Below are 255,380 nucleotides of genomic sequence, written 5' to 3'. Positions count from 1 at the left end.
TTGTATCACATTCAGGATGTAGCTCAGTTGGTAGAGTGCTTGTCTGGCATGGATGAAGCCTTGGGTGAGCCTCAGCTTTGCACAGTCTTAATCCCAGATTACAGGTGGAGCCAGAGAGCAAGAAGTTCAAGGTCAGCCTGGGATGCAGGAGACTTCGTTACTTAGGGGCAAAATACAAAAATAGTAATTTAGGTAAGAGAAGGTTAACAAGCTGCTGGGAGTACTTTTTCTACATACACTTTTTCCAGGATCGCTTGAGAACAGGTAGCAAGTGTACACACACACACACACACATACACACACACACCCATCTACGTAAGAGCATGCTTTTAGTAATACAGACATCACAGTGCCATTAGCACACAAAGGTAGGTAGTTGCCTTTCTAAAATTGTACTGTGTGTATGCATGATGTAGTGGAAGGGGCATGTGTTCCATAGCATAGGCATGGAGGACAGGGTGACTCTGGACTTGTTCTCTCCTTCCTCTTTTATCTGGGTTCTAGGAATCAAAATCTGGTCGGGAGACTTGTTTAGCCAGTGTTTCTACCCACTGAGCCATCTTTTTGGCCCCAGTAGTGTCAACCAGCTAGTAATGTAGTTCATATTCAAATTTCTCTATTTGGCATGCCTTTAATCCAAGCACTTGGGAGGCAGAGGCAGGCGGATCTCTGTGAGTTCAAGGCCAGCCCGGTCTACAAAGTGAGTCCAGGACAGCCAGAGCTACATAGAGAAACCCTGTCTTTGACCTTTTTTTTTTTTTTTTTTTTTTTTTTTTTTTTTTTTTGAGGGGATTATATGTCCAGTAGCGTGCATACAGAGGATAACTTGAAGGAGTCAATTTCTCAATTGTGGGTAGTCTGAGGATTGCACTACAGTTGTCAGGCTTGGAGGCAGCACTTTTACCCACTGAGCCAGCTAGCGAGCCCTACTTTCTCCATTTTGTAGTCTAGACCAGTCACCTACCCTTGTAATGTCACCTTGAACTTGGCTACATCTGCTAATTTTTTCCAAAATTCATCAGAGTCTTGTCATGATCCCCATCCCACCCCGACCATTGACTCTGGGGCAAGTTCACTGTAGCACCTGGTATCCTAGTACAGCATGCCCTGAGAGGCAAAGGCAGAACGCTCCCTAGATCGTGCACTGTTAGTGTGTGTTTTAAAATCTTTCTTATTGGGGTTCTTATGCCTCTGCCTCTACCTCAATACCTTTCAACATCCCAGCCCCAAGGTAGGAGAGACAGGTTAGTGGGGAAAGGGGGCATAGCTCTTTAAAATTACTTACTGCTGGTTAGGGTCTCCAGGTTCCTCGGGGCAAGTCCAACCTTCATAGTCAGGATAGCTCCAATTTCTTCTCATCATACTGCATGCAACAACAGGGGTTTGGAGAGATGACTCAACAGTTAAGAGCACTGGTGGTTCTTCCAGAGTTCAATTCCCAGCAACTACATGGTGGCTCACAACCATCTGAAATAGGATCTGATGCCCTCTTCTGGTGTTCATGAAGATAGGGTGCTCATATACACAAATAAATAAATCTTAAAAAACAAAACACCCTGCAACAACAGCAACCAGGAACAACGGGAAAGCAGCTGGGCTCTGGCATTTATACCCTCTCAGGTCTCAGAATTAAAACTATCTGCAGCTGACACAAATCATACCCTTGTTAGAGCTGGAGACAGTCACAGTTAACAGGTGTGGACAAACTGAAGCAGCCCATATCCCACACCTGGGATTAAAACAAACACATGTTTACATGACATAACTGAGTTTAAAGAAACAAGAACACCCACCACAGTGTACTTCCATGGTAATGTCATGCTGGTGGCTTAGAGGAAGTTCTAAATTGGCCAACATGAATGGTCATCTCTAAGAACATGTGTCAGCACTGTGCTTCATGCTTTATTCTAAGTCTAGTGTGCCACTAGCCCTGTTCTACAGATGAGGAACTGCCATCAGAGGTAAAGTGTCTTGCTCAAGGCCATACAGGAAGTGATGATGGAGACAGGCCAATGACCTAGTCTTGACCTCCAGACGCCTGGTGGCGTAGCTTCCCCTGTAGCACTGACTTGTTCTGAGGCATCCATTGTAGGTGTTCTAACACATCTGCAATTATGTTCCACCCAGGACAATGGCTTGAGTTTGCCTATGAGGTCATCTGAGCAATGTTTCTTTATCTGAAGCATAGATGTCACTTTCTTCACAAAAACCTCTGCATATACGTTATACTTTAAAGGGATGGTGGAGAGTACTCTTGGGACAGTCTTAAAATAACATTCTGGAGCTGGGCAGTGCTGATGCACGCCTTTAATCCCAGCGCTCAGGAGACAGAAGCAGGTGGATCTCGGTGAGTTCGAGGCCAGCCTGATTTACAGAGTGAGTTCCAGAACAGCCAGAGCTAAAACAGAGAAACCCTGTCTGTAAAAACACTAAAACAAACAACAACAAAAACCCCCATCTTGGAGCAGTGTGGTGACAAGCTTTTAACCCCAGTATTCACTCTGGAGGCAGCCAGTGCTCTCAACCTGCTGTTGGCTGAAAGCTTTAACTGGTAACAGGTGCAGAACACATTTTGTGTGTTCCATACATGCAGTAAGCGTGGGGAGAGGACCTTTTGACTGTGCTAGAGGGCTTCTTAGAGCTAAGCTGCATAGGGTGATGAAGGGCAGAGTGGTCACTAGACTTTCATGGTATAGAACGTAGGGTAAGGGGATTGGAGAGATGGTTATGAGCACTGGCTGTGCTAAAGGTCCTGAGTTCAATTCCCAGCAACCACATGGTGGCTCACAACCATCTATAATGAGATCTGGTGCCCTCTTCTGGTGTGTGGGCATACATACATGCAGAATGCTATATAAATTATAAATGATTTTTGTTTTGTTTTGTTTTGTTTTTTTTTTTGAGACAGGGTTTCTCTGTAACAGCTCCAGCTGTCATGGAACTCGCTCTGTAGACCAGGCTGGTCTCAAACTCACAGAGATCTGCCTGCCTCTGCCTCCCAAGTGCTGGGATTAAAGGCACGTAGCACCATCGCGTGGTGCATAAATGTTTTAAATAAATCCTACCATTTGTATTCTTTGTTTTTGTTTGTTTGGTTGGTTAGGTTTTTGAGACAGGGTTTCTCTGTGTAGCCCTGGGTGTCTTGGAACTCTCTTTATAGACCAGACAGGCATCGAACTCACAGGGATCCATGTGCCTCTGCCTCCTGAGTGCTGGGATTAAAGGCGTGTGCCACCACACCCGGCTACTATTTGTATTCTTAAAAAAAAAAAAATAGGGTGAGGGCTGTAGAGATGACACAGCACCACTTCTGATGGCTCACAGCCTTATATAACTACAGGCCCAGTGACCCAACACCTCTGGCCTCTGAGGGCACGTGAGGGCACAGACATATACACATTACTTAAAATAATTAAAAGAATGTAGGATGGATAATTTTAACAATTAAAACAGCCAGGCATGATGGCTCACACTTTAATCCCAGCATTCAAGGAGGCAGAGGCAGGGGTATTGCTGTGAGTTCAAGGTCAGCCTGATCTACAAAGCAAGTCCAGAACTGTCTCAAAAACAAAATGAAATAAATTCAGTAGATTTGCATTTGTTTCTCCTCTACAAATGATACTGCATGTTCTGCATTTGTGTGCATAAGTTTGATAACCTTTGGTTTTTTGAGACAGGGTTTCTCCTCTCTAGTCCTGGCTGTCCTAGAACTTACTTTGTGTATATCTTTTTTTTTTTTTTTAATGTGCACTGGTCTTTTACCTGCATGTATATCTGTGTGAGGGTGTCAGATTCCCCTGGAACTGGATTGGAGGCAGTTGTGAGCTGCCATATGGGTGCTGGGAATTGAACCTGGGTCCCCTGGAAGAGCAACCAGTGCTCTTAACCGCTGAGCCATCTCTCCAGGCCCCTTGTGTATATCTTTTTATTTTGTTTCTTTTCAAAAATTATTTATTTAGGGCTAGAGAGATGGTTCAGCAGTTAAAGGCACTAGCTGTTCTTCCAGAGGACCCGGGTTCAATTCCCAGCACCCACATGGCAGCTCACAACTGCCTGTAACTTCAAGATCTGACACCCACAGACAGGCAAGACTCAATGCACATAAAATAATAATAAATAATTTTTAAAAATTATTTATTATTATTTATTTTGGTTTTTTGAGACAGGGTTTCTCAGTGTAGCCTTGGCTGTACTGGACTTGATTTGTAGACCAGGCTGGCCTCGAACTCACAGAGATCTGCCTGCCTCCACCTCCTGGCTTTGTTTTGTTTCTTAAGCCAGGGTCTTCACTATGTAGCCATAGCTGCCCTGGAATTTACCATGTAGACCAGGCTGATCTCAAACTCACAGCTCTGCCTGCCTCTTCCTCCAAATGCTAGGGTTAATAGTGTGTGCCTCCATACCCAACTATTTGTGGGTTTGAGTTTTTTTTGTTGTTGTTGTTCATTTTTTTGTTTTTTGTTTTTGTTTTTTCAAGACAGGGTTTCTCTGTGTAGCCCTGGCTATCCTGGATTCACAGAGATCGGCCTGCCTCTGCCTCCTGAGTGCTGGGATTAAAGGCCTGCACCACCATGCTTGGCTCAACTATTTGTGTTTATCTCACTGTAGTAACTGATACTGTTACCTGCATAACTTTTTTTTTTTTTAACTTTATTTATGTCTGTGTTCCTGTGTCTTGTGAGTCAATGAGTGTAGATAGCCAGGAGAGGGCATCAGAACTCTTTGAGCTTGAGTGTTTGTGAGCAGCCTTACCTGGGTTGCTAGGGTCTGAGCTCTGGTCTTCATGAGTAAGCAGCAAGTACTTTTAACTGCTGCCCAATCTCTCTAGCCCTCATAATTTAAAATATTATGTTCAACATTTCTAGGCTCCAAACGTCATCTGAAGTTTTCTCCTAATTGTCAAAGATCTCAACAATGACAAATCCACATAGAAATCAATAGTCCTGCAGAATTAAAAGTCGCCTTGCTCAGCTGCCCTTACAGTGTGCCAAACCCACTTCAGTCACCTTGTTTTCCCCTGGTTTATATTTCTGTGTATAATGTAGCATGGCAGTGCCCTTTCTAAACGGTGGAGTTCAGGTTTTGGACCCCATCTGTTCCCACAAGGAAGGGACGATGCTGGCCAGCGTCACTGGCCCCTGCTTCACGGCCAGCGTTCCTGTCGGGGTTGAGATAAAGGGAAGCAAGGACGTGGGCTTGGTTTGAGGACAATCTCCTGAGTGCCCATCATGTCTTTCCACAGCCTGAATGTCAGAATTTAGTCACAATACCCCACTGCTTCTGGGAAGTAGACTCTTAAGTCAGTGGTTCTCAACTTTCCTAATGCTGAGACGCTTAGTACAGTTCCTCATGTTGTGGTAACCCCCCAACCGTAAAATGATTTTCATTGCTACTTCACAACTAATTTTGCTGCTGTTAATGTTGTAACACAAACATCTGTGTTTTCCAGTCGTTTTAGGTGACCCCTGTGAAAGGGTTATTTGACCCCAAAAGGAGTTGAGACCCAGAGGTTGAGGTAGGAAGGAAAGAGAGAGAGAGAGAGAGAGAGAGAGAGAGAGAGAGAGAGAGAGAGAGAGAGAGAGAGAGAGAGAGAGAGAGAAGCAAGCACGCACTAGGAAATAGCCTGGACTTTTGAAACCTCGAAGTACACCCCAGTGTCACACCTCCTCCAACAAGGCCACACCTCCTAATCCTCAAGAAGTCTATCAGCTGAGGCCCAAGCATTCAAATAGATGGGGGCCACTCTCACTCTAACCAACACACAAGCCATGCGCATGCTGTTTGTGCCCAGCTTACCTCATTTCACATACTGTTTTTAAGTCTTACCCACGTTGCACCATATATTTGTAGAGGAATGTCAATTCAGAACATGGCTGTTCTGGCAAGAAATCACATCCAGGGCTGGAGAGAAGGCTTTTGGAGGTTAAGAGCACTGTCTGCTCTTCCAAAAGATCCCGAGTTCAATTCCCAGCCACCATATGGTGGCTCACAATCATTTACAATGAGATCTGGTGCCCTCTTCTAGCATGCAGGCATATATGTGTACCAAATACTGTAAAGATAATAAATTTTAAAAAAATTTTGAGAGATCACATCCAAAGATCTTCTAGGTCTGTGTGATCTGGCTAGAATACAAGCACATCTTTAATCCCAGGAGACAGAGGCTAGCAGATCTCTGAGTTCACAGCCAGCCTGGTATAGAGCAAGTATCAGGTAAAGAAAAGCTTAAGTCCAGGCCTGGTAGTACATGCCTTTAACCCCAAACAAATGTAGAGTTAGTTTGTAGAAGGAAGCACCCATGTTTGAAAGTGATGTCTAATTGAGTGTCAGAGAAGATTTGACAGAATAGGATATGCCCAACTCTCACAAGAAGAGAGGAAAAAGGGAAGCTACTTAAGAGGCAGTTTTGCAGAGAGAGCAGGCAGTTTTACCAGGACAGTAACAGAGAGATGGATTGCAGAGAGAGAACTCAGGTGAAGACAGATCACACCAGAAAATGAAAAGAAGCCAGATTAGAGCAGATGATTGCATTAATTTGGGGCTAAGCAGAGCAATTCTGGGCTGAGAGAGAAGCCAGATTAAATAAATCAACTGGGAGGGGAGTTTGAGCCAGAACAGCCGAGTTGAACCAGGCAGCCCAGAGCTCAGAACAAGAAAGGGCAAGCTTATTAAGCAGTAAAGAGGCTGAAAACATTCTAGGCCTAGCTTAGATTGTATGGAGGCTAGAAGCTTCCAGGACTTGGCCTAGGTTAGCAGAAGGAGGCAGTAACCCTCCCAGACAACAAATGAGCCTGGAGAGTAAAAGTTACTTTTACATATATTAGTATCTCATTCCTTTTTATAGCCATGTGATAGTCTACTATATGGATATGCCACATTGTATTTATTCATTCTTGAGTTGCTGGGTATTTGGGTTATTTATGATTTATACCATTCTGAACACTCATGTATGACCTATGGCTACAGTTCTCTTGGTTGTAACCAGGAGTGGAATTGCTGGGTCATACGGTTATTCTGTGTTGAACTTTCGGGGGAACCACCAGATTTTTTCCAAAGCAACCGTGCCATTTTATACTCATACCAGACGTGTTTTCCTGCCAGCTCCACACCGTTACTTGTGTTTGTTGTTTTTTTGTATGAAGTGGTATCGCACTGTGGTTTTGATTTGCACTTCCCTGGTGCCTAATGACATCAGGTGCCTTTTCATGTGTCTGTCAGCTTTTCTGTATTTTCTTAAGGGGTGACCTATCACCAGCCTTTGCCCATCTTCAGACTGTCACTTCATTGTTAAGCTGTAGGATAGATTTTGAATGCAAGTCCTTTGCATGTATGTGTGTTGATGATATTCGTTTTTGTCTGTTGCTCAACTTTTTAGTTTTCATGGTCTTTTTCTTTTCTTTTTCTTTCTTTTTTTTTGGGGGGGGGTTGGTTTTTTAAGACAGGGTTTCTCTGTGTAGCCTTAACTGTCCTGGACTCACTTTGTAGACCAGGATGGCCTTGAACTCACAGTGATTGCCTGACTCTGCCTCCCAGTGCTGGGATTAAATGCATGCACCACCACACCCAGCTTTTTATGGTCTTTTTCAAACATCAGAAGATTTCAATTCTGAGGGAATCCAATTTATCAACTTTTGCTTTTATGTTGCATTGTTGTGTCCTAAGAAACCATTGTCTAGGGCTGGAGAGATGAGTTAAGAGTATTTGCTGCTCTTCCAGAAGACTTCAGTTAGGTTTTCAGCCCTCATGTAAGGCAGTTTACAACCTCCTGTAACTCCTGTGCCGGGAGACCCAACACCCTCTTCTGGGCTTGTAGGGCACTCATATGGAGGGAGGGTGTGTGTGTGTTAGAGAAATTTTTTCTTTTGTTGTGTTTTGGTTTTTCCAGATAGGGTTTCTCTGTGTTTCAGATAAAGAAAAGCTTAGGTCCAGGCATGGTGGTACACACCCTTAATCCCAACGTTTAACAGACAGACATGCAGATCTCTGAGTTCTGTTCAGGCAGTTCATTGGAGTCAGGCAGTGCAGTGGAGTTGAGTCCCTGGCAGCTAAGTTTATGGAATTCAGGTTTTAGCAGGAGAGTTTTTACAGAGAGGTGAAGATAGAACAGGGTAGACACAGGTGAAGACAAAACAGCCAGAGAATGAGAAGGAACTAGCCGATTAGAACAGATTGCTAGTTTGTTTGAGGCCACCAGAACTTTTCAGTGAGAAACAGAGAAGCAAGATTGAATCAGTCAGCTTGGAGAGGAGTTCAGCTCCAGAACAGCTAAGTTGAACCAGTCAGCCAGAGTTCAGAAAGAACAAGAAAGGGTGAGCTCATTCAGCAGTGAGTCTCAGAGCTGAAAACACTCTAGGCCTAGATAAGATTGTACAGAGGCTAGAAGCTTCCAGGACTAGGCCTAGGTTAGCAGACGAAGGCAATAAGCCTTGGAAATGACAATTAAATTAAGTTAATAAAAGTTACTTTAACAGTACATTTAAAAAAATCTAGAGGCTGAGGCTGGGCATGGTGGCACACAGCACTCAGGAGGCAGAGGCAGGTGGATCACTGTGAGTTCGAGGCTTGAGGCCAGCCTGGTGTACAAAGCGAGGCCAGGACAGCCAAGGCTACACAGAGAAACCTGTCTTGAAAAGCCAAAGGAGGAGGAGGAGGAGGAGGAAAAGAAGAAGGCGCCTTTACGTAATTCAGAGTTCTGTGTATCTTCTTACACCCGGTGGACACAATGACACAATGGTCAAGGTCAAGACTCCCTGAGGAGAGCTGTTTAGGACCTGCCTATGTTACAGGAGGCAGGGTATGGGCCATAACCCTATGTCCTCCACCAAGATCAGGGGAGCCTGAGGGTGGGAAGAGGCTCTTGGGACAACAGCAGACAAGACCAGGCCTCTCATACGGACTTGTTGGCTTATTCTTCATGTGCTGGCTCCAAGCTGGACCTTAGGGTAAGCAAGTTACACATTTCTGAGCACTGAAAGCTCAGTGTCTGGATTGTCCGGTGGCAGCCACTCCTCAATGGGATTTAAAAGACGGGAGCTTTAATCCCAGCACTGGGAGGCAGAGGCAGGTGGATTGTGGTGAGTTCGAGGCCAGCCTGGTCTCTACAAAGCAAGTCCAGGACAGCCAAGGCTACACAGAGAAACTCTGAAACTCTGTCTCAAAAGAACAATAGTAATAATAATAACAACAACAACAACAACAACAACAACAACAATAATAATAATAATAATAATAATGTAGCTTCAGACAGATGGACCAGGAACATAGAAAATGGTCTTGCTAGTAGAGACACATGGAGGAGAAAGTGAGGAAGACTAGGGATCCTATGGATACGTTGCCAGGAGACCATAGGAAACCCTCATCCATATGACAGCCTGTATGTTAGGCTCACCAGTAAAATGGACTTAGTCATGTTTCCCCTTTTTTGTTTTTGTTTTTTGTTTGTTTGTTTTTTGAGACAGAGTTTCTCTGTGTAGCCTTTGCTGTCCTGGATTCATGTTGTACACAAGGCTGGCCTTGAACTCACAGAGATCCTCCTGGCTCTGCCTCCTGAGTGCTGGAATTAAAAGCGTGCAGCAGCAGCAGCAGCAGCAGCACCACCACCACCACCATCACCACCACCACCACCACCATCACCACCACCACAACCACCATCACCACCACCACCATCACCACCACCACCATCACCACCACCACAACCACCACCATCACCACCACCACCATCACCACCACCACAACCACCACTACCACCACCACCACCATCACCACCACCACCATCACCACCACCACAACCACCACCATCACCATCACCACCACCACCATCACCGCCTGGCTTAGTGTTTCTGTCAGGAGAACTATGCAGGCTAGAGCATTGTTCACCTAGCAAGGAGGTCTGAGACCATCAGCAATCAGCCATGCTCAACACTGGCCTGACTTCTGCCCTGCCCTGCCCTGCCCTGCCCTGCCCTGCCTTGCCCTGGAAGGAGGAGAAGAGAGCTGCGGGCTCTGAGAGGGGCTGGTGGAATCAGCCAATGGGGATGGGGAGAGAGGGCTAGCACCTCCTGGTGCCTGAGGAGGGCAATGGGTGCTGCCAGGGTCCTGTCAGGCTTCCTGGGAAAAAGTCAGGCCTTTGTTCTCAGTCATTCCCAGTCTCTTCCTGTCTCTTTGAACTGGCTCAGTGTGAAGGAAGTGACTCCACAGTGACCTATGAATGGGTTTCTGAGAATTATAGAAGATAGCGGATGTTGTGTGGCACAAGTAGACTTGGAAGCTCCTGTCTGGGGTCTTATTTGAGCTGACACCAAGAGGCCACCACTACAGGACTCCGGTACCCAAGAGGGGCTCAGCCTGCTTAAAGACCCTGCTCGAAGCCATATGGCACGTTGGTGGCCGTTAGCTTCCAGCCTGGATCTACAACCTTAACCTAATTCTTCCCTCTTCATTCCTTCTCAACCTGAACCATGGCCTGTGAGGAGGCTACCCTAAGTAGCCACACTAGACACACTTGAGACTGTCACCTCAGCAGTAAATTCCTCAAGCCACCAAGAAGCTTAAAAACAAGAGCTCTGTGGCCTGCCTTCACCTCAGAAAAGCCACGTGAAAACCCAGGAGGCTGGGCGGGGGCCCAGGGCTTGGGGCCCAGCTTTGTCAGAGGGTCGGAAACAGGATGTGAGCAGAGAGGGGGCTGTGAGAATCAAGGTGGCTTCCAGAAGAAGCGGCCACTTGGCACTGCGTGTTCTTAGCTGTGGAAAAAGACCCTGGGCTGTGTGGGTGTCATCACATCCTGCTGCTTAGCACTGCCCCACCCCCCAGCCCTGTCTTGCTCCCTCCCAGAGCACAGTCTGACCCTTGGGCTTGGGGGACGGGTGGTGGGTGAGAGGAGGACAGGATATGACCTTTCAGAGAGGTGGGATTAAATGTTAACTCGTGTTCCTGACTCCCCAGGGAAGCCTGGTACTCAATGTGAACCTAAGCATGAAGGAGAGACAAGGCAGGCTGAGTGAATGGGCTGTCCACCCATCCGATGAATGGAAAAACAGTGATGTCCAGGCACTAGCTGGGGGTGGCAGGGTGAACTGACAAAGCCCCCTTCCTGAAGTCAGAGAGCCATGGTGGGTGGAAACAAAATCAGGCCTACAAGGGCCAGAACATGTTCTCTGAGTGGCCCAGGGACAGGGACTTGATCCAGCCTGTGCATCTGCAAAGGCTTCTGGGAGGAAGTAAGGCCTAAGAGGAGTCTCAGAGGGTGAGCAGGTGTGTATGTGTGTGTGTTGTGAACCTGCAGTGTGTGGATCTGTGGCACAGGGGCTTTCTATCAATAAGAGCCCAACCCCTTTGACCTACTCCGGGTTTTTCTTTTCTTTTTTTCTTTCTTTCTTCTTCTTCTCTTCTTCTCTTTTTTTTTTTTTTTTTTTCAAGACAGGGTTTCTCTGTGTAGCCTTGGCTGTTGTCCTGGACTCACTTTGTTTTTTGTTTTTTCAAGACAGGGTCTCTCTGTGTAGCCTTGGCTGTCCTGGACTCGCTTTGTAGACCAGGCTGGCTTCAATCCACCTGCCTCTGCCTACTGAGTGTTGGTATTAAAGGCAGAGTTGCCACTGTGCCACTAAGCCCGGCCTTACTTGGGGGTTTTCTAACATAGCCTTCTAAACTGACCTCCCCACTCAGCTGAGGGGTTGCCCCTGGAGTCACTTTGCATGGTGACTTGGATGGCTCCCCAAATCACCATCAATCTGATGGACTAAGGCTTCCTACTTGCCGTAGCACCATCCTCTTCCTGCCTGAAACCTTTTCATATTCAATTTTACATAGAATATAGCACTTTCTCTTTTACTTATTTTTGAAATGACCTTGTACACTATGACTTTTTTTTTCCCTCAAGACAGGATTTCAGTGCAGCCCTGGTGTCAGGAACTCACTTTGTAGACCAGGTTGTCCTCGAACTCACGGAGATCAACCTCTCTGAGTGCTGGGATTGAAGGAGCGTGCCACCACTGTCCATCTATGACCTTATTTTTGAAGCATCCTTCTTCCAACTTGGCTTCAAGTTTGTTTTACATCAGTGGTCTGAGTTACTTTCCTCTGAACCAAGCAACCACTATCTTGGGGAATTCAACTGATGGAATTCCCTCTTATAAAAGGATTATCCCTGTTTACACCCCTCACAGAAACCTCCACCAGAGTATCCAGTTGCCCCTACTACCTTTTATATATGCAACTCTGCCTCAATTGATTTGGCCTCCGAGAGGGACTAGAGTATATGGGGAGAGGGGCTCCATCTATGCAGTTAAAGGGAAGCCCTCATTCCTGCTGGGTAAAGGCTTTCCAGGTAGCCTAGGAGGGGTGTGGGGCTGGGCACATCCTTGTAAGCAGCCCCTCACCTATGGTCTATAAGGAAGCCCACTAAACTCATTGGTTCTCAGAATGAACTTTGTGGGATGGTGCCTCAGTTTGTCATTGAGACCTTAGGGGAGGAGGTGGACATTGTGTATGTCTCTCCCAGGGAAGGAATTTGAGAGAATAGTAGGTATAAATACACATGATGATGATGATGATGATGCAGTATTTGTATGGGGGCGTATGCATATAAGCACTCACACATTTGTGGCTGTCAGATAACAATTTGGCAGAGCTGGTTCTATCCTTCCACAGTGTGGGTTCCTGGGGTAGCTCTCAGGTCCTCAGGCTTGGCTGCAAACCCCTTTACTTCCTGAGCCATCTCGCCAGTCCTGGTTATCTTCTCAAACAGAGCCTTATAAGGACTATAAAAATCATTTTTCATCTCCCCCATCACAGGTCATGCTAAGTGGGAAGTCTTTATCTCTGCCTTTCCAGGCTTGGTGTCCCGAAGAGGGCCTGAAGGACAGCTCTCAGCACAAAGTACACACCTAGCAGAGGGCCCTGACCTCTCGTGTATCTGCCCTGCCTAGTGGGTTTCTCTGTGTAGGCTTGGCTGTCCTGGCCTCCCTTTGTAGACCAGGCTGGCCTCGAACTCACAGAGATCCACCTGTCTCTGCCTCCCAAGTGCTGGCATTAAAGGTGTGCGCCACCACACCGGCTTGGGTATTGATCTCTTTAGATTACTTCCTGCTGATTAGGAGCGTCCAGTTCCTTGGAGCAAATTTGATCTTTGCCATCAGAATATCTATAATTTCTTTTTCTCCTGGTTTCTTCTTTGTACATCACTACTTGACAAACTACAGCAGCAGCCGCCCTCTCTCCCAGGACTCTGGCATCTTCATACCCTCCCAGGAGTCCCCAGAATTCCAAAGGTAAACTATCCGCAGCTGGCAAAGGTCACGCCCCTGTAGAACATGAGGTAAACAAAGCATAACCACCCTTTTATCCCATGCCTGAGATTAAAACAAAAACATATTCACATAGCATAACTGGGGGTTTTAAAGAAACCACATGCATTGTGGTAGTTTGAATGAGAAAGCCCTCTATGAGCTCAGATATTTGAATTATTATTATTATTATTAGTATTAGTATTATTTTGATATTTGAATTCTTGGTCCCCAGTTAGTGGAACTGTTTGGAAGGAACTAGGAGGATGTGTGTCACTGGGTAGGTGTCAAAGGCCCACACTAGGCCCAGGCTCTCTTTTCTTCCTGCTGCCTTCAGGTCAGGATGTAAAGCTCTCAGCTACCTCGCTGTAAGATTCCAGGTGGCCTGAGCTCAGCCATCATAACAGTAACATTGCTAGCTAAGCAATGTGAGATTCCAGGTGGCTTGGCCTTAGCCATCAGAACAACAGCGTGGTTAGCTGAGCAAAGCAAGTTAAGAATTGCAGGCCAATAGCAAGGGCAAACAAAGCAAGAGCGGACTGGGAAGAACAAGTTAAAAATTCTCCACTAGCCTCCATCTCAACCCTGCCCCCGGAATTTACTGCCCCCATCTCACCCTACTTGGAATTTACTACCTCAGACCCCCATTCGCCTTAAAGGTCACCTGTTGTTAGCCTATCACTTGTTAACTAACCACTGTTGCTAAGTTCTGCTTCTGTATATGGTATATTGGTCCTGACTCTTGAAGAATGGGGTCTTCCATCTCCTGGGAGTTTGGTTGGCCCCAACATGACAGTTTAATAAAAATTCCTTTACTGTTGCATCGACTCTGGACTCTGTCTCTCATCGGGGTTCTAGGAATAGACTCTAGCGATTCGAGTCTGGCAGCACCAGCACCAGCACCATGTCTGCCTGGTCCCTGCTATGCTAATGGACTAAGCCTCTGCAACTGTAAGCAAGCCCTAATTAAATGCTTTATTTTTTAAGACCAAGACACAGGACATGAAATGACTCTCTTTGTCCTCAGCTCTGTTTTCCATGCAATCACACTGCAGAGGTCTCTGTCTCCAGATCTTACGTTGTTCTTTGGGGCTCAGCCTCAGCGTCCTAGGGATACTTTGTTGTTGTTGTTGTTGTTTTGTTTTGTTTTTCTCTGTTACACAGAGCCCTGGCTTTCCTGGACTCTCTTTGTAGACCAGGCTAACCTTGAACTCAGAGATCCACCTGCCTCTGCCTCCCAAACACTGGGATTAAAGGCATACACCACTGAGCCCAGCTGTCTTTTGTGTCTTTGTTTTTGTTTTGTTTGGTTGGGTTTTTTTTTGTTTTTGTTTTTTTGAGACAGGGTTTCTCTATGTAACCAGCCTTGGCTATCCTGGACTTGCTTTGTAGACCAGGCTGGCCTCAAACTCACAAAGATCTGCCTGCCTATGCCTCCTGAGTGCTGGGATTACAGGCATGCACCACCACACCTGGCAACTGAGATAACATTTTTTGATCATCGTTTCTCACTAAATTTTCCAGAGTGTGGAAAAGCAAAGATTCATGTATGATCTCAATTTTGCTTACATTGTTCATATCTCTGGGTTAGAGTGAGGGTTGTTTTCCTTGTCATCTCTCCCTTCTCCCATGGATGGCCAGCACTCCTGGAACAGGAAGCCATACTTACTCTTTTACCTCGTGCCTCTTTCTCCAAGGAGAGCTTCAATCAGCAGTGTGATGAGCTTGGGCATTTTTAAGTTCTTATATTTCATTGTTAAGATGTCTACTGTTGGCTGGGCAGTGGTGACGCACACCTTTAATCCCAGCACTTGGAAGGCAGAGACAGGCGGATTGCTGTGAGTTCAAGGCCAGCCTGGTCTACAGAGCAAGTCCAGGATAGTCAAGGCTACACAGAGAAACCCTGTCTCAAAAAAAAAAAAAAAAAAAAAAGCTGGGTGGTGGTGGTGCATGCCTTTAATCCCAGCACTCAGGAGGCAGAGGCAGGCGGATTGCTGTGAGTTCGAGGCCAGCCTGGTCTACAAAGTGAGTCTAGGACAGCCAGGACTACAAGAGAAACCCTGTCTCAAAAACCAAAAGAAAAGAAAACAAAAAAGTCTACTGTTCTAAGAGCCTGCTTCCTGGGATCTCACTGAGTGTTGTCAGTCTTGTGGCAAGCTTTCTGGGCATACAGCTGTGAGCACAGGATGGCGCGGCCCTCCTTAGAGTCTGGCGTGGCCAGGTGACCATGTTCTGGACTTTGGTCTATAAGCAGAATGACAGTAATCCCTCTGGAAGTTCCTAAAAAGAGGTCCTGCTTTGCCCCTTTCTCTTCTTCGGTGGCTGAAATGTCAGTGTGATAGCAGAGAAGCTGCAGCAGGCATTATGGACTGCCAGGCAAACTTAGAAATGGGTACCAAATCCTACAGAGGTAAGCTCTGAAGGAGCCAGTGCCTGGGAGCTTTGAGGCAAGTCTCTGTGCCAACTCCTACCTAACGCTCAGCTAAACTGGAGGTGGTGTCTGTCGACTCCTCACCAGAGGCTAGCAGAGACACATCTGTGGCTGAGGAAAGCAGGCTTATCTACAGCTTGAGGTAACATATAGTACAGGAAACCATGGTGTCTCAGTAAAGGCCTGGGAAAGAACCTGTTCAGGATTTGGGCTGACATGGTGACTTTTTTTTTTTTTTAATGTATTATCACTGAGGCTGAGGAGATGGCTCACCTATTAACCTTGTAGTTCAATTCCCTGCATCCACATCAGATGGCTCGTAAGTGCCTGTGACTCCAGCTGCAGGGGACCCAAATGCCTCTGTCCTCCTTGGGCACCTGCATACATGTGCACCCACACACATTCACAAATGTTTATTATCTGTGTGCGTGAACACCGTGAGGTGAGCTGTGGGGGTCAGAGGTCAACTTTTCAGAGGTGGTTTTCTTCAGCATTTATATATGGGTTCTGGGGCTAGAACTCTGGTCATCAGGCTTGTGCGGCAAGTGACTTACCCACTGAGATATCTTTTGTTTGTTTGTTTTGCTTTTTTTGAGACATGGTTTCTCTGTGTAGCCTTGGCTATCCTGGACACACTTTGTAGACCAGGCTGGCCTCAAACTCACAGAGATCCACCTGCCTCTGCCTCCCCGAGTTCTGGGATTACAGGTGTGTGCCACCATGCCTGGCCCACTGAGACATTTTGCCAGCTCCTTTGTAACTTGTTAGGGCAAAGTATGGAGAGTGAGGCTTCAGCTCTGGGTAGAAGAGTTATCAAAACAGCATGGGCATTTTAAAAAAAGATTTATTTATTTATAATTATGTATGCAGTGCTCTGCCTACATATACATCTGCAGGCCAGAAGAGGGTAATCAGATCACGTTATAGATGGTTGTGAGCCACCATGTGGTTGCTGGGAATTGAACTCAGGACCTCTGGAAGAGCAGTCAGTGCTCTTATCCACTGAGCCATCTCTCCAGCCCCAGCATGGGCATTTTGCATTGCACTTCAGAGCACCCATACGCTGAAGGGCACAGGAAAGAAGGGAGGACAGAGGGACGCCAGAGCTGGGGCCATGAAAAAGTAGCTGTCCACTGGGAGCCTAGGGTCCCAGGAAGACCAGCTATTGCTACACATGAGTGCTGGCACAGAAGCCCAAATCTCTCGTCTCTTTGTCTGCCTGAGCCTCCTGGCAAAACCCTTAGGAAGCAGAGAAGGGAACTCACTCAGACGGGCCTTGAGGTCCAGAGCAGGGAGGAAATGGGTCAGGAAGTTGGAGATGACACGACCAACCAGGGCACACAGTGCATCCCCAAGGTGGAGGAGTTGCCTGACCCTTACATTTATTCCAGAACCAGGGTGTTCCCCCATCCTAGGCTGTATGCTACTCTTGGGGAGACTTTGGTTAAAAGTTACTGCTAGATGTGATAGCACGTGCCTTTATCTCAGCACTCGGGAGGCAGAGGAAGGCAGATCAGATCTCTGTGAGTTCAAGGCCAGCCTGCTCTATATAACAAATTCTAAATTCTAGGCCAGCCAGGGCCACATAGCGAGACACCTGCCCCCACAATCAAGAAAGAGGGGGGGGGGAGAGGAGGAGAAGGAGGAGGAGGAGGGAAGGAAGGAGGGGGAGGGAGAGGGAGAGGCTGGGCCTACCTAGATGGAGCTTATCTCCTGTCATGTCCAGCCTCCTGATGGTGGAAGCCTTCATTGAGTATGTGTAAGGCAGCTGATCTTGACAAAATCCTTTCAGGAACAAGTGACTGACTCCTAGGACATTTCTGCCTGGTCCCAGGGCTTTCCAGGCCTAAGCACATTAGTCCCTCTGTTCCCAGAAAACAAACTTCTCAGCAAAGAGCGTTACAAAGAAGGCTCAGGCCGGCTGCTGCAGGCACTGGCTGACTTGTGGACTCTGCCTGACCGTGGACAAACATGAGGGCCTCTTTTCTCTTCTTTTGGATGCTTTCTCTTGCCTCGAAGGGTTCAGGAAGTGGGGATGGGACCAGGAGATTGAGGGACCAAGAAAAGAAAGGCCCTGAGGGAACATGTGTCCTCAGCTGGTAGAGGCAGCCTGTGCTTGGGCAGGTGGGTGCTGCCCCTGGCCCCAGGCCAGTTGGCTTTCTTGAATTCGCGAATCTGCTGTCCCTTAATTATTTAAATCATTTTCCCCACAGACAACCCTTCCTGGTTTCCAAAATGCCTTCCTCCGGGCTTGGTGAATTTGCACAGTAATGTGCTGAGGTGGCCCTGCTCTGGCCCCTTCCTCGGTGAGGCTAAGGGGACATGACTCATCAGAGGGGTGGCCCAGCATGTGGCTGGGAAGGTTCCTTGCTGGTTTGTGAGCACTTTCTTTCTTTCTTTCTTTCTTTCTTTCTTTCTTTCTTTCTTTCTTTCTTTCTTTCTTTCCTCTCTCTTCCCCCAAGTCAGGGTTTCTCTGTGTATCCTTGGCTGTCCTGGACTCGCTCTGTAGACCAGCTTGGCCTTGAACTCATAGCGATCCACCTGCCTCTGCCTCCTGAGTGCTGGGATTAAATGCTGTGCCACCACCACTTGGCTTTGAGAAGTTTCTCACGCTGTGGGGGTCTCTTCCCTGCTGGGATCCGTGACTCACACTGGACCCTATTGGGAAGCTCGCCCTGCTCTGCAGGGTTGGGTGTGGTGAAATGTCTGGCCTCTGGACAGCACCTTGCATCCTTTCCTCCCTCATCCATTAACCAGTAAGCCCCCCACCCCATAACCCCAGCTCCCCAACCTCCCCGCCTGTGCTTCCTCCCACTTCTCAGGGCCCCAGGGAAGACCAAGATGATCCTTTCCATCCCACAGGAACCAAGGCTGTTGGCTCATCATAGCTCCAATGCTGATTGGCTCTAGGGAGATGGAAGGACCAGACAAGGTCTGCAGAGTGATGGGGGGAGAAGGGCAGCCTAACTCAGGACTCAGTCTTCTGCCCTGAAAGCCGCTTGCTCAGGCCTTTACCAGGTCGTGACTCATTTCCCTCTCTAGGTCTTGGCGGATTTCTCCCATGAAGGAGGCCTGAAGACTGTGTCTGTGGTGAGGCTAGAGCAGGTCACTGGGGAGAGGTGAGGGTGGGTAGTGCCAGCTGTGTGGAGCATGGCCTCAGAGGATCAAGCCTCTGATGGTTTCATAGTGCTGGAGGCTAAGCACTCAAGAAATAGTCATTTGCTCTTCACAGTGGCAAACTGGGAGGCTTCCTGGAGGCGGTGGTATTGGTGCTGGACTTGAGCAAGGGAGCTTTGGGACATTCTGAGTCTATCTGGGTTCTTCGATGGAAAGAACCACTGCGAGCAAAGGAGTGTGGGGTCCCAGGGAGCTCCATGGTAGGGGGACTGTGCAAAGGGGTGTGAGGTCCCAGGGAGCTCCATGGTAGGGGGACTGTGCAAAGGGGTGTGGGGTCCCAGGGAGCTCCATGGTAGGGGGACTGTTTGACTTTGCCATGGAACATGAACCAGAAGAAGGGAAGAAGAGATGACAGCCTTGACTGTCCTGCTGAGGGGTTCAGGTCCCCTCAGATGGCCTTAGAAAAAATAATTTTGACTGTAGTGTGGAAGCTGGCTGGAGCTGGGAGGCAGGCTCTCAATGTGTGGGCACGAGGAAGCTTACCATAGTCTGGTGGGGGCTGAGAGTGGTGGCTCAGCTGAGGTCTGTGATCCCCACTGGCGGGAGGCTGAGACAAGATGGCGGAGAATATTGAGGCCAGTCTGGACTATATAGTGAAGTGCTGGCTTTTTGGTTTTTTTTGTTTTTTGTTTTAAATCTGGTTAGAAGATGACTGGGCCTAGTCAAATCTGAACCAAACTGGTTGGTTTGGGAAACCTCCCTGCCACAACCTCACACTGGCCTCAGAACAGTCTGTTCTGTCACTTACATGCGTGGGAGGCCAGTCTCTGGTCGTTTCACACCCTGGGCTTAAGTACTCTGCTGCTTTCCTCTTAAGTGGTGTCATGCAGGCTCGGGACACAGCTCAGCTGGTCAGATGCTTTGCTTGTAGCTTATACAAAGCACTGAGTTCAATCCACAACGTGGAAAACCAGGCACACCTGTGGTTTCAGCTCATTTTTTTGGGGGGGGAGAGGGGAGGGAGTGTTTCGAGACAGGGTTTCTCTGTGTAGCCTTTCCTGTCCTGGACTCACTTTGTAGACCAGACTGGCCTTGAACTCACAGAGATCCATCTGCCTCTGCCTCCCTGAGTGCTGGGATTAAAGGCATGTTTTATAATCAATATAAAACAAGAGAAGAAGATAATAAGATGCCAGGCAACAGATATTAGGTTTTATGAGGTTTATTAAATGAGCATGGAGAGAGAAGGAAAGAGGGGAGGGGTACGGGGGGGGGGGGAGACAGACAGACAGACAGACAGACAGACAGAGGAAGAGAGAAAGAGGTTGAGGGAAAAGGAGTAAGGGGGTAAGAGAGGGGGGGCTAGGTGGGTCTGTACTTTTACATAGCTCCGGGCAGGGCCAAGCTCCCGTGGTAGGTAGGCAATGACATCACAGGTAGGCAGACTGAAGCAAAACCTAAAAGCGTGTGCCACCATGCCTGGCTATGGTTCCCGCTCTTAAGAGGCAAAGGCTGGAGAGATGGCTAAGAGTTAAGAGCATCGAGTGCTCTTCCAGAGGACCTGGGTTCAAGTCCCACCACCCACATGGCAGCTTACAGAGGGAGTCTGTAACTCCAAGAGCTGACACCCTCACACAGACATGCATGCAGGAAGGCAGGAGGAACAGAAGTGCATGGGCATCTGTGCTGTGCTTGGAGTTAGAGGCCTTGGATATGTGTATGACCCCCCCACCTCCCTTGGATCCTACGTCAAGACAAACAAATAAATCCACAACAAACAAAAAAGCCTTGCTCTCTGCCCTCCTTTGTGTTCTTACTCCAAACAAGTTCTGAAAGAGTCACGTAGATGAACTGGGGAGCTGGCTCAGCAGGTAAGGCTCCCCCCTCAAAAGCCTGGGAGACAGGGAGAGAATTCCGTGGAGTTATACTGTCATCTCCATACGTCCAAATTGAACGCAGGACCTCCAGAGGAGCTGTCAGTGCCCTTAACTTCTGAGCCCTCTCTCCAGCCCACACTACTACTACTTCTCCTTCTCCTCTTCCTCCTCCTCTTCCTCCTCCTCCTCCTCCTCCTTCTTTTTAAAGAGTAAGACAGGTTTTCTGGGCATGGTAGTGCATGCCTTTAATCCCAGAAGTTGGGAGGCAGAGATAGGCAGATTGCTGTGAGTTCAAGGCCAGCCTGGTCTACAAAGCGAGTCCAGGACAGCCAAGGCTACACAGAGAAACCCTGTCTCGAAAAACTAAAACCAAACCAAACCAACCAACAACAAATGACTGGAAGGAACTGTGAAAGTTGTGTTGGCTATGCCCCTGCCTCAAGGAGGCCTCGGTCTCCAGAGGGAAAAAACTCTGGATGGTGTGAGTGTGTAAGTGTAAGTGTGTGTGTGTGTGCGCGCGCGCGTACCTTCAGAATACTTACCTTGCTCCCTCATCTTGCAGTTTCCTGACTTACTTCTGATCCAAGGGACAAACACCTGATGCTGGGGGCAGGCCTGGTCTGGCTTCAGCCAGGATGCCCATGTTCCTCCTTAGACCCAGGGCTCAGAGGGGTGGCACTGAGTGTATGTTCCAGCCTGGGACTGCCACCGAGCTGGGGAAGAGACGATGCAGAGGAAAGTCAGCTGGGTCAGCTGATCTAGCCAGGATGTGTGGAAAGCTGCACAGCCAAGGTGCACCCCCCCAGCACCCGTAAGCAAGGAACACTAAGAACAAAGGTACAGAATTTGGGGTGTGGAGAGAATGAAGTTGTATGTGGAGTTCTGTTTGTTTGTTTGGCTGTTCTGGACTCGATATGTAGGCCAGGCTGGCTTCAAACTCACAGCGATCCGCCTGCCTCTGCCTCCCGAGTGCTGGGATTAAAGGTGTGCTCCACCACACCTGGCTTGGATTTTTTTTTTCAAAACAGGGTTTCTTCATGTAGCCCTGGCTGTCCTGGAACTCACTCTGTACACCAGGCTGGCCTCGAACTCAGAGATCCACCTGCTTCTGCTTGCCGAGTGCTGAGATGAAAGGCGGGCACCACCACACCTGACTACGTGTGTGTAGTTCTTTAAGGCAGGCTTAGAGCAGGGAATCAGGGCAACGCCATCCTGAGGCTTTGAGCAGGAAGAAGTAGGCTCTGGTGGCTGGGTGGCAGGGGCTCATCCTTTGTGTCTGCAGAAGGAGGCTGACAGAGAGAAGGACTTTTCAAGGCATTCCAGAACTGTCTCCCTCCCTCAGCTGCTCAGCCCTCCTCCCTTAGTTCTCTGTCCTCCTCCAGGGGGTGGGGTGAGGTGAGGATGGAGCAGCCTATAGAGGACCAGAGGGAGGGATTGAGGAGGGGGTGCAGGGCTAGCAGAGTGGAGAGAACAAAGCCACACCAGAGAAAGGAGAAGGCACTGCCCTTTGCTTTTCCTGAGTTGAGTGTCTGGTGTCCTCCCTAGCCCTCAGCAGGGAGGAACCTCAGCACAGTTGGGGCTCTGGCCTAATGACTACTGTCTTTGGGGCTGCACCCTGGGGCCTGGGGCTTCCCCCTCCCTTTCTTGAGCCATTCCTGGGAGATCTCCATCCCAGTCAACTGCCCTGTGATGGCTAGCACATGGGGTCTGCCTGGTTCCCTTAGGTTCCGGTCCAGAGGCTATGCACAGGTCATTATAGCTCCTGCCTGGTTTAGCCTGGGGGGGCCTTTCCTGGCCACTGGAGCCATCTCTCCAGAGATTCTCCCTCTTCAGGGCAAATCTGAGTCCTGCCTCTCTGTATTGGGCCCTGCTATGGGTAAAAGGCTGGGATCAGGGTCAGAGGGCCATCTGGCCAGCAGCCTCACCCTGGAAGGAAGCTGGAGACAGAGGGTGATTTAGTCTTATGGCAGTGTTCCAGAAGGTTCTGCTAAGCATGTGGCATGTCATGGTGCTACCACAGCACTGCCTGGACTGTGTCACCTCACTGCAGCGGGAGGGCTCCATCCAGGGTTACACTGCTACACTGACAACTCTTCTTCAGCTGGCGGTACAAAATTCCTGGCACACCCAGTATAGCGCCTGACACCAGAGGGTTGGGGAGCCTACTGCTAAGTTTGCAAGTCAAAGGCTAAGGTCATGAACCATTTCCGACAACCTGGAGATCTCCCAAGCTGACGTTCTCCCTCTCAAAGCAGCACTGATGATGAAAAGTGTGCGTGTGTGAAGGGTGAAGGATGCCTGTGAGGGCTTTGGATCTAACCGGCGTGGGGTGTGTGTGCGAGTGTGTGTAATTGGTGTACTTGTGGGTATGTCGCAGTGAGGTATATGTGATGGTATGTCTAGTACTGTTGTGTGTGTCAGTGCCCATGTGAGGAGAGGGCAGCAATCATGTCCTAGAAATGGTGTGAGAGCTTGCTCCTTCCTGCGCAGCACAGAGGAGGTAGCACTGGTTGATGGGAAAGGGGGCGCTGGCACTCCTGAGCTAGCTGAGACATGGCCTAGGGGACTTGAATCTTGGCGGGGACAAGTCCCATGTTAGAAGTGGCCAGACACTTATAGGTAGTCTTCTGTCTCGGGGGGAATGGTCGGGGTGAAGGTCTTTGGGCTGCAGAAGGACTGGTGGGAGTGCATGAGGAGCTGGCCTGTGGACTGGGGCTCTGGCTCCTGGGTGATGGGAGAATCGATGATGCAGGGCTTCTGTGGCATTGCTGGCACTCGGGAGGCCACATCTCGGTGGGTGTGCTCAAGTGCCCATGGTTGAGAGAGGGTGTCTCAGTTTGGCTGCATAACATTGTGGGTTTGAGGACGGGTCTGCTGGTAGGGCTGTGTGAACATGTACATGCACATGTGTACGTGTGTACACGTGGGCACATGTGTATGATACTACACGTGAGTGTAGGGGCACATGTGACCCCAGTATCTGAGCAATGTGATGCCAGAGCAATGGTGATGGTGATTGTGTGCACATTCACGTGTGGTACATGTGACCCCCGGTGTCTGGGGAGACTCTGTGACGACCTGCAATGCTTGGGCTTTTTCCGGAACTGTCATCTGCAGGAAACACCTTATTTAACTCGAGCGGTAATCCTGCCTGATCCTTCCAGGTGCTTCCTCTCTGGTACCCACCCACAAGCTGTCTGCTCCTAACTCGAGCCCCTGTCCCCATATCCTGCTGCGTCCACCCCCACCCCCATCCCTGCTGTCAGTTCTCTTGGACTGCGGCTGGGATACCCACCCTCCTTTCTTAGCCTTTGCCTCAGCTCAGAATGAGCACCCCTCTTGCAGTTACAGAGATCTGAGTGGCTGGGCTCAGGGCCTCGTCATGCCCTAGGAATCTGGCCACTGCCAGAGTCCCCCGACTCCTCACAGCAAACCCTTCCAGTCACCTCAAAGTTCTTGCTGCTCTTTTCATTTGCTACCTAGGCTGAAGTCACTGTCCCCTGTCCCTGGACCACTGCATGAGCATCTGACCTTACTCTGTGGCCACTTTTACTACCTACCTGTTCCTGTCTCCCAGCTAAGTGCCACTCTAATGGTTCTGCCCCATCGGAACCTTCCAAGGGTTCCTCCCACTGGGTTTTCAATAGGGTCAGATCCTCACTGGAAGTAAAGGGCCTGCCAGCCAGCTGCTCCCCCGACCCCCCACTCTTCAGCTTGGCCTTCTGTCTCTTGCTTTGTTCTGGGGTACCTCCTCCCAGATGGTCCCTTGTCATCCCTTAAGCTATAGCTAAAGGCCACATTCAGTGGTTCCCTCCATGTTACCAGTCTGCCCTCTCTCTGCCCTCTGAGAGCTTGTCACAGGCCCTGCCTCTCTGACGTGATCTTACCAGGTCTCTGCCTCCCATGGAGGGTCACCCCAAAGAGGACAGAAGCCTTGTCTGTCTTATTTATGCCCACACCCCCAGCACCCAGAACAGAGCCTGGTACCCTGTAAATATACTTGGTGAGCCATGAGCGCTGGCCCATGAGAAGGTCCGGGGCAAGAGGTGTGCCCAGGATCATCAAAGTGGCTGAGCTTGTCCTAAGGTCTGGTCTTTGTGGAAGTGATGACAGGCACACCCGCTCTGATCTGGTCCCCTGTCCCTGAACCACTGGACGTTAGCATCAGACCTCACTCCGTGGCCACTCTGGTCACACTCTGTGTGACTGCAGAGTTTGCTTTCTGGAACCATCCACTGCTCTGAGGACCTAAGGACACTTATCTCCCAGGCCCTGGAGCATGGTGGGAGTTAAGGGACCAGTTCTATGTTGAAGCACAGCAGCCAGTAGAGATGCCGCAATCCTCAACCCACACCCCGGGCACTGTGCTTTCCGTGGGGGAGCACAGTGGACTTTTTGGTGGGGAGCACAGTAGACTTTTTGGTGGGGAGCAGAGTGTGTCTGAAGCCTGGACTGGAAAACAGCACTCCTGTGTTGCAGGATCTTTGATCCCGTTGTGATCCCTGAGATTGTGAAGTGTAAAAACCTATCTTTTGTTTGGTGTGTTGAACTCTAACACACACCTTTAACCCAAGAGCTGTCTGTACACAGGATTTAATAAAGTTAACCTTAGGTCAAGAGGCAGAGCAAGAAACCATATGACTGGGATTAAAGAGTAGGAGGGACTTTGAGTTGAGGGGTATTTAAGATCCAAGAGAAGACGAAGAAGGAGCTCCTTGGCGTTTAGCTCTCTAGCTCCTTGGCCTTTAGCTTTTTGCACTTTGAGCTAGAAAGCCTTTAGCCTTGGGTTTTGTTTGTTTGTTTGTTTGCTTTGTTTGCTTTTTTGGCCTTTTCCTCCTGGGATGTCAGCAGAGCTAGTGAGTCGTTTGGGCTTTTTCCATAAGGACCTGAGCTGAGTAGGAAGGTCAGCTGGGTGCTTTTTACACCTCTCAGACCCAGCATCTGGCTCCTGAGTCTGTATTGGTAAAATAGAATGTTTGGGAAAAATCACTTAAAACAATACTTCTGCTCCTGAGATAGTCAGTGTCTCCAAGATAGGAGCCTCAGGGGTCAGGGCTTAGTGAGAAGAAGGCTGTGGGCAGAGCAGGTCATCTTGTGGGACAGACCTAGGCAGTGGATCTTGGGCCTAGGGCCTGGGATCATGGTAGGAAGGACACAAAACTTAAGTACCAAGTAAGTGTGTCTCCACTGGCTAATGACTTTGGCAAATTATACAGTTTCTCAGACCCTTGGGTTCCCCCATGTATATTTGTTTTTTGTTTTTCAAGGGTTTCTCTGTGTTTGCCTTGGCTGTCCTGGACTCACCCTGTAGACCAGGCTGTCCTCGAACTCATAGCAATCCACCTGCCTCTGCCTCCCGAGTGCTGGGATTAAAGGTGTGTGCCACCACGACCGGCTCTCCCCCATGTATATTTGGTGTAGCACGATTTCTGGCCTTTGAAGGTTTTTGGGGTTTGAATATGATCATTTTTAAAAAGGTCTCCGGACAGGGTAGGACCTGTAACAAGCATAAGGCATCATTCCGTATAGTTGTTGTGATTGTGAGGAAAGGCATGTGCGTGGTATGTGGCTGCAGAAGGAGTGGATGAAGGACAAACACAGGTCCCTGCAGACTCTGTCTAGAGGCAGGACAAAGTCTAACAGTTAAAATCCAGGTTCCTGTAGGTATCCCCATAGAGAGGTGACTGTCCTAGTTAGTGTTGCCATTGCTGTGATGAAACACCACGCCCCAGAGCCAGTTAAAGATGAAGGGTTAATTTGGCTTTTGCTTCCACATCTCTGTTCCAGCACTGAAGGAAGTCAGGACAGGAACTCAAGCAGGGCAGGAACCTGGAGGCAGGAGCTGAGGCAGAGGCCGTGGAAGGGTGCTGCTTACTGGCTTGCTCTTCATGGCTTGCTCAGCCTGCTCGCTTGACTTCTTTCCTTGCTCCCTTTTTTTTTCTTTATCTTTTCTTTCATTTGGTTGTTGTCTAGGCTGTCCTGGAACGCCATCTGTAGACCAGGCTGGCCTCAAACTTAGAGATTAAAGGCATGCACCATCATGTCTTGGTCCACCTTGCTTTCTTATAGAATCTAGGACCACTAGCTCATGGTGGTCACCACTCACAGTGGGCTGGGCCTGCCCTCATCAATCATCAATGAAGAAAATGCTCTATAGGCTTGCCTACAGCCTGATGTTATGGAGGCATTTTCTTAATTGAGGCTCCTTCTTCTCCTATGACTACCTCATACCAAGTTAACATAAAACTAGCCAGCAGAGTGACCTTGGTACCTCCCCTGGCATATCTCTGAACTTTGGTTTCATCCCAGTTCATTTGTGCTGAGTGCCCGAGGCTGCATAATTAGAAAAAAAAAAAAAAACCAGGGACAGAACAAGAAGACTTTAAAAAGTCCAAGGGTTGGCATCATGGAAGGCCATGTTACTGTGGCGGAGGATGAACTCATTTCCAGAATGGCTACTTTCTTGGCCTAGCCTCCTCTCATTAGGCCCTTCCTCTAAACCAGTGGTTCTCAACCTTCCTAGTGCTGTGACCCTTTAACACAGTTCCTCATGTTGTGGTGACCGACCCTTCCCACTCCCCCCCCCCCACAAGCCTAAAATTATTTTCGTTGCTCCGCTATAACTGTAACTTTGCTACTTCTGTGAATCATAATGCAAATATCTGTGTTTTCAGGCCACCCCAGTGAAAGGGTCTTTTGACCTCCAGTGAGGTTGCAACCTACATATCAGGAACCACTGTTCTAAACATTGTTGCATGGACCACTGTAAGTGGCCAAGGCACACCTTCCTGTAGATGCATTAAAATCATTGCAGTTTCTCTCTGTCTCCAAGAGATAGAGACACAAAGGATATGAAGCTTAGACATAGTAATGCCGATAAGGCTCCTAACACACTGCTAGTCTCTCTGTTTTTTTTTTTTTTTTATCAAGGGTCCAGAAAGGTTGAAGCATTTGCCTAAGACTACACAGTAAGAAAGCAGCCCACCTGCGTTTCAGCCAAAGCAATATCACTCCAGCTGTGGTGGCTGGCTGATGGAGTTATCCTACACCGGCCTCTGTCACCTCTGCTGCCACTGCCACCAGCCTAGCAGGCAGTCTTCATGGGAGTACGGGAAGGTCCAGCCTGGTCTCTGATCATAGAAGTCTCTAAGTCCCCAGGGCCTAGAAGTCCCTTTGTCTCCTGCCACAGTGCATGAAGCTCTGGTTAGGGCAGAGACCCAGGAGTCCTCTGGTCACCCTGGAACCCCAGTGTGGTCATATTTCTGAGAATGAACTTCTTGGTAGCAGCTTTTCCGCCACAGTTCCCTCCTCTACTGTGCCCAAGCCACAGATGCCTCCAGCTGTCAGCATGGGAGTGGTTTTGGTTCATTGCTGGGCTCATCCAGGCTTGGGGAGCACAGTGTATGTTGAGGGTGGGTGCTCTGGGGTTGGGGGGTCTCTTCCAGCCATACCCAGGCACACAGGCAGGGCCACAGGCAAACCCCCAGTCCTCGCATGAATGTGCCTACCAAGGTATAGACTCTGCCCTGACCATGGGATGCTCATCAGTGTCCACTGTGGCTCCTCCCTGCTCCGTGACTCAAGCTCTTGTCTTTATGGGAGACCATAGCCATGGGGACAGCCAGATCCCCAGAACCACACAGTGCACAAAGGTGGAAGGGGCTGTGACAGTGGCCCTCCAGGGCAAGGTGTTTCCACTCTGGCGTCTCCTACGTGCATCATCACTTACAGAGTGTTTGGGAGCTGTCTGTGCCTTACCTAACAGCTTTCCCAAGGTGACTTGATCCCCCCCCCCCCGCCCCTACAACCCTAGCATTTATTTTTAAAAGGAAAAGATAATCATTACTCTAGTGGGCAAGTAGCATCACTGGCCACAGACACAACACGATCACGAAGGTGAGCACTTCTGACATGATGAGGTGAGCCCCTTGAAGGCGTCACTAGGGTTTACTGCTGGATCCCCGCCCCCCAAAGCAGGACCCAGCACACGCATTCTCAGGACTGAGAGTGCTAGTGAGTCAGCCAGTGACTGCAGAAAGGAATGGAGGACCGGAGCCTTCAGTGAGGAGGAGAGAGAGGAGAGGTCACACAGGAGCCGCGACGCCTGCCAGCCACAAGTAGACAGACTCAGCTCCTTGAAAGGGATTTGAAAAGGGCGGAACATTCTCACTGTGCGCTTTTGGAGTTCTTCAGTGCCCTGTGCTTCAGGGATGTGTTCCCTCTGCACATCAGCACGGCTGGCCACCTGGGCATAACAGGGACCCAAAGCTCAGGTGGCAGGTCCCCCTCGCCCACATCCAGCATGAGGTTGGGTTCAGGGGAACTTCCTTGGTACAGCTGCCTATGTCCCTTCTGCTCCCATTAAACTCGCCTATCAGACATGTGGGACATGCCAGCCCCTTCTACCACGTGTGCCCATCTACTCCTGACCAGCATGATCTTTGGAGCTTTCTGCTGTACCTTCCCTAGCAGGAGACTGAATGTCTGTGTGACCCTCTCTACCTCCTCCCCCATAGTGCTGGCCAGGCTGTGAGGGCAGCTGAGCTCAGGACTTGGCGGGGTAGGGTGGGGTGGTGGGGTGGGGGATGTCTTTGCTGAGCCGGAGCCTGTGGGGGTGGCTGTAAGCATAGCATCCGGGTGGGAGGCCTGGCACAGGAAAGCTGACGTCACTCCTGACTCATTCTTCAGGCAGGGCTGGGGGCGGCCTGTCACTCATCAGTAAGGTCACTCTCACCTTCATAACCACCCTGTCTCAGGCCTCCTCAGCCCAGCTACTCACACCTCCTTTCTTCCCTGGGCCATCTGCTTGAGGCTAGGCTTGGGAGGAGGAGGAAAGGAAAGGGCATCAGGGTAGAGAGCCTGGAGCGTCTGATGGTGGCAGGGAAATCCATGCTGCAAACAGGCTGGGTGGACAAACCGGAATCCCCAAGGCAGAAGGCCAGTGACGTCTAAGCAGCCGTCCAAATAAATGGTTACAGGAAAGAATAACACAGAGAATCATTGTTGGTTCCAGTTGCGTCCCACACGGTTTTTAATTGAAGAAAGAAAAATAAATAAATAAATCCAGTGAGCGCCAAACTCACTTGTTAGGTGGGTTCTGTAAGAGCCAGGCCACGAAAAGCCTTAAAAAGAAACCAACCTCTGTGTGGTCACTTACTGTGTAGTGATGACGCACTGGCAGCCAGCCTGGCTGGGTGCCCTCATGCTGTGCCAGCATACGTCCAGAGTCCTGCCTCCTCTTGGCAGACTCCCAGGGAATGGCTCCAGAGAACAGGGTCCTGAGGAGGTGGGAAGGGGTTTGCAGACACCCCACAGATGACTCATTGGTGGCAGCATGGGGGACCTTTAGTCAAAATAGGGAGGGATGTGGGCTCTTCTGCCCCAGCCTTGGACTTTCACCCACGTATTGAAGGTGGGGCTTCCCCCTGGTCTGGGAATCCAGCAGAAGACAAAGGCAAACCGCTGTTTTATGGTTACGTTTGGCCTCCTGGGGTTCATCTGTGTGTGTCAGAGCTGAAAAGGGGACCACTCCAAGGAGAGGGGCTCTGGGATTTATGTGACTGACCCACATTGGCTCAGATGCAAGGACCGAGGCACCCAACAAACTTTCAGCAACACACACTCTCACCCTGCAAGGAGGTCCAGTGCCTAGGTCCAGCATTGGAGTCAGGGGCCTGGAATTCGCCACAAAGCTAAGCTGATTTCATTCCTGTTGCAGGGACCTCAGCTGGCAGGGCCTCCCTCCCTTCTCTCCACAGCTGGAAGGCAGATGCTCCAGGCATGGCAGGTGACTCTGGTCAGCAAGACTAGACAGGTTGGTCCCCCTTCACGCTCTGTAATTTGTCCCCGGAATCAGCCATTAAGTCATCCATGAGGCCGATGCCAAGGATAAGAGCGGCTATCAGCTTCAGGGATCTACAGCCCAGACTCCCTGGCTGGGCTGCCAGTTCTGCTGTATCAGCCTCCAGACTGGCTTGCTGTGAAGGGACCCAGTCTAGCCCTGGAACCAATGCATGATGGTGTCACTGAGCCACGGAGAACCTGATGGCCCGGCCCAGGAGTCCTTGTAGCTTCTCCCTTGCTTTCTGTATCCCCCACAAGACCCAAGCTCCCCAAACAAAAAAGGAAAGGCATACTACCCTGCTCCAGCACCTATACAGCATACCGAATGCTGAGGGTCCACATAGGTAGGTCCTAGCTGTAGGCTTCTACGACAGTGGGGACGTAGGGTCTGCCGAGAAGCTGGAAGGTCTTAACTAAAGGTACAGGACTGGCACAGGGGGGTGACGATTTGGGAGGTTAGGTTTTGGACACTGTCCCCACCCACCATGTCTGCTTTAGACGGGAGTTCAGCCACCTACCAACATTTCTTGTCCCCCAACCCAGGAGTGCCCCCGGGAGCCCACGCACAGCTGCGCCTTACCACATCCGGGAGGAGGGGGGCTGGCACTAGACTGGGGAAGGGTGGAAGGTGTGGGGCCAGGGCCTGTCCCAGGAGGGTTTACAGCTCCAAGGACCTGGAAGAGGGCAGGTTCTGTGAGTGGTTGGTTCTCCTTCTTCCCCTGAAATTCCCGTCAGATCTGGCGAGGCCCCGGCGAACCCAGCATCGTCAGCAGAGTTCCCCTTCAGCCCTTAGTCTGGGACACGGGAAGTACTTCTTTTTGGGCCCCCTGGGGGTTTCCCTGGGCCCCTGGGGGAAAGAAACTGCCCCAGCCATAAATGGAAACTCATCACAGGCCTCTGCTCCCCTTCTCCCCTAAAGCCCCCCAAATTCAGGCCTTTGGCTTCAAGGAACTACTCCTGCTGGTGGTGAAACCCTGACAGAAGGGGACAGACATTTCCCTCAGTTTTCTAAAACGAGACCAGTGCTATCCGTTCTTCAGGTGTATCATCGTCGGTAGCAACACGTAATTTGTCCATGTTTGTTATAGAAATTCCTAGAATGAAACCCCTGGGAGAGAATGGGGAAAGTGAGGAAGTTTAAGGCCCCAGTAACTTCCCCGTGCAGCTGAGAAGTTGAGTTCCATCTCACTTAGCGGCCTGTAGCCAGGCAAAGAGTGGAGAGCGATCAGGCGTAGTATAAGCTGGGGAGACGTGGGTGGGGCCTTTAGACTCCAGGCTAACACTTGTCACAGTCTAGTCCGCAGTTTATTCCCCTGTGTGTCCCTCCCCCAAGGCTCACGCCCACCCCCCCGCCTCGCCCCCACCTCGCCGCATCCCCGCCCCGTGAGCCCCAGGGGCTGCCCAGCCAGCACCCCACGTGAAGCCGCGGGGGCGGGCGCTGGCGCCTTCCTGCTCTACCCTTGTATGGGGACCCGAGGGGCCGGCCCTCGGAGTACTTAAGGCCGGGAGCGACAAAGCGCTCCTAGAGTCGACAGCTCTAGCCACACAGTCCCCGCGCCGTCGCCGGAGCGGAGGAAGGGTGAGTCGAGCCCCAGGACTATAGGGAGCAGGACGCTTTACGATGCCGATCGCCATGAGGCTGGAGGCAGCGCGCGAGCTGGAGTGCGAGGCTCTAGGCACGCTGCTGCGGGAGCCGCGGGAGGCCGAGCGCACGCTGCTGCTCGACTGCCGCCCGTTCCTGGCCTTCTGCCGGAGCCACGTGCGCGCCGCACGACCTGTGCCTTGGAACGCACTGCTGCGGCGCCGTGCGCGCGGCACACCCGCCGCTGCCCTCGCCTGCCTGCTGCCAGACCGCGCACTGCGGGCGCGCCTGAGCCGCGGGGAGCTGGCTCGCGCAGTGGTGCTGGACGAAAGCAGCGCGTCTGTAGCCGAGCTCCAGCCCGACGGCCCCGCTCACCTGCTGCTAGCCGCACTGCTGCATGAGGTGTGCGCGGGATCCACAGCCGTGTTCTTCCTACGAGGTGAGCCTGAGCCCCGCGCCACCTGCCCCGCGCCCCGCTTCCCGCTTCCCGCGCCCGGCCTCTTGGCTAATCGTAGCCTTCCTTTCTTGCGTTCCCCACAGGCGGCTTCGAAAACTTCCAGGCATGCTGTCCGGATCTGTGCTCTGAAGCCCCTGCCCAGGCACTGCCTCCTGCTGGGACCGAAAATAGCAGCTCTGACTCTAAGGCTCCCATCTATGACCAGGTGAGTTGATATCAAAATTCTTTGTCTTCCTGTCTAGACCCACTGTCCACGCTAGAGGGATGTCTCTGGGGAAAGCCAAGGGTGTGTTCAAGTACTCATTCCCGTGGTGTGTGTGTGTGTGTGTGTGTGTGTGTGTGTGTGTGTGTGTGTGTGTGTGTGTGTCCTGCACATGGTGTGAATGTGTATATCCTCATATAGACTTTAAGGCATGCCTGGCACACGGTGTCCAAAGGTATAACCCCCTTCGGACTTCAAGTTCTATCTTGGTTAAAAAGACTGGCCTAGAGCCTTCTTGTTTCTAGGCAGCCCATAATGTCTCTGCCCCATTCAGGGCTCAAACCCTCCAGGTCTAGGCTGAGGTCTTAACACTGTCCTTTTCTTCCTCCAGGGTGGTCCTGTGGAAATTTTACCCTACCTGTACTTGGGTAGCTGCAGCCACTCCTCAGACCTTCAGGGCCTGCAGGCCTGCAGTATCACCGCGGTTCTCAATGTCTCGGCCAGCTGCCCCAACCACTTTGAGGGTCTTTTCCATTACAAGAGCATCCCAGTAGAAGATAACCAGATGGTGGAAATTAGTGCCTGGTTCCAGGAGGCTATCGACTTCATTGGTAAGGGGAGCCTCAGCCCAGGGATGTGTGGCTACTGTGGGGGAGAAGGTAGAGGGGCAGCTGTTTCCTCTGTCCATCGTCCTGTCTGACTCCTCCCTCCCCATTTCCTTTTCAGACTCCGTCAAGAACAGTGGGGGCCGGGTACTGGTGCACTGCCAAGCTGGCATCTCTCGCTCAGCCACCATCTGCCTGGCATACCTAATTCAGAGCCACCGAGTACGGCTGGAGGAGGCCTTTGACTTTGTTAAGCAGCGTCGGGGAGTCATCTCCCCCAACTTTGGTTTCATGGGGCAGCTGCTGCAGCTTGAGACCCAGGTGCTGTGCCACTGAGGCTAATCCCACCCCATGGCGCTGGCTCTCATGGACTCCTGGGGGAAGCTACTGGGACTGTTGGCTGGGCTCCTCTCTGGCCTAGCTCATCTCTCACCTTGTCCTCAAGTTGGGGTGCTGGAAAGCCAGGATGATGGCTTTTCTGATATGGTGCTCTTCTGAGGGGGGTTTAAGGGCTGGCCCTTATTCAGGGATGGGGCAGATAGGATATTTGCTCTCCCTTCCCCGCCTCCCCTGCCCCCTGCCCCCCCCCCCCGACTCTGGCAGAAATTAATTGGACTCTAAAGCTATGTATTGCAGTCCCACTATGTATGTTCAAGCCTTTGGTAGCCCAAGGGTTCAAGAAACAAGCTGTGACAAGCAGGAACCGTGTCTAGGGGTGTGCACCCCTTGACCCAAAGCTCTAACCTTATGCTCCCAAGGGAGCCAGGGGGTGATGCGTATATCATGTTACCAACAGACTGCTTTTATGTGTAAGTATGTGTGCATCTTGCCGTAATTGGTGCTGACAAGTTACTTGTGTTCAACTGACCTTTGACACCCCCTCCCTGACTTCCTCCAAGCCCTGCGGGCCAGCGAGGGGGGCGTTGGAAACAGCACTTTATATTTATAGAGAACATTGAGGATGTGTCAATAAAAACAGTGTTTTGTTAAAAAAAAAAAAAAAAGAGCAGTACCACATGTGTCTGGTCTCAAGTCTGTGCCTGAGTAACTGAGTGGTCTTCAGCAACCTGGCCTGGGGGCTCTCCTGGGAGAGTGTGGGAAGGCAGACTCCAGACTCCAGGTCTCAAAGCAGCTCAGAGCCTCCCTGATCCGACCCTACATCCTTAGGAACCACATTTTCCCAATGTGTGTTGGCTGAGGGCATTCAAGGTCAGAGGGCACTGGCTCCCTGGGGCTGAGTGAAGGGGGCACAACCTGTCCCTACGGCCCAGGCCCATTCTCTCTGCCTTGGGGTAAGGCAACCAAGAGCTAGGGTTGTTCTTGGCCTTCCTCCAGGGCTATTATCAGTTTCTTTCTTTTTTAATTGATTATTTGGGAATCTCACATCAAGCTCCCTGACCGCACACACCGCCCAGTTTGCCCATGTCTGCTCCTCTTCCTGGATGCCTCCTCCCAAAGGAAAAAGCAAGTCCATTTTGTGTTGTCCATATACTCACTGGAGCATGGTCGAATTCCTAGTGGCCAGCCCCCACAGGGAGGATGAGTTTTCTCCTCCTGCATCCATACCAGAAGCTGTCGAGGATCAGAGGATTGGAGCCAGCTCTCCCTTGCCCATAGACATCAAAGTGGCCAGCCATGTCAGGGCCATTGACCCACTCTCGGCCCTCAGCAGCTGCACAGGCCATGGACCTCAGCCTGCCACTCATATCAGGGTGCTCCTGCCCCCCACCCCCCCAGCAAAGCCGACATCACCCAGTCATTGGTCAGTGGCGCAGACTGCATATGCATACTGCGTACACTGATCTCAGGTGTCATTGCATCCTGGGGTGGCAGCATGGACTGCAGACACTAACATGGTCTCTGGTGGCCTAGTGGACCACGGTGGTCCTTTGAGGATGTCTAACCCAGAAAGTGAACCTTTCTTGGAGGGCTTCTGTTGTTGCTCAGAGCTGGGGGAGGCTGGAGGTTGGTGGAGGTTGGGGGAGGGGAAGGGTAGAAGGGTGGGGGGAGGGGAGGGGGAGGGTGGGGCTAGGGGAAAGAGTGGGGCTGGGGGAAGAGTGAGGAAGGGTGGGTGGTGAAAGGGCAAGGGGGAGGGCAGGGGGGAGGGTAGGAGGGAAGGGCGAGTAGGGAGGGGGTAAAGGGGGTTGTGTGTGTGGGGGAAGGGGATGTTCACAGAAGGTTCCGGGAGCTAAGTCTGCCTCTGCATAAGCTCCAGGCTGTTGTACACCATCCTGCCGACCCCACTGGGCAATGACGGCATGTCTACTAGCCCCCTCTCTCGCTTGTCACTGCCATCACATCTTCAGTTTGCCTTCTCCATAGTGCACACACTGATCTGTTTATCTGTCTTCCCCCACGTCTCTATCACATATTTGTCTATTGCTGTGGTGCCTGCCTGCTTGCCTCAGGCCATGGGGCTGCAGCTATACCAGTTTCTATTGGGACCTACCTGTGAACTTGATGTCCACCTCAGGGTGAGTAAGGGACACCCAGGCCCCAGAGTCATTGACATTTCATCACCATTTCATATATAGTATGACTGGTTGCTGGCTGTCCCATTTCATCTCATTCCTTAACCTTCTGTGCTTCTGACATTTTACCCTCCTAAAAAATGGCCTTTCTTTTTCTTCCTTTTTTTCTTTTCTTTTTCTTTTTTTTCCCCCCTCTGTGTAACCTTGTGCTCACTTTGTAGACTAGGCTGACTTTGAACTCACAGAGATCCGCCTGCCTCTACCTCTTCAAGTGCTGGAATTTATTTGTTTATTTTTTTGGAACAGTCTTGCTATGTAGCCTTAGCTTGCCTGGAACTGGATATGTTGACCAGGCTGGCCTCAAGCTCTCAAGAGATCCTCCTGCCTCTGCCTCCCAAGTGCTGTGGTTAAAGGTGAGTGCCACCACAAATGGTATTTTATACTCTCTCCTTCAAATTTAATTGTGAAAAAAGTAACAAACATGATCATCTTTGCCATTCTAAGTGTTCAGTAGTATTAGATAAAAGTCATAGTAATTAATTGTTTCTAGAACTTAACATTTTGAAAAATGGGAACACGTTATATGTTGACACTAATTCCCAAACCATCCTCCAGGTGGCCTCTGCCTTCTCCTGTATTGGTGACTCTGGGGACCTCAATGAGTGGGGCCATTCAACAGTCGTCTCCTTTGAAAAATACGTACTTAAAAAATGATTTATTTACAAGCTGGGCGGTGGTGGCGCATGCCTTTAATCCTAGCACTCGGGAGGCAGAGGCAGGCAGATCGCTGTGAGTTCGAGGCCAGCCTGGTCTACAAAGTTAGTCCAGGACAGCCAAAGCTACACAGAGAAACCTTGTCTCAAAAAAAAAAAAAAAAGATTTATTTACTTTATTGTGTAAAAATGTTCTGTCTGCGTGTATGCCTGCACGCCAGAAGAAGGCACCAGATCTCATTATAGATGGTTGTGAGACACCATGTGGTTGCTGAGACTTGAACTCAGGACCTTTGGAAGAACAGATGGTGCTCTTAACCTCTGAACCATCTCTCCAGCTCCAAAAACGTATACTTTTTAGCTGGGTGGTGGTGGCACATGCCTTTGATCCTGGCACTCGGGAGGCAGAGGCAGGTGGATTGCTGTTAGTTCGAGGCCAGCCTGGCCAGCAAAGTGTTCAGGACAGGCAAAGCTACACAGAGAAACCCTGTCTCAAAATAAATAAGTAAATAAATAAATAAATAAGAAAAGAAAAAAAAAGATAGAAAAAAAGAAAAACATATACTTTTTATTCTTTGAGCATTTTATGCAGGCATGTATACAATGTGTTTTGAGCATTTTATGCAGGCATGTATACAATGTGTTTATCATATTTACCTCTCCCTCCCTCAACACATCTCTCTCCCACCTTCATGTCCTCTTCCTATTTCATAACCCACTGAGTCCAATTAGTGCTTCCCAAAGACTCATGCGTGTAGGGTCATCCAGCAGCGCGTGGGCATAGCTCCAAATTAAAATGACTAACAACCATCAATTGCCAATGGCTGCTTAGAGTAGAGGCCTCATGCAGGGATTTTGACTGCCTTGCTCTTGCACAAGTAACCTCAGTTGCTACAAGTCTGAGTGCAACGGGCACACGTCATGTCCGGATGACAGCATTTCACAACTCTCCTCCCCGTCTACTGGCTCTTACACTCTTTCTGCCTCTGCGTCTGAGATGAGACATTTCTCTGTGCCTTGGAAGGGACAGGGTGATGTAGAAGTGCCATTTAAGGACGAACACTCACAGTCACTTTTTTGTTTGTTTGTTTTGTTTTGTTTCTCAAGGTAGGGTTTCTTGAGCTGGGGAGATGGCTCAGAGGTTAAGAGCACTGGCTGTTCTTCCAGAGGTCCTAAGTTCAATTCCCAGCAACCACATGGCGGCTCACAACCATCTATAATGAGATCTGGTTCCCTCTTCTGGCAGGCAGGCACACATGCAGACAGAACACTATGCATAATAAATAAATAAATAAATAAATAAATAAATAAATAAATTAATAAATCTTAAAAAAAGAAAGATAGGGTTTCTCTGTGTAGCTCTGGCTGTCCTAGAACTTGATCTGTAGACCAGGCTGGCCTCGAACTCACAGAGATCCTCTTGCCTCTGCCTCCCAAGTACTCCAACTTAGTTTATAACATTCTTGTTCGAGGGAAAAACTGTATTTTTTTGATCAGGTATGAGATTTTCCACCAATGTGATGATGACGATTTTACTAAGCACATTTAACTAGTTAGGCAGTTGTTTTATATATATATATATTGAGACAGACCTTCACTATGCGAAATCCTGTGGAATGCTGTCTTCTAGACATGACATGGCTGTGGCACTCAAACTTGTGGCAACTGAAAGATCAAGGCTGGCTTAGTTTCAACCTCGTTATGGTTCATATGGGATTACAGGTGTGAGCCACCACGACAACTCATGCTTTCTCTTTTATGGCAAAAAATACTGAATGTTTAGGGTTGTACATGGTAAGCTTTTGACATATATATGCATTGTGAGATTTTTTTTTTCTCGAGACAGGGTTTCTCTGTGTACCCTTGGCTGTCCTGGACTCACTTTGTAGACCAGGCTGGCCTTGAACTCACAGAGACCCACCTGCCTCTGCCTCCCAAGTGCTGGGATCAAAGGTGTGTTCTACCATACCCGAGTGTGAAAGATTCTTTCAATTAAGCTAATTAGCATCTCCATTGGATGCATTGAAACCAGTCCACACTCTGCGCAGGCATCAGTGGCATCTCCCCTATTTCTGGAGAAATGCTAACAGGTCCTTGTGGTCAACAACAACCGGTGCCCTTGGCTTTGGCTGTCCTTCCTTGGACATAGGATGGACTTGTTGGTGTGGTCCAGGCTGTCAATCCAGGCGGGGTCTTTGGGTATAAGGAATAGAAAGAGAGTTGAGGAGCTTTGCGTTTTGGATGAGTGAAATGGGACGGGCCCTAGCTGATCATGCCAGCAGATATCGGAAGGACCACAGTCCTGTGAGGGTCTGAGTGTCTGAAAGTGTCTCCTCTGCTGTGGGAGATGCGTCTCTGTGTCCTGATGATGTGGGGGGGGGGGAGAGGGAGAGGGAGAGGGAGAGGGAGAGGGAGAGGGAGAGGGAGGGAGGGAGGGAGGAAGGGAGGGGGAGAGAGAGAGAGAGAGAGAGAGAGAGAGAGAGAAAGAGAGAGAGAGAGAGAGAGAGAGAGAGAGAGAGAGAGAGAGAGAGAGAGAGATGGGGGGCGTGCCTTGAGTTCTCAAACAGCTTTTCTGTGTCTGAGCCCTCTGGCAGGGGTGGGGCAGGAAAAGTGGTCCCTTCAAATACTGGGAACCTTGCTATGATGCTTCTCTGCCCTCTGGTGGCAGGAGGGGATATCAAGGAAGCCACACTGCCCAGTGGTGTCCCAAGGGTTTGTTTTGTGTCTCCTGCCCACTTTTTACCCACTTCAGCCAAGGTGGGTGGGGCTATGGTCCAGAAGGCTCAGGTCTGCAGGGGAGGGTCCTCAGGTAGGAGTGGGCAGGTCTTCAGGTGGTAGCTGTTGGGAGAAACTGCAGGTGGAACTGGTTGGGATGCTACAGGTGTGGGCTGGAAAAGCCTCTATTAAAGGGAGAGGGTGGTAAAGCACCTGCTCTTAGGATGCCCTTCCCCACCGCAGTTCTGTGTGCTGCTTGCTGAGAGTTTCGTGAGGACCCACCATGGGGAGTGTGGGAGGCCTGTGGCCTTCGATGCTAGCTCTGCTCTCCTTGCCAGGTAAGCTGGCTCCAGCCTCTGGGGCATTAGAAAGAGAGGGAGGGGCTGTGGCCATGCCTTAAAATAATCTTTACTGAATTTTATAGTTGCAGATGAAGGCTTTCAGGGGTGTGTTTAGAAGTGAACTCCTAGGGACCAAGGAGGAGGCCTCCTGATACCTGTAGGAACAGAGAGGGCCCACATAACAGCAAATTGTCTAGTGTCTTACTGCATACCTACTTGTTTTACGGTAGAGGTTCTGTTCTAGCCTGGCTGGGGCAGCAGTCACTCAGGCTAAGCCTGGGTTGAGAAAAACTTGAAGAGTCTGAGGCTAGCCCCGAATCTGGTGTCACTTCAAGATTTAAAGTCCACAATGCCTCTTTTCTGCCTCATATGGGCTGCTCTAACCTTTTTTGAGTCAAGACACTAAAAAAAAAAAAAAATTAAAAAAAAAATTTAGTATACAGTGTTCTGCCTGTATGTAACACCTGTAGGCCAGAAGAGGGCACCAGATTTCATTGTAGATGGTTGTGAGCCATCTTGTGGTTGAGGGGAGTTGAACTCAGGACCCCTGGAGGAACAACCAATGTTCTTAACCGCTAAGCCATCTCTCCAGCCCCTAAGCCAAGACCTTTTTTAAAGGGACCTCCTTCACTGAAGGCATCTAGACCTTGTCACTAGGTATGGCTGAGTGGGATAGGCAGGCTTCAGGGATGTATGCTGGGAGGCCTCTCCTGGAAGGGGCTGGGATTTGCTGCCCAAATCCCTCAGTTTCCCATGTTGTCCTGTCTCTTCAATGGAGCCCCAGGGGCATCTATGTGTCTACACTTGTCTGCCTGGGCCAGGTTTGATCCTAGGAGTACCCTCATCATCCAGATGTTCAGGAGTCTGCAGTACCAGCATCCCAGAAAACTTCACTCCTGAGGAAAGCCAGGTATCTCAGGACAAGGACATCCCTGCAATTAACCAAGGTGAGACCACTGGGTTATACTTAAAAAAAAAAAAACCCAAAAAAACAAAAACAAAAAACAAAATCATGCTGAATGTGGACATGCAGAAACAATTGAAAGGAAACACATATGCAGGGACTTCTAAGTATGTCCAAGTTTCATGAGGAAATGCTGAAATCTGTTTTTCTATATCTTTCGCTGGTGAATTATTTATCTTTTATAATTTTGGTTTTTTGAGACAAGGTTTCTCTGTGTAGCCTTGACTGTCCTGGACTCGCTTTGTAGATCAGGCTGGCTTTGAACTCACAGAGATCCTCCAGCTTCTGCCTCCCAAGTGCTGGGATTAAAGGCATGTGCCACCACACCCGGCTTGAATTATTATTTTTATATGAGCTATTATAAGTCTCTTAAAAAGCAGCCTGACAGCCTGACAGGAGAGCACGGGCGCGCTCTCAGCCTGGGAGTTGAGCAAACTCATCAGTAGATATTTGAGAACAGGTCAGTCCCTCTCTGAGGAACAGTGCACCAGTGTGACCTACCCAGTTGCAGGGTAGGCTGTTAAGGAACAAAGAAGCCTGTGGCTCAAGGCCTCCCTGTCTTGGAATCTCAGACACGAGGAACACAGGCACAATGGGCTAAAGTCGGTGGCAATGAAGGTGAATTCAGATATCGGCGCCATCACAGGCTGAAATGTTGGGGGAACCTTAGGGTGGATGGTGGCCTCTGCTCCCTTCTTTCTTTGTGAGCTGGTTAGAAGCTCAGATGGGCACCGGTTGGTCCTTACTCAGTTGTTGTCCTCTGGAGGGAGCCAGACCCAGAGTCTTCCCCTGGTACCCACTTTTAATGCCACGGAGAAGACTCCACCACCCTGGGGCTCACAGTAGTTGCTAACAGCTGCCCCTGCCTATCTGATGTCTTGTTAGGAAACACTGCTATCCCCGGCTGCTGTGGATGACGGCCAATGGCTGTTGATGCCACACAGCTGTCCCAGGTCCAGGAGCGTGGCTTGTAGATCTAAGAACGCAGCCTTCATCAATCTTTGTTTGTTTGTTTGTTTGTTTTTTCGAGACAGGGTTTCTCTGTGTAGCCTTGGCTGTCCTGGACTCACTTTGTAGACCAGGCTGGCCTTGAACTCACAGCGATCCGCCTGCCTCTGCCTCTCAAGTGCTGGGATTAAAGGCGTGCGCCACCACGCCCAGATTTCATCAGACAATTTGATGTCCTCTTACCTGAAGAGGACTCACAAGGGGGTGGGACTAGAAGTCTGTGTCACTATCTGTAGTCTGAAGGCCTGATGACATGAAGCGGCACCTCTGAGCTCCTCTCAAGCTTTCTGTGGCTCCCCTCGATGCCTCAGGGATCCTCCTGAGAGTTCTCTTCCCAGAACTCCGCTCCAGAAGGTTCCCTGACAGGAAGATGAGAAGCCGAAGTAAACATGAGACAAGACGTGTTCACCCTTCTCAACTTTCTTCTGTGGCTGTGACTTGCAATTTTGGTTCCTAGCTACCTCAAGGGCTCAGAATAGAACAGGCGACAGGGACTAGATGGTGGGTGGTAGGGAGCAAGGCAAGAGAGATGAGGACACGTTCTGAGGGAGTGTGGCTCAGGCTGGAGTGGGCCTGTGTGGAAGAGGAGGCTGCGTCCTGTCAGAGGGTCTTGAGTCAGCACTGGATCACACGTGCTGAGGGAGCCATGGGCTGTGTTTGGACAGGGGAAGGATGTCAAGCAAGCTGAGAAACCTCACGTACCTTTCCAGGCTGGGACTCAGCAGGGTAGGTGGATGTTCCCAAAGCCACACACACAGGGCCTTTGGTGCTCACGGAAGTTTAGCCTCAAAGTAGAAGAAGGCATAGACACTGGCATTGCTGGGTCCGTGCCAGCCTGTGTTATGGAAGTCACAAGTTCACACGCATCCTTTCCTCCTCTTCCTTCTCAGGGCTCATCTCAGAGGAGACGCCAGAAAGCAGCTTCCTGGTAGAAGGGGATATCATCCGGCCGGTGGGTGTGCACACAGGGGGTGAGAACCCTCAAAACCCTCTTCTAGGTGTCATGAGTGCTTGCTTGGCAGTTGGGGTCCATTGTACGGTTGGTTAGGTACCATTTTCAAAGTCCTCATGAATATGATAACAGTGACAGCTGAAATGACAACCTTGTCAGCCAAGGAGGGCTCCCTGGAGGAGGGGATTCAAGCCCTCAGACTCCACTTGACACCCTGTCCAGGGGGACTGCTTAGGAAGCACAAAGGCTAGAGACATGAATCCGGGCCTGACTGTGGTGGCGCAAGCCTTTAATCCCAGCATTTAGGAAGCAGAGGCAGGCAGATCTGAGTTCAAGATCATCCTGGTCTATCTACATAGTGAGTTCCAGGACAGCCAGGGCTGCACAGAGAAACTGTGTCTCGAAAAACTAAACCAAACCAAAAAGAGACATGAGCCTGACTGACTCATGCATGACACCTGGACGGCTGTCAAGACCCCCCCCCCCCCCCAGGGAAGCCAGAACAAAAAGTAACACAGAGGAGACCATCTTTGCTAGGGATGGAGGGTTGGGTCAGGAGGGAGGAGGCTGGTGGGAACTGAAGTGACGTTATTGCAGAGAGGACACATTGTTGAGAGGTAGTGACATTAGAAGTGAATATGACAGTGAGCAGTGGAAAGCAAGACTCCCTGCTTGTTCAGAGGTGACGGGCTACTGCGTCCATAGGCAGGAGAGTTTACGTTATCCATTTGAGATCTGTACACATGTGCCTGGTGCTTGAAACCCTTTGAGCTAAATCAAATCAAAAGTTGATGGGCAGAGCTGCAGGGCCTTTTGGGAGCCACGAAGGCTACACTTTAGAGTTCTGGTTAGTGAAAGTTGGGAGAGAAATATTGTGAGTAGGGCCCTTCCCTTTCTGTCTGTCTGTCTGTCTTTCATTTAAGATTTATTCATTTGCCGGGCGTGGTGGCGCACACTTTTAATCCCAGCACTCGGGAGGCAGAGGCAGGTGGATCGCTGTGAGTTTGAGGCCAGCCTGGTCTACAAAGCGAGTCTAGGATGACCAAGATAACATGGAGAAATCCTGTCTTGAAAAACCAAAAAAAAAAAAAAAAAAAAAAAAAAAAAAAGATTAAAAAATTTTTTATCTTATATATGAGTGCTCTGTCTGTCTGCATGTACACCTGCACACCAGAAGAGGTCATCAGATCCCAGTATAGATGGGAGCCACCATGTGGTTGTCAGGAATTAAACTCGGAACCTTTTGAAGAGCAGACAGTGCTCTTAACCACTGAACCATCTCTCCAGCTCCCAGCCCCTACCTTGTGTTAGGGGAAGCTTTGCCAGACTCCTGTTCCATGGAGCTGCTTGGGCGGGGCTGAGTCGCTCTGAGCCAGGCCTCCTAGGGCAGTAACCTTAGGAACTTTAATCAATAGTTCAAGTTCTGACTTCCGTTCTCTGAGTTCTCACAGCTGGCCCACTGACTTCCCATGCTTCTGCCCCCTTGTGATGGTTTCCTCTTCCCAAGGCCTCCATGTCCTGCCTCTCTCATCTTTAGAGTTCTGGTGGTCTGAGGCACGGTGCCCTGGGGAGTCAGGAAACTCGCCCATTTAACTCTGAGCTTGCCCTCTCTCCTCAGAGCCCCTTCCGATTGTTGTCGGTGACCAACAATAAGTGGCCCAAGGGTGTTGGTGGCATGGTGGAGATTCCCTTCCTGCTCTCCAGCAAGTATGGTGAGTGAGAGAGAGCTGCGTGCAGCCAGGCTCCTGTCGGGAGCTTCTCTCCCCTTCTCTGTGCAGCACCGCAGCCCTGGGCAGGCCTCCCATGCCCAGGGCATTCTGAGCTGCAGCAGGGGGATGGGTATTGAGACTCTGGAGGAGAAGCCGGTGGAACTCTCTGGTCCTCTCTGGGCCACATAGTCACACAGCTAGGGCCTTTCTGCAGGCCAGGCTTCCTCTTCACCGTTGCCCTCTCTGAACGCTGTTTTGGAAGGTGAGCTCAGGGTCCTGGTCTCAGCTCCACGTGGACTTCCAAAGATCCTCAGGAGCTATGGGACCTCTGCAGGGGGTCAGCCTTGCTGTCCTTTCCAGATGAGGCCAGCCGCCAGGTCATTATGGAGGGCTTTGCTGAGTTTGAACGGTTCACATGCATCCGGTTTGTTGCCTACCGGGGCCAGAGAGACTTCATTTCCATCCTTCCTATGTCAGGGTAAGTGCTCTTGGTGTGTGTGTGTGTGGTGTGGTATGTTTGTTGTGGTGTGGTATGTGTGTGTGGTATGGTATGTGTGTGTGGTGTGGTATGTGTGTGTGTTGTGGTATGTGTGTGTGTTGTGGTGTGTGTGGTATGTGTGTTGTGGTGTGTGTGTTATGTGTGTTGTCGTGTGTGTAGTATGTGTGTTGTGGTGTGTGTGTTATGTGTGTTGTGTGGTGTGGTATGTGTGTTGTGTTGTGGTATGTGTGGTGTGGTATGGTGTGTGTGTTGTGGTGTGTGTGTTGTGTGTGTTGTGGTGTGTGTGTTGTGGTGTGTGTGTTGTGGTATGTGTGGTATGTGTGGTATGTGTGGTATGGTGTGGGTGGTGTGGTGTGCATGGTATGTGTGGTGTGCATGGTATGTGGTGTGTGTGTGTTGTGTTGTGTGTGTGTGGTGTGAGTAGTGAGTGTGTTCACATTCTGTTCATCCCTTTGTGTACACAAATGATATCTAAGCCTATTTTTGACCCTGCTTTCTTGGGTTCAACCCCAGCCTACCCTGAATGGTTCATTCATGACCTGAACCTTCTGGGCCAAAGGTGTGGGTAAGGGATGGCCCTTCTCTACAAAGCCCTCACCTTCTGTGGGGGGCTTGTGGTATGACTCTCATGTGCCACTTGAGTCGAGGTGAGTCCCCTAGTTTAGCCTCTTCTGCCTTCTCTTTGAGGTAGGGTAGTGGTAACACCTATACCCTACCTTCCCTGGGGCCTGACATGGTGTGGACAGAAACTGTGGCTGAGGCTTATGACAGAGGTCTGCTTGTGGCATGACCTGCTTCCGCTGAGCGTGAATGTTAGGCCCCACCTTTTGGCAGCCCAGGTGGTAGTGAGGCTCCCTGTGACACCCTCTTCCAAGGCCAAGCAGTTAAAAGACCTGGGAGATGTGAGACTAAGTCTGGAACTAGAGTCCAGGATGGGGACTGACCATCTCACTTGTCCATCCCAGGCCCTAGAGCAAGCACAGCAAGTGCCTGTCTGCCTTTCTGCTGACTCTTTTGGGCTGATGCCCAGCTAGCTCACCTCCAAGCTAGCTCACTCTCATGGTCTTTCAGGTGCTTCTCTGGTGTGGGACGCAGTGGAGGGATGCAGCTGGTGTCCCTGGCACCCACTTGTCTCCAGAAAGGCCGGGGCATTGTCCTGCATGAGCTTATGCACGTGCTGGGCTTCTGGCACGAGCACTCACGGGCAGATCGGGACCGCTACATCCGGGTCAACTGGAACGAGATCCTCCCAGGTAAGTCAGCTGGTGCCCAGGCTAGGCTGGGTCTCGGGGACCCTGAGGGACAGAGGCTTCGGGCAGGGGCTGGAGTTGAGAAGTTGCTCGCCTTCCCTGAAGAGCTCATACCCTTCCCCCACTGTCTGTCCCTTTCTCGTGAGGCAAGTGAGATTCATGCCTCTCTGATATTTGAGAGTGGTCCTCCGTGCCTGCTCCTCTGGGCCTCTAGAGTTGTACCTAAGGAAGACCATCAGCCATTTGTTTTGCGTGTCACTTCTCTCTGACATTGTCAAGTCGTCTGGATGTGAGGTTGGCAGTGTCCTGTGAGTCTTGATCACTGAGTCCAGACTTCAGCTGTCACCCACATTGCAGATGCTACTGGGGCAGGGGCTGTGGCACTAAGCCAAGACAGAAATCCAGAGGGTAGCTCGGACACATGGGTCAGGCAAGGGACAGCACTGAAAAGCTGAGGTGCACAAGATGGGCATCAATGGGCATGTGGCTCAGAGAATACCCTGGGAGTGGCAGAGCCCAGGCTGACAGAGGTGGGGGGGAAGCCCTGATGCCCTTGGGCAGCATGCCTGCTGGGTGTGGTAAATGGATCAGATTGCAGTGTAAGCCTGTATGTGGGGCCTGGGGCTCAACGGTAAGAGTGACAACTTTCTTGATCAGGAGGGAAGTTTTGGAGGGGCAGGAACCACAGTGCATTTGGGGGTTCAGGAAGCATAAGGGGCCTCCTGCTGGTGGGAACTGCTAAGGGTCCTCTGCTGCCCCTGGGTGGGGTGGGGGTGGCCACATGAAAAATGGGAAACTTGCCCCACAGATGCTTTTGAGGTAACTGGGCAACGCATAACAAAAGGATGGGCCTGGGGAGGTGGGGCTTGGGGGGGCGCATGATCTTTCCAAGTGCTCTTGGGGTGCTGCTTGTAAGCACTCATCCTATGGCAGGCTGGGAGAAACTTAGATTTGAAAAATCAGTCAGTGCAAATGTCCTGATCATGACAAAGCAGATGCCAATAACCAATGAACCCTACACTGCTCTCCTTTGGGAACTATAGTCAAATACTTTTAGTTCTGGAGGTTGAAGGACTTGCAGGGTTTTTCAAAAGAACGGAAAGGAAAAGAAAGCTATGTAGTCCCAGTACTCTGGAGGCTCAGGCAGAGGATTCCAAGGGTGAGGCCTAAGCTACATAGACTCTTTTAAGTAAATAATCATAAAACGCAATTTTAAGATCATGGGTCTCTGGTTAAGGGCAAGCTTAGGTTAAGAGCAGGCTCAGGGGAAGTGTAGAGCCGTTGATATTTATATCCATGAAAGCAAAGAGAACAAATAAATTAAATATGTCCATTTAAGTTTAAAAAATAACAGGGGGACTAATTAAAGTAAAAGCATAAATTAGAGTTAAAAGATGGCACTAATTAACCCAAGAGCTGTTCTAACAATGAAATTGGTTCCAAAAGCGTCTACCTAGGGCTAGCGGCTTAGCCAAGTACAGCACTTTTTTGGTTTGTAACTGGGGCTTCCATCCCTAGTGTCAACAAAGGCTCAGCTATCCTAGTGTGGGAAATACCGCTCACTCAAAGATCAAAAAGTGAGAATACATTTGCATTAATGTGCATAAGGACTGCCAGGGCATAAACCTAATCACAGTAATTCTGTGGGGATCGAGAGGGAGAAATTGAGAGAAGCGGGTGGTTCTGGGGACTCACTAGTATCTTTAATATATGTGGGTACGGTATCCCCTGGTGCTGGGAATTGAGCCCCGGGGCCTGGTACATGTAGATACTTGATTATTTTTTGTTTTGTTGAGACAGGGTCTCACTATGTAGCCCTGGCTGTCCTGGAACTCTATGCAGACTAGGCTAGCCTTGAACTCAGAGACCCTCCTGCCTCTGCTTTTCAAGTGCTGGGATCAAATGTGTGCCACTACACCCAGCTAGGTACTTGGGGTTTGAGTTACAGGACTATATTGCCTATTAACGTAAGGAGGCTGCTGGTGACTTTGGGGAAAAATAGAGTGAGGACACAACCTGCTGGGTCTCGATGGGAGGAGGTGTTGGGGGAACAAAGGCAGCAACCTTTTCTCCCTCGCTGGTCTGGAGGGGAGAAGTGGGCATTCGGGCCAACCAGGATGACTGGACCGCTGCTGCTGGGAAGATGGAGATGGTCTGGGTATTGAGGGGTTGGACACCAGAATCCTGGATAGGAGAGGGCAGCACTTCTCTGAAGCTAGCTCAAGGAATAGACAAGGCACCAGTGCCTAGGGCACAGCAGCCATGGCTTTGTGGGTGCTGTGGGTTTGCAAAGATTTGCGTCAGGCAGAGTGAATTGGGAAGGAGGAAGGGCCAGAGAGAGCTTGTAGGTGGTCATGGCTGCCTGTCCACGAGGTGCCCCCTGCTTCCACATCACCTGGCGTAGGTCTGGACTCCTTCCAGGGCAGGGTAGCAAAGGTGTGCAGGGGAGTCAGACTCTGCCACTTAACGTGGCTTCTGAGTTCCCAGAAGTCACCCCACTTCCCTCCCTTGCCTGCTCTTCCTTGCCCGTCTTCCTAGTAAATATCTACAAAGGTGTGTGTGTGTGTGTCTGTGCTTTAAGGCTTTGAAATCAACTTCATCAAGTCTCGGAGTAGCAATATGTTAGCACCCTATGACTACTCGTCAGTGATGCATTATGGGAGGTGAGCATCCTCCCCTTCCCCTACCCCTCCCTCTTTTCTTCCCCCTCCCCCTTTTTTCTTTCCCCCATCCCTCTCCCCTTGGCCCTCTCCCTCTGACGCCCCCTCCTTCAGCCCCCTCCCACATCCTGGCACTACCCTCCTAGCCACCCCACTACTGTGATATTGACCTAGCCCCCACCCCTGGGTTCCAGGTTTGCCTTCAGCTGGCGTGGGCAGCCCACCATCATACCACTCTGGACTTCCAGTGTTCACATTGGCCAGCGATGGAACCTGAGCACCTCAGATGTCACCCGGGTCCGCCGGCTGTATAACTGTGGCCCCGACTCCCACAGGAGAGGTAAGTGACAGAGTGAGTGACTTGGTGTAGCTAATAATGCTGAAGTGTGAGGGTAAAGATGTAAGAGATGGTGAGGAGGTCAGGAGAGGTGAGTCAGGTCACTATGACGCCTCACGATTGCACTTGAAAACACACTGAAAAAAGTCAATACCCATTAAAGACTAAAACCCCTTAGCAAAGAGAAATAACCCAGGCTATGGACATCTTCCAAAACTTAGAGTAGAAACAACTTTTAGTTGGCAAAATATTACATCTTGGGACAAAGGCAATTTCCCCACTATCCTTCATCAATTCAGTGTTAAAATGAAGGTCGTAGCTACTGCAGCAAGGCAAGAAAAAGTCACAAACTCCTGGTGTTTAGAAAGGAAGCAAAAACTGCCTGGTGGTGATGGTACACACCTTTTAATCCCAGCACTTGGGAGGCAGAGGCAGGCAGATTGCTCTGAGTTCTACAAAGTGAGTTCCAGGCCAGCCTGGTCTACAAAGTGAGTTCCAGGACAGCCAGGGCTACAAAGAGAAACCTTGTCTTGAAAAACAACGCCCCCCCCCAAAAAAAAACCCAAAACAAAAGAGAAACAAAAACTATCACCAATCATAGATTATGATACTGAAACAGTGTCTATGAACAAATTATTAGGACTAGGATAATTTAAAATATCAGTATATTCAACTTAGAATTATATTTCTGAAAACCCTCAAAAATAACTTTAAAAATATTTTCTTATAATATTAATAAAAACAAGCACATAAAGAATAGACAGAAGCTATGTTAAAAACTCTATGGGGGATGGGGGAGCTGGAGCAATGGCTCAGTGGTTAAGAACACTGCCTGCTCTTCCAAAGGTCCTGAGTTCAATTCCCAGCAACTACACGGTAGCTCACAACCATCTATAATGAGATCTGGTAGCCTCTTCTAGAGTACAGGGGTAATAAATAAATCTTAAAAAAAAAAAAACACCAAAAAAATCTCTGTAGGGGAAAACATTTATTTTAAAAATTGCCATGTGCCAGACATGACACCTTTAATCCCAGCATTAGGGAGGCAGAGGCAGGCAGATGACTGTGAGTCCAAGGCCAGCCTGGTCTACAAAGAGAGTTCCAAGACAGCCAGGGCTACTACACAGAGGAACCCTGTCTCAAAAAACTAACTAACTAACTAACTAACTAACTAACTAACTAACTAGCTAGCTAGCTAATTAACTAAAATAAGTAAATGCCATGTGTGATGTGCAGCTGCGATCCTAGCACTTGGGAGGCTGAGGGAGGAGGACCAGTTACAAGTTTGAGGCCAGCCTGGCCTACATAGTAACAACCTGTATCAGGAACATTTGAATATAAAATTGTATGTTCTACCTACAGATAAGGAAGACTGTTCAAAATCTTAAAAAATTCACACTCAAGGGACTGGAAAGATGGCTCAGTGGTTAAGGGCAAGCCTTACTGAGTTTGGTTCCCAGCACTCATGTTAGGCAGCTCACTGCCACCTGTGACTCCAGCAGACACAAGCTCCATATATTTAAAAACAAAATAAATATTAAACAAATCAACACTAACATAATAACTTTTGATATTGGTAGTGCAGCTTATGTGAAAAGATGAAAGACCTAGGAGCTAAGACTTTCCTAAGTAGTGGAACGGCCTGGTGTGATAGCACAGACCTGCAATCTAAGCCGTGTGGACTTCGAGGCAAGAGGATGTTAATTTAAGGTTAGCCTAGGCTATATCATAGTGATCCTGTCTTCAAAACCAGCAACAGCACAAAAGGGATGCAGAAAGGCTGCCCTGGCCAGTTATGAGTTTACAAAATGTCCTTACATATGTGGAAAGTACACATGTGTATAAATACCTGTCTGCTTTCTGAATACGGGGCTTTATTTAAATGCATGGGATGGATGCAGAGATACATGTCTGTGGGAGCAGAGTGGAAAGTTCTGAAGTGGATCCAATTCAAATGTGAAACTTAGTGGGCAAGGTGTGGCTCAGGCCTTTACTACAATCCCAGCACTTGGGAGGCAGAGGCAGGTAGATCTCTGTGAGCTAGAGACCAGTCTGATCTTCATAGGGAGTTCCAGGACAGCAAGAGCGACATAGTGAGGCCCTGTCTCAAAAAAAATAAAAATAAAAATAAAAATAAATAAATCCACTGTGAATCCTCCAAAAGGGGACCTTGATTATGAAAGAAAGGAAGGAACTTGTGGTGTGGGTTTTCAACTGCTTTGGGGGTTGAACGACCCTTTCACAGGGGTCACATGTGAGCTACTTGCATTATGATTCACAACAATATCAAAATTGCAGTTATGAAGTAGCAATGAAAATAATATTTGGGAGTGACCACAACAGGAGGAACTGTATTAGACGGTCACAGCATTAGGAAGGTTGAGACACCCCTGCAGTAGATGGTCTGTCCAGAGACAACTAGTTATCAACCACCACACAGCATTACATTCCATACTGTGTAAAAGACTTGTGTGTGCATGGAGAAGCTTTAACTAAAGCTAAGTGAGAAACATAGCAAGATGTCTTTATAACACTGGGACGGGAAAGAATTTCTTCACAGATAACTTTAACACCAGAAAGATTGAGAAGTCCCAACGCTAGCCATAATAAGAGGCACCGCAAGTAAATCTATTAACACGAGTTATAGAGATGCTTCTGGGCGTATCTAGTAGTGTTCTGAATTCAGAAAAAGCTGTAAACAAAGTCAAAATACCAGATAGAAAAACTCATGAAGTGGTTAATAGGCATCTCAGAAGAAATCAAATGAGATGCAGTTACCCCACTCACTCTCCCCACGCGAGCAGAAGCCTGCTACCTCACAGATAGTGATAATATCAAATACCTCTACAGGGTATGAGGCAAAGAGTAATGTTTGGATCCCACTGGCAGGACCATCGGTGGCTGCACCCCTTTTGGAAGACTGTGTGACCCCTGGTGAGGCTGCTCTGCGTGCCTGTGACCCAGATTTTGTTTCTAGGTCATCCACACCCGAGTCCTTACCCTCTTTCCCCAGCAGCCCCAGTTAAGCACTAATCTACCTTCTGCCTCTATGGATTTACCTTGTCTAGACGTTTCCTATAAATGGAGCCACGTGCCTTTTGTGTCTGGCTTATCGCCCTCGGCAGGACCTTTGCTGTTCATCTGTAATGGCATGTCATTCCTTTTTCTGCCAGATGACATGCACATCTTAGTTACTCACCACTTGATGGCCATCTTGAGCTCTTTCTACTCTGGGACCACTGTGAATAAACTATGTCAGTGTCTACCCCAGGCATAAACCTGCTGGGCCCCATGGTAACGCCATACTCTGCTGTCTTCCAGAGCAGTCGATCCACTTAAAAACTCCACTAGCTATGCAGGTGGCTACTGACTTTTCCTGCATAATTGCCGAGGTTGCTAGTCTATGGTTTTGGTTATGAGCATCTCAGTGGGTACAGAAGTATTTATTGTCGTTCTGACTTGCATTTCTTTAATGGCTAGTCACATCTGGCCATTTTCTGAGATGGCTAGTCAGCTGTATAATTTTTGGTTTTAGATAGATGTCTTCACAGATCCTCTGTTTCATTTTCACTTGGATTGGATTTTCCTTGATGAATTATAAGACTTTTAAAAACACTCTTAGTGAAATCTCATTTGGAAATCTTTCCTCACACACCGTGTATTTGATTTTTGCTTCCTTGATAATATTCTTTGAACAGCAGCCCTCTGCTGTTCAAGTGTATATGTGTGTGTGTATATATATATATCCGTGTGAGGGAACTGAACCTGGGAATTGAACCTGGGTCCTCTGGAAGAGCATCCAGTGCTCTTAAGCACTGAGCCATCTCTCCAGCCCTTAAGTATCATTCTTTTTGTTTGTTTGTTTTTGCTTTGTTTTTCAAGACAGGGTTTCACTGTGTATCCCTGACTATCCTGGACTCAGTTTATAGACCATGCTGGCCTTGGACTCATAGAGATCGGCTTGTCTTTGCCTCCCAATGGCTGGGATTAAAGGCGTGCACCACCACACCTGGCTTAAGTATCATTCTTAATGCCACTTCCCTTGGTACATATGCCTACTTTTAGTACTCGAGTGTTACGTAACTCTTGTTAAAGTTAGAGGATGAGCTGATGTGAGAGGATTGCACGTCAGTCTGGAGCTCCGACTGTTACAAAGAGCAGAGGCTGGGACCCAGTTAGGAGGGACTGGTCCAAGGGGAGGCTGCTGTCACGTGGTGGACAGACTGGCATGTTTGGGTGTTGAAATGATATTGCAGGAGGGCAAGGGCGGGCGCTGGAGGAGAAAGGAAGGTGGCCAGTCAGAACTTAAGGGAGGGTCTGGTTCGCCCTTGGAGGGTCAGACACGTACTTAGACGTGAGAAGGAAGGCAGCAGTAGTGGACCTGGGTCCATGTGCAGATCTGTGGCCTCAGCTCCACACAGTGAGGTGAGGCGGCTGGGAGAGCAGTGGAGATGGCAGGGACATAGGGTGGGGCTGGGGACCGGGGTGTGGTGGGGGCTTTCTATAGGAGGTGGCTGGAGATGTGTCCACAGTGATGATGGCAGCTGAGGTGGGCAGCAAAGATGGTTGGAGGACAGATGCTGCTGCTTGCAGGCGAATGGCTAGAAACGGAGGCATGGACTCTTGTGGTTTCTGGTGCTGACGTAGTTCAGCAAGACGGCACGGGCTGTGAGAGCGGCAGGACCAGGCAGGAGGAGGGTCAGTGGTTAAAGGAGTCTGCACGGATTGGTCTCTGACACTGATGGAGGTATGTGAGGTCATGGTGTGTGAGCAGGGAAGATGGGACCAAGAGGTGGTAGTGGGACCCACCGGAGCAAATAACGTGGGTCATGAAACTCATGTCGCCCACAAAGCAGTGTCAAGCTGTGGTCTGGCAACAAAGAGAAAGCTAAGGGGTTCTTCATCCTCCTGGCAGGACACAGGCCAGAGAGCACTCAGGACCTTGTGATGTCCTCCCTTGGGTTTGAACAGGAACGGGCTCTTCCACAACATGTTCAAGATTTGGGGGTGGGAGGTGGGTGTCAAGTGACCCGACAAAGGATGTGGTAGGAGAAGGCTGCTTGGTCAGTTGGGCTAACAACAGAAGCCCAACTGGGTCACCAGGGGGTGCGGGTAGGGAGGGCCAGCAGCAGCTTTTAGTAGTGGCCCGAGGGGCCAAATGAGGGAGTGACAGACATACCTCCATTGTCCTGGCTTTTGCTATTTATCCTCGGGACAATCCTCCTGCTTCAGGCTCTCCAGTAGGGAGATACAGACACACCCAGCAGCTGTACTGGTATGTGATGTGTGGTAGGAATGCCTGTGCCTCAGTGGAGACCTCATGGCCTATGGAGACCTCTGGCACTCTGCCTCCATAACCCCCTTAAGTAAAGCCGAAGGCCAGCATGAATCCTTGCGGCCATGCTATACACATTGTCTGTGACTCTGAGGCCTAACTTCTGCTCTCTCCTGCTCCAGGGTTTGAGGCCCACAGTGACGGAAGTAGCCGCACTCCTGCCTCCGTATCGCATCTACAGAGACTTCTGGAGGCGCTGTCGGAAGAATCCAGAAGCTCTGCCCCTAGTGGCTCCCGCACAGGAGGCCAGGGTGTCCTTACCGGGCTTGTAGATGGCCAGCAAGGATGGGAGCAACCTGCTCAGAACACATTCAGTGTGGGACCCTTGGCTGGACTGCCTCAGACAGGAGCTGCCGCTTCAAGGTCAGGGTCTGGAACAGGGGCAGATAGCATTTCTCTAGAGCAGTTCCAGCTAGCCCAAGTGCCCACTGTACCTCCTGCTCCATTTCCAGAAGTCAGGGACCAGCCAGCACCCGTCCTAGATGCCTTTGAGAGCCTAGCTCTGCTTCCAGGAGGTTGTGCACCTGAAAGTCACTTTAGAGAGGTCTCCAGAGACTGAACCCATCCCCTTCTGTCTCCAAGTGGTGGGAGGGTGTATCGGCCCAGAGCAGCTAGGTTATCTAGTCCTTGGCCCCTCTGGGAATCACTCCTGTATTCTGTCCCCTGCACTGGCCGCTCTTGGAGGCCCAGGTCACTCCTTAGGGTCTCTTTCCTACCACACCCCCACCCCTGCGGAGTTGCTAGGAATAGAGAAGCCCCAGCGTCGGTCTGTTCTTGACTTGAGCCCCAGCCCTGAACGATGCTGGACACAGAGATAGGATCCTGGGAGTGGTGGGCGAGAGCAAGGATCCAGCCCTGAAGGCCTCTGGGAGTTCTAGAGCTGAGGACTGGTTCCCGGCATAGACTCAAGTGCTGCCTTGGGCATGGGCCTCAGTGGGAAGCCCTGGGACTGGGACCTTCAATGTCCTCCTGTCCATGATGCCTGACGCTAAGGATATTCTGAAGCCCTAAGACTCAGCCCTGGTCTCCAAGAGGCGGAGATTGCACTTTGTTCTCCTGCTAAGTTGGACTAGCAAGAGGTGGCTCTTTACCAGGTCTGCATGGTGGAAACCTTGGCAAGACCACCACGGACAGCATCCTTGAGCCTTAGTCCCATGTGAGATCCCTGTTTTCTGTTGCTTTTCCCACACGTTGCTCAACTAGAAGCCGTTGGGGGGGGTGGAGAGGGGGTGGGTGGGCGTCACTACTTCTTATCCTTGGGCCATGCCACATTCCTTATCGGTCTTCCATTAGGTTTCTTTTAGGAACGAAGAAAGTGTGTAGGTATCAGGGTCTGGGCCACGAGCCCTTCTTTCTCCAGGAGGCTGTTGGGAGGCCAGTGAAGCCCTGCTTGGGATGGGAGGCGAGCCAGAGCCCTGAACTAGTGAGGAAGGGCACCTCGTCCATACGGGAAACGGCAGAAATAAAGTTGGGTGTTTGCTTCATGCAGTGTGCTGTGTCCAAGAGCCCACAAAGCCTCCCAAGGAGTTATACCCAACTCTCTAGAGGGCTAGGCTTTCGACACACACAGGCTTGCTCGAGGTGGCAGAGCAGGAAGCAGAGACACAGAGTGGTTTGGCGTCCCCGGAGAACTGGGCTTTTGCCATCCTCCTGGAGAGGCCACATGCTGGGCTGTCTGAGGGGCTGTGAGGATGCTGCAGCCACTGTCCTCAGTCTAGCTTAAGCTTCAGAACATCTGTTTCCTGAGATTGATTGGGGGGGGGGAGGGGGCGGGGCGTGCTGGGTATCAGTCTCAGCAAAGGATCATGCCTAGGGGTGCTGCCTCTTTTCTTGATCTTGGCTATGGCAAGAGGTGATGTCTGGCTTGTGATGTTGGTAAAGTGGGGCTCTGCAGAAGCATCAAAATATGGCTCCCTTGTGACATCTCGAGTGTCCAAATCAGGCATCTGGCACTGGGCTAGGATGTCCAGGGTCCCTACAAGATCAGAGGAGGGGGAGCCACTCTAGACTCTGTGACCCCCCTGTCCCCAAGGCTATCATGAGCGTCTTTAAAATGTGGCTCTTGATGTTCATCCAAATCAGTTTCAGGAGGTTGGGTTGAGTGACTCTGGTAGCCCCTCTCTTTTGGAGTGGCCGAGGACAAAGTTCTGTTAACTCCCTCCCCCACAGGAAGCCATGTGCCCCTGTGAGAGCCTGGTCTCCATGACATCTCTGGATACTGGAATGTTCCATAAGCTACATTCAGCAGAGTGGTGGACCAGGCCTTGAAGCGTATCAGCCTGAAGACTGATCAGAGCAGCTTAGCCACCTCCTCAAACGCCAGTAACACAGCTACGTGGTGCTGCTTAACACTGGATTTATTCAACAGGCACTTAGGAAAGCCATTAGGCACTAGGGAAGGCTCTGTTATGGGCACCAGGGACAGCATGAACAAGGTAGGGAAAGGATGGATAACTGGCATCTCTTTTTGAGACATGGCTTCTCTGTGTAGCCCTGGCTGGCCTCGAACTCAGACATCCACCTGCCTATGCCTCCCGAGTGCTGGAATTAAAGGCATGTGCCACCCGGTTATGTAGGCATGTTGAGTTGATAAATGACAGGATAAATGACACTTGCAGGCTGTTAGTTAGGAAGGGCCCTTGTAAGAAGACATGCACAGGGCCTGTGGATACCAGTGAAAATGCTAGGGTTAGAGCCACCAATGCAAAGGTCCTGGGGTGGAAAGAAGCAAAGAGTTTGTGGCCAGCACATTAGGTGAGGTGAGGCAGGCAGGGATAGGTTAGGGGGAGGGTAAGAACAGTCTGGAGTAACAAAATGTAACTTAAGGCTCAAGAAGTCATCCTAGGGGCTGGAGAGATGGCTCAGTGGTTAAGAGCACTGGCTGCTCTCCCAAAGGTCCTGAGTTTAATTCCCAGCAACCACATGGTGGTTCACAACCATCTATAATGAGGTCTGGTGTCGTCTTCCGGCATGCAGCAGAACACTGTATATATGATAAATCTTAAAAAAAAAAAAAAAAGGCATCCTAGGCCCGTGCATATGTATGTGAGAGGCACCTTTAATCCCAGCACTCCGGAGGCAGAGGTAGGCAGATCTCTGAGTTCGAGGCCAGCCTGGTCTACAGAGTGAATTCCAGAACACCCAGGGCTACACAGAGATACCCTGTGTTGAAAACCAAAAAAACAAAACAAAAACAAAACAAAACAAAAACCCCAAAGACGAAAACCCTTTCATGGAAAATAGATTCGAAACAGAGACTTGGCCATGGAGGTCATGAAAGTAAAGGGGCTTGTGAAGATGGACAAAGGGGGTTACCTTGGGCATATTTTGGGGTTTAAGGCAGCCCTCAAACCCCAAACCTGGGAAAGCCAGGTGAACAGCAACTCTGAAAGCTCAATCCAGGGAGAGGTAGGGATGGAAGAAATGAATTTGTTAGGTCTGAGTCTGCTGTAAGATATCGCACGGGTGGGTCCGTGAAGGGGTGAGTGCAAAGGTCCTGGGGCTCGGGGGGGACAGCAGGACAGCAGATGTCCCCAAGCATTAAAGGGGTACCATCACTGGGTGAAACTCCTGCAGAATTTAGATGCAGGAAAGGAGGGACTCCAGGACCAGACAGTATTGCATGTTGAAGAGCTCAGCACCATTAGCCCGTTTCACCTGCTAGGCTTTCACTGTGGTTGCTGACCCGTGGTGTCATAGCAGTGTCACTGTGCTGTGACTGTCAATGGTGTCGCAAGGCATCGACAAATGGTCCTTGTGAGTCAAGACCACATTCACTGAGATCCTCTGAGTTAGATTTTGAGAGAGTAGGATGCTGAGGAGGAACGGCACCTTAAAGCATCATGAAGCTAGAGGGTGGTCTACACTTCCAGCCTACTGCGAAAGGAAGAGGACTCAGACAGGGGACTGGCTCTTGGTGACTCGCAGGCATGGCTCTGAGGGCAGGCTGCAGATGCTTCCCTAACCCCAAGAGTCAGGAAGAGCGTGTGGGGGGAACTGGGGCATTGAAGGCAGCCTGAGGGTGGTGGGGCAGTGGCAGCGTGAAAGGAGCAGTGGTTGTGTGAGGGAGAAGCTGGAGGAATGGAGTCTGCTGGAGGTTGGCCACAGAAGGCAGTGGCTTTCAAACCGTGGGTTGCTACTCGTGTGTGTGTGTGTGTGTGTGTGGTCAAACGACTGTTCCGCAGGGGTCACCTAGCAGAGATCCTGCATGTCAGAGATTTACATTATGATTCATAACAGCAGCAGAATTACAGCTAGAAAGTAGCAAGGAGGGGGCTGGAGAGATGGCTCAGAGGTTAAGAGCACTGGCTGCTCTTCCAAAGGTCCTGAGTTCAATTCCCAGCTCCCACATGGTGGCTCCCAACCATCTATAATGAGATCTGGTGCCCTCTTCTGGCATGAAGGTGTACATGCAGGCAAAACACTGTCCACATAAATAAATCTTTGAAAAATGTTGAAGTAGCAAAGAAAATAATTTTTATGGTCAAAGGTCACAGCATTAGGCACGCAGACTGGGGCATTCCTGGTTCTGGGACAGTTCCCACTGCCCTCCTAGCTGCAGTATAGGAGAGCATCTCTCCTGGGGTGTGGCCATCTTGGGCTGATGCCTGACTGGTCAGTAGGTGCCCAGGGTAGATGTAGAAGTGCCCCTCCAAGGAAGAACCAGGTGGATGTTCCTCAGTAGGACTGGAGGTAAGAGGGGGATTAGAGGCAACCTTGGCTACTGTTCCCACAGCATCCTGGAGAACTGGCCCTTTAAGGAGAAGGGCCATAAAACATCCCATCTGATAGTCTGGGAAGTCTTCCCTCAGTTTGAGTATGGCTGGAAGTTGTTTGGGACCAGCCAATGGGACTTGCTTCATTGGCTACTTCTCAAGCTCCCATGGTCACCCTCAGCCTTTCTCACTAAAGGGACTACCAGGACTTTAGCCCCTGTGGCTGTGGGCTCAAGCCCTGTCCAATGTAATGGGAAGGACGTACTGTAAGCCTTGCTGGGCATGGTGGCTCAGGCAGAGGCAGGCAGATTTCTGTGAGTTCGAGGCCAGCCTGGTCTACAAAGCAAGTCCAGGATAGCCAAGGCCACACAGAGAGACCCTGTCTCGAAAAACAAAGAAGATTACAGCCTCAAAGGGGCAGGTGAATCTGGCTGTCCAGGCAGGACAGCCTGAGATAAGGCAGTGCTCAAAGTGCTCAAAGTGTGGCTAGCCATGATCTGGAGACTGCCTGCCTGAGCCTGAGTTGGGGAAAGACTGGGTCTGTGGGGACCCAAAAGTCACATGCCAGCTCTCACAGTGGTGGCCATGAGGAGTGAAGGTCCAATAGACTCACTGACTTGAAGTGAGTATTGAGTGGAGCCCATTTTCAGACACACACACACACACACACACACACACACACACACACACACACACGGCCCTCAGAACTAGGACCTGTAAACACAAAGCCTGGTTCTTTCCACACAAGCTGTGGAGAAACCTCCTTGAGGCTGGGGGTTGCCGAGGGCCTAATTCAAAGTTGGTCTTATATTTTAAAAGATTTGCTCTTTTACATGTATGGGTGCTTCTGCCTGCATGTGTTTATATGCACCCTACGTGTGCCTGGTGCGTGGAGGTGGGGCGAGGTTGTCAGACACCCTGGAACTAGAGTTGCAGATGGTTGTGAACTGACAAGTGGGTGCTTGGAGCCGAAATCCCATCCTCTACAAGAGCAACAAGCTCCTCCCACTGCCACCAGGGAGACTGCATCAACATCTGGAGCCAGGAAGGCCAGCTCCTTCCTACACCGCAGCCACCACAGAGAGGTCTCACCTCTGACCTAGGTGGTCTCCTGCTGCGCTGGAGGAGAGACCTCCTCCTCCTCTTCTTTTTTTTTTTTAAAAAGATTTATTTATTTATTATATATTCAGTCTTCTGCCTGCTTGTACATCTGCACACCAGAAGAAGACATCAGATCTCAGATGGTTGTGAGCCACCATGCGGTTGCTGGGAATTGAACTCAGGACCTCTGGAAGAGCAACCAGTGCTCTTAACCTCTGAGCCATCTCTCCAGCCCAAGACCTCCTCTTCTGTTGGTCCAGATGCCCCTCTCCAAACCTTTGCTTTGAGCTGGTTTCCGTCTTTAAGATTTGTTTTAAAGTATGAGTCTCTGTGTAGGTATGTGCACATGAGGGTAGGTAGAGGTCAGAGGCATGTCATCCCCTGGAGCTGGAGTTAAAGACTCAGGTCCTTTACAAAAGGCACTGGTTTTTTGTTTGTTTGTTTGGTTGGTTGGTTTTTCGAGACAGGGTTTCTCTGTGTAGCATTTGCTGTCCTGGACTTACTTTGTAGACCGGGTTGGCCTTGAACTCAGCGAGATGCCTGCTTCTGCCTCCGGAGTGCTAGGATTAAAGGCACAAGAGGCACTCTTTAACAGCTGATCCGTCTCTCCAGCTGTCCCTCTCCCCTTTAACTTTTTTGCTCTTCATGGAGAAAATCGAGGCAGCACCAGGGTGGTTGCAGTCTACCAACTGCTTCTCACTGGGAGTCCTCAGCTTTTTGGTTTCTCTGAGTCCTGAGAGGACGCCGGTCTCCAGCCTCTGCACTTAAATGGCAGCAGAGGGCGCTCGCAACACAGAGATGCACTACTTGCACCTCGCAAGTCAGACCCAGTGGAGTCTGGGTGGGGAAGCTTTAGGAAAGGGGGTTTGGAACTCTCTCCCCACTCAGGTCCGGCCCCTAAGGTTCTTGGTTGCTGGATGGAGGTGTGGCTTATGCTTAAGCGCCTAACATTCTCCTATACGCTTTCTGGAGCTGTCGGGCTGCAGCTCTCGCCTATCAACCTAAATCTGGGTGCTCGGTCCCAGACTGCCAAACAGCAGGCAAATGAACCTCAGCTCCCGGCAGGCACCGATCTTCTTCTGTTACTTATCCTTCCCAGAACACCGAAGACCCCAGACTCCTTGCTTTCCGGACTCAGCCGCGCAGCGGTGGGAAGGAGAAAGGCGCTGGGGCCCAGGCTAGTAAAGGGAGCGGGTGACAGGTCCACTTTCCCTCAAAGCGCACCTTCCATCCACCCTCCTTCGGATAGCCTGCCCCGCCTCCTTCCCTCCTCCAACTCCCGCCCCCAGTCTCCTCCCTCCGCCCGCTGTGCTAGCTCTCTTCCCCACGCCCCTGCTCCGGCGGCTGACTGCAGGCGCGGATCCGAGAGCGAGAGCGCCTTTTCCAAGCGCCCGCTGCACTTTCCCCAGTCGGTTCTGTGCGCCCTGCAGCTGTGCGGCGCGACGGAGCGACTTTTCCTCAGGTCCCAGGACGGCAGTGGGACAACTTGGAAAACTTCTCTGGGGCGGACTGCAGAGACGATGGACATCGGTGGAAGGGGTTGTAGAAGAGCGACGGCTGGTCTCCGGTGTCCCCGAACCTCCTAGGCCGCTGTCAGTAGGCTGTGGGACTCCAGAGCTATCTCTAAAGCCAAGGGGACGACTCCCAACAGTAGCGGCGCCAGGGTGGCGCTGTCTCCCACGCACCGGGGTTTGGCCAGCATCGGTACCTCTGGACGTGTCCGGCCCCGCCATGGACCACCAGGAGCCCTACTCGGTGCAGGCCACTGCCGCCATCGCATCGGTTATCACCTTTCTCATCCTTTTCACCATTTTCGGCAATGCGCTGGTCATTCTGGCTGTGTTGACCAGCCGCTCACTCCGTGCACCACAAAACCTGTTCCTGGTGTCACTGGCGGCCGCCGACATCCTTGTGGCCACTCTCATCATCCCTTTCTCTCTGGCCAACGAGCTGCTGGGCTACTGGTACTTCTGGCGCACATGGTGCGAGGTCTACCTGGCGCTAGACGTGCTCTTCTGTACCTCCTCCATCGTGCACCTGTGCGCCATCAGCCTGGACCGGTACTGGGCAGTGAGCCGAGCGCTGGAGTACAACTCCAAGCGCACCCCGCGCCGCATCAAATGCATCATCCTCACTGTGTGGCTCATTGCAGCTGCCATTTCTCTACCACCCCTCGTCTACAAGGGCGACCAGCGCCCGGAGCCCCACGGGCTCCCCCAGTGTGAGCTCAACCAAGAGGCTTGGTACATCTTGGCTTCCAGCTTCGGATCTTTCTTTGCTCCCTGCCTCATCATGATCCTTGTCTACCTGCGAATCTACGTAATTGCCAAACGCAGCCACTGCAGAGGTTCCAGGGCCAAGAGGGCCTCCGGGGAAGGCGAGTCCAAGAAGCCCCGTCCTGTCGCTGGGGGAGCTCCAACGTCAGCTAAAGTGCCCACCCTGGCCTCTCCTCTACCTTCTGTGGGAGAGGCCAACGGGCACCCTAAACCTCCAAGTGAGAAGGAGGAAGGGGAGACCCCTGAAGATGCTGAGTCCAGAGCTTTGCCATCCAGTTGGTCGGCCCTTCCCAGACCAGGCCAGAGCCAGAAGAAGGACATTAGTGGGGCCATTGCAGAGGGAGTCGAAGAGGAGGATGAAGAGGGCGTGGAAGAACACGAACCCCAAACATTGCCAGCGTCTCCTGGCTCGGGATGCAGCCCACCGTTGCAGCAGCCCCAGGCTTCCCAGGTGCTGGCCACACTTCGTGGTCAGGTGCTTCTGAGCAGGAATGTGGGTGCTGCCAGTGGGCAGTGGTGGCGCCGACGGACACAGCTGAGCCGAGAGAGGAGGTTCACCTTTGTGCTGGCAGTCGTCATTGGCGTTTTTGTGGTCTGCTGGTTTCCTTTCTTCTTCAGCTACAGTCTGGGGGCCATCTGCCCACAGCACTGCAAAGTACCACATGGCATCTTCCAGTTCTTCTTCTGGATTGGCTACTGCAACAGCTCTTTGAACCCCGTTATCTACACCATCTTCAACCAGGACTTCCGCCGTGCCTTTCGAAGGATCCTTTGCAGGCAATGGACCCAGACTGCCTGGTGAGCCAGCCTGCTCGCTGCCCGTGTGTGGGTTGGTACCGACACTACCCCCATAGTCTACGCGGCCATTTCTCTGGGGGCCCACTTGCAGACCTCATTCTCAGAATCCCCCATGAAGGGGTAAGGACAAAAATGATGTTCCCAGGGGCCCATTTGAAACCTTCCCTTGCTGACTGTACTGTGGGGTAGCTTTTCCCTACTCTCTCCTGAGCAAGGGTAACTTGGACCTCCCCCCAAATGTGGCCAAGGACAGACTGGATTAAAATACCTCCCTCCCGGCCACCTGTAAGCCAACAGGCAGGCTTCCCTTTCCTGGAGACCCCCTGTGCCTTGGCAGGCCACTCACTCGTGGTGTTTTTGTTTTTCTTGTTTGTTTGTTTGTTTGTTTGTTTGCTTAAGACAGGGTCTCATGTAGCCCAGATCAGCCTCAGACTTGTTATGCAGCTGAGGATGATCTTGAAATGCTGGTACTCCTGCCGTAACCTCCCCAGGGCAAGGATCACAGGCGTTCACCACCATGGCTGGTTAATGTGATACCGGGGAATGAGTTCCTGCCTTCAAGCGTGCTAGGCAAGCATTCAACCAACTGAGTTACATCCCCAGGCTTGATCTTCCTCATGCCCTTCAAAGAGCAGGAAGCAGCCTTCTACGTTCCCAGGAGGACCTGATGTTGAGAAAGAGGATGGAGTGAAGACCGTTCGCCTATGTTGAGCACCTGTGGTTCCCATTGGCTACTGGGACGGTGTAGTTACGGGCTAGCATTGTGGTTTTTTGTTTGTTTTGTTTTTGTTTTTGTTTTTATTATTATTTTTTTTAGACTTGTAGCTCTTTTAAGGCTAGAAGCACAGGTTGGTTTTCTCACTTAGCATCCCTCTGGGAGGCAAGTGGGCACTTGGATGCCTCAGTGGGGAGGTCTGGAAGCCTGGCTTTAGCTTCAATAGGGGCTCCTCCGGATCACTGGCATTCACCTGTGCAAAGAGGAGGGCGACAATTGCCTGCCGCCTACTTGCCGCAGGGAGATGAAAGGCTTTGCAGAGAGCTTTGAGCTCCATGGGGGAAATGCGCTAGAGAGCCAGCAAATGTGATTATCTAGTGATATAAAAATCTCTTTCCTATGTGTTTACCACTGTGAGCCTTCCTGTAGACTTTTGTTCTGGGCTTGGGGCGTGTGAATTCCTACCCCAAACTGGAAGTGGGTTGAGGTGAATTCCAGAATTTCTTTGAGAATGTATTCTTGTATCCAAAAAGGTTTGTGTTATTACGCTGGTGTTGGCTTCTCCGTCCGTTACCTGTAACACCCACAGAATCTTCAGTGGCTTGGCCCCAACCCCATTAGGGGATATGTCCTTTGTCATCGAGCAGGCAAATCGTTTCCCTAAGCTAAAAATACTCACATCAAGGAAGCAGTTTGAGATGAGATCCTCAGGTGGGTGCTGGGGCTGGAACAGGCAGCCAGGGCCCTGTGGACTCCTGGGCGAGCCACCCACTGTGTGTGTGTGGAGGTGGAGACAACTCCCCGAGCCCCATGTGGGCCTTTGGAGACATAGCTAAGTCTACCTTAGCCCAGAAAGATGTCTAATTGCCTGTTAAGACCCCTCATGGTGATATGGCTGTGCACTGGGGCGCCTCTACCTCTTGGTTGCTCCCCCAGCTTAGGAATTGCTCCCCAGAGTGACTGGGCATCTGTAAGGGGTGTATGTATGTCCTTCCTCATGGACAGTCTGACTTCAGCTTTGGGCATAGCTCTCCTAGCCTGTGGGAAGGGGCAGCTTGAGCCAGGTAGGCTATTAGCCCAGGATGGATTTATCAGATTTGGAAGGTGCTGAGGGAATTTTCCCAGGCAGAGACAACGGTGGGCGCCAAATAGAATCCCTTTTAGAGAGGATATCTGTCCAGCTTGGTCCTCCATTGGTGGGAGGCCAGGACATTGATTTGGATGTGGCTGAGAGGCTGGTTTATTTTTTTGGTTTGGCTTGGGTTTGGTTTTTCAAGATATGGTTTCTCTCTGTAGCCTGGGCTATCTTGGAACTCACACTCTGTAGACCAGGCTGGCCTTAAGCTCACAGAGATCTGCCTGCCTCTGCCTCCCGAGTGCTGGGGTTACAGGCGAGTGCCACCACTGCCCGGCGGAGGGGCTGATTTGCAACCGTCTGCTGGCTGATCTTGTGTATGCTCTGTGGGACATGCAGGTGTTTCTAAGACTCCGAGCTGTTTTATCAATAAAGGCTATTTTGTGATAAGCAAGATGAGTCCTGTGTCTAAAGGTTGCCCAGAGAAGTCAGGTGACTCCTGGCATTCCTCGAGTGTCCCGATGAGCGGAGGCTCCCCCCCAGGGCTAGCTCTCTCCTCTGCCCTACCTGCCTATTTTTCATCCTCACAGCATCCTTACTGAGCACGAGCCCACGAAGCCAGCTGGTCTGCAAGGGAAAGAAGAGCAGGCTTCCTTGAGGAGGTGGCATTTGGGCTGGGTTGGGTCTCAGAGGAGGGATGCACAAACAGGCAAGGTAAGAAAGTGTGTGGGGCAGGGGAAGGCCACATAGAGTTGATGGTATCTGGGAGACAGCTTTGAACTCCCCTGCTGTGTGCTGCTGCTGGAGGCAGGCCACTCTAGAGCGGTGGACACTTAGCCCCTGTGTCTGGCTAGCGCCAGGTGAGAGGAATGGGCATGCCTTGCTCCACTTATCCCAAATGAACTCTCAGCAATCCGAGCTGGAAGGCCTGCTGAGGTGCCTGAAGCCCCAAGCCGTCCCACCAGCGAGGAAAGGAGGTAGCTGTGCTCCATGCCTCAGAGAAGGCAGAAGAGGCAGCCCCTAGGGCGCTAAGCTGGGCTGCCCTGGTTCTAGGAGCAAGGGAAGAGCCATCAAACTGGAGCCTGGAGGTCACCAGCAAGGGTATCCATTGACATCAGTGGACATGGGATTGGCTGCTAATCTAACAAGAAGGCCCTTCTCTGCCCTGCTCCCAGGTCTTCCCCAGCAGGACAGTCAACTCTGAGGACTCCAGGGCCTCATACAGGCACTTGCCCATCTCATCCCCAGGGAAATAAAACTCAGGAAGGTGCAGAGACTACAGGGTCACTGAAGTGCCTGCTTTCTTCGTTGGATCACATCTAGCTGACTTAAATCCTACTTAAATCTCAGCAAACCCACATGCTCTTGCTATGTGTGGTCATTTTACAAGGAAGGAAACTGAGACACAAGGTCACTCAACTGAAACCTGGAACCACACAGCTATGACACCCAGGCTGGACACCCAGGCTGAGGATGCCCATTCTCTCTCTCTCTCTCTCTCTCTCTCTCTCTCTCTCTCTCTCTCATGACAGCCTTTCTTCAGTTTGTTAGAGGTATGGAGATTCTGAGGCTGAGAGCCAGTTGGATTCAGTAGGCGGCAGTGCTGGGATTGATTGTTCATGTCTGCCACTAACACCAAATACCTAAGAGTGTGTGTGTGTGTGTGTGTGTGTGTGTGTGTGTGTGTGTGTGTGTGTGTGTGCCTCAGGCTTTCCACTTCTGGCAACTCTGCTGAGGGCCTGGAAAGGGAAGATCAGTAACCTCAGGTGGCACATATCGGGGCCATAGCTGTATCTAGCATCAGGTAGTACAGCATACAAAATGCCATTTTAAAAAATGCATATAGGCCGGACGTGGTGGCTCATGCCTTTAATCCCAGCACTCAGGAGGCAGAGGCAGGTGGATCACTGTGAGTTTGAGGCCAGCCTGGTCTACAAAGCGAGTCCAGGACAGCCAAGACTACACAGAGAAACTCTGTCTTGAAAAACCACACACACACACACACACACACACACACACACACACACACACACACGCCTGGTACCTGTGGAGGTCAGAAGAAAGCTTTGCATACCCTGGAACTGGAGTTAGAGGGGTTTTTGTTTGTTTGTTTGTTTTAAGTGACTATGTTAGTGCAAGGAACCAAACCTGGGCTCTCTGAAAGAACGTGTGCTCTCCGTCACAGAGCCACCTCTGCAGCCTAGTCCTGAAACTTCTTACTGAAAGAACTGCCGTATATACAGAGCCAAGGAGCAATAGGCTGGTGTTCTGGAAAGGTCTGCCAGGTCTTGGCCTAGGCACACCCCTTTTTGCCACCTCGGTTCTCAGGACTCAGCCAGGCCCACTCAGCTAAGGGGGCAGGGGTGGAGACAGCTCCAGCCCCACTCTCCACCATCTTCCTTTCCTTGCCTTTCTAAGCCACTCCTGACCTCTCCGAGCCCATCTGTGGACCACTAGGTTGGTAAGGGGGTGAAGATACGGACAAGAAACTCTTGCAAACTAAGTGGCGGCACGGGTAGTACCTAGAGTGCCAACGAGGGGCTGCGCAGTTTTCTTGGTAGAAGAAAGCTGAGAACGCGGGCCTTCACAGGATCCCTTTCTATGACATAGGGGTGTCCCCATCCCAGAAGACACTTAAAGAAGCAGGCCCCCCTCCAGTTGCCCCTGCTTGTGGGACCGTACTCCTAGCACACGGGAATCCCCTTGGGGATGGCTTCAGAATCCATCCATGCTCTTAAGAATTCCTATTTAGAGCACCCTGGACCACCTGCTCAGAACAGAAGGCTCTGCAAACAAGGGGAGTCTTGTGGGTAACCAAGCCCAAGCCTCCTCCGACCCAAACCCTGTGTGGCCTCCACCTGGGCACACGTGTGCAAAGAAAGTTATGAGAGGACCAGCCTGTAAGCGGGGTGGCTGCTGGATGGGCAGAGCCTCTGCCCTAGTGAGGCCAGGGACTCTGCTCAGGGGACTTGGTCACTGTGGGTAGCAGGGCTGGTGTGGGGGTTGTTTATCTCCAAGTGTCAGTGGGCAGGTGGCTTGCCCAGGGTTCGTGTCCTGCCTCTGCCATAGCTCTGAGACTCCTAGAGAAAGGTTTCATCCTTCTCCGAGCCTCCGTGTCCTTGCCTGCCCACGGAGGATTGATTGCCCTATGGTCCTGCAGTTCTCCAGCCTGTGGCTTCCTCTCTGCCCTCCTCCTCCCAGCTCCCTGGAAGGTCCAGTTATGGGGATTCTTCAAATCAATCAGTTGTGTTAATCAGTTGTATTCAGGGCTTGGATCCCGGCAGGATCAGGCTGCTTGCCTCGCTTTTGTACCTCAGAGGAGAACTGAGAACCTTGTCTGGAGTGACAGATCTGTTCGCAGTCCTCTGAAGTATGCAGTGGGGGCAGAAATGAAGACAGCTCTGAGCTGTCGGGGTCCAGGACTTAATGCGCGCGCACGCTCTGCCTGAGATGGTGTTATTATTATCCCTGTGTCATAAGTGAGGGGACTGAGGTAGAAGAAGGAAGGGCTGCTGCCGTCAGCAGCCAGAGTCCAGACAGGGACTCAATGCAACCTATGGCCCCTGCCTCAGCGTTCTCAGTAGCCCCCAGAGCCTGTCCCCGGGTGAGCTGTCGGGTCACTCTGGCTGTGTCAGCTTTGTAGTTTGGGGGTACACCCTGCCTGTGGCACTCCCATAAAAAGCAGGAGCCCAGGCAGGGGTGCGAACCCCCCACCCTCCAGTCTCTGCTCACTGTCAGCAGGGGAGGTGGGGCGCACTAGGCTAAAATTAGCTTCTGGGATTTTTTTGTGTGTGTGTGTGCTCTGCATCCGTCCCTCTTCCATCCGTCTGGGGAAGCATGCTGTCAGGAGGCCAGGGCTAGAAGGAGCCCGTGTCAGCGTGCACCCTCCCCAGCTTGTGGGCTCTGATCTTCTCACACCATGAGCAGGCTCTGGGCCAAAGGCTTCTGCCCTTGGCTTGGCCTTGTGGCTACCTATTGATTAGCAGTGATTTCCAAGGGAGAGACCCATCACCACCCCCCTCCTACCCCTGAGATTCTAGCTCCAGTGTCCTCCCCCTCCCCCTCCCTCCTCTTCCTTTTTTTCCTGACCCTTCCTGTCTTGGAGGCTTGCACCCTTCACTCAGCATTCCTGCCCCTGGACCCTCTAACTTCTTTCTTACCCAGAGGGATGGTCCTGGGCTTCCAGGGGGCCCTGCAGGCTCTATGGATCTGTAGTGCCTGTGAGGGAACCGGAACAGTTTAGATACCAAACGAGTGTTTCTCTCCTTGGAAAGTTGGGGCTATTTCTGTCCTTTCTGCCTCCCTCTGGGGCTCTGGGCTCCAGAGCAGGACGAGCAGGCGGGGGAGGTGTGGGGCCAGGCCTGGGTGTGGGGGGTGTCTTTGGTTTCCCTGATAAGGGGCCAGGACCCCTTTTGGAGTTAAGGAGTGGGTCTTTCTAATCTCAAGGCTGCATGCAGGGTTTCCCGGAATGACAACCCCCCCACCCCCCCACCCCGCTCTCATGGGGACCCTGGGCCACCACTTTAAGAGGGAAAAGGGCTGGGCTGTGACCAAGGGGACCCAGGTGTCCTTGTGTCCCTTTCCCATCCCATCCCATCTGCAGCTGTGAGGGAGGGAGCGTGAGAGGCTCTCCGGGCCTGCCACTTGGATTCCCTGGACAGTTGGGGGGAGGGGGAGGCAAGGGTTAAACCCAGCCTTCCTGCCGTCCTGCCTTCCTTCCTTCTTTCTTTCCTTCCTTCCTTCCTTCCAGTAAGAGGGGAGGTGTGTGTGTGTGTGTGTGTGTGTGTGTGTGTGTGTGTGTGTGTTGGCCCCACATGGTTATAGGTTGCAGGCTTCCCTGGGTTCCTCCCAGAGTGCTCTTTGTCAGGTGCCTCTGACACAGCTGTTCCAACTGGAAACCCTTCTTCCTCCGCTGGCCTGGTGGCTTAGACCACAGGGGCAGCCAGCTCTCAGATTTTGAAAGTCTCCATAGCTGCCTTAGAAGCCCTTGTGGTGCCCAGAGGCAGGACTACCAAATTGCTGGGTGACTTGGTGTAAATTCCTTTCTGTCTCTGGGCTTCTTTCTAGACTGATGAAAGGCCAGGACTAGAACATGCTTCAGATAACATGGGGGGGGGGGGGCGGAGTTATCTCAGGAGCCACAGGAAAGGGAGAGAAGGGGGAATCTGAGGACAGGGCCCAGGCCACCCGACTGGGCTTGACAGTAAGGCCAAAGGAGAGCTTGTGTGATAGCAGGGGAGGGGCAAGACAGGAAGTGAGCTGACAGCACAGGTGAGGCTAAGCACAGGCTGGGTGCATCCAATAGAGGCGCCTACAGAACAAGGCTGTGTGGATAATCTAGCCACAGGGCTCCAGTCCCCCTCCCCTTAGCCCCAGGGCATGCGTTCAGTGAGGAGTTAGGGGACCTGGGACCAGTCCAGCAAACTGGAGCCATCTTGGCACTAGTCATCTGATGCTGGGGACTCTGGGGACATGTCTTGGATGTAGACTTTGTATTTTGTTCTGTTTTGGTTTGCGTTCCCTGCAGTTTCCTTGGGAGATTCTGCTGGGAGATCCATCTGGTTGTGGCTGTGTTAGAGGCATAAGAACTGTCTCCACAGAGTTTGAGAAGGACCAGGGCAAGAACCAGCCACAGAGAGTCGAGGTGAAGACCAACTGGGCCGAGAGGGGACTGGAAGAGAGGGGCAGTGGTTGAGGTGATTCTAGTGGTAACACGGAAAGAAAAAAAGGCTTTGGCTACAAACCTGGCTCTGCTGCCCACTATCTATGTGGCCTCGGGCAAACGACTAAAGCCCTCTGAGTCACAAGTCCCCCATTTAAAGTCAGATGGCACTGGATACCCTCAGACTGGAGCTAAGAGAGAGCTAAGAGCTTTAGGACATCCTAATAGGGCGTGAGGGTGCAAAAGGCAGAATCATGACATATAGGCTCAATTTTCTTTTCTTTCTTTTTTTTTTTCTTTTTGGTTTTTCAAGGCAGGGTTTCTCCGTGTAGCCTTGACTATCCCGGACTCACTTTGTAGACCAGGCTGGCCTCGAACTCACAGTGATCCACCTGCCTCTGCCTCCCGAGTGCCACCACTGCCCGGCTTCAATTTTCTTAACAATTATATTTTATTATGAACTTATCAGATGGCATAACTCCCTTATAACCTGACTAGCATAAACCTGAGGAAGAGAAGATTAACGAACACAAAAATGAAACCTGGGTATCAGGCGCAGCAACATTTCTTCTGCTGGAATCTGGAACATCAGCAGAGCCCGGAGCCCTGAAGCCTTCACTAGAGCGGTTCTCTTGAGGAGCATCTTGAAAGCCAGAGATGAGCAACCACTCAATTCCAAGTCTCCAAAGCCCCACCTCCTGCTTTTGGCTCTTTTTTTTTTAATCTCCTTTCAGAATTTATTCAAGGATGTTTTTCAGCTGGTAACAGCCAAGCTCTCCCACAAAGTGGTTCGATTTCTAAGGGGGTAAACATCACCTGTTCTCACACAAGTCTGTTCCTTATCCCACACTTGGGATCTAAACAAAAAACATGTCTATCTATCTTTCACCTCCCCCTTTCTATTAAATAAAATAAGCTATATACAACAAAATAATTATAAGAATTATCCAGTAAGTCACATTTACAAGGACCATTCCATTTGTAGTTGACAATTTTTGAGAAATTATTCCACTACCTAGCCTATACTATTGAGTCTTATCCTAATGTCTAAAGATTTTTTCCCCCTTAAACTGAAGCTTATAGTAGTACTGTGGCTATCTTAGTCTTCAACCCCATCAGAGACCCCAGAAGGAAATTCTATTTAATATGAAGGAAGTGCAGGCAAGCAACTTCCAAAAGTATTGACAGGACAGAGAGAGCTGACTGTCTGGACTGTCAAAAGTTCCTTTCCATCGTCGGGGCATCCAGTCTTCAGCCTGCCAGCCAAAGCATCTGACAGACTGCTCTGAAGCAGGAATCCTGAAGGACTGGCCCACCTACTCTCTGCAAGGTTGGCCAGCCAATTTCTCAGTATTAGGCTTCATCATAGAGGATGGTCACTCTGTCATCAGCAGTAGAGATAAGCGCAGTTCCTCGGTCCAGGGGCTATCTGCCACTCTTATTGCTTGATGCCCGCATAATTAGTCTGGAGGAGATGCCAGGAGCGGATGTGTCTCTCTATCATACAAGCCCTTTATTATTACATGCCATTTTCTGTGGATCTCTGAAGTGTTTGAAGACCATCTATCTATCTATCCTATCCATCATCTATCTATTCCTTTGAAAACATATTTTAAAAACCTAAATAAGGCTTGTTCTGTAATTTAAGTAATTTAGTATCAAGTAAGATTTATATGTGACCAATTTCTATCTCTGACCATTCTGAACAAGTTATAACACTTATTTTTCATCTTTTCAAATAAGTTGTAAATGTATAATACATTAAATAAATGTCAAAGTGATCTTAAGTTTTTACCAACTTACAATATACAGTTTAAGTTTCCATCAACATACCATATACAATACCTAAAGCAAAAGTTGAAAAAATAGTCTTAAATTTCTATCAATCAACAGTATCAATGTGAAATATTTGAATACCAATGTAAAATATTTGAGGCTAGTAGATTCAATAATCTACTAAACAAAAAACATGTTTATCTCTCCTTCAACGACGTCACTCTGGAACCTCAGATCCTCTGCAAGGTGGATCTTTTGCTCAGCAACTCTATGAAAGGAGGGTAGATTCAGTGTCCTGGAAGATAACCCTTCCAGAATATTCCATATAGAATTTCATCCATCTGTCCTATCTGTCTTCCCTCACCCCTGGTTCCATGGCTCCAAAGACCCCACATCCAGTTCCAGTAGATTCTCTCCAACGTGAAGGATCAGAATGTTCTCAGGGAAATATCTAATGTGTTTCATCAGTGTCTCTGCTCCCCAGCCTCATTCCAAGGCCCGTGACAGACATCAGCAACAGGTCACAGGACTTTCTCTGTGAACACAGACAAGACTGCATCAAGATCCAGGCAGGCCTTTTGCAAATGATTGCTGGAGTAGGAAAAAAAAAACTGGTTTGTCTCTGAGTTGTGTGGGGGAATCCCAGCCTCATCTCCTGGGCAATGGAGAAAGGGCAGTCCATTATGGTGTGAACAGGCCAATTGGAGCAGTGACAGGGATCAACCCTCTAGCTTTTAGGATCCCTATGTTGCTGAAGGGTCTACCAGAGACTCCCAAGATCAGGAGAAAGCCAACAGAGGAAGCAGAGCGGAGACAGCAGCCCAGGGCAGAGCAGGCAGTCTGAAGAAAGAGAGGCGGCCCAGGACAAGCCAGGCAGCATGGCGGGCAGGAATGAAGGGGAGGCTCTTGGGTCTGCAAGCCTAGACCTGGGCTAGAGTCAGGTAGGGAAACTCCTGGAGATCTTATTCTCTCAGGAAGCTAGACACGAGGTAAGGATGGCTGCAGAGGCACAAGGCCTCATGAAGACGCAGTCTCTGATGGTTGGACCTTCTGCTTCTAGGTGAGTGTTGCCCCCTGGGGTTGACCTCTCTTCTACCTGGTGCTCCCTAGCCACTGGCCAGTCCTGAGATTCTCAGCCTCAAAATCCAGTCTCCCTATCAATGTGCCCCCAAGATATCCATCTATCTTATTTACTGTGTACCCGAGACTCTGTGCGACTCAGGCGGGATGTTCATGACACCGTCTCTTGGAGTGCCAAAAAGTCCCTGAAGTGTGGTGAGACGGAGGAAGGCATCTTTGTGAGAATTCCTCCCAAGGATGGGCAACAGTTGAAGCCTCCAGAGATGAATTTGAGCAAGAAGTAGATGCTGTGTCTGCTGAGTGGGTCAAGCAGAGGGCGGGTACCCAAGTGTCTGCACAGTTCAGCTTCATGATGCCATGGTGCACTGTGCAGCTTGGGACTGGTAGAGGCTTGCTGGAGACCTCCACCCCCCCCCCCGACACCCCCAGGCCTCCTCTTGCCTGTAGTTATAGCATGGACAGCTGGCTCAGAAGCCATTTGAATAGCCAGGAGTTGTATCCACATGGCACCTGTGGGCTCCAGTGTGCTCAGTTTGATACTGGCCTAATGGACCATGGAGGGGGCCAACATCCCCTTGCATCCCAAAAGTGAAGGGCATGGGGGTATTAGCAGTGCCAAGACTCTGGAGCTCTACAGACTCAGTGGGAACACATGGAGCAAGGCAGGCCCCAGTGGGTACCTGTAGGATGTGTGGTGGGAGGGAGAGTGGCAGGAAGATGGTGTTGAAGGCAAGAGGGTTCGGTGATGAGGTTGAGGACATTCTGGTCAGGTTCCGACTTAGTGCTCAGGAGCGCCCTCCCAGGAGCAGGAGACAGGGAAGGGTGAGGCCCAGCCATAGCTCAGCTCCCGAAGCAGCTGACTAAGAGTTATGGTGGGATGTCAGGGGCTCTTGAATCCAGGAAGTGGGGAAGAATGTGTTGGGAGGAGGCTCTTGGATGTGGATGGACTACAGAGGCAGACAGGAAGAGGAGATGGGGCGGAGAGTGTCTCTGCGAAGGCAGCCAGCAAGCTTGTTTGTTTGTCTTCTTTCCTGACCCCATATCTCTTAGGCTGTTGCTCTGTGGTCTAGTGTGAATCATTGAACTTTATGGGACCTCTGGTGTTCTGAGCTTCCCTACAGGCACACTCCCGGGGGGGGGCCATGGGGGGGGGCTCTGTGAGGTATATCCTTACACAGGAGGAGGGAATTTTTCAGGGAAGTTGAGAGGGTCCAGTTCCAAAGACCTCCTTACCTTTGGTCCTTTGGTACCTTCTGGAAATGCCCAGAGGGGGTTGGTGTTCAGGATCTTTGCCCCAGCTGCTTGATCCCAGGTTTGGCTTCCGTCTATATGTGATTGATCCCATTAGTGGCAGTGTCTCTATCCACAGCACCCTGGAGGAGGGGTCAGGCAGCTGGTCAGCAGGAGTTGGCACAGACATGTGGGTACCCAGCAGACTGCTATCACAGTGCCCATTGGTGCTTACCTCCTTAGCTGCCCACCAGACTCCCCAACATTGTGAGAGGAGGCTGGGCATGTAGGGTGCCTAATGGTCATTCTGCAAACAAGCCCACCCGGGCCCTGGCCATAGCTCCTCTTGTCCCAACTCTGCCCAGGAGAGCCCAGAAGACTCCAGCAGCATTTACTCTGCCCTCACCACTCCCTCAGAACCTTGGCTTTCCCAAGGCCAGGCCAAGGCCACCTGCAACTAGGAGCCTCTTTTCTTGTGCCCTACTCCCTGACCTTCTCTCTCAGCCCGTAGAGAGCCTCTGCTGAGTGGAGACCCCTGGAGGTCGGTCATGGTTTACTGGCTGGCTAGCTGTGCTGGGTCCTCAGTGAGGCAGGGAGGGCAGGTCCTCTTATGCATATGCTGGTCCCTAGAGTCTCAGGTCTTCTCACCACAGCTGGTCTGGAGATGGGAGAGAGCCTTCAGAGGAAAGCAGCGCTATTCCTTGTCACCTACAGCTGCAGGGAGCAGGAGGGGTCCAGGACTGAGGGAGACAAGCTGAGAGGCCTGCTGCCAGCTTCCTGTCTTTTCTCCTTTTCCTTTTCATGTTTAATGAAGCTATTGGCGAACTCTAGAAGCCTCATACTTCCTCAGTCTTCCTTTCCAAAATGCAGTTTTAGCTTAACAACCACACTTTCTGTCTCTCTGTCTCTCTCTGTCTATGTCTCTGTCTCTCTCTGTCTCTGTCTCTCTGTATGTGTGTGTGTGTGTGTGTGTGTGTGTGTGTGTGTGTGTGTGTGTCTGTCTGTCTGTCTGTCTGTCTCTCTCTCTCTCTCTGTGTGTCTGTTTCTGTCTTTCTGTCTCTGTCTCTGTCTCTCTCTCTGTGTGTCTGTTTCTGTCTCTCTGTCTCTGTCTGTGTGTCTGTGTGTCTGTGTGTCTATCTGTCTGTCTGTCTGTCTGTCTCTCTCTCTCTCTCTGTCTGTCTGTTTCTGTCTGTCTCTCTGTCTCTGTCTGTGTGTCTGTGTGTCTGTCTATCTGTCTCTGTGTGTGTGTGTGTGTGTGTGTGTGTGTGTTTGGAAGCCCCTACCCAGGCTTTTTCCTCTTTCCACTGGGCCCTGCCCCACCATTGGCAGCTCTCCCAGGTTCTGAGGATAATTTTAGGGAGTCACTGGGCCCCATTCTTAAGGAAGCTCCCTAGGGATGGGCCTCCGGGCGTGAAGAGCTTCCTTTGGCCGTCACCCTGACGCCAGGCAGGCAGAGCTCTAGGCTTCAGGCATGGGAGTCAGGCCTGTGGCCTGCGGAACCTCATCCTTTCAGCGGCTGGGATCCACTCATAGACATGGCCTCCTGCCGAGACCTTTCTGGTTCCCGCTGCTTTCACGCTGCCCTGCTGGCCTCAGCACTCCTTGGAGCTGGACATTTCACCATCCTTTGACCTGGCCACCCTGATGCCAGTGTCCTGGAGGCTTTTGGCGTGGGAGACCAGTGACCTAGAGGATGAGCAGAAAAGGACATCTGTGGATCCCACAGCCCAGGCCTGGGGCTACACATGCTGGAAGGCAGCTGGGACGCCCCCCTAACCTTTGACCTTCAAAGTCCCAAGCCCACAGACTCAAAAGACCCCACTAAGCTGAGCTTTGGTCCAACGGCTACTCTGCATATACATGTAAGTGAGAATTTTGGTTTCTTTAAAATCACAGAAATGTTATCTGATTGTTTGTGTCTCATTCCCCGGTGTGAGATATGGGACTGCTTCAGAGTGACCAGAGCAGCTGACTATGATTTGTCTTGAGCTCTGGCAGGGGCGTGGCTTTGCCAGCTGAGACTAGTTTACAGTGGAATTTCAGGGACTCTTCAGGGGGTATAAAACACCAGAGTCCTGAGAGGCCGGGAAGCTGCTGCTCCCCTGATGCTGTGGCTGGTTGCTGTTTGTAGGAATACTGACAGAGAAAATCAAATTTGCCCCAAGGAACTGGACACCCCTAGTCAGCAGGAAGTAAGTAGTCTAATGCTATCAATGCCCCCTCTCCCCTCTAACCTTCTTTCTTTCCTACCTAGTATTGGAGGGTTGAAAGAGATAGAGGTGGTGTAGGAAGGTAGGAAAAAAAAAAAAAAGAACCTAATAAATAGCCAGAAGTCTGGCCACATATATGCTCCAGGATTCAGTGAGTCCCAGTAGAATTAAGGGTCTCAAGGGACAGAGTGGTTCAATGGCAGTGGATAGCCAGCATGTGAAACACTCTCTGCTTTTGCTCTTTTCACACACAAGTGTGATCTCTGACTCTGCTTTTGGTGCTTGAGGGCGAAGTTCAAGGTCAGCCTGTCTTTGGTCTTTGGGTGGGTGAGGGGGTGGGGAACCACCGTGTTGGGGCTGAGTGGAGTGTGGGGGCTGCGCTCATGTCTTAGCTGGCCTGATTAGCAATGTCAGAGGAGTTACTCAGCCTGTCTGACTCCTGTGCTAGTGTTTGAGACATGAGGTGTCTGCTGTACCTTTAACCCAAGGGCCACAGCAAGGGATATGTTGAGGTGCCTGGCTCAGCGATGTCTGCATGCCGCATCTGCCTCACTTGCCATCCCTAGGCAGGATGTGGAAACACAGCAAAGCGGGAGGCTGGGGCTGTGACTCAAAAGGGCAATGCTAGGTTCGAAACGTGGGTTGGGGGTGTCCTGGCTAAGTGGAGGCTGGGTCTGAAGTGGGACAGGGTGCAAAGTGGGCTGTCTCCAGGCTCCTTCCCTGGCTATGGTTTTCTCTGGTCTTGCTACCTCTTCCCTGTATTATTCACCAGTCATTACCCTACATGTGACAACTGTTGTCATGACGACACATTACCCATCCTCAGATAAAAGCCCTGCTCGCTGCCTCTGACTCCCCAGACTCCATCACTGTCCCTGAACTCCCTCAGGGTTCCCTGGTAGCTACTTCTTCCTCTTTGGGTCTTTCAAATAGGCCATCCTCGTTTCCCTCATTGTTCAGTGATGCTGGGGACACGTCCATCTTTTCTTCTCACTCTGTCCTGAACCCTCCTTTCCCCCACCTTCCTCTGTTTTCCTTCTCTTCCTGCACCACCCCCCCCCCCCCGGATTCTAAGCCAGATTCTTTCTTGTTCTTTTGCTTCTGTTCCCCATTCATGGCACACTAGGGTGACAGAAAGGTGGGTGGTGGGGATGGCAGGGCCTCTAACCATTATGTGGTGCACCCACATGACTTGTGTATACACATGTGTGTGTACATGCATATGTGACCAGGAAGGCAGAGAGGTCTGAAAAAAAGTGTGGCCCAAGGGGCTGCCCTTCCAGCCCCCTGAAGCCTCAGCACAGCTGTGTCTAGTCTCAGCTCCGATGATCCCAGCGGGCCTTGCATACTTCCCTGGTGCTGAATACAATCCTTAAGGGAACCAACTGAGGAGCCCTGCCAAGGCTCCAGGAGGTACCTGGCATTGTTCCATTTTTGTAGGCTAGGAAATTAGGGATCAGAAAGGTCAAACAACTCATTCAAAGCCACATAGCTGGCCAATAGAGAAGGCAGGATTTGAAATTCCATCCCATCGCCAGTGTCCCTAAGTACGGTGCTGTCATCATAACAAGCCTGTTGACCGAGCACTCAGCCACCACCGGACACTGCATTTAGAAGCATGCAGACCTATCTAGCCTGCCCAGTAACTTACATAGCTGAGCACATATGTGTCCCACCAGTGAGGGAATCAGGGCACAGGAAGGTTAAGTCGTTTCCTTAAGATCACAGTGGAATCGGCACTGTGTCTGGATTTGGAACCAGCCCCTCTCTGCCTCTTAACCTGCAGTGCTTAATCTGAGAGATCCTCTGTAAAGGCCGTGTGGTTCCAGGTCAGGCCAGTTTGGGGACCATGAGGAGGAGGAAGAGGAGGCCACGTGTCTTCTTTTAGGGTTTCAAGTCACTAGGAAAGACCTTCGGACCCCACAGCAGCACTGTCTCCTGGTAGGCCCAGGACCCCAGGGCTCCTGCCACTGACACAGCACCCAGGAAGGGCAGGAAGGAAGATGGAGGTGTGGCTGGGAAGCCTGGTGGAGCCTGCCTTGCTGCTGAGAGTGTCCCTAGCTCTTCTTGCCTGTTACGCAGTCCCTAGAGAGCAGACAGGGCCTCGGAACACATTGTCCCAGAGTGCCGCTGTCACTGTTGGATGATGAAGGGGCTAGTTATTTTTAACAGCCAAGACTCATGGACAGAAGCCTCTTCCAAGCCAGGGACACCGGGTAGGGACCACAGACTCCAGGTCCTTCTACTCTCTGTCCTCTTCCCCCATCTCCTCGCTACTGAGAACAAGCTTGGGTTCATGGGCTCTTGGGGTGGGGTGGGGTTACTACCTGGCTGTCAAGCCTTCTCAGGGCCTGGAGTGATGATGGCCTCATTCTCTAGAGGCTGCAGGTACGGGAGTGACGGGGTCAATGGCCAAGCTGGGAGGTCAGGGAGCTGAGGGCTGGTCTGCTCAGACTAGCCATGACCTCTTGTCTTTGTATGCCTTTCTGTACACTCTGAGGAAAGCATCTACTGTATTTTTCGGACTATGAGACGCACTGTTTTCCCCCAAAAGTGTTGCGCGGCGGGAGGGGGAGGAGGGGAGGAAATTAGGGTGCGCCTTATGATTCCAATTGCTGTTTTTACTGTTTTTCTTGTTTTACTGCTCTAAAAACTGGGTACATCTTATGGTCAGTTGTGTCTTATAGTCCAAAAAATAGGGTAGTTCTCCAATTCCCCCAGGCCTTTCTAGGAACTCCTGTATCTCAGGTGACAGGGGTACACATACCGGAACTCAGGTTCTCCCCATGCCCCTGCACTTGCTGCTGCTGGTTGTAACACCTCAGGACTTGCAACTGGGCAAGCCAGCTGCTGTGCTGAGCACCCAGCTTGCTTCTTGCCTATGTCCTTTAAGAAGGCTGGCCTTACCCACCCATGTGGTCTCAGAGGGACCTTCTTCTGCCTTCCTGGGTCCCACTAGGACTTTGAAAAGACACAGCATCCTTGTATTAGTGACTCTCATGCAACAGTGGCTGCATTTTTGGCAGAAGTAACTTAAGGGAGCAAAGTTTATATTGACGTGGTTTCTGGGGCTTAGTCTGTCGTGGTGGGGAGAGCATGGTAGGACAGAGTAGCATATGGCGAATCAGAACCAGAGAGAGGAAATGCTCGGTTGGACTCCCATTTTGTATTTTTCTCCTTCCTTCCTTCTTTCCTTCCTTCCTTCCTTTCTTCTTTCCTTCCCCCCCCTTTTTTTTGGTTGTTTTTTGAGACAGGGTTTCTCTGTGTAGCCCTGGCTGTTCTGGACTTGCTTTGTAGACCAGGCAGTCCTTGAACTCACAGTGATCCACCTGCCTTTGCCTCCCAAGTGCTTGTGATTAAAGACATGCACCACTACACCCGGTGAAAAAGTTATTTTTATTCAAGGCGTGATAAAGTGGAGACAGGGGCATATGACTGCTGCCAGCTAGGATCCACTTGCTAAGGGCCCCACAGCCTTCGGAAGAGTACCATAAGCTGAGGACCCAGTGCTCACAGCAAAAGCCTGTGGAGGACACTTCAGGTTGAAATCATAACCATCAGAGTCACTTCTCAGGGAAGGATGTTCTGAGAATGGCCTGCTAATGGGGATGAGCTCTGGGCCAGGGTCTTCCCATCTGGGTCAGGGCGGTGGTGAGGAAGTTGCTCCTTCTTGCCTGAGCTCCATGCTGGCCCCATTCTTGGGGTTCAGACTGACTGACCAGCCAAGTATGGTCATGTGGAGGATGCTGCTGGATGAATGTGCTAGTTTGAACACATACCCTCACCTGACTGATCCCCTCAAGCCCTTTTCTACCCTGCACTTCTACCTCAGGGACCACTCAAGTAATCACAGAGGCTTACACAGGCTCACATCCATCACTTGTGTGGTCACTACCCAAAGCCAGGGTCCCCTTAGCTAAATGGGTCCTTACCCAGAAAGTCCCTAATTCCCTATCTTGGTCAATATCCCACTGCAGTGGATTGAATGAGAAATGTCCCCCATAGGCTCATGGGTTTGAATTTGTGGTCACCAGTTCTTTGGTGGGGTCATGGAACTTTTAGGGTGTGGGGTCTTGCTGGAGGAAGTATACCCATGAGGCTGGGCTTCGAGATTGTATAGCTTCACTCTTAGTTTGCTCTTTCTTCCTCCTGCTCTTCCACCATGCCTTCCTCACCACTGCAGACATCTAGCCTTCTGGAACCTTAAGGCAAAGTAAATTCTTCCTAAGTTACTTTGAGTCCATGATATTTTTTATAATAATAATAATAATAATAATAATAATAATAATAATAATAATAATAATAATTTATTATTATTGTTGTTGTTATATTGTTAAATTATTATTATTATTGTTGTTGTTGTTGTTGTATTGTTAAATTATTATTATTATTATTATTATTATTATTATTATTATTATTATTATTGGTTTTTTAAGACAAGGTTTCTCTGTGTAGCCTTGGCTGCCCTGGATTAAAGGTGTGCGCCACCACACCCAGCCGTACTTAACTCTTTTGGGTAAATACAAAGATAAATTTACTCAGTCATAAAATAGGCGGGTGTTTAACTTGAGTAGATATTTATGGTTTTCCAAAATTATTTTCCAAGTTAACACTTCCTGGGGGCGGGGTGAGAGTTTGAATTGCTCCTCTTCCTTGCCAGTGTTTAGTGATACTGTTCCTTACTTAATTTTGAGGTAGTATGTCTAATATCTTGTGTCTTTGGGAGTAAGGGGGGAGTATGGAGGGCACAGGGGGGAATATGGGGGGGTATAGGGCAATATTTGCCATCATCATAGACATCTTTCAGGGTGATGACGTTGGGGTGCTGGTCATACAGCAGGAGGATCTTGATTTCTTCTGAGGGGTCCCTTTTGCCCTTGTCAGTGATCGTCACAGTATACCTGGCATCGGTGGCTTTGTGTACGCATGCTTGCACATTGAGTAGGAGACCACCTTGATGCCCTCCTTGATCTCGTAGCCATCAGTGATGTGGATATTGTTCCCGTGTGACTGCTGCACAGTGGGATGAATGGGGACCTTGGGCATGTCCTGCTGTGGAGGCTCCTGGACCAGGCTGGAGGCCACAAAGTTGAGTCCCTGAACAGGTGATGGGCGTTTGCACTTGGGCGGGGAGACACCAGGGGAGTCTGTGGGTGTCCTTGCAGTAAACCCGGGGTCAAAGTGGAAGGTGTCCTTAGGCCTGTGCACTGCAGACTTGAAGGGTGGCTTGATCTCCTTGTGGTACAGCTTATTCCAGCCTATGGTGACAAAGAAAAGATGATGCTTAATTTCCTTCCCTCCATCGATGCCAGTACCTAACCAGTTGCAGAGGTTCTGCTTAAAAAGTGTCCTCAGCAGGCTCTGCGCCTTCACACTGAGCAACTGCGGCATTCCCAGCTTGGCTTTGAGGATGAGTGACATTGTTTCCTTTCTGTCCTTCCCCTGGCATGGCAGGGACCCTGTGAGCATCTTGACTGTGAGCACACCAAAGGACCACCAGTCAGAACTCTGTGTGTGTCCTCGCTGGCTCACCACCTTGGTGCCATGAATCCGACAGTCCCACAGAATGTGTAGCCCAGGCTGGCCTCGAACTTGTGATCATCCTGCCTCTGCCTCCTTCAGCAAATCCTACCGGCGTGCACCACCACAACCGGCAGGCCAAACTCTGTGATCTTATTGTGTCCTTCTTCATCCAGGAGGATGTTCTCTGTCTTCAGATATCTGTAGATGATGCCCAGGCTGTGGAGGTGGTCCAGAGCCGAGGCCAACTCAGCCAGGTCGAACATGACATCCTCCTCAGTGAACATGACCTCTTTGGAAAGCCTGGTGAAGAAGTCCCCTCTGCGCAGGAAGTCCAGGATCGGGAAGAGCTTGCCTTCAATCTTGACGATGAAAAGGTGATTCACCTCTGCCAGGTTATCTCTCTCCATCTTGGATCTGACCTGGTCCCGCATTTTCAAGATGGCTTTCTTTAGGACCCTCATGGCACAGAGCTGACCAGCATCTGATCCTGTGACCTTCTTCCCCAAGAACACCTTTCCATATGACCCTTGTCCTAAAACCTTTAGCAGCTCAAACTGGGAAGGGGTCTGCCTTCTCAAAGCCTTCCTTCACGTGGTTGCTAATGTCAGTCTCCTTCACGAGGCCTTCTTCCTCCGGGCGACGCAGACTGGAGCTCTTAGAGCGTGACTTCTTGCGCAGGTACACGGAGAAGGACCTGCGCACCGTGCCGTGTACCTGCGCACCGTGGACTTCTTCATGCTCAGCTCCGTCAGCCAGCGTCCAGCTGTTGCCAGGAGTTGTAGGGCCAGTGGACTCGCATCCCCGGCACACCTCTCAGGCTGGGCAGCGCGCAGGCGGGCACGCAGGCCAGGGGGAGCCTGACTAGGTGGCCCTGGGCTTGGATGCGGGCTGCAAGCACAAAGGGAAGGCGTTGCTGGCCACCTGGCCCGGCCCCAGGAGCACTCCTAAAAATAATTTTTTTAAAGGAGGGAAAGAAGCAAACAAATTTCCTAGCAACTCTTTAGATGGAACTTGTATGCCATCAATGTGGAGTATATGCTGACTGCAAGGACAATTGGCCATAACTCTTCAAGACGCTCACACGATCCCTGCCTATGTTTGTTCTTCCCCTAAGTGAGCCTGCTGAGCTTTCTCACTGGTCCTCCTTTCAGTTTTATGGGTAAGTACCCAAAAAATGGAATTGCTGACTCATATTTTACTTCATTTTTTTTTTCTATCTTAAATTTTATTTGTTGAGACAGGATCTTGTATAGCCCAGGCTGTCTCAGACTCACTGTTGTAGCCCAGAAAGGACTTGGATTCCTGATCTTTTGCCTCCACCTCCCAAAGGTTGTGGTCACAGGTGTCCTGGCTCTACTTTTAATTTCTAAATAACCACTGTTACCATCTCCCACACTAGCAGTACTTTTTATTTATTATTATTTTTAAAACTTTAGTTTTAAAAGATTTTCTTTTGTTTTTAATGATGTCTCTGTCTCAGTCAGTGTTCTGTGGCTGTGGAGAGACACCATGACCATGGTAACTCTTATAAAGAAAGCATTTAACTGGGTCTAGCGTACAGCCTTAGAGGTTTAGCCCACTATCATCATGGCAGGAAATATGGCAGCGTGCAGAAAGACGTGGTGCCAGAGATACAGCTGATGCATCTGGATCCATAGACAGCAGGAAGAGCGTGAGACACTGGGCCTGGGTTGGGCCCTTAAAATCTCAAAGCTGCCCGGGCGGTGGTGGCACTTGGGAGGCAGAGGCAAGCGGATCACTGTGAGTTTGAGGCCAGCCTGGTCTACAAAGTGAGTCCAGGACAGCCAAGGCTACACAGAGAAACCCTGTCTCGAAAAAAACCAACCCCCCTCCAAACAAAACAAAACAAAACAACAAAAAAACCCCAAATAAAAGCCTCAAAGCCCACTCCCAGTGACACACTTCCTCCAACAAGGCTACACTTCTAGTCCTTTCCAATAGTGTCATTCCCTAAGCATTTAAATATCTGAATCTACGGGGGCCATTCTTATTCAAACCACCATAGTGCATAAGTACAAGTCTACGTATGGTTAGGCGTATGTGAGTGCAGGTGCCTATGGAGGCTGGAGGTGTCAAGAGCATGCCCCCCACCCCCACCAAGGAACTGGAGTTCTAGGCAGTTGTGAGCCTCTCATTGTGGATCCTGGAAACCCAAAGTGCATGCTTTTAACCATGGAGCCGTCTAGCCAGCCCACTGTTGTGTTTTTCTGAGATAGAGTCTCATTTCGGAGTCTCCGCTGGCTTCTGATTGTGGCAATCCTGCATTAGCCTCCACAGTGCTAGGGTTACAGATGTGGGCTTCAAGGCTGGGCAGCTGTGCTAACACCACATTCTCTCCAGGAGTGAACAGGTGTTGCAAGCTATTTTCTGTTTATTTTTAAAAGCAAGAGCCATCCAGTGGGCATTAATTTGCACTTTCCTGGCCAAGACTTTAACCCATTTAAAAAAATTGTGTTTTCACATTACTGATTTGTGGCAGTTTACTATCCTGACTGTGAGCTGTTGGTAAGAAAATGTACTTTTTATTGGTGTAAGTTAACATAACATGAAGCTAACCATTTAAAATATGTAAACCACACTGGGTAGATGACTCAGTGGGGAAAGTGCTTGCCGTGTAAGCATGAGGATCTGAGTTCAAATCCGAAGCATTCACATGAAAGCCTGGTGTGGCTGTGAGTGTGCCTGTGCTGCTGTGCTGCTGGGGTGGAGGCCAGTGGATCCTGGGATCTCACTGGCTGGCCAGCCTCATTGAAACTGTGAGTTTCAGGAAGAGACCTTGTCTCAAAATATAAGTTGGAGGCCAATAGAGGAACATACCCAGTGCCGACCTCTGTCGTTTACAAGTGCCTGCACAGGTGCACATGCACGCGCGCGCGCGCGCACACACACACACACACACACACACACACACACACACACACACACACACTACAGCCAGTGGATGGTGATGTCACAGGGTCACGCAACCTCTGCCACTGTCTCACTCTGCAATGTTTTCATCACCAGAGGATGGCCTTTTGCCTCTGCATTCCCTCCCCCATCTCCAGGAGCCTCGAACCCACTTTTTGTCTCTTGGGATTTACCTCACAGGAAGATTTCCCCGAAGTGGCCATTTGGGTCTGTTTTTCCCTCACTTAGCATTATTATTTTTTTTTTTTATCCAGGTTCATCCTCCTTCCAACTTCATCATCTTCTGTGAGCGTCATCAGCAGGTCACATGGTAGCCCACCTTCTCTTCACTCCAGGGGTGGGCATCTGAATCTCCACTAGTTGGCTATGGTTTTAATGATTTAAAAAAATAAGAAGTAAGATGCCAGGCAACAGATATTAGATGGAGAAGTTTATAAAATGAGCATGGGGAAAGAAGAAAGTGGGGGTACCTCAGAGAGAAACAGAGAGAGAGAGAGAGAGAGAGAGAGAGAGAGAGAGAGAGAGAGGAGGGAGAGAAGAGAGTGGGGGTGGGTAAGAGAGAGGTGAAAGAGAAAGGGGGTAAGAGAGGAGTGAGGTGTGTCTGTCATTTTATATACTGGGCAGGGCCACGCCCCCATGGCAGGTAGGCAATGACATCACAGATAGTCAGACCGAAGCAGAATCCTACCAATGGTGACTGGACCATCATCTGCTGTCCTGTTTTTACTTCTTCTGGGTATGTACCCTGCAGTGGGATGCACTGCTGTAGGGTGTTAGTGCACTGAGTCTTGAGAAGACTGTTAGGCTACTTCAAATGGGCTGCATCTTGGGGGTGGGGTGGGGAGCACTAGGGATTGACTAGAGGGCCCTGTGCATGATAAGTCCATGCTCTACCATTGAGATCCTTGCTCAGTGTTCCCGTCTGTGTTCTCAATGTATGAGGATTCCAATTGCTTAGATATGACCCCCAAAGCAACACGTGGACTCCTGGGCCTGGATTCTCTAGTTTCTGGGCACCTGTCTGGAGGAAGCTGCTAGCCTCCTAGCCTCCCAAATGGCCTGTTAGGGTCTGCACTGGGTCTCCTGCTGGAGGATGATCTAATGTATTTTGATGCTAATTACTGCTTGCTGTCTCTCTGACCCACCTGTTGACCAATAAAGGCCATTCACCTGGCCAGGGCAGATGAGATAGGTGTGGCTAAGGCGCCTTGGCTGAGAGACAGAGGAAGAAGAGACCTGAAGACAGGGTCCCAAGAGGAGGGAGAAGGCAGCCACCATGGGTTAGATGGAAGGGAAACACGTGGCTGGCATGGATGGAAGAGTTAGCCCAGATGAAAAACATTAACAAGTACGTGGGATTATGGATGGGAGGAAGCTTGATAGAAAATACTAGAAGCAGATGGCATGGGCCTGCCCCACATGGGAAGTAGTTTAGGGGATTGATATCTCCCCTGCCCCCATGCTAACTAAAGCTATTTTAAAATATTTAAAAAAAAAATGTCTGTGTCTTAACTGATTATTAGCCGGGCATACTGATAATACTGATAACACCAATAATTTAAAAACAAGTGGCGCCCAATGTGGTAGGCAGAATAATATGGATAATCAAAAAGCAACAGTCTCCAGTCTCCAGGGCCCTTCCCCGAGGAGGCTGCTGGGTAATGCCTTCCCTGTGGGCCACATTTCCTGGGCTAATTGCCCCTGCAGGGCTTCAGTGATGTCCTCTCTGCCTACCATGAGCAAATGATGTTATTGGTCCTCTGCCCCTGTGGCTTCCAGACACTGGCAATTGAATGGCAGTGGCCTACCTGCCTTGAGTGGTCTGAGGTCCTTCCTAGTGAGTGCCCCTGCGGAGAAAGTGAGGGTGGAGCTCCCAGGATGAACTGGGTGGAGAAGGGTAAACTCTGGAGCAGGCTGGAGGGACTCAGGGGGAGTCACAGGGACAGCCTGGGTGTCCTTGTCCTGCCTCCCCGTTCTCCTCTTCTGCAGCCTTATCTCCTTGCAGCCCAGCCTTGCCTGGGGCACTTCCCTGATTACAGCCGGTTGGTGGCTCCTTGCTGCCTATATGACAAAGCCCAGGCAGGAGCCTGGCAGTCTCTGCCTGGTCCTCCTATGTGGGCCGGCAGTAGCTTCGGACTCAGGTCCTGGCACTATTGGGCTCCCTTCCTCAGTTGCTTTCATTTAGGAAGGAATCAGCTGATAGAGGGAATGGAAAGACACTTACTTGCCACTTCTACCTGGCAGATGAAAGTCTCTCATATATGTTCCCCTCACCTCTCTTACACTGGGTCCCTAAAGGCCATAGGCTAAAATGACAACACTGGCAGAGACTCGGATCCTGAGTGCATGGGTAACTGTTTGGGTTTTGAGAGGATATGGGGTCACCTGTGCTTGGTTTCAGGGTTTTGGGGACTCTGTTACAGGAATTAGGGTACCCAACTTACACTAAATCTTAGGTCCCAGAAAGTGAGGCGGGTACTAGGCCTCAGTTTTCTCACAGTGGATGGGACCTGGCACTTGACCAGCTATACTGCAGTGCTTTCCTCCATGCTGCATGTGACCAGGGCTGCCTTGAGGCAGAGCAGCTATGACCACCTGGACAAGGCCGTGGGAGATGGGGCCCACTACCATTTCCTCATGGAGGGTCCTGACACTGCAGCTGCCATTGTATGATTTAAAAATAATAGGCTGGACTGCGGCTTCTCCGTGGTGTAGCTGTGACTCACCCACAGTTCTGTAAGGAGCTCAGGTAAGCTCGACAGCTCACCACGCTGGGAGTAGGGGAGGATTTTTCCTTAGGGCCGTTGGTGTCCTTTCTATGTGGGTTAGCAGACATCTTTCTGTGTCTGTCACAGGACACCAGCCTTCTGCACTTGAAGCTATGAGATGTCAGCCCTAGGCTTCTGTGACATCTGTCCTTTGGCTTCCCCACTCCCTGCCCCTCCCTTCCCTCTCTGCCTTCCCCCCAACCCCCCCCTCTTCTGTTTGAAACAGGGTCTTGCTATGTGGCCTCAAAATTGCCATCCACCTGCCCTAGTCTTCTGAGTGCCACTAACCTGGGATCTGCCTCAAGTTTTTTTTTTTTTCCTCTGCCCTTTTTGTTTGGGGGGCCCCTTTTAGGCTCATCCGAAGCTGAAGACTTTGCTGAACCTCCAGCCCTCGGAATCCTGTTCCTGGGGTCTGTGTCTTCTGTACCAGATGCCACCAGCAGTCAGCATAGCCTTATCCAAAATGAGATCTACAGACAGTATTTTCATCTGTAGATGAGACTTGTCTTGTCTGCTTCAGGCTGGGCCTCGCAGCATGGGGTGGACTAAGCATGGGATGGACTAAGCATTGGATGGACTAAGCATGGGATGGACTAAGCATGGGGTGGACTAAGCATGGGGTGGACTAAGCATGGGATGGACTAAGCATGGGGTGGACTAAGCATGGGATGGACTAAGCATGGGGTGGACTAAGCATGGGATGGACTAAGCATGGGGTGGACTAAGCATGGGGTGGACTAAGCATGGGATGGACAAAGCATGGGGTGGACTAAGCATGGGGTGGACTAAGCATGGGATGGACTAAGCATGGGGTGGACTAAGCATGGGATGGACTAAGCATGGGGTGGACTAAGCATGGGGTGGACTAAGCATGGGATGGACAAAGCATGGGGTGGACTAAGCATGGGGTGGACTAAGCATGGGATGGACTAAGCATGGGGTGGACTAAGCATGGGATGGACTAAGCATGGGGTGGACTAAGCATGGGGTGGACTAAGCATGGGATGGACTAAGCATGGGGTGGACTAAGCATGGGGTGGACTAAGCATGGGATGGACTAAGCATGGGGTGGACTAAGCATGGGGTGGACTAAGCATGGGATGGACAAAGGCTTTGAAGGTGGGAAAGATCCTGAGACTCGAAGGGGACCCTAGCCCCACCTCAAGAGACTCACAATTTTTTTTTTCGAGACAGGGTCTCTCTGTGTAGTCTTGGCTGTCCTAGACTCGCATTGTAGACCAGGCTGGCCTCGAACTCACAGTGGTCCACCTGCCTCTGCCTCCCGAGTGCTGGGATTAAAGGTGTGTGCCACCACGCCCAGCTGAGACTCACACTCTTATCACTGTCTGTGATACTCCTCTGCCCCTCCTCCCTCTGTCTCTCTGTCCCCCTCTCTCGCTCTCTCACTCTTTTTCTCGCTCTCTCTCTCTCTCCCTCCCTCCCTCTCTTCCTCCAAGAACTGAAGCTGTTGAGGCAAATTGCTGTCAAGTAAACCTCAGCTGAAGTCTGGAGACTGGGTCCCTCAGGTACCACCTGGGTTCATTCTTAGCTGTTGTCTCTTTCCTGGTCTTGGTTCCCTACCCTAGAACCCAGCAGCTGCCGTCCAGATTTATCTGAAGACAGCTGGGTGTAAAAGACAGGAAGCCACAAGACAGCTTGGGGTTCTCCTGCCGGAGCCCAGATGTCGGCCAGCCCTCCTCTGCCTCTTTCTTTCTTCACCCTCTTTCCCTCCGCCATGGCCTCCTCTCTAGATTCTTCCTTGTGCATGGCTTAGGTATGTGGGGTTTTTCCCTTTTGGCCTCTGGGAAGGATGGGATGCAGATGAGGGACCAGAAGGCGCACAGGGAAACGCCCACAAGGCCCAGGTGCACTGGCAGGGGAAGGAGGGAGCTCAGCCAAGGTGGTGATGGGACACATTGCCAGAGGTTCATGTTCAGCGGAGATTTGGGCTTTGCTGAAGCACGGGAGGGGAGCTGAGCCACGTTGGGCCAGGCCTGACACAGCTAGAGAAAAGGATCCTGCTGGCCCTTTAAGGCCACTGTTCTAGCTCCCCGAAAAGCCAGGGAAGAAGCGTCCAGCTAGACCATACCCCCACCACTTCTGTAGCCTTCACCAAATTTCTACCTCATGGGAGGGCCAAAGAGCAGGGTAGAACGGGGGTGGTGGTGCTGTGTATGGGTCAGTGGTTCACAGAGGGAGCCTCAGCCCCGTGGCTTCCTGTCCCCAGTTCCTCCTGCCCCATGGAACAGCGAGAGCCTGCAGGTCACCTGTGCCCACATATCACACGCTGAGGGGCCTTTCCATCCTGTATGTACAGACACTGTTATGCTGCCACAGTGGTAAACACAGATGCCTTTCTGAGCGATAGAGGGGGGCCTTGACATTTCTCCAGTTCCACTGGTTCCAAGTACCCCAGCTCCCCACTGGCCATGTGGTTATGATCATAGTCCCTTGTCCCACTCAGTTCCAGGTGCTGCCTTCCGGCCAACACAGCAGCAGTGTCTCCCCATGTTGCTGAAGTTTTCAGGCCCCGGAAAGCAGGCCCAGCTGAGTCATAATTCAGACAGCACTCAGGTTTCTGGAAACTCAGCTGGCTTCTGTTTCCTACCATGACAGAGTCGGCTGTGCTGGACCTCTGCTGAAACTAGAGCATTTCCCTTCCTCCGGGATGGCTCCTAGCATAGATTCCCAGGACCAGGATGTGCCTCAAAGGCCTGAACCCTGTGGACTGCATAGCAGTCCTATAGGTGAGGAGACTAAGGTCACAGAGAGGAGGTGACGCATGGGAGTGGAGCTCCACCAGTAAGGCACCTCTGGGGGCTCCTGCATACATGTGATGCACATACATATACCCAGGCACATGCACATAAACATATAATACAACAGATAAATAGTTTTAGAAATCTTGAGCTGGATGTGGTAGCACATACCTGCAATCCTAACATGAGAGAGAGAGAGAGAGAGAGAGAGAGAGAGAGAGAGAGGAGAAGGTCAGGAGTTCAAGGCTAGCCACTGCTGCGTTGAAAGTTTAAGACTAGCCTGGACTACATGAAACCCTGTCTCAAAAACCAGAATGAACCAAAGTGAAATAATGGTTATATATAATGCCAGCTATATAAACTACAAATGTTAAGAGCTGTGGCTGTGGGCTTGATGGTTGACCCTTTGTTTCATAGGTATGAGGCACTGGTTGGGTTCAATCCCCAGGACTTCCAAATGACAACAAATAAACAAAAACAAACAAAAACCCATTACAAACTTTAATGACTTTCAAAATAATTATAGTAACATTATCAGCACACTTGATATTCAAATACTGTCATTTCCCCTAAGAACCCTTTATATGCACTGGGACCTCATCTTCAGTTGACTACTTATATCTGTAAAGATCCCATTGCTAGATAGAGTTGGGCTCCAGGTGGGCATGAATCTGGAGACATGCCTTCAGCCCATTAGAAACAGGAAAGCCGTTAGAGAAGCCTAAATGGGGGGTCATGTAATAGAGTGTGTCCCTAGCGTGCACAAGGCCTGGGTTCAGTCGTTGGTACTGTAAAACCAAGCCCAAAACATAATAAGACAGCAGACACTGTCATGATTAGGTTTTGTGTTTTGTTTTTGTCAATGACATAAGCTTTGGTCATCTAGAAAAAGGGGGAAACCTCAGCTAAGAAAACGCCCCTGTCATATTGTCCTGTAGGCAAGTCTGTGGGGGCACTTTCTTGATTAATGGCTGAGGGCCCGGCCCTCTGTGGCAGTACCTGAGCATAGTGGTTCTGGGTTGCACACAAAAAGCAGGTTGAGCAAGCTGTGGGGACAAGCCAGTAAGCAGTGTTTTCTTATATTTTTACTTCTGTTCCTGCCTCGACTTCCCTTCACGACAGACTGTAAGCTGTGAGGTGAAGCAAGCCCTTTCCTCCCCAAATGGCTTTTAGTTGCGTGGGCTTTATTAAAGCCACAGGAAGCAAAATAGGACAGCAGGTGGTGCCAGAATTAGATTATTGCTGTGACAGCACTGACCATATTATTTTGGGGAGGGCTGTGGAAATGCTTAAAGCTTTGGGCTGAAAAATCCATTAGTGCTTCAAAAATAATGGGATGTTTCACAGAAGCTTGGGAGATAAGAGTGTTGAGAGCAGAGGGGCGTGGTGGCGCACACCTTTAATCCCAGCACTCTGGAGGCAGAGGCAAGTGGATCTCTGTGAGTTTGAGGCCAGCCTGGTCTACAGAGTCCAGGACAGCCAGTGCTATTACACAGAGAAACCCTGGCTCAAAACAAAACAAACAAACAAACAAAGTTGAGAGCAGTGCTAATGGTGGAGGCCTCACTTAAGAAGTTTTAGAGTCCTTCACACTATATTGGTAAATCCATTCATGTGATATTTTGTATTAAGATGATATGGTTTCTGGTCTGGGAATGGTGGTGCATGCCCTTAATCCCAGTATTTGAGGGTAGAGGCAGGCAGATCATTGTGAGTTTGAGGTCAGACTGGTCTAGCAAGTTCTAGATCAGCTGGGGGGACGATGGATCCGGAGAGATGGTTCAACTGTGCTGTTAAGAGCAGTGGCTGATCTTCCAAAGTACCTGGGTTCAATTCCCAGCACCGCATGGCAGCTCACAGCTGCCTGTAACTCCAGTTCCAGGGACTCTGACACCCTCACACAGACACCATGTAGGCAAAACACCAATGCACATGAAATGAATGAATGAATAAATAAATACTAAAAGAAAAAAGGAGAGACTCTACCTCCAAACCAAACCAAGCCAACCAACCAAACAAACAAACAAAAAACCCCAAGCAAGCAAGCAAACAAACAAACAAACAAACAGGTGTCTGCAGTTCTGATCAATTGGGGCTGAAGAGTCAACTGTGATTAACAAGATCAGCACTACTGAGTTGAAAACTCTGCTTTATCGGGACAATCAGTGCCAGTTAGCTGGGGCCAAGGAGTTGACTGTGTTTAATAGGGACCAACATCACTGAACTGGACATCTGGAAAGTCCTTTCTAGAGTCTGTTAATAGAAGCTGTGGTCCAGAGGGAGCCAGGCTGAAGCTGCTAATGTGTAAGAGTCTCCCAGGTGGTACCGGTTTTGGCAGCACAAGGTTCTGCAGGATTGAAGGGGTCATGGAGAGAGGCCGAGGCTTGGCAACATGTGGTCGGGGTCCCTGGAGATGGCCCAGGGAGGCATTGGTGAAAGTGCAGACTCAGTTGCCATGGAGACCAAAGACTATTGGAGATGTAAGGACTGCAGCAGGTGTGGAGTGGAGCTGGCCTGAGCCCACGAGGAAAACTGTGTTGTGGTGGCAGAGGCAGAGAGCCGTGAGTGCTCAAGCCCTTTAGAGCCCAGAAGATAATGAGCAAGTGAGACCCGGGAACTGCACACTGAGCTGTTCACAGCATTAGACTTTGGTTTTGCTTTGCTTTGATTGTGATCGTGTCTTCCTTCTCCCTCCTTGGAATAAGAAGTGTGTAACTTGTTTTTAATTTTACAGAAGCCCACAGTTGAGAGACTTAGGAATTTTAAAGATGCTGGACAAGTTAGACCGAATTTTTAAAGTGTTTGAATAGTTTTTGTTTTTTGTTTTTTGGAGACAATGTTTCTCTGTGTAATAGCCCTGGCTGTCCTAAACTCAGTTTGTAGACCAGGCTGGCCTCGAACTCACAGAGATCTACCTACCTCTGCCTCCCGAGTTGCTGGAATTAAAGGCACTGCGCCCAGCTGTGTTTGAATGTTTTAAAGACTGTGGGACTTTTAAAGTCGGACTATGTTTTATATTGTGATATTTACTTGAGAGCTTGGGGATAGACAAAAACAAGTAATGTTTTGGTTTCATAATGATGTGTTTTTGGATGTCAGGTTGCAAGGTGTGAATTGTGGTGGAAGTGAGAACCTCAGTTAGAAAAGGCCTCCATCAGATTGGCCTGTAGGCAAGTCTGTAGGACATTTTTTTGATTGATGATTGATGTGTGTGAGCCTAGTTCATAGCGGGCGGTACCACTTCTGGGCAGGTGGTCTTGTATTGTGTAAGATGGGAAAGCTATGGGGTAAGCAGTATGCCTCCGTGGCCTCTGTTTCAGTGTCTGCCTTGAGTTCCTGCTCTGCCTTCTCGACATGACGCTCTATAAGCTGTAAGCTGAAATAAACCCTTGCTTCCCCTAGCTCTTCTGGTCATGGTCTTTATCACGATGATAAGGAGCAAGCTATGGAAGAGTCCTCCATGGCCAGACAGCAAGCTTTCTGGCACTAGGCCAGCAAAGCTGCCTTGGCTGTTTCAAATTCTTCCTTGCTGGCTGGCACCTTTAAAGGCAATTCCTGTAGTCAGAGCCTAATTGTTACAGTTCGCGCCCTCTATGGAAATTTACTTAGACCCCTGTCATGAGGTCTCAAGAGGGTGTAAACCTCTCTGACCATTGTAGTTGGAAGCAGGATCTGGGGAGTAGTTACACGAGGTCGGAGGGTGCTGATGCAGCCACAGCGGACACAGGTACAGCGGATTCTCCATCACGGCATTAGTTACTTGGCTGGTTGCTGTAGTCTAACACCTGACTGAAGCAGCTTGTGGGAGCAAGGGTTTGTTTTGCGTTCCAATTAGAGGGGACACAGTCCATCATGTCAGGAACGGAAGGCGCCTGGCCACACTGCATCAGCAGGCGGGAGGCAGAGAGATGACTACTGGGGCTCAGCTCATGGTCCCTTTTGTACCCGTGGGATAACACCCATCTTTAGAGAGGATAGTCTGAGCTCAATTAACCAGATCTACAAAGTCCCTCCGAGGCTTGCCCTGAGGGCTGTCTTCTAGCTGATTCAAGTTTCTGTCAAGTTGGCAGGATAAACCATCACAAACTCTTTTTTGATTGGTTGGCATCCCTGCCACTCTGGTCATTATGTGTTTTGAATATCTCCCAGTCGCCTTTAGGGATTGCCAGAACAAAGCACCACCGGCTAAGAGGCTCACACTCGGGACATTTATTTCTCACAGTTCTGGAAGTGGGATGAGTGAGGCTGTGTAATGTTGTGGGGTTGGGTTTTGGCTTCATTCGTAACCCTTCTCTATCTATGGTTTCTCAAGTCCCATGCCTCTGTCTGTTTTCTTGTCCCTGCTCAGCAGGATTTTAGGCCTGTTGGTTTCAGGCCCACCCAAATGGCCTCACTGGAACTGAACTCAGTCATTGTTTAATTTTATGTGTGGGCATGAGTGTGTGCGCGTGCACGCATGCATGTGAGGCTGTCTGTGTGCCATGTGTTTTTGGGTGCCTTCAGAGGCCAGAAGAGGGTTCCTGCATCTGGAGTTAAGGCGGGTATGAGCCACCCAACTCTGGAGAGAGAACAGCAACCCTCCCTCTGCAAGAGCAGCAAGCATCCTTAACCCCCAAGCCAGCTCTAGCTCCCCACCCATCTCTTACAAAACCTTCTCAGTGGTATCCTGAGGCATGGGAGGTTTTTTTTTTTTTTCCTCTTTCTCTCTCTCTACCTCTTAAGAACTCTAGCTGGGTGTGGTGGTGCACACCTTTAATCCCAACACTCGGGAAGCAGAGGCAGACGGATGGCTGTGAGTTCGAGGACAGCCTGGTCTACAAAGCAAGTCCAGGACAGCCAAGACTACACAGAGAGACCCTGTCTCGAAAAACAAAAACAAAAACAAAAACAAAACAAACAAACAAACAAAAAGAACTCTAACAAATGAATTTGGGGAGGGAGCATAATTCTCCTCATACACGGCCTTGCCACTGACAAGCCGATGAAGGGATAAGTCTGCTTCCCTTGGAATCAGAGGCAGAAGAGCCGCATGTCACCCTCTCAGGTCACAGGAGTAAGAAGGTTGGAGAAAAACATTGGCGGTCCGGATCTACAGAGCCATGAAAGCCGCCAGCCACCCATGGGAGCTCCGTTGGCACTGTCAGCCTGGGAGCTGACTGACAGCCCCTCTCGTGTTAAAGATGTCTGACTCTATGACCCACCACCCCACTTCTGGGTGTCCCTTCAAGACCCACCCTTCACCGCCTCTACCTCCACACAGAGGTCTCTCCAGAGAACCTTCTGATGATATTACTTGAAGTGTTAGCGCTGGTAGAAAAGAACTGGGGTTCAGCTGGGGGTTGGGGGGGTTGACCTCAGGGAGGTAGATAGGTAGGAGTTGTACGTAGTGGCGGATGGGCCATTGGGAACCTTAAAACTACAGTGCTGATGGATGGATAGGGTCCTCCCGTGCGTCCGCTGGAGCAAACATGGGCACACCCAATATTCCTAAGGATGCATGTGTATTCAAGAGGGCGTGGCAGAGGAAAAGCGAAATCACACAAGTGGCACACTGGAAGGTCTGCAGTGTGGGTGGGTAGCAAACGGGGCCATATGCCTTGCTCCAGGAACAAGGAAGGCCACAGGCATGCCTAGGGGTCCAAGGCCTACAGGAGGAGGGGGATGGGCTGTGGCTCAGAGGTTGAAATTCTAGTAGAGTGGAACACGATTGCCCCTAAGTGCGCACTCCTGAGGCACAGGACTGGGCCTGGGAGGGCTTGGAAGACTTAGCTTTCTGCGTGCCTGTCTGCTGAGGTCTGGCTCTGGGCTGGGACCAGCCAGAGCTCTTGAGTCAGCGTTGCAGCTCTGTCCCCAGTGAAGGGTAGGGACCTTGGCCCCTGGAAGCAGGTCAAGGCTTGTGGATACTCAGAAATGTGTAGACGTGAGTGGCTTCTTGGTCTATGGCCTCTGGCTGGCCAGCTCTGGCGCCAGGCCTGACATCCCCTCCTTCTCTCACAGCCCTGTTGGAGGCCAATGGCTGACCAGACTCTGTGGAAGGCTGAGCTGAGGCAGGGAGGGATGGGGTTGATGTGAAGGCTTTGGCAGCTTCCATATGCTCTGCCTCCTAATTAGAGTGACATCGTCAGTGTCTGCCAGGAGATTGCGCGTTGACCTTGTGTGCTGGCCTTGTCAGGGTTTCTCACCAACCCGTGGCAGTCCCAGAGCTGTGTAAAGGGCTTTGGGATCTGGGAGCCCCTTTTACATGGTGTGGCCTTGGACAAGCTGCTTTCTTTTTCTCTACCAAAGCAATGAGGTCGGGGTGGGCTTTGCTCGGGTATTGGTGCATCCTTTGTACATTTCAGAGCACACTGGTGTGGGAGGAGGCAAGAATGGCATACAGAAATAAGCTAATTGGGGAGGCAGAGGCAGAGGCAGGTGGATCTCTGTGAATTCGAGGCCAACCTGGTCTACAAAGAGAGTTCCAGGACAGCCAAGGTTACACAGAGAAACTCTGTCTCGAAAAACCCAAAACAAAAACCCCCCCCCAAAAAAACCAAAACCAAAACCAAAACCAGAAATAAGCTAATTGAAGGCACTTCATGCTAATGGAAAACAGAAAGCTCCACTTGGGACTTTGCTTGGGACATGAGGGTCCATAAATGACTTAGGAAATCTAGGTGGTAAAACATTTTCATGGTGGCACATGCCTGTAATCCCAGCTCTGGGGAAGGAGAGGCAGGAAGGCCACAAGTTCACATAGCAGACCCATTCCTAGCACCACAGAAACCAAAATGCACACGTTTTGGGCTAGCCCATCACCTCTCTCTCTCTCTCTCTCTCTCTCTCTCTCTCTCTCTCTCTCTCTCTCTCTCTCTGTTCAAGGCCTCCCTTAGACCCCCCAGAGCTGCAGCCTGACCTCTAAACTCCCTTCTTCAACACTCAAAGTCTTCCAAGATCCGTCCTGAAACACTTGGCTTGTTTCTTATATATTACTGGAATCTGCCTACCAGCTTCTCTCCCCCTTCCACACACTTCAGCCTTCTGCTCTCCTCATGGGACTTTCCTCCCAAACTGGACACTGTTCCAGGTGACTCCACACCTAGGGAACTCAGGAGAGTACCTTCCCCTTACATTTAGAGCTAACAGTCCTACTCATATCACTGTCACTGTTCCCGGCTGTGTCCTTGAGAAAGTCCTTGGCGAAGCCCTGGGGGTTGCTGGTTGGGCAACTGGGGTTCCCTGACAGTAAGGTTATACGTGGTCCTAAGCTTGAAGGAAGGGTTCACGGAGCTCAGGATGATGGCTTGGCGAGCTGTAGTTAGGGCCTGCAGTTGAGGGGGCAGCATCAAGGCCCACTAGGACCTGCTGCTCTTCCTTGGGAACTGCTTCCAGAAATAATGTTAATTTTAGGGCCATTCTCTTTCAGACTAGCAGCTAGCTGGGCTTGGATGAGCCTGAGACTCCCTTCCTCCCCCACACCTCCTGCCAATGCTGGCCAGTACACAGGCTGGGAGCCTGCAAAGACTCTGTTACTTTGGATGACCTCGTGAGAAGGATGTCACTGATAACCATGGGAACCAAAGCATCCATGAGTGGGGCAGCACCTCTCCACAGATACCAGGCACAGTAGGAGGGTGGCGTCACTGGGATGTCTTCTCACGACAAGGTCCAGCACTCAATGCCCTTGCTTGGAAACAACTCGAAGACACAGGCCAAGGCCCATTGCTCAGGGTCACAGGGCTGGTCAAATAATAGTCCTGGACAGCATTTAAGATCTCAGGGCCTTTGGCAGATTTGGGAGGCTGGGGTTTTCCACTCTGTGACTCCTCTCAGTAACGGTGCTTAGTGGGGACCCTTGGTGGCTGTCTGCAGCCTCCAGGTAGTGCAGGAGAAAGCTGAGTCCTTCCTAACATGCTTCCCACCACAGCCTTAAGGACACCAGTGCCTGCAGCAGCCTCATGCAGCTCTCCTTGTCCTGGGCCTCCTCCATCCATGACAGTACCTCTCAGTGAGCACCCATATTTGTTTTTTCTTTTTCTTCCCCCATATTGATTGATTGATTTATTGATTGATTGATTGAAACAGAGTCTTTCTCTGTATGTAGTTTTGAACTCATGGCATCTTTCTGCTTCAGCCTCCTGAGTGGTCCAGTCCCCTCCCTCTCTCCTTCTGCTCTGGAGTAGGATGTTCTACATGAAAGTATCATTGGCACCTTGGGTACCAGAGTAAACAGGACATGTATCAAAGTTGTAGCCCAGCCTCCACCCTGGGGACATGAAGCAGGAAAGAGAAACCATTGACACTTGGGGATCTTTTGTTATTGCAGCAAAACTTAGTTTATCCTGAACAATGCATGCTCATTTGCCAGTATCTCTTCTGAAAAGATGTGAGAAAAATGGAGAAAGAAGTCTCACCCTTGAGTTATGTACCATTCGGTCAGCATCCCTTAGAACAGCAACCTGCCCCAGCCTCCAACATGAACAACTCTGGCACCCCCTTCTCATCCCCTGTGTAAACAGAGGCATCTCCTCCTGGAGGGGCTGCCTGCCCTTCACTGGTGGTTCATTTTGCCCTGTTCACCCCAACTCTTCTCCCTAGCACATTGGGCTAAGTTTTCCAAACACTTTATTATAACATTTTCTAACACAAAGGTTGAAAGAAGGCTGAGGTGGGCTTGGTGGCCGAGCTGGGCAGGCATGGACACAGCCCTGCGTTCCATCCCCAGTGCTACCAAACAACAGCATGTTCAGCAGTGGATGTGACTGTGGAGTTGGGGATAATAACTAGACATGCTCAGATCCACACTCCTAACAATGCCAAATGTGAGGACAGAAAACTTCAAGAACTTGTGGACACGGCTGGCAGGGAGAGCCAAACAGTCCAGCCACTTTGTAAAGCAGTTAGGCACCTTCTAGAAAGCCAAGTACGTCCTTCCAGCTGCCCAGCTGTGGTTCTCTGGTATTGAGTGGAATGGGCTGAACACTGGTGTCCGTGGACAAAGCTGCCTGTGGATATCCAGAGTTAATTTCTTCATGAGTGACAGTGCTTGGATGCAACTAGATGTCCTTCAGCAGTGAGTTAATGTGCACACTGTGCACACGCAGTGAGAAAGCATGTTGAGCCCTAGCATTCATTGCTCTCCGCTTCCTAACTGGATGCCATGTGACCGGCTATCCCATCTTCTTTCTGTATGTTTCTCTCTCTCTCTCTTTCTCTCTCTCTCTCTTTCTCTGTGTGTGTGTGTGTGTGTGTGTGTGTGTGTGTGTGTGTGTGCCTGTATATATCTGTGTATCTGTATGATGTTTATGTCTCTCTGTCTCTGTCTCTCTGTCTCTCTCTCCCTCTCTTTCTGTCTCTCTTTCTCTGTCTGCATATATCTGTGTGTCTGTATGATGTTTATGTCTCTTTCTCTGTCTCTCTCTCTCTTTCTCTCTCTGTCTCTGCCTCTCTCTCTGTGTCTCTGTCTCTCTCTCTGTGTCTGTCTGTCTGTCTATCTGTCTCTCTCTCTCTCTTTCTCTCTCTCTCTCTCTCTCTCTCTCTCTCTCTCTCTGTGTGTGTGTGTGTGTGTGTGTGTGTTTGGTGCTGGGGAACAAGCCAGGGCCCCAGCCAGAGATACAGGGAACTTAACTGCATTTGACTGAATGGGAGAACCCAGCCTGAAAAGGCCACACACCCTGGAAGTCTTGCTCTGATATTCCAAGAGCAGAGCTATGGCGATGGTAGAAAGACCAATGGCTTTTGAGCATTAGGCAGAGGGAAGAAATGAAAATAGTTTAGGTCCATAAATGCTGTGACAGTGAGTGTGTGTCATTGTGTACCCTAACCCTAACCCTATTTGTCAAAATCCATAGCACCAAGAGTAATGTAACACTCTGAACTTTACTCGATGGGGTGGGGGCTATGTGAGAACTTTGCTGTAAACCTAAAACAGAGAATCAAGAGGGTAAGGGGGCGACTTAGTGGGTAAAGCGTTTGCTGGGCAGCTGGGGGCACCTGAGCTTGTGTTTCCAGAACCTATGGAAATAGAAATATGGTAGCCAGAATCTGTAATTCCAGCACCCTACGGTGAGAGGAAGGGAGAGACGAGAGACTCTCCAGAGCCCTGCGGGCCAGCCAGCCTCCACTGCACAGTAGCCAGCAATGGACTGACATCTGCTGTTGTGCGCTGACCTGGGTCCACCTACGTGCCACGGCATGTGTGGGCCCGTGCTCACATTTATGAACCAATAAACTAATTAAATAAACTAGAAAATGCTTACCAAAAGTAGGTGACTATAAATTCCATAAATGAAAGTAAAATACTGAAGTGACATAGTCAGGAGGTTCAGTAACAGGTCAGAGCCAGGCATGGTGGCCTATGCCTGCAGCCCTGGCACCTGGGAGGTAGAGGAGGGAGGGCCAGGAGTTTTAAAATCAGCCTGTGCAGCCTGGTGACATCCTGCATCAAAAAACAAATCAAAACAAAACATTAATGAGAATTCTTTTTTTTTTTTTGAGACAAGATTTCTCTGTGTTAGCCTTGGCTGTCCTTGACTTGCTTTGTAGACCAGGCTGGCCTTGAATTTACAATGATCTGCCTGCCTCTGCCTCCGGAGTGCTGGGATTACAGGTGTGCACTACCACGCCCAGTTGAGAATGCTTGAAGTCAAAGAGAAAAAGTACCAGACAGAAAGCCAGCCCACCAGAAGGAAATAGAGAGCCCCAGAAATTTTAACTACGTGGACAGATAGGAGACGTCTTGTTTTTACTTTTAAAAATCCCTCATATTTTTGAATGTTTAATCGAGGCTATTAGAAATGTAGAAGTAAGTGCATGGTGACACAAGCACAGAAAGCAGAGGGGACTAGTGTGCTTAGACTGCACTTACGCAGAGCAGAAGGGACGAATGCAGTAGACTGTACTCACAGTCCTAGGTCAGAGGGGACTGACACAGACTACTCACACAGTCATAGGTCAGAAGGGACTGACACAGGTAGACTGTACTTACACAGTCGTAGGTCAGAAGGGATTGACACAGACTACTCACACAGTCATAGGTCAGAGGGGACTGACGCAGGTAGACTGTACTTACACAGTCGTAGGTCAGAGGGGACTGACACAGACTACTCACACAGTCATAGGTCAGAGGGAACTGACGCAGGTAGACTGTACTCACACAGTCATAGGTCAGAGGGGACTGAGACAGACTGTACTCACATAGTCATAGGTCAGAGGGGACTGACACCGACTGTAGTTACACAGTTGTGGAGGCAGTGGGGCATAGCCACTGGGTTTTCTGTTGCTAATTGCACAACAGGCTGGGTGGTTTATGGAGAGTGAAGGATTGGTTTGTTTCATGGTCCTGATGTTGAAAGGTTGTGGGGCCACATCTGGCTCTGGCCCTCCTGTTGGCAGTTCCAAAGGGATGCAGGACATCATGTAGTGAGAGACAGGGAGTCTGTCTCTCTGTCTCTTTGTCTCTGTCTCCCTGTGTTTATCTCTTTGTGTGTGTGTGTGTGTGTGTGTGTGTGTGTGTGTGTGTGTGTGTGTGTGTGTGCGTGTCTTCTTGAAAAGTTAGTAGGATTCTGGGTGTGTGGCTCTCAGTTGGTAGAACGCTTGCCTAGCATATTTGAGCCCTAACTTCCATCCCCAGCCCTGCATAAATCAGATGTGGTGCACACCTGTAATCCTAGTACTTGGAAGACGGAGGCAGGAAGATCAGATGTTCAAGGTCATCCTTGGCTACATGTTAAAGTGGAGACTAGCCTGGACTACTTGAGACCCTATCTCAAGAACAGAAATCAGCCAAAGGGGGATTTCTGGTTTTGCCTGCACTGGGTCCTAGAGCTCAGAATGAATACATGTAGACACCAGACTTACACCAAGCCTCCTGGTTTGGTTGCCTGGATCTCCCTCTTGTTTTAGCTTGTCCCCTTTGAACAAAGCTAGGGGGCTGACAATTATCCCTACCTACCTCTGAAAAATTCTACCACCAATGTCCTTGCCTTGTTAGCTTGGAGAAAGCAGCCAATAAAGCTAAATTATACTAATGTGTGTGCAACTGCTCTTTAGCCCTTACAGGGCTGGCAGACTAACAACCTCCAAGAAACCATTCTGATGGCTGAAGGGCAACACCTGGCATGAGAGGGGAGACAGGCACACAGGGTTCCCCCTTGTACACAGCACCCAACCTTCCTGAGCCCATTTCCTCCTTTGTAAAGCAAAGCTGATGCTTGAGCAGCCGTTGGCCCTTCTGTCTTGCCCTAATGCTCCCTCACAATCCTTCTAGTATTTTCTAGTGTAGGCTCTCAAGGCTGAGAAGTTACTGGGGCAGAAGAATCTGGGTTCAGAGGCTAACTGGTCAGTGGCATGGCGGTGGTAGTGAGATGAGGTGCTTTCCCTGGCCCTTCAGGGGCTCACTGTAAAAAAAAAAAAATACCAAAGAGAGAGACAAACTGTTCCTTGGCCTGCAGCCACTAAGCTGCTTGGGGTTCAAGGTGCTCACAGTGACTATTTTTTACCACACAGGAAGGCCTCTGGTTCCTCACTGTTGTGAGGGCTAAGGGGTCTAGGGTGGGGAGCACTGGCCTAGCATGTTAAGGTGCCTTGGGTTCCATCCCTAGAGGGAGTGAGGGGGAGGGAGAGAGAGAGAGAGAGATAACAGCCCCACACTGCCAAGCCATGCTGAGTGACAATGGTTGCTGGGCCAGAAGAAGCCAATAGACCTGAGTGCAGTGTGCTGGCCACTCCCTACAGCTCCCTGTCACACCGGGCACAACCCCTATGGCATCAGAAGCTCTTGGTTGTTTTTTGCTTAGTTACAATAATGTCCCAGGAGCCTGGGGACAGGAGAACGAGAGCTGGAACCCAGAGGCACCTCCAGCAAGCCAGACACCCTTCCAACCCCCCTCTCTGAGAAATTCAGTTGTTTTCTCTGCAAAATGAAAGGAACTAAGCCCCCAACTCCAACATCGCAGTAATTGTGCACTAATAAAAGGAGGTTTAATGGATGTCGCTGAGAGGTAGCTCTGGAAAGTAGACAGTTCTGACAGCTATGTTGACTGCCACGGGGTGGGGGATGGGGAGTGGGGGTGGAGACCTGCACGATGGCCTGGGAAGCCTCCCTTCTTCCTGCCTGGGATACAGTCCATGTCTTCTCCAGGGAAGAAGGCAGGAGTGGCCTCAGAGGCCACCGGACCCTAACTGGCCTCTGCTACTGGCTTGGAGATGAGGGAGGAGCTTGGAGATGGGGAGGGGCTTGGAGATGGGGGAGGAGCTTGGAGATGGGGGAGGAGCTTGGAGATGGGGGAGGAGCTTGGAGATGGGGAGGGGCTTGGAGATGGGGGAGGAGCTCTGCTGGCATGTGGCACTTGCCAGGGAAGAGGTGAAAACATATCAGCCAAGGGTCTGAGAGCCACAGGCTACATTCTCAGGGACCCTCAAGGGCCTAAGAAAGAGCCCCAGCCAGCTCTTGACCGTCCCACATCCTGGTGGGGTCAGGCCTGGTTCCTCAGCAGCAAGGAGGCACATGCTGGCACAGCTGGGAGCCGGCAGGTGGCTACCAGTCTCCCATGGCCTGACCGCCATATTAGGAAAACCCAAGGCCACACCCCTCGATCTTTCCCTGGTGTGTCTTTCTGGATGAATGAGTTGTGAAGACCTGTCCCCAGACAGTGTAAGCAAGCGTGAACAATGAGCAAGCCGTGCTGGCTGCATGGTCACACTTAGGTTAAATAGACTTGTGCGTAGGGAGGAGGACCAGAGTTGGTGGTTCCAGAGATGAGTGGAGCTTGCGTTTATTGTTAATCCCACCCTTGAGGGAGGAACCGGCAGGGAGAGATGAAAGTGTTGTGGAAAAGAAGGCACAGCACATCCGAGAGATCCCGTAGTGTGTGGCCCTGGCTCTCTGCATCCAGGGGTCAGGGCAGGCTTCCCACATCCTGTGGCTGGGATCACAAGAGGCCAGGGAATGTCTGCATGGCAATTTCAGGTCACAGTGGCAACACAATGGATTGAGGGTGCTGGCTGAACAGTGGTCAGCTCCGCCCCCCTTAGGTTCAAGGACAGCCTCTCCAGCTGCTGTATTTGGTGGAACAGTGGCTGACCTTCACAACGGAACCCTCACTGCATGGCAGCCCAGGCGCAGCCAAGATGTCTTGAGAGCCGCCTCTCACATTCGTTCCTATGTTCCTTCCTCTCCTTGGAGATGGCTCAGTTGTGTCCCCATTCCATGACATTACCTACCTGGTGCTCCACGGAACAGAGAGAAGATGGAGGTGGTGTAGTAGACTTCAGGATAAAAGATGTCTGGTTGGGGCTGGAGAGATGGCTCAGTAGTTAAAAGCATTGTCTGCTCTTCCAAAAGATCCGGGTTCAATTCCCAGCACTCACGTGGCAGCTTACAATTGTCTGTAATTTCAGTTCCAAGAGATCTACTGGCCTCAACCTATGTACCTAAAGCTATATATATATAAATGGTGCCCTAATGCTTGAAATTGGGGGCCAGTTACTTACCTACCACAGTCTCAAGGAACTAATCATTAACCTTGGGGAAGACCTGACCTCCTCCTGGCTGACCTCTTAGCTTCTAGCTTCTGGCAGCTCCACTGACTGCCACAGTAACATCCTGTTACCCAGAAGCCCTGGCAAGCAGGCACAGGAAACACTAACAAGAGGAGCAGCCATTGCTATCTGTGTATTCCTGGCTGTCCTAGACTCACTTTGTAGGCCAGGCTGGCCTAGAACTCACAGTAATCCATCAGCTTCCCTGAGTGCTGGGGTTAAAGGCGTGTGTCACCATGCCTGGCTTCCATTGTTATCTTAAGCAAAGCACACAGTGGTCAGGTACCAGAAAGTCTACTGTGTGTCTGTCTGTCTGTCTGTCTGCCTTGGATTCTAATCCAGTGCTTGGCATGGGCTAAGCAAATATTGTACCACTGACCTAGGAATATGTATTAGCTACAAGGAGAAAGGGAAAGCAAGAGGAGAAGGGAAGAGGGGGGAGAGGGAGGGAAGAGGAGGGGAGATGGGGGGGGAGGGGAGACAGTGGGGGGGGGGAGGGGAGACAGTGGGGGGGGGAGGGAAGCCCACTTCTGCCTATAACAAATATGGCTGCAACAGTCACTGCCTCCTACTTGGGAAGATTTTTATCCAGGGAATTATTACACTTTGACTGCCTTCCTATTTTTTTTTTTTTCTTTTTCAGTACAGAGGGTGTCTGTCTCTCAACCAGAAGCGGGCACTGCAAAGCTGCCTAGGGTCTACTCTTGCTAAGGCCCCAGAGCTGGGTGCTGCTGGCCAGGGTCTCTGGATCTCTGACATTGTATAGTGATCAAGGGACCCTGGAGCGAATGAAGAAATGAAAAGGCCATGCATGGGTCTGACTCCTGCTCCTGGGGGAGAAACTGAAGCTAAGTTCAAGCAGAGGTCGTTCAGGTCTTCCTTCCTGAATGACCTCCAGGAGGATGACAGATGCTCTGTGTGTCATCCAGGGTGAAGTTCTGTGCTCCTCCCTGCCTTCCTGGGAGCACACACAGCCGGGACCCCAGACATCTCCCTGGGATTGATCTGACACGTCCGCGGGCGCTCTGGCAGCTTCTCTGTCCACAAAAGGAGAACTGGTGCTGGAGGCAGGACTGTGTCACAGTGTGAGGCATTTGGAGAGGACAGCCATAGGTGCGTGTCTAAAGGACAAGGTTCTCTGCCTGGGGTTTGTGCAATCTGAGGAATAGTTGAGAAGCCCTTCCATGATGGTTTGGGGGAGGGAAACATGTCACCTCAGATGAGACATTGAACAGAGAGAGTGAGTGTGTGTGTGTGTGTGTGTGTGTGTGTGTGTGTGTGTGTGTGTATCTATTATCTTTATTTTAAAACACCACCTGAAGAAGTTTCCTTTGGGGTTTAGTTTGGGGGAAGGGAAGACTGGTGAAGAGATGCATTAATTCTGTCTGGAATACTTTAAGCCTTAAAAAAAAAAATTAACAAAGACATGTTCTTGAGCAATTAAGAAACACTCTTTAAAACCTATTTTAAAAGAAAGCCCTGAGTCTAGCTGCAGCTTTTCCCTCCCCTCTCCATGCCATCCTGTCCAGAATCCCAGCTCCCTGGTCCTCATGGCTCAGGACGTTCATCGGGTCCCATAGCCCCCGTTCAGAGGACAAGGTGAGCTCAGTCCAGCCCTGCAGAAATGGAGGGTGCTTGTGATGGGATCTCCCATGGGGCAACTCTCCCTCCATCCCCAGTCCCTTTTCTCCCTTAGTGGACCCTGAACATAAACTGAGTGGCTGAGCCTTGGCCGAGGGTGAGGTGGGACTTCTGTATCTGTCTCCTAAGGGGTTTTGCCTGGGCTAGCCATTGCTTAAGCTCCCACAGCCTCCCAGCCTCCCCACTGTGCATCCTGTGTTTTCACCTCAATCTCGGTAGCTTGTCATCCCAGCTCTGGGACACATCCAGACTTCTCTGCTGAGTTCTGGAGCTCTGCCCTGCTCCAGGCAGCCTGTGGACCTTGGTGCCCTGTTCAGGGTCTGAGAGATCACAGTGGGCTAAATGCGGTGGGAGGAGTGTGGGGCAATGACGGAACACTCACTGAGCACTCACTTCCTTCCTGCCCTGCTGGGATAGGGACAGTGGGTGCTGATAGCTGGACAGGGGGAAGCTGGGCTGTCAGTAATGCAATAGTTATCAGGTGTGATGCTAGGGGGACCTAGAGGAAGGAGAAAGTCCCCTCCACTAAAAAGCTCACAAGGCTGAGAAATGGCTGGCTGGAAGGGGACAGTAAATTGTGTGGAAAGCTCCCCAGTGGACACATTTGAAGCATCTTCTCTCTGCTAGGAGGCCATAAGGCCAGTGCTGGGATTTGGATATGAAGTAAGATGGGCCTTTGGTCTGTCTAGGGCAGCTCACCCCAACCTGAGTGCTGAGTGCTTTAAGCTGGGTATTGAAGGATGGCTAGGAGTTCACCAATTAGAGAAGGCCAGAGGGACCTTGTAGCTAGTAAAGAAAACACAAGGCATTTCCTGGCGATGTATCAGAAAATGAGGCTGGGAAAGCAGATGGGCTCTTACTAATGTTGAACCTTTGTGTCAGGCTGCTTCTGACTATCAGTAAACAAGCTGTTCAAGACAAGTGTGTAAACACAGAAAATGCCTTATCATGCCGTATAACAAACAGAGCCAGGGTGCTTCCCGGGTGGGTGAACTTAGCAGCTTAGCGAGTTTGTTGCCTCACAGTCACAAGATGGCTGCCACATCACTAGACAACATGCCTACACATTTCTGAAGACAGTAAAGCGGAATATTTCTCAGGAAGTTCAGCAGCCTTCCTCTGGGGTCCTATCCTCTGGGGCTGGGTAACAGGACAATGAAGCCTTAGCCTTGAGGGGGCTCCGGGGAAGCAAGCCTTTGGTATCTTCTCTCTGCTAGGAGGCCATAAGGCCAGTGCTGTGATTTGGATATGAAGTGCTCCCTAAAAGTTCACCCAGTGATGCTATTTGGAGGTGCCTGGGTCATGGGGTTGGTAATCGCATCAATAGAAGAACTCATGGAGGAGTTCATGGCACAGTGGGAGCTGAGGAGGTAGGGCCTGGTTGGAGGAGGTGGCTCACTAGGAGTATTGTCTTTGAAGGGTGATCTTTTCCTCCATTTTTTTTTCTGTCTTTTGAGACAGGATCTCACTATGTAGCCCTGACTGTCCTGGAACTTGGCTATGCAAACCAGGCTGGCCTCAAATTCACAGAGACCCGCCTGCCTCTGCTTCCAGAGTGCTGGGATTTCAGGCTTGCACCTTCATGCCTGGCCTTGTGGGTAAATCTTCTCATTCCCTGCCTGTCTTTTTCTGCTTCCTGGCTACCATGTAGTGAGCAGCTTTGCTTGGTCAAGCATTTCACCGCAATGGAGGGACTCACCACAGGCCCCAGAGTCACAGAGCCGCCTGGCCATGCCTCGAACCCTCCGAAACTGGGAGCCCAAACCGCCTTTTCCTCTTTTGATGCTTAGGCTCAGGCATCTTGTTACAGTGCGCATTTTCACAGTTACTCTTCTGTCTCTGTGACCAAATATCTAACAAGAAGCAGCTAAAGGGAGGAAGGGTTTATTTTGGCTGCGGTTGGAAGGTGTGGATCATTCCTATAAGGGACTCATGGCTGTAGGAGAATGCGGGCGGGGGTTGGCCACCTAGCCTCTACGGTAAGGAAACAGAGAACAGATCACAAAGAAATCTCAAGACCCACCCTGGTGTGTAACTTGTTCCATCAGGTTCTACTTCCTCAAGGTTTCCACAGCCTTCCAAAACAACACCACATCACGTGTTCAAACACACAAACCCATGGGGACAGCTCACATTAAAACTACAGTACACAGCCAGCAAGGAAGGGAGGCCTACACTCCATCTTACTCAGGCACCGTGACAGATCAGAGAGGAGCCCCTAAACTCTGCTCTTTGGAGTCCTCGGGGCTTGTCACATACAGTCACTGTGTCATCTCCCACAGGGGCCACTAATGCATGCAGGACTCTGAGTATCCCCATTTGTTGGAAACAGACTGAAGCCCAGGACAGTGAGGTTGCTGTTCAGAGCCTTTGTCTCTCAGTGACTTCACCCACAGGCTGAGCCATGGGCTTTTGTAAACTGCAGACTCTCAGCCATGTCAGACCGGACTCCCTAGTGACAGTATGCATCCAGCAGTACGGTGTCTATGAAGGACAGAGCTAAACTGGCACAGAGAGGGACACAGAGCTGCCCAAGGTCACACAGCAGGCAGAAAGCAGGCAGGTGGAAGTGAGGGAGCTCACTGTACCTGGCTCCCAGACCGGTCTGGCTGGGGAAGAAGTAGCCATTGACTCCTAGGTTCCTGGTGGTATCGGCAGACGGCCCGGAAGCCTAAACCCAGAGGCTGATTTGAACAGTGCCAAGCAGAGTCTGACCAACCTGGCCTGGGTGTGACACCAAGAGAGCCCTTGACTCTCCCCTGGGGCAAGCTAGGTCACTCATGCCACCCTGCTGCCTAAGAGAGCCAGTCCCGGCTCAGGATAACTGCAGCAGTGTCCACTTGACGCAGGCTACTTGTCTCTTCTGGTCCCTGATCTGCTCCCAGCTCTCTGTTCCTGCCTCTCTTCAGGATTCAGGCTCCCATGTGTTGCCAGCCCAAGCAGCTCTCCACAGTCAGTGGTGGGGAGAATGTCCATCTAGGAAGGATCCCTAAGCAGAAGACCTGGTCCTGCTCCTGTTCTGCTTTGTGAACTTGGGGCAAGCCACATCCTAGCCTGGATTGGAGCCTCTGTCTCTGTGAGCTCTGCTCCTACCCTCTAGGTGAGGGAACTGGCTATCTATCCATTTGAGAGCCAGCAAATCTTCACCAAACACTAGCCCCGCGCCAACCTCTGGGCACCAGGGCCACCACAAAGAACAAACCCCGAAGCCATCCTGCTTTTGTTAGGAAACTGCCAAGAATGATGTCATGATGCATTTTGAGATTTTTCAGGTATGGGATGGGTGGGGGCATGGATGAGGGGTGGATGTGATTAATTTGAGAGATGGATATAAAGATGGATGGGTGGTTGGATAGATGGATGAAAAGGAAGAAGGACAAAATAATGTATGGATGTATGGGTGGATGGATAGAGAGATGGGCGAATGGATGAGCCAGGTGGATGGTACGTTAGGCGCTTCTGGTGGTGACAAAATACTTGAAAAAAAAAACCACATCAGGATTTTTTTCTAAGCTCACAGCTTATCTGGGATCCTTTGTCACAGCAGGGAGAACATGACAGCAGGAGTGGCTGGCACCTGGGGTGACTGGAGTATGAGATGCCTTATTCTTATCTCCGTGGCTGCTCAGGAAGCAGCAGGGAACTCAGGCTGGCCCTGGGGCCAAGCTATAAACCAGAGACCCACTTCCTTCAGAGGCCTTCAGTCCGAACAGCGAGACTGGGTAGGGGAACACATGAGCCTATGAGGGACGTTTCACATCCATAGCAGATGAGGAGATGAGTGTGAAGATGAATAGATAGAGGGATGCACAGATGAATGAAAGGCAAAGAGAAAGGATGGATGGATGGATGGATGGATGGATGGACGGATGGACATGGAGGGGAGGAAGCCTGAGCCTTTGTCCTGTCAACTGCGGCTAAATATTCCTCATGGAACAGATAAAGTTGATAGGCTGGCTGAGTCTCCTTGATGGACCAATCCTGGCCTAGGGGTCAATAGTCTGCTGGAGGAGACTTGGTGATGATCAGACACCAGCAAGGGTCCCCAGGCTATACTCAGTCTGTGTTGACATCATCAAACCCTAGTGCCATCAAACCTTGGGGGTGCAGGGGATTGGTATAGAGGACCACAGAGAGGCCAGCACAGGGTGGAAGGAGGAACCAGGTAACAAAACCATCGGAGGAGTGAGGAACTTGTTGATTGTGAGGGCCATCTGAAAGGCTGGTCTACAGAAACGCTCTATGAGCTATACCATTTGCAGTGGAAGGACCGACCATCCGGCTCTGTGGGTTGGGGTCTCTGCCTTTATCCACAGACCTTGAAGGGAGGCTCAGAGGATGGCGACAGGCTGATGAAGGTTAGCACAACCAGCTACAGCTGGAAATACTAGAGTTCACTCACCACACAGTTGCTAAGAGGCCAAGGACAAAGGTTGCCCCGATAGTAGCAAGATCAAGCTACATAGCAGGTGCTGCACCAGGCACAGCATTGGGTGCAGACACCAGTGGCTTTAAGGGACAAGTTCTATCCCCAGGTATCCCTGAGTCACCAGCATCCATCCTCTCCCCTCTACTGGAGAGGCTCACAGAGCTTCCTCCTCCCCATTGTCCCGCGAATCACAGCCTCCCACACTGTGATTTCTCCTGCCTCCCTGATGCGCTCCACGTGTGCACAGCCTGATGCGAATGAGGCAGGCTGGCGGCAATGCACCTGTGGGCAGCTCCTCTCTCCTCGCACACACCATCCACCGAGTCTTCTCCCGGCGCTCAGGGTACCATCCTCTGTAGCGGAGGAGACCGATGTGGCGGAGGCATAACAAAGCAGTGGCAGGCTTGCAGAAGGTGGGGTTCCATGTTCCACAGACAGATCCAGGCTCCCGAGGCTTCAGGTATTGTGTGAGGTGTCAGAAGGCTCATCTTGCCTTCTGCCTGGTCAGGCTCCTTTCCACCCACACGCTGATGAGCCAGCCCCTGACACATATCCCATCTCCAGGTGTGCAGCTCTCCAGGTCCTGCTGCTCGGCCATGCGCGTGAATGTGCGCGCACACACACCCACTCACACCCACCCCTCCCCCTCCCCCACCTCTGGTATGAGGAACTCTGCAAGCTGCAGGAGTTCCCTTTCGTGTATTGGCCTAAGCTCACTCCTAGGCAGCCCCCGGCCCCTGGGAGGACAGCCTAGATCTGCAGAGGCCTGAGGTGCTGTCGTTAGCTATTCTGTGACCATAGATGACTCACTGCTCATTCCTGATCCTCCACCCCCCTTGACAGGGTGCAGGGTGGATACCCTTTGAGATTCTTGCTGGTGCCAACACGGGGAGAGTGGCATTTTCTGCTGTTTATAGTTGTGTGCTTTTGGTCAAGCTGTGACCCTTTCCGAGCCTCAGTTACATCCTGCGTGAATAAATCAGTGGCAGTTCATGGAGATAGGAAAAAAAAAAGTTTTTTGATGGTACATGAATTGAATCCAGGATGTCATATGTGCTAGGCAATGCTGCAGCCCTGGATTACAAAACAGCTGTGGGACTGATTCTTTTATGTATATGAGTGAGGGTATGAGTGTGTGTGTGTGTGTGTGTGTGTGTGTGTGTGTGTGTGTGTGTGAGAGAGAGAGAGAGAGAGAGAGAGAGAGAGGGAGAGGGAGAGGGAGAGAGAGATTGAGAGAGAGAAAGAGTATGTGTGTCTGTGAGTGAGCATGTGTGTGTGTATCATGTGAGCATATATGATTGTGTGAGTGTATGAGTGTGTATAAGTGTGTGTGAGTGTGTGTGTTTGTACCCATGGAGATCCGAAGAGGGACTTTGGTCCTCAGCAGTGCGAGCTGGAGCTGCAGGCTGTTGTGAGTCACCCTATGGGTGCTGGGAACTGAACTCTGGTCCTCTGATAGAACAGCAAATTGTTTTAAACACTGAGCCATCTCCAGCCCCAGGGTTTGGTTTTGATGAATCCTAATGGTGTTAATCATATCGTTCACAAGGCGTGTTCACACAGTAGATTTCTCCTCAGAAGCCTCCCAGAAGCCTTGTAAGCTGGTGTCACATGCACCCCAGCTTACAGTTGAGACCCGAAGGCCCAGGGGCAGGGGCAGAGAAGGCCTCATTTCCAGGTCCCTCACTTGACAAAGGGCCTGATTCTTGGACCTGACAGGGGACACAGCTTGTGGCCTTTTTTCTCAGGCTGGGTGTATCTGGGAGGGCAGAGGGGTAGGGGCCCCCCCTCAAGTGCTGATGCTTTGGGGAATGCTCCTGACAACTGTGTGGGTAATCGGCACTTCTCTGTCACTACTAATAGCATGTTTAGCTTGCTGACTGCTCTGTTTGCCTGGAGCCTCCCACGGGCCCAGAGCTGGAAGACGTTTAGCTGCATAGGGCAAAGCCTCTGCAGCAGAGTGGTCTTCCTGTTTCCTGCAACGCCCAAGCCAGTGGCTCTCCCCAGGACTCAGGGCCTGGGCCTGGGGCTAGGATGTGGAGGTGTGTGTGTGGGGGGCAGGTTAGTGGGATGAAAAAGGGAGGTGAGTGGTGGTAGAGCTGCAATCCCTTGCTTCATCTCCCTGGTATCTCCCCTAGGCTCTAGGAGTGAGGATAGAGCCCCCCCAGCGCATCTCTTGCCAGCTGAGCACACCAAGGCCCGGGTAGTTTCCTCTTGCACAGTGGGCCTTGGAGAGCGGGCAGCATGGGGCTACCCACCTCTGCCTCCAGGCCACTGTACCATGTCTTCTGCTTTACAGGGTAGATCCTCAGTCCCTCTGTCACAGTCACAACCCAGATCCTTCCTGCCTGGTTAGTAGGAAGCACAGTTCACACTGTGGAAGGAAGGGTTGTCTTCACTGAGTCACATGCCCACCCCCAAAGGGCTCAAGGAGCCTCCAAACGATCTGCCCCGTTCTGGATAAGCCCGCTTGTGTTTGGGGGTTCTGTCCTTGCCTAGAGCAGGTCTCACAGCCTCACAAGGCTCCCAGCTTCTTCCCTGTGCTCAGCTTGTGCCTCAGGAGCCCATGATCCTTTGCTCTGTCACCCTGGGAGTGACTCTCCGCTGAGGCAGTACGCACCTTCTTGCAGGGAATAGGGTAACTGGGACATGGGATACGGATCTGCTTTAGGGAGAAACTTACCTGTGATTTCATTTACCTGTTCACTGCCTGTCATATGAGGCTCACCTCTGGAATGTCCCTTCCTCTAGGGCAGGACTTGGTTCTGGAGACCATGGTCTCTCATGGCCCAGAGGTAGGTGCTGCTACCACCCCGTGGCCCAAGATGCTGTCTTCAGAATTGTGTTGGCCTGCCTTCTCATGACCCTGTGAACCGTCCAGTTTCCCACTCTTCTTGGCCGTATCTGTCTTAAGGGCATGCCCCTCCACTTGCAGAAGGCTTTGGCTGGTCTCACTCTTCACCGTTCTAAGGAACGCTGCTATAAACTGCACGGCACGTATAGCTCGCTCCCTTCTGCAGTAATCTCTGGGGAGGAATGCCAAACAGTGGGATTATTAGGTTAAAGAGCACGGCATATTTATGGCCCTTCTCAGCCCCCAGGCAGGGCCTGTGTCCCCAAGATCTGTCTCTGTGTGAATGTCCACACTAGTCTCTTCCATTTGGTGCCTGAAGCCAGCACCCTATTGGCTTTTTGAATGGGCAGCTTGGTGTGGGCGGGGGTGGGGGGGTAGTGGGGATGGGTGAGCTTTGAGCATGAAGAGACAGGCCAGGAGTCCTGCTGTGACATCAGACCCCTGCTTCCCTAGGATAGGTCCTATCGGGTCCTATGGCCACAACCCTTCCTGAAGTCACAGAGAAGGGGATAATGTCCCACTGAGTGGATGGGCCTCTGTGCCCCAAGCCTCAATCTATTTTTCTCATCTAGACTCCAGGATAAGGGCTCTGTCTGGGCTCTTCTTCCTGTCCCTGTTGCTCGCTTTTGTCCCTGTGTTCTCATTTTCCTGACCCTTCTCTCCCTGTGAGCCTCTGACCCATAAATCTGTTTAGGACAGGGAAAGGGTCCCCCATGGTCTGCCTGTACTGCAAAGATGTATTTTAGGGTATGTCCCACTCAGAGAGTACCTGTATTTTCTGGGTGCTCTTAGGGATTTATGTAAATGACCAGAGTCAGGCACTGTGGGAGGTTCTGTGGTGTGAGAGAAGGTCTTGGTCATTTGAGTCCTAGTCAGTGCCAGGGAGTAGAGAGAAGCAGGAGCACCATGGGTGGTGGGGCCAATGCGGATGACCCTTTCTTGGCCTCTTAGCCTTCTAAGCCTCTAGTAGCAAGAAGTTCTGAGAACCCCAGACAAATTAAAATGTAAAATCCCAGAAGACATTACTTTGTCTAAGAGATGAGTTCTGCCGAGCATGGTAGCACACACCTTTAATCCCAGCACTCAGGAGGCAGAGGCAGGTGGATCTCTGTGAGTTCGAGGCCAGCCTGGTCTACAAAGTGAGTCCAGGACAGCCAAGGCTACACAGAAAAGAGAGAGAGAGAGAGAGAGAGAGAGAGAGAGAGAGAGAGAGAGAGAGAGAGAGAGGTTTTGCAAAGCTGCCAGAATGACTGTGGCATGGCTGAGATGATAGAAGACTGGGGAGGGGGCATCCTTTGGGGGTTTGTGACAGGACAAGTCCCAGTGAAGGCTTCAGGAAGGCCACTGCCATGCTAAGTTGAGCTTTATACTAGCTTAGACAGTGTAGGATGAGTATGGTTTGCCAGATGTAGGCCTGGGCCTTATGTTAGACCCCACCTGGAGCCCAGGAGAGGAAAAGGCTTGTAAAGAGTCTGTGGCTGCTGCTGTTGGCCTGATGCTGGGCTCTTACAGGGCGGGGCAGGTTGGTGACCTGTCCTCGTCTTCCTCGGCTTCTGTAGTGCCGTTCTCAGCTAGTGGGCTGAAGAGGGAAACGATGGCCGTGGAGCACGTGGGTGCACATGATGGGGAATCACGTGGGGTGTGTGATGTTCCCAGACAGTCAGGGCTGAGAGGCAGATGGAATCATTCTGTCTTAAAAATCTCAGAGACGGGTTCTTCTGCAGAGCCGCCAGAGTGGCTATAGCATGACTGGGAGGTCAGGAGACCTGGGGGTGGGGAGGGTTGGCATCCTTTGGGGGTGCCAGGAGCAGTCCCAGTGAAGATCTAAGGAAGGCCACTGCCTTGCTATGGCAAGCTTTATGCTAGCCCAGGCATTGTCATCTCATACAGAGAGTCACAACAGCCAGGCGCACACGAATTTAGAGGGGCCGGCAGGCACATGGGGCAATGAGTGCAGAATTAAAACGGAGAACCGGAGCCCCAGATGCCAGCTGGCCTGCCTGGTCATAGGCAGACGGTGTCAGAGTTCTTCAAGGCGTCTGTCTACTCCCCCCTGCTCTTATGGAGGTCACGTCACTGTAGATGAAGCTGGGCAGGGCTAGCTACCAAAGCAAACGGGCTGAGGTCCATGCTGAGAACTGGTCAAGTCTCATCTCCAGCCTCCCTCCCTCCCTCCCTCCTAGGCTTCTCCTTCAAATGCCGAAGGAAGGACAGGAGTGGACCAGGACGGGAGAGAACCTATCGGTCTCCAGGTCCCAGGGTGTGGGCCTGGCAACTCTTTCAGACTCCTGGGTCTCAGAAAAGAAGCCAGCTAACACTAACCAAAGCTGCTCCCCCCACCCCAGCTCCACCCTCTTCCCTGAATATAGGTCATTTATTGAGTGAGTATTCATTTTTGGATGGCCTCAATAAATGGGGAGTGGACAGGGGCCGCTGGGGACTGCTGGGGACACACCATCATGATCATCATGACGACTGATCCCAGATGATCCAGGTCTTTTATCTCAGGCCCATGGTTGGAGGTGACTTCTCCATCCACCACACTCGGGCGTGGCCATGTAGTGAGTGTGCTTTCACTAGTAAGACATTAACGGGAGTGAAATAGAATGTCCCTTCCAGGCAGTAGCTCTAAGAGTGGCTCTCTTTGCTAATCTCTGAAATTCTGGACACGGGTGTTGAGATCTCTATCAGGCAAGACTGGTGAGTGAGTGGTGTACAGAACCCTCCTGTGGACTCACAGTGCATAGGTTGCATATGAAATCAATAAATACGATAGTTGTAAGTCACTGAGGTTCAGGAGATTCTTGTTACCACACTGTAGCCTAGTCAACACTGACTGATGCACTCACAAGGCTGGCCAATAGCATCCTTGCCTAAAACTTCAGAATAAGGAGTTCTCTGAGAAGTGGCTGTTAATGGTTTCCACCGTAGGAATACAGGTATGGGTTAGCTTTATTTCAAAATAGATGAAGAGGGAGGTGGCTGCAATGGAAGTTGCAGAGAACTCTTGGTCTTTCTATTTCCAGTGAAAGATCTGGAGGGTTGAAACCCTTCTGTGGGTCTATGAGCCATCTGCGCTTTTCTCATCCCAGCTGGGGCTAGTTGGGGTTGCTTTCAATTCTGTTCTGCTACAGGGTGAAGGGAGACAATGCCTCATGTCACAGATGAGCTGTGGGTCATGGGCCATTGTACTGACTAGTTTTATGTCAACTTGACACAAGCAAGCATCTCTGGAGAGGAAGAGGCCTCCATAAGATCAGGCTGTAGTCAAGCCTGTAGGGCTTTTTCTTAACGAGTGCTTGATGAGGGAGGGCCCAGTCCATTATGGGTGGTGGCATCCTTAGGCTGGCAGGCCTGGGTTCTATAAGAAAACAGGCTGAAGAAGCCATGAGGAGCAAGCCAGCACTCAGCACCCCTGCATGGCCTCTGCCTCAGCTCCTGCCTCCAGGTTCCTGCCCTGTCTGACTTCCTGTCCTGACTTCCATCAGTGATGAACAGGGATGTAGAGGCATAGGCCAAATGAGCCTTTTCTTCCCCAGGTTGCTGTGGTGATGGTGTCTCATCAGAGCCACGATGACCCTAAGATAGCCATCAAAGGACAAGTGTTCAACTTGCTCCCTTTTCTAGTAGGACAATTTGAACAGCAGAAAGAATGTAGCTCTTTTTTTCTTCTTCTCCCAACTTCACCTTCCCATAGCAACTGTTCTCACTGGCAGAGTGGCTGCTGTGATCCAAAGCTCTGTGTACCCATACCCCCAAAAGTCACATGATACAGTCTAACTCCTTGGGTGATGGTGTTAAAAGGTGACCAGGGGCTGAGGAAGTAACACGGTGGTAGCAGTTCTTGCCTGACATGTGTGAGGCCTTAGGCTCACTCTCCTGCATGCACTATGAGACAAAAATGAGAAGTCCCACGAAGTCATGTCTGTATGTGGTGTGCACGTACTACACACAGCACCCAGAGTCCCCCTAGAAGAATATTATCGTGTTGTGCCCCCCCTAAAAGTTGCTTTACTCACAGTATTTTACTTGTTTTAGACAGGGTCTTATATAGCCCAGGTTAGCTTCAAACTCACTGTGTAGCCAAGGATGACTGATCTTCTGGTCCTTTCTCTGGTCTCCACCTTCTGTGTGCTGTGATGAGAGATACACACCACCAAGTCTGATTCACACTACGCTTGTGACTGATGTTAGGTAAAACTCTACGAGCTCTCAAGCATCAGACTGGTTTTGGTCTCAGTACGTAGCCCTGGCTGACACAGGACTTGCTATGTAGACCAGGCTGGCCTGGAACCTACAGAGCTCCACCTGCTTTTGCCCCCCGAGTGCTAGGATTACAGTGTATGTTAGCATGAATTATGTCTGTACCTAGCCCAGGAGGAGGGAGGGGAGGGGAGGGGAGGGGAGGGAGGGAGGAAGGGCAGTAGTCACCCATAACTCTTATGTTCCCAGATTCAAAGGGCTGAGACCAAAGTCCAGCCCACATGACTAAGTCTCAGCACTCAGGGCAGAAACTTCCAGGCCCCTAGAGCAGCATGCTATGAGACTCCCAGCAACCATTCCAAGCAGCCTGTCCTAAGACCCTGTCTTAGTTTTTTCCTGTTGCTGGGATAAAAATACTCCAATAAAGACTCTTTGAGGGAGAAAATGTTTATTCGGCTCACGATTACAGATTACCCATCACCGCTGAGGGAAAGTCAAGGCAGAACTTAAAGGAGCTAGCTGGGTTGCATCCACATGCGTGAGCAGAGGGCAGTGGGGTGAGGAATGCATGCCTTAGGAGGCTTAGTAGGCTTAGTAGGCACTCTCCTCATTACTTCCAGGGCCCGGCTGGATCAGTGGTACCATGCATTTTCAGGTTGGATCTTCCCCACCTCAATTAACCTTCATAGACCAACCCAATCCAGGTAATTCCTCATGGAGACTCCCTTCCCAGGTGATTCTACACCGTTTCAAGTCAAAAGCAGTCACCACGGGGGCCTAAGAGATAGATCGTCCCAAGTGTAAAAGTGCTTGCCACCAAGCTTGAGGGTCTGATTTTGATCCCTGGGAGAAGGGAGGGGAAACTGAGTCCCACAAGTTGTTCTCTAACCTTCCCCTTCTCCACAAAATAAGAAATAAAAATGTAATTACAAAATGATAATTAATAATAATAACAACAACAACAATAAAAATAATGAATCAGACCTCCTTCTTAGCAGATACCTTTGTATTTGCGTTGTTGGCTTCAGAAGGCCTCTGTATGTCTGGGAAGAGTTCTCACAGGCTGTTAGCTCTGGGAGGACAGCTCTAACGGCATTCCCATAGCAGAGCAGGCCAAAGTGGACTCCGCTGCAAGCTGTGTGTGTGTGTGTGTGTGTGTGTGTGTGTGTGTGTGTGTGTATGTGTGACAGGCAGGGGCGGGGCTGGGGGGATGAGACCCAGACTCCCGGGATCCTAACACAGGCTCTAGCAGCCCTAACAGACATGTCTGCAGAGGGTGCAGCAAATGTCACCCAACCAGGAAGAGATCAGTGACCCAAGGACAGGGAGTACAGGTCTGGGGAAGGCAGCGAGCAACAGGTAGAGCACTGAAGTACAGTCTGAGTTTTCAGTGACCAGGCTCCAGTGCTAGAAGCCAGTGATTAATGGGCCATCAGTTTCCTGGGTGGTAGTGTGACTGCCACCACTCCACACTGGGATTAGTGATATACAGGGTCCAGAGTCCACCTGAATAAGGAATTTTCTGTCTCTTGAACCTGAGCGAACCGGAGAGGTCAGGATTCAGCAGGAACACAGCGTGCAGGATGGAGGGTAGAGCTGAGCCCTGCTTGGCTGAGCTCTCTGCTTGCCGATAAGCTGGGGTCACAGTGTGGACACTTACTTGCACTCATCCGAGCATCTTGCAACCATTTCCGTGGTTGGAAAATGCTAGTACAGAGATGAGAGCAGGGCCTTCGTGGGGACTTTACCAAATTCAAGTCTGCATTTCACTCCCACCTCTGTTTCTTCCTCTGCCAGGTGATGGAGAAGGGGACTGTCCCTGACAGCAGCTACCAGCTCGAGGCCCCAGGGGACAGAGTGTGGGCAGGCAGCCGCTGAGGGAGGTATGGACGGAGAGCCCTCACCTTGCTCTCTGAGCTCTCCCCCAGCCTCAGTTTCTACATTCAGAAACTGGGTAGGAACGATGGCCACCTTGAGTGATGGCTGTGAGGTGGGGTGATGTCTAAGTTGGCAGAAGGGTATTATGGGAAGAGGAGGAAGAAGAAAAAGAAAGAGGGGAAAATTCAGGAAGGAGGAAGGAAAGAAGCAAGGAAGGGGACAAGAAGGAGACACTACTGCCTCCGCCATTGCACCTGTAGTCCCAGCACTAAGGAGGCTGAGGCAAAAGGGCCGCCATGAGTGTAAGGCCAGACTGGGCTACATAGTGAGACTTCAAGACTACCCTGGACTGTAGAATGAGTTGGTCTTAAAAAAGAAATGGAACAAGAAAAGAATGTTGCCCTGGGCGAAGGTCAAGAGCCACAGCGTTTGATACACTCCTGTAAGCTGGCAGAACTCTCACAATGCTGAGTGAAGGATTTTGGATTGCGCCCTTGCCTTTGGGGGTGGGCAAGGTCCATGTGCTGCTGGAGGCCTACCGCCCAGGTTGGGATTGCTGCCTTCTCCCTCACCAGGGAGGGTTAGCTGGGCCCAAGGAATTCTTGGAGTTTACTGGGTGTTGGAAGGCCTTCGCCTGGCTCTCTGAGGCCTACGATCCATCAGAGCGCAGACTCCCCCTGTCGCCACCTTGCAGCAGCTGGACAGAGACAGTTCCTGCCACTGATGTGGAATACCACAGGCGTGGTGTTTATAGATATAGATACAGATATAGATATAGTTTATAGGAACTACAGGATTCTGGGGCTCATCATGGTTCTCAAGACTGAGGAGTTCAAGACCAGAAGTTGCCTCTGGTGAGGGCCTTCTCTCTGGTGGGGATTCTGCCAAGTCCCAGTATTCTCATAGGGTATCACATGGCAAGGCAGAAATCCTGGTTCAGGTTCCTCTACAAGACCACAGTCCCACTGGATAAAGCCCCAGCTTTGAAATCTCCTTAAGACTTAATTTTGTAGCTGGGTGGTAGTGACACACGTCTTTAATCCCAGTACTTGGAAGGCATAGGCAGGTGGATCGCTGTGAGTTTGAGGCCAGCCTGGTCTACAAAGTGAGTTACTTTTCCACTTTGTTGCTATCTATCAAGAGTTCCATTGCAAAATAAATTTTTGTTTATTTGTTTGTTTGTTTGTTTGTTTTTGTGTGTGTGTGTGTGTATGACAGTGTGACACTGGTTCTGTTCCTTTTCTGCTTCCTCACCACCACCAGTCTCACTGTAAGCTGCTACCTAAGAGGTTTGCTGTCTCTGAGTCCTGGGGGCATAGCTGCAGAAGCGGCTGTCTGTTCTGCTCACCTCTCTGTTGGCCTGTTCCCTGTAGCTGCTGTAGGCTCTGCAAGATCAAACCTTCCCTCCCCCCAGATGCTCTCGTTTCTCCTCCTGGAGTCTCTATGCTCTGGTCCAAAGCTCAAGCTACTATTTCCTGCTCCTTTTCCAAAGACGCGGCCCTCTCACCCTTTCTTTGTAGTTGGCACCCTGCTCTGTGTCCATCTGAGTCTTCAGAGGCAGAATGTTCCAGAAACAGCTTTTTAAATTCTCTTCTTAAAGTCTGTGCATATTCCACTGGGGCTCTCCCCCCCCCCCCGCCTCGACCCAGAAAATACCACCTTTCACCCAAAGCCACCCCAACCCTGACCTTCTTGCCCACTGTGGCTAAGCCACAGCTCTGGGCTTTGTTGGGAGGGACCTTGTGCCTGTGGTGGCATCTGATTAGAACTCAGTTCTCACGACCAGCAGGAGTCACAGATGAACCTGCTGCTGCCTACAGCCAGAGGTTCAGACATGGCTACTGGCCACTGAGCCACTCAGTAACTTTACTGGGTCATGAGAACAGAGCATGGTTCTGAGTGTGAAATACGCTGCCTCCCAAGTTCAAGGCCAAGCTAACGTGACATAGCCTGACTACTGCAAAACAAAAACAAAAGCAAAGTTAGCAGATGTTTCAGTGATGGTTGGTGTCCTTTCTGCTACCCTCTGACACCCGCCTGGTGCATATGAGTCTGCTGGCCTCCCGCCTCTCTTGTCACTGTCAGAAGGCTTTGGGATTGCTCAGGGTCCCCATGCTTGATCCAGGATTAACTAGCAACACTGATTCCCCTCTTTTGGCCAAACTGCAGTCTGCCTGGATTGTCGTTCAGATGTGCGCTGTGCATGTGTGGAGCCGCCGGGCTGTTTGCACACTAGGGCATCCCACCACATCTGTTTCGTTGTCCTGTTAATAACAGTTAGATCTTGGAGGTGACTGGTTTGAGGACATTGTTTGTTCTCCCTTCTCTTGCCCTTGAATTTGTATGAGGACCATATTACCAAGAAGGGGACAGAGGCCCAAAAGGAAAGGATGCACTAAGGACACCACCAAACCTGCCCAAAATCTGCCCTCAAGGCCTCACACTGCAGAAAGTGCTCCCCTCCCCCATGGAGATAAGATGACAAACACCTGCCAATCAGAGCAAGCAGAAGCATCTTGCAATGAAAGGCTCCTTAAGGAGTGCATGTTGAAGGCTCTAGAAACAGTGGTGGCTAGGAGTTTGGGGCCAACAATCCTGAAATAACTGACTTTAGAGAAGTGGAGATTAAAATGAACCCTGCTTTGCTGAGAAAATACTGCAAAGAAATCGTGCCAGCTTGCTTTGCAGTTCTGGTGTCTCGTTAGGCCTACCAGTTCCGTTTATGGGCCAACCCATTTGACCTGGACTTTTTGCTATGTACAAAATCGAGATCTGAGAGGTCCCAGGGAGAATTCATAATAGCTTTTGATGAGAACACAGAACACCCAACATCTGTTCTCAGCCCGCCACCCCTTGCCTCTGGTTCTGAGGAGCTGGCCCTCAAAGGACACCACCATCCCCATCCAAAGAGGCCCCTCCTGCCTCCGCCCTCCCAGTGAGAGGCTGATATCCAGGCCTGCATCAGCCCCAGATCACCTTTGTTCCAACTTTACCTAAGGGTCTAGTTGACTAGCCAAGACAACACCAGGACACATACCTCTCCTAGGACTGTAGGAGAGCTTCTCGCCTCCTGAGGGAAGGATGCTCAGGCCCGGGGAGGATAGACGCCATGAGAGGCAGAGGAAGCCGCTGCATCTCCCAGGCCAGGGGTGGGGCCTTCTGAAGGCCCACGCTCTTCTTGCCCACTGGAAATGAAACAAAGAAATCCATCAGTAGTCTTTGTTTCACTAGAAATAACTTGATGTTCTCCCAAGGCTGAAATAAGCCCAGAATCTCACACTACCCGAGAGTGTGCTGTCTGCAATGGACTTTGCACACATCTCAGGTCCCCAAAGCTTTGGTTCTCAGGGTGGCACTAGTGAGGGGTAGAGGGACTTTAAGAGGCAGGGCCTGGTGGGGAGGCCTTTGGGTCATTGGGGGTGTGCCCTTGAAAGGAGCTGGGGGTTCCGGACTCTTCCTCGTTCTCCTCTTGCCCATGAAAGGCAGTGGCTTGGGGTTCCTATCTTACAGACTTGGCTCCAGAGTCTTAAAGATGGAAAGTTTGTGCCTTTAGCAGCTGGAACTTTTACAACCAAGGCCCTAAAGACCCTCTCCCTCCTCTAAGGTACCTGGAGGGGTCTGTTATGATGATGAGAAACTGGATAATGCGGCAGTGGGACAGGGTAGGGCCACAACACCACCTTGCACTCCTGGGATCCGCATGGAAGGGTTCTATTCTCTTTCTGGCCCTAGTGAGACACGGCAGAAAAGGTGTATCCAGAAAGAGGCAGTCTCTGCCAGCTGATGCCTGGCCCTGAGGCAGCTGTCCTGCAACCATGAGGGCCTGAGAGGGTTCACTCGGGAGGGCAGCACGGGACCGAGGACTGAACCACAGGCTGGGGCCATCCTACCTATGGGCTGCGTGGCCCAGGAGACAGATCTCCTTTTATGTTTAAGCACCTCTGAGTTCAGCTTTCTTGCAGCAAGAAGCATTGTATCAAGTCCCACAATTTCTGTCCTGCCAAGTCCCTGCTCCAGTATACTGCCACAGACCAGCACCCCCACTCTGCAGAAAAGCAATGCTCTCATGCCTTTTTGCAACCCCAGGGGAGCTCAGCCTCATGTGTGGCTGGCTGTTCATTACATAACCGTTGAAGGCACAGAGAAGCCAAGGGCTACGTTCAAAACCCTAGTTTGCAGGGGGCTGGGAAGGTGTTATGAAAACTGCCTAGAGCAGTTTTCAACCTTCCTAATGCTTTTAATACAGTTCCTCATGTTGTGGTGACCCCTGAGTATAAAATTATTTTTGTTGATACTTTATAACTATAAATTTGCTACTGTTATAAATCATAATGTAAATATCTGTGTGGGTTTTTTTTTCTTTTTTGGTGGTCTTAGGTGATCCCTGTGAAAGAGCTATTCAACTCTCAGAGGGGTGGTGACCCACAGATTGAGAAACATTGGCCTAAGGATGTTTGGCCTGAAATTGTGATTCTCACACCCTCAGGGCTAATACTCCTTACTTGCCAATGCCCAGCTCGGCTTGCCTAGTGTTCCAACAACATAGGCAAGGGAGGAGGGAGGCGGGGCGTGGGGCTGGGCCACAGGGCTCTCATGGAGGGAGTAGGCTGTGCTGTCGCTAAGCTCACTTGCCCGCTGTGGGGGTGAAAGCAACAGCTGATTATAGATATTTGCTTCTGAGCAAGAGTTCTCTTTATAATGCCCCAGGGCCCAATGAGGTCCCTCCACAGAGTCATTGTGTTTAAAACACGCTGCTTTGATCCAGGGTGTCTCTATGGGCAAAAACCAAACCAAAAAGAACCTGCAAGACCCTGGCATTCAAACCCACCCACTCTGACAGCTTGTTGCTTTCTGGGAAAGGACTGGGGATCAGGAGAAGGGCCTGGAAGGAATTACTAGGGGCCTAAATGTCTCTGGACCCCAAGGCTACCTGCTACAACGCTAAGTGGAGGACCCTAAAGTCCTGAGATTGCCTCCTCTGGGCTGTGCAGACAAGGACTGTCCCTTTTGCCCTACCTCACTTCCCCACCCAGATCTCTCAATTCCAAGTGCCTCTCCCTGGGCTGAGTTCTCCAGCTGTGACCCACATAAAAAAGCCCAGCACAGTGACGTGTGCTCAGAATCCCAGTGAAGGAAAGCGGAAATAGGAGGGGCCTTGGGGCTCACTGGCAAGTCATCCTGGCCAACTTGGTAAGCTTGAGGCTAGAGATCCAGCCTCAAAGTACACAGTGGGCATCTCTAGAAGAGCAACATCTGAGGTGGACCTCTAGCTGCCATACACACTAACACACATTCACGCCTGTATCCATGTGCAGAACATACATACACACACACACACACACACACACACACACACACACACACACACACGGACTTCGGATCCTCTCCTGCCTCAGCTTCTGTGTTAGGGTTAGAGTTAGGGTTAGGGTTAGGGTAGGGTTAGGGTTAGGGTTAGGGTTAGGGTTAGGGTTAGGGTTAGGGTTGTAGGGTTAGGGTGTAGGGTTAGGGTGTAGGGTTAGGGTTAGGGATAGGGTTATGGTTAAGATTAAGGTTAGGGTTAGGGTTAGGGTAGGGGGGTTAGGGTTAGGAGGAAGTGGTTGGGAGCCAGGGCCATGGCTACAATGAGTTGCTTTCAACATTGATTCTCCTACCCTTTCCGACCAACACACAAACTCTGCTGAACCCTCCATTCTCAGCTATGGGTTGCCACAGTGTTTACCAGACCATATGGAAGGTTCTGGAATGAAGGGAGGAATCTGCAACCTAGAGGCCAAGTCCAAGCAATGACTAGCCTCCCCATCAGGGTGGCTATTCTCAGAGTTCCTGGCATAGGAGGAGAGGGTATTCTAGGAGCCCTTGAACACGGCACAATGTTTGTAGGTGCTATTTTAAAATCTATTTTAATGTAGGTTCCTTATATCTCCCTCTCCCTTCTCCACCCTAATATCTTCCACCACCCCAATACCAGGTAGGAGAGAAAGAAGGTTAGAGGGGAGAAGGGGCATAGGTCTCTTAGCTACTTCCTGCTGGTCAGGGTCATTGGCTTCCTCGGGGCAAGTCCAATCTTCATTTTGGGACATCTCCAACTTGTCAAACTGCAATAACGGCAACCAGGGGCAGCAGTGGGGAGCAGCAACATTCTTCTTTCTTGGAGCCCCGACTCTCTCTCTCTGTCTGGGCTCTGGCATTTATTCCCTCTCCAGAGTCCTCAGAACGGAACTATCTGCAGCTGGCTAAGAGCCCCTCTTAGAGCTCACATGAGGCACATAGTTTGCCACTGTGGACAATCTGAATCAGCCCCATATCCCACACCTGGGAATAAAACAAAAACATGTTTATATAACATAACTGAGTTTTTAATAACACTTTCACAGTTGTTAGTGAGGAGAAGGTGGGTGTCCCAACTCTAGACCAGATAGCTGATAAGGCCTCTGCCCTCTGTCTCAACTCTTGGTGGATCGGACAGCAGCTGTGTAAGTGGGTGGCAGCAACTGCTCTTTCATCCACTCACACAATGCTCATCTCTTCTAGAAACACCCAGAACTAAGAACTGAATGTGTGCCTCACCACAGGGAAGGCCTTTGTCCTTTTGGGCCCTAGGAGTCAGTCTCGTGAGTCAGGATCTTTAGGGCACTACCTGTGTCCAGGGAGGGGTTTCCTAAGTTCATTCATGGCCCGTGGGCCAAGCAATGGAGCATTTCAGTGTCTCCTAGGATCATGTCAGGCTATCAGTCTGCATAGCTCTTGGCCTGCAGGTCTCCTCACACCGTGTAGCTTTGGGCCTGCTACAGAGAGCTAACCAGATCTTCAGCACCAATTCCTGATCCATGTGTACAGTGTATACATCTTTCTATGCCCAAATTATGGCAGACAACCATTGCCACCACAGCCACCCAACACATCCTCTGTGACACTGAGGCCAGAACAAGGCCAGAACTCTGCTAGATACTCTCCTTACCCATGGAACTTTCCAGTCTGGAACAACTGCCTTGGGCTCCCTCTCAGTACCTATGCTCAGGTTAGGGGTGGGGGTGGGGAGCCTGAAAACAACCATAAAACTCACCTCTCTATCCAGATGGTGATCCTGTAAGACATCCAGACTTGAACTTGGGAAGCAACTTGCTACTTCTAAACAAAGGGGTTTCCTTTGCTTGCTTGCCCTTTTCAGCTTCAGACTCTTAGTGTCTTCTTGCTGTGTGCGGTCTGTGCACTTTGATACAGACCAACAGTTAACATGGGAGCCAGGTATAATGTAACTCAAGCTGGTAATCCCAGCACTGAAGAGACAGAGACAAACAGGTTGGGAGTTCAAGGCCACCCTCCGTAACACAATAAATTTGAGGCCAGCCTCAAAAACAGGGGGCGGGAAGGGAGGGGGGTGCTTGAAAGGGACCTTGTGTGCACTAGAAAAACATTAACAGCCTGGTAGAGAAGTCAGTGGGCACAGACTTAGGCCTACAAAGGGGGACTCCTCAAAGGGAAGGCAGATGGAGGAGCTACAGAGATGTAGTAATGCGAGCCACCATCCCTTGAGCCCAGGTGGTCTCATGGGTGGCTTTGCTCCTGTAGCATCACAGGTCCTGAAACTGGAACCCATGTGACTGGCTGTCATGTGGGCTGGGGGTGGAGGTGCAGGGAACACCTTTCCCCCCATTTATCCTATATTGTACCGCTTTTTAAAGTTATTTTAAAATTATGTGTATGTGTGTGGGTATGCGCACGTGAGTGTAGCTACCGGAGGAGACCAGAAGAGGGCGTCAGATCTTCTGGAGGTGGAGTTGTGGACAGCTGTGAGCCTCCTGATGGAGGTGCTGGACATTGAACTCAGGTCCTCTGGAAGAGCAATATGAACTCTTAACCGCGGAGTCACCTTTCCAGTCCCACGTAGACCTTCCAAGTGGCGTTCCCTTGCTGGTTTACTAGCAACAACGAAATGATGAGGGGACCTAGATGGTCTTTGTCCCCAGAGCTGACACAAGAGTGGAGGATTACCCAAATGACTTCAGGATCACAGGCTGTATTCACTATATACTTGGCCTGTTGCTGCACCCCAAACACCTGACAAAAAGGCTTTGTTGTGGCTCATAGTTTGAGGGGACTGACCATCCTGGCTGGGAAGGCATGGCCACGGGAGCATGAGGCAGCTGACCACGTCACATCCGGTCAGGAAGCTGAGAAAGGTTTAAGTGTTGGTTCTCAGCTATGTTTCTCCTTTAAAGGATTTTACATGTATTTATTTTGTGTGTGTGTGTGTGTGTGTGTGTGTGTGTGTGTGTGTGTGTGTGTAGGTCAGAGGGCAACTTGGGGGAGTTGGTTCTCATCTTCTACCATGGGTCTGGTGTTTGGTTCCCAGCACTCCTGAGGGACCACTGCAGTCTGTAACTCCAGCTCCACATGCCCCCTTCTGACCTCATACGCACATACCCCCACAAAGACGTATGTGCGCGCGCGCACACACACACACACACACACACACACACACACACACACACACACACACAGACAAACAAAAAACAGATGTTGAGACAGGGCTTCACTACGTAGTTCTGGGTGACCTGGAACTTGCAATGTAGTTCAGGCTGGACTCGAACTCACCAAGATCCACCTGCCTCTGCCTCCCGAGGGCTGGGTTGAAAGGTGTAAGCTATCTGCACCCTCCTCCCTTTTTATCACTAAGATCCACCTGCCTCTGCCTCCCGAGGGCTGAGTTGAAAGGTGTAAACTATCTGCCGGCGCCTCCCACCCCCCTACCCTTGTCCCTTTTTAAGACTCCACCTCCAGCCTTTGAGTTCTCTGCATCCCATGCTTCGCATGGCCCTAAGCACCACCAGGAAGTCCTCTGCCCACATATCCTAAACACTTGTGGAGAGGGAGCCCCCCCCCCTTCCCCTGTCCCTTGCCCCGCCCCAACCAGCAGGGATCACGTGTTACAGGTAGCAAGGCCAGCTGCGCTTGCTTGTCAGGCGTTAAAGGGGGATGGAGCTTCGGGCCCAGAGCGGGCCATTGATTGGCTGGCACCTGGCATGCGCATGCGCAGAGCCGCTCTTCCTGCTCAGCTGGCTCAGTGACGTGGCTGTTTGGCGGGAGTTGGCGGCTGGTGTGAGGTGAGCTTCGTGGGACTCGTGTGCCTGGTTGGGCCCGGGCCAGGTTGAGCCGGGCTGGGCTTTTGGTCAGGTAGAGACTGATGGGGAACTCGGGCTGGTGGGCGGTCCAGTTGTTGGGCCTGTCACACAGACAAACCCACAAGGGCCCGCGCGCGCCTGCGCAGCCTACCTGGTGGCCCCGGAGAGCACCACTTTGCTCTCTGCTTGCCTTCTGGCACCTGAGACCCAGAGAACAGCGTCCGAAGACAGATTTCCGGTGCCCCCCCTCTGAGCTGGGCCCTGCCCTCCATCTTGGTTTTAGCGAGGGCCTTCCTTGCGGGATCTGGGATCCGTAGGCGTATTTGCCTGAGCTGAGTCTTTAAAGTTCTGTGAGGCTTAGTAGGACAGGAGCAGTCTACAGCGTGGGGGGCGGGCTTGTAGTTTTAGCTTTTGGTCAAGAGCTACACAGGAGCCAGGCACCAAGTGTCACCCGTGTAGGGCGGGTGTAAGGACTCGGGAAGGGACAGTGGCTTCTGGGCTACCCCCTCAACCCCAGCCGAGGCCCTGTTGGGTATTTGCTCCGAGACGCCACATCTGAAGATTATTTTTTTTTACAGCAGTAGCTGGAACACCCTGCTCTTTATACAACAGGCTCTCTGCTTTTAAATGCTGGCCTGAAGTCATAGCATTTCAGCACACCAACACCATATAGCCAGTGAGAAGATACAGGTGAACTATATTTGGCCCTTGGTCCTTGGGGAAGGGTGTTCATATTGCAGGCTGCCAGTGGCCCTCACTTAGGGAACTTGGGTGCCAGACACCACTGTATTCCTGGTGCTTGAGAAACTGAGGAAGGGGGATGGAAAATTCAAAGCCAGACTGGGCAGCATAGCAAGACAGTCTTTTTTTTTTTTTTTTTAAATCCCAGTACTCAGAAGGCAGAGGCAGGCAGATGTCTGTGAGTTCGAGGCCAGCCTGGTCTACAAAGCAAGTCCAGGACAACCAAGGCTACAGAGAAACCCTGTCTTCAGACACCAAAAAGAAAAAATAATCCAAAACTAAACAAACAAACAAACAACAACAAAAAGAGTGGGCTGCCGTAGATTGGATTGCGTGAGCTGGTAGTTGACTTAATTGGCTTGTGAGAACTACTGCTTGCCTTGTCTTCTGTTCTCTTAGGGCTAGCATTGTTCAGTGGGGTTAGAGTCTGAGGTGAGGAGCAGCCTCAGGCTAAGGAGTGTTGGCCATCTTCCTTCCAAAAGGGGCATGGCTCCTTACATTGCAACCTTGATTTGGGGCCTCCCTGTGCTCAGGATCTGAATGGGGCTGTGAGAACAGTCTTCAAAATAGGGAATTTTGTTTTGTTTTTGTTTTCTGTTTTTGTTTTATCGTGACAGAGTTTCTCTGTGTAGCCTTGGCTGTCCTGGACTCGCTTTGTAGACCAGCCTGGCCTCGAACTCAACAATCTGCCTGCCTCTGCCTCCCGAGTACTGGGATTAAAGGCGTGCGCCACCATGCCCGCCTCAAGGGAATGTATTTGACATGAGATCTCCAGGGCCTGTGTGTACGTGAGTCAGGACCTGGTTACTGCATGGCCTCATGGTGCTAAATAGCACCAAGGAGAGAGAGGGAACCCCCTTAGGAATCTAGGAGAGTGGCTGGCTCTCCTAGGCCCTCCCATGCCCCTGAACTGCTGGGTCTACACATGAATTATTTGTAGCTCTTAAGCTCAGGTAACTTTCGGATGATGTGGGGGAAGTGAAATGGGAACCTTGGGGGGCTGCATAAGGCTACATTTCTGGTAGCCTTGGAACTCATGGGAAAAAAGAATGTAGATGTATCATGAACTAACAGCCCTGAAAGAAGTTGTAGTCTCAAGAATCAAGAGGGCACTCTCAGGCTGGCATACTGTAGGTGCGATTAAGTTTAAAAAAGAAAACAGAAAGAAAAAAAGAAAGCCATGGACATGGTGGGAGATGGCAGTGAGGGGACCCTCTTGGGCAGGAGTCCCTCTTCTGATGGATATGAGCTTCTGCAAAGAGCAGCTAACAGGACTTGGCGGGTTTGTGGAGAGAGCAGCCTGTTCCTTGCGCCCCCTTCTTGCTGGTCTAACTCAAGTCTAACCCAGTCTTTCCCTTTGGCACCGAGAGTCTTAAGTTGCCATTACAATCCCAGTTGCTGTTAGGAGACATTGGGGTGGGTAGATGGAAGATGGCCACTCCTCATGTTGCCCTGAGGGAGCCCCTGACTTAACAAGTACAGCTAACTTCCTGGAGGGATGGCACATGTGAGGGACAGGAACTCGATCAGACTCAGCTGCCAGTTTCCTGGCAATTGTCCTCATTGCTGATGACCTGGCTGTTGTCTGTCTTGGGGTAGACTATGGGGTCACCCCACAAGCCTTTGGATTTTGGCTCAGATTCCATCCTTGTACGTTTTTCCAGGTCAGGTTTGTGTGGAGAGCGGCACAGAGTGTAGTTCCCAGATCTTACAGACCTTCATGGATACTGTGGTGAAATCCAATCCCCAAAGCCAGCAGAGGAGTAACCACAATGGTCAGGAGGTAGTGTGGGCATTCTCACACCCCTTGTCCCCCCTTGTTCCCCTCCCTCCCTCCCTCCCTCTGACAAGGACCCCGAGTTCCATCACCTCTCCTATGGCTGTTTTGCAGACCAGCCTGTGGTCCTCAGGCTTTGGAGTTCTCACACTTTTTGTCCTCCCACTTACCCTCTGTGACCTTCACTCCCAATGTGCCCCTCCCTCTTTCTGACAAGGACCTTGGGTTCCATCACCTCTCCTATGGCCGTTTTGCAGCCCAGCATGTGGTCCTCAGGCTTTGGGATGAAGATGGAGGCCATCACTCCATTCCTGGGGAAATATCGGCCCTTTATGGGTCGCTGCTGCCAGACCTGTACCCCTAAGAGCTGGGTAAGTGATGGGTGGGATGGGTGCAAGCTCCCTTGCAAAGCTTACGCCAGCTTAGCTTTGGGAGTGAGGATCCTGGGAGGCTGTCTCCCTCATGTCTTCCCAAGCCTGATCTTTCACTGCGCCATGCGTTTGCCCTTCAGAGGAATGGACGCCTAGGGGTCTGCTGTTGGGATGTGGCTGGGTAGGGTTGGGCAGGAGGCCTCAGGAGAGATCTGCACTAGTTCTGCTCAGTTTGGGGACACTGTCCACTCAGACTCCTGTAGCACTCAGTGTCTCCTGCATGGCTTTATCATGGCTGGTGCCAGAGGACTCAGCATTCTAGTGGAGATTCAGGCTACATAGCCTCTGCTTTGGCGAGTTAAACCCCTACTCAGAGGGGCTTTATGTGCTTAACTCTAAGAGAGCAACTCTGAACAGGGACAGAGGTTTCATTTTAGGCATGGAGCCTTTTTCTTTCTGAGCCAACACTGGAATCTGGCATCAGACATCTTCTGGAAGATGTATTTTTCTTTTGGTGGACTCAGAGGGCCACCAGGCTGAGACTAGATGGGCAGGTGTGGGTTTGGCTGGTAAAGGTCCCCCCAGGACATCCTGTCCCTTCCCTCTTGGGCAGGAGTCCCTCTTCCACAGAAGCATAATGGATCTGGGCTTCTGCAATGTGATCCTTGTGAAGGAGGAGAACACGAGGTAGTCGGAGCTGGGGTGCGGGTGGTGGGTTGCAGGGCCCTGTCTTCTGCCTGGCCACAGAAAACTGAGGCAGGCTTTACTTTCCTGCAGTTCCATGTGCATGTACGGATTGCCCACAGGCTGTTAAGCCACTGTGCCCCCTCAGTGGTGAGATAGGCCAGTGGTCTGCCTCCCCCCCCCCTTTATTGTTCTAAGTTAGAGCTTGGTCCTGGGGCATGAGACTAGGGTGCAAACCCTTCCTGATGAATAGACCTCTGTAGACTCTGGGGAGCCCTCTCTGAACCATCTTCCCCTCAGGTTCCGAGGCTGGCTGGTTCGCAGGCTCTGCTATTTCCTGTGGTCCCTGGAACAGCACATCCCCACCAGCTCTGATATATCCCAGAAGATCATGGAAAACGCTGGGTGAGGAAGCAGATCAGAACCTGGTATTTATGGGATACTTAAAAGGGCAACAAAAGCTCTAGATCAGGATGGCCAGGGCTGCCTGGGGCAAGGCTTTTGGAATGTTCTCTGTGCTTGGGCCTGTATCAGATCCTGGCTCTGCACTGGTGTAGGGACTGGAGAGACTATTGGCATCTATCCCAACACTGTCTCTCGAACCCCAACAGGGTGCAGAACCTCCTCTCAGGGAGGATCCCAGGAGGGGCTGGAGAAGGCCAGACACCTGATCTAGTGAAGAAAGAAGTGCAGCGCATCCTGGGCCACATTCAGGCCACACCCTGCCCCTTCTTGCTCAGGTAACTATGGTAAGGGGCATATGTCCTTAGGTTGAGGCCTCTGCCCCTTCTGGAGAGTGGATGTTAGCTGGGCTTGGGAAATCACTGCATATTCTCCTGAGTAGCTAGGCGGTGTTTACCAGAGTGGGCCACAGCTACCTTAGCTCCTCCCTGGGTTTGTACAGTACATGTCTAGTATATGTGTGCATACTTAAAGAATATTAAAGTATCTCTGTGGACAGTGACACAGCTGCTCAGGGGAGGGAGCAAGGGCTGAGCCAGAATGCTCTGGAGGGAAGAAAGCCAGCCCTGCAGGCACAGGAGTAAAAGTAGAGGAAACAGTCTCTTTAGAGGGAAAAGCCCGAGTCAGGGCCTCGAGCAGGACAGGGCCAGGATCAGTGAGATAGTGACGTGGTTGGAAGCTGATGAGTGAAGCCGAGCGTATCTGGAGAAGAGTTTGATCCAAGCCGCCCCAGGGGCAGTAAAAAGCAGTTGGAAAGGTCAGGTGTAAAGTGCCAGCACGATGAGCTGGGGTTAGGAGCAGAGGCCAGCACATCTGCAAAGCTGTTTGCACCATTGAGAGATGATTGACAGGTGTCAGAACGAGTAGATGGAGAGGTTAAGGTGGTAATAATAATGGGGCGTATGGATAGACCGCGTGCTCGGCCGGGAATGGTGCGAGGGTAGACAGGACTTCACTGTTTCTGGCCTAGTCCTCGGGTTGCATGCAGAGAGGGGCAGGCTTGGTAAGAAGGGAAGTGGCCCTGGAAGGATGTTTGGACTCAAAGAGCTTCAGTAACTGACTTGAGAACTTGGTTGTCCATATAGATCTGCGAGCTCAGACACAGGGACAGATGCTCACAGAGCTGTAGCATACAGTTTATGTTTAAAGCCAGAGGATGTGTTAAGTAAGCTGCTGAAGGAAGGCGGGCTTAGGGTTGTGTGTCAGGCTCAGCTGTCTTTAAGTGAAAAAAGAAAGTAGAGGCTGTTGGTGATCTTCACCAGTCCTCCATTGTAACAATTCTTGACTCTGTTGAGGCTTCAGGCCCTTGGTCTCATGATGTCCTTGTTAGGACCTCCCAAGCATAATTCTAGTGGGCGCTTGCTTCCTCTATGCACCTAAGTACTCGGGAGGTCCTACAGTACAGCTTTTATAGGGGCATGGCATTCTCCAGTGTTCCCTCATATTGCTGTTGCTCAGAATTGCCCCCATCAGGTGTAGACTTGCTGTTTGTTTTCCTGCTCCCTATTTTGGTAGCAAGATGGTCCCCCTACTGGGTGTCTGAGCAAATGCAGTCAGCCCTGCCCTCCTTTCCTGGTAGTTGGTAAATATAGGCTGCTGAGTTCTGTCTGGAGAGGGTCTGGGTCGTTTGGTCTCTCTTTAGATAAACAGATGCAGAATCCATGTCTGATGGGAGCCAGCTGCATCATGAAGCCTTGGGAGAGTCAGTACTGCACTGGTGTGGGCTGAGGTATCAGGAGCCTTTGTAGTCCCAGCATCCACTTAGCACTGTGCACTGTTCAGCAGGCTGTGACCTCTCTGCTCACTTGCTTCTCCTGTTCAATGTGGGCAATAATGTTGCTTGCCGTAGAGGAATTCTGGGCAACCCTCTGGGTGCTGTGGGGCTGAGCCCTGTGGAAGGTGACCCTGCTGTACCTCATGGTGGCATTGCTCCCAAGGCTGTTCAGCTGGGCACTGCTGTGGTTCCTGAACCGCCTCTTCCTGAATGTGCAACTTCACAAGGGACAGATGAAGATGGTCCAAAAGGCTGTCCAGGAGGTAAGCCAGACCATACCGGATAGGTTTGGATGGCCAGAGGAGATGGCCAGGCCCCATCATCTGCTAGAAAAGTCCACAGCCCTTAGACAACCTTAGTGCCATGTCTCACAGTCCTGTTCCTATAGGGTTTCTTAAAAGTTGTGGGAAGGCTGCTCTACCTTTGGGAAATGTGCAGGGGAGAAGCCCTCCTTCCCTCCCTCCATTTGTGTTGCTCTGGGACTTGGAGGTGTTGGGGTCTGGCTGTGTTTTTAGGGTGGGCACTTTTCTTCTGGCTGTCTGGAGCAGGGCTCACCGCTTGTCTTCGTTTGTACACACAAGTCCATCTTGGATGGGTTCCTGCTGCCTTTTGTACTGCTCTCCCAGGGCCTGGGTGTGGTCCGTGTGGCTGTGGGCCCCCGCACCTGCTCCTCTGCTCTCAGGTATGACAGGAGGGAAACCCTGGCTGGAGCAGAGGGTGGTGGTGATTTTGCCTTCTTAGCCTGTTTGCAGCCATATGTTAGCCCAGCTTGGAGACTCAGATGGAGGGTAGCTATGGGTCCCTGGGCCATGGCTGCTTCCAGTGTCTAGACAGACAGGCCTGGGAGAATTAAGGCCCTTGAAGGCCTCTGGGCCGGTCTCTCCTCCAGAAGCCCTTCTCATTCAGCCCTGTCCTATGCTCACAGAGCTCTACTGAGGAAACTTGGGGGACTTTTCCTGCTCCCAGAAGCCAACCTCTCCTTGGACAGCTCAGAGGGCATCCTCGCAAGGGCTGTGCTCCGTGCAGTGAGTGCTCCCAGTAGTCATGTGGGGTGGGCCAAGGGTACAGGGGTCTGCTCTGATTCGGCCTTGATGCCCACCCTTCCTCTCCCCTTCTAGGCTGTGGAGCAGCTTCTTGGCTGTGGGCAGTCTCTGCTCATCTTCCTAGAAGAGCCCCCTGGGTACCCAGGGCCCAGGCTTTCAGCCCTTGGCCAGGCCTGGCTAGGGCTGGTGGTCCAGGTGGTCCAGGCGGGCATCGTCCCAGATGCTACACTGGTACCTGTTGCCATTGCCTATGACCTGGTTCCAGATGCACCATGTAACATGAACCACGTGAGACCCTCTTGTTCCTGGGGACCAAGCAGACACCTTGTTCCTGGGGTGGCACAATAAATTGTGTGGCTGGGCTCCTTTAGGGCTGAGGTCGAATTGGAATGTGAAGTGTGTGTAAAGTAGCTGTTCCTACACTCACCATCCTACAGTGTCTTCCAAGGTCTTTGCCATCACCATCTGACAAATGACCTCACAAGGGAGGTCATGGGTGAAAAGACATGGAACCATTCCCCTCTCCCTTGCACACATAGCCACACCCTGCTGAGCCCACAGCTTCGCTCAGGAAGGTAGGCAGCAATGCCACACTCAAGCGTGCCAGATGTGTGAGGCCTGGGCCAGGCCGTGGCACCACCACCAAGTCCCCCTGGTGGACACGCAGCAAGACCACATGTGCCTTCAACAGGCTCAGTGTATGCTGGGCCAGGCACCGCAGCTGCCCAGAGAAGCCCACATCAAAGCCACGCAGCAGTGTCTCCTCTGTCAGCCAGGAGAACTCCCCCAGGAGCTGTGACAGGAGCACACCCTGTCACAGGGCATGGAGAGGGCCAGTGAACAGTGTGGAGGGCAGAAAGAGTAGCAGCCCAGAGACTTGTCCAAGAAAATGCATGCTGAGCTTCTTCCCTGCAGGACTCGGCTCCCCTGGGACTATGGACAGGAGCCTTGGCTGTCTTTCGGAGACTGTATAACTGCTGGGGCTGCAACCACAGAGTCTGTGTCCGGGTGCACCTTGCCCAGCCTTTTTCCCTCCAGGTATGAAACCAGTTGGGAAAGGCTGGGACAGCCTTTGTGTTTGCTTGGCCTTTAAAGCCATTGTAGGGATAGTATTTTCTGTCTTAGATGGTCTGTGTGCAGGTTTCCTGGGGAGGGGGCATGGCAAGAGCAGACCACAAGTCTTTATCCTGGGCAGGAATACACCATCAATGCCAGAAGCTGCTGGGGTAGCAGGCAGACCCTGGAGCACCTGCTGCAGCCCATTGTGCTAGGTGAATGGTAAGGAGAACAGATGTATGGGTCTCAGGGGGAGGCAAGCGGCTCTTCAACTCCACCACCCCAGAACACCAGCACCAGGACTCTCACCTTCTCTGCAGTCCAGGACTAGGATGGCACACAGCCTGGCAGGGAGAGGGTTACATGCGTTCTCCCAGGACTTGGAGAAACAGCTATCACTTTGGAAAGCTTTAGACGTCTGTGACATTTTGGTCTGGTTTCATTTGTTGATCTGTCTCTATCTCAGTAGTGTTGTTCCAGACACTGAGAAGGAGCAGGAGTGGACCCCATCAACTAGTCTCTTCCTGGCCCTCAAAGAAGAGGACCAGCTCCTGGTCAGAAGACTGAGCTGGCATGTCCTGAGTGGTGAGGGAAACCCAGATCTGTACCTCTGGGGTGTGATTTGCTGCAGCACCTGACCCCCACCCACCCACTTTGTAGCATACTGGGACACCAGAAGAGTGGAGCATCCAGGGAGGTGGGGAGCAGACGAACTCAATGTCTGACTCTAAGGCAACTGTGCAGATCTATGCCAAGTCCAGCCCAACCCTACCTCAGATGGCCCCTGATGGGTATCCTTAGCTGTAAATGGGGCTGGTAACTGAGTAGCAACATGTGCCTACAGAGGGGCACGCACGGAGGTCTCTCAATGCCGTCTCAAATGTCACTCTGTGGGACACTGTTAGTGGACCTGGCCCACAGCACACAGTCTACTGCTGGGGTGGAGTTGGGGCTGTGTGTCACATAATGGGGAGAGCAAGCGTCTCCAGGCCGAGGCCGACCCCTGACAGCACCCTACATCTCCTGCTTCCCCTCCTCATCCCAGCCAGCGTGGCCAGCTCAGCAGTGATGAGCACAGCCATCATGGCAACACTGCTGCTGTTGAAGCACCAAAAGGTAAGGCACTGCATGGTGGGGTCCCGGGAAGGGCAGCGTTTGGCCCTCTGCTCAGGCCTATTTTGTCTCCAGGGTGTGCTCCTGTCACAGCTCCTGGGGGAGTTCTCCTGGCTGACAGAGGAGACACTGCTGCGTGGCTTTGATGTGGGCTTCTCTGGGCAGCTGCGGTGCCTGGCCCAACATACACTGAGCCTGTTGAAGGCACATGTGGTCTTGCTGCGTGTCCACCAGGGGGACTTGGTGGTGGTGCCACGGCCTGGCCCAGGCCTCACACATCTGGCACGCTTGAGTATGGCATTGCTGCCTACCTTCCTGAGCGAAGCTGTGGGTGGTGAGTCAGTGGGCTCGGCTGGGTGTGGCTGCATGTGCAGGGGAGAGGGGAATGGTGCCCTCCTTATGCTGTCTTCTTTCTCTGCCAGCCTGTGCAGTGTGGGGATTGCTGGCGGGCAGAGTGGCACCTGAGGGGCCCTGGGAACTGCAGGGCAAAGAGCTCCTGAGTCAGAATGAACTGTACTGCCAGATCCTGCTGCTGCTGCACCTGCTCCCTCAGGACCTTCTGCTGCCCCAGGTCAGACTCTTCCCCCAGCTCAGCAGGACCCTGGGCCTTGTCCTTATGGCCTCCTGTGGTAGTGATCTTGGCCTCTAAGGAGCTCTGGTCAGGATTCTGCCAGCAGCCCTCCTTCCCCGTGGGGGTTCTGAAGGGCATTGGTGCTTCTCTTCTACAGCCCTGCCAGTCTTCCTACTGCTACTGTCAGGAGGTGCTGGACCGGCTCATCCAGTGTGGGCTCCTGGTTGCTGAGGAGGTAAGCTCCCACCGCAAGGGTCAGCGCCCTAGGATGTTCCTCTGACCCAAAAGTGCTCTGGGAGTGTACCACCATTGGCCACCACATGGAAACCTGTCTGCACTGGGCCTATGTGTCTCATGCCAGCCAGTTTGGCATATGTAGCTTTAAGGTTCCTTCTATATTTCCTAGTGAGCTTGGATACTTGGCCCAAGTAGTCCTGAATATAACTCTCAACCCCCCCCAGACACCAGGCTCTGGGCCAGCTTGTGACACAGGAAGACAGCATCTGAGTGCAAAGCTACTGTGGAAACCAAGTGGGGACTTCACTGACAGTGAGAGTGATGACTTTGATGAGCCAGGAGGCCGGTGCTTCAGGGTATTTTTGGAAAAGCTACCTCAGGAGGCAGGCGGAGGTGGTAAGGTACCTGGGAGCCTATTTTCCTCTCTCTGGTCTCTCTGACTCCAGCTTAGCCAACAGTCTCGCTGCCCTGACTTCCTTCTCTTCCTCTGCCGCCTGCTCAGTCCGATACTCAAGGCCTTCGCACAGGCAGCCACCTTCCTCCATGTGGGGCAGCTGCCAGATTCAGGTAAAACCCTTCCTCCTTTGCAGTGTTCAGGTGGAGGCTCAGCCCCACAGAGCAGGGGCTAGGTCTAGTCTCTCTTGCAGAGGCCGGCTACGCGGAGCAGCTGTTCCAGTTCTTACAGGCTTGTGCCCAGGAAGAAGGGATCTTTGGTGAGTTTCAAGCCCGATCCCCAGGCTCCCTGGTGAGTGCTGCCCCCTGCTGGGCAGAGCCTGCCTGACTCCAGGGAAATGGCTTTTGGTTCCCTGTAGGCCTTGCTCTTTGATTTTTTTGAGATGGTTTCTCTGTGCAACAGACCCCTGGCAGTCCTGGACTCGATTTGTAGACCAGGCTGGCCTCAAACTCAGATCTTAAGCAGTGTTGTGGCATTAAAGGAGTGACCCACTGTGGCTACTCTGTAGGCCCGACTCTTTATCCTTCTCTTCCCTCCAGAGTATGCAGACCCAAACCTCGCCATCAGTGCTATCTGGACGTTCAAAGACCTGGGGGTAAGAGAGGTCGTATCCCTGACCTTACCCTCAGCCCCATGGGTTGATAGAACTGCTCAGGGGAACTACCTTGTTCCCCCATCCCATCCAGATGAATGTTAGGAGTGGATGGTTTTCCTGACTTCTTCCCCTACCACCATTATATCAGAGAGTGTCACACTCAGGCACTGCGGCATCACTGCAGGTTTTAGGGGGTAGGCTTGGCCCTGAGGGTGCTGTCCCCAGCAGGGTGCTTATTATAGTCCATTGTGTTGTGCAGGTCCTGCAGCAGATGCCCAGCCCCACAGGACCCCGGCTCCATCTAGCCCCTGCATTTGCCAGCCGCGCCAACCAGGACAAGCTGGAACAGTTTATCCGACAGTTCATCTGTAATTAAAACTAGAGCGTAGAACTTGATGGGACTTGTCAGCCTAGAACTTAAAAGTGTGTGTCCTCTGGTCAGGACACCGCTAGCCTGGACTTAGAAAACCTGTGTTTGCTCCTCATTGGTGTGATAAATAGACTAGGTTAGTTTTTTCTCTAAGCCTGAAGTTATTCATCCAATATCTGCTCCTTCCTTGCTCAGTCCTGTGAAAATGGCCCACCTTCGGGGGCGGGGGAGGGTGGGGGAGAATGTGTGTAAAAGACAGCAGAAGCTAAGCTGCAGTTTTGAGGCATTTATTTCCAAGGCCTACCTAAGAGCAGCCTCAAGTAGGCAGGGTCAGCAGTGAGCTAGGTGGCCCACCTTGTCTCAAGTTCAGCGCTTACAGGGACAGCATCAAACCACCTTGTTGATGATGACACCAAGTTCTTCAATCTCACACTGGACTTCATCCCCCTTCTGTAACACAGCAGGCCAAGGTTTTGAGCCTTTGGCTCCAGACCAGGCTCTCCCCAGTACACACCCCCCAGGCCACGCTCTCCCCAGTACACACCCCCAGGCCACGCTCTCCCCAGTACACACACCCCCAGGCCATGCTCTCCCCAGTACACACACCCCCAGGCCACGCTCTCCCCAGTACACACCCCCAGGCCACGCTCTCCCCAGTACACACCCCCAGGCCATGCTCTCCCCAGTACACACACCCCCAGGCCATGCTCTCCCCAGTACACACACCCCCAGGCCACGCTCTCCCCAGTACACACACCCCCAGGCCACGCTCTCCCCAGTACACACACCCCCAGGCCACGCTCTCCCCAGTACACACACCCCCAGGCCACGCTCTCCCCAGTACACACACCCCCAGGCCACGCTCTCCCCAGGCCACGCTCTCCCCAGTACACACACCCCCAGGCCACGCTCTCCCCAGTACACACACCCCCAGGCCACGCTCTCCCCAGTACACACACCCCCAGGCCACGCTCTCCCCAGTACACACACCCCCAGGCCACGCTCTCCCCAGTACACACCCCCAGGCCACGCTCTCCCCAGTACACACACCCCCAGGCCACGCTCTCCCCAGTACACACCCCCAGGCCATGCTCTCCCCAGTACACACCCCCCCAGGCCACGCTCTCCCCAGTACACACACCCCCAGGCCACGCTCTCCCCAGTACACACACCCCCAGGCCACGCTCTCCCCAGTACACACCCCCAGGCCACGCTCTCCCCAGTACACACACCCCCAGGCCATGCTCTCCCCAGTACACACACCCCCAGGCCACGCTCTCCCCAGTACACACACCCCCAGGCCACGCTCTCCCCAGTACACACCCCCAGGCCACGCTCTCCCCAGTACACACCCCCAGGCCATGCTCTCCCCAGTACACACCCCCAGGCCATGCTCTCCCCAGTACACACCCCCAGGCCACGCTCTCCCCAGTACACACACCCCCAGGCCACGCTCTCCCCAGTACACACCCCCAGGCCTCCCTAGCTCTCATCTTTCCACCACTTCCTGTTTTAAACTAACTCACCTTGAGAAAAACAGGAGGCTTCCTAAACACACCAACACCTGGAGGAGTCCCAGTCAGGATGATGTCCCCTGGGTAAAGAGTGACAAACCTAGGGAAAGCAGAAGGGTCAAGTAAGAGCATGGCTGTTTCCAGGTATGGCAAGGGTGGGGCTGGCTGTGACACTTACCGGGAGACCCAGGCTATCAAATCTTCAGTCTTGAACACCATCTGGTTGGTGTTGCTGCTCTGGACCACCTCCCCATTCACTCGACAGCAGATCTTTAAATTGTGTGGATCTAGAATTCAAAATAATACTGTGGGGTTATCCAAACCCAACATCCAGCCCCAAAGGAAAGAGGAAACTTAAGGAGCATGTCTGCCCATCTTGGCTTAACATTTTACTCTGAGACTTTATGTACAGACTGGTCTCCTGAATTCCCCCATCAAGTAAGGAGAGGAGGGATGTTCTCTCTGAACAAGGAGGAAACAGACTTTGAAAATGGGCATGTGTGCCGGGCATGGTGGCGCACGCCTTTAATCCCAGCACTTGGGAGGCAGAGGCAGGGGAATTGCTGTGAGTTCGAGGCCAGCCTGGTCTACAAAGCGAGTCGGGCAGCCAAGGCTACACAGAGAAACCCTGTCTCGAAAAACCAAAAACCAAACCAAACCAAACCAAAACAAAAAACCTAAAACTAAAAAAAGAAAAAAAGAAAGAAAGAAAGAAAATGGGCATGTGGGCCAGGCAAGATGGCTCAGCAGGTAGAGGCACTCACTAACTGCCAAGCCTGGGGGCCTGAGTTTAATCCCTGAGATCCATATGAACTCAGGAAGAGAACCAACTCTTGAATGTTGACCTGGGGCAGTTGCGCATGCTTTTAATCCCAGCACTCAGGAGGCAGAGGCAGGTGGATCTCTTTGAGTTCAAGGCCAGCCTGGTCTACAAAGTGAGTCCAGGACAGCCAGGGCTACACAGAGAAACCCTGTCTTGAGGAAAAAAACAAAAACCAAACCCCAAAACAACAAAAATTGACCTCTGACCTCCATCCATGTGCCATGGCATGCATGCATATACAATGTTTTAAAAATAGTGCATTCATATATCTACATATGTAAAACATTTAACAGTAAAATAAAAATAGAAAAATAAAATAGATTAAAAAGGGCATTGATCCTCAACAGAGGCTGATCATTGTAGATGGAAAATAACTTCAAAGTGACAGGGATAGCAGAGCAGCAGATAATGGGGAACCCAAACTATCCTGCACCCCTCACAGCACCTGGAATATAGCCTCTGGAGTACCACTGTCCTGAGGGGCTCACCCATGTAGCCAAGTCATCCCCCATGGATGCGTGCACAGTGCATGTGCAAGATCCTTTCCCCACAACAGAAAATGAACAGGCCTCATCACAGCCATTCTCAGCCATGCTCAGCCAGCCTTGCTCCTTCCAGCTTAAGGACTATTCCAGATGGGGACAGATGGAGGATGCCCCAACCGCCAAGTGCAGTGGCCTTTGTAATTCATTTTACGGATGTTGTTTCATAGCAGCTACAGCTGTGTTCTCTCAGAGAGACTCTGGGAGGAAGTGCATAGAGCTAGCTCACAGCTAAGGCACTTGTTCTCTGTGGGAACAGCAGTGATACTGCAGCTCTGCATACAGCTGTAGCCATAGTCCTTTCTAGAACACTGTTTTCTCCAGACACTAGGTAGTGTACATGGGAGAGCACAAGAACCTACCTGCTATGCTGTCTCTGGTAACCAAGGCAGGGCCCAAGGGGCAGAAAGTGTCAAAAGTTTTTCCCAGTAACCACTGCTTTCCATTGCGTCTCATTTGCCAGTCTCGAGCACTCACATCATGAGCCACAGTGAAGCCAGCCACGTGAGCCATGGCGTCTGTGGCCTGTTGGGGCAGAAGATTTGTTCAGATAGGTTACATCACAGGTGGCACAACCCCGAGGACAAAGAATCTCAAAGCCATTATCACACATTAGCACCAGAGCCAGACTAAGGTGGTGTGTGAAAGGCAAGGGAGTGAAGTGCCAAATGTGCCCCATCCTGAGACAGCACTAGGGGAGGCGTGGGGAGGGGATGGTCAGTACCGGCAGAGGCAGCATCTGGGTTCGCTGCTCCGCCTACCTGGGAGCCCCCTTCCACCTCACCTGGATGTGTTTGCCTTTCTTCCCAATGACCACAGCCAGTTCTACCTCCCAGTCCACTTCCTGCAAAGGGAGAGAGGACAAGTGAGCTGCAGTGACTGTAAGGAGGCCTCGGCTCCTAGCAGCCAGGGTGAAGTGAATGTCATGTGCGTGTGACTTGCAGTGGCAAGAAGCACCATGGAGGTGACCAGGAGATCAATACACGTCTGGGGAACTGACTTTAAAAGTCCACTCTTGACACCTGCAATAAAGAGCGATGCCAGGCAGCAAGAGTAATATGTAGCTACTGTGTTTCTGACACTTTGTATGTATTAACTCATTAGATCATGAGATCTGAGAATAAATGTATTTTATGGGTCTTAAGCAACTTGCAAGGAAGAAATGCACATGGCTACAAATGTTAACAAATTCCAGCCTCTCCCCAAGTGAGCAAAATGCAACTTGAAAGAACAATTTAGTCTTTCCTGGCTGGTAATCATGGTAATGACAAAAAGTGGCAGAAGTTCACCTGAGCCCAGGTGCCAGTTTGTGTTACCAATGACACTAAAGGAAGCGGACTCCTCAGGGAAATGGCTGACTAGAGCAGGAGGACGCACAAGAGTCCTCAGTGAAGACCAGAAAGTCAGGTCATGCTCAAAGGGGAATGGCACCCAGCAGGGCGGGTCCACTGGCCAAACTGGGTTCATCCAGATCAAGGAGGGGGAAAAATGACAAGTTAAGGAAATATTAAGTTGAGAGGGAGGGCTGGGGAGATGGCTCAGCCACATAAGCCTGATGACCCAAATTCAGTGCCTAGAATGCATGCAAAAATCTGGATGCAGCAGCATCACCCAGCACTCCTATAGTTAGGCAGAAGTTTAGTCTGTCTGGGGTATGCACAGAAGCAAGAGACCCTGCCTGCCTCAACAGGGTAGACCGTGCAAAAAGGGGGGAGGGGAGGAGAGAAAGGGAGAGTGGGAGAATGACTATGAACCAGCCACAGGTTAGAGGCTGGAGAGACTGCTCAGTTCTTTCAGACCCAGGTTGTTCCCCAGCACCCACATCAGGTGTTCACAACTGTTTCTAACTCCAGGGAGTCCCACACCCTCTTCTGGCTTCCCCAGGCCAATTAGGGGAGAGAGGGTAAATGAACATCAAGTGAACAAAATGGCCTCACTGAACATAATGTATGAGCCTCCTGACAGGCTGCAATGGGAAACAGGACATTTCAGCTTCAGCTGAATCTGATCACAAGGAAATAAGGCAAAACTGAACACAGGGCACCCTATGAGGAAACAGTTCTTCAAAAAGTGTCAGGAAAGGAGACCACATGGCAACCTCAAATGTGTCAGGGAGAAGACCAAGTGGGATGAAAGCTGGAATTCCTTGATGGAATTGGGACAAGGTGTGTGTGTGGCAGAGACACAGCTGGGACAGACAACAGGGGGAAGACCAAATAGAGTGACTACGTTCTTGATGGAGTCTGGGAACAAGGTGCCTGTGTGGTAGGAATACAGCTGAACAGACCACACCAGGAGGATATGCAGCAAAGTGTGAATACCTAGGTGTGGCAGCAGGGATATTGGCAGCTGTGTCTAGATTATTAATATACTTTCATTGTAGAAGATAACTGTTGTAACTGGGAAAAGATGTCAGTTAATTCCTCCTGTCACCTACACCCAGAGCTGTGTTAGTACGGTATAATCCTCTCTAGTGTAGTGACAGGTTGCTTTAAGACAGCTGTTCTTAACCTTTGGGTTACAACTCCCACAGGGATCACATAGCATGTATCTGGCACAGCAGATATTTCCACTACAATTCATAATGTAGCAAAATTAGTTATGAGGTAGCAACAGAATAATTTTATGGCAGAGGTCAGCACGCCATGAGGAGCTGTGTCAAAGGGTGGCAGCATCGGAAAGGATGAGAACCGCTGTCTAAGTCTAAGGGAATGGCACCCGTGCTGGCCGCAGCGAGCTGGGCGGCGAGGGGCACTGACCTCACTCTCTGGCGGCAGCAGGATCTCATCATAGGGCCCCACAATAGAGCTGGCGAACTTGCTGAAGATGATGGGCTCCTTGGGCACCCGCACATTCTGTTCTTTGCAGTGGTCTGCATAATTCATGCCCACACACACCACCTTGTCTGGCCGGGTGACGGGGGCCAAGAAGGTCACCTGTGACCGAGGGAGGACTGGCAACTGGGTAGCCAGGGCTCTGTAGAGACCAAGCAGGAGAGGGGCTGGCTGGGAACAGGTTAGGAATCCCAGGGCAGGCTGAGGAGAGCCCACGGCAGTTACGACTTTTGCTTCTTACATTTTCCTGTATTTCACCTATCAGTGTAACATACAGTCCGTTATAGCAGAGCACGGTGGTCCTCACTTCCTCCCTACTTGGGTAATTCTTGTTCATGTGGAAGGATGTGAAGGTACCAATGGGAGTCAGTGGAAAGGCCTCTCTCACCCTTCTAGTCACTGTCTTCCCTGGAGACAAGTCCTGTGTCCTGGATAGCTCATTCCAGCTGCAGTGGAATACCCTCTCCGCTCATCGTTCTGTATATGAACGATAGACTACATTATACGTTTTAACAATTTAATACATAGTTGGTGTTCCCCTAGAACGCAGAGTACCCCCTTTTCTGGGGTGGGGAGTTGCAAGATAGAGTCTATGTAGCCCTAGCTGTCCTAAAACTCGCTCTGCAGATCAGGCTGGCCTCGAACTCCTTGCCTCTGCCTTCTGAGTGCTGGGGAAGGGCATCCTCCTCCTCCTCCTCCTCCTCTGGCTACTATCTTACAATGTTCACACACACTTGGTTCCAGGAAAGGAAGTGGTTTCTGATTTTTAAGAAAATGGCCATCTGGGACCATAGTGTCTCTGACACTGTGCTGTCAAACATTTCTATTTCTGCCACTCTACTGTGTGAAAACACCTTCTTAAAGTGCTTTTAATCGACTGTTCTTTCACTCTTTAGACTGATTCCATGGCTGGCTTCAGGGCCACTCCCAGTTAATCTAGCACAAACTCAGGAGTCTCTTTCTTCTAAGGGTCTAAGCCACGCCCCCATCGTCTCCAAGAGGCCTCTTAGGACCTTGTGGCAGGCTCCTCCGTGGAAGGAACTTAGCCTCTCAAGAAGGCAGTATAATTAAGTAAGGTTCTGGCTACACAGTCAAATAAATTAATCATCCTCCTTGAACCTCAGTTTCCCTCTCTATAAATTGAAGGTGGTATTATATAAGACTTTCAAGGCTTCTGCTAGTACCAACATATACACCTTTTATTCAGATCCAGCATTTAAGGGGTTGAGGCAGGAGGTTCAAAGCCCTCCTGGGCTACATAGCAAGACCCTGTCTCAAAGCCGAAGAGATTTATACACCTGTTAGCATTTTACTAAAAGACCAAGTGAAAGAAACAGTGGGAGCCCCCTGCTCCTTTGAAGAGAAACTACCTACTGGTTCTGATTCTCAGGGTGGGGGAGAGAGATGGGAGGAGGGAGAGGGACTAGGGTGAGACACCCTGCTGACTGACCTTCGGGCCACTGAGAGTGCAGTCTCTTCCTGCTCCAGGAACTGCATCATCGTCTTGGGGAGGGTGGGGTCAAAGGTGTTGAGGTCCACGACTCCGCCACCAATCCCTGACTCCAGGCCCAGGTGAGGCTGCTCCAGGTGAGGTGCTTGGAACTGTACCAGCCTCATGTCTCTGCAGGGTTGAGAGGGCCTCTTCTGAACCTGCAGCAGGGCTGAGAACAGCCTCCTTCTACCACGCCCCAGCATCAAAGCCTAAACGGAAAGAAGCAAGCCCCAGGAGACAGAAGGGCTGTAGCACCACCGCAAAGATCCCTTAGTTCCTTTGCTCCGTCGCCCATTCCCAGCATGCCACTTGGGAAGTGCTCACATGGGTCATTTCACCATGTTATACTTCAAAGAGTCAGAGTGTGGATGCCAGGCTTTAAGGCAGCCCCAGGCATCCCAGCCTTTCCTCAACCAGTGTTTCCTGAAAGTTCTCACTGTCGCAGGCATGTGGGAAACACAGCAGGCCAGCTCGGCCCTGCTGTCTTGCATGCTGGGGAGACAGATATGAGTAACTGATGTACAGAGGTCTCAGATATTAAGATGGTGCTATGAAGATGGCCAGGCAGCTGCCTCTACCTAGATTTTGGGGAAGCCCTCTAACTGGGGAAGGCTGAAAGTGCAGGACTAGGAATCAGCCCCAAGTCAAGTGAATGGCTACCACTAGAAATGGCTTCCCAGCTGCCTCACGCAGCTTTTAAAAAGTACTGACTTGATCCTGTTGCGCTCAGACTTAAACATTGCTACGGCTCACAGGCTGATGCTAGAACCCCTAGCAGTTTGCCCTGGCCCAGGGGCTGCCCTCCACCCTCTTTGGTAGGCACCGGTTTCTGTTGTTGGAGCACCAAGAGACTCAGGGTGTCAAGAGGCTGGAGACCTGGCCTTACACGATGCTCAGCTATCTCCCTGGGTTCAGTAGCTGTCTGTCTCTTTCACTCCTGAGCCCACAGTGCTGCCACTGTACGTGAAGCGCAGGCTTGCGCTGCCCCTGTTCACTCAACAGATGGAAGACGCAAGGGGCTTCACTTTTCACTTCTTGGAAGAGCCTGGTGAACGTCCGCTTTGGGAAGCGGCTGGCCATGCCTTCCTTCCCCAGACCCAGACCTCTCCTGTTCTGTTGTCTTATCCAAGGACCACCATGCCACAGCAAAAAAGAGCCAGGACCTGTTTTAAGTTCTAGGCTCCACCTGAAGATAAGCCTCCTCCTCATATTTCTCTTGTTCTTATGGTTCGGGTGCTGGGCCTGGAGGGGACCTGCCGGACCACATCCCAGCTAAACTACCCTGCCCCCACCATCCCCTTATTTTGTCTTAGTGTAGGGCTCTTCATTCCTCATCGTGAAGTCCTCCCCCCTCAGGATATCTTGCTCTCAAAACCAGTAAAAGCAGCGGCCAGGAGGACAGCCCAGCTCGTAAAGTGCTTCCCTTGAAAACACAAGGCTGAGTTAAATCCCCGGAATCCATGTGAAAAAGTTTGTACACACGGGTGCACGCTTGTAATTCCAGTGCTGAGGAAGTGGGGACAGGCAGCTTCCTGGGGCTGGCTAGCCTGCCAGTCTCTCTCAAAAACTAAGGTGGCTGGCATCTGAGGAACATTCAAGGCCTGTGCATATGAACACGTGCACGCATAGGCATAGGCATAGGCACACACACACACGCACACATACATGCTTTATGTTTTTAAAAAATGGACAGGTAGCTCTTTTAGTCCTGGCCTCTTGGTCCTCACCGATTAAGTCAACCTACCCTGTACAGGCTCACCATTGTGCCAGCTTGCAAGTCTGGCCAGAAAACCAAAGGCTTTCCATTTCCTGCTCTGTTGCCTTATCCAAGGGCCACCATGCCCCAGTCTAATGGCTGTTCCATCACATGTGATCAGTTACACAATACACTAAAATGGCTGTAACTGTCCTGAGGAAAGCCAAGTGCTCCACCTGTGATGTCTGATTTATTTCTCTTGGCTGTGCCTGGCAGGTACTGCTGAGCCAGTTTTACAGCCAAAGCTTAGACAGGGTAAGGGGTTTACCTAAGGTTCAAGGGTCACACAGCTAAGAGAAAGCTGGTATTTGAACCCACGGCTAGATGACACTGAAGTTCTCAATTCAGAAGCAAGGTACTTCCCAAGCAAGATAATCTAGTTTTAATCCCGCCTACTTCTCTCAAACCCCGACAGATACCAGCCCATGGTCATTACTAATGCCCCGGGGCGGCCAGTGACTGTGGCATCAGAGATAAGGCTGAACACCTGCTTAGAGATAAGCCCAAGCCCCACTGACTGTAAACTTGTGACAGGCGCGCGCAGGTCTATTCCATCTTTATAACAATCGTCACTACACAAAAAGCAGCACACAAGCTTCGTGAGGTAGTCGCCTATTAAGGTGGCGCTGGTGTTTTTGTAAGAATCACTATGATTCACAGCGCAAGGGTGCCTTAGCAAACAGCACAGGAATGGGCAGTTCGAGGTGCAGGGCATCCACTCTCCGGGAACCGAGATCAGCCGCTCCCGGGAACCGAGATACCCTCCCGCTATGGTATAGCCACAGCTTACCTAGCCGCTGCAGCCGGACCTGGCCGGCGCACTATGCTGTCAGCGGACGGAGAAGCCACAGGCAGTACCGCGGCAGGCACCTAGCGGCTATTCTTCTGCAGGGGAAATAGGGGGCCCCAGGTCGCGATATGATGACGTCGCGAAGCCGCCGTCCAATAGGTGGATTTCTGCTTCTTCCGGGAAATCCGAGCTTCTGCTGCTAGCTACCTCTTGTAGCCACCGAGCTCCGTGCAAGCGTCTGGTTCGCAGGTTTGGGGAGACCCTCGCTGGCTCCAGGGTGACCCGAGGCTTAGCCACACCCGGAGAGAGCGCAACGCCTCCGTCCAGGCCCTGCTTCTGGACCAGGCATCTAATCATCACCAGAAAGCACCCTGGTGGACAGTTAGTTTTGTTCTCTTCTATTGGCATACCAAGGAGAGGGCTGGCTCTATCTGTTGTATTCATGGAGAAAGCGTAAAGGCCAGGAGTGTTTTTGCCCATGGTGACCCCTGTGCCAATAAGGGGGCAGTTCAGCCCCTTAGTTAACTGTCCTGGCAGGTGTGAAGCTATTCTACATACAAAACCTTTGACTCGCATCCTTCTCTTCAGCTGAGCTTTGCCCCAGCAATCTCGTGGGGACAAAGGAAAAAGCTGACTGAAGCCTGTGCCAGCCAGCGGAGTTTGGGAAACGCGTCAGACTACCACATAGGAGATATTGGAACTGACATCATGGCGGCTCAATAACAGGCAGGGCCACACTGTGCTCGGGACTGCTTGGTTATGGGTGCTGCTTGCTTTCTATTTGAGAACCTAAACCTCATGTCAGGCAGGACCCGAAAGATGGACTTTGGGGAGTCACTGAGCCTTTTATTTGTAATTCCTCCCAGTGTGGCCACATTGGAGAAGTCTTGGTCTGCTCTTCACTGTTAACTTGTTTCTATAATTGACACAATCAGGACGGCTGGTGGCCAAGTCTAGCTTGTTAGGCCAGGGCTCAGGCTTCAACTCTAACAACTCCAGTACCAATTTCACCTACCTGCAGCAGCACCTTTAATCTTCACACGCCTTGTCTTAGAAGTCCAGTCAGCAGGCTTCTGGGTCTGAGTCCTCTGGCATATGACAACAGAAAGGGTACACAGAGAAAGGTCCAAGGTCAAGGTCCAAAGAGATCATCAGAGGCTTTAGTTGTCCTAGGAGGAAGTACAGGCCTTGTATTAGTTATATTTTCTCATAATTTTTTTCCTCACTGAGGCACTCTTTTTTTTTTCTTTTTTTTTTTGACACGGATGTTTTACAACCCTAGAAAAAGAACCTCAGGGTTTTCCTTGCTTCTTCATAGTCCATGATGGCAGCTGAGGTTATCCGTGCAGTAAAACCAAACTGATGCGATGGCAGCAGATTGTTCTGCCATGCTCTAGGTCTTTGAGCTGCACATCAAACCTGGGGCTGAGCCAGGCAAGGTAATGCACACCTGCGATCCCAGCACTCGGGAGGCAGAGGCAGGTGGCTCTCTTGAGTGTTCGAGGCCAGCCTGGTCTACAAAGTGAATCCAGGACAGCCAAGGCTACAGAAAAACCCTGTCTCAAAATAAATAAATAAGTAAATAAGTAAATAAATCTGAGGCTGACCACTCCATTTTGTTTAACCTGCTTGTGAGGTTGACAACATTATTCCTGGCTCTGTGATCATCAACAGTTCCAAAGTCTCAGGTATAGCCTGGCTTCATCCTCACAGTTAGGCACTGGACAATAGCCTCGGAGCATGCTGATTAAGAACCAACACTGGCAGCTGGGTGTGGTGGCACACACCTTTAATCCCAGCACTTGGGAGGCAGAGGCAGGTGGATCACTATGAGTTCGAGGCCAGCCTGGTCTACAAAGTGAGTCTAGGACAGCCAAGGCTACACAGAGAGACCCTGTCTTGAAAAACCAAAAACCAACCAAACAAAAAAGAACCAACACTGGTTTCTCTCTTTGGCACTGTGGTGCTCTTGACAATATCAGCCAGGACAGTCACGTGTTCCGTTCTGTTGTCATGGGAGAATGGCTGAAAGAGAAGGGAAGGTGGCTGCCTGGAGCGGTGGCTTAGTTTAAGAGCACCAGGTGCCCTTGCAGCAGAGCTGGGTTTGAGTTTCAGCATCTACATGGTGTCTCACGACTTGTAACTGCAGTTCTGGGGGCTCTGAGACTCTGTGTCCTCTACAGGTACCAGGCGTGCATGAAGACAAAACACCTGCCTACACAGAATAGAACAAAAATTTGCAAAGACAGAATAGGAGGGGGAAGCTTATCAAATTCCCCAGTTGCTCACCACTACAACAAAACAGCTGGCGTAAAACTTAAGGAGGGACACATTTTGAATCATAATTTGAGGGTACAGGTCATCATGGCAGGGAAAGTGGGGTGGCAGAGACTTGAGACACCGGGTTATGCTGTGTCAGCAATCAATAAGGGAAGAGGTGAATGCTGGTGCTCAACTTTCTTCTTCCTCTTCTTCTTCATCTTCTCCCCCTCCCCTTCCTCCCCCTCCCCCATCTTTTATGAAGCCCAGGGCCCTAGGTCACAGCACAGCCTCACCCTCAGTTATAGTGGGTCTAATCACCTTGCTTAACTAACGTGATCTTGATCATCCCTAACACACATGCCCAGGAATTTGTCTTCTGAGTGATTCTAGGTTTTGTCACACCGACTACTTGAACCTGATCTAAATGCACATGAGGTCATTGGAAGACACTGAGTCAGCTGAAGTGCCGTGGCCAGGCCCGCACTGGAGAAATTTGAAACAAGGGATGTCTGGGCAAGAGCAGAGCAGATAAGAGCGATGGGGCTGTGCTGTGTGGTGGAGAGGGCAAGTGTTGAGGAATGTCCAGGGGGAAGAAATGGCCGTCCTCAGTGACAAGACCAGAGCCTGAGACGGAAGGAGATGCCGCTCCGATTACTAGTTTTTTAGCTGATGGAGCCTCTGCCCTCGGGGGAAACACAGCTTCTGCAGGGGCGGTGGGTTCGAGAAAGGATAAGAAACGGTCCCAGTTTCGGATAGGCTTGCAGGTCTCATACCCGAGGGACACCTGAAGGCACTTCAGGATTGTGGTGAGAGACGGGAATCCATAGTGAGACATTTCAGCCTGCTAAAGATGCTAAGCCTAATTATAAAGGAAACCCATGGAGGTAGCTGAGACTGCGCTGTGAACAGAACCTCATAGAAACCTCCCGCTAAGTCTGGGCCCAAAAGATTCTGGAAATACACGCCGTGGAAGAGAAGGAAATATCTGCAAATCAATTATCAGACAAAAGTTTGTCTCCTAGCCAGGTGTGGTGGTGCATGCCTTTAATCCCAGTACTTGGGAGGCAGAGGCAGGCAGATCGCTGTTGAGTTCGAAGTCCAGAACAGCCAAGGCAACACAGAGAAACCCTGTGTCAAAAAACAAACAAACAACCCCAAACGACAATAAAAAAGCTTGTTTCTCCTAGCTGGGCATGGTGGTGCATGCCTTTAATCCCAGTACTTGGGAGGCAGAGACAGGCATATCTCTGTGAGTTCGAGGCCAGCCTGGTCCACAAAGTGAGTCCAGGACAACCAAGGCTACACAGAAAAACCCTGTCTGGGTAGGGGAAAAAAACCAACCCCAAAAAGCAAAACCAAGTCAAAAGGCTTGTCTCCTGACCATACAGAGAATTCTCAAAAGTCAGCAAGTGAATATACTCAAACTGAATGGATTATTAGGCAAAAGATTTATACAGATAATTTTACAAAAGAGGACCCACAGAAAATTAGGATAGAAAAGATATTAAAGCACAGACCATCATAAAAATGCAAAACATAAACACATATGTCACAGTACACCACTGTGCACCTACTGCACCTACTAAAGTGACCAAAAATCCTTTTCTCAAGTGTCCACAGGATTTAGAAGTGCTGGAACCCTTATGTGCTGGTGACTGTGTTATTAACTCATAAGAGAACTCTTGTTTGAGACAAGGTCTCCTTCCTGTAGCCCTGGCTGGCCTTAAACTCCCAGGGCTGAGGTTAAAGGGGCGCACTGGCACATCTTGCCCCATAGAGGGAGCACCTGCACCACCACCGCCGCCGCCGCCGCCGCTGCTGCCGCCTCTGGTGGCGTGACCTTGCCCTTTCTCTCCTGTGTGCCAACTATACTGAACGTTACCTTTGCTCTGTGCTCCTAGAAATAGGGACAATAACCCCAGGGGTGGAGAAAAAGCTCAGCAACGAAGAACCTTTGCTGATCCTGCAAAACTAGAGTTCAGGTTTACAACACATCAGAACTCCAGCTCCAGGATGTGGAATGCCGTCTGCTGGCCTCCCCAGGCACCAGCTCCCGTGTGCACATAAACATGCTTTAAATACTCTGCATTGTCTGTACCCCAAAAACAGCTTACTAGGAAGAGCCACCGCACTTGAATGAGGTGCCTGTGCTCTTGTCTAACTGTGACAAGGGCAGACACAGACCTTCCAAATTCCCGCCACTGCCTCAGGGATGATCAGATGAGTTGCTCATCCCTACTGTTAGTCAGAACAAAATGCCCGGTAAGCCCTGGGCCAGCGCCCCTCCATGCCCAGGCCTCCACTTGGCCCAAACCATCACACAGTCCTCGGCAAGGGAGTCTATAGCCTTTACATTAAGCCAGCCCTGTGTGCTCCTCTCAATTCTGTAAGCCACTCAAGCAAATTAACCAAATCCGAGGAGCAGATCAGGGAACCAGGGTCCTTCCCTCGGATGCATAAATAAAATGAGCGCGGGCTCACAGCTGGCACGTGAAGTCAGGAGGGGCTTCTTGGGAACCGTCCTCTGGTACTGTCTTCAGATTGTGTCCCTTTAAATCGGATGAGGACACCTACCCCCAGGTGATGTTCTCTTCTGCAAAGTCGCTTGTTTGTTTGCTATGTGAGAAGACCCCGCACCGACCAGATGCTGTGAACTCACAGCAGGAGAAACCTAATCAGAGTTGCTTTCTCATGATAGCTTCCGCCCCCCCCACCCCCTGCCCCTGCTCTCCCCCCCCCCCAGTCATAGCGTGCTGCCAAAAACATTCCATGAAGCCATTACTGCTTTTATATGAGACGAAAGTGGGTTAGAGAGAAGCAGCAAATGGCATCACATACAAATAAAACAAGAGAGCGGACAGAGAAACAAGCCTGAGACCAGCGGCACCCCTGGCCTCTGAGCCACATGTGTTCTACCCAGGAGAAACTTGTATTTATGATTAGGAAAGTTTGTAAACAAAGTCAGCGACTCCGGGCCTTCAAGACTTGGTTGGCTGACAGGAACTAAATGATGACCCGCTCTTTAGGGGCCGTATTTTTAGTTTCTGGATGTTTTACTGTATTTGGTGATTTTTCAAAACGAGGAAAAAGTGATGCCTCATGAGTGTGCTGTGCACAGAAGGGGAAGAGTAGGGAGGAGGGCTGGGCAGGGCTTCCCGGGGAGGGTGCTGAGGCAGATAGGCCCAGCTGTACGAGCAGCCTTGCAGCCTTGCAGCCTTGCAGCCTTGCAGCCTTGCCTCTGCAAGGTCCCAAATCTAGCTAGCCCCATGACCTGAAAATGACCTGACCGGGGATGTCTCAGCCTCGCCCTAGAACTCTGCCCAGGCTGCGCACACGGGCACACGTTTCAGGTGTGCAGCACTCGCTGCTCTGGTGTGTGCCTCTGCCACCCTGGCAGTCCTAGGCCCCTCCTACTTGTAAGGCATTCCACAAATGGAATATTTGGCCTGACCTTCCCCCTCTTCAGTTGGGCCACCGGAGTCTGGAAAGCACCCTGACCTTGACATTAGCAGCTGAAACATTTCCAGCTAAGAGGCTGGACACCCAGTTCCAACAGGCTGTGTCGGAGGGTGGGTTTAGGGAACACTTTCAAGGGCTTTTCTAAGTGAAAATTACAGACGCTGAGAGAGAGAGGCACTTAAAGTACAGTTTGAACGTTACCCCAGAGGGTGAGGCTCCCCCTTTCTCTCCTTCCCACCATGAGTCCCCCCTGGGACACAGTACCTCTTCCCTCATTGGGCCCGTGGACTGATGGAACGGCACCACCCACTACAGTGAGAGCATCCCCGGCAGCCTTCCAGCTCAGGGCTACCTGGGCCTCCTCAGCTATAAGTCTTCACGTGCTCATCCCTCAGCCAATCACAATGGTCCAGGAGGGTGCACAGATTAGCTCAGGCCTGACCTTGTTCTCTGCTGGAGGTGAGGGCTAGCCCTCAGCTCCCTGTTTAGTGCAGAGAGGAAAATGTGTGTGTGTGGGCCCAAGACTAGTGCGGCATCAGGAGACCTTCCCTTGTCCTCACTAGAGCGGCAGCCTACAGACTGGCCGAGTACACTGCAGCACTGTGGAGGGGGGTCACAGGATACACGTGCAGCGGCCAATTACCCTAGCTCAGGCTGACTCTAGCCCTCGGAATAGCTGTGGGTTTTGCCTTGACGGTTCTATGGTGTTCATAGTTGCTCAAAGGAGTTGAACAGAGGAGGCCCCGAGCAGAGAGGAAGTGAGGCTGGGGCAGGTGAGAAGGAAGGTGGGTTACAGGAAGAGGACCCAACAAAGGTGCCCATCCATTGCCTGGGAGCCCAGTCCGACGACTGACGCCCTCAGCAGGTCTGGCAGCAGGCAGGAAAAGGTGTGGGTTGGACGGTCCACTTACGGTACCCTCACCTCCAGGTAGGCCAGGTCTGCTCCGTGCTTGGCCTTGGTTAGATTCTGGCATGGTAAGAGTGGGGGTGGGGTGAGGTGAGGTAAGGAGCGTCCTCTACATCTTGGTCCTCCTCAGGCACAGGGTTACTTCCGGCCACGCTGCCTCTGGACCCACACCACCCACTTCCTTTGCGTGTTGGTGGGCCGCAGGCTGTCCTTCTGCACATACCTTTCATAACCAGCTGCTTTGGACAAATCCAAATGACTGAGGGCGTTTGCATGCCATACCCAGCAGTTTCCTCTCTGGGGATGGTTGGTCTTTGAGGTTTCCCTGGCGGGAGGGTAGAGCGCCCCCTGTGGCTGGCGGCAGAATCCAAGGGCCCAAGGCCTGAAGTGGCGATGGAAACACAGAGCCCCGGGCAAGATGGTAGGACCTAGGTCATGGAGGCCTTGTGTAGGCATCTTTATTTTTAACCTATTTTATTCCCTGTACATCTATCTACCTCCTTTCCAACTCCCCAACACTGGGCAGGAGTGGGGGGAGGGGGGAGAGAGAGGGGGGGTTAGAGGGGAAAAGGGGCGGAGTTCTCTTTAGCTACTTCCTTCTGGCGAGGGTGGTTGGTTTCCTTGGGTCAATCTTCATTTCGGGATATTTCCAACTTCTTGTCCAGCTGCAACAACAGCAACCAGGGGCAGCAGAGTGGGGGGAGCACCAGTGGTGGTCTTCTTTCCCAGAGCCACCCCCCACCCCCGCTCCTCGCCCCTCCTGGGCTCTGGCATTTATTCCCTCCCCCAGAGTCCTCAGAATTAAACTGTCTGCAGCTGGCTAAGAGCTCCTCTCGGAGCTCACATGGGGGCACATAGTTGGCCGTTGTGGACAGTCTGAATCAGCCCCATATCCCACACCTGGGACTGAAGCAAAACCATGTTTACATAAGATAAACTGAGTTTTTAAAGACACCAAAACTACTTTCCACTACAGTCTTAAGAGGTGGGTCTCAAAGCTCTGCCTAGTCAGTGGTCCTGTGCCTCCTGGACGTATCCTATAGGGGAAAGAGTTCCACAGTGCTCTAAACGTGAGCCACAAACACTTCCTATGCTGAGGGAGGCTCCACAGACTCTCACCTTGAACTAGTTACTCAAATTCTATTTATCTTGGTGTGTGTGTGTGTGTGTGTGTGTGTGTGTGTGTGTGTGTGTGTGTGTGTGTTGTATGTACCCACAGGCTTGTGGAGGCCAATGGTTGGCATCAGGTTTTCCTCTACTATTCTCCAGTGTGTGTGTGTGTGTGTGTGTGTGTGTGTGTGTGTGTGTGTTTTCCAGGAAAATTTGTAAATTGCATTCATTTCACTGATAGTCCGATTGCACAGAAAGGGTGAGATTGTTTCCCATATTTTACGCACAGGAAACTGGCACCATCAAATAAGTCAATGTTTGGGTCACAGAGTCACTGGGGAAGGGAAGTGATAACTCAGGCATTCAGCCTTCACATGCTGCCCTGGTGCCACCCAGCACGCCAGTCCTGTAGCTGCAATTAAACAAGCTTCATTCAAACAAGCCTCTGACGACTGAAGGAGTGGTACTATTGTTTTTAAAATTATCTGTATTACCAGTAGGCCCAGCTAGCGATCAATTAAGACACAGACACTTGTTATATTTTTAAATAGCCTTAGTTAACCTGGGGCAGGGCAGATATCAATCCTCTAAACTACTTCCCATAGTGGGGCAGGCATGGGATCCCTGTCTCAATCCCATGCCATCTACTTCTAGTAACTTCTATCAAGCTACCTCCCATCTATAGTGACATATACTTGCTCATGTTTTTCATCTGGGCCGGATTCTCCATCCATGCCGCCGGCCATGTGCTTCTCCTCTCTCCTCCTGGCAGTCTTTCTTCTTCCCAGAATTCCTCTCTCTCCTAGCCCCACCTATCTTCTGCCCTGACCAGGTGGGATGGCTTTTTATTAAACAAAAGGTGGGTCAGACAGCAAGCAGTAACTAGCATCAAAATACATCAGATTGTCCCCCCAACAGGTGCAATTTTAGGAACCTACATTCTGAGATTCACAAGCATTTAAACATTTACATTTTTTTTTCTTTGCAATATCACTCTAGTGAGACTCCTGAGTTACCATGGAGAAAGCAGGGTCCCGGTGCTCCTGTCACAGAGACACCTGAAGGGAGGGGACAGTCAGAACTAGACAACGTTACCTTTCCTAGGACTTACTTGACCCCTCTGGAAACACATACGTTTCCTACCATTGCCGACTTTTAGAACTGGATATGCTGAACAGCTGAGTATAAAACCACAACTCAGTTTGCATTACAAGATGTTCGTTCTTGGTGAAAGACAAGGACTATTTGAACAACCGTAAAGTGTCATTCAAGATGGATCCCTTTCACCCCCGGAAGTTATTGTTATGCAATTAAAGATTCCAAGCATGGAAGTGGCTGGGGAAACAGCTTTCGATGTGGGTGTTGGGACCCAAACCCGGCTTCATGCTAGCCTAGCAAGCCCTTTACCCACTGAGCCATTCCCCCTACCCCACCCCCACCCCACCCCCACCTCGCCCCGTGCCTGATCTTGTTTAGATATGGCTCTTGGGAAGACAGGTCTTCTCGAATGGTCCCTGACGAGTTTGTTCCCCTAATCTGTAGTCCAGGTGCTTTCCTCACCATCGGAATCACAGCCTTGGCCCTCCTCACCCACTTCCGGTGAGTTTCCTGGCCGCGGAGATCAGCACATTGACCCGGGTTTCCTCATGCTATGGCTTAGTGTGTGGACAGGTCTGGTGAATTAACTCAGCCCCCCCCCCCCTTTAGTTTACGCTTGGGAACCGCAGCTTGACGGCAGGAAGGGGGAACTGGGTCGGAAGGATGTAGACGCTCAGGCAGAGCAGAGCCCCAGCGATGGGACACACTGGAAGGCACCCAGGTCTGCAGCAGCTCTGTGGCTGTGTGGCCTCTCTGAATCTGAAGGCCCAAGGCTGGTCCTGGTGTTCCTGAAGGTCCCAAGTTACTGAACAAAGGTCAGACCCAAGAGTCCTGTGATGGATGGCATAAAGAACTCTGCCTCCCAGGGCAGGGTGGGGCGGGGTGAAGACGGGTGGGGGATGGGGGCGGGTGCAGATGTTTTATAGTTCAGGCCTGTGAGAAAGAAACTGCCTCTCAGCTCTTTGACACTCCTTCCTAGGGTACCCAGGGAACACCGTCTTCTTCCTGCCTCCTGGAGCTTATAAGGGCCCAGCTGGCAGGTATGAGGCGGGTTATCGTGATGTTTCCCACCCCTTGCAAAATTAAAAAAAGGCCAAGTGGTTATGTGTGTGAGAAGTTCTCTAATGAAACGGGCGGGACACAGCTATGGGTCCCTTTTCCCCAGCACCTATTTTGGTTTACTGTGGCTGCGTTTATGGGATGATTTCTTCATACACTCTATGCGTGGTGCTTTTTATTTTTTAAGCCCCGAGGAGGATGAGGCAGAAATAGGAACATGTCTTTGGGACTTTGAAGGAAATGACGGATGTTTCCTTTCCGTATCTTCCCCCTGGGACCTTGAGGCAGAGAAAATGAAAAGAGAAATGGCACTGTCTCCCTCTAGTGGTCAGTAGGGGACACAACATTAGAAAGTGCAAACCGATTGCAGGCTCCTCTGAGATATCCTGAGGTGACTCCTCTAAATGGCTGGCCGGCCATTTTTTTGGGAAGCAGTATGCCTGAGCCCCAGTGGGGAAAGAGGTGGGGCCTCACTTTCCTCATTCTGTGTTATCAAGGTAACAAGAGGCCTGTGTCACAGGCCGTGATGGGAGAGAGGATGCAGGTCAAGCCCCCAGTGGTCAGAGCTTAATCTGCCTCTTTTTGCTTTGATCAGATGCGGAGGTGGGTGGGACCAGGGGTGGGGCGTGTGGATATGATATCATTGGCTATGGCCTGATGGGTGTGGGCTGCTGCACCTTAGCAAGCCAGTCCCCACACGTGAGTGGAGTGACCAGGGAAACCGAAGACCGTCACAGATGTCCTTTGTCTGATGTCTTATAAGTGTGAGCTGTGCTTCTACAGAGTGGGGGAAATACATAAAAATGCCAGTGCACAGGAAGTGCAGATACATCTGCCACTGAGTTGGGAGGCCAGCCTGAGCTACACCGTGAGACCCTGCTTCAAAACAGACAGCCCTCAATTGTCAAAGTAGTGTGAATCAGGGATTTTTTTTTTCCAGGTAAGGAAATTGAGATTCAGTGATATACTCAGCATAAGTCAGAAAGTTCCAGAGCGGAAGCATGGGTCCTATGCCTTAGATGTCAAAGGCCTTTGAGGGCAAGGTTAAGAAATTATTGGGATTGGGGCCAGACATGGTGGCGCACGGCTGTAATCCTAGCACTCAGGAGGCAGAGGCAGGTGGATCTCTATGAGTTCGAAGCTAGCCTGGTCTACAAAGTGAGTCCAGGACAGCCAAGGCTACACAGAGACACCCTATCTTGAAAGAAAAAAGAAAGAGAGAAAGAAAAGTTACCGGGACTGTGGAGATATTTTCCTTTCCTACCTTCAGGGTTGCTTTGCAAGGACAAGCAGCTCTTCCTCAGTGGCCCACGCCTACCACCTTCTTGCCCACACTCTGTGCTGGTCAGTGAGTGGGGAGTGCTGCCCAGAGCTGGTTGAAGCAGCCTTGACATCTGTCCCAAGGGGCAGCCAATCCACAGGCTGATAAGAAACTGGGCGGAGGACAGCCCCACTGGGCAGGAAAGACAGTCTTTGTCTGTCTGTCTGAGACAGGTCTCATTGTATGGCACAGGCTGGCCCGGGTGTCAGTGTAGCCCAGGCTGTGCTCAAATTCCTCGGATTAACCCCGCCCCCCCCACCCCCCCCACCCCCGCCTCAGCATCTTAGGGGCTGAGATTACATGTGTGAGCTGGCACAGGCAGGAGGAGGTGTGGAGAGCAGTCGGTTCCTCTGGGGAGCGTGTCCTTCGGAGACAAAGAAGATCTTATTGGAGCAGGAAGGCACTGCTCATGACAGAGGGCAAGGTAGAGGGGAGCCACATTCCGTGGAAACAGCCTTTGGAGCTCCAGTATTCCAGTATACAGAACCCCACTGTCAGGTTGAATGCTCATGTAAGCCTGGCTCTGCCATACTTTTCTCTCTCCCTCCCTCCCCCTGCTCCCTCCTTTCCCCCTCCCCACCCCTCCCCCTCCCTCTGCCTGTTTCACAAGGGAAGAAAGCAAAGCACTGAGATTGTGTAACTTGTCCGGGTCGTACAGCCACCTGACTCCTTAGCCTTTGTCCCCATTGACTGTTACAGAGGAGTGCGGGGTGCTACTGGCTGCCCTGTGTGCTTAAGGCTACCTCAGGGACCCTTTGGGATCGCCTCACAGTCCTCCTCACCTTGTTCTTTCAACCAATCACCCATCCCCTGTCCAGTGGGGCCACTTGCAAGGTACCCCCTTGCATACCTTCCCATCACCTCCCTGCTCCGAGCATCTATCTGTTCAGCCACAACCACCACCTGCCCATCATCCACTAACTAGTGCTGCCCCCGCCCCCCCTGCCCCCCCCCACCCCCCCACCTCCCACCCAGCAGAAGGAACAAGTCCTCTCTCTGCTGTACTATATACATTACAAAGTCTCATGCAGACCAGGCTGGACTCAAACTGGCCACATAGCTGAGGATGCCCTAGATCCTTCTGCCACTCCCTCCTGAGTGCTGGGGTTACAAGCACGTGGTACCATGCCCAGTTTATGTGCACTACATATCAAACTCTGGGCTTTATGAATGCCAGGTATGCACGGTACCAAGTAAGCTACATTGCCATCTCTTTTCTGCTTTCCCACAAGACCTGCCTTTCCTTGCCAAAGGACACCCAGCAGTGACCTTCTGGAATCGGGAAGAAAAATGATCCACTGATGAAATATAAATGACATTTCAAAAAGCTGCCATGTCCCACAGTCTTATGTGCTCATGGCTCCAGCACTGGAGGATCAACTGAAGGTCCCCAGAGCCCATGGTGTACGCCATTTTTTCCCTCATGATGTCACACTGGGAGCCTGAGAGTTCCTGGGGGCATTTCCTTCCTCAAAGCTGTCTGTCATTGGTCACCAGCAAGCAACACGCAGGAACCATGGCTAAGAGCAGCAGAGAGGAAACAGCCGACTGGCCGTTCAGATAAAGCTGAGGAGAGTCAGTCTTCTTTGTCAAGTTTATTTTATTAAAATATATAGGACTGGATATTGGTGGGCACTGAGACAGGAACCACCCTCCCAGGCTGCTCCCAAGGGAGACGCTTCTGCCATGCAGACATGCGGCCAGTCCGTGTCCCTGCAAAGGGGACAGACCCCCTTCTGGTTGGACGTGCAGCCAGAGGCTAAGGGGTGGAGCAGGTTAGAGTGGTAGGCTTCTCCCATGGCCTCAGCTTCTCACAAGCACAAGGACCCCAATGGGAAGGTCAGGCTGGGGTAGCAGAGGTCCCTGAGCCAAGGGAAGGTGATGGTCTCTAGATGGGGTAAAGGGGGGGGGGGCCAGTCAGGATGGAGATGGAGTTCAGTGCAGCCCCGAGGGGGGATCCACCTGTGTATAGTCACCCTGTCTTTCCTCTTAAGGACCTGCCTTATCCCGGTGCTGGCCTTCTGGGGAACACGCATGGACTCTCAGAGCTGGGACTGAGCGGAGACTGGGCTGCAGTTGATGGAATGTATTTTGTGGGAATGTTCCTCCAGGGAACGTGCTGCCTGGGACACAATCCCTTCTGGGGGGGAGGCAGGAGCAGCTCTCTTTCTCTCTCTCCTCTGAGGGTCTGCCGACTTGTTTTCTGATCACAGGTCCCCAGCCCTCATGTCTAGCCCCAGCTTAGGCCTGACACAGACTCCGAACCCCAGGGTGCAGCCCCGGGAGAGCAGAGTCCTCAGGTTTTGTGCTTTAGAATGTTGGCGAGCTGGGCTGGGAAAGGTCTGTGAGGAGGCCCCAAGGCTCTGACGCACAGGATGGACTACCAAGCATCTTCCTCAGGCCACTGAGTCAGGGCTGTGGGGACCCAGACCTTCCCCAACCAGGGGACTCCTGCCTCCCCTTATGGGCGTGGCCTGAGCTCCTAGCGTGTTTGTGCTTTTTTTGTGTGTGTGGGTTGGGATGGACCTGTTGAAGGGCAGCCGCAGAGGTGTGGCTGATCCACTGTGCCAAGGACTTGGGTGGCAAGTAGCCAGGAAAGAAGAAGGAGATGCTCCCTACCAGGCCTCTCCCATTACAGTCCAGCTCCCTGGTGATCGGTCCCTGAGCCAGGTGACCTCTCCCTAGAACCGGAAGAGGACCTTGGAGAGGCCAGCCTGGTGCTGGGAGTTGGGAGAGCTCCACCCCCCACATTCCCATTGGCCAGCTGTCTTCACCTAGTGGTAGGGACACATTGTTTCCCTCATTTCCTCCAAAATGTCCTGCCCTGCTCTTAAAGGAGGGCATAGCCCAGTGGCACCTCACTACCTAAGCTCACCCCATAATAGGTGGCCTGGCACTGGGGTTCCAGGACCCCAGATGAGCATTAGCATGAAGCTGCAGGCTCAGCTTCTATCACCATTTCTCCTCTACTCAGACCCCTCTTGGCCCTGCAGGGTTTCTGGGAGCTTCCTAGGGGCATGGGTCCATGGGCAGGGAGTAGCCTGGTCTCCCAAGTGGTAGAAAAGACACAGGGGACCTTTGCTTTGTAGTCCAGGCCTTCATGGCCTCTGAGCTCCTTATGGGTAACATCTATCCAGGGCTGGCCACCCCAGAGGCAGCCTCATGTATTGGCCTGGGAATAGCTGGCGGTGCCTCCTGGCTGCCACTTCATTTGCTGAGCCAGAGGAAGTGTATGTGTGTGTGTGTGTGTGTGTGTGTGTGTGTGTGTGTGTGTGTGTGTGTGTATGTGTGTGTGTTGGAAGTAAACTCACTTTTTGAAAATATATTAGAAAAATGTTTCTCATAGAGGCTGCTCCTGGCAGGGTTGAGGCTTCTCTGGGCTGAGAAGCAATGGCCACCCAGGGTCCCCTCCCACAAGTCCTAGATGACGTTCTCAAACAGCTGCATGGAGCTCATGATGTTCTCGTCCTGTATAAAGAAAGGAGAGGCGGGTCAGGAGCTGGGAGCAGGGCTGTGGTATTCTCCAATCCCCACTCACTGCAGAGTCCTGTCAGAGACTATGTCTCACTGGGTAGATGGGGTACTGAGGAGCAGATTGGCTGGCCCTGGAGCCCAAGGGGCAAGGTACAGCCTGTCACCCTAGGGGTAGACTGCAGGGTCTGGCCATCACTGATGACCCCAAACCTCTGGGCTGCAAGTCAATCAGAGACCAGGAGTGAGCAAGAGGCAGGAGGCAGCGGAGTGTGTCCCTGTCCTCATGAACTCTGGGAGGAGGGGACAGTTCCCAGAAGTAGAGTCAGGGAGGCTCTGTCTGGGGGTCGGGGGGATGCTGGGCTAATCACCCTCCTGCTGACCCCATGTCTTCTCTCTGGAGATGTCATGAGCAGAGCTGAGAGAAGGTCTGGGGGTACGGACTGGGTGAGGGAGGTTAAGTTCAGGGGACATCAAGGAGATGGACTCAGGGAAGATGGGAGGTTCCCAGTGAGACCTGAGGACAGGTAATGGCATCCTCCATGTGCCCCAGCAGGAATAGAGCCTGGTGTGAGGAGGGAGGGAGGGAGGGGAAGAGAGAGAAACAGAGAGATAGGAACACACACACACACACACACACACACACACACACACACACTCACTCACAGAGAGAGAGAGACAGAGAGAGAGAGACACAGACACAGACACAGAGACAGGAGAGACAGAGACAGGAGAGACACACAGAGAGAGACAGACAAAGAGACAGATAGACACAGAGACAGCACAGACGGTCCCACGTCCAGTCTTCCAGTGCCACCTACCTTCTGACAAGTCTCCAGAAACTCATCAATGGTCACCACTCCATCCTGGTTCCTGTCCATTTTCTGCAACCCAAGCCACACCCAATGTGAGCCTGTCTCCCTTAGGGCCTTCCCTACTCCCGCCTGAGACACTGCTTGGGCGGAGGTGGGGGCCTCCTCCAATTCAACTGGTCCCTCTGTTTCCCCTCCTCCCCAGCCAATGTTACCCTTGGCATCTCCTCAGGTGGCCTGCTTAGTGGGCTCCGTTATGGCTGACCTTAGCTTAGCTTCTCTCTGTGCCTGTCTAATCCCTCCGCTTTGGGACAGAAGCCAGAGCTTACGAGGCCCAGGATGACACAGTTAAATGGAAACCACTGGTTCCTGCAGCCCCTTCAGAATGGAGGCAACTTCAACACTGCTCAGATAGGGTTCCAAATATGTCCTGAAAGGCACTAAAACACTGGTCTCTGGGTGAGTGTTGGCCACTTCTGCACCTAGGAGCCCAGAATACTTGATTTTCCACATAAGGCTCACTGGGTCTCATTCACTCCTCAAGAGACTCCGACCATGAGCCAGGGTGGGAGCCTAGTTGCACCTCTTTACTAGGCTGGGCTGAAGGCTCAGAGAGGGCAAGAGGCTCACTAGGGATCCCTTCCCAGAAGGCCAGGGCTCACACACCTGGAAGAACCTCTCCACGTGCTCCAGGGGCGCATCCTCCCGCAGGATGGGGTAGGTGTGACGGCCCATCATGTCGTAGATGGACTTCATGATAGCCAGCATCTCCTGGGGGACAGAGGGCTACGTGAGCCTGTGGCAGGGATGCCTCCAAGGACCCAAGCTGCCCTCAGGGCAGTGCTGAGTGAGTCTGAGGGGCCCACGGAGGGAGAGCTGCTGGCTTGTCTGCTATCCAATGACTCCCAAGAGAAACTGGAAACAGATTTATGCAGCTGTCTCCAAACCAAGCAGCTACAGAGACTGTTTCAGATAAAGATGTTCGGGCCAAACCAGCCATCTGTGGGGCTGTGTGGCAAGGTTGCAAGGCAGGACTGAGAATCACCAGGTTAGGGCGTCAGGAGATAGAGGAGGAGCAGGCTGTCCTGCCAACCCGGTACCTCTTTGGTGATGTAACCATCCTTGTTAATGTCATAGAGATTGAAGGCCCACTTGAGCTTCTCGTGGACCGTCCCTCGAAGCAGGATGGACAGCCCCACCACAAAGTCCTGCAGAGGAGAGCGAGGGTGAGGAGGAGCAGCCATGGATGGGGTTCCCTTTCCAGCCCACCATGTGACTCCCACTGAAAGTCACACTTCTTTAGATAAGGCTCTTTCTCCACAGTTGAGTGATAGATACGTCTATTCCAGTGGTCAGCACGTGGGGGTGTATGCATGTGTGAAGTTGTGTGCCCTTATGTGTATGAGCACATGCATAACTGCGCTTGTGTGCATGGCAATTCAGGTGTGTGTGTGTGTGTGTGTGTGTGTGTGTGTGTGTGTGTGTGGTAGTCAACACTAAGTCAGGCAAAGAGACTCAAGTGTTAGCTTTGCATCTTGTGGTCACTCTGTGCAATTCCAGTTTGGGGTGCTCTTTTCATACAGGGGCGCGCTCTCTTTCAGGCCACTAAACATCTGCATGTCAGAGGGCCTTCAATGCCTTCAGCTTAACAAGTTAAGTACACATATTCAGCGTCAGACCTGTGGGCTCCTGTCACCTGTGGGGTGTGACGGATGGCATGACCACATGTGACTGTTCACACAGCTGCTGTGCGTGAATTCCAGCTGTTAAAGCAGCTGGAAGAAAACACAATCTTCCCGCTGCTCCTGGAAGGTCTGAGAGGCAAGCCCTGTCCCCTCTGGCTATTCTGGGAGGCAGGGGACACCTGCAGAAGTGCCAATGGAGGCTGCAGGAGGACAGAGTAAATCCTCAAAGGACGCGGTCCCCATTCCCAGGAAGCCTGTCCCATGAGAAGGAGGGGCTACGGGAAACAGAAAGGCAATTTGGAAGGAACAGAACAGTCCAGAAGTAAAAACAAAACAAAACAAAAACAAGGAGGCCCAGAGGCTAGAACCTGGCACGCCTTACAATAAAAACAGGACACTGTTCAAAAGAGAAGAGAGAGAAACGCTCTGAGATCAGAAAGAGCTAACTAGTTGTTAGGGATCAAGAAGGAACAAAGGTTTGGAGGAGCTAGTGGGGCCTTCCTGGAAATGGGGCGGGAGGGGAGAGAGAGTGAGAGAGCGAGAGAGAGAGAGAGAGAGAGAGAGAGAGAGAGAGAGAGAGAGAGAGAGAGAGAGTGTGTGTGTGTGTGTGTACTCCCAGGGGACAGTGTGCTGGGGACAGAAACTTCAGGGAGAACCAGAGAAAATGCAGCAAAGTGAGTCAGAGAAATTGAGAAAGATTTCCCAAAAGGCAAAGCTAAGTTGCCAGGCCCCACCTCCAACCCCACCCCCCACCCCCCACCCGGGGACTAGCACAGTGTGTGAGATCAGCTATGGATGAAGCCACGGGCACAGGTCCTGGCGAGGCTTAGCAAACCTGACTGCCAAGAGAGTGTTTCCAGAGAGAAGCACAAAGCCAACTGGGAAAACCAATCAATGTCAATCATCCATCCATCAGTCATCCATCCTTGTCAATAAGGCCCCGCACACCTGATCAGAGTCACCTGTTGAACAGCAGCCCTGGAAGGAGGAGGCCTGAGAAACAATCTCCCTGAAAGCTCTAGCTTGTGCAGCCTGTGCAAGAGGGGAGGGCTGAGTGCAACTTCTGGTACCCAGAGGCTCAAAGGTCACCTCCCACATTCTCTTTCCAAGGAGCTGTTGGAAGATACATCCTTGAAAAGAGAGCAAAGCCAGGAAGAGGAAGCTAAGGGACCCCTCAGAATAAGGGAATTGACAAGAGGGTGAAGTGCAGTGGAGGTAGGGGTGTAGGAGGGGGTGGGGGTTGAGGAGAGGACTCGGGGTCCAAGGGGACCTAATAAAGCTGGGGATCACTCACTGAGTCACATGACGATCCTGCAGTCAGGTGGCAAGAGAAGGGTGGGAAAGATGTGTGTTCAGGGCGGCTCAAGACACCAGATCTGAACAGGATGGTCAGAAGAGGCATGGAAACACGTTACAAAAAGACTTGGAGCCTAACACTTTGGTGTGTGTGGGGGTGGGGTGGGGAGGTCACCTGGTTTTCCCAAGGTCTGCCCTGCCGGTCTACTGGTCTTGGAAGTCATGAAACCATTTCAAAGGAGAAACAAGGTAAGATTTCTTACACCCTTGAGCTTGGGAAATGACCACCAAAGTATGGGTGTGGTTTAGCCAAGCAAGGAAGATTCAAAGTCATCCCTGAAGTCATGATAACCAACCTCCACCCTGCATACGCCACAGGCTTTTCCCGTGGGAGGCTGAGAGGTGTGCTGTCTAGCTGGGGCGTGCTCTTTCTCAAGTAGACCACAAGAGGGCGACAGCACCCTCCTATCTTCTAGAAGCCTTGCGTTTGGCCACACAACCCACTGCTAACAGAGGACTGTCTGTCCTGCAATTCGCCACCTGAGGGCTTCATTTGTCACCGCGAGATTTCGCAAGTGACCATTACCAGTCTTAATTGCGGCACCCAGGGTTCCAAGTCAAGATCCCAAGAATAAACACAGAGAAGCTGCTGAGAGCTAAGGGTGACTATGGGTTACAGGCCAACCTGTGACGGCAGTGTTCACGCCATGTTAGGGAGGCCAGCCTGTGAGTCAGTAACACAGAAGCCATTATAGGATTAGGGTTGGTGGGTATCGTACAAAGAAGTGGCCCCACTCTCTAAATGAGTAGCTCCTCCAATGCCACTTCCAAGGAGTGTACCCAGGAGGTGCCCACAGTTACTGAGGCGTGTGGAAAGCAATGTGCCTCTCTGGTAAGATGAACTAGCTGAATTGAAAGGGGCCTTCGTGGCATGGACCATGCAGGCTCCTCCAAGTTCTGCCCTGTCCACTGCAGGTGGAAGGTGGGAGGGACCTGGGACGACATCCACTTGGCTCTGCTGGGGTTCAATACTTTTACTGTTTTTGTCGCTGCCATCCTCATGTTGTCAAGGGATGGGAAGTTGTAAAAAAAAAAATATTTTTTCCCCTGTAAGGTTCTGAGGCTCGGTGCTGAGATGTGCCCCTCCCTTCCTGCAGCAAGCTTCCCGGAGCAGAATGCCACAAGCAGGAAGTTCCTCAGAGAACTGAAGCCAAGGGGCTTCGTTTCACACACACACACACACACAGAAGGATGCAGAAGACTCTGGAAGATACCAGTGCTGGGTGGCCTGAGAAGGTGCCAGAGGCCCCATTTCAGCCACTGACATACCGTGCTTGCCAGACACATTACCTACCCCCAAACTCTCTCTACGTCATATGCAAAGGGCCCACAGGGTCAGCCTGTGATGATCCCAGGAGAGGGTAGGCAACATGAACTTCCTGGTCCATGCACACACAAAGGGGTCCTTGGAAACTGATGGAAGGGCTCATCGATGGATAAATTAGGCTCTCCCACGTGCTCATGGACACTTCTCATTAGATTCCATGTTTCTCCAAGAAGTCTCTGTGGCCTTAGGGGAGAACCCCAGGAGCTGTTTTTTGTTTTGTTTTGTTTTGTTTTTTAAAGATTTATTTATGTTTACAGTGTTCTGTGCATATGTATGCCTGCATGCCAGAAGAGGGCACCAGATCGCATTATAGATGGTTGTGAGCCACCATGTGGTTGCTGGGACTTGAACTCAGGACCTTTGGAAGAGCAAGCAGTGCTCTTAACCTCTGAGCCATCTCTCCAGCCCCCAGGAACTGGTTACAGGGGAAGCCTGGGGAGGTCACACGGTTCCCAGCTCTTTGTTCTTATTGTCTTTTCGGTGTGCAATGACTTTGGTGTTTCAGGTGTTAAATGGAAATGTGTGGCACCACCACCGTGTGTATACAGAGGAGATGGCTCTTCTGGTTGGGGCAGGGGCTGTGGTCACAGAACCAACCCCAGGCTCCCAGGCTCATCCAGTGTATCAGTGTGGCTGGGGCTGTGTAAAAATAACCCAGTGGCATTATTGACGAGTTATTCTTACCCCAGCCTGGCTGTCCATGGCCTTTCTGAGCTGTGTGCTTGCTAGACCGCTTCCCTGCTGGCCGCCCTTGGCCTTGGAAGCCAAGATAGGGCACTTATCGATCAGGCTAGCTCTCAGTGAGGTCCTCTCTGAAGAGGTTTCAGCTTTTCGCCTGCAGCTATTTTTAGGGGCCTGGGCTCCACAGATAGGGCCTGTCTCAAATGACTGCGTGTGGCCAGGCCTGGGAGGAACCCATGATACCACTGCCCATGGGGAGCCCAGGCTGTCTGGAGCAATGTGGGGGCGGCTGGCTTCTCCTTCCTCACCCTGAGCAACACTGGCCTTCGCTCATGGTGTCTGGCTAGGATGACAACCTGGAGGCCTCAGGTTCACTTAGCGTGTTTTCTGGATGTTTCTGTCCTGTTTGCTTAGTAATAAGGTCAGGGACCAAGGATTTGAAACCTACAATTAAACCTTGATCCATCTGAGAGCCAGGCATGCATGGTAGCTCATGGCTGTAATCCTAGTACTCTAGAGGCTGAGGTAGGAAGATTATGGGTTTGAGGCCAGCCTGGACTATATATAGAGACCTAGTCTCAAAAGGCACCTGCCACCAAGCCTGATGACCCGAGTTCAATCCCCTGGACCCACACAACAGAAGAGAGCTGACTCCTACAAGTTGTCCTCTGATAGGGACAGGACATGTGGGTCAGCAGGGACTTACCTCAAAGTGGATGGCCCCGTTCCCGTCAGCATCGAAGGCATTGAAGAGAAAGTGTGCATAGGTGGTGGCATCTGGGAGAAGAAAGAGCGCAGCTGAGACAGGTGCAGTGGCGCACACCTGGAATCCCAGCACTCGGGGAACCATAGGCAGGCAGATCTCTGTGAGTTCGAGGCCAGCCTGGTCTACAAAAGTGAGTCCAGGACAGCCAAGCCTGTCTTGGGGATGGGGTGGGGGGAGAGCAAGGCTGGAACAAGTTAGGTTGCCCGGAAGACTGTCCTAGTCTCACACAGTCTTCCCTCCCAGAGCAGCATGCCCAGCGGGAATTCCTCTCTGGTAGGTCAGAGGCAGCATCAGGCCTTCCAAAAAGGAAGAGGTAGCTTTGAAGATGGGAGTGGTCATAGGACTCCTGCTCCAGAAAAGGGGTATAGTTAGGGTTTGGGAATGCAGGGGGGGGGGGGAGGGAAGGCCCAGCCTTGGACTTACCTCCTTGGGGGAAGAACTGTGAATAAATGAGTTTGAAGGTATCTTCATCCACCAGGCCCGTGGGACACTCCTGCAGTGGAAAGTCAGACCCCTCAGCGGCCTTGGCTATTCCTGGCTCTACGCCTGACTCCACAGAATTGACTTCTCTCTACTCTCTAGGGTAGGAGCCACTACCTGAGGCACAGTTGTGCCCCTCTGAGCCCTGGCCTAGGGAAGCCTTCTGTAGGGCAGGCAGAAGGCACAAGTAGACACGGCTGCCAGACTGTCCCTTTCACACCAGTGTTTTCCCAATTGGTACAGCACTAGAGGCTCCCGATAGAAGAGGGTGGTAGCTTTCACAATAGTCACGATGACCTCGTCTCCCCAAGTAGCTCTTCCACCAAATATGAGCCCCCCACCCCCACCCCGCAAAAGACCCCCTAGGATATTTACTGTACTCTGGAGAAATTTCTAGATTTCCTCGGGAGGAGACAGGGAGGTGGGTCAGGCTCTCTCTAGAGACTCTTGTGGGGACACAGGGACACTTACACTCTTGAAGCCTCGGTAAAGGGACTGCAGCTCCTTCTTGGTGAACTTGGTTTGGGCCTGCAGCTGGTCCAAGCCCTCCGGCTGGTGGCGCACCGTGGACAACTCCAGTTCACTGTCACTGCTGTCTGGAGGACACAGACCCAGCAGGGAGAGAGACATGTGGTGTGGGCAGGAACCGGGACACAGGCACAAAGAGAGAGTGGAGGGTCTGTCCTTGTATCACCACCCCATGCAGCCATGCTGGACTATGTGCGGCACAGAGGGAGCGGGCTGTGACGTAACGGAGCCCTTAGGCGCGGTTGGACGTTCTGAGTTTCTCTTCCTCCGTGGTGTAAGTCCTTCTCTAGCCCTGTCACCCGTGCATATCTATTCCTCAGCCACATGGGGGAGGGGAGCGGGAGGGAGACACAGGAGGAAGACTTCATGGCAAGATGCTATTTTCAGACTATCTCTTCTTCCATGCGGCTCTCCTTGACCTCACCAGGATGGGGAAGGCAACTGTCTGGGTCCACCCCAGCCTGATGAGCTTGTTGCTTAGTTGGCTAGGGGCAGGGTCATTATTCCTATTTCTGTTAAACAAAAAACAAAACAAAACAGCACACCGGAATGTGAGGGAGGGCTGCCTTGGCGTGAAATGCGACTTCTGGTGAGCTTTCCTAATTATCGGGCACGTTCCTCTTTTCCCACCATACATTTTCTTGGTAACACATCTCGTTTACAAAGCTGGGGACAAGAGAACTGTCACCTGTGTCAGTGGAACGCGTAGCGTTTTGAGAACATGCCATGTCGACCACAACCGTGTCTCTGGCAACAAGCTAGGCCAGAGACTGTCCAGCATGCCTGCGGGGCCTGGGCCAGCCTTCACACACGGCTCAGCCTGGGGGTAGAAGCTCCTGAGGCTCCCTGGCCAACCGCATACCCTGGTTCCTGGGTGAAAAATGCTCTCTCCCCCTTCTCTTGTGTTTCTGGTAGTGTGTTCCTGCTTTATTTAGAAGACGCACCCAGAGAGAAATTCCCTGAAATACTTGCCAGGCCACCTACCTGTAGGCTGCATTCCTACTCCATGTTGCGGTGGCCCTGTGCCTAGTGAAGGTGACCCTCCCATGTGGGCAGTGGGTCCTGCTCTTCAAGTCTGGGGGTTCCTTCTAGTTCTTTTCTCCACATCTTCTCCGCCCCCCTCCCCCCACTTTCTCTCTGGGAATTCTTGTTTTCATGTGGACATACTGGGCTTTAAAAATGTTTGTGATACTGAATTTGAATGTAGCACCTTATGCAGGAGGCTGGGCGAGTGCTCTGCCACTGTTCCCTACCCAAGCCCTGGACACTGTTAAATCTAGCTACCTACCAAAGGAAGCCTTGGCAAGCCAGTGTGAACCAGCAATGCCTCTCTGGTTGGTGTCCCATAAGGATTGGTCCCTGGATAGGGCCACCTGTACAAGGATGCTCATAGCAGCAGGAGGGTTTTTGTTTCGTTTTGTTATCAGAAGGGGAACTGGAGACATCTTAGTCTGTCACAGCAGGATGGGCAGACAGATGTGGAGGACACATCCCAGGCAGAAGAGGTCTGCAGGGTGACCTCACTGAGTGAGTGCCAGAAGCAAGAGCTAGCCTTGACTAGGAAGGAGACTTTTCAGACTGGGTGATAAAAACAAACAAAACGAAAGCCTAGTACCAAGCTGTCAGAAATGATACCCTAAGAAAAAAGCACAGGCTGGGTTAGAGTGAAAGGGTAAAGGGAGGATGGGAGAGGCAGACACTTCACGATGAGATTATTTCCTCGAGAAGTCAGGACAAGACGAAATACATCCCATCCCTTAAAAATAGCTGTTAAACACCTGAAGCAAAGTAAATAAGTAAATAAAAAGTCATAAGTAGGGGCTGGAGAGATGGCTCAGAGGTTAAGAGCACTGGCTGCTCTTCCAGAGGTCTTGAGTTCAATTCCCAGCAACCACATGGTGGCTCACAACCATCTATAATGAGATCTGACGCCCTCTTCTGGCCTGCAGGTGTAAATGCAGATAGAGCACTCATACATAAAATAAATAAAGAAATCTTAAAAAAAAAAAAAAATCAGAACTACAGGAAGAGACGGCACAGCCATAGTTGAAGATACAAATATTATTTTTCAGCAAATGGCACAAGTAGATATAAAAGATTCAGAAGCCACTATCAACCAATTCCATCTAATTAATATTTATGGAACACTATACAGAGATTGTAGAAAACACATTCTTTTCAAAAGCCCATCTTGCGGTTGCCAGGATATACCAGATGCTGGTACATAAAACGGATCTGGCTACACTGGTAATAAGTTAAGATTCAAATAAGAAATGTTTAGAAAAAATGTAAGTGTTTGGAAATGAAATACTACACTTGTAACGGGCCCTCCGGTCAGAGAAGAAACACTGCATGGGTAAGGTCTGAACTGAGTGATGGTGAAGACACAGGGTGCCAAGATCTGCTGAGTGTGGGCAAAGCTGCGGCCAGAGAGAGCGCCATGGCCTCCCAGTTCTTCTATCAGAAAAGAAGATAGGCGCTCAGCCACAGGGGCCCATGTCTATAATCCCAGCGCTCAGCCACAGGGGCCCGTGTCTGTAATCCCAGCACTCAGGAAACTGAGGCAAGAGGATTGGTATGAGTTGCAGGCTAGCCCAGGTCACAGAGCTATGAGTTGCAGGCTAGTCCGGGTTACAGAGCTATGAGTTGCAGGCTAGCCCAGGTTACAGAGTACAATTCTATCTGAAAAAATAAAACAAACAAACAAACAAACACCCATTAAAACAAAATAAAAACAGAAGCTAGGCAGTGGTGGCACACGTCTTTAATCCCAGCACTTGGGAGGCAGAGGCAGGCGAATCGTTCTGAGTTCAAGGCCAGCCTGGTCTACAAATTGAGTCCAGGACAGTCAAGGCTACACAGAGAAACCATGTCTCAAAAAACCAAAACCAACCAACCCACCACAAAAACAAACAAACAAACCCAAAGAAAAGAAGATAGGATGCAAACCAATTATACAATCTTCTAGATCCAAGCTTTTTAGGATGTGAGGAAAACATCTTATCAGCAAAGCTCTCACCGTGAGGGCATGAGGACCTTAGTTCAACCTCAAGGTAACAACAACAACAACAACAACAACAACAAAGCAAGCATGTGCCTGGTGAGGCGGCTCCATGAGTAAAGCCACTCTGCAATGCAAGCCTGATGACTGAAGCTTGGCTCGGGGAGCCACATATACCGTTAGCTATGGTATGGCATTCTTCTGTAATTCCTGAACCCCTGTGGTGAGGTGGGAGGTGGACACAGAAGAATTGCCTGGAATTCCGAGATTAAAGGAGTGCACCACCTCCTCCCAGCTGGCATTTTCTTATGAAACGCTTATCAAATTTATGGCCACAATCATATGGGATAAATGAAGATATGCAAAGTCCACAGGAAGACATGTGCAAGGAAATTCAAAGGAGCCTTTATTCTATTAGCGTATTCCGCGACAAAACTGAAAGCTGCCCAGTCAATGGAAGCACAGAAATATGGCCCACTCTTTATAAAGGAAAATATTCTCTATTAAAACCAAACAAGGAAGCCAGGCTTGGTGACACACATCTTTAATCCCAGCACTCAGTAGGCAGGTGGATCATTGTGAGTTTGAGGCCAGCCTAGTCTACAAAGCAAGTCCAGTACAGCTAAGGCTACAGAGAGAAACCCTGTCTCAAAAAACCAAAACAAAACAAAACAAAAGCCAAACAAACAAGGATGCTGGGTGTGGTGGTACATGCCTTTAATCCCAGCACTTGAGAGGCAGAGGCAGGCAGATCTGTGAGTTTGGGCCCAGACTGATCTACAAAGTGAGTCCAGGACAGCCAGGGTTACACAGAGAAACCCTGTCTCAAACAACAACAACAACAACAAAAAACTCCAAACCAAACCAAACCAAACAAGGATCTATTCACACTTGGCAACACAAGGCCATCTCAAAATGTTATAATGAGACGGCTTTTTCTCAACCCCACATTCAGTAACATGACCTGCAGAACCCCATTTAAGACAATTTGTTCCAGACCTAAGGAAAGATAAACACAGATGTACTTGGACAAGGCCTAAAACTAAGTCTGTGAAGATTTCTGGGTCTGCCAGATGCGTGTAGCATGTGTGTGTGGGTACCCACAGAGACAAGAAAGGGGCCTGAATTTCTTGGAGCTAATGTTACAGGTGGTTGTGAGAGAGGGGGAAAGTGTGTGTGTGTGTCTAGGGATTGAAAATTAATGACTTGCCGGGCAGTGGTGGCGCACACCTTTAATCCCAGCATTCGGGAGGCAGAGGCAGAGGCAGGTGGATCTCCATGAGTTCAAGGCCAGCCTGGACTACAGAGCAAGTTCCAGGACAGCCAGAGCTGTTACACAGAGAAACCCTGTCTTGAAAAACCAAAAACCAAAAACCAAAAACCAACCAAACAAAATAATAATAATGATTTCATGTCAACAGGCGTGGTGATGTGCAGGCAACACTGTGGAGGCAGGGAAGGGTTGGGAAGGTCTAACAGGGAGCCAGTCAGTCTGTGGCCAGCTCCAGCTACTCAGTGAGACTGTGTCTAGAGAAACAAACAGCAGGAGACAACTAGCTTCCCTGACCCTGCCACTCCAAAAGCCAGGTTCTCAACAGCTCTCAGAGGACCCCCAGCTCTCAACAGCTCTCAGAGGACCCCCAGCAATCGTCACACTGCTGATTGACATGGTGATTTGGTCTCAAAGTCTCATAACAGCAACATTAGGAGGGAAGATGAATGGCATTTTACTTTGAAAGACAGACTCAAAATCTTGACCAAAATGTTAGCTAGCTGTGCCCAGCTTCCCCCTACCCACCATGTGTGTGTGTGTGTGTGTGTGTGTATGTAGATGTGTGTATATGTATGTTTATATATATGTATGTGTGTGTTGTATATGTATGTATGTGAGTATGTGTGTATATGTGTGTAGTGTGTGTATGTGTGAGTATATATGTGTGTATATGTGTGTATGTGTGTGTGAGTATGTGTGTGTATGTGTGTGTGTGTATATGTGTGTAGTGTGTGTATGTGTGAGTATATATGTGTGTATATGTGTGTGTATGTGTGTGTATATGTGTGTGAGTATGTGTGTGTACATGTGTGTGTTGATTAAGACTTGGACGATTGTAAGAAGGGAAAATTGTGTGAAAATCTTACTGATAACCAAATGTGGTGGTGCACACTTGTGAGGCAGCACTGGGGGGCAGAGCCTAGAGGACGGGAGCTCAAGGTCAGCCTTGCTACACTGCAGGTCAAGGCCAACCTGAACTATGTCAGCCTGTGTCAAAAGGAGAACTGAGGAGGATGAGGTGGGACAGGAGGAGGAAGGGAGGGAGGAGATGAATTCATGAAAAAATCAATAGCTGCTTTCTGTACCAGTAATAGCCACCTAGAAAATGCACTAAAAATAACAGGTAACACTTGCATGAGGAGTAAATCTAAAAGATTTACTGAAGCAGTAAAGAAAACTCAAAGGACCTCTGTGTAAACAGATAAACTTCCACGCAACATAGGAGCACGTGATAGTGACATAATATTATAAAGTTGGGTACTATTACAAACAAACTATTTCCCCTAAAGTCATATATATATGCATAGTCAATGCAATCCCAACCAGAAATCCAGGGTGAGGGTCTGGGGAGATGGGTCAGTTGGTAAAGTGGTTGCTATGTCCCCAGCACCCACATAAAAAGTGAAGTCAGGTGGCTCATGCTTGGAATCTCAGTGCTGGGAGGTGAGACAGGGGGATTCCTGGAGCTCTCTGTCTAACCTACTTGGTCCACAAGAGGATCTATCTCAAAAACAAGGTGGCTGAGGAATAACACCTGAGCCTGACCTCTGGTGTCTCTCTCTCTCTCTCTCTCTCTCTCTCTCTCTCTCTCTCTCTCTCTCTCTCTCTCTCACACACACACACACACACACACACACACACACACACACACACATCTCATCTCTGTGCCTGGTTGACTCATTCCATCTCTCCAGGGTCCCATTTTCTTCTTAGATTGTGTCTGTCTTTGACCAGGCAGCTGCTTCTTCCCAGAATGCCAGAGGAAGCTTCTGGAGACACGCTTGCCCCTTAACCTGCCCTATGTTACTACAAAACCCAAAGTGACCAGTTTGTATCCCACCCCCTGCTCACACTTTACCTCAGGCATCTCTCCACTCAGCTATACTGCCCCATATCCCTGAAAACCTATCTCCCACTGAGCCTCTGCTCATATATGTTCAGTCACCTTCTCAGAGGTGACAACCCCACTGCTATCTACCCCCATGCTAGTGTTACTCCTTGGGTTGGCTGTGGCTTGCTGGCATATGACTGTTTCTGGGTTTTGTACTATGGACTGGATCCCACCCATCCGAGCCCTAACGGTCTATGTGGCCATATTTGGAGACAGGGTATGCTGGAGGTCATTGCTGTGGTTTGCATGAGTGTGTTCCTCTCACACACAAGGGTTTGGTCCCAACAAAAGATGTCAAGATGTGGCAGTTCCCAGCCACAAAATGGGCCAGAGTAGGGGAGAGTGAACTATATGGCTTTCTAATGTCATTCAAACTCCAGGGTCTCCCCACACTGCCCATCAACACATGCACAAGCATGCCTGTCCCTGCTACAGTGCTGAACACTGTGGATTCAAATCCAGGTCTTGTCTTCATGTTTTCAAGTCAAATACTTTACCAATCTCTCCAGCCTCAAAGCTTTTGTTGGTGTTTTAAAAAGTCCAAAGTCGCATGACATGAGGGATGTTACAGGCAGGGCTTTTGTGAGAGCTAGTTTAAAGGTTCAAGAAATGAACACAGCTACTCGCGTGCCCTGGACTAAAGATGGCTCCTCCTCTATTTGGTCCGAGGCCATCCTGTTAGACCAAGCATGCAGGAGGGACACATATAAAACTGTGAGGGAGGAAGGGGACACCCGGCCTAGCCAGCCAGATCAGCTTAACCAATGATGGTGATTGATAGCGTGGTAGATGGCAGAGTCAAACGACCCTCAAATTCAAGCTGGGCGTCCTCACCAGTGCATAAACAGTATGGACCAGGGTCCTGCCCTGCCCCCTCTGTCCACCACCCAATTGTAAGGGTTTGGGAAACGTGACTTAGATCTTGAATTCACTGAGTGGACCCATAAAAGGCTGGGGGAGGGGCCTCCTTGGCCTGGCCCAGTAGCTGAACCCATCCAAGCTTCCTTGGGCTGTCACCGACACCTCTGAGCAGCTGTCCTGGAGGCTCCCTGCAGCTTGCCACAGTAGGGGCGGAGACAGAAACAGAAGCAGATCCTCCCTCAAATGTTCTCTGGAGCCTCTGAGGATCCCCAAGTTATTTCTTTGTAGCAAACTCCAGAGGTACCCCCATATTCAGGGGCTCCAGTCCCTGTGACCTCACCCCTCCTAATATTCTTTTTTTCCCTCCTTCCCGTTGCTATTCAGTTAGGGCCTCTCAAGCAGCTGTAGTAGCTCATGCATCCCATAGTAGCCCATGCATCGCATAGTGACCTGCATATCACCGTGCCCAGCCAGGGGCAGGCAGAGCTGGCAGAGCTGGCAGACTCCCTCATGTCACCACGGACACTCAGCATAGTTAGAATTAACCTGGTGTTTACAACATCTCAGCGGTCATCATGGGGAGAGCTCACTCCCACGATAATTTTGGGTGCAAAGTTTCATTTCACTTACTTTGGGGTGTCACCATTAAAGTCTCTAATATGGTCCCCACATCAGTGGCTGTACGTCAGCCCACACCATGGAGAGCAGAGGAAACCTGCTGGTGGATTTGAGATAAACCAAGTAAGGACTCTTGTGAGTAGGGAGGAAAGTGGCCCTAACCACAGTCCTAGGGCCCAGACCCGGATGGATTCCAAATCTCAGCTCTTGGAGGACGTAAGTGTGTTGGGGGGTGGTCTGGTGTATTTTGATGCTAATTACTGCTTACTGTCTCTGTGATTTACCTTTTGCTTAATAAAAAGCCATCCCACCGGGGCAGGGCAGGAGAGAGGTGGGGCTAGGAGAGAGAGAGGAATCCTGGGAAAAAGAAGGACCACCACTAGGAGAAAGGAGAGAGTGACCTGAAGTGAAGAGAGGAAGGCTGCCATGGGTTAGCTGGAAGAGAAGCACATGGCCAGCAGCGAGGATGGAGAATCCGGCCCAGATAAAGAACATTAACAAATATATGGGATTGTAGATAGGAGGTAGCTTAATAAAAGTTATTGGAAGCAGATGGCATGGGATTAAGACACGGATCCCATGCCTGCCCCACTATGGGAGATAGTTTAGAGGATTGATATCTGCCCTGCCCCAGGTTAACTAAGGCTATATTAAAATATAACACATGTCTGCGTCTTAATTGATCGCTAGCTGGGCCTGAAGCCACCTGCTGGGGCCTCCAGTTTATAGGGGCCGTGGAAAGTAAGAGGTTTTCAACCCCTGCAATGATGGCTGAGTCTCAACCCTTCCTTAGTCCCCAGAGTTCTGTGACCGCTCTAGGCATGACCAACCCCTGGGCCATACAAGGTTATGGATGACTATAAATGTAACACAATACAAAAATCACAAACTTACTTGAAACATGAGATTTCTACTACAGTTAGTGATGTGGCACCGTGGGGGGTGGGGGTCAGGGTGGGGATTCTGACGAGAGAGCATTGAGCCAGGCAGAAGAGCTTACACCATCAGTGTGCTTACTCATCTGGGCCCTGTTTGCAAGCTCTGTACACATTGCCGAGCTTAATCTTCACAATGCCTAGCCAGGGATGTTTCCCACTTGGGATTTGGATCTAAGGAGCTGACTCCATTTTGGGATCCTGACCCCCATCCTGGAAGAGTCTGGGACACACATGGCTGAATCCAGCGGTCTCTATGCCTGCCCCCACTGCCTCCCCACCCCACCCCCACCCCCAGTGAGAGATCCAGCCAGGGCTGGTGTGTGGCATTCTGGCTCTGTCGTTTCCTGTAACCTCAGGAGAGTTACTCACCCTCCCTGAGCCTCCTTTGACCTCCCCAGAAAACAGACAAGTTAGACCACGTGCAAGACGCCTAGTACCTTAGGGTCTCAAAAGCCATTCCGGCTTCATGTTTACAGTGTCATGCAATAGCTCCTCATACAGGGACTCGCCTGCTATGTGCCTGGCCTCAGCAGCTCTCCTTAACAGCGGAGGAAGATTCCACAAGCCCTTTACTCTGAAGCCACAACCACATGGATGACACTGCCAGGTGTGGCTGCCCACTTTGAGTACAGCCTGGTCTCCTGGACTTGCAGCATCTTTCCCTTGTTGTTTTGTTTTAGGAGAAGAAAGTTATTCCTCAGGTCTCTCCTTTGCACAAATTGGAAGTTTAGGTGAAGTGAGGTCTTTCCCTGAAGGTCCCGCCCATCCCAGCCCCCCCACCCCACCCCACCCCGCTATACCATTTTGGAACAAACCTTTAATCTTCTCATCTTTTTCCACACAAGCCTTGTTTCCAACATTAAATTTCCTAGGACTCTTTTTCATTTCAAACTGTACATTTTATATTTCTTTTTGCCCTGCTTGCTCCTCCTCACTGAAGACCTTTGTAACAGTGATCACTGATAACCACACAGCAGAGTCAACATTAGGCTATACCGAGGTCTCCTCTGCCAGGGAAATCAATCCTTTTTAACTTAGTGTCAGACAGATTCTTAGGACAAGGACAGAAAGCAGCCACATCCTTTGCCAGAGTACCCCAAGAATGGTCTCTGGCCCAGCTGCTAATATTGTTCCCCTCTGAAACCTCTTGAGTTGGGCCTCCATAGTCCACAACATACCACAGTCTTCCAACCTCCTTCTAGGATTGCCCGTTAAGGCCTGATTGCAGGGTTCAACAGCTTTTCCAATCTGAAGTGTCAAAGTCTTCCACCTTCCTCCCAAAGGCAGCATGGTCATATCTGTCACAGCAAAAGCCCACTAGTGCCAACTCTGGCTTAGTTACTTTGCTATTGAAGGTGATAAGATGCCATGACCAAGGCAACATATGGACGAAAGAGCTTATTGGGCGCTTATGATTTCTAAGGTTAGAGTCTGTAATGGTGGAGCAAGCACATGGTGGCAGAAACAGCTAAGAGCTCACATCTTGTTCCAAAAGTTGGAGGCAGACAGGGGGGAGTAGTGGTGTAAGTTTTTTGAAACCTCAAAGCCTTCCCCCAGTGACACACCTTCTCCAACAAGGCCACGCCTCATCCAAATCACCACAATACCCATACATATAAAATAAAAATTTTAAATAAATAAAAAAAAGCTCAAGACTGGGTGGTTGATGAAGAGATCTGTGTAGTTCTGGTAACTGAAGGATCCAGACAGGATGGTTCCTGCTGAGGGCTCATCCGGAAGCATCATACCATGGTGGAAGCCGCAGAGATTCCGAGTCAGGCTTGCTATTGTTTCTTTTCCTTTGGGAACTAACCAGGTACTCATGAAAACTACATTAATCCCTTTCAGGCTTCATGTGGTGAGATTTAATGCCCACAATAAGAAATACTGGTGGTTTTGCAAGGAAGAGACCATAAGAGAAATGCACGTAGGTTCCTGTCTTTCTCTATGCAGTGCCTTGGACTGCCCAGGGGGTTGCTGCCAGCAAGAAACCATCACCAGACAGACCTCAATCTGGAAAGTTTCAGAGCAGAAGGGTAAATCAGCCTTCTGTCTTTATAACTCCCCCGGACTGTGATATTGGCGACAGACATTAAACTAATTTACTTGACACCTGCTGCTTGCCAGGTGGTTCTGGGCACACTGAGGCCCTTGGTGATGAGCCCACAGGTAGGTGTGTCCTGTGAAGGAAGGGTCAGGGACATCCCAGGGGAGACAGGCCTCTCTAAAGCCCCCTACAGATGAGGAGTGGACTCAAACTATGGCATCTCACTGCTGCCCAGGCAGCACTACCCAGCATTCTTTCTAGAACCAAGTTTCATCTTACGCTATGCTGCCATCTAACCAGAGTATCTGTCAGGATAGGTAGTGGCCTTGCTCCGCTGGAAGCCAGTAGTGCCACCAAGTGTTAGGGAGGAAGAAGGAATGGGGTCTAGCCACTATTCTAGAACTTAGGAGATCTGAACTGAGTGAGACACAGCATTAATGCCAAGCCCTGGGCCATGGAGGTAGACAAAGGGCTGGGAGTAAGGCTCTGTCAACCTTGCACCCCAAGCCCCCAGGGATCCTGACCCTGAGTTCCCACCTCCACTCTTTTAAACCTTTTTTTTTTTAAAGTCTGCCCCAGCCCAGTGAACCACACACACAGGGGAAGACTCCTTTGATTCCCATTTCAAAGACCAGCAAAGTGAGCCCTCAGGATAAAAGCACACAGCAAGCTAATGAGCAAATCAGGTAAGAAGGGCCCGGAACCGAGAGAGGTATGCCCAGCCTTGCGTGAGGGGCACCTGTGCGCTGAACACTCAGTGTTAGCTCAATACTCCCCCTCTCTTGACTTCACGGCCTTCCTGTGATTGGGTGCGACAACACTAAGCCCTGGCAGTGCCCATCCACAGCTCCTGTTTCTCTGGCACCTGTTGGGTTCCAGGTGCCGGAAACACCCACCACCCCCTCTGCATGGGAGGGGCCTCTCTTCCCCTGGGGCTTCTACAGCCTCACCCTTCTGTTGTCTTTTTTTTTTTTTTTTCTCCTTCTGTTATTTTGATTACAACACTTTCATTTTATTTCATTTTATTTCCAGGGCTTCGTTGTTGGCTGGAACACGCCTCATGTCCCAGCAAGAACATACCCCTGCCAGCTGGGAGGCTCTGACGCTCCAAACACTTCCAGGATCTCACCACTGACCCAAGTGGTGGGGGTCCTAGATGGAGGAGTTCCAGGTGTAGGAAACAGACTGCTCCAAAATGACAGAATGGACAAGCCATACCCCTGTTTCAGCCAGGGATCTCCTGTGAGGTGTCTAAGCTGTATCAGCTCCACCCTGGGGAGCCCAGCCTCCTAGACAGGTCTAATCAGTAGTCATGACATGTGCAAGGAGGCGGAGTTCTCTGACCAGGCCAGCTGGCCTGAAAGACAAGGAAGGCAAGACGGGTGATCACAGGGACTTTGGGAGGAGCTCCGGCTGATGATGGGGTGACTTCCCCAGATGACAGAGAACATCAGATGAGCATGGGACCCATAACAACCACCTTGGCAGCAGCATCCGACTTCCCCTGCCTCCCCTATCGCTCTGGTCGCTGCTTTGCTCTAATCTGTTAACGCCAGCATCGGTCCAGCCCTTGAGCCTGGTTCCTTCTTACCTTAGTCTACACTGCTGTGTCCTCACGTATGCGGATAGCAAACCTCCCATCAGGCCACCCCATGGGTGCGCACAGCCTCTACCTCCTTCCTGATTCTTTTCCACCAGACCCTTGTGCTAGGCAGAATAGTGGCTCTTCCCCCCTGCCTCCCTGCCAAATAGTCCAAGACTGATGCCTGGAACCCATGGGTGCATCTGGTCACATGGCAGAAGGGGATTCCAGCTGCAGAAGAAGTTAATTAATCTTGCTGTTTAGTTGACCCTAAAACAGGGATGGAACTTGGATCATGCAGGTGGCTCGGAGTAAAGTGGAAAGGAAACTGGAAGAGAAGCTGAGATGGAAGGTTCCTTCTGAAGTGGCTGAAACAGAGGAAGAGGCCACGAACCAACAAGGCACTTCAAGAAATAGGTAAAGGCAGCCAGGCATGGTGGCACATGCCTTTAATCCCAGCACTCGGGAGGCAGAGGCAGGCGGATTGCTGAGAGTTCAAGGCCAGCTTGGTCTACAAAGTGAGTCCAGGACAGCCAAGGCTACACAGAGAAACCCTGTCTCAAAAAACAAAACAAAACAAAACAAAAATAAAATAAAGAAAGAAAGAAAGAAATAGGTAAAGGCAAGGGAATATTACTCTTAAGAGCCTTCAGGAGGGAGCCCTGCTTCTCCAGTGTCACTTTTAGCAGGGGGATCTGTGCAGGCTTCTGGCTTACAGAACTGTAGAGGGTTACATGACTTTATGAGGGTTCGAGGTATTACATTTGCAATTAAAATGCTTCCCCCCTACCCCGCCAAACTTCCCAGATCTATTTGGAATGACAGAACATCCCCACAAACCTGTAGCCTCCTCTGTGTATTCCTCCCATGCCCTGCTGGTAGCCCTACCTTCTACATCACAGTGAGTCCTAGAAGCCCTGCATTGGACACAGTTAGAGCCTACCCACTTCCCCCAGTCCCATTGTAACCCCCTTAGGATGGCTGCAAATGCCTCCAGTAGGACCAGTACTGCTCCCAAGGCCCTGCTCCTCCTCCTGTTTGCTCCTAATGGGCAAGCTGGGGCTCTTGCTAAAATCCCAGGCATCTTCTTCTACCTGGAAATGCCCATGACTCTGGATGCTGTCAATATGCCCATGCCCACCAGACCATGCCCACCAGACCATGCCCAACCAGAGCTGTGTCTTCAAACTGGGACGTGCCGAGTGGGTCTCTTGAAATGCATAAGAGACAAGCTGCTTGGGAGGACCTCAAGATGCAAGTGTGTGTGTGTGTGTGTGTGTGTGTGTGTGTGTGTGTGTGTGTACGTGCTCATGGGCAGTAGCAGAGATTGAACACAGGGCCTCACATACACTAGTCAAAATGCTTTCCTACTAAGATCCACCCTTAGTCTGTTTTTAGCTTTATTTTGAGACAGGGTCTCATCAAGTTGCCCAGCCTGGCTTTCAACTGACTGTGGCCTAGACAGTCCTTGATGCTGCTGCCTTCACCTCTGACACACTGAGAAACACTGACTGCTTCTCCTTGAAGGTCTCCTAACTGTGTGTTCAACCCTGCCTGCCCTTGAGAGTTCAGTGTTGGAGTTCCACACAGAGATTCCAGACCTCTCTGAGAACAGAAGGCAATGTCCCTAGAGGGGAGCATGCCTAAAGACCCCAGGCTGCTGGGGTGCACATGCTAAGTGTGCTTTTTAAAGCCTCCTCCCCCATGGATATGACACTGGACAGCCCCACTGAGAACCAATGTCCTATCCAGGCATGGTGGTCAGCACATCTGTAATCCCAGCATGGTGTGGGAGGGGGCAGAGGCAGGGAAATCATAAGTTGGGGGCCAGTCCGGGATACCCAGCAAGGCCCTATTTAAAACCTTTTCCTTCAAATGCCAACCAGGGCCCCATATAACCTGTCCCCATGCCTCCTACACCATGTCCCCTGCTCCCCCTTCAGGCACACGTATCCCCATTGACATGAACAGACACCATCTCCAGCCTCTGTGCTGGAGGCACCTACCACTTAGAGGGATCTTCATGGCCAATCTGAGCAGTGTGTCTCCTGGGACACAGTCTCAGCCTTTGGTGGCAGCAGGGGTTGGAGGCAGAGAGAAGGCCCCAGCTTGCTCTCCTTGTCGAGAAGATTCCCTCACAGATCCAATAAATCCTCACCAAACTGCTGTCTGGTACCAGGCATGGTTCCAGACACAGGAACTACAGTGGGTAACACATAGCCACGCCCCCGCGCTGTTGGACCTGGCAGAGACAACCCACAAACTAACGAAGGAACTCAGACATCCGGCGCCTTAAGTGAGTGTGGGGCTTCGAGGAAATACGGGTGTATGGGGGTTGAGGCTTCTGCGGTGAAAGGCAAAGAAGTATGTCGCCTTACCAGTACCTCAGAGATGCAGTAGCTGGGACCTGGCATCCCCCACCGGTGCCTCAAGCAAGGCTCGGTGAAGAGCCTCGGGGTGAAACTTGGGACTCCCTGTAGAGCCAGCCAGGGAAAACCACCAAGCCCGCACTATTGCTTCAACATCAGGACCTTTAGGGACTTGCCAGGAACAGAGCATACTTGTCAGACCCCACCTACAAACGAACTCTACGCCCTCAGCCCGGCCCATGCCGGGTCCTGGTCTCAATGCCCAAATAGAGTCCCCTTCAGGGCCCTCTGAAAATCGCCAGGCTCTTCAGTTCCTACAAATCCCGAAGGACTCGGAATTCTGGTTTCTTACAGACGAAAACCACGGAGGCTCAGAGAAGACAGGCCGGATCTCCAATTGCACATGCGCACATGTGGCAGGGGCCCAAGGACCTGGAACAGCAGCGGCCTTTCGCCCCAGCAGTATGCAGAACAGCATATACCCAGTCAGATGGCTGGACTCACACAGCACATCTGACGGTCCCTTAGCCGCTGCTGGCCACTAGGTACTTCAGGCCCTCAGCTGGCACCACTCCCCATCAACACAGAACATCTAGAACTTAACAACTCCCGGCTCTGACCCAAGCTGGGGGAGGGGGGGGAGGCGGGGGAAGAGGGTGAGGGGGCGGGGAGGAGAAAGCTGTCTACTCAAGAGAAATGTGTTCAACCCTGAATCACTTCTGTTATTATGAGTAACCACTCCTTGCTGGTTACTGGGGATTAGCTATGGTTCCCAGAGAGCAGGGCACTGGCTGTGGAAACCTGTCCCAGCACTGAGGTACAGAAGTTAAATCCTCAGCCCTGATTTATGGATCAGGCAGCAGAGACTCTGTGTGCCTGTGTGGCTAGGGGGCTTTACAGTTTGTAAGGATGACAGGATTCCCTCTCAGGCCTCACTGGCTTAGGATGTGTGGCTCTCTCGCCTGCATCAAGATTCCAGAATTCCCACAAGTACAGGTGGGCTGGAAAAAGTTCTGAGCTTGAAGGGGACTGTTTAGCAGGTCAAATGAACCATACACTGCCCACCTTATAACGGTTACAGTCTTTCTCCTGAGAACTCACAGAGTCAAACCTCAGACTGCCCCAGACCTTGGCAGCAGATGAAGGTTTCTGGGCATGGGCAGGGGGGAGGGTTTAGGAGGGCCCGGGAAACTCGGATTTGCAATGGAATGCCCATGGCTTCCCCTGGCATCACACCTCACACACTCCAGGCTTCCAGTGGACGGTGTGCAGAAGATGACAGGTACAGGAAGTCTTCTGGGGCATGCAAATCCCACCAACCCCCAAGCACCCTCACATCGCTCCCCACCAAGTTCAGTGCCAGGGTCCATCCCCAGCCAGGCAAGCTTGGGCAACTTTGGCCACTAGAGCCTAAGAGCCTTAGGTGATGGCGATCTAAGCAACTTTTTCTTTTTGGTCCTCGTTCACAGGGTTAGAAAAGGGGCATGAGTCCCTGCGTCTAAGAGGATGCTGGGCAGCTCAGAGACAGGAGCGGACCTCCCTCCCCCAGCTTCTGGGTTCCATGCCTGGCAAGGTCACCAGGGTGCTGAAGCAGCAGCAGGGTGCTCATCCTCCCCTGAAGCAGCTAAGGCGCCTAGGTGACCTGAAGGCAGCCCCTTTCTCTCAGTTCTGAGGAGCAGGGCTGCACTCGAACCCCTGGACCAGCTGAGGAAGTCGTATCTCTGGTACTCCCTTCTCATAGCCCAACTATGTGTCCAGAGAGGGGGGTCTTTCTCTTCTCCTAGTCTGCCCAGAAGTGGTAGGGCCCTGCCTGCGGTTGTTACTCATGTCCGAGGGTATTTATTTGTCAGGACCCAAAGAGATGGTCAGGACTGACTTAAGAGTATTCTGCTTCCTCTGTTAATATTTTATTAGGACAGATTTGCGGATTTGGTTACTGATCTTAGGGACTCTGCATGAAGATAGGAAACTGGACACCAGATGGAGGGCGAAAGGGACAGTCGCACCACTGCCAAAGGTCTCAAACCGTTCGCCAATTACTGGCACCTTGGGTTGCGGGTCTTCCCTAGCACCTTCACCCTGGGTCACCTGCTTCCTCTGGGCAGCCGAAGCCAGAGGCAGCTAGGACTCCCAGGCCTAGGTCAGCTAGGAATGCTCGCTCAAAATGTCACCCTGCCCATCCCTCCCATCTACGCCAACGCTGCGGTCCGGTTGGGTCAGTCAGCCCGAAGCTCTCTCAGCCCTCCTAGTCCCAGACCCAGCCCTCTGCAGCCAGGAGGGGGCGGCATCTGAGCCTAGGCAGTTATCCTTCTACAGACCCCTGGCCTCCCAGGGAAGGGGAAGAGCCACAGAGGGGCGGGTGGCCACATGTTACCTTCCATGGACATGGGTTCCAAGATGCCGAACTGCTTGAGGACGGCAATGAACAGCAACACCACCACGGCCATGGCGCACAGCTCCATACCCTGGATGCCCATGGCGAGTACGGCTGGGACCGGGGCGCACCCCTCGGTGGTGTGCAGCCTAGAGGTACCGGGGCCGGAGCCTCCCGCCCGGCCTCAGGGGCGGTGGCTCACATGCCCCGGGCAGGCGGGGCTACGGGTGTTGGTGGGGCTGGGACCCCGCGGAGGAGAAAGGCGACAGTGAGCAGAACCTGCCGTGATGTTGGAGCCCCGGCGCAACTTTCCAAATCAGCCACCAAACTTCGAGGCGCAGCGGAGACGGCTGCAGCGTGGGACGCAGCTCCCTGGACCAGTGTGAGCCAGCAGTGTCCCCATTCCCCGCACGGGGCACCAAGACTCTGTCGCCCCCTGTCCTGCTCCGAGGGCTCGGGGCCACACCGACAGGGGGTCCCGGGTGCTCCTGGCCGCCCCAGGCTCCATCGCGGCTCCCCGCGCGCTCATTGGCCTAGGCGCAGCGACCACTCCAGGACTTGTCCCTTGCGGCCCCTCCTTGCGGGCCCAGGAAGAGGTGGGAGGGACGAGGCCCCGCCCCACATCATCCAGCTCCAGACTGAGCCTGGCGCGTCGCCACCGCCACTCCGCCAGCCCCGGGGAGGCCGCGCGGTCTGCGGTTTCCCCACCCGCTGGAGGGAGCCGGGTGCCCAGGAGGAGGGGCGCGGCGACCACACTCCCAGCAAGAGAGTCAGTGGGAGGGGTGCAGAGGATCCGGGAAGCCCTGTCTCTCCAGGATGTTTCCTGCAACTCAGCCCACAGTCTGAGAGTCAACTTGATCCCGATCCACCCCTCCTTGAAGATGGAGAAGTTAGTATCCAGAGTTCTCCAGTTCTGGAAACCTGCTTGTGCTCCGGAGGCTTTAGGAGGAAGGGGCTTTGACATTGAGCCTAGTGAACTGAGTTCAAGTTCTGACTGCTATAGGATCTTGGTCGAGTCTCGGACTTTCAGCCTTCTCCACAGAGGGACGATTTGCTTTCCTGACTGTCGGGAAGATCTAAGCTGCAGCTGAGAGCTGTGCTAATTAGTTTGTGGATGGTTTTCTTCCCTTTGGGGCTGAAAGGAAGGAGGAGGAGGGGAAGGTAGGGAGTGGCAGGGCGGAGCCGCAGATGCTCGTCGCTGCGAAGCTCCCCCTGAGGCTTGGCGCGGAGTTCTGACTCTCTGCTTCCCTCTAGCGGGCACTGTACGCCAAGGAAATCCTCGCCAGATCTAGAGGGTCTGGTGGGAATCCCAGGTGGGAATTTGATGCTAATTCCAACCCCTTCCTGCTATTTTAACAGGAGAAATTGAGAGCTGCTTCCCGCCTAAGAGCCTGAGCGCTGTTTCCACCTCCAGCCCAGAACAACCTCAACTTGCCTTTAGGAGTTTACGAACTACCCGCCATTCATTTAAAGAGCATCACCACTGTTTAGTCCTAAGCGCAACTCTACACTCAGGTGGCGCTGGAAACCATAGCAGAGCCCTTAACACACACCTCGTCTGCTCGAGAGTTCACATATCTGGGCCTAGCCCTTGGATATATTTAAAGGGTTCCTCCAGTGGGCGTCCCTGGCCTCCCGTTTTACCCATAAGAAAACTAAGACCCAGAGGGTGAATTGCTCAAGGGGGCACAGTAACACGGTTAGATTCTGGACCTGCGCTTCACAGCCTTCAGCCTCACTGCTTTTCACCTGAGGGATCAAAAGCCTGAGTTTGGGCATCAATTTTAAGGAGCTGTAAGCGCACAGGCTTTTAGTTCAGATTAATCAGGCTGCAGTCTCCATTGATCAAGGCCAGAGGGCTAGGCAGAGAGGCCAAGTTCACCACAGCTCTGCTGGAGAATGCGACTCACTAAATCGTTTAAAAGGCCAGATCAAGGGTCTCTTGCACCATGTAAATTATACACTTAAGAACCAAGAAATACCCGGCCTAGATCCCACTTAGTTTCCATATGGAGTCAAAGTCTTGATGGACATCCCTACAGTTAACAACTTCTGTAAGCCTCAGTTTCCACATCGGTAAAATGGGGACAGTGACTAACCTCTCCAAGAGCTCTTAAATGATCCAGTGAGACCGAGTGGCACTTGAGTGAACTCCAATTCCCCCCCCCCCCCCCGTGATTTGCACTCAGCCCAGCTGTGCAGGAAGACAGCTGTCCCAGTGAGGCAGGTATACCAGTGTGCATGAGAAGCTTCCCGAGGCTGGCACCCACTGCTGCCTCCCTGCCTCAGTTTCCCCTATGTTCCTGAGCATCTTCAGATGCTGGTGGAAGTGTCAGTGGCCGCCCATAAGCACTGAGCTATAAGCGAGTCATCGATCCCCTGTGTAAAATATTAACGACGCCTAAGTGGATCCGAGGCCCGAGAGCGTAGCAGCCCGGCGCTATGAACAGCCTGGGCTGCAGGCCTAATGGATGGAAGTTGATTCCCCTGCTCGCTTGAGTTGGGCTCGGCCAGCACCGGGTCTAACCGAGGTCCACTGATGGTAGGTGACTATTCTCTCACGTTCTTTTCCCCCCAGACTAAGCGCCCCAAGCACAGTCTCTTGGCCAGGAAATGCCAGGCAACGCCCTCCCGGCGGCACTGCCCCCTGAGGGCTGTCGGCTTTGGCTAGCATTCATCCCTGTCATGTTCCGACGCATGTGGCCACATCCTGGGATGTGGCAGCACTTGCCTAGTCTTTGGGAAAAGGGCGGGAAAGCTAGGGTACAAGTGGGGAATCTCTACAGGGGAAGATGCTAAAGAGGAGGAGGGGAGTTCATTTGAAGGTCTCGGGGTGCCTAGGGTATTCAGGGGTGTGGGTAAGCCTGATCTAATTTAGGGAGTTATCAGACAAAGCTGGTTGGAGTCCAGAAAGGATGCACTTTGGCCTGGAATAATGAAGCTGCTTCTCCATGCTGTCTCCAGGAAGCCCACCGAGATTACACCAGTCCTGGTTGGTGGCTTTTTCCTGAATTCCCTCTGCTTTATTTCCGGCCTGTCTCAGCCTCCTATGTCCCTCTGTCTCTTATTTCTCACAGCGCTCTGCTGTTAGTTCTTCAAGGCTGGGGACCTGAGCGTTTGACTGACATGGCATGCTATTTCCCGCTCCATACATCAAGCTGGCCCAGACTCGATTCTGACTCTTCTGGGTCTGGTCCGGTGCCGTCTCAGGGACCCATTCCCTGGGAACAGCTCAGCTGACTGTACTAGTCCCAGCTCTCCGAGGAACAGGGCTCCCTTGGTTCTAGTGCCTTCTATTGGGCAGAACAGGCATTGTTCAATTAATTGTTCTCACACCATGGTGTCCTGGGTTCACACTCAGCACACCCTACATACACACTCCGCACACCCTGCATACGCTGCCCCAGTCCTCCTCCCTGTCCCACCCTTCTCCCATGGTAGCTCCATGCCTCCTGTCTTTCCTCCCTCCTGGACTCCCAACACAGATCCCCGGCTCTGCTGACCACTGCTCCACTCCGCCACCAAAGCCACCATCTCAAGACAAACACGGGATTTTGTCCTTATTACGTTTAATCCTCTGACTGTGGCTCTGCCTCAACTCAGGCTGTGTTCATCTGCTCCCCATCCCCATCCAGACTTGGTGACTGCACCCCGGTCGCCTCTGCCAGGCTCTTTGCTCCTGGAGCCACAGGACAGTGGTTTTGGAGATGTGAACGGAACAGGCAAGCAGCATCAATCCCTCTTTGCTCAGCATTCTACCACTACAGAGTCAGCTCAGGCTGGACGTTAGATGGGACCAGGACCACAAGAGCCCTACAGGAGACTTATGGAATCAGCGGGCACCCTGAGGTGGCAGCAGGGAGCCTGATAATGTTGTCCCCCTCAGGAGATAAGAGGGAAGAGGACACCAGCTGTGTGCCTGGGTCCAGCTGTCCGGATGGCATGTCTACACCTCTACCTTTTGGTTATACAGGCCAAGAACTCCTCTGGTTATTGCTTAGGCCAACAACTTGAGTTGGGTTGCTGTTATTTGTAGCCAAGAGAACCCTAATTAGCACATTACTTATTAGTTATGAGGACAGGGCTCTTGAACGGGGGTGGGGGGGGTGGGGGGATGTGACACCGGGCAGCAAGAACACAGAACTGGAGGTCTGGGGCCCAGGGAGAGGGATGAGTGTGATGCTCAGCTGCCTCCTCCCTCTTTTTTTTTTTTTAATCTAGTCAAGGCCTTCAGTGCATAGAATGGTCCTCCCCACACTCAGGGTGGGAAACACCCCGAGCACACTCCCAGGCGTGTCTCCCAGGTGACTCCCAACTCAGCCCCGTTGACAATGAAGGTGAACCACACAGTAGGTCAGTCTCCCCTCCTGTTCTCTGAGATTTCCCACTGGCTGGCACCCACACATGTTGTAGAAGGGCCTCGGACATGCAGCTCGATCACTGTAAGGACCAGGGGTGGGGAAGACGGAGCCACAAGGCAGAAAGGATCTCGCTGGACAGCTGCGAGGGGCAGGGCCCCACACACCTGGGATGCTCACTTGAGTGTTGATGTAGAATAGCCAGCATAGTGTGTGTGTGTGTGTGTGTGTGTGTGTGTGTGTGTGTGTGTGTGTGTGTGTGTGTGTGTGTACATGCTATGGCATATGTATGGAGGACAAAGGACAATTCTCAGAAGTTGGTGGACCAAACTCAGGTCATCATCTGTCTTGGCAGCAAGCACCTTTAGCCACTGAGCCACGTTGCCAGCCCTAAATCTGTATTTTTCATCATTCAAGTACCGTCCCCTGGGACCTCCACCCTATTGACCGCAGAGAAGAACCTAAGCAACAGAGTAAGTAACCGCAGACTTAGCTCAGGACTGAAGACACACCTCAAGACTACACAGGCCACACCAGCAGCTCTCTAAGAGCACTGGACAACAGTGGGCACAGGATAGTGATCCTCGTGAGAAGGGAGACGTGAAAAGAACCTCACATTCATCACTGTCCCAAAGGATGGCGGTCAAAACCACCTCACACCGGCGTTCATAAAGATGAAGGAACTAGAGGACCAAGGTTCAGCGATGGTTTGAGGGGATGGGAACCTGGGGAGGAGGGAGCCACAGAGTCATGGGATGGATGTAAATGTCACCTAAAAGGCCTGTATGCTAAAGTATGGTCGCCAGTCTGCTATGGTGCTACTGAGAGACAATGAGGCATTGAGGAGGTGGGGCATTGAGGAGGTGGGGCATTGAGGAGGTGGGGCATTGAGGAGGTGGGGCATTGAGGAGGTGGGGCATTGAGGAGGTGGGGCATGAGGAGGTGGGACATTGAGGAGGTGGGGCATGAGGAGGTGGGACATTGAGGAGGTGGGGCATTGAGGAGGTGGGGCATTGAGGAGGTGGGACACTGAGGAGGTGGGACACTGAGGAGGTGGGGCATTGAGGAGGTGGGGCATTGAGGAGGTGGGGCATTGAGGAGGTGGGGCATTGAGGAGGTGCGGCATTGAGGAGGTGGGGCATTGAGGAGGTGGGGCATTGAGGAGGTGGGGCATTGAGGAGGTGCGGCATTGAGGAGGTGGGGCATTGAGGAGGTGGGGCATTGAGGAGGGGGGGCATTGAGGAGGTGGGGCATTGAGGAGGTGGGGCACTGAGGAGGTGGGACACTGAGGAGGTGGGGCATTGAGGAGGTGGGGCATTGAGGAGGTGGGACACTGAGGAGGTGGGGCATTGAGGAGGTGGGGCATTGAGGAGGTGGGGCATTGAGGAGGTGGGACATTGAGGAGGTGGGACACTGAGGAGGTGGGGCACTGAGGAGGTGGGGCATTGAGGAGGTGGGACATTGAGGAGGTGGGACACTGAGGAGGGGGGGCATTGAGGAGGTGGGACATTGAGGAGGTGGGGCATTGAGGAGGTGGGGCATTGAGGAGGTGGGGCATTGAGGAGGTGGGGCATTGAGGAGGTGGGACACTGAGGAGGTGGGACATTGAGGAGGTGGGGCATTGAGGAGGTGGGACACTGAGGAGGTGGGGCATTGAGGAGGTGGGACATTGAGGAGGTGGGGCATTGAGGAGGTGGGGCATTGAGGAGGGGGCGCATTGAGGAGGTGGGACACTGAGGAGGTGGGGCATTGAGGAGGTGGGGCATTGAGGAGGTGGGGCATTGAGGAGGTGGGACATTGAGGAGGTGGGACACTGAGGAGGTGGGGCACTGAGGAGGTGGGGCATTGAGGAGGTGGGGCATTGAGGAGGTGGGACATTGAGGAGGTGGGACACTGAGGAGGGGGGGCATTGAGGAGGTGGGGCATTGAGGAGGTGGGGCATTGAGGAGGTGGGGCATTGAGGAGGTGGGACATTGAGGAGGTGGGGCATTGAGGAGGTGGGGCATTGAGGAGGGGGCGCATTGAGGAGGTGGGACACTGAGGAGGTGGGGCATTGAGGAGGTGGGGCATTGAGGAGGTGGGGCATTGAGGAGGTGGGGCATTGAGGAGGTGGGGCATTGAGGAGGTGGGACACTGAGGAGGTGGGGCATTGAGGAGGTGGGACACTGAGGAGGTGGGGCACTGAGGAGGTGGGACACTGAGGAGGTGGGGCATTGAGGAGGTGGGACACTGAGGAGGTGCGGCATTGAGGAGGTGGGACATTGAGGAGGTGGGGCATTGAGGAGGTGGGACACTGAGGAGGTGGGGCATTGAGGAGGTGGGGCATTGAGGAGGTGGGACACTGAGGAGGTGGGGCATTGAGGAGGTGGGGCATTGAGGAGGTGGGACACTGAGGAGGGGGGGCATTGAGGAGGTGGGACACTGAGGAGGTGGGGCATTGAGGAGGTGGGGCATTGAGGAGGTGGGACACTGAGGAGGTGGGGCATTGAGGAGGTGGGGCATTGAGGAGGTGGGGCATTGAGGAGGTGGGACACTGAGGAGGGGGGGCATTGAGGAGGTGGGACACTGAGGAGGTGGGGCATTGAGGAGGTGGGGCATTGAGGAGGTGGGGCATTGAGGAGGTGGGACACTGAGGAGGGGGGGCATTGAGGAGGTGGGACACTGAGGAGGTGGGGCATTGAGGAGGTGGGGCATTGAGGAGGTGGGGCATTGAGGAGGTGGGGCATTGAGGAGGTGGGACACTGAGGAGGTGGGGCATTGAGGAGGTGGGGCATTGAGGAGGTGGGGCATTGAGGATGTGGGACATTGAGGAGGTGGGGCATTGAGGAGGTGGGGCATTGAGGAGGTGGGACACTGAGGAGGGGGGGCATTGAGGAGGTGGGACACTGAGGAGGTGGGGCATTGAGGAGGTGGGGCATTGAGGAGGTGGGACACTGAGGAGGTGGGGCATTGAGGTGGTGGGGCATTGAGGAGGGGGGGCATTGAGGAGGTGGGACACTGAGGAGGGGGGACATTGAGGAGGTGGGACACTGAGGAGGTGGGGCATTGAGGAGGTGGGGCATTGAGGAGGTGGGGCATTGAGGAGGTGGGGCATTGAGGAGGTGGGGCATTGAGGAGGTGGGGCATTGAAGAGGTGGGGCATTGAGGAGGTGGGGCATTGAGGAGGTGGGACATTGAGGAGGTGGGGCATTGAGGAGGGGGGACACTGAGGAGGTGGGGCATTGAGGAGGTGGGACATTGAGGAGGTGGGGCATTGAGGAGGTGGCGCATTGAGGAGGTGGGGCATTGAGGAGGTGGGGCATTGAGGAGGTGGGACATTGAGGAGGTGGGGCATTGAGGAGGTGGGACACTGAGGAGGTGGGACACTGAGGAGGTGGGACATTGAGGAGGTGGGGCACTGAGGAGGTGGGGCACTGAGGAGGTGGGGCATTGAGGAGGTGGGACACTGAGGAGGTGGGACACTGAGGAGGGGGGGCATTGAGGAGGTGGGGCATTGAGGAGGTGGGACACTGAGGAGGTGGGGCATTGAGGAGGTGGGACACTGAGGAGGTGGGACACTGAGGAGGTGGGGCATTGAGGAGGGGGCGCATTGAGGAGGGGGGGCATTGAGTAGGTGGGGCATTGAGGAGGTGGGACATTGAGGAGGTGGGGCTTCATGGGCCAAATTATGCCATTAGGGCCTGAGTGTTGCTGTGAAGAGACACCATGACCACGGCAACTCTTATAAGGAAACCTTTAACTGGGGCTGGCTTACAGTTCATGGTGAGAAGCATGGCAGCACGCAGGCAGACGTGCTAGAGAGGTAGCTTCGAGCTCTACACCTGGGTCAGCAGGCAGCATGAGGACAGAACGGCACTGGGCCTGGTTTGAGCATTTGAAACCTCAAAGCCCAACCCTAGTGGCACACAAGGCCACACCTTCCATATGCCTGGAATTTGACAACAGTAAAAACAAAACTTAGGGGCTCGAGAGATGGCTCAGCGGTTAAGAGCACTGACTGTTCTTCCAGAGGTCCTGAGTTCAATTCCCAGCAGCCACATGGTGGCTCACAACCATCTAAAACCCTCTAAAGCTCTCTTCCGGTGTGTAGGTATACTCATATACATAAAATAAAATTTTAAAAAACAATATTTTTTTTCTTTCTCTCTTAATTTTTTTTTTAATTGGAGATGATCTCATGGAGCCAGGGTTGGCCTTGAACTCCTCCTCTTCCGGCCTCTATCTCCCAAACACTTGCATGATAAGCATGTGCCAGCACGCCTGGTTTATGCAATGCTTGTGACTGAAGCCAGGGCTTTATGCATGCTATGCACACACTTCACCAAAGAGTTACATTCCCAGCCCTAAATTCAGTGTGTGTGTGTGTGTGTGTGTACATGTGTGCATGCGTGTGTACGAGCATGTGTGAAGTGAATCTATGAAAGCCGACGTTAAATGCCTTCATCTAATGCTCTCTGCCATATTTTTAAGACAAGGTATTTCATTAAACCTGGAGTTAACTATTTCAGCTAGACTGACTGTCTAGCAAGCCTCTGGGATCCATCTGTCTGTCTCCACAATGTTGGGGTAGTTGTCAGCTTTTATGTGGGTGCTGGGGAGGTCTTTATGCTTCCACAGCAAGTACTTTACCCAGTAAACTATCTCCCCAGCATTCCCTCCCAAATTCCATCAATCTTTATAGGGGAATAATTTAATCTCAGGCCTCTATACCGCAATGTCCAGCATGTAACAGAAGATCTCTAGATGTGAGAATGAAAAAGCAGCTGGTCATGATGTCGACTCAGAACCCAGGGGTTACCCAGATGTTGGAGCTAGGCAGGTTAATGGTTTTAGCCAGCGCAAATTGGAGCACGGAAGAACAATCTGGGGTCTGCCTCTGCTACTGTGTGGATGTCCCCTAGGCGCTCATGTGGTGAAAGCTTGCTCCCCAGCTCACGGTGCTGTGAAGTGGTGGAGAGCTGGGTACACAGCTCAGTGGTGTGTGGGGACCCTGGGTGTTCAGTCCCTAGTACCTTCCAACCCACCCTGCCTACAAGCTTTAGGAACTAGGGCCTAGTAGAAGGGAGCTGGGCCATGGGGGGATGCTCATGTCCATATCTGGATCCTGACACACACTCTTCCTTTTGCTCCTTGGCTCTCCTGAGGCATCCTCTCCCACAGGCTCTGGCCATGACACCCAGCGCCACTGCAAGCTCAGAATTTCAGGGCCTAGTGACCATAGACTCAAATCTTCAAAACTATGATCCAAGTAAATCTTTCCCCTCATTTAGTCACCATAGTATTTTGTTATAGTATTGGAAAGGTTTTTTGTTTCGTTTTGTTTTGTTTTGTTTTGTTTTTGGAGACAGGGTCTCTCTGTGTAGCCTTGGCTGTCCTGGACTTCTTTGTGGACCAGGCTGGCCTCGAACTCACAGCGATCCACCAGCCTGTGCCTCCCGAGTGCAGGGATTAAAGGCATGCACCATCACGCCTGGCAGTATTGGAAAGCTGACTAACGTTTGGTCACTATCTCTGAGTATATTGTTTAAAATTTTGAGAATCAAAACTCTGAAAAGAACCTGGAAAACTCCATCACCTGGAGCAGGAGATGACATCATAGCTGGATGTATGGCTGGACTACTACTCAACAAAGAATTATAATATATGCCAGGAAATAAGAGAGTATAAACACAAGACATGGCAGTAAAAGAGGAAGACACGAGCACAAAGAAAGCATTTCAGTTATAAATCCAACCATCTGAGGGTTTTACATTAAGTATAAATGGACTAAAATGAATAGAAGAAATGTAGAAATGAATACAAGACAAAAATTTTTTTTTTCAAGACAAAAATTTTAAAGCCTAGAAAACAAATGTATAGTTAGAGTCCCAGAAGAAAAGGATGGAGGAAAAAAAACAACCCTTGAAAAATATGAAAAAAATAATAACAGAATTTGAAGAAATGTCTAGAAACTGTTGACAGATACCAAACAGAATCAATAAACTGAACAAATTCCAGTCAGGAAAAATAAGAAAACAAAAACCCCACACACAATTATGCACAACAAGATAAGAAGAGAACAGACTGCAAAAGACTAACACTTTTGAAAATGTCCAAGGAAGGAAAAATAAATGGCCAACTTAAGGGTGTCTTCCAAGATGAAGAAGAAGATGTCAAACATGGTGGTGCATGTCTGTGATCCTATCGCTCAGGAGAGGAAGACATAAAGATCAGGACTTTAAAGTCAGCCTCAGCTATGTGAGATTCTTGATCAAAAGAAGAGAAACAGGAGGAGGAGGAGGAGGAGGAGGAGGAGGAGCATTAGTCTTATCCTTGTTACATCGTGTGTCCAAGGATTGACTGACTTTCTTTTCCTTTTTTTCTTTCTTTTCTTTCTCTTCCTTTCTCTCTCTCTCTCTCTCTCTCTCTCTCTCTCTCTCTCTCTCTGTCTCTCTCTCTCTCTGTCTGTCTCTCTCTCTCTTTCCTTTCTTTTTCTTTTTTTCTGTAGCCTTGGCTGGGATTAAAGGTATGGGCCACCACCACCGGGCTTTTTTTTTTTCCCCCCAAGACAGGCTCTCTCTGTGTGGCCCTGGCTGCCATGAAACTTGCTCTGCAGACCAGGCTGGCTTTGAACTCAGAGATCTGCCTGCCTCTGCCTCCCAAGTGCTGGGCTTAAAGGTGTGTGCCATCAGTGCTCTATGAAGCACCTGGAAGTCAGGTCTTCATCCTGAAGCATTTCTTCAAGATTAGGAAGAAACTTTCAAGTGGGGAATAAAATAGGGACAGGAACACTCAGAGACAAGAGACAGACTTTCAGAGGCTGGTCTCCACAGAAGCTCTTGTCTGTTGCAAGATTTTTGATCCCAGTGTGATCTCTGAGATTGTGAACTATAAAAATCTGTCTTTTGTTTAGTGTGGTTGAGCCCTAGCACACACCTTTAATCAAGAGCTGTCTGTACACAGGATTTAATAAAGTTAGCCCTAGGTCAAGAGGTGGAGCAAGAAACCAGCTGACAAGGATTAAAGAGTGAGAGGGACTTTGGGTTGAGGGGTATTTAAGACTATGTAGAAGTAGGAGCTCCTTGGCTTTCAGCTCTGGGGCTCTTAGCTCTTCGGTTCTTAGCTCTTGAGCTCCTCAGCTCCTTGGCCCTTGGCTTTTGGGGCCTTGGGCTAGCAAGCCTTTGCTCTTGGATGTTTTGGCCTTTTCTTCCTGGGCTGTCAGCTGAGCTAGTGAGCCTTTTGGGCCTTTTCCATAAGGACACGAGCTGAGTAGCAAGGTCAGCTGGGTGCTTTCTCTGCCTCTCGGAGCTGGAAGATTTTCCACCCCAGCATCTAGCTCCCAAGTCTTTATTGGTAAAACAGAACTATTTGGGATTTTTCATCTAAAGCAACAGTTGTCTTCCTTTGTCAACAAGGTACATACCTTGTCATACGGACAGAACCTGCCAAGTAGCTGCACCCTGACAGCAGAGCACGATGCCATCCTTGAGGACTTGATCTTCCCAAGTGCAATTGTGGGTGAGAGGATGGCAGCCAGATCACAAAGGTGCATTCAGACAAAGTACAGCAGAAGGACGTGGAACTTAAGGTGGAAACCTTTCCTGGTGTGGATAAGAAGCTCACAGGCAAGGATGTTAACTTGGAATTCTCAGAATTTCAGTTGTGAAGAAAATGACTGAATAAAGTGTCATTCATAGTAAAAAAAAATGAACAAACAAACAAACAAACAAACAAACAAACAAAAGCTGGGTATGGTGGTGCACGCCTTTAATCCCAGGACTTGGGAGGCAGAGGCAGAAGCAGGCAAATCACTGTGAGTTTGAGGCTAGCCTGGTCTACAGAGCAAATCCAGGACAGCCAAGGACTATCACACAGAGAAACCTCTTCTCAAAAAACAAGCAACAACAACAACAACAACCAAACAACCAAACAAAGAAAAGCCCATAGGAATGAGCTTGTGAGCACAGCCAGCTGAATATTCCTCCATGGTCTCTACTTTACATTCCCGCCCTGACTTCCCTCAGTGATGGGCTGTGAGCTGGACATGTAAGATAAAGTAAACCCCTTCCTCCAGAGTTGCTTATAGTCAGAGTGTTTTTTATCACAGCAACAGAAAGGAACCGAGAACACCAGTGTCCTGTTTGTCCCTCGGGCAAGCAGGAGAGGACCCATTTTCATGTCTCCATGTCCCGCAGGACATATCCAGCCTCGTCTATCCTCATGAGAACCTAGCATCACAGAACAGGTGCTAGGAGGAGGGACATGAAGTCAGTTTGTTCTCCGGGTCCCTGTGATGGAGAACTCTCTGATTCTCTCTCACTTGAATGGCTTCTCATGTCCGGTGACTAAACAGCTCCAGTATGACAGGGTCAGACCAGCCGTCGCTCTCCTCACCAGCTTCACTTTGAATCCAGGTTTGTATAGCTCACCAAGTTGGTCTGTGAGTCTCTTTGGTAAATTTCTGTTTCTTGCGTGAACTCGGCTTTCCCATCCCTTTGCTGGTTATAGGACATGGTAGTGATGACTCTGGAGATCAGAACCAGGGTGACCGAGCCTAAGGCTAAGCTGCTCCTCGCCTTTAAAGTTGGGGAAGTGCGCCATGCATCTCTGCCCGCATCAGAGCTCTGTAGAGGGGCAGGCAGGCTCCTGCTAACCAGGGCAGTGTTATTTATCCCCCCACGAATCCAGGCTAGAACCTTGAGCACAAACGATGCCCAGGAAGCCTCACTGGCTGGCTCAAAGTCAGCTTGTTGCCCCTGGCATCCATCCTAGTTACACATCCCCATCAATCCTCAGGATGATGACGTTGACACAAAGTGCTCTCAAGTCCCAATCTTGTGCTGCTCCGTGAGGATGTCCAAGATACAAGCATTTTGTTGTTGGAACTGACGCTGAGGGCTCCCGGGGGTGTCTTGGGGAATTTCCATCTGGGATGCTTGCTGCCAGCATCTCCACTTCCACGGTGTCCTCTGACAGCTCAGCGAGGTATGGCTCCTACAGAGGTCCTGCATCAGCTGGAGGCTGCAAACCACCTCACCCTCTTCTACAGGAGATGTCAGAGAGTGTAGTGGGGGTGAGCAAGCCTTAGGTAGGGGCCTCATCCCCGGCCCTCAGTGAACTAAGAGGCCTCAGACTGTGTGGAGCCCGGGGCAGTGCGGAGGTTAGACAACGGTGACTGCCTGCTGTTTATATGTCCCAAGCGCAGTCCTCAGAACTCACAAAAAAAAATCAGGTACCAGCCATGGCCTCGTTCACACTGTTCTAGGACTTGCCCTAACCTGTCTCAGAAACATCAGACTCAGAGAGGTGCCTTGATAATACTGGGCACTGCTCTGTCCCCTCTTCCTCAGAGGGCAGGGGAGCTGGTGGGACTTGCAAGGCCTTTCAGGAAGTAGAGAGAAGACAGTGAAATCTAGAGGGATGGTGGTTTTAGATTCTTCTTTTGGTCTAGACAGACATAAGATTCTAGAATCTTACGTCTAAGCACACACATATTTCTTTTCTTAAGAGATATTTGTGGGGTTTCTCCCCTGTGTCCGCCAGATACAGCACTGAAAGCGGCAGATCCAGCCCTGGTCCCAGAGGAACGGTTCCACTCCAGAGGACACTGACCTGGAAAGGGTTGTGACAGAGAAGGTAGGAGAAGCTGCTGGGGTTAGAGGAGGTTTGTGGAGGGAGCTGGGAGGTTTCCATGCTCAAGGCTGAGGGTCAGGAATGGCATAAGGAGGATCCCAGGAGCACAGGACAGGGACACAGTGGGAGCAGGGGCAGGCTGGGGACTGGAAGTCTCTAGTACTGTAGATCAAAGGAGGAGGAAGCGGCAAAGCCAGGAGTCTCATACAGAGGTCCAGATGGCTCTGGATGCCCCGCACCACAGCCAGCGGGCATTCATATGGTCTAGGTATTACTTTTTAACAGTCTCTTTAATGGCACTGTGACCAGAGAGGTAGCCTCTGCTATGACTGCCATTCGACTTTCATAGGCCAGATGGGACAGACGAGCTCCAGCCTGGGCTATGAGGTCACACAGCAACATGATAGGGACGAGAGCCTGAGTCTCTCCACCACAGCCTCACTCCAACTCTGACTGGGACATTTAAAGAGTATCTATAGCCAGATATGGGAGAGGGGGGTGTCATGCCTATAATCCCCAAATCCCCAAGGATGAGATGGGATGATTGCCCAAGGCTGAGGCCCATCCTGCACTATACTGTGGAACACTGTTCCACCATGTGTGTTTTTAGGGGACACACCTCAGAGTGCCCCATGGAAACAACCAGGGTCCTGGCAGCCCTTGGCTATAGCCTATGTCCCTGTGGGAGCTGGAGAAATGTCAGTTTCTGCCTGTCTGTCTGTCTGTCTGTGGCCTCATCTGTAAAATCTTCCTTCTTTGGAAAGTAATTAAGAAAGACAGCAGTGACCTCCACATGCACACCTGCACATACATGTGCACATATGAACTAGTCCATACACACACACACACACACACACAGAGAGAGAGAGAGAGAGAGAGAGAGAGAGAGAGAGAGAGAGGCAGTCCAGATATCAAAATGCTCTGTGGCTCTGACTTGGCAGAGGGCGTGGGGGCAGGGTGGTTAGGTGGTGTGTGCCAAGCGCCATGGCTTACCTCCGGGACCTACAAAGACAGAGGCAAGAGGCCTTCCCACCTACATTCTGACCTTCTAGATCTGTGCCCCTTCTGCTGTCTGTGGTCACCTGCCCATGTTTGAAGGTTACAGCTTTGTCTGAGTGCTTCAGTGCTGGGTTCACTAGTCACTATTCAGTGTGACCCCATATTGTTTCACTAGGTGTATCTTCTTCACCATTCTGGCCACAAGACGGGGGTGGGGCACCACTTCCTTACCTCCTCTAGCTGTTTGGTCCATCTGTCCCAGTGTTTCCTCTACCCATCTCGAGCCCCCCGACCTAGCTCATGCCAAGGACCTGGCGCTCAGGCTCTGTCATGCTCCTTTAATGGGTGTGTGTGCGGTTTATACGCAGCAAGCTGACTCACTCAGCTGTGTGTGTGTATGTGTGTGTGTGTGTGTGTGTGTGTGTGTGTTGTGTGTCGAGCACAGCACATGTGACTCCACAGGTCCAATTTGTCCATTTGTGCAAGTGGTATACCAAATGAGGGTCCTCACAGAAGTTTGAACTCAAGAGTTCAATAGGAAGAGACAGACCCTAAACCAGGAATCCCAAACCTACAGCCATTGGCTGGGCAGGGACCTGATGATCCATAAGGCATTGTTTCCCTGAGCCAAACATAGGTGAGGGTGGGGTGGGAAACCAGGAATTCTTAGTGGGACAATCAACAGCAATAAAAACAATAAGCATTTCATGGAGAACCTAAAGGAAGGCATTATTATTATTATTATTATTATTATTATTATTATTATTGTTATTAATTATTATTTGGCTTCTAATAGAATCTGATTGCCACCATAGGCCATATCCATGCTGATCATGAAGGGCACATCACCTGCCATCCCTAGGCCCGCTCATGCAGCCTGGTGTTGGGTCAAGAAATGCCAACCATCCCTTGGACTCCTGGCTGCCTGAGTTCTGCAAACATGTCCTCTTCCCATCAGAGCAGCTGTATTATGGGTTAGCGGTTGAGCTTGCTCAGCCAAAGGGGGTTTACTAGACCTGAACCCAAACCATAGAGGGAAGGACTGAAGCTATCAAGGAGTGAGCCCTAACCATTACCTCTCACGCACACTGACTTCTGGCATATCAGCTTCACCCTTCCTCACCCTTCTACCTGTCTGGAACCTGGGCTACCAGACATCACCAGGCCTGCGTGTCACAGCCTCTTATCCCAGGTCAGGGCTTTGCTGTTGTCAAAAAGTCTAAGATGGAGAGGGGTGGGGCTGGAGAAATGGCTCCGTGGCTAAGGGCGCTTGTTGAGCTCAGTTCCCAGCACATACGTGGTGGCTCACAACTGTCTGTAACTCCAGTTCTTGCGGGACCCAATGCCCTCTTCCGGCCTTTGCAAGCACTGCACACACACGGCACACAGACACACATGCAGACAAAGCACCACATGCATAAAATAAAAACAAATCTTAAAAAAAAAAAAAGTCTAGGAAGGGACCGCATGTTACCAGCACAGGCCAGGTGTCTATGCTGGGCAGTAGTAACTCCTGCTGTGATGGACAGCCCTGTAGCTTCACAGGGACTGAGAGAGAGAGAGAGAGAGAGAGAGAGAGAGAGAGAGAGAGAGAGAGAGAGAGTGTGTGTGTGTGTGTGTGTGTTCATTGCAGTGTATGATCTCAGTGTTGGCCTCAGCTAGGCCTGGCCCCCTGGCTAGGGAGATTTCACACCTCCCAGGTGCTCTGCAGGAGGCACAGAGAATTTTCCAGGGCACTCACTATGTTACCCTGCTGTGCCTGTCTTGACAGGGAAGCAGAGCTCAGGACAGAGCTATAAGTGACCCCTGGTTATCCTGTTACAGGGGCAGGGCTAGGACATGGAGCTCTTCCCAGGACCCTACCCTACATGGAGATGGGGACAGCCCTTGGAAGGCACTGGAGAGCATCACCCACCAGGAGAGAGGCAGCATGCACAGCCGCAATGTCAATATTCATGTGGTCTCCCCCACTGGCGCCCCAGTTGTGGCAGGTGTGGTCATTGGCTGAGGGCCTGGCTCAGCGTCTATTCAGCACCGGGTTTCCTTGTCACCTTAAGGTGCCTCATGTCGTCTTGCTACCGGCAGCTATTCAAAGTGCCCTGGGGACCGGCGGCTAGAACTTCCTGTTGCTGGCTCCTCTGGCTTTGGCTCTAGGGCTCAATTACACTCAGCTCCCCCCCCCCTCCCCCGGCTTCAGCACAGTGCAAGGACACCAGAGCCCACCAGGTCCCATTCCCCCAGAACGGCCACAGTCCAGGAGGGTCAGGTCTGCAGCAGCAAAGAGGTGAGAACACTGCAGGGAAGAGGAGAGAGGAGCAGGGCGCGGGAGAAGGGCCTGAGTTGGCATTTTCAAGTTTGTGCTCAGAGACAATTAGGAGCTGAATTATTAAAGCTGCTCAAGAGAAGAGGCTGTTTTTAAGAAAGCATGAGTAAGCAGGGCTTTCTCACAGCTGCGCACAGGATCGAAGGCGATCAATTGCCATAATGGCTGTAAATATTTACTCGGGGAAAATATGTGAGCCACCCACCCACTCTACAGAGGGGTCTGTATCCAACCCTGCACCGAGCTTGCCAAAGAGGCCCAGGCCCAGTCCCCTCCCCTTTCCCCGCCTCCTTGGCAGCTAGAGACCAGTGCTGTGTGAGACCTGTGGTGAGGGGGCCCCTGTGATACAAGCTCCCTAAGCATTCCGGTGCAGGGTCAGACACAGCTTGTCTGGAGTAGCCTGATGCTGCCGGAGGGATGGAGGGATGGGTAAATGGGTGGATGGATAGGGGTGGGGTTGGGGGAGTGGGTGGATGGATGGATATTGTTAATCTCCCTCGGCCACAGTCTTTACCTATAAAATGGTCTGGTGATGCTCACCTCAATGCTTGTTAGTAAGTAAGCCCCGACATGCAGCAATGTAAAGCCATGCTGGCCTGCAGACGGGCAGGGCCACAGGTGGAGACACATACCTGGCCCTCTGCTCCTGTTCCAAGCCTCAGGCTTAATTAAAACAGAATCTACTTACATCTCCGTAGAGGAGCTGCTTAAGTATGAGACAACCTGTGTGGGCTGCTCTAAGGCTCCGCCTTGACCCAGCGCTATGGCGGTCACCACAGGCTTGCTGTCACTGGCCCTGGTTAGTTTTCATTTTACTCAACACAACTCAGTCACTTCATAAGGGGGGCACCTCAGCTGAAGAACTGTTTCTGTCAGGGCGGTTGTAACCTGGGAAATGTATGCCGAATAACCTTTTCCTCAGGGAAAGGTTGGTTAGAATGTTTTTTATCACAGCAACAGAGAAGCCAACCAGGACATGCGCCAAGTATCCTGGCTCACTGCTAGGCCTTACTTAACCCACCAGCAGCCGGGGAGTTAGTTTGTCCTACCCCCACTTTCCATCCTGAAGATGAGGAAACAGAGGCTGAGAGAGGAAACCATTTGCGCAAGGTCACCTGGCAACAGTTCAAGGCCTCTCCCACCCTTCCTAGGAACTCTTGGGCTAACCTCTGGGGTCCCCCCCCCACCTTTTTCTTCCTCTGAGAGGCAACTCTTTTCTAGTCCACATGCCAGAGGGTACATCTAAAGATTGGGCAGAAAGGGAGCCTCACCTCCATTTATGCCTGCAAGGTTCCGCCCCACAGCAGCCCTTGACTCCTGGTACTAAGGGGCCCATACAGGCCAGACTTTGCCCCTGTGACATGCAGCAGATATCCAAGAACCCTTCCATCATGGACTGACAATGCTGCCACAGCAGCATCTGGTTTCCAACACACAGGCATACTTAGCCCTGAGCCTATAAAAATTGTGTGTGTGTGTGTGTGTGTGTGTGTGTGTGTGTGTGTGTGTGTGTGTCTGTGTGTGTGTTCAAATGCTCTTGCACATGTCACTGATGTGGTACAATCTATTTAAGACACACACACACACACACACACACACACACACAGTGCTAAGTGTGCACACAAGGCTTTCCAGACTCCCCACAGACTCACATCAAGCAGATACCCTGCGAGATCTGTGTTTAGATCTGGACTCAGCCACCCACTATGCACCCACCTCCCCCACCAAGTGCTAAGATAGAGCCCCTAGATTATATATATAATGCATGCAGAGCTCTGGCTGCATGTACACCTGCAGGCCAGAAGAGGGCACCAGATCTCATTATAGATGGTTGTGAGCCACCATGTGGTTGCTGGGAATTGAACTCAGGACCTCTGGAGGAGCAGTCAGTGCCCTTAGCCTCTGAGCCATCTCTCCAGCCCGCCCCTAGGTTTTTTTTGTTTGTTTGCTTTTTGCCTGAATCTGTCACAAGCTGGGACACCAAGGCTGAGAGAGCTGTGTAAAGAGCACTGTTTTTTGGTGTTCCCATTCACACACACACACACACACACACACACACACACACACACACACACACACGATCTCAGATACCTCATGTCGGGTGCAGTCGGTCTAAGGAGCTGGGGAAGGGTAAAGGGAGCCTGCTGTTACATTTGGTCATTTCCCCAATATCAACAAAGCTTGCAGAGGGGACTATGTAGGGGCTTGAGCTCCCCACAAAGGGCCAAGGAATAAACTCTACCTATGTCCTTGCCTCTGCCCTCCTCTCCCAAGGGGATGGGGAGCCTCTGTCCACTACAGTTGGCATCAAGTTCCCCACCACAGTCAGTCTACAAATATGTTTGGAGTGAAGAAAAAAAAACCCTGTCTGGTGAAGACTAGAAAGGAGGCTTTCCTGGCACCTTTGTGCTTCTTAGCCAGACTCAAGGCCTGGTCTGTGTCAGGCTTTTGTGTAGATGCTATGCAAGTACGTAATGGATGGGTGGGTGGACAAATACATGGACAGGCAGATGTGCGGATAGGTGGGCGGGTGGACATGTGGCAGGAAAGATAAACAGGTAAATGGATGAGCAGACAGATGGAAGGGTGTGTGTAGGAAGGAAGGAAGGAAGGATGGATGGATGGATGGATGGATGGATGGATGGATGGACGGGCCTATAGATGAGTGAATGGATGGATTAACCATTTCCTCTCTAAGCCTTAAGCTCTCCCCATGGAAGGTGCTAGTAATGGTGGCTGATCGCACGGGTGTGGGCACCAGGATCTGCCTGGCCCAGAGCAAGCAGACACTCATCTCACTCCCTTTCCTGCTCACCTTGGCCATTGCTTCTCTTGGTCACAGAACCAGGCATCTCCCTATGCTGCAGGTCAACCCCTGTGTGTGCTACAGGCAGGAGACAATGCCCTCTCGGATCCCTAGTTCACCCCCTGGCCTGAAACCCTCCCCTGCTGTCAGAGAGACCTCAGGCTGCTGTTGGCTGGTTGCCCCCGTTCCTGCAAATCCATCCTGTCCCTGGGCCCTTCTTGAAGGCTGGTGACTGTGTAGCATGCTCACTTGTCCCTGCTGAATTAACCAGTGCACCTTCAGCTGCTGCCATTGTCCATTCTGGCTGAGGTCCAGCTGGTCCCTGGCCAGTCCCAGGATTCTGGTCACTGCTTAGGCTTACATCCTCGCTTTTTTTTTTTTTTTAAATCCCGGGGCCATTTTCTGACCATGGGAGTGAGGGGCTATGGCTGTCTCCAGCCTAGCAAACACCCTGCACTCTGCAGAGGCTCGGTTTGTCTTCTGCAGCACCTGGCTGGGGGAAACCTCCCTTGATTTTGCCCCAGCTGCTGCCTGTCACTAAGCCAGCTTCTGGAACTCTCTTCAATCTCCTGGACCAGCCTTGGCCAGGCAAGTGTTCTAAGCTTTGTCTCTGGGCTTTGAGAAACCCTCTCATTATTTTCTTCCATGTTGGAAAAGTCCATAAGAGTGCCTCCTTTGTTTGCAATATGAAGCTATTAAAACTATTTTTTGAGCCTCGTGTAGGGGTACACTCCTTTAATCCCTACACTTAGGAGGTAGAGACAAGCGGATCTTTGTGAGTTCAAGGCCAGACTGCTCTACACAGTGAGTTCCAGGATAGTCAGAGATATGTAACAGAGAGATACTGTCTTTAAAACAAAACAAAACAAAAAACAAAAACCCCACCGGGTGTGGTGGTGCACACCTTTAATCCCAGTACTCAGGAGGCAGAGGCAGGCGGATTGCTGTGAGTTCGAGGCCAGCCTGGTCTGCAAAGCAAGTCCAGGACAGCCAAGGTTATACAGAGAGACCCTGTCTCAAAAAACCAAAATCGAACCAATACAAAACAAAAAACAAAAAACAAACAAACAAACAAACAAACATCAACAACAACAGCAAAACCCAACTACTTTTTCCACATTATAGCCAAAGAGAGCAAGAGCCAAGTCTTTGGAAGGGGATGTAGGTCACTCCTGGAGGATTGTCACTGCTCCTCTCCTCTCACCTCAGAGACACGTCTGTCTAAGGGCTGAAGGTCAGGAGCCATGCTCTGTGTGTCAGGGAAGGATTTGTAAATGCAGATTTTTCTCCTGACACTTTCAGCCCCATTCCCTTGTCACCTGAGCCTGCCCACTTACCCACACAGGAAAGGGGAGTACTGCAAAAGCAGGCCTTTGAAGGCAACATCCTAGGGCCCTCCCCACTTTAAGCCTATGGGGTGGCACAGAACAAGGCCACTGCCATTCCGAGGAACACGGAGTCTTAACTACTAGAGCAGAGATTTCATGAACAGCTAGGAGGGTGGGCTGCCAGCGGCAAGAGGCGCTTGGTCTATTCTTGGCTTCGTTCAGGGGATGGGGAGCCAGGATACATCCTAAGAGAGAGTTACCAGCTCAGAAACGCCAGATCCTGTGCCTTTAATCCTCAAAGGTGTGAAGTAGATGTGTGTGTGTCAGAAATTAACAGCCTGTCTAAAATCCATCCTAAAAGATTAAAAACGGCCCCAGAGGCTCTCTGCCTCAGCTTCTGCTGCCCCCTGGTGGGCAGATAGAGAAATGCCTATTAAGTAACTCCGTTGAAACAGGTGTGGAGTGTTGGGGACTAGAGAGAGGCTTGGATCCAGTGGCCCAAGGCGGGAAGGAGGGATGGACAGGGAGGTTGGAGGGGCTTAGGGACACTTTCCTAAGAAGTGTCCAGGCCAACTGGATCCAGGCTCTGCTTTCTGTGGGCATCTGCCTAGAGACAGTAAGTGCCGCCACCTCCTCTGTAACAATGGCTCTGCCTTCACACAGAGCAGCCCCAAACAGATTCTTTTCCATCTGGAAACATTTTAAAGTTGTTCCCGTCTTCCTTTCCCATCACCTCAAAGACTCCTCAAAGCCTTCCACTTCGGAGGCACAGACCTGGGGCACTTAAAGCTATATACACCAGAGAGGAGCTTGGGCCTGGGAAAGTGGTGATGATGCTGAGACCAAGTGCCCAGCACGCCTATCCCATCAGCCAGTGCTCCAGTATCCCCCTTCCCACTCCCTACTCTCGCCCTTATCTGGACCTAAAGAGGAGGGAGAGAATGGACAGGGGTTGGAGCAGGAAGAAGCCTGGACCACCATAGCCCGATGAGCCGGGAAAACCCATCATTACTGCTTGTGGTGGGCTTTAATGGGCTCCACCTCACTAGAAAGAACCTGGGAAAGGCTTGGCAGGTTCACAGAACAATGATGAAGCACAGGACCTTCTAGAACTCAGACAGAAGCAGCTAGGGACAGAGCTACCAGGAGGTGAGAGATGAGAAGGCAGCTTTCCCTGTGGGGGGTCTGGAAGCTACAAGACACCCAGCCCCACAGGCCTTGTGCCTGGGGAAGTGGAATGGGGAGAAATCACAACCGGCTGACTTTGAAAACTCATCCTCTCTGTCCTCGGCCACAGACCGAGGAAATGTGACCGACACATAGAAAGCAAGAAACCTCAGCTCAGGGCCACAAAGTCATGCCCTATTATTGGTTGCTCAGCCACTGCTATGGTCCTTTATAGATGCTGGTGGGGTCCCAAAGAGCATGGTGTTGTGTCTGAGTGATGGATGAGTAAACCGAGGGTCTTGCCCAAGGTCCAGCATCAGTACAGAGTAGAGCCAATCCAGGAACCTTCCACAGGCACCAGGCACAACCATCTCAATGACCTCACTCTTCTATCCATGTCACCTTCCAGATGAGGACACTGATGTGGTGAGAGGCTGCACCCTGATGCACATGTGCAGCAAGTTTCCTCTTTTCTCTGGCAGAGAAGATGCCCTCAAGGATGGCCCCTCGCTGCCCCTGGTCTTCTGTTTCCCATCATTTGTGTATAATGGAGCCACCTTGCATATGGCCTGAGTGTTCCAAGCTCTTGCTCTTCCCTGCTTCCTTCTGATTGGAATCAGCTTTGTCATTCGCCTGGCATCCTCATTTAGGGGTTGAATGGGACCTGGGTATATGCTCATGTCTATTTGCAGGAGAATGTTTAGTGCATCAGAATTATCCTTGGATAATTCAAGCCAGATGGGCTCTGTTGCTTTAGCTGCCAGCGCCGCCTGGCCTCTGCCCTGTACCTATCTTGTCTTGAAGTGCCCTGGCTTGTGGGGCCTTGCACAGGGCTCATCCCTCACATTTTTGGGCTGTGTCTTACCAAATGGACTTTCCCATTTGCCCAGTTAAGCCCTTTAGTGATCTGAGTGGAATTGGGGGGATGTGAGACCAGGGTGAGGGGTCTGGCCCACACCTGGAACAGGGTCAAGGCAAGGGTTGGGGCTACCATCGCTGCTCATGGTATAACCTGCATACTTGCTACCACTCTGGACCCAGCAGGGCATGCTCTCCAGAGGCCTTGTGTGCCTGGGGAAAGAGAGCCCGGGCCCATCTTCCAAGCTCCTCTCGTTCCCCTGAATATGGTCTGGAGAGGGGGAATCTCAGCAGGGAGGCAGGACTACAAGGAACCACACTGCTGTGGAGATGGCCTTGGCCTGACCACGGTACCAGGTGGAGGGGGTCCCCTCAGGACCTGATAACACGAGCAAAATAACCACAGGATCTGCACACAAATTCATCCACAGTAGGAAGAAAGTGTCAAAGGTGACACTAAGCCAGGATGTCTAGAGACGTTTGTTTCCTTGCCTTGCATAGAATGCTGTAGTCAAAGCCAGGCTGCCCTGGGCCTCCTCAGCCCCTGCTCCAGAGAGCCCCCTCAAGGCCCAGGATTCCACAGCCATCTGCCAGAACAGGTGGCTTGGGTGGGGCTTAGGAGCGCACCCAGAGTCTTGCCCTCCGCTTGCCTGCTCTGAGCTAGGGAACAGCCTTATATAACCACACTAGCAGGAGTGAGAGTATTCTAAAGACAGACACTGTGCCTCTCTCTCTTTGGCTGGCACTGTTGACACAATGGCTCCTGAGGAGTTGGAATTTCCCCAGGATTCTTGTGCTAGAAGACAGAACAGGCTGAAGACTGGTGCTAAGCAAAGGAAGAGCTTGCCTCCTCAGAAGAGATGCCACACGGTTCTGACAATCTGCTAGACCATCTTGTAGATGAGTCTGGCACTTGAGACTGGGCGGATGGATGATGAGCCAGAGCACATCTTGACCAGGGCTGCTTAACTGTGACTACAGCTTGTCCTTAGTTTAATCTAAGTCTCCTGTCAGAACCCTGAAGATGGACTCAGGGGCGCTGAGCTTCTATTTGCTCCTCTTCTCAAATGTGGTCACATTGAATTAATCTCCTTTTTAACCTTTCACTCTCATTTGTCTCTGTAATTGGCATATTGCGGATAGGTGGATGTGTCTAGCTGTCGGGGCCTCAGGATCTGACCCTCATAACTCCAGTGACATTACTGGCTGAACGTTCTAAATTGGGTATAAGCCATTGTACTCTTGCTAAGAAAGGAGGGAAGGACAGACGGACTTCTAGAGGAGGGAACAAGAGGGCACGCTGGAGCCTTCTGGTGTATACAGGAGAAATGTACAAAAGCCATAACTTCTAGGCCATACAGTAGATTGTCTATTGGCAAGGAAGCTGATTACCCCTTACCTCCATGGGGGGGCATTCTGAACACAAACACACACATTCTCTCTCTCTCTCTCTCTCTCTCTCTCTCTCTCTCTCTCTCTCTCTCTCCCTCCCTCCCTCCCCTGGAGAAAAAAAATATACATATAAAGAGATAGCAGGAGCAATGCCTTCTTAAAGCAGGTCGTGGCCAGTGGCTTGGTGGCCTCCATTATATCCCTCTGCCTTGGTCCTGGCTCCCTGGCGTCTCTCCTAGGACTAGTCTAGTCTTGTCGTCTTCAATTCCACCCTCCCCTCAAAAGAACTTCTGGAGAGGAAAAGCTACCAAGTGACACACGAAACATCAAAATACCCCCTTTCTTCTGAAAAAATTAGGCGGCTTGGTAACCCTGGGCTCCTAGGTCCCCATCACAGACGTCTGAGCTGTCAACAGTGGCCCAGACTCTGGCCTCTCCCTAGACACCTGGGTGGTGGCAGACGCCTGTCTTTTCCTTGCCACTCTGGTGTTTTAAGCCATTGTTATAGATTTGGAGATGGGCAAATCTATTGCATTTCATGTTTTCTTTCTTATAACTGTTCATTGTGGGCTGGGGCGGGGTGTCTCCGTGGGTAAAGGCACTCGCCACATGAGTCTGGCTTCTTGAGTTCTAGCTTGGTGTGTCAGTCCTGTGAACTTAGAAGGCGGAGGCGGAACTGACTCCCCAGGATTGCCATCTGATTCTTATGCACAAGCTGCAAGCCTGCATGTGCCCACACGGCAACAACCACAATACAGTGCTATCTATTTGTTACCCTGACAGCTCTTAGATGTACCTGGCTCTCCTGTAGATGCCCCAGACTGGACAGGACAGGGCAGGAGACAGGTGACAGCCTCCACCCCACTAAGTGAGGTTGACTGCTCCAGTCTCGCTTGCTCACTGCTGGCATGTCACCTCTCTGGGTGGTTGGCATCTCCCTGAAGCAGAAGGCTGCTTTGTGTGTCACACGCCCATGACGGTTCATCTTTGCTTTATGGATTTGATTATAAGTCTCTTTGGGGAATCAAGTGACTACTTTAACCGAGGTTCTTTTCCTCCAGTAACAGGCTAGGACAAAAGAGCCGGGGGTTCTGAGTTTCTAGGTCTGAAGGTCTTAACATCCCGGTTCTCAGATCCCCATCGGCAAGATTCCCTCCCCTTCTGGGTAGGAAGTGTCCACTGCCAGCCAGCAGGCCCTGCCAAGCCCGCATGAGAGACAGAGAAAGTGGCTTAGAAGTGGACTACTGTGAAGCTCCCCCCTCCCCCACCCCCCATCCCCAGGCCGGATCAAGGACAGGCCTCCTGTCAAGCCTTTCAGAGGAGTGGGCTGCTGAGGAATTGAAGAAGGCTGTCATTGATAAATATCTTCAATGCGCTGTCTCAAGACACACTGGCTCCCTTCTTTCCTCTCTCCCCTCTGCATGATGTGATAGGTTCCTATTGTCTCTGATGGAGGAGGAATCCTGGGGAGGCAGAAAGCTGGGGAGCAGTAAGGGGTAGGGGAGCCCACTTAGGCAAGGCAGGGAGGGGCTCTCTGGAGCAGTTAGGAAGGCTTGGGTCTATATCCACTATGAAGATAAAGATCGTCCCTGGTCACCCCATCTCTCTCCAGGCTTGTGAACCTGGGAGCCTCAGTTTGGCCTTCTGAGGGGCAGGAAACTAATCCTAGTCCCGAACCCTCAGCCCCTTTATCCCTGCCCCCCTACCCACACACACAGAAGAGGGACCACAGTCCCCAGCTCCAAATGGAATCTTCCATCACCTGGTATCCCTGGCCCAACAAGGCAGCCCTCACCTCGAGCCAGGTTCCCGGAGATGAAGCGGAAGAAGAAGCTGATGATGTCACCCAGGTGCTTCTTACAGCCATGCTGACACTCCTGCAGTCTTGGGTAGCAGCCCTCACCACACCCTGACATGGCTGCTGCCCGGGTCCTGCTTCTCTGCCTGCCTTTCCCAACCCTAGGCTCAGCACCCTTCTTTTGGGAAGACTTGCTCTCCCCACACTGGCTTCTACCTTGTTGCTCTCTTTCAATGTCTCTCTTGGTCTTAGCTTATCTTGTGGCCTCTCTTTTGCTATCTCCTGCTCCCGGGAAAGACCAAAAGACTAACAGCCTCTCAGCTCTCAGCTCTCAGCCTAGGACCTACGATGTCTCCTCGAGCCTGAGTGGTACCTGCGTCTATCTCCTCAACCTCCAGGACCCAGGATCTCAGTGTCAGCAGCTGCGAAAAGCCTGGATGGGGGTGGGCATTGCTCTTGGCACCTCAGGAGGAGGTGGCACCCCGTATGACTTGCAGCTCAGGGTGTGAACTTCACAGGCCCAGGGCCTTTCTGCAACCTGCTCCCACCCTGCCCTAGCCTTTGGCTTCCTCTTGATTCTTGGCTTCTCCTTACTGCTCAGGCGCCCATCCTATCTGAGTGAGAAGAGTCAGATGAAGAGAGGAAGTGCTCCCTCTCATGAGGAGCACGGCTGGAGCAGAAACTACGGACTCCCCATTTCCTTTACTGGGCACCTGGTAAATACCAGACCACTTGCTGAGGTCCCCTGGCTACCAAGGAGGCACCCAGTCTTCTCTCTGGTTTTACTTACAGACACTAGGATCTGTCAGATGGAGAAATATGGCCAGGTTTTGTTTTGTTTTGTTTTACTTATTCTAGGGCTGGGGATGTAGCACAGTCAGAAGAACGCTTGCCCTCGCATGCATGAAGCCCTTGGTTCAATCCCCAGCAAAAAGGTTGTGGATAACACTTTTAATCCCACTACTCAGGAGGGACTGGAGGCAAGGAAACCAGAAACTCAAGGTCATCCCTGGCTACATTGCAAGTTTAAGGCCAACCTGGAATATCTGAGTGCCTGTCTCAAAGCCAAACAGAAAGCAATAGTGCTGTTCTTTCATGTTCCTTGCAGTCGGTGTGCTTTAGTTCCAGCCAGTGAAACATGAACAGTCTTCCAGAACTTTCTATGCATGTGTTGCTTTACTGACGCAATCGGCAGCAGTCTCTCCTTCCGTGTGTCTTTCCTTTCCTTTTGCCTGGAATGCTGTCGAAATGACTAGAGCTGACATAACCACTTTGCAACTAAGAAGGGAAAAGGCCAAAGAGCCGAACTTGCAAACAGTTGTAAGTCACTCCCTATCTCAAGTGGAGCAACTGCTGCTCAGGGCTTCTGTTACAAACATAGGGGAGTCAAATGGCTTCCTCCAAAGCAGAAGGGGAACTGCTTTGTGTCTCACGTTCTACCAGGCGAAGAAAGTGCAACGTTTGTTGATACTTGTGTACCTGCTCACTTATGCTGCCCCGAGCTATTCACTGAGCACACACAAAGGCTGTGTAGCAGGCCCAGCAGGCGGCAGCTCTGACTTTGGGTCTACTGACCCAGTGTATTCAGCGACTGTAGAAAATGTGTCTCAGGCAAGTTGTGGCACCCTCAAGGTCCATGCAGTCCCCAGTAAGAGAACTGTATGCATTCAAGTTTCCAGAAAAACATGTTTCTTTGACAGTATTTTTTACCTTTGCATACAGCTAGTTGTTGGCTACTGGGCTGTCGTGGAGATGGTTTGAAGATTTCAGGTGCTGGTAGCCCTGAGCCCTGAGCTAACCCCCTACCCCGACTAGGCCCTAGGCCTGGTGGATTGTGTGTGTGTCTCTATCACCAGGTGTGTTGATGTGGGTAAGGTCCAAGCCAGGGCAAATGATGCTGGGGGAGGGGTGGGCAGGTAGACAGACAATTCAGCCCTGTTGTTTGTCTTTCCTCTCAACCACACTGACTTCTCACAGGATTCTTTTAGAGTGAGGAGGGAAATCACATGTGACTGACAGGCAGAGTGGCAGGAAAGGTGACACCAAGCAGCGAGGCCCCTCAGGGCATGGGCAGAGGAAAGGGATCTCTTTCCCATCTTCGAGGCTAGGAGACTATTATGTGCACTGCTTCCTAAGATGTAGACGCTGGAAGGAGAGGTGGCCTGATGGAGCGTTTGCCATTGATCACGGCCTGTGGTTAACCATGGGGTCAGGGGTCAGGGAGGTGGAAGGGGGACATGGTCGGAGAAGGACCCATCTGGGGGATAAATCCTTTCTAAATGCTTTTGAGAAGGTGCCAAGGCTGAACAGGTGCCTGGCAGCCTAGGAGCCAGGTGGCCTCTCCTCCTAGCCGTGGCGGCACCTGTCCATAAACAAATGACCATTTATCCCATTCAAGGGAAGAGCCTCCCCCTTCCTGGCTGCTGTGGCGGCAGCTGTTGCTGTCATGTGCCCAGTTAGCCAGAAGGTGGCATCCTTCAATTGCAGACAAGGGACCATTCTTTTTGTTTGGTTGTTTGGTTGGTTTTCTGAGACAGGGTTTCTCTGGGTAACCTTGATTCTGTGTAGCCCTGGACTAAACTTATAGACCAGGCTGACCTCAAACTCACAGAGATCCACCTGCCTTTGCCTCCCTGAGGGACAAGGGGCCACTGTTAATCCAATCCCCTCACTTGGATTGACTAGCCCCTGGCTTTAGACCCTCCAGCACCCCCGCTGCTGTGCGTACCACACACGGAAGTCACCTACATCACTGTCATTGACCAAGGGGCTTAGTCCATGTCCTGCTATTCTTCCCCTGTCCCCATTCCTGCCACAGCCGGACCAGTAGAGATGTCCACTAAAGACAGAGAAAGGGTGGACGCAGCTGCCAGAGTCAGGCACAGTCATACACACAGGACACAGCACTTAAACGCGATCTGGCTCTCTGTCCAAAAGGCAGCCCAGGGACCAGGAGAAACCAGGAGGTGGGCCTTCAATAGCCCCACCCACTAAGTGTTTTCCTGTCTCTAATGCTTTGGGTTCCAGATGAGAGGATTTGGATTCCAGAGGAAGAAACCCCAAGGGGAGACACCCATGGGCTGTTGCTCCAGAGGCTATGAGTCACCTGGTCTCTTTGGACTGCTCTTCTCAGTTAGAGAGTAACTGACAAGAACCAAGTTGGTCCTGGGGGTGGCGACACAGAGTAGCAAGAAGGACAGCGCCTCAGCACAGTGGCTTCTCTGGGAATCCTAATGACACTCATCAACAGGGGAGAAGGTCCCAGGTGGTGTAGACCTCTAAGGAGCAAAGGCTTGGTTTGCTCTGGAGCTCTGAGGCAGGCTAAAGATGACTACTCCGTGATGCAGCCGGAGGCGCAGAGAGTCCATCTGTCTTTTCTTGAATCCGAACTGACCCTGTGACTTGAATGGCTGACGAGTTTGCGGGTCTACCCATCGGGGGAGGGGAGTGGAAGGGCATCTTTGGTTCCATGAATGGCTGTGTTGTGTGACACACAAGCAAGAGCTGCCCTGCACAGGAAGCATTTCCCACTGTGGCAGCTGCGACAATGTCGGCTTTATCACATGCTGGCTCCCTGCTCCTCCAGTGTTTCGGTGACCTTCCCCTAGATTCAGAGGCTTGGCTTTCTGCTTGACTCAGGCAGCCAGGACCCCAGGCCATTTTGGAGGGGGGGAGGAAGATTTTTTTTTTCTAACTTAGATAATCTCGCAGACCTCCTGGGGAAGACAACTTGAGAAGCAGGCCTGACAAGTTAGTGGCATCAGCTACAGCTGAAACCATACCTCAGAAGGCATACTGCCAACAAGGGCCACCCACAGAGCAGGCCAGAGTCACAGCTCTGGCACACTGAGATGTCCCTAGGGTCCTGGGCTGAGAATAGTGCTTCTGGTTGTGCAGTCAAGCTGCCTGCCCTACCCTACCCTCTGAACCCATGCACCTTAGAAACCACTGTGGCTGTCCCTCTCCTAACCCCCAGGGCACAGCCACAACTGGACCTAGTCCTTGCACTCCCACTTTGAGGTCCCCGAGTCTTGCCCATTCTGGGTTTAGGTCTCAACTCACTCAAGTCTTGGAGAATGCTGTGTTGGGCCTTGACCTCCACTCTCAGCCATCCCAGATAGCTGCTTTTCTGATCCCACTGCTGAGTGGGAAAAAACCCCCAACAAGAAGGGCAGTGGCTTGGCTGCTGACCTGCCACGGGCACCCAGTGCCCAGGATACCGTGGCAGGCCTCGCTGGACATGTGATGGAAAAGCTCTGAATGATGCTTATTGTTCTGTGGACCCAGAGCCCGAGGAGCCGACTCATCAGCTGCAGCATGGCATTTCACATGCACACAGAGTCTGCGGTGTGACCACACTGATGGAGTCCTCCTTAAGGGCCACAGATGATGTGTTTGAACTGAGCAACTGGGACTCAGGACCCTGCCCAAGGGAGTCAGGGCATATGAGATCTCCACTCCTCAGTCTGTGGGGTCTCCTGGTCAGAGTGCTTCTGGGCGCCAATGCCTGGGAAACCCAGCAAGCCATGTAATCTCTTTTAGCACCTGTGGACTCTTAAGTAAAATGAAATAAGGGGGAGGGGGTGGGCCGCAGCTCCGGCTTCACACAGCAGAACACTGCTTGCCTCCCATCAGTCCTTTCTTCTCTCAGTGCCTGGTAACCTGTGATAAACACGCCATCCATGCAAACTCGGGCTGGGCTGGACTGGTCCATGCTATCCTGGCCTAACCTTCCACTGTGTACCTCTGAAGGATGTGACTGAGAAAAGGCCCTGTCCTCTAAGAAGCCATCCTGAATGGGGCGGGACCATTGATGTGGCTGTTCCTATCCTGTGGTGACCGTGACCACACCCTGATCGCTCTCTGACTCTCCACCCAACTCATCCTGGCCCCACCAGAGCCCCAGTAGATAGGGCTGCAGGTCAGAGTGGACGTCCATGGAGAAAACAAGGGGCTTCAGCAAGCCCCTGATTCTAGCTGTCACCAGGAAAACTCAAGATGGCAGATGGCAGGGGGCACTCTGAGTCTGAAGGGGGCGGAAAGCTCCATCTAGGATGGAGTTGAGTCCCTCAGATGCACTCAGAAGCCACACCAGAGCGCCACTGCTCTCTTTGCTTTTGGCACCCACACTGGTGGACAACGGGAAACATTTTCACATCGGTGCAAACCACACGGCTCTGTGAGGGTAGCTTCAACATGTTCTGCTGCCTGCAAGGCCACGAAACAGCTTGGGGCCTGGGAAGGCTCCCCGACATATGCTAGTGCTTCTGTGGAAAGGTTTGGAGACAAATGTCAGCTAAGAGTGACAGCAGCGTACAAGGGCCAGGGCTCTTGTGGAATGGAATGGAGCCACGGAGCAGCGAGCAAGTCCGGGTGGGCTTTGCAGCTACAACTGGGGTCAGGATGCGGCAGCCTTGTCCCCTCATGCATATGCATGGGCAGGCTACTGTGCTTGCTATCTCAGCTCTGCTCACGTGCACCATCCAACCTGGGTTAGGAACAGTGATTGTACCCATCGTCCGACAAAGAGACAGCCAGAGAAAACACACAAAGCAGTCTCCAGGCCAATCACGTATCTTGTCCCAATGACAGATTCTTATACATGCCTCTGTGCCATCAAAAACACATTGGGTATGGGGATGGACCTTGCAACTGATCCTGGCATCCTGGTATGGGGCTGCGCTTCCACATGGATGGTGCATGTTCGTGTGTGTATGTGCAAAGGTGCATGTGTGCATGTGTGAGAGACGACCGGGGGGCTCTGTGCAGTTGTCTCTGTTTTTTCTATACTATCATTCCTGGTAACTACCCTAAGTAGCTGAGAGTAAGTACATCACAGTTACTGCTGCCAGCCCCAGCCCCACGCCATGAGCACCCCAGGGTGCCAGCCTCAGTCTCTGGGTGCATGGGGCAAGAAGCAGGAGGGGCTAGATTAGGGTATCTTCAACTCTGCCCTGTGGGTGGGTCCAGGGCCTTCTTCTACAGGGGACTTAGAAAGAATGCTCAAGATGTTCAAGACAGCTCCCTAGGCACGTGCTGGGTGAGGTAGAGCCCTGGCTTCTCAGCCTCCAGCCTGCCCCTATCTCCCATCCACTCTGAAAAACCTGTGTAGGATCCTGCTTCTCTGTGCCCGTGTCATGCGCTAGAGCTCAGGTCTCTGTGTGGAAGAAGGCATCAGCGAGGGTGTGATTGAATGGAGAATGGGACACGTTTCTCAACAGAGGTGGAGGCAAGATGGCTTCGCGTAGCCTCTGTGGCCTCAGGAAGGCCAGAGCTCAGGCTGATCTATGCCCTCCCTCTCTGGACCTCAGTCACTCTTGTCCTACCTGAGCCTTGTGGGGCAGCGCTGGACAGGATCCACTTGATCAAGCAGCAACGCATCAGGGCCTGGCGGGTGAACCGTGGCCTCTGCCACTTGATGCCTTCCTTTCTGCTCAGTGGTATGCGTCCAGGGTCTCCCAGGAGGCTGCCGTCTGATGCCTTCATTGCTTCCTGCAGAGGGAACGGGGTGGGGGGCAGGTGAGTGGGTAGGGGGCTCCTGAGCACAGGCTCACAGGAGGGACCGCAAGAAGGTCACGTAGGCCACTCTGATACCCTGGGTGACGCCAGTCCTAACCCTATGAGGAGCCTGCTCTATAAGCTACAACAGTGCTGGCAGCAGGAACACACACACACACACACACACACACACACACACACACACACACACACCTCCCCCCACATGACCCCACCACCACCACGAACCCCACGCACAAAGCCCTACTGCCCCACCAACTCTCATAGTTTCTTTCCATTCTGCACTCAGGCTGGGGCATAGGGTGGGGCCCGGAAGAAGGTTCCCTGAAATGCAAGGGCAGAAGTGAGCCCAGACTTGTTCATCTTAAACTCATCCCTTCACAAGCCAGGCTGCTAGAGATGAGTAGCTCCATAGAGAACTGACTGACGCCTCGACAAGAGAGAAGGCTGGCACAGGGGACACGCTGAGGTGGGTGCACTTCCTGTCTTCCAGTAAGGGCCTTGCTTGGGTAGGGTTTTTGACTGGAAGTGACCCGAGAGTAGATGAAAATCTGCGTGATCTCCTGAGCAGAACACCCACTAAACTTGAGGATCTAAAGAAGCATGCCCCTGGCCACCTGGCCAGCCATTTAGGGGGACCTGGGGGATGTTGAGAAACAGTGGGACCTAAATTTGAGCAGGTGTGAATCAGAAAAGGTCACCCTGGAGCCATGGTCAGAGCAGAGATTCGTTTGCCTATGGCAAGACCGGCACTTTCAATCCTGGCTGTCAAACTCTCTGCCATCCTCAGTCCCTAGTGGTGGCAGGGGGAGCTCCCAGCTGGGCGGGCTGCAGTCAGCCATGACAGGCCCTCTGGGCATCTGGTTTGTTTTGTCTGTGCCCTGTCTCAAGCCAGCACAGCAACGGGACAGGTTTGGTTTTGGCTCACAGTTGTCAGTCATCCGTCATCTTCCCGGCAACACCCATCTCCAAGGCTCACTTGGCAGTGTGAAGGGAAGGAGGTGCCAGGGATGTGGAAAGAGGCCTCTCCATACACATAGTGTGCATGCTCCAATATATATATTCAGGTATGCAAACACAGACCTACACACAGGTACATGCTTGCACACACCCAGCCCTGGCTAGAGCACAAGAGTCTTCTACATTACTAAACATCTCATTCAGAAAAGAAATGGCCTCGGTGAATAAAATCTGTATGTTGGTCAAGAAGCGGGGGCAGGGCGGGTCTGGCATGATGGCATTTTAGTATTTCATGAATTCGTTGCTGAAGACTCTGCACGTGGGGAGAGGAGGGGACACTGAGGTGGACCTAAGAGCCTCAGTGCCACTAGCAAGGCCACTTCCTTAGAACTGCTGCCACCCAGCTACTAGCCTCACCTGCAGTGTCTCAAATCCTTGGCAGGTGTGGTGGACCTCATGATTTCCCAGGGCAGCCTGAGACCCCTTAGAGCACCCTGGTCTGAGCTAGAAGTCATCTTGTCACCATTGCCCAGTGAGGTGGGTCACACCATCTTTTTACTCCCTGAGGAGTTTGGTATGTGCCCTGCTGTGATGTGGCATTCTGACTTCAAAGTTCAGATGATTTTGGCCATAGGCTTCCGAACGCTTTGCTCATGGGACCAGGTCCTTGGAGAGGATTCAAAAGGTGGGAGTTGGGGACCCCAGCCTCCCCTAACCAGATCTACAGTCTTCAAAAGTAACTGTTTATGAATGTCCTTGGCTAAGGTGTCCTGGTGCATTTTTTTCTCCTGGTAAAGAGTCAGAGTGATGTCTAGACCCCCCTGGACTGGCTTCCTCTACCTGGCTGAGTGGCCAGAATTCTCAACTTAAGCCCCTCAAGGCAAGGGCTGTGATAGTTTCCCTTCCTGAGGTAGCAGAGATCTCTAAAGAGAAGGAAGGACAGAGAGAAGGGAGCCTTCCATACTCCCACAGAAGAGTCCAGCCTGTGGCCTGGGCCCATCTTCCTGTGAGGGAGGCAGGAGCAGGGCGGGGTGAGCACGGGTCATCCTCATGAATATTTGACACTTGTCTGTCTGGGAGAGGGTCTGATGATGAGCTGCCAAGGGATGTTAAATGGCTCTTCTGACACCCTCTTCTTGCCTCCCAGGCTCAAAGGCATTGAGGGGAGGGAGGTGACCCCAGTGCCTCCTCACTGTGAGGGGATGTGACAAGAGTGGGGGCTGCTGGGTCAGGGAGGACAGTGGAACAGAAATTAAACACCCGTTTGCCCCTTCTTGGAGTCCCCGATGGCTTCCTGTCACTTTGCAAATCACACCATGTCACATGCCTGCCCCCAGATCACTGTGCTCCTCACAGGCTTTTCTTCTCTCCACAGCACTGCCTGGGTATTGGGTATCTGCTAATCCTTGCACTGGACACTGGTCCCTGGATGCTCAAGGCCACCCTCAGGTGCCAGACCCCTGGAGTACTATTCTAACTAGGTCACTCCCATGTGCCTCTGTCTAAGCCTCTGTTGCTGCACCTCCTGGCAGCATAGCATATGGCTTTATTATCCTGCTTTCTCAGTTCACTCCAGAATGTCAACTCTGAGACTGTGTGTGTGTGTATGTGTGTGTGTGTGTGTACACTTGTGTAAACTGCTCTTTCTATCGTAGAACCTGGCACCTAGGAGCCCTTAATTTCCCAAACTCTGCAGTAAAAGAACCATCCATCCAGAATAAAGATGCGCAGACATGTCACCAAAGAAAACAGAGACAGCACAGAAGCACCTGGGGAAATGCCATGAGGGAAATGCCCATCAAAAACCACCATTGAGGGCCAGCAAGATGGCTCAGTGGATAACGTGCTTCCAAGTCTAAGGACCCAAGTTGAATTTCTAGAACCCACACAAAGGTGGGAAGAATGAACTCCACCAAGTTGTCCTCTGTACCTATCTACCAACCTATTTACACACACATGCGCGTACCCACACCCACACCCACATACACACTCAAATACATTTTTAAAGAAAGCCACCATGAAAAACACGATTTCTACCTGGCCCTGGGAACACAGGGTACTTTAGCTACTCTCGGGAACAACATGGCAGGCCCCTAGCAGACAGAACACACCGCTAGCACACAGCCTGGCAGTTTTACTCTTGAGTGGATGTCCCAGGTGGTTGAATATGGATGTTCAAACAAAAGCATATAACTGAATATTTATGGTAGTTTTACTTGTAAGAGCCGCAAACTGGAAACAGCCGGATATGCGTAAGTGGAGGAATGATGACGTCAGGGGTGGCGTGGCTGTCCCAGCAATTCCCAACTACGAGCAGAGAGGACCTGCACACCTGTCACAGCCTGAAGACTCAGAGTGAAGCTGAATGAAAAGCCAGTCCTGAAAGGTCACATGCCACGTGACCCTGTTTACATAGCATTTTGAAATGACAGCGTGTTAGCAAAGGAGAGCAGATTAAAAAGCCAAGGATTGGGTGGGGGAAGGGCGGAGGGATGAGAAAGGTGTGCCTATAAAAGGGCAACAGGAGGACCTTTTGGGGACAGAGCTATTGTGGCATCTTGAGGGCAGTGGTGGATGCACAAACTACAATGTTCTAACAGCCACACATGTACATGCAGGCCACTGGGGCAACTTGGGTGACATTGGTGGCGGCATCAGTGTACATACCACAAGTGTCATATTGTACTAGTTGGGTTTTGTTTTTAAAGAGGGTCTATTTAGACCTAGCTAGCCTGAAATTCAGAGAGTCAGCTGTCTCCACATCTTGAGTTAAAGGCCTGTGCTGTACACCCAATGTACACTTTGCCCTTTTTTTTTTTTAAACCAGTGTCTCTCATATCTCAGGGTGACATCAAATCCAGTTTCCTAAGAATGTTCTTGAACTCCTGATCCTTCTGCTCCTACCTCCCAGATACTGAGACTGTTGGTACATGACAGAATTGTCTGAGTTTTTCCCAGGAAAACTGGGCAAAATGGACATGTGGGTCTATTTTTTTTTTTTTAACCATACTTAGTTGAATAAAGGTTTCCTCGGAGCCAGGTGTGGTGATGTACACCTTTAATCCCAGCACTCAGGGAGGCAGAGGCAGGTGGATCACTGTGAGTTCAAGGCTAGCCTCATCCACAAAGTGAGCCCAGGACAGCCAAGGCTACACAGAGAAACCCTGTCTCAAAAAACAAAACAAAACAAAACAAAACAAAACAAAACAAAACAAAACAAAAAGCTTCCTTGGAGGCTAATGAGATAGCTTAGTGGCTGAAAGCACTTGCGGTCAATCCCCAGGACCCACATGGTAGAAGAACTGAATTCTGCAAATTGTCGTCTGGCCTGCATACCTGTGCATGTGGAATGAAGCAAAGGGGCTAATTAATGTCAGATGTTTACGATGTGCTGAGATGTGGGCAGTGATGCAGGTGTCAGGGCCAGAAACCTGTCCCCGTGGAGACATGGGTAGCAGAATGCCTCATGCCTTTATCTACCCTGATGGCAGTCCAGTTTGGCACTAGACACAGTTGTCCCAAGAATTTTCACCACATCATCCCCTTTATCCCAACACCTACTGCACAGTCTCTCACCCCACACAGGTTCCCGGAAAGTTATGATGCCCAGGGGACAGTTGCCCAACACACTGCTCATGACCTGCTGGGAATACCTTCTCCTTTGAGGGTCTGTCTGGAAAAATCATGGAGTCAGACTACTGGGGTCCCAAAGGTGAGACTCTTGGGAGCTAGCATGGTCTCTAGTCCCAGAGAACCCCAAATACCAGCCCAGGAGATTAGTTAAGGTATCCAGTGGGCATAGCTACCCAAATGGGGTGGGCTGCATTCGCTGCAGGCTGTGGAGAGTTCTGACAAGTTTCTTTAAAATATCCAGCAGTTCCAGAGGTCTATCTTAGGCTAAATGAGCATGCAAAGTGCATTGACACACATGCACACACACATACATATGCACGCATGCACGCATGCACGCGCATATAAACACTAAAGAAAACAAGCACACTGCCTCATGGATGGAAACAACAGTGAGTAGTTTTCTAAAAGTGACCAGGTCACTGGATGCTGGTGCAGAGGCCACACCCTCCTTTGGGCTGGTGTGGGGGGCGGGATCTGGGACAGGCTGGCATTCTTTCAAGTAGCTGAGAGCAGAGGGAAGAGGCCCGTGGCCAGCCAGGCAGAGACTTTAAGGCTGGGCCCTCATGTCCTCTCTGGGAAATCCTGAACTGAGTACTTGACCTGCCCTCCCTGCCCCACCCCCACCCCCCGCACCCCCCGCACCAAGCCTCAGTTTCTTCATCTGCAGATAGAGATCACGGCACGCCCTTCCAAAGTTATGGGAAATGTAGAAGTAATGAGTACAAAGAGAAGCTCCCCACCCCAACCGTGGCAAGTATCGCTGCCTTTATAGCCCTAAGTTAGGGGTCTTACTGCCTGTGCAAGGGAGAAAGAGCATCCCACAAAACCCAAACTCAGAAACACTGTGTCAGGAGATCTAAATAGCCATGTCTACCTGGACAGGTGGGGTCTGCTGCCTGGGGACCACATTTTTATTAAAAGACAAAATAAACAACACTCCTCAAAAAAACAAACAAACAAACAAAAAAACCCAAAAAACAAAAAAAACCTCTCCTCTGTAGCATTAGAATGCAGCTGAGACTTAGAGTACTTATCTGACCAGATTAAAAATTCTGGGCTATGAAGGGAGAGGCCGTACTCCAGGCTCTCAAGCTCCTCCCTTCTCATAAAGACTGTCCTGAGGCCAGGCTCAGAGACAGCTGTGGGGTTAACCTGCACCCCTCCTTTTATAGGGACTGCCTAGATGCATGCTGGCTCACCCAGCACCCACTAGTTGTTTGCTCTATTTCCATCGAACAGGACAGATGGCAGAAGGCAGTGGTGGGTGTTGTGTCGTGCAGGCCCCCCAGAGACTTGGAAGCTTTGAGAGCCTGAGTTTCTCCACCCACCGCTGGGCACAGACAGATGTGAGCCAGGTAGCTCATCCTGATGGGGGAAGCTGAGACAGTCACATGTCCCTGTAGGTGGGAGCATGCACATACACACCAGAATGTATATACTCTCATATGTGCACATGTGTTTATGCACACATAGGTATGGGGCCTTATACTCAGGGTGCTGCAGCAGCAGAGTCCAGCACTGGGTGGTCCTGGTCTTGTGTTCGATGCCTGCTGACTTGCCAGGACGTGAGGTCCTCATGTCCTTGACAATGAGGATTTTACCCTTCTGGGGGGGCTGGTGGTATGAGGCCATGGCACAAAGGAGCTAAGTAATTTGTCTGTGGCCACACAGCTGATATATGAAGGAGTAGAGCTGAGCCCCAGCCCATCTGATGCAGAACCAGGCCTCACAGACAGCAGGGACATCCCTGAGCCCTTGCCGGGCCACTCCCTCTGTGGCCAGGGCTACAGGGGTGCTAATGGGCTAGTGAGCTTTTCTACGGGGCAATGGGGGAGAAGGCACAGTGTGGTTTTTCCAGCTGCCCACTGCACAGCATGGTGGGCTGAGCCCATCTGGGGCCCAGGCAGAGGCTATGGGCATATCTAGTCCCCAGTGAGAAGTTGGAGGCCCAGAGAGGAACAAGTTTGCCTCAGAGGCATGGGGACAGAGACCTAGCTAGCACTGAGTTTCTTAGGATCACTGCCCTGAGTGCCTGCCCAGAAAGAGGCTTTTGCCACAAGGCCAGGCAAGGGCACTGTCACCAGGAAAAAGGATCTCCTTTTTGTCCCATAAGTCACCCACAGGCTGGAGGCAGGGGACAGCAAGGACTGAGAGGATGTTCTCAGTCTAGCCTCTCTGCTCTGCCTCACTGAGCATGAATGGAACCGAAGCCAGATGAAGGGCAGCTGGACAGAGTGCTGAGATAGGCCAGGCTGGGTGAGCTGAGGGACAGGCCCCTCTTGGCTGTCCTCCTGCTTGCCAGCTCCCCCTGCTCTAACCCTGGCATTGTCACATGGCTGCTATGTGGGGTTCTAGGATGTGGGCTGATCACAGCTGACAGATGCACCTGTTCAAGGGATGGGGGTGGGGTGGGCGACATCAGTCAGCTGGGGCTGGGAGCAGCGCTGTGAGTCACCCACACTGTGCACATTTCCCGCTTGGGGCAGGGCTGGTCAAGGCAAATGCTGTCTCCCTCTTTTTTCTCTGCCTTGAAAGCCCTCACAGAAGCCAGGACCAGTGAGTGGGGTGAGGGAACGGAGGGCGTCCCTAAGGCCGGTCTGAGGTACTCAGATACTTCTCTACTTTTGGGGAAGATGGGAATAAGGGAAGGAGACTGGTCAGAGTTGAGCTAAGTTGGTAGAATGCTTGTCTGGTGTATATGAAGGCCTGGGTTTGAGTCCCAGCATGAACTGGGTAAGGTGGCACACACCTGTAATCTCACCACTGAGGCAGTGGAGACAGGAGATCAGAAATTCAAGGTCATCCTGATATATAGCAAAACCTGCTTGGCTATAAGAAACAGAAATTTTAAATAAAATCTAAAAAGGACGAGGAGGAGGAGGAGGGACAGAACACATCTGGATCCACAGCCCAGCGGGTGTGGTGTCACTTATATCACTAAGTAGCAGGCTAAGAAGGCACAAACAGGTCACAAAGTCCAGAGTCATACCTCCTTGGCTGCCTGGTTAAAGGCGTGCCCTTCTCCCCTTGAGTCTGCTCCTGTCACTCTCCATATCCCCAACCCAGTGCTGTGCTACGGAAGACAAAACAGCTCAATTCTAGTCCCCACACTGCTTGCAGTCTAGGACCCTCCTATGTTCCTCACGGGTAGAGTGAGACCACCACCAAGACCTACGTGGTGGGCCACTCCCTTTCCCACCCAATGTCCTGAAGGACTGCCTTTGCAAACAGGGCAAATTAAGGCCCCTCTTGCAAGGAGCTGGAGAGGCTCCCAGGGCCAAATGGATTAATCCAGAACACCACTTCAGAATCTGGATGCTGTTGGTTCACTTTTCCTGAGCCAGGGTTTGGCTCAGAAGGCCTGGCATTGTGGTTGGTGCCTATTCTGAGCTTGGGTAGCATTGGAATGAGGGTGGTAGTGCCCGTTCTGCAGCTCCAAGTGAGGGTCAACAGAGGAATGGCTGGAGAGTGTATGGGGAGAAGATGGGCAGAGCTGGCAGCAGCCACTGGCTGTGACAAGTGGGGCCAGCTCCCCGATGATGCTGGTCGTTGTTTCCTCCTGTGCCACTTTCATAATCTCCTACTGGTAAGAGACAGAGGGGACTTCACCCAGAAGCAGTGTAACTGTGGGGCTGGCTCCATCCTGGGGAGTCCAGGGGCAGGCATAAGCAAAGAGCTCTGTGGGAAGCTCAGGAGCCGATTTGGGGTACAGTGGAGTCAGAGTGGCCAAGAGAATGGTCAGGTGGACAGAGGGACTCTGGCTACTGCCCACGTGGTAGGGTAGTGGTAGTTAAGGTCCCAGGGAGAGTTCTAGAGATCAGAGTCACCAGAGAGGCATAAGAGAAAGAGGCTATCCCTAGCTGACAGACAGAGCCAGCTGTATGCACATCTGCACACACCTGGCTGTAGAAAACCTCTGCATCTCTGGACACACAGAGCCACATTGCTTGGCTCTGTGGGGGAAGGGGCACAGTCACAGGGTATATGTGACTGTGCTCGCATGCCTGTGAGGTCCATGCTCACACCAATGTTTGTGGGTGCGTGCAGCCTGTGCTGCATGCAGTGTGCTTGTAATGTGAGTGTGCACGTGAGTCTGGGACAGAGGGCTGGGTATGCTTCTGCGCTGCCAGCCCAGAGGTGGTTAGGGACACTTTTGACAAGAGAGAAAGTACCCTTCAAGGTGGCTCACTCTTAGGCTCAAATGGCTTTGTTTTGTCTGCTGATCCTTCTGGATATCCTGGGCAATGGACCAGACAGGACAGGGGTAATATCCTGGACTCTGGGGCAGTATGGCCTGAAACCAGTCGCCAGCCCTCTCTGGGCTCCTTGTTCTCCTCACCTCCTCATGGGGAGGGGGGCAGGAAGCCATCTCTCGGCAGGAAAGACTGCAAGATGCCGGCCCAATATCTCTTCTTTTTAAAAACAAGACCCTGGTTTCCTTATTTGGGGCATTTAACTGGATCTGGTTCTTTCTTCCCCTAAGCAAAACCATCCCGGACTTGTGGGCAGCATTCAGGGCTCCAGGCCAGACTTTGTTAGGGTCAATGCTAAGCTGGGGCATAGCTTATTATTATTATTATTATTATTTTTTGGCTCCATCCTTTCCCTCACCTCGTTACTATTTCTTAGACTTTGTGCCAGGTGCCTCTTCGCCTCCCTTCTCTCTCCATTTCTGGGGAGGCGGAGCTACTTGGGGCCCTATTCGGGTCTTATACTGTTTAAGAAGGGGGGGACTCTTCATTTATTCATTGAAAGGTTGCTTGAAAGCTTTGATCATTGGCTTGCCTCCCCCCCACCCCCGCCACACACACACACACACACACACACACACACACACACACACAAGACACCCTTCTCCATGCTCCTGTGTCTCATTAAGGTCTATGAGGCTAAGTTCAGGGTAAGATACGCTGCCCCCTCCCCGCCCCAGGGACCTGACTGAACGGGACAGGCCGTGGAGCTAACCTTAAGCCCTCTCTTCTGCCCATGGACACCCAGAGCCTCTTCCACTCAAAAGGGCCATAGGATCCCAGCCTCCCAGCCAAGATGCACCCCCAAATTACTTTCCCTTATAAGGGTCAGCAGGAGTAGGAGTGAAGGAGGAGGCTCTAGAGCCTCCGTGAAAACAGTTCCTAGTCAAGAGTAACTCCCAAGCCCCCCATTTGCCCAAGTCCTGGCAAGCCCCCAGCCTCTCAGCACCTACCTTGGCCCTCTGCATCTCTGCTGCTGAAGGGGACTGTCACTAGCCTTCCCGCTTTGCAGCCTGAACAAGCCAGACTGCCTGGTCTGGCTGGCAGCTGCCTCATGTTTGCCTGGACCCAGACGCAATTGTCACTGGAGGCTTCTCCTCCGCCCCCTGCCCACTCCCTCCCTCCCTCTTTCCCTCTCCTCCCTGGTCTTAGCTCCACCTCTCTTCCTCTGCCTCTTCCCCCTCCCTACTTTCCTTCCCTCCCCCTTCCATCCCTCCTCCCTTCCACCCACCCCTTCCACTTTCTCTTTCTCCAGTCTATCGGTCCCCCTGTCTAGGCCCCTGTCTAGGCTGGGGGCCTGACCCTGACCCTGGCCCTCATCTCCTTCAAGTACATGGTCTGTTCCCACCTTTCCTAGTCACAGGGAAAGTGGGGGCGGGAGGGGGGGGGCATTCCACCACCAGTCCCTGCCCAGGACAAAGAGGGGAGCCTTGGGATTACATCACTAAGGTAACATCTGAGGTCTTTCCCACCTCTCTCACTGATCTCTCCCATCCCTCAGTCACCTCTGTGTCACCCCTCAGTGGGGCCTTGCAGTGTGGAAATCTTCCAAGCTGGAGCAAGCTCTTCACACTTTCCCGGTTTCACTGTCCGCTGGCTCTGAGGCTAGGACCAAATTCAGGGATTCTGGGCAGCCACCGGATCTGGAGATGGAGGAAGGGATCAAGGGTCCTGTGCATCCCTAGGAAGGGCCCATCCTGCCCTATAGGAGACAAGCTCTTGGGCATTTTTAATCCCCAAGGGAATCCACCAGGAGCCAGGTGCCGAAAACCTGCGCCAAGTTTCCCTTTTTGGCGCCCTGAGGAGCCTGCCTGTGCCAGTGGTTCCCATGGAAACAGAGCCTGAGCTGGCCCCTCCTTCCCAGAAAGCCCGGGAGCACTTGCTCGACCTCCCTACCCTTTCCTACCCCCTTTTTATTCAGTCAGCCAATTAGCTCCAGCAGCCAGACCCTCCGGGGCAAAACCCTGGGGCAGTTGATCCTGAAGTAGGAAGGCTGTCCCAGGAGGGGAGGCTACAGCTCTGCCTTCTGCTCAGCAGGACTTCACTCTGGGCTAGAGACTCTTGCAGACCTGAGGGCTCTCTGGGAAAGGGGATGGCAAGGGCGGCAGAGGCTCCCAGGTCTGGGCCAATCTTCCCAGCTGTCTTCCTCTCGCACTAGGCGAGTCCCTGCCAGGCCTTGGAGTCACACAGTGGCTTCGAGAGAAAAGGGGCCATTTTCCCAGTCTATACTAATGACGGTTAAACTCAGGAAAGCGGAGTCTTTGCCCACCTGACAAAGCAGCAGATCCAGGCTGTTTTCAGACAAAGCCAGTTAGTTCTAAGGGAATTTTCTACCCATCAGTTGCGCGTCCAAGATTCAGGAACCAACTTGGAAAGTGCTTATTACATAGGCCAGAACAGGCCTGGCCTTACTCATGGCGGTTTAAGGAGGCGCAGGGTCTTCTGAGCAGCCCACCCGGAAGCCAGTGCCTCTTTCTGGAGAGTCACAAGTCTCTGGTTGGTATCCTTGCCGAGATTCCACTCCGCAGATAGGGGCTCCTTGGCAGAGCCCTCCCCGCCCTGGACCTACCAGGGAGCCAACATTTCTCCATATAGCGTCTACCCAACAGGTGCCTCTCATAAAACACAGTCATGGGCATCTGGGCCCTGCCAGGAGCCTCGAGTCACTTAACCCCCTTTCTTCCGGTTCTCTGTGGGAACTTTCCCAGGGCCCCGGGCATTTCTAGGGTCTCTGAGAGATGCAGGAATGAAAAGGGGCCAAAGAGGAGCTTGAGTAGATCTCAGCCTTGCTCTGTCACATGAACATGGGTCAACTGCCCCTAAAAGAAACTCTTGGAATTTGAGAAGCGTCTCTGGAGGCTTGTTGGACCCAATAAAGGTTTAGGATGCTGAAGGAGGCCCAATGTGGTTTGGCACTATTCGGTTGACGGGGGTTTTAGCAGTGACTTCCTCAGGTGGGCCTGGGGTGCAGACTGCAAGAGGAAGAGGGAGGGGATCTTTTCCTCCTCTCTAGGAAAGAAACTCACAACCACAACCAAAACTTGTGGGTCCGGGTCTCCCAGAAGGGCAGCCGGACACTGCCAGGGCACTGAGCCGGAAGTGCACACTTCTCTGTCCAAGGTCGGTCTCCGGGTGGAAAAGGATGAAGCGCAAAATGCGGTCCTTGTCACAAAATTTCGGGGGGGAGGGTGTCGGAGATTTTCTCCGAAATAAGTGTTACTGTTTTTTTAGCTGGGCTGCCAGCAGCAGGCCAGGCGGCAGCGAGGAGCTCAGGGCTCCGGACCTGGGACAAACCAGGTGGTGCTTTGGAAGCTCGCAGCAGCCAGGTGGTTCTGTGGTGACTGCCAGGCCGGCTGTGGAGTTCAAGCGTCCAGCAAGGAATTCTTCAGAGAGAAGGGGAACGAGCCCTTCTTCCCCCTAGTGCTTTAGCTCAGAATAAACAGCCAATCTCTGTAGTCCTTCCGTGAAACAGATGGTGCTCGCCTGAGAAACAGGGACTTAGAAACTTTGGGCAGTGGGGCAGGGCTTTGAGGATAAACGGGGCTCATTGGCTGGGACTTAGGATGCTGGCAACGCTCTATTTGCATAGGGAAGGGTAACAGGTGACAAGAGGTCAGGTGACTGACCACTACCTGGGGGTTGTGTCATGTGCTCCAGAGGCAGGCAGGGAAACAAGGAGAGAGCTTTGTCCCACGCCTTCCATTCTCAGGATGAGATTTTTAAATCTCAAATTGGAGATTTCTGGGGTTTGAGCAGGCTCCATCTTCTTAGTCCCATGCTAATTCCCTGCGAGCCCCACAAGAACCTTGGAGTCAGTCTTCTGAACTCTTCTCAGTTCCTGCTCATGACCTCTCCTCTCCATACCGGCCTCAACCTTAATTCCTTCCTCCCTTGGCCTCTCAGACTTACCTCTGTAGAGCCTCCAGCTTCATGCCTTTCCCTCAGGCCCCTGCTGTGTCTGGTCCTTGCAGAGGACCCTGGGGAGCATATAGGGAAATCTCTCAGGGCTCATGACTCACAGCCTTTACCTGTGGGGGTCTAATCTCACAAGCTCTCCAAAGATGTCTGTTGCCCTCAAAAGCCTTCCTCTCAGGTGCTGCAACCTCAGAAGCAGACTCAGCCTGGAGCTGTGAACACCTGAAGACGATTCTGTTGTCTTTCCCAGGCCCTTGAAATCTCTTTTTACCATCAGCCACATGAACTCTGGAAGGCCAAGCACACTTCCTGGGAGGGGAACAGAAGCAGTTCTTGGTCATTTTAGGCCACACAGTAGAGTCAGGGCTCTCCTTTGACTTCCTCACACGCCTGGCCTGAAGTAGAGGCCACTGGGACCAAACGGAGCTTCTGAAGGCAGGAGGCCTGCTCCCATGAAAAGCGGTTGTCAACCCCAGCTAAGCTTCTTTCTGGATTTGGTGGAGTTCCAGGCCCTCCCTTTTCCTGTCATGGGCAGCTCCATGGGTCCTCAGGGCCTGGTGTCCCAGTTTGTTTTCTGTTGTGATAAAACACCACGACCACAGGCAGCTTGAAGGATTAAAGTGTTTACTTCAGCTTACAGTCAAACACAAAGGGAAGTCATGGCAGGACGTCAAGCAGAGACCATGGAAGAGCACTGCTGACTGGCTTGCTCAGCCTGCTTTCTTATACAACCCACACCTCCCTGCCCAGGGGTGGCACTACCCGCACTGCGCTGGGCCCTCTCGGCTCAACCATTAATCAATAAATTGCCCTACAGACTTGCCTACAGGCCCATGTGACGGAGGCCTTTTCTCCACTGGCAGGCCTATCTTTCCAGGTGGCTGGCGGGAAATCGTGGCTACCAAGCAGCTTCTCACGCCTAGGGGTAGATGCACCTGCTCTTGCCTGACGCCTGTTTCCTTCACCGAGCCTGGAACAGGGCCAACCTATGTGGCCCCATGCCAGCTCTCACAGGTGCCTTCATTTGGACCGGTAGCCCTCCCCTTAGCTCTGCCATTTCCACCGCTAACCATGACCCTGTAGAGGAAGAATGAAGTATCTGTTAACTGCAGGGACCCCCATGAACCCCACTTGCTCTCTTTTTTTTAAGGGGGCAGGAAAGGGACATGTGGTCAAAGGATAATTTGTGGGAGTTGGTTCTCCAACCACTTGAGTCCTGCAGATCAACTTCGAGTCATCAGGCTTAGCAGTAAGTTCCCTTATCCACGGAGCCATCTTGCTGACCTTCTTGTTCGTTTATTTATTTATTTATTTATTTATTTATTTATTTATCTTTTTTACACCTTCCAGCACCTCACCTCACCCTCAGGCTTAGCCTACTTCCCTCAAATCTCCACTGGCCCTGCCTCCCCTGGTACACTGAATACAGATGAGGGCTCAGTCCCCATCATCCTCCATCTGCATCACTGTGGGCAGTGGCCAGGACTGGAATAGGCCTCACTCCCCACCTCTCCAACTCCCCTTACCCAGGTCTACAACTTTATCAGTGTCTGTAAGGTTGAAGAGTGTGAAGTACTCCCCACACAGCGGGCACCATATCCGAGATACTCAGGGAAGGACGAATTGCCGGGAGGAAAGGCTTAGTTCCATCAGGCTGGCTGCCAGCCTCCTAGCTCAGTACATGGCCCGAAGAGGTAAGGGAATGATTTTGCCTCTTGAACAATGTTAGGAGGGACACTGTCCCTGGCCAGCACTGAGCAGGACCTCAGGCTGACCCCAGGGAACTCCGATGAGTGCTGGAGTGCCACCAGCATCAGCAGAGCCTGTCCATCCTTTATCCCTGCATCTTCTTTTCTAAACCAGGTAGCTAAATGCCCGCCTCTCTCTGGGCTAATTCGCAGTGCCTAGGATGCTCACTCCCAGGCTTACAGTCTCACCTCACCCTGCTCCAGCCCCAGCCATGTGGCCCCATACTTTGTACCCTCTGAGCTGCCCAGACCTGTTCACCTAGGACCTCAGATGCCCTAACCCACATCATGCTTCTTTGGCAGAATCTGCCACGGGGCCCTGGGCTGAGTGACCAGGTGGAGCATCTGGCAGAACTCCCAAGGCCCCCAATCTGTCATCCCTCCTGCCACAGGGACATCAAAGGACATCTGTGACTCAAACCTCTCTGGAGACAGGGCCTCCCTCCCCCGTGCACACAGGAGATGGAGACATCCAGGATCAGGCCCAGGGGAACTGAATCTAACTTCGATGACGTTGAGGCAACCAGGTAACTTCCTGGAGCTTCATCAGGCTCAAGCACAGATAACAACGGAGTGTGGTGGCAGCAGCTGACTGCCGCAGTGAGGGGGTTTCAGTTTCCATATGAAGCAGCTCCAGCCAGGTACCACCCAGCATTTTAAACCAGGAAAATAGGCATCTGTTTCCCTCTATGGCTATTTTTGTCTCTTTGTCAACACCAGTGCCACCCTGTCCCTGTGTGCCTCTGAACAACCCCTTCTCCAAACCAGTGTCCAAGGGCCATGGTGAGGTTTCTGGGTGCTAAATTCGAGGACTAATTCCCAGCTAGACACCACTTATAAAAGAGAATGTGTGATGTATGTGCCTTTTGAGCATTTGCGGTTATATCTGTTTAAGCTATAGGGACCAAATGGGCCGGTTGAGACCCACGGAGCTGGAATGGAGATGCAGCTCATCTGACAGAATGACTGCTTAATATGCACGAAGCCCTGGGTTCGAATCCCAGCATCGTATAAAAGCAGGCAGATCGGCAATGGTGGGCTACCTCCATCCTAGGATGTGTTCACATTCCAAAAGATGCTGAGCAGAGCTTTAAATGATATCTGGTTAAAAGCCAAGCTCATTAGAGAGAGGTGTGCCCCCCACCCAAGGCTTTATTCTAGGGATGTGACGAGTTGGCACAGACTCACTCACCAGAGATTTTTGAAGTATTTGGTCCCTGCCAACAGATTAAGGTGACCCTGTTTGCTGGGTCCCTCGCCACTGCTTGGATACACACAACATCCTCATGGAAGATGCCGTCATCCAAGGCCTCCAACTATTCTGACAGATTTTCAGATCCAAGAGTACCAACATTCCACCAACCCTACCATATAGGAGAGGCAAGATGAAACTAACAAAAACAAGGGACCCAGCAGCCACTAGGAGCAGTTTACCAGGGGCTCCCATCTATGTGAGAGAGTCGAGTTCAAAATAACTTGGTTTAATGTGCTCAGGTAAGCAACTCTGACAGAGAACTGGGAATGATTTTTTAATTGCTTTTATTTCATTTGTTTAAATCTCATCAACTGCATTTAAAAAATACAGGGTGTCACTTCCTCACCCTCAAGTTAACAAACAAGTAATAATTGAAAAACAAAAACTTCCAACCTCTGGGGAAAAACCAAAAAAAAAAAGAAAAAGAAAAAAAAGAAAAAAAAAAAAGCACTTGTGTAACCTCCCAGGATGCTGGTTTGAGAGCATACTTGCAGGAGGCTTAGTACACTGGGTACCACCATACTCTGTTCTAGCAGCAAAACTGCTGCTGGTTCATAAGATGCAATTCCATATCAACAAGCCCAGAAACAGAGCAGATCACCATCATCAAGGGCATCATCCCTCCTTCCTGCCCAGACCCTGGCTCGGCCCTCAGCCTGGCTTTCACTTCCTGCACTTGCTCAGCCTCAGAACCTGTCAAGGGTTTCCACCAACCATCATATTTCACTTTCACAACCCTACAAACATTTTATAATAAAAGAAATCGAGGCTCAGGGGAACTATGTAACATATTTGAGGTGCCCCAGCTAGCAGCATCAGAACCAGGCTGTGAATCACATGACTAGGCAGGCTCTGCTCCTCCCACTGAGTCCCAAGAGGCCTGCAGTCAGAGAGGCCTTGGAATTCTTCCCACAAATGCTCATTAAACGCCAATTGTATACTGAGCCTCAGCCTTAGAGACCCAGCTGCAGGGACCCAGAGCCCACGCTTAGGGGAGTGAGAACGTGCTAACGAGACAGAGATTGGCCCATATTCTCTTTCTTTGTCCTTTCTGGACCCAGTGTCCAACACACAGGGACCGTGCAGAGATGGGTGAGGGGTGGTCTTAATTCCTATGTGCAGGAAGTTCTCACTACTAGATCCTTCCTGGGCAAGACACTGGGACCACCCATGCAAAGGGGGAGCCCCAGTGTGGCCCACATCCCTGGTCCTCTCTTAGGAGGCAATGCTCAGAGAGAAGATAGGGCCAGCACTGCCGTTTGTAACCCAGGGTGCAGATGGGACAGCTCAGCCCTCAAACAGGCCTGTCTTACCCCACTGGGAACAGGAGGTCCAGACGAGAACTACAGAAGGCTCAGGGGTCATGACCTCAACTATGATGTCTGCTGCCTGCAAGGAGGCCTGGGAGCCAGCAAGGTGGCAGTAAGGACAAGATAAAGGCATGTGGAGTGGGGGGGCAGGGGGGACGGACGGATGGGGGAGGACCTTCCTGGAGAGAGCAAGCAGAGGGTTGAGGAGGGAACAGGAAGGACATTGGGGCAAGTAAGGGGACCAAACTCAGATAAGGGGGAAAGAGCTTATAAAGGAAGACGGGAGAAAGAAATGGGGCAGATGGAGGGGGTCTCTGTCCCCAAAGGCTGGAGAAGGAGCTCCCATGGGTGGAGAAGAGGAAGGGACAGGCCAGCCCTAGAGGCCATCCTGGGCTCTGAGATGAGTTACAGAAGTCTTCTGGTCCAGGCTGAGACAAGGAAGAAGGACAGGAAGCCCCCTGGGATTATCTTGCCCTGTTATAAATTAAAAAGGAATCAGGTGGTCATGGGAGATGGGTCCCTCCATACCCAGGCCCAGACCCTAAGTATCTTTGCCCTCCTGGATGCTGAAAACCCCAGATCTCGGCCCCCTTCAGCTCAGGCACTGAGGGATTATGGGAGGTGGAACTCACCAGTGGGTCCTATAGCTTCAGGGAGGTGACCCTGGGGATATGGAAAAGCTGTGTCTCTTCGGAGCTGGTGGAGCTGTGACATCACAGAACTAAAATGAGTCCCCAGCACACGCCCTCGGCCCTGACACAGGGACAACTGGAGCTCTTGGTGTCCCTGACTCAGGAATCCCCGAGAGGAGGAGAAGTCCCAGGAAGCTATTCCCCAAGTGGGTGTCACAGCAAGAAAGCCACATGGCAGGCTTCTGCGGGAACTCTCAGGCCCTAACACTCCTTAGAGGCGGGCTGGAAGCTTTCTCTGCCTGGGAGGTTTCTGAACAGGGTGTGGTCCAATGGCTGTAAAGAATTCCTGAACATCTGATGCCCATTGTGGTTCTGGCAAGCCCCTCACCTAAGGCGTTTCCGGATGGGACGGAAGTATTTGGAGGTCTTGACAGCGAAGATGATGCTGGGGATGAGGAAGAAGGTGCACCAGCCCAGGCAGAACCAGAAGGCATTCTGGATGGGAGCCATGACATCAGCCCACCAGGCTGCACCTGGTGCCTTCCCACCAGCCCTGTGCCCAGAGGCCCTGCAGTGACTCCACATGCCTGGCCTCATGCCCTCCTTCTGCCCCTCTCCACTGAGCTCTGTATCCATGATGGGACAGGGACACTCACCCAGGGGTCAGCCATCATGTCACAGAGGACCACGTGGCCATTGTCCAGGGCTGTAGAGAGGGGCTGGCAGGTGGTGATGTGCTGAGTCACCTGTGACGCCAAACATGAGGCAGTTGTAATGTGAAGACACCTGGACTCACAGATGTGTACCCCATATTCTGAGGCTGAGGCTGTTAGGAATAGGAACACATCTGGGGGGCATACCTGGGGGGCCACCTCATACTAGAACACAGAGTGGCAGGTGCACGCACAGACGTAATGGTCATGGGTCCACAGGAAGATTGGGACACTGAGCATCCTGCTCAGCTCTCACCCTTTACGTCTACTCACCAGCCTTTATGTAACCCTCACTATGTCCCCCACTATGGCTTTATGCTATCCTTGCTGGGGAGGCACAAACATGCCTGGCTTCACATGCATGTGCACATACATACACAGATACTCAAGGTAAGCCAACCCCCTGTGAAGTTTCGACTATTCCCGGAAGCTGTGGCCCACAGGGTGTGCAGGAGGAGGTGGACTTCGAGGGCTGGCCTTAGACAAGCAGAGTGAGGGACCCATCCATGGAGAGGCATGGGGGCAATGGAATATTCTAGAACGCTAAGGACTGGGTGTAGAAGTGGGGTGGACAGCATCCACTTTGTGAGCAAGAGTACAGACGGCAGGTTTGGGGAATTTGGGTCCAAATGCAAAGGCCTATGGCCTACGGCACCCCCAAAGGGCTCCACAGCTGGCTCACTGGGGTAGGTACACTTTGAGCCCACAGCTGGCTCACTGGGGTGGGTACACTTTGAGCCCACAGCTGGCTCACTGGGGTGGGTACACTTTGAGCCCACAGCTGGCTCACTGGGGTGGGTACACTGTGTGCCCACAGCTGGCTCACTGGGGTGGGTACACTGTGTGCCCACAGCTGGCTCACTGGGGTGGGTACACTTTGAGCCCACAGCTGGCTCACTGGGGTGGGTACACTGTGTGCCCACAGCTGGCTCACTGGGGTGGGTACACTGTGTGCCCACAGCTGGCTCACTGGGGTGGGTACACTTTGAGCCCACAGCTGGCTCACTGGGGTGGGTACACTGTGTGCCCACAGCTGGCTCACTGGGGTGGGTACACTGTGAGCCCACAGCTGGCTCACTGGGGTGGGTACACTTTGAGCCCACAGCTGGCTCACTGGGGTGGGTACACTGTGTGCCCACAGCTGGCTCACTGGGGTGGGTACACTGTGTGCCCACAGCTGGCTCACTGGGGTGGGTACACTGTGTGCCCACAGCTGGCTCACTGGGGTGGGTACACTGTGTGCCCACAGCTGGCTCACTGGGGTGGGTACACTGTGTGCCCACAGCTGGCTCACTGGGGTGGGTACACTGTGTGCCCACAGCTGGCTCACTGGGGTGGGTACACTTTGAGCCCACAGCTGGCTCACTGGGGTGGTACACTTTGAGCCCACAGCTGGCTCACTGGGGTGGGTACACTTTGAGCCCACAGCTGGCTCACTGGGGTGGGTACACTGTGAGCCCACAGCTGGCTCACTGGGGTGGTACACTTTGAGCCCACAGCTGGCTCACTGGGGTGGGTACACTGTGAGCCCACAGCTGGCTCACTGGGGTGGGTATACTTTGAGCCCACAGCTGGCTCACTGGGGTGGGTACACTGTGAGCCCACAGCTGGCTCACTGGGGTGGGTACACTTTGAGCCCACAGCTGGCTCACTGGGGTGGGTACACTGTGTGCCCACAGCTGGCTCACTGGGGTGGGTACACTGTGTGCCCACAGCTGGCTCACTGGGGTGGGTACACTGTGTGCCCACAGCTGGCTTACTGGGGTGGGTACACTTTGTGCCCACAGCTGGCTCACTGGGGTGGGTATACTTTGAGCCCACAGCTGGCTCACTGGGGTGGTACACTTTGAGCCCACAGCTGGCTCACTGGGGTGGGTACACTTTGAGCCCACAGCTGGCTCACTGGGGTGGGTACACTGTGTGCCCACAGCTGGCTCACTGGGGTGGGTACACTGTGTGCCCACAGCTGGCTCACTGGGGTGGGTACACTGTGTGCCCACAGCTGGCTCACTGGGGTGGGTACACTGTGTGCCCACAGCTGGCTCACTGGGGTGGTACACTGTGTGCCCACAGCTGGCTCACTGGGGTGGGTACTTTGAGGCCCAGGCAGGGGTCTGTGCCCTTACTTACCTCTTCTTTCACCCAGGCCACATACTGAGAGAAGTAGCCCATTTCCCTGCTCAGAAAACACTCAGTGGCCTACAGGAAATAGAGAAGTGCTGGGTTGGCAAGAGTCCTGCCTCTCCACACCCCTCCATGTCTGGCATCATCAGGACAAGCTTGGCTCCTATGGGAGCCACAACGAGAAATGAACTGGAGGAGAAGCCTGGGTTAAGGGCGATGCTCTGCCGCCAACTCACATTCTTCAGGATGTGGCTAATCTGCACGGGCAGCACTCGTTTTAGAGAAGTGACATTGCCCAGAACGTCTGAGGTATCCACCTGCAGGAGACAATAGGCCAGCTCAGCCATTCACGTGTCCACTCGCCATCCATCCATGCCACATTATACCACACATCACCTTAGTGCAGGAGGGGCAGGCTCTAGGACCCAGAGGCCAAGGAAAGAGGTCCTTAATAATCTGACCTCATTTCCTTCCTCCATCTTGGCCTTCTAATGGGGCAGGACAGAACAGAGATCTCAGAGCGGCCATCTTGTTTCCCTCTATTGTCTGTTATGACCCACCTTCCCACTCCCATTGGCTACCTGCAGACTTGGGGCAGAGGACGCCAGGGCCCTGACACTGAGGTTGAGCTTGGCCTGTGGAGGAAGAATCGGGGATATTACAGGCAAAAACTCAGGCAAGAAATAGAGAACATGGCTGGCCCCTCTCTCCATCCCTCCTGTCCTCTCCCTCAGGCCCCAGACTCCATCCACGCTTACCACAAGACTCTCCTGGGGGACAACCTTCTCCTGGTAGAGGCGCTGGAGCTCTCTGGCCTCCTCCTGTAGCTGCTGCCTCATTACAGAGTCATTCTGAGGGCAGACAAAAGGACCAGAAAGGTTTCCATGCCAATAAGAAGAGTAGGCCTCTAACAGGATACACTAAAGGCAGTGGGGAGTTCTGGGCTCACACACAGAACATTCCCCCAAGCCCAGGTTTGTTCTGTTCTAGGTCCGTCCCAAGCTGGATGCCACCAAATCTGTCACAGCACCAAGTAAGCTGTAGAAACCACTGCTAAAACTGGGCAATGCTCCGTGCTCTACCCGGGGCCAAGGTGGCTGTGGAGTCTCAGCTGTCTTAAACGGAACTTCAGAAACTCGAGCTGTCTGTAAATACAGAGAGTAGCTTCCCGTGCTGCAGTGGATGTGCCCATTAAGGGGGTCTTCTCGGCACCTGCCCGGTAGACTCCGCAGCTAGCCCGGCTGTGTGAGGTGAGGCCAAATGCTTCTTCTGTCTGATCTGAGATGCAGAGACAGAGCCCCCTCCCTCCTCCCGCCAGAGATTCGGAAGGGAGTGTCCAAGGCCACACAGAAAATTAACACCAGGCCTGAATGGGAAACTGATGCTGCAGAGCCTTCTCAAGGCCAACCATAGGGTGAAAAGCCTCAGGCCCTAGCCTCTGTCCCTGCCCCCTTTCCAATCCCAGCATTCCTAGCCCCTGATGCCCAGATCCCCTTCTTAATGGCTGTTTGGCTAAAGGGCCTCTCTCTGCTCCCTTCTCACTTGAGCCTGGGCCAGTCCTTCTAGCTCCTGTGCCAGCTGCTCCACGTCAGTCTTCACCACAGGCTTCTGGATCTGAGGGAAGACAGGAGACACTCAGAAGGCTGAACCCAGATGTCCCCACTTACCCTCAGCCTCTGAATTCCCAGCTTGTCAACTGTGTCCTGCACCAGCTAAGCCCACTCCTTTCCACGCCCCATCAGAGAAGGTCTCCCATAGCCAGGATGGACTCAAACTTACACATCCTCCTCTTCCTACCTCTCAGGCAGGTGTTACCACACCAGGCTTTAGTTATTCAGTACTGGGGGATGAACCTAGGGCTCTGTGCATGAAAGGCCAACACTCTACCAACTGAGCCACACACGTCCCCAGCCCCAGTAAGTCTATTGTGAGGTCTCATAGTGAGTTCGAACCAAAGCTATGAAGTATTTCAGAATTTCTAATGGAATAGAAACAAAACAAAACAAAAAAACCCAAGATACTCTCTGGATGGAGCTGAAGAGATGGCCCAGAGGTTAAAAGCACTGACTGCTTTTCCAGAGGATCTGGGTTGGATTGCCAGCACCTACACGGTGGCTCACAACCATCTGAAACTCTAGTCCCATGGAATTGGCCGTCCTCTTCTGGTCTCCACAGGCACTGCGTGCATGTGGTGCACAGACATACATGCAAGCAAAACACCCATATTAGGTGGGGGAAAAGAAAGAAAAAGTCAGTGTCAGACCACCACTCTTAGCAGCAGTGGGTTCAGGACCACGAACAGCGACACATGGCCCGGCTGGAGAGATTTCCTTAACAGGAGTTAAGTTCCAGGGGTGAAGAGGCTGTGGAGAGCTGGAGAGAGGCAAAACACACCCAGAATGGCCCTTCCATTGGGTGTCGCATCCTGCTGGGGCACCAGATGTGTCCCTCACTGACCTGTACAAGGAAGTCTCTGTAGTGGATTTTCTCCAGCCTGCTACTCTGAAAAGCCTCCAGGTCCTGGCGGGCAGTGGGGGTCAACAGGTCGAGCTTGTCCACATCCACTTGGAAGCTCAGCAGCTTCTGCTGAAGCTTGTGGGTATACTGAGGCAAAGGACAGGATGAGTTACATTGCTGAGCCCTGGTCACTTGGCTTAAGGGCCATCACCTGGATCTCTTAGGGCCCTTAAGAGATCTCTACTCAGAGTCCCAGCCTGCTTCCAGGGACCATGTGTCTACTGGGCTGTGGCATACACTTCCCATGGCCACAGATGCAAAATAGCTTTCTGGTCTTTCTTTATCCCATCCTCTGCCTTAAGGTCTTCACGGCACCTAATACCCTAGAATCATTTATTTCTTAGACTTGGTAACCCAAGCTCATCAACTCAATCATATCGGGGACTTTGACTGTTCTCCCTAAGGCCCCTCATCTGAAGCAGAGTCTGTCACGTGGCAAGTGGGATACAAGTTTGTAGACTTGGGAGGGAGTGAGGGAGTGAGCATATCCACATTTCCAGGAAAGACATCTGGCACTGGCCTATCTTGTGTTCATGATATCCAGCGGCAATATCAGAGAAGGCAGCCCATCTCTGGTCACCTCTTCCCACCCTACTAGGTAACCTTCCTCTAAGGAGAGGGGTTCCCAACTTTCTCAGTAGCAGCATTCCAGGCATCACTGACAGGGACAGGACATGGAGCAGCAGACATTCTGGTGCCCTGCATGGTACATGTTATCTCTCTGATCTCTGTGTAATTGGCCTTTTGATGTCTTTTCTGAGAAATTTTTTCAAGGTCACATTTGATAAAACACACACACACACACACACACACACACACACACACACACACACACACACACACACAAAGCCTCAAAGAGCTTTCTAGTCCCTCAGAACCAGAAGCCTCATTGGTCCATACTTTTTTGAGAGCTGCACTCCCCTCTGAGGCTGAGATCATTTAATGTTGAGATGACTTCCAGCCAGCAAGGTTGGAGATCCCCTGTGCCCAGGGCTCTGCTGCAAAGCCTCCAGCCATGGGACAACTGTCTCTAGTAAAAAAAACACTAGAGGGAAAAGGTGCTGACATTAAGCAAATGTCCCTGGCCATGGCTGGGGGGCAGGGGGAGAGAGAGAGAGAGAGAGAGAGAGAGAGAGAGAGAGAGAGAGAGAGAGAGAGAGAGAGAGAGAGAGAGAATGTTGAGGGTGTTTCCTAGGACATGCTTAGAGAAATGGCTCCTAGGGGCCCTCTTCCCTACCTTACCTAGGGATAGAGTGAGGAAAGAAGGCATGTTTCACACATCTTTAGAGCCACAGTCTAAAGTGCTACCTCTCCCAGGTTCTGAAGCTTTCTTTTGTTGATATTGACAAGTGTTGTTTCTGTCCTCTGCCACATCCACCCTACCTTTCCACACTTCTGCACCCAGCACCACTCTAACCCCCTGCACCACTGCTGCCAAACGAACCACCTAAGTCCTGGGAGGACAGACAGCCTGAAATTCCGGGGTCAGACAAGGGGCAGGATAGAATCTGCCATTGCCACCAGCTGGCTCTGAAGGTTCAGCAACAGCCCCAGAGAGCTGTCCACCAGTGTCACTCAACTAGCTCAGGAGCGCTTCCATGTCACTCCCAGCTAGAGCATGTCACCTGGTATGTGTCCTCATTCCCCCCTCATACACACACTTATTGTCACTGTCCTCTCCTCCCATAACCTGGAGGTCATGCTCAGTGATGGCTTCACACGCCTACTCACACCCCCAGAATCTTTTATAGCTCAAGCTCTGGCCAGGCTGAGTTGGTTGCTAAGGCCTCTGGCTTGGGGCACTATGATAGAGTTTTTTTGTTTTTTTTTTTAATTCATAGATGATGCCCCAGAGTAAAGGGATGTGCAGGATAGGGTTTTAACAGCCTTCTAGAAGGTGCTCTTACCTGGCTGATATCCAGGTGCTTATCCAGGTCATAGGAGTCATTGAGCTCTAGAACCTTCCAGAGTACTGCCCCTGCCTTACACTGTCTGGGGAAGAAAGATCCACATCAACAAAGAGCTGCCGGGGATGGCCGTGGGGCTGGCATCATCCCGAGGGGACACCCGCTTTTTCACCTCCCTCCTCTTCCCAAGAGCCCTCTCACTCACTGATAGGCCTGAAGGATGCTGATGTTCTTCCTCAGGCCAAGGAGGTAGGACAAGTTCATAGATGGGGGCAAATTCCCCGGGGTGTCTGCAAACTGCGGGTGGGCCGGAAGAAATGGAGCGTAGGGAGGTAAGGGGCAAGGCTGCCCTAATGCTTGGTGCCACCCCTGTTACTCCAACCAAACCCGCCCTCTCATTCCAATGACTCCTGACTCCTTCTGGGTACCTTGCCCATCAGTCTCCGGCAATAGCGGAAGCAGGACCTTTGGTACAGTATCCTTCCCAGACTCAGAGTTAGAGAGTGGGTACCACCATCTGGAGTCCTTGCTGAGACCCAGGGAGCACCTCAGCGGCTTGGGGCTCATGGGTATCCCTTTATCTGGCCCGCCTCCCTGGCATCTCATCCCCCTTCCTCCTGACTCAATCTCTTGGCCCAATCGCCCTTTGACTCCCTCTGAGCTGGAGCAGGCCCAGGCCCACCTCAATCAGCTCTCCACTCTCCCAGCTCCGGCACACCAGCGTCTGCACATTGCCACCCACCAGGAAAGTGGCGAAGACGAGGAGGATGAGGGGCGCTGCAAAGAGGAAGCTGAAGGCCACACCTCTGGAGGTGAGAGACATGGTTGAAGGAATGTGGAAGCAGACTGCCCTGGACCAAGCTTGTCCCCACCGACATCGTGGGGCCAGCATAGGCCATGGGCTGGCAACAAGGCATGCCTCCTGGGCAAAGGAGAACTTATCACTCCTGGTGACTCCTTGGCACCCTCACCCGAGCCACTCACATCCTGCTGTTGGGCTCTGCTGCCCTAGAAGCCTAGAGGAAGGACACTTGCTTGTACTAAGAGCCATTTCTGGACTTAGGGCCCATGAAAGTGAGCCGTGTCCAGTGTCCAACTTTTCTAAGTAGTAACTAGCCTGGTGAGACATGCCTCAATCTACACAGATAATACTCCAAAGACCCTGAACAGTAAGGACCCTTCGGCTGGTGCCACCGACTTACAGAACTTCTTTGTGAGCGAGGCCCAGCCCCCTGCCAGGCCATGGGGGCTTGGAGAGTAAAAGGTGGGATAGATTTCAATTCCTCACTAAGAATCCCTTTGACCAGGCACCTTGTAGAATGAACAGCCTGGCCAGCCATATATGGCAGCCCTGGCCTTAAAGGCTCTCTAGTTTAAGGATGATAAGAAGACTCTGCCTTTGTTGCTGCCACCTGGTGACTTTGGGGCTTGCCCCCAAGGCTTCTAAAGCTGTGTGTGGGCTTGGCAGGAGCACTATAGTTACTAACCCTGTTATTTTCCCTGCTTTAGCCCAATCCCCTTAGATAGAGGAGGACACTGAGGCCCAGAGAGGTCATTGCTTTACCCAGAGTCTCTCAAGGAGTGAGGACCAGGTCAGCACCAGGGTTCATCCTCCTGACCCGCCAGATTCCACTCTTGTTACAATCCAGCAGTGAGAGAGGGCCCTTCCCCTGTGCACCGCCCCACCCCCAGCCCCAGCCCTTTCTTACGCCATGAGGAAGCGAGCTCCAGCCTCGCCCTTGGATTCCGAGTGGCTGGGGTCCTCCCTGGCAGATAACCCGCAGATGCCTAGGCTGAGGCCCAGCAGGTTGCAGATCACCACAAGCAAGATGACAGAGCACAGCACGCATCCCAAAATCCACCTGTCACAGAGAGAATACGGGGCTCACTGAGAAGGAAGCCAGCTGACCCCGGAGGGCTGGCCCCAGACTGGGTCTTTAGAAGTCCGGGGGTGCAGACACATTTCCTGAGGTCTCACAGCTTAGGCTCAGGTTTAGGTGTACACATTCTGGGGAGACATAGGAGTTAGGGTTCTTGGCTTAAAAGGAGGCAGTGGTCTTGTCAGGCTGAAAGAGAAGTGGAGAGAGTGGAGGTTTAAAGTGCTACTCACCTGTATGTCTCATATCGTTGTACCTCGTGTAAGTAGGGGCGACTACGCTGTTCCCACTCATCCAGCACCTCGCTCCAACGGGAAGCCGCCTTTGAACCTGGGAACCCCTGGGCCAGCATCCTCACCCCTTCAGGCTGCTCAGCCAGTGTGTTTTTCAGATCTGCCCGAAGCCACAGGGGTTTTAGAGGAGGATACAGAGGGCACCCAGGAGTCAGGGCTAAATCTCTGGGACTCACAGAGAGCCCACCAGACAGGGAACATAGCCACCACCCCCATCACTGGCCAGCTCGCTCCTCTCCCAGCAAGCCTTCTTTGGAAGAGGTGTGGTGGTGTGTGTGTGTGGGGTGGGGGGGGGGAGCATGCCAGGCAGCCAGCCAGGCCCCTCACCTTTGACCACATTGGCTGTCTGCAGTGCAACCAGGAGCGGGAGGTTATTGAAGGTGGTGTTCTCCTGCAAGGCCAAGCAAGGCTGTGGTCTATTGTTCTCTGCCTGGAATTCTGCCTTGGGGTCTCAAAGTCACAGGCCCAGAGGGAGGGTGCTGTTAGTCAACGGTCCCCAGCAAAGGAAGTGCTCCTTTTGTCCTTGCAAACATGGCTTCTCCTGCCTGCCTGAGGTGCTCCACACAAGGCACTTCAACTCAAGGCCACTTCCTAGACAGCGGGTGGCTTTCGTCCTCTCTCCGGTCCCACTTATCCCCTCCTCACAGCCAGCTCTACTCCCTCACCCCGGCTCCAACCTTACATCTGTTTTAGCCTGGCCTTCTTCTTCCCAGGCTCCCAGCATAACTGACTCACCGATTCCCCAACTCCAGGCCCTGGGTCACAGGCTCTGACTCATAGGGTACCACCCCCGCCTTGCCTCGGCTGTCTCCACCCAGAGAGCAGGCCTGCACCCCAGGGTGCAGCCACAGCACCTGCTCCCCTGTGGCCCAAAGACCCCCCATCCCTTATGGGAGCCCACCTCTTTCTGAGCTGCAGACTTGCCACTCTTGACTGACTTTGTGCAGTGGGGACCGGCACAACAAGCCTTTATTTAGCCCAGGTTGGCCCAGGTTGAGGGTGGACTCAATTTAGCCAGGTTCTTTTCGGAGTTTTCAACACAGGGTTTCCCTATATAACACTGGCTGTCCTGGAAGTCACTCTGTAGACCAGGTTGGCCTTGAATTCACAGATATTCCCCTGCCTCTGCCTCCCAAGTGCTGGGATTAAAGATGTGGGCCACCGCCACCACCACCACCCGGCTTAACTAGGTTCTTCTTGTTCCAGAGAGTGAAACCGGCTGGGGCCCTTCCCTTGTTAGTTCCCAGGCAGGTGGAGCAAGAGTCCAGGTAACCAAGACAGGCACTTACCTCCTGGACCATGCTGGAGAAGTTGGCCTCTGGGACACCGTTCAGCTGATGCAGGACATCATCCACAGAGGGCACCTGTAAATGGGGCGTGTCTATGACATGAGAAAGATCCCTATAGGAGAAAGGAGGTGCCTCTGAACCCCTAGCATCCTCACATGTAAAACTGGGACCACAGAGCCCCGGAAGCTATTACCCATGAAGCATAGGGCTCAGTGTGTGGCACAGAGAGCTTTGGCTCACTCTTAAGAAAGGAGGGTCTTTAGCCCCCGGGGTACTCTGGAAAGGACGGCATAGCCCAAGGAAAGAAGGCCCCCTGATCACTAGGATGCTACAAAGGTGCAGGCTAGGCCAGTCCTTCTAAGTCCCAGTGGCTTTGTTCAGGGCCTGCACCTGGCTGAAGTCAGCACCCAGCTGCAGAGCACTGGCCCGGTCTAGGGCTCCCTTGCAGTTCCCTTGGCACCGGCTCTCCTGAAGCAGCGTGAGCAGGCGTTTCTGGTGTGCCTCCACAGGTGGTCGCAGGTGCTCCTGACCCTCCTGCAGCTCCACTGAGGTGGTGTTCAGGGCTCGAAGGTCGTCTATGGAGACCTGCAGGGCTAAGAGAGTCACACAGTGGCCTGAAGATCTCCTCACTTCCTGGTGCCCTCAGCAGCCCAGGAAAAAGAGGCACCCTCCCCCTGGCTGAAGGGGCATAAACAGTCGGTAGCCACAATGGAAACTGCCTCTGGGCACGTGAGGCCAGGGAGTAGGCAGGGATGCCACATACAGGATCCCAGCATAATGGAAGGAGAAGCATTCGGGTGGAGCTGGGGTAAGTGCATGAAATACCAGGGTGGGGGATGGGAGAACTGGCTCCTAAGGAACACCTGCTGGACCCACCCACATATAGGGCACTGGTCCTACTTACCCTGACCCAGGCTGTGCACTGAGGCTAGCACTGGGTACACTGTGCTCTTGAGCTGGTTATAAATTATGTCCCCAAGGTTCTCACCGATACCTGCACAACACGGGGGGCATTTGACAGGGCTGGGCCCCCGCACCTCACCCCCAGGAGCTGAGGACATCCTCATGGCTGAGGCCCATGAACTCTGGCCTCCTTGTCCTGCAGTAGTATTGGTGCTACACAGGGAGACCCCTCTTTGTGAAGTGTCCCCGCCCCCTCTGCTCCCATGGAGTCCAGGTTAAGGGAGCTGGGAGGTTTCCCCCCAAGGAAGGCCAGGGCAGAGGGACCTGGAGTTGACCGACTGTAACCCTCACCATCCAGCTCCTTTGAGACTTGCTCCTGGGGCACGGAGAACTGCTCGGCCACAGCCTGTAACTCCTAAGCAAACACAGGGGAGTAAGCCATGCTCCCTGTCCTTCAGCAAGCCCAACAGTTAGGGATTTCAGGGACTTTGCATCAAGAGGCAGTTAAGTGCACATGGGAAAGGCCACCCTCTCTGCTTTGCAGGTTATCTACATCTGGCTTGAAGCAGGGTATACACACACACACACACACACACACACACACACACACACACGAGGGAGTTGTATAGGAAGAACTCACTTCAGGAACATCAGAGACCAGGCCTTTTAGACTGAGCAGGGTCTCGGGGACAGCTTCCACACTTGGGCCTGCCTGACTATGTGTGTACTGGTTCGTAGCAAAAGCGCAGACCATACCAATCCTGCAGGAAGGGAGGCAAAGGGAAAAGGGTTTGCAATGTGCCCAGGAGCACAGACAGGGCCACCATCCAGTCCTCCCTCCTGACCTAAGCAGCCTCTCACAGAAGGATGAGCGTGGTCAGCAGCAGGAAGGTCATGAGGGTGCCACGTTCACAGGCCATGGCCTTGTGCTCCGTCTTCACTCTGCCCCCGCAGCGCCTGCGGCAGCGGCAGCAACAAAAGCAGAGCCCGGTGGTGGGCACCAACAGGAGGTAGAGGCCGGCAATCACAGCACACGCCACGTAGCCTGCCTCATACCGAACCACCTGGGCAAGGCAGCAGGGCATGAGGGGGCTGTCCTGCCTTTCTCCTTCTCCAGCAGAAGTCAGGAGTGGGGAGAATGCCTGTGTGCCTCTACTTGGGCCCTAGTGAACCCACACAGGACACACAAGGTAAATGGCATCCTTGCTAATTACCACTGTACAGACGAAGCAACTCGGGCCTAAGGGCAGTGAGGACCACTCCACACCCCACTGAGAGTAAAAAGAAGATATGGGGCTTGAACTCAGAAGGGAAAAGGATGCCTAGGACCCCACTCTGGCAAACACTCAGTGAGGTGGGCTGAACTGAGCAATGCGGGGGGGGGGGGGGGGCTTCTGCTCACCCTTAACTCTGGTCCCCAGCCCCTGTGCCTCTGTGCTTACGCTTACCTCATCTGTCTTCACAGATGACGGATCATTCAGCAAGGTCTTTATCAACTCTAGGGAAAGGAAGCAAGCTGGGTTTGGGGATAGCCACTGCCTTGTCCTTGTGTCTGGCCTCTTCCCACTGTCAGGCTAAGAAAGGTTCTTGAGAAAGCAGTGTCATGTGGCTGTGACAGCTTGCCAGGCCTCATCACGCTGCAGGAGAGGCAGCTGGTAGAAGAAGGCCTCAAGCAGACCTTCTGGACCCTTCTGGGTAGGCCCTATGGCGGGCCAGGTAGTCCATTCCCTCCTCCTCCTGCCTCTTCTGGCCCTCCTGAGCCCTGACACCATGGCACTGGGACAATAAAACATGATTTAACATACTGTTCTTGCACTTAGAAAGGAAAAGGGGTTGGCTCAAGGTCAAACAAGAAGGCTAGGGAGCTGCTTGTTGAATCTCAGAACCTGGGGGTTAGAAGAAGGCTGCATAGCGCCTGAAACCTCAGCCTGCGAGTGCTTGTGGACAGGGTGTGCACAGAGGCTAGCTTGCGATCTAGTGCCTGAAGATGTTCGCTGGGGGAGGGGACACTCACCTGACGGAAAGGGGTTGAGCTGAACCACGGAGAGGAACCGTCGCACGGTACCATAGAGGGAGTCCAGGGGCCCCGGCGCGCGAACACGAGGGGCCAACAATCGCGTCCTGGCCACCTGAGCGAATGCCAGGTGGTCCGACCGGCAGTCGGCTGCCACAGCTCCGGGCAGGCTAAGGGCCAGCGCCAGGCTCAGGCCCAGCAGGGGCACCACGAGGCCAGGCGTGCGGGTCATGAGTTCGGGCGGGTGGGCAGCACAGGCTCCGGCGGCGGACAGTGCGGGGCCAGGCCGTGCATCCTTCTACAGCCTTCTTCTCTCGGTCCCCGTGGCTCTACAAACCGGCCCGACAGGTTTGGGCTCCGGAGCTACCAGGTCGTCCGCCGGGAGCGTAGGAAGGGCAGGGGCGGAGGCCGGATGGGGGCAGGGCCGGGCCCAGCAGCCCTTGGCGATCTCAGTGGAGCTTGTACCTCTCTCCCCTCCCGACATGCTGTGCAGGGGCAGCCTGGAGCCCGTCCGGGGGGTCCCTTAGAGTCTCTGGATTATCTAGGACCGCCCAACTTCAAACAGAATTTTCCACACTCAACTCCAGCAGCCCAACCTGAGGGATGGTTAAACATGGCCACGGAGTGAAACCCTGGCCCGTAGGAGAGGTCCTAAGACCAGACCCACAAACCAGGAACCAGCATGGCTTTTCCTACTTCCTCTGGGCACTGTTTTGTTCCCAGGAGTGACCTCTGCCAGGCCAATCTGGAGCAGGCACTGTCCTTAGGGAGAGCAGAGGGATGCCCTCTGGCCTAGCCATGCCATCTGGTCATAACTGGCAAGAACTTGACGGAAGTTATGTCCCTAAAGATCTGTGATTTGTGAAGGACTCAGGATCCTGTACCTGAGCAGGTGATGGAGAGATACTCCTGATGGAAGGAGGACGTTCCTTGCAGCATTATTCATGGCATCAGAAACACCCTGGAAGGCCATGATTGAGGAACTGCTGAAAGG

The 255,380-nt window shown here is 51.6% G+C and overlaps 7 protein-coding genes and 1 pseudogene across 22 annotated transcripts; 4 read left to right on the top strand and 4 right to left on the bottom strand.

The window, feature by feature from the left end:
• Positions 1–32,054: 32,054 nt before the first annotated feature.
• DUSP2 (dual specificity phosphatase 2) lies at positions 32,055–34,398 on the top strand. Its single transcript, XM_084776901.1, has 4 exons — positions 32,055–32,569; positions 32,671–32,792; positions 33,181–33,400; positions 33,516–34,398. Exons 1-4 carry the CDS (start codon positions 32,170–32,172, stop codon positions 33,728–33,730), a joined length of 957 nt encoding a protein of 318 aa, XP_084633027.1. The 5' UTR covers positions 32,055–32,169; the 3' UTR covers positions 33,731–34,398.
• A 1,220-nt stretch (positions 34,399–35,618) lies between these two features.
• Positions 35,619–55,832, top strand: ASTL (astacin like metalloendopeptidase). Of its 3 annotated transcripts, none has more exons than XM_084777863.1 (10): positions 35,619–35,868; positions 39,537–39,631; positions 40,456–40,581; positions 42,497–42,558; positions 44,177–44,270; positions 44,628–44,745; positions 45,838–46,019; positions 48,598–48,679; positions 48,871–49,016; positions 54,471–55,832. In XM_084777863.1, the coding sequence occupies exons 2-10, from the start codon at positions 39,577–39,579 to the stop codon at positions 54,905–54,907; spliced, it is 1,302 nt and encodes a 433-aa protein (XP_084633989.1). In that variant the 5' UTR covers positions 35,619–35,868; positions 39,537–39,576; the 3' UTR covers positions 54,908–55,832. The 3 variants fall into 3 exon arrangements, with proteins under 3 accessions (XP_084633989.1, XP_084633990.1, XP_084633988.1); XM_084777864.1 differs by lacking the exon at positions 35,619–35,868 and adding an exon at positions 35,973–36,278; XM_084777862.1 differs by lacking the exon at positions 35,619–35,868 and having other exon boundaries at positions 39,516–39,631.
• A 5,645-nt stretch (positions 55,833–61,477) lies between these two features.
• Positions 61,478–65,482, top strand: ADRA2B (adrenoceptor alpha 2B). Its single transcript, XM_084775912.1, has one exon. The coding sequence runs from the start codon at positions 61,896–61,898 to the stop codon at positions 63,240–63,242; it is 1,347 nt and encodes a 448-aa protein (XP_084632038.1). The 5' UTR covers positions 61,478–61,895; the 3' UTR covers positions 63,243–65,482.
• A 13,838-nt stretch (positions 65,483–79,320) lies between these two features.
• LOC311593320 (ribosomal protein S6 kinase alpha-2-like) lies at positions 79,321–94,712 on the bottom strand (annotated as a pseudogene). The gene is made up of 4 exons: positions 94,619–94,712; positions 82,635–83,321; positions 81,736–82,595; positions 79,321–79,403 (listed from the first exon to the last, which is right to left on the bottom strand). The product of its transcript is annotated as a ribosomal protein S6 kinase alpha-2-like (transcript).
• A 34,783-nt stretch (positions 94,713–129,495) lies between these two features.
• Positions 129,496–141,015, top strand: GPAT2 (glycerol-3-phosphate acyltransferase 2, mitochondrial). 5 transcript variants are annotated; one of them, XM_084777286.1, is made up of 23 exons: positions 129,496–129,596; positions 130,193–130,304; positions 132,020–132,138; positions 132,390–132,503; positions 133,117–133,190; positions 133,488–133,592; positions 133,799–133,927; positions 135,587–135,686; positions 136,005–136,105; positions 136,349–136,448; positions 136,542–136,754; positions 137,382–137,504; positions 137,662–137,744; positions 137,989–138,107; positions 138,568–138,638; positions 138,711–138,969; positions 139,058–139,206; positions 139,364–139,441; positions 139,668–139,799; positions 139,890–140,010; positions 140,091–140,156; positions 140,437–140,492; positions 140,752–141,015. In XM_084777286.1, the coding sequence occupies exons 3-23, from the start codon at positions 132,076–132,078 to the stop codon at positions 140,866–140,868; spliced, it is 2,373 nt and encodes a 790-aa protein (XP_084633412.1). In that variant the 5' UTR covers positions 129,496–129,596; positions 130,193–130,304; positions 132,020–132,075; the 3' UTR covers positions 140,869–141,015. The 5 variants fall into 5 exon arrangements, with proteins under 5 accessions (XP_084633412.1, XP_084633411.1, XP_084633410.1 ...); XM_084777285.1 differs by having other exon boundaries at positions 135,972–136,105; XM_084777284.1 differs by having other exon boundaries at positions 135,969–136,105.
• Positions 141,016–141,128: 113 nt separating this feature from the next.
• LOC311594997 (oxaloacetate tautomerase Fahd2a, mitochondrial) lies at positions 141,129–150,752 on the bottom strand. 2 transcript variants are annotated; one of them, XM_084777288.1, is made up of 8 exons: positions 150,614–150,752; positions 148,026–148,276; positions 146,501–146,717; positions 144,526–144,585; positions 144,104–144,266; positions 142,555–142,663; positions 142,389–142,476; positions 141,129–141,312 (listed from the first exon to the last, which is right to left on the bottom strand). In XM_084777288.1, the coding sequence occupies exons 2-8, from the start codon at positions 148,268–148,270 to the stop codon at positions 141,250–141,252; spliced, it is 945 nt and encodes a 314-aa protein (XP_084633414.1). In that variant the 5' UTR covers positions 148,271–148,276; positions 150,614–150,752; the 3' UTR covers positions 141,129–141,249. The 2 variants fall into 2 exon arrangements, with proteins under 2 accessions (XP_084633414.1, XP_084633415.1); XM_084777289.1 differs by having other exon boundaries at positions 148,026–148,196; positions 150,614–150,743.
• A 12,657-nt stretch (positions 150,753–163,409) lies between these two features.
• On the bottom strand, positions 163,410–233,640 carry KCNIP3 (potassium voltage-gated channel interacting protein 3). Of its 6 annotated transcripts, none has more exons than XM_084777868.1 (9): positions 233,362–233,640; positions 222,857–223,022; positions 172,879–172,999; positions 172,351–172,420; positions 171,868–171,938; positions 167,213–167,320; positions 166,779–166,883; positions 166,122–166,184; positions 163,410–165,297 (listed from the first exon to the last, which is right to left on the bottom strand). In XM_084777868.1, the coding sequence occupies exons 1-9, from the start codon at positions 233,381–233,383 to the stop codon at positions 165,250–165,252; spliced, it is 774 nt and encodes a 257-aa protein (XP_084633994.1). In that variant the 5' UTR covers positions 233,384–233,640; the 3' UTR covers positions 163,410–165,249. The 6 variants fall into 6 exon arrangements, with proteins under 6 accessions (XP_084633994.1, XP_084633996.1, XP_084633997.1 ...); XM_084777870.1 differs by having other exon boundaries at positions 172,879–173,003; positions 233,362–233,626; XM_084777871.1 differs by having other exon boundaries at positions 172,879–173,003; positions 233,395–233,626.
• Positions 233,641–239,074: 5,434 nt separating this feature from the next.
• Positions 239,075–254,976, bottom strand: PROM2 (prominin 2). Of its 3 annotated transcripts, none has more exons than XM_084775909.1 (24): positions 254,387–254,974; positions 253,821–253,870; positions 253,234–253,436; positions 253,013–253,133; positions 252,724–252,787; positions 252,374–252,463; positions 251,860–252,062; positions 251,470–251,544; positions 250,508–250,571; positions 250,121–250,280; positions 249,720–249,872; positions 248,693–248,816; positions 248,216–248,307; positions 248,011–248,095; positions 246,044–246,190; positions 245,129–245,200; positions 244,345–244,437; positions 244,168–244,221; positions 243,823–243,903; positions 243,593–243,661; positions 241,406–241,495; positions 241,138–241,244; positions 240,750–240,822; positions 239,075–240,591 (listed from the first exon to the last, which is right to left on the bottom strand). In XM_084775909.1, the coding sequence occupies exons 1-23, from the start codon at positions 254,616–254,618 to the stop codon at positions 240,759–240,761; spliced, it is 2,493 nt and encodes an 830-aa protein (XP_084632035.1). In that variant the 5' UTR covers positions 254,619–254,974; the 3' UTR covers positions 239,075–240,591; positions 240,750–240,758. The 3 variants fall into 3 exon arrangements, with proteins under 3 accessions (XP_084632035.1, XP_084632037.1, XP_084632036.1); XM_084775911.1 differs by having other exon boundaries at positions 253,821–253,946; positions 254,387–254,576; XM_084775910.1 differs by lacking the exon at positions 240,750–240,822 and having other exon boundaries at positions 254,387–254,976.
• Positions 254,977–255,380: the final 404 nt, after the last annotated feature.

The sequence above is a fragment of the Acomys minous genome, assembly GCF_964271855.1.
Source record: "Acomys minous genome assembly, chromosome: 3".
In the NCBI taxonomy this organism is placed as follows: Eukaryota; Metazoa; Chordata; class Mammalia; order Rodentia; family Muridae; genus Acomys; species Acomys minous.
Note: the sequence above shows the minus strand (reverse complement) of the source record. Positions and strands in the feature narration are given on the sequence as shown.

What these genes read in the sequence shown, in the direction of transcription:
- GPAT2 (XM_084777282.1), top strand. Translation starts at nt 132,076, where the DNA reads ATGGATACTGTGGTGAAATCCAATCCCCAAAGCCAGCAGAGGAGTAAC. An exon ending in CCCAGCCTTTTTCCCTCCAG is followed by an intron (nt 137,505 to 137,661) that starts GTATGAAACCAG and finishes TATCCTGGGCAG; the next exon opens with GAATACACCATCAATGCCAG. An exon ending in CAGGAGGCCGGTGCTTCAGG is followed by an intron (nt 139,800 to 139,889) that starts GTATTTTTGGAA and finishes CTCTGACTCCAG; the next exon opens with CTTAGCCAACAGTCTCGCTG.
- PROM2 (XM_084775909.1), bottom strand. Translation starts at nt 254,618, where the DNA reads ATGACCCGCACGCCTGGCCTCGTGGTGCCCCTGCTGGGCCTGAGCCTG. An exon ending in TCTCCAGCATGGTCCAGGAG is followed by an intron (nt 250,572 to 251,469) that starts GTAAGTGCCTGT and finishes TTGGCCTTGCAG; the next exon opens with GAGAACACCACCTTCAATAA. An exon ending in AAGGACTGGCCCAGGCTCAA is followed by an intron (nt 244,438 to 245,128) that starts GTGAGAAGGGAG and finishes GTCTGCCCTCAG; the next exon opens with AATGACTCTGTAATGAGGCA.
- LOC311594997 (XM_084777288.1), bottom strand. Translation starts at nt 148,270, where the DNA reads ATGCTGGGGCGTGGTAGAAGGAGGCTGTTCTCAGCCCTGCTGCAGGTT. An exon ending in TGCTGCCGCCAGAGAGTGAG is followed by an intron (nt 144,586 to 146,500) that starts GTCAGTGCCCCT and finishes CTCCCTTTGCAG; the next exon opens with GAAGTGGACTGGGAGGTAGA. An exon ending in AGCCTCCTGTTTTTCTCAAG is followed by an intron (nt 141,313 to 142,388) that starts GTGAGTTAGTTT and finishes GCTGTGTTACAG; the next exon opens with AAGGGGGATGAAGTCCAGTG.
- ASTL (XM_084777863.1), top strand. Translation starts at nt 39,577, where the DNA reads ATGGGGAGTGTGGGAGGCCTGTGGCCTTCGATGCTAGCTCTGCTCTCC. An exon ending in AGCTCTGCTCTCCTTGCCAG is followed by an intron (nt 39,632 to 40,455) that starts GTAAGCTGGCTC and finishes TGCCTGGGCCAG; the next exon opens with GTTTGATCCTAGGAGTACCC. An exon ending in CCTGCTCTCCAGCAAGTATG is followed by an intron (nt 44,271 to 44,627) that starts GTGAGTGAGAGA and finishes TGTCCTTTCCAG; the next exon opens with ATGAGGCCAGCCGCCAGGTC.
- DUSP2 (XM_084776901.1), top strand. Translation starts at nt 32,170, where the DNA reads ATGCCGATCGCCATGAGGCTGGAGGCAGCGCGCGAGCTGGAGTGCGAG. An exon ending in AGCCGTGTTCTTCCTACGAG is followed by an intron (nt 32,570 to 32,670) that starts GTGAGCCTGAGC and finishes CGTTCCCCACAG; the next exon opens with GCGGCTTCGAAAACTTCCAG. An exon ending in AGGCTCCCATCTATGACCAG is followed by an intron (nt 32,793 to 33,180) that starts GTGAGTTGATAT and finishes TTCTTCCTCCAG; the next exon opens with GGTGGTCCTGTGGAAATTTT.
- KCNIP3 (XM_084777867.1), bottom strand. Translation starts at nt 232,945, where the DNA reads ATGAGGCAGCTGCCAGCCAGACCAGGCAGTCTGGCTTGTTCAGGCTGC. An exon ending in CAGAGATGCAGAGGGCCAAG is followed by an intron (nt 223,023 to 232,842) that starts GTAGGTGCTGAG and finishes TTCCCTCTGCAG; the next exon opens with GAAGCAATGAAGGCATCAGA. An exon ending in ACGGGGCCATCCACTTTGAG is followed by an intron (nt 167,321 to 171,867) that starts GTAAGTCCCTGC and finishes TCTCCTCTGCAG; the next exon opens with GACTTTGTGGTGGGGCTGTC.
- ADRA2B (XM_084775912.1), top strand. Translation starts at nt 61,896, where the DNA reads ATGGACCACCAGGAGCCCTACTCGGTGCAGGCCACTGCCGCCATCGCA.